General features: G+C 38.3%; 1 protein-coding gene across 1 annotated transcript; it reads right to left on the bottom strand.

Moving 5' to 3' along the window:
* Window positions 1-30,373: 30,373 nt before the first annotated feature.
* Window positions 30,374-38,022, bottom strand: SP5 (Sp5 transcription factor). Its single transcript, XM_053712836.1, has 2 exons — window positions 37,936-38,022; window positions 30,374-31,885 (listed from the first exon to the last, which is right to left on the bottom strand). Exons 1-2 carry the CDS (start codon window positions 38,020-38,022, stop codon window positions 30,800-30,802), a joined length of 1,173 nt encoding a protein of 390 aa, XP_053568811.1. The 3' UTR covers window positions 30,374-30,799.
* Between the last annotated feature and the right edge of the window lie 250,336 nt (window positions 38,023-288,358).

The raw sequence follows: 288,358 nt of genomic DNA, 5'->3' as shown, positions 1-288,358 counted from the left end.
GGTGTGTACAATTGAGAAGCTACGGATATACCGACCATATGGGGAGAGGCGTGTGTAAAACAAGCAGCGGTATAAGCTAGCTAGGAAATGAGAATTAGATAAGTAAAGTACACACCAGCATATATGAATAGATATTATTGGAGTTGGGGGGGAGGGAATCAGCGGGCAAGAGCCGCTCAAAATTGGGAGTATAGGGGGAAGGGAGAGACAAATGATATGACGTGGTTGCTTAAGCTTAAGGACACTATTAATAAAATCTTAAACTAATGAACTGCCCTAGTGTTGCTGTCTAGTGTTTTCTCAGCCCTATGGGTTACAAGATGTGCTAAGATTAATGTGGGGGAGGATATATGGAATGAGCTGATTAGTAACACGGCCGCCGACTTGAAGTGAGTGTGTGTGGGAATGCGGGGATAGACCCTATATACCAGGACCTTCTGAAGGGTTTAAAGTAAGAGGTCCAATCACCAATGGTGGCTAACTGCTACCTGTACCCCCTAAGAATAACACCCATCCAAATGCTATACGGAATCATCAGTTTCTCCTATACTGCCCTTAGTATTTACTATGCTGCCTCGGCCGCCGGCAGCTTTGGTATTAAAGTCACTTGAGAGGGAACGTGGGGCAGTAATACAGGCTAGGCTCATCTGCAGTAAAAGGTTTGATGGGTGTAAGGGTATCTAAGGGCAAGGTTAGAGGACTTTGCGATAGGTTGTTATTAGATGGATCTTCTGTCTGGTAAAAATCATAAATCTCTGAGTCATATGTTGTGTGTCTCTTTCATGTAGGCTATAGGCCATATATTGATTAGAGCTTCCTGCAAAGCTAATACCAAAAATTCGGGGCTATCAGCAAGTGGTTAGCATCCACTACGTGGGAACAAGTTGATAGTATGATAAAAAAATAAATAAAGGGTGGATGGTAAGTGAGAAGGACCTTAACAAGTTTGATTTGTGATAAATGTTTAATTGGAGTTGAGGGCTTGCTTTATGATAGGCATCTAGTTAGGGAGTCAAGCAATCTCTATTAGGACGTTTATGTTAATACTATCTCTATTGGTCCAGAAGTTGCCTTGAGCTCCTTAATCTGGAGGTATAAGTGTATCTAGATGAAGTTATTATAACTACTAGGTTTCTGTGAAGTGCGTATACAGACCACACATAACATGACAATTAACTTAGGTAGGGAAACAGTGAAGCAGACTAACATAACAATAGCATAAGGTTACAAGATATGGGTAACCAATGTTGAGGGTCAGTATCTAGCCCACTGCTAACCTGTAAAGGGTCAACCCGTTAAAGGGAGCAGTCCCAATAAGTCCCATGTATGTCCATGTTTCGCACCGCTTAGTGAGGGAGTGAGCTACGGCTCCAGAACAGTACATAACCAGATCAAGTATCTTCTCCGACTCTGTAAGGCAGTGTGTTGTCACCGTATCTCGCCGTTTGTAACGGGAGAGCAAAGTAGCGACCTCGTGGCTGTGTTGGAGTTCTCTCGAAAAAAAGAGCAAAGGCCTCTCTATTGATCAGAGAGGGGAATGTCTGCATTAGGACTTGCATATGTGTGGTGAGGGGTATCATCTGTGCCCGATGGGGAGTCCTGATAGTCACTTGCAACCCAGTCTCCTCTGGTCTGCTGGTTTATAGAATGGGGCTCCTCTTGCTGCGTCTCGCTGTTGCAGGGTGGGCCTGCGGCAACTGTGCTGCCAGCTCTTGGAGTGCAAGTAGACTCTGCTTGAGGTCCGCGAAGCAATTATCCAGATGTAAAAGGGTGGCCCATTCCTCTCTATCCAGCGACCCCATTTTGCTACAGTTTTTCCCCCAACACAATAGGCTGTTTCCTGGGTGCTTTGTAGAGTAAAGAGCGAGTAGTCCGAATATCTTCCTGTGTGTCCGATTAGAGGGTGGGGGTTCCGTGGCCCTGATTTGGAGGTATATCTGTAGGAAGAAGCAGGTCCGGTATGCTCTGGTGTGTGGCTATAAAGTATTAATTACTCAGAGAGGCTTTTCTGGTGGCCACGTTAGGCTGATGAAACTTGAGAGCCGGTACCTCATGCGATCAAGGCCTCTTCATGCTGGAGCATGGCGCCGCAGCTCCTGCTCAGCTAATGTCTCAAGAATGAAAAGTCCTTAGAGCCTATACCACTGTGGGTATAATCATGAGAAAATGCTGAAGGATTTTTGGCTAGATTTCTCCAATTTTAACAAATATTATATTTGTGAGCAGGAGCTGCAAAAAAACACGTCTCATTCCTGTGATGGCTAGCTCCGCCCCAAATTATTCCTATTTTAATACCTCTATTTAACAACAACAAATTTTAAAATTAAAGCAAGATCAACAGAGTTATTATTAGATTATTTTAGATATATAGATATGATGCAGACCCAAAATGCAATATTTATTTAAGGCAGACTAAAGATAGATACCTAGGCTATAGTAGTCCTGGTATATAAAATAAGGAAATTCAGCACTCATTTTGAAAAAATATAGAGATATTTTCGAAAGAGTTCACAGCTGCATTCATTACTTTTGGGAAAATAAGAACCTCTGCCACCAGGAGGAGGCAAAGACACCCCAGCCAAAGACTTAAATACTCCTCCCACTTCCCTCATCCCCCAGTCATTCTTTGCCTTTTGTCCCAGGAGGTTGGCAGAGAAGTGTCAGAAGTTTGTTTTGTCTCTTATGGAGGGTAATACTCTTCGACATGGGACGGGAGCTTTAAGTAATCCTGTCAGTCTCTCAGTGAGGGCCTGAATGAAAGTTAGAGTCTGGAGATGAAGGAAGAGTCTTTCTGCGAAACCATCCTGACTCATATTAACAGCTCCACTAGCAATCGCCATTGTTGAACTTCGCTGCCTGCTTTCTTGTCTCAAGTGCATGGCAGAGGCGCTGCTACTATTCGTCACACTTGAAGGGCCGTGTTCCTGTTCCACGGCGTAGATTCCAGTAAGATTGTTTCATTTTACTTCATCAGAATGTACTGTAACATTTTGTTTCCCGTAAGAAACTATCTTGCTGGACTTATTAAGTATACTAATAGGGCCTCAGTGAGGCTCCTTTGGTATCTTGGAATCGAGGGTTAATATCTCCCGAGGGGGATTATTGAAAAGGGTTTTTTTTAATCATGTTTGTTATGTGATTCAATCTGCTTATGTGTAGTGTTAACTGGGCTCTTGGCTAGAACATAAAGGCCTTTGGTAGTGACGCGACCTTATGGTTGGGCGCGCTTTTTGGACTGTACAGTTCACCTTGTGACTGGACGTGTTTACGTTCTGGTCTTCCATTTCCGAATTCCTGACCGTGTGGCGACTGAAAAATTAGAGTCTGCTAGTGTCTGGTTCTAGGAGGTGGTGAGTGCCCCAGCCTTTGTAGGTGTCAGGTGCCGTTTAAGTTTTTTCTTTAGTCCATATTATTTAAATCTCTATCTAGTTATGGAGGATTCTGATGCTGTCTGTTCAAATTTCAGATTCAGATTCTTCGACTGAGCCATCCGCCTCAGGGGGTTCTGTCCTTCGAGAGGCGAGTTCCCTACCGCTCCTGACTACTACACATGCGGGTAATCAAGATTATGTTTATCCCTCCTTACAGGGCGGCTTGTTCCCCCTGGAGGTTGCAGCTCATTTTCGCTTTCACATATTTTTTGCAATTATGCGTCTGCAAAGTTCAGACGTTTATTTGCTCCTGCCCGATTGTCCTGGGGCTACCAGCCTTGGGCGGGCCTATACAGTTCCCTGCGAGTGCAGCTGTTCCTGAGTGTTGTGCCTTTCATTACAGAATAGTGCATCTTCGCATTTTACTCAGACAAGTTTTTGAGTTATTAGAGGATTCTATCCTTAACGGATACAGGAATCCGCAGTATTCTACTTCGAATGGCTCACCTTATTAGACATGAGGGGAAGACGTAATCTCCAAACTGTCTGCTTATTGAGGTCTTTCCCAGTTTTTTGTTGGAAGATCAGGGTTCCGTTTGGCTGGTCCTGCGGGTATGCCTGTTTTCTTCCCGGGCATTAACCTACGGGTTGCCTTATATTTTTTCTTTTATCCGGTTAGGATGCCTTTTATTTTCGATTATGTGTTTCCTTCAGGAACTTCTGTGATCGATTTTCTCTCTGGTTGCTTCTTTGGAAGTTTGTTAAGGGACACGTTAGTCCTATGTTTGTCTGTTTTACCTTCCCCTCTGAGGGAGGATTTAGGCAGCTTGACAGTTAAGACCCCAGCTGTGGCTGGTCCTGCTGGAATTCAGATATTCTGTCCTGTGGCTTATTCAGACACGTGACACCTGTTCTGCCTAGCTGGTCTGGTGGGGCGCTGAGTGCTCACAATAATTATTTGTCTGTTTTCTTTATAAGTTCAGCTAAGCTCTCTAAAAGGATCCGTATGGCAGGAAGGATTGTGTCAGTCCTTATTCAGCCTTCAACCTGATTGACCGGGTCAGTGAAGTTCCGCTGCGTCACTCTTTTTGCTCCAATTTCCCGGGGCCTAGAGTTTCTTTCCTCTCTTGGGAGGATTGGTGGTTTGGCCTTTCAAGGCTCTGGAAATGTCTTTGGACTTGTTCCTGCTGTGGTTCTCTTCTTGAGACCTTTCGGACTTCGTCCGTTCATCTGGGACCTGGTTCCCTTCGGGAGTTAGTTCCTTTGTAGGGATATGGGCAGTTTGGTCTCCTCAAGCTCTGTTTAGGGTTTCTTTCCCGGAGCTGGGGGATGCTCCACATCCTTCTTTCATCTTCTCCTCTGATTTTAGGGGGGTGATGTGGAGACTAGCCTTTGTTTGAGTGACTTTGTCCTCCAGGTATCCCCTTGTTCTCTAGCAACCTTGTTTCGGTCTTTGCTTCCTTAGCTCCTTGGAGCATTGGACTCTGGCAAGAGGTGGTCTCGTCTGTTGGCGGGACTTACGAGTTTTTCTCGTTGTCCATTTTACTTTGGACATTGTATGGTTATCTCCCGGGGGTCTGGTTTCTATATCCGACGGGGATTCCAGTTTCCGGGTTCTCGTTTTGGGGGGGCTTGGACCTCCTTGCTCTGGTTCTTCCAGTGGCTGAGGTTCTCACTCAGCACTTCCTTTGTGGATCCCATTGTGGGTTGTATTGGCCTGTTAGGATCTAGAGCTGGTACGGGGTTCCCCAGTTCCAGAAAACTTGGGCTGTGTCTTATGGTTTGGTTAGTTGAACTGGTTCCGGCTGGTGAGATATCTCGGTTGGTAAATGCCCTGACTACAAAAGAGCCTGTTTAAAAGATTCAAGGTCACAGGTTCGGATCACGGCAGGGCTGACTCAACCCCTCTTCCTTCCGAGGTTGATAAATGAGTACCATTAAATTATTGCAGGTTTTTCTGGGTGCCGATGCCCCTTGGACTTGCCTTCGCCTATTGGTCGGTTTCCCTTGGTCGGCTTGCTGATCTAGTGTGATGGCATTGCTGCTCTGCTTGCAAAAATCACTACACCTATGGCACCTTGTCTGGTGCTAGCAAGTTAAAATCGTCAGGGGATTCCTTCCAGATCAGGGCATTAGAGATTTGTTCTCTCGGTTCAGCTTCTGGCTGTGTCTTGGGGGCAGGGACTCTGTCCTTCCGGCCCTTTTGCCGGCCCCCTTTGTCGGATGGCTTATATCCTTCTTTCGGAAGTGTGGTCCCTATCTTAGGCCTTCTCCTGTCTTCAGGAGATTGGGACAGACGGGTTAACCTATTTCAGAGAGAGGTACGCTCTCAGGGTTGTTCTGTCCATCTGGAGAGTTGCTGGTTCCACCTTGAGTCTATGTTGGGCCTTTAGCTAGATCTCTAGGTCTACGGCCTTGTCGATGGGCTCCATGTAGTGTTTGGGTTGGCATCTGAGCACTGTTGTAATGGCCATGCCATCTTTCTGCTCGTTGTTTGAGCTGAGGTTTTTCTGGTTCCCTGGTTTCAGACCTGCCGAGGCTTGGGATGACGCGGCTGGAGGTAGGTCTTGAGATCTGTTGTTCTTCATGGATCTTGGGGGTGCATTGGTCCTCATTGAGGATCTGGGCTCTCCTTTTATTTTCAAGACCTATGTGTAGGTCTGGCGGTTCGGTTGCTTAGAGTGTGCCTTCTGTAGTGGAGGTTTAGAACTCTACATTTTGGTAGCTGCTTCTAGCAAGTATTCTTCTGTGTCATCCTGAGGGTGGCTGCGAGTTCTTGTCTCAGGTGTTTACCTTCGCCTGTGTCTGCTACATGTAATTTTGCCTGAATTCTTCAGGGTTCTAAGCTCGGAGGATGTTTGGTCTTTGTTTTCAGTTGTCCCTAGGCGCTGGTTGACTTGCTGCCTGGCAAGTGAGGGGTTGCTTTTTTGAAACCAGCTGCAGCTGTTTGCGCCTTGATCGTGTGCTAGCTAGCTGTTCCAATACTTAGCAGGATGTTGTGAGAAACTTTCTCTGTTCTGCTACCTGGTTGTATGTCTTGTGGTTTCTATTTGGATTGGGCGTTGCCTCCCATTATTGTCAGGACACATTTGGGTCTTGCGAGCTTGGTTTAATTTGAGGGTTCTCCTTTTATGACGTTTATGGTAACCTTCAGCTTCCATTTGCTTCTTCCTTGCCTTGTTCCTTTGGGAATTCGGCTGCGGTTCCCTTCGCTAGTTAAGGGTGTATGGTGGGAGATCGACTGTTGGGCGACGGTATCTCCTGGAGGATTGTTGGCTCAGTTGAGCCTGAGCTGTGGTCTCTAGCTATGTTTCCAGGCTATCTGCTGGTCAGTGTCCTTGGGGCCTTTTTCCCTTCCTGTTTTCTCGGCTTTGGTCAAAGCGTTTTTTTTTATTGGGTAGTGGTTTTCAGGCCTGGTGCCCTCAGAATGGGCCGCCTATTGTACCCTCCCGTTTTGGCATTCAGTGCCCTCTATAGCTTGGGTATTGTTTTCCCAAAAGTAATGAATGCAGCAGTGGACTCTTTCCATTTAGGAAGAAAAACATAAATTATGCTTACCTGATAATTTTCTTTTCTTCTGATGGAAATGCACACATCTCGAAGTGCAAAGTACAGACCTTGTCTGGGCAGGTTACTTGGGGATCTATGCTTGCAAACAAAGATGAGTTAGTGATGTTGGAAGCATTAGTATAGCAAGTAGTGCAAAATTGCAAAGTGGATTAGAAAGCAAACATCCAATTTTCCAATGCAAATGTTTTAGGCATTCATACATTCATGTGCTGTTATTGCTTCGTCAAGCACAAAGGCAGATAAAGTACATATTCTGCAAGAGCCAAGCAAGATATATTCCACAGCGAGTAGAGGAGAATATACATGTAAGGAGGGAAGGGCTGAGCAGTAATCAAGCAGTCTGGACAGCCAGCAAAGAAATCAAGCAAGCTCCACATATAGCGGTTTCCATTATAAGCCATACAATACCTCTCCTTGTAAGCGTTTTCTCACCAGAGAATCTTCGTTGCTATTTGTAGAAAGGATGTTTGTTCCATGCCATAAGTTTCAAGAGTTATCTCCCAGCAAATTCCACATCACTATAGCAGAAAGAATCCCGCAAAACACCATCGGACATCAGCACGCTTAGCGACCACCTACACGCATTTCCCCCCCATTGGCTGATCAACGGGGCATCGTCAGGGTGTAATGACATTATAGGACCATGTTCAATTTATTGGTTTGTCAAGGTCCAGCCCACTAATGAATGGTGAAATATCATTGGGTAATCATAATTGGGTAATCATAAATGATAGTTTCAATTCACATACATGTTACATCTTAGCACCTAAAGACATGTTCATAGTGCGGCGTTCATCCTAATCTTAACTAAGTATCACAAGTTAGTAAATCGCAGTAGTTGCCATCTAGTAGTGACAGAGAGATGCAAAAAAAATTTCTCCAGCATATACATATTTACAACAAAGCTGTGCATGTTATTTACATTACTTCTGCACAGTCTCCTGGTTTGAATCATTAGATCATATTATTGGGTCACTATGTATACATAGATATAAGATGACAAGGGTTCATATTAAGGGATATACATATTTTAATAGTGAAGGTAAATTAAGTTTTACAATTTTTAGAAGCCAGAAATAGCAAATTAGGCATACTCAGGTCAGCATAATGTTTAGAACCCACTACATGAAAACTAGCCTAGCTCAATCAAAAAATACCTAGCATGTTATATATACATGGTATGTATGAGCATTCAATTTGAAATATCAATAGTCAATTAAATTTTCATATCATCCAAAGTGACATCTTTATCCCAGGAAACATGAAAGTCTATTTGTTAATTTAGACCATTAGGGGAAAGGGTTTTAAGCCTATATGTCCATCTGGACTCTTTCCTCAGTAGACATCTGTCCTGGTCACCCCCTCTTCCATTTACAATACCTTTGTCTATCCCTATAAACTTTAGTGATTCTGAATCCCCTTGATGGTACTCCAGAAGTGTCTAGCTACACTGCTATCCAAATCCTTATTTTTTATATCATCCCTGTGTTTTCTGATTCTGTCCTTGAATTTTCTTATTGTTTTACCCACATAGAATTTTGGACATATGCTCATTTTTTGGAGTACCCTCTTGCACTGAATCTATTCCTCATCTCATTGGCATGTTTTTCAAATGATGATCTAGTTGTTCAGTTCCTTCTAATCCGGAGGAACTGGCCAACTGGAATACCTCTTTTTAATGCCTCAGGATGGTGACTGGAGGCTTGCAGGAGACTATTGGTGGCTGTCGGTTTCGTATAGTTTTCAGTTGTTAAATTCCCTCTCTCCTTCTTGATTTTTATATGCAGAAATGTGATTTCATTAGCATCATATTGGCAGATGAGAAGGATATTACTGTTGTTGTGGTTCAATTTGTTGAAAAACTAGAGCATTCCACAACAACAGTATATTGTCCACATACCTTAACCAGATTTGTACAAAGTTGTCGGTATAATGGCTAAGCTGTTCTAGGACTATTTTATTTTCCCAAGGTGATGACAAGCATAAGTGGGAGCCCAAGTTGCTCCCATTGCTGTCCCTCAAACTTGTTTATAGGTTTTGTTATCAAAAGTAAATACATTATTTTCAAGGACAAACTTCATTAGATTTAAAACAAATGTAGTATGTTTGTCATGGTTACTCCCACGACTTTCAAGAAAATGGTTGCAGATCTCCAAACCAACATCATGTGGTATGGAGGCATACAAGCTTTCCACATCAAGGGAAACTAATAGTGTCCCTTGATGTGGAAAGCTGCTTACATCCTATTGGCTGGTTTGACTTTGATTCTTCAAAGTCAAATCAGCCAATGGGATGTAAGCAGCTCTCATGTTATTGACCTCATCCCGGGAGATGCCTGATGACCTTTCACTATCTACCACTACGTTTGACTTTAAGAGACTTTTACGATTTTCACTACCTTGGACTCTGCCTGTTTTCAGTGTATTTTTGGTTTATTGACCGCTCAATGCAGTAGACTTGCATGATTAACAAGTGCATAATAAAAAGACAATGATTTAACACCTACTCTGAATTTCAGATAAGCAGTAGATTTTTTCCAGCCCCTGTATCATGTGACAGACATCAGCCAATCACAAACTAGTATCTTGTTCCCCAGAAAGTGTGAATATAAAAAGACTGTGCAAAACTTGATAATGGAAGTAAATTGGAAAGTGTCTTAAAACTGCATGCTCTATCTGAATCCTAAAAGTTAATTTTGGCTTGAGTGTCCCTTTAAGTATTACACTCCCCCTCCTTTTTTTTCCTCCTCCGAGTGCCCTCTATCTTTTGATTCTTTGTTATATATATTGTTATGATAAAACTATAACAAATATCCAATTTTCATCAAAAATGTGTATTCAAAATGAATACACATCTGATATATATATATATATATATATATATATATATAAAGCAAGATAGGAAAAGCGCTAACAGTTATAAAATAAATGAACTTTTATGTTGAAGCTGTCAATGCGAGGTCCCTCGTACCCCACAAAGATGTCCACTTACTTGAAAGAACCACCTCAATCAGTATGAGGTGAGTAAAGCGTATCGGTCTGATCCCTCCCAGAGTATGGTTCCTGAAAACACAGGTGTGCGTTCCTCAGTATCTGTGACAGGTTATATAGAAACTTTCTCGTTTGGATAACCATGCTCTTTGTACCCCTCCGATGTTTGGTGCACATGTCACATTGATACAGGCAAATACACATGCAAGAAAGATCTCATAGATTTATACTCTTTATTTATAAAACACACAATAAAATGCGATAACGAACCCACAATTTTTAACCTCACAACTAAGAGGTGTATATATAGAGTGTGATAAGCCGTTCCGTAGAGCTAATTGGCAGTACAGGCTCTGTGTCTTACAAACACCTGAATATTTCCAATTTTGTGTACAGGACACTAGCCCTAAAACCTTACTCGTTTGGAAGGTAAACAATTACAATCCTTCTTCATCAGAGGTTATCTTCCCAGTACTAACCGCACTTATTTAAATGCTGGTACTCTTACGCCGATATGTCTACAGATTGGGAGTGGACTACCGCTGATAGGATATGACGCGGTCACATGACTCCTGCCGGTGAACTTGGATACACATTTGTAACCTTGGTTACTAGAATGTTTATTCCCATTTTATCTGATCATCATGATCTGTCTGTGTATTTGCCTGTATCGATGTAACGTGTACACCAAACAATGGAGGAGTATAAAGACCTTGGTTATCCAAACGAGGAAGTTTCTATATAACCTGTCACAGATACTAAGGAACGCACACCTGTGTTTTCAGGAACCATACTCTGGGAGGGATCAGACCGATACGTTTTACTTACCTCATACTGATTGAGGTTCTTTCAAGTAAGTGGACATCTTTGTGGGGTATAAGGGACCTTGCACTGACAGCTTCAACATAAAAGACTGTTCATGTATTTTATAACTGTTAGCGCTTCCCCTATCTTGCTGTTGTGTGTTTTTAAACAAATAAAACTGTGTTGCACTATCTCTCTTCTGCTTTGTGTTTCATGTAAACTGGGACCACATCTCTGGACAAAGTCTGACAAGGAGACAAGATACACATGGTGTCTGTGACTAGACTATACCTATACTGTGCGGCCCTTACCTCATACTGATTGAGGTAGAAGAGTGTAAGTAGATACCCGAAAAGGACCGAGACCCTTGCCTCCTATCTTCCTTATTTTATGCATCCACTTTATATAGATCATTATCTTTTGGGACTCTATATTGGGACTCTATTACTAATTCATGTTTTAACTATGCAGACATTTATATACTCCTAATGCATTTGATTACCACTGTTTTGTAATTCCAACAGACTCAGAATCTATATAATCTGTTTCAACTTCTATATGAAACTATCTGTGATATATTATTCCCAAATTGTTCACACAATACAATCATTGAGATTTGTGTGATTTTGCGATTTTGCGCCAATCCACAAATCTCCCTTTTTTATAATTTTTCTTTGTATTGTGTTTCTGGATTTGAGGGGATTCATATAACACAATAAGTGGATTTTGGTAGCATACTTTTGCTTTGCAGCACTTATTTCTCAGCGCCCACGTCACAATACTTTCTGTTTTGTTTCACAATATATATATATACTGCAACCCCTTGTGCCAAAGTTGAAATCCTTCTTGCGAGATACTCCTGATACTATACAAAAATTCGGTAACATGAAATGGAATGAAGGTTGGCTCTGGGTAACAATGGACATAAATGCCCTCTATACGAATATCCCACATCAGAAGGGAATACAAGCCATTCAATATTGGTTGAGGAGAGACAACAAATTGCACCAAAATCAACAAAGCTTCTTACTAGAAGCCATAAGATTTACTCTAGAAAATAATTATTTTTGCTTTGAGAAGGAATACTTCCTCCAGATCACTGGCACAGCGATGGGGACAAAATTTGCCCCCAGTTATGCCAATTTGTATCTAGGTCTGTGGGAGGAAGAAGTCATTTGGCAAAATAATATATATCTCCCCAAGATTAAAGCATGGGGGAGGTATATAGATGATATTATATTTATCTGGGATGGAAGCGAAAGCCTTTTGGATGAATTGAATTTGTATTAAAATTGAATACAAATGATTTTAATCTTTCCTTTACAAATAAAAGAAGTCCTATAGAAATTGATTTCCTTGATGTCATAAACTAACAGATAGCAATGGCTATCTTCATGCCAAAAGCGGGCATGAAAAGAGATGGATAAATAATATCCCGATGGGACAATTTCAAAGACTAAGAAGAAATTGCTCCCAGCAGGAAGACTTCGAAGTAGAAGCTAAAAATCTAAGTAACAGATTTAAGGCAAGGGGGTTTAACTCCTATGAAATAGATAAAGCCTTGAACAAGGTCAAAAGCTTTGATAGAAAGGATCTCTTAAATACAGGAATGGGACAAAAACTCAAGAGGCCAAATGAAAATGGTGAGACTGTAAATTTTATTACCACATTCAATGAGGGGGCGCCAGAAATCAGAACAATTATAAAAAAACATTGGCATATCCTTAAGAAAGACAACCTTTTGAATCAAATTACAATTAAGGAACCAAGGATTGTTTTTAGAAAAAATAACAATTTTAAAAACATTTTGGCACCGAGTGAATTGAAATCTTTGGACAAGAGAGAGAGTAATTTACTCAATAACGCAACAATAGGATTTTTTAAATGTAACAGACGGAACTGTATTGCCTGTTTGCACCATTTCTTGAATAATAAACCAACCAAGGAAGTAATTTCAAGGGTCACTCACAAACAATATAAGATACAGAGTCTGTGTAACTGTCGGACTGACTACGTGGTGTACCTTCTCCAGTGTGGGTGTGGTCTTCAGTATGTAGAGCGGACGACGAGACCCTATAAAAAGAGACTTTTAGAACACATCAATAATATAGAAAATGGAGAAAAAAACTCATAATCTCTCTGCCCACTATAGAGAGAAACATGACCAAAATCCATCTTGCCTTAGGGGAACAATTCTGGAGTGTGTACAAAACAATAAGAGAGGAGGCAATAGAGAACTATGTCTCCGCAAAAGAGAAACATATTGGATCTACACTCTCAGAACGCTGGTTCCAGAAGGCTTAAATAAAGATATTGATCCGGCAGCATTTTTGGTCTGATTTTCTACCTTTTTAATAGAGGTAGTTGCTTTGAATTACTGTTGAATATTGTCCAGAGACATATTATTAGTGATTGCGCCCTTCCTTATCTATCATTTCTTTTTCTTTGCATATATATATATATATATATATATATATTTAGCCAGAAGAAAATGCACTCTCAGGACTTTCATAAATAAGTTACTTTTATTCCTGTAACGTTTTCGGAGGTCTTGCCTCCTTCATCAGCAAGACCTCCGAAAACGTTACAGGAATAAAAGTAACTTATTTATGAAAGTCCTGAGAGTGCATTTTCTTCTGGCTAAATATTTTCTACAAATTTGCACCCAGGCAGTTTTCCTCTGTGGGCGAGTTCTGGTGTTTTGGATACCTATATATATATATATATATATATATATATATATATATATATATATATATATATATATATATATATAGGGAGTGCAGAATTATTAGGCAAGTTGTATTTTTGAGGATTAATTTTATTATTGAACAACAACCATGCTCTCAATGAACCCAAAAAACTCATTAATATCAAAGCTGAATATTTTTGGAAGTAGTTTTTAGCTTGTTTTTAGTTTTAGCTATTTTAGGGGGATATCTGTGTGTGCAGGTGACTATTACTGTGCATAATTATTAGGCAACTTAACAAAAAACAAATATATACCCATTTCAATTATTTATTTTTACCAGTGAAACCAATATAACATCTCAACATTCACAAATATACATTTCTGACATTCAAAAACAAAACAAAAACAAATCAGTGACCAATATAGCCACCTTTCTTTGCAAGGACACCCAAAAGCCTGCCATCCATGGATTCTGTCAGTGTTTTGATCTGTTCACCATCAACATTGAGTGCAGCAGCAACCACAGCCTCCCAGACACTGTTCAGAGAGGTGTACTGTTTTCCCTCCTTGTAAATCTCACATTTGATGATGGACCACGGGTTCTCAATGGGGTTCAGATCAGGTGAACAAGGAGGCCATGTCATTAGATTTTCTTCTTTTATACCCTTTCTTGCCAGCCACGCTGTGGAGTACTTGGACGCGTGTGATGGAGCATTGTCCTGCATGAAAATCATGTTTTTCTTGAAGGATGCAGACTTCTTCCTGTACCACTGCTTGAAGAAGGTGTCTTCCAGAAACTGGCAGTAGGACTGGGAGTTGAGCTTGACTCCATCCTCAACCCGAAAAGGCCCCACAAGCTCATCTTTGATGATACGAGCCTAAACCAGTACTCCACCTCCACCTTGCTGGCGTCTGAGTCGGACTGGAGCTCTCTGCCCTTTACCAATCCAGCCACAGGCCCATCCATCTGGCCCATTAAGACTCACTCTCATTTCATCAGTCCATAAAACCTTAGAAAAATCAGTCTTGAGATATTTCTTGGCCCAGTCTTGACGTTTCAGCTTGTGTGTCTTGTTCAGTGGTGGTGGTCTTTCAGCCTTTCTTACCTTGGCCATGTCTCTGAGTATTGCACACCTTGTGCTTTTGGGCACTCCAGTGATGTTGCAGCTCTGAAATATGGCCAAACTGGTGGCAAGTGGCATCTTGGCAGCTGCACTCTTGACTTTTCTCAGTTCATGGGCAGTTATTTTGCGCCTTGGTTTTTCCACACGCTTCTTGCGACCCTGTTGACTATTTTGAATGAAACGCTTGATTGTTCGATGATCACGCTTCAGAAGCTTTGCAATTTTAAGAGTGCTGCATCCCTCTGCAAGATATCTCACTATTTTTGACTTTTCTGAGCCTGTCAAGTCCTTCTTTTGACCCATTTTGCCAAAGGAAAGGAAGTTGCCTAATAATTATGCACACCTGATATAGGGTGTTGATGTCATTAGACCACACCCCTTCTCATTACAGAGATGCACATCACCTAATATGATTAATTGGTAGTAGGCTTTGGAGCCTATACAGCTTGGAGTAAGACAACATGCATAAAGAGGATGATGTGGTCAAAATACTCATTTGCCTAATAATTCTGCACTCCCTGTATATACTGTATATACATATTCTTTGGAGCCCTTTCCAGTCAAACACTTTGACATATACCATATTCCTTTTAATCTATTTAAAACATTTTAACAATATTGAAAGTATATTTTTTTAGTTAAAATGTGTAGCTATGAGTGTAATAACCTATTTCAATATGTTTTGATGTGTTTTGCTTCAGGTCTCAAGTCACTCTAAATATTCTTGCACAGTTTTGGCTTTTGCTTGAGTGCAACCTATAACGTTAAACTAATATGAGCGCTATTTAGCTTGGTCATGTTATCAATTGAATGTATAGGTTGTGCTAGAACAATGTTGGTCACGGTATCCCTTCTCTGGTAAATCAGTTTTACTATAGACTTGTAGGCGCCAAAATATCATTGTGCGAGTGGACATGATCCGATATTGCGTATCATGTCCGCTGCACATCAATAAATGATGACAGCATACGCTCTCTGCATTTATCATTGCACCAGCAGTTCTTGTGAATTGCTGGTGCAATGCCACCCCCTACAGATTCTCGGGCAATCGGCCGCTATCAGGGGGGGTCAATCAACCCGATCGTACACCAGGACACCTGGCAACCCTAGTTTTACCTCTTTTGGAAGCATTTCCCTTTAATGTTAGGCGTGACCAAAAAAGCATCTTGTACTCCCACTCGACTTGTAACATTCCTCCAGACTCACTGCTGCATGTATGGTGTGAACAGAGTGAGTACAGCATCACACAGGGTCATTCTTAAAAGTGCCATGCAGTAAGGAGAGAGGGAGGATATTGTTCTGCTAACTGGGAACGCAAAAGTAACTAACCCTATAAACTGAATGCAACCTCTTTCATCATACTAACAGTTTAAAGTGCCACCCAAGACCTGTAGATCAGGTAAACAGGGATCAGTAAAACAAATGAAAAGAAAAAAACAAAGGCAGCTCTGCACTTTGCTAACATAATTGTAGCAGGAATAAACCAAGCTTATTTGCCTACTGCAATCAGAGCAAATTGTAGTGGGGAACACATATGCTGTTTTTAGAGGTCATACTGAGCCAGTTATAAACCAAAGTTATTGTGAATAATGCTGTTCATATATAACTCGCCTAATCCATGCTGAAAGCATTTGCTCGTGCAATGCTGCCCCCTGCTTTCTGGCAGCCAGTTGGCCACAAGCAAGGGCTGTAAATCATTGGATCAGTATGATTTCACTCTGCCACTGTTTTGAAGGTAGAGGGATTGATGATCCCTACACTTCAGGAAAAATATCAGCTGTAAGGAGTAGGTGTGACCCTACACTACAGAAAAAGTAAAATTGGAGGGGGAGGGGGTCCCTAACCTACAGAAAAAGGAAAGATAAAAATAAAATTATAATAATTTGTGACTGTCAGACAAGCTGCCAGTAACAAACATGGCAGGGATGTTTTGGTGAGATCATGCTGAGATATGAGGTTGAGAAGGGATCCCTACACTATAGAATTTAAAAAAAAAAAACATTTAATAAAATAGATAAAAAAAAGCCCTAAACTGCATACTGTAAGACTGTCTGCCAGAACGTAAGATGGCGGTGACAAGTGGGATGGAGGAGGGAAGAGAGCTTTTTGGGAGGGATCAGATAGGGATCAGGGGGTGGGAAGTGTCAGGTAGAAGGTAATCCCTACACTACAGCAAACATTAACCTTACAAGCTAACTGATTAACCCCATTTACTGCCAGGAATTTCAGAAGTGTGGTGTGAAGCTGCAACTAGCTGCCTTCTAATTGCCAAAAAACAATGGCAAAGCCATGCATGTCTGCTGTTTCTGAACAAAGGTGATCCCAGAGAAGCTTTTATAACCATTTGTCTTATGACCTCAGTAGCTGTGTGTAAATAATTTCACTGAGAAGCCGAAAGTGTGCAAAAAAGTTAACCCTTTTTTTTATTTGATTGTATTTGGCGGCAAAATAGTGGCCTCAAATATACTAAAGTGGTCCTAGAGCAATACCTTGGGTTGTCTACTTTAAAAACATATATTTTTCTTAGGTAAATCTAAAAAACAAAAGCTCTATTTCTGTTTAAATTGAGTGATAGCAAAAATGCTACTTTGTGCATGTAGTTCTTCTAAATTTGCGGTAGCAAAGGGGATAAATATTATAAATTTAGAGGGGAGAGGGATTCTATTAAACAGCAAATCCTGGAAGCTAATGTCCCACAGTCAGTGAAGAAACTAAAAAGAGGTTGGATATTCCAACAAGACAATGATTCAAAACACATCCTAAAATCAACCATGAACTACTTCAAAAAATTAATGTTATGGACTGGCCTTCACATTCCCCAAACTTGAAAATTGAAAATCTCTGAGTTGATCTCCAATGTGCAGTGCATGCGAGAAAAGCTAAGAATAAATGTGAATTAGAAATATTCTTTAATGAAGAGAGAGGGGATATTCCTAAAGCAAGAACAGACGAACTGTTACCTGGCTCCAAAAAACATTCAGAGGCTGTGATTTCTGCTAAAGGCAGTGTTACTGCATATTGACTTGAAAGGTGACCAAAATTTTGCACAGGCCACATTTACTATTTTATTTATTTAATTTTTCAATCAGTTAAACTCAGCAAATAAATATTAACTAACTGTACACCAGGTTTGCAGAAGTATATAGAGTTTACATTTTTTTTCCATTGTTTTATGTTTTTAAATGAAATTTAATATATGAAATTGTTAAAATTGTAGTACAGTGATATTTAAAATCATTGCATATTATTTATTTCTTAATTTAATTTATTATTTCCTAAGTGTTATTACTGATGGTTGAAGACAGTTGGTTCTATGTTGAATGGCAAACTGTAACACATGGTTGTGTTTCTTCTGGTTTTAATGTAAGCCACTTTTATCATCTTAAATTGCATTGTTCATCATCATCATTATCTTCATCATTATTATTAATAATATCATTACTATTATATATTAATGTAGCAATATCTTTATAATTTATCTGTTTATGCATCAATGCTGTTGATAGCATTATCTCACGCTGGAATATTCTTTTTCTTCAAAAACCCCACAAAAAACCCTTCAAGAACAATATTTATTTTAATTGATATATCAATCAGTATGACAGAAAATTTTACGTGTACCTTCTTAAATTTCATGATTTTATGAGCATGCAGTTTTAAGAGACTTTGCTGCAATTTTAATATCTTACCTATACTTTTTTAAAATTCTTTCTATAGGTTCATTTTTGGCACATACACCAAACATGAAACTCATTCGCTCACTTGCTGCATTTTCACCAAAATTCAATGCCTAATCTATATCTAAATGCCTTATCCATATATAGCCACTATTAATGGATCTTCATAACATAAGGTGTTTTAGTTTGTAATTTGCTTTTCTCATATGTAGACAATAAGCCACAACTATTAAATAAAATATTCTAGTCCATTCACCTTCAAAAACATTTCCAAGTTGAGGTGTAGATGCTATCGGGCCCTTTACCGAGTGCAATTCATGATAACAAGTTAGTAATAATTATTATCGATAATGAGAATTGTTATGACATAAAAATGACATTAGCCTCTGACTGTAGCTATAATGTTTTACAACCGGTTTTACATACAGACAACTCACTGCAGAGGATCAAAAAATAAAGATCCTTTCTATTAAATTAACCCCTCACTGCAATTTATCCTTAACTGTGAATGCACTTTCCTTACATTGTAAGTCTTGATTTGCTGGGGGCCTGACATGATACCTATGTAGCCTATGTCCAACAAGTACCCCATCTGGCAATGTCACTAGTAAGTGCAGGGTCAGATGGGCCCCCTGGAAGTGTGGGCCCATTCTCAATTAGACTCCTGTAGTTACGCCCCTGTATGCACGGTAGGGATAAATCCAATAGTCAAATACCATATACAGCCCATGTTTTACTATAAAATGTACTGACCAGTAGTTGTTGGAGCATCTAATGTTTGTTGTAAACTGTGTAGTAACCAGGAGTGATTGCCAAGGGAGCATATCTATCCATCAGATCATACACTACACATTCCCAATTGTAATTAATCCACCACACAGGCTATTGATGAAATAAGTGACTGATTTTTTTTATTGATAACTATTACTGCATTTCTATTAACTACTTCTAACACCAAAAATGGCATTACCACATCCATAATGGTGCTTATGCTTTCTCTTTCAACAAGATGCAGTAAAGCAATATTCAATAAACAACTGCAAACGTGACACATCATCACTAATCTTTACATTTAGCCCTGTAGAACAAGTGTTCAGTGCCTCACTATCAGCTGACATGTATGTGTAATTACTGATATATACAACATGTGCATAACAAACTGTAACTTATAGTCAGTTCATTATCAGAATAGTCTTTAAGTACAAGAAAATACTTTTTATAAAATATTGTGTATATATTCCACTCTGGGGCTGTGGAAAGATGTAGCCCCTAATCAGCAGTGTCAGCTTCACATTTAGTCATTTTTATTTATTTTAGTTTTAGATTTTGTGAACAATTTGTTCTCCAAGGAAGACACAGCTTTAAATGTTGCTGCATCAGTTGTCTCAGTATAATTTGGAACAGTTGCAGGTGGCAGCGAATGGAAGTCTTCCATGTCCTTGGTGGAACTGGATGAATGATTCATGGACCAGTACACATGGGCACAAGGCACTGTATTTACTTTATGCTCCCAGACTACTCCCTCCCTCTGCTATCCAGCCACACATGATGGCTCTATTCCAAGGGTATGGAGTAAAATGCTTTTATGTTGTGTGGAGTTTTCTAAAGCGCAGCACACTAGGCGGCATGTATACTGTGCAAGTGCTCTCTAGTGCAGCCTACTGCTGCTGTGTTACTGGAATAAGTGGTTATCAAACAGAGCAGCACACTAGGTTGCATGTATATTGTGCAAGTGCTATCTAGTACAGCCTACTGCTGCTGTGTTACTGGAATAAGTGGTTATCAAACAGAGCAGCACACTAGGTTGCATGTATATTGTGCAAGTGCTATCTAGTGCAGCCAACTGCTGCTGTGTTACTGGTGTAAGTGGTTATCAAACAGAGCAGCACACTAGGGTGCATGTATATTGTGCAAGTGCTATCTAGTGCAGCCTACTGCCGCTGTGTTACCGGAGTAAGTGGTTATCAAAAATAGCAGCACACTAGGCTTCATGTATATTGTGCAAGTGCTATCTAGTACAGCCTACTGCTGTTGTGTTACTGGAGTAAGTGGTTATCAAACAGAGCAGCACACTAGGGTGCATATACATTAAGCAAGTTCTATCTAGTGCAGCCCACTGCTGCTGTGTTACTGTAGTAAATGTTATCAAACAGAGTAGCACACTAGGCTTCATGTATATTGTGCAAGTGCTATCTAGTGCAGCCTACTGCTGCTGTGTTACTGGAATAAGGGGTTATCAAACAGAGCAGCACACTAGGGTGCATATACATTAAGCAAGTGCTATCTAGTGCAGCCTACTGCTGCTGTGTTACTGGAATAAGTGATTATCAAACAGAGCAGCACACTAGGCTGCATGTATATTGTGCAAGTGCTATCTAGTGCAGCCTACTGCTGCTGTGTTACTTGAGTAAGTGGTTATCAAACAGAGCAGCACACTAGGCTTCATGTATATTGTGCAAGTGCTATCTAGTGCAACCTACTGCCGCTGTGTTACTGGAGTAAATGGTTATTAAAGAGAGCAGCACAATAGGGTGCATGTATATTGTGCAAGTGCTATCTAGTACAGCCTACTGCTGTTGTGTTACTGGAGTAAGTGGTTATCAAACAGAGTAGCACACTAGGCTGCATGTATATTGTGCAAGTGCTATCTAGTGCAGCCTACTACTGCTGCTGTGTTACTGGAGTAAGTGGTTATCAAACAGAGCAGCACACTAGGGTGCATGTATATTGTGCAAGTGCTATCTAGTGCAGCCTAATACTGCTGCTGTGTTACTGGAGTAAGTGGTTATCAAACAGAGCAGCACACTAGGGTGCATGTATATTGTGCAAGTGCTATCTAGTGCAGCCTACTACTGCTGCTGTGTTACTGGAGTAAGTGGTTATCAAACAGAGCAGCACACTAGGGTGCATGTATATTGTGCAAGTGCTATCTAGTGCAGCCTACTGCTGCTGTGTTACTGGAGTAAGTGGTTATCATACAGAGCAGCACACTAGGGTGCATGTATATTGTGCAAGTGCTATCTAGTGCAGCCTACTACTGCTGCTGTGTTACTGGAGTAAGTGGTTATCAAACAGAGTAGCACACTAGGTTGCATGTATATTGTGCAAGTGCTATCTAGTGCAGCCTACTGCTGCTGTGTTACTGGAGTAAGTGGTTATCAAACAGAGCTGCACACTAGGGTGCATATACATTAAGCAAGTGCTATCTAGTGCAGCCTACTGCCGCTGTGTTACTTGAGTAAGTGGTTATCAAACAGAGCAGCACACTAGGCTTCATGTATATTGTGCAAGTGCTATCTAGTGCAGCCTACTGCCGCTGTGTTACTGGAGTAAATGGTTATCAAACAGAGCAGCACTCTAGGCTTCATGTATATTGTGCAAGTGCTATCTAGTACAGCCTACTGCTGTTGTGTTACTGGAGTAAGTGCTTATCAAACAGAGTAGCACACTAGGCTGCATGTATATTGTGCAAGTGCTATCTAGTGTAGCCTACTGCTGCTGTGTTACTGGAGTAAGTGGTTATCAAACAGAGCAGCACACTAGGCTGCATGTATATTGTGCAAGTGCTATCTAGTGCAGCCTACTGCTGTTGTGTTACTGGAGTAAGTGGTTATCAAACAGAGCAGCACACTAGGCTGCATGTATATTGTGCAAGTGCTATCTAGTGCAGCCTACTGCTGTTGTGTTACTGGAGTAAGTGGTTATCAAACAGAGTAGCACACTAGGCTGCATGTATATTGTGCAAGTGCTATCTAGTGTAGCCTACTGCTGCTGTGTTACTGGAGTAAGTGGTTATCAAACAGAGTAGCACATTAGGCTGCATGTATATTGTGCAAGTGCTATCTAGTGTAGCCTACTGCTGCTGTGTTACTGGAGTAAGTGGTTATCAAACAGAGTAGCACACTAGGCTGCATGTATATTGTGCAAGTGCTATCTAGTGCAGCCTACTGCTGCTGTGTTACTTGAGTAAGTGGTTATCAAACAGAGCAGCACACTAGGCTTCATGTATATTGTGCAAGTGCTATCTAGTGCAACCTACTGCCGCTGTGTTACTGGAGTAAATGGTTATCAAACAGAGCAGCACAATAGGGTGCATGTATATTGTGCAAGTGCTATCTAGTACAGCCTACTGCTGTTGTGTTACTGGAGTAAGTGGTTATCAAACAGAGTAGCACACTAGGCTGCACGTATATTGTGCAAGTGCTATCTAGTGCAGCCTACTACTGCTGCTGTGTTACTGGAGTAAGTGGTTATCAAACAGAGCAGCACACTAGGGTGCATGTATATTGTGCAAGTGCTATCTAGTGCAGCCTACTACTGCTGCTGTGTTACTGGAGTAAGTGGTTATCAAACAGAGCAGCACACTAGGGTGCATGTATATTGTGCAAGTGCTATCTAGTGCAGCCTACTACTGCTGCTGTGTTACTGGAGTAAGTGGTTATCAAACAGAGCAGCACACTAGGGTGCATGTATATTGTGCAAGTGCTATCTAGTGCAGCCTACTGCTGCTGTGTTACTGGAGTAAGTGGTTATCAAACAGAGCAGCACACTAGGGTGCATGTATATTGTGCAAGTGCTATCTAGTGCAGCCTACTACTGCTGCTGTGTTACTGGAGTAAGTGGTTATCAAACAGAGTAGCACACTAGGTTGCATGTATATTGTGCAAGTGCTATCTAGTGCAGCCTACTGCTGCTGTGTTACTGGAGTAAGTGGTTATCAAACAGAGCTGCACACTAGGGTGCATATACATTAAGCAAGTGCTATCTAGTGCAGCCTACTGCCGCTGTGTTACTTGAGTAAGTGGTTATCAAACAGAGCAGCACACTAGGCTTCATGTATATTGTGCAAGTGCTATCTAGTGCAGCCTACTGCCGCTGTGTTACTGGAGTAAATGGTTATCAAACAGAGCAGCACTCTAGGCTTCATGTATATTGTGCAAGTGCTATCTAGTACAGCCTACTGCTGTTGTGTTACTGGAGTAAGTGGTTATCAAACAGAGTAGCACACTAGGCTGCATGTATATTGTGCAAGTGCTATCTAGTGTAGCCTACTGCTGCTGTGTTACTGGAGTAAGTGGTTATCAAACAGAGTAGCACATTAGGCTGCATGTATATTGTGCAAGTGCTATCTAGTGTAGCCTACTGCTGCTGTGTTACTGGAGTAAGTGGTTATCAAACAGAGTAGCACACTAGGCTGCATGTATATTGTGCAAGTGCTATCTAGTGTAGCCTACTGCTGTTGTGTTACTGGAGTAAGTGGTTATCAAACAGAGCAGCACACTAGGGTGCATGTATATTGTGCAAGTGCTATCTAGAGTAGCCTACTGCTGCCGTGTTACTGGAGTAAGTGGTTATCAAACAGAGTAGCACACTAGGCTGCATGTATATTGTGCAAGTGCTATCTAGTGTAACCTACTGCTGCTGTGTTACTGGAGTAAGTGGTTATCAAACAGAGCAGAACCCTAGGGTGCATGTATATTGTGCAAGTGCTATCTAGTACAGCCTACTACTGCTGTGTTACTGGAGTAAGTGGTTATCAAACAGAGCAGCACACTAGGCTGCATGTATATTGTGCAAGTGCTATCTAGTGTAGCCTACTGCTGCTGTGTTACTGGAGTAAGTGGTTATCAAAGAGAGCAGCACACTAGGGTGCATGTATATTGTGCAAGTGCTATCTAGTGTAGCCTACTGCTGCTGTGTTACTGGAGTAAGTGGTTATCAAACAGAGCAGCACACTAGGGTGCATGTATATTGTGCAAGTGCTATCTAGTGTAGCCTACTGCTGCTGTGTTACTGGAGTAAGTGGTTATCAAACAGAGCAGCACACTAGGCTGTATGTATATTGTGCAAGTGCTATCTAGTGTAGCCTACTACTGCTGCTGTGTTACTGGCGTAAGTGGTTATCAAACAGAGCAGCACACTAGGGTGCATGTATATTGTGCAAGTGCTATCTAGTACAGCCTACTGCTGCTGTGTTAATGGAGTAAGTGTTTATCAAACAGAGCAGCACACTAGGGTGCATGTATATTGTGCAAGTGCTATCTAGTACAGCCTACTACTGCTGTGTTACTGGAGTAAGTGGTTATCAAACAGAGCAGCACACTAGGGTGCATGTATATTGTGCAAGTGCTATCTAGTGCAGCCTACTGCCGCTGTGTTACTGGAGTAAGTGGTTATCAAAAATAGCAGCACACTAGGCTTCATGTATATTGTGCAAGTGCTATCTAGTACAGCCTACTGCTGTTGTGTTACTGGAGTAAGTGGTTATCAAACAGAGCTGCACACTAGGGTGCATGTATATTGTGCAAGTGCTATCTAGTGCAGCCTACTACTGCTGCTGTGTTACTGGAGTAAGTGGTTATCAAACAGAGCAGCACACTAGGGTGCATGTATATTGTGCAAGTGCTATCTAGTGTAGCCTACTGCTACTGTGTTACTGGAGTAAGTGGTTATCAAACAGAGCAGCACACTAGGGTGCATGTATATTGTGCAAGTGCTATCTAGTACAGCCTACTGCTGCTGTGTTACTGGAGTAAGTGGTTATCAAACAGAGCAGCACACTAGGGTGCATGTATATTGTGCAAGTGCTATCTAGTGCAGCCTACTGCCGCTGTGTTACTGGAGTAAGTGGTTTTAAAAAATAGCAGCACACTAGGCTTCATGTATATTGTGCAAGTGCTATCTAGTGCAGCCTACTGCTGCTGCTGTCTTACTGGAGTAAGTGGTTATCAAACAGAGCTGCACACTAGGGTGCATGTATATTGTGCAAGTACTATCTAGTGTAGCCTACTGCTGCTGTGTTACTTGAGTAAGTGGTTATCAAACAGAGCAGCACACTAGGGTGCATGTATATTGTGCAAGTGCTATCTAGTACAGCCTACTGCTGCTGTGTTACTTGAGTAAGTGGTTATCAAACAGAGTTGCACACTAGGTTGCATGTATATTGTGCAAGTGCTATCTAGTACAGCCTACTGCTGCTGTGTTACTGGAGTAAGTGGTTATCAAGCAGAGCAGCACACTAGGGGCTCGATTTATCAAGCCTCTACGGCTGCAAGTTCTCACAAGAACTTGCTCGCCGTGATTTATCAAGCAGCGGTCACCAGACCGCTTCTTCCCTAAGATCTTCGCCACCTCTATTGTGGCGAAATTCAATCTCCTCGGTCGAGTCTGACCGAGGAGATTGACAGCTCCTGCCCGCGCGTGATTGGCTGTGCGTGGGCAGGGGCGGGATTGCACGCGAGCGCAAAATTGCGCTTGTGTGCAATGGCAAATACCTGCGGGTAATTTCGCCCCGCCACAGGCGAGCTGAGGCATACAGGGGCGCGTATACGCGCCCCTGTACGCCTCAGCGTTAATAAATCTAGCCCTAGGTTGCATGTATATTGTGCAAGTGCTATCTACTAGCTGATAGTATCTAAAGAGGTTTGAGGGATCTTAGTGTGCAATGAGTTGTTTCAAGATTGCTGGATCGAGGGGTTAATATGCTGTAAAGCATTCTGCAGCATTGAGTGGGTAGAATATAAGCAACACAGTAAATGTTGCCCTCTAGAGCTAAAATAATACAGATTCTAGAATGCCACTGAAGCAAGGTAAAGAGAACCTCCTGTTAGGTTTGATAAAGCTGTTTTGTTTGATTCTGAAAGTATTTTTTTATGTTTGTATTGGGGTCTATACATATGTATGATAGAAATATGTTGTTTAATATCCCTTTAAAGACTACTTGATTTATAGCATTTTCTCCTTAGGGTTTTATAACAATGTATATACTTTATGTTAACTAGTTTGGATCCATGCAAATTTTGGAAGCTTCTAAGTTTATGGAAGGGATATAACCAGTTAAAATTCAGGATTATAATGACATCATGAGAGCTCAGATACAACTTAAAACGGACATTTAATGAAAAAAATGTATTAAAACATTTTGTTTTTTCATTATTAACCCTGGATTACTATGCAAGGTGAGTTAAATGCATAGATAAAGTCCCTCTTGGGAGCTGCAAGCCATGAGGCATGGAAAACCCTAGGATATCTTTTTTTTTTTACTCGCAACTAGGAGCATATGTTGTCTAGGCCAACTAGGTCTGTGTCTAGAGAAGCAGGGTACGGAGCTGGGCAGCAAACTTTGACTGATAGTTCTATGGCACAATTGCTTCCCACTCCTATGCACTTAAAATGTTTTACTTATTCATTTTATAACAAATCAAATATCCCCAGTTGACTGGTGAGGGTACATGACCCTTCTATGCATTCCTGGTATCTGGTTGTGAGAAATATATTAGGCAATATAAGTTTCAATTGATGCGGTGTGTGGGGGGGGGGCTAGAAAATCCTAGCGGAGTTTTCACTATAGCGAAAAGGCAAAATATCGCTCCACTTGTAATCTAGCCCTAAATTCACAGCTGCTCTGGACTCTGTATTAGTCTTTTTCGTAGAATATTAATGCCCCTGATAGTGTTGTATTGGATAATTAATTAGAATATACTATAGAAAATAAAAACAGATGATCCAGATGTTTGGCTAAATGAAAACAGTGCATGTACAAAATCTGAAGTGAGCTTTGTGTATGTAAAAAGCTGTGTGAATCTATCCTATAATGTTGAAATTACTTTTTGTAAGAGGTTGATTTTTAATAAAAATGAAAGTTTACAGACCATTGAATTTTGTTATTTGCTTACAAGATGGATATGTGACACTGATATTATCTGAAAAATACTACAGTACAATTAGGAATCAAGGCACTTTTAGAGAGGAATTCAAATTTAAAATATCTTGTCAGATGATGAAAACCCATAAAAAAAGCCTAAGCATTTAACCATAAGCCACAGATCCACACAAGTGCAGTATAGTTTAGCACAGTGTACAATATATAAATTAGACTTGTTAACTATATTAAGAAGACCCTCCTGTAACATATCATTCAGACCCTCTCTCTGACTGCACAAAGAAGTCAAATGTGCATAGGACATCTGAGTCTGAAAGACTGATATTTTTCCTTTGAACATTCCTTGTGCCCTGCTAGTGACACCGACATGCTGTTGGCAATTGCTTTTATGTGTAGTTTGCAAGTGTGCCATAAGACCACAGCAGAAAAATAAATGGAATTACACAGTCCCAAAAGGAGAACGCTTCTACACCACGTTCAAAAGATTCAGTGCCTGGTTAACTGGTGCAAACTTGGGCATCTAAATACAGTGGAGACATTGCGCTCACAAACTTTATGTAATACCAAGCTGTTAAAGGGACATGAAACCCAACATTTTTCTTTTTCTTATTTTTTAATGATTCAAATAGAGCATGTGATTTTAAACAACTTTCCAATTGACTTCTTTTATCCAATTTCCCTTATTCTCATGGTATCTTTATTGAAGGGGCAGCTATGCACTACTGGGAGCTAGCTGAAGACATCTGGTGAACCAATGAAAAGAGGCATTTTTGTGCAGCCACAAATCAGCAGCTAGTTTCCAGTAATACATTGCTGTCCATGAGCCTATCTAGATATGCTTTTCAACTAAGGACACCAAGAGATTGAAGCAATTTAGATAATCGAAGCAAATTGGAAAGTTGTTTAAAATCACATGTTCTGTGTGAATTATGAAAGAAAAATTTGGGGTTTCATGTCCCTTTAATGTCCATTTTTACATTGAAAGTATTTGTATTCTTACTGTTACAAACTTCTAAGAGAGACTGCGCTCTGAGTATCCTTAGTTGAACATTTCTTACTAGTTCATAGCTAATGGTATAGTAGTAATTACAAATCACACTTTTTATTTGTGTACTTGGTACTATGTGGGTTTTTTTTGCGTGGAAATCCCCAGTAAATGATACATTTTGTATATGTATTTACATCTAGAGAAAATAATCTGCACAATAACTGAATGTTTTATAGCAATATGTATTTGATTATTAGACATTAAAAAGTATTTTTTCTGCAAAAATAAAACCTTGACAAATAATGCCCCACATTTTGAATTGTTTTAGCTAGTAATTTAGACTCAAATTTGTATTGTTATATAACAGAAGACATGTTTAAGTATTAAGATACCTTGTTTATATAAAGACACATATATACATACACAAACATATATATATATATATATATATATATATATATATATATATATATATATACACACACACACAGTATTCTTTGACAAAACACATCCGTTTTAATAAAAAAGGAACCCTATTGGTAACCACAGGATAAATTATGTAGCATTAGGACTAAACTTTTGTGGTCTACAGAAAATCAGCAATAGTTACAGACAACAAAATGATGTAAAATACTGATGTCAAAAGCAGGGCCCTCAACTTCCTTTGTTACAGTTAAATATTTTGTACACAGAGCCAAATAAATGTTGCTGTTTTATAAATGATGCTTCTCTTGTTTTATTACTAATATATTTCAATATTTGTTGTAACATCTAATAATGGATTGTCTACTTTCAAAACAAGTATTAAATAATAATTCATGAAGATTCATAAAGGTTACTGAATATTTCAGATGTGCCATGATGTCAGATGTCGGAATGGATTAGGCGGACATGCTAAAAGCTTTTCATGCCAGGGCCATCAAGAGTCCCAAAGTATAGAGTTCTACAAGTATCTCTAGGAATGCTTACTGCATTTTAACACTGGACAGGAAAGTTATCATCTTTAATATTTTGTTTACACCTCTCTAACAGGACACATACAATATAAGCACGTATGTTTCAGAAAGTACGATACCCTGAAACATGTTGCTTTTTACTTCACTAGGCTATATTGCTGGGTAAGTACATGAACTAGGTTGCCTATTTGTAAAGTAGATGCTGCACGTTATATCCTCTCTAAGTTATGCCCATGTGCACTGATGCACAAATTCTTATACCAGAACTCACAAGAATAAGCAGTGCATACACAGCTAACTTACAAGTTTTTAAGGTGTTGCTTCTAATAATGAATTAACACATTATTAAGTTATCATTATGACGAAAAACAAAAACAGAAACCTGCTGAAGATTCTGTGTTGTTTGAGCTTTCACTGTATGTGAATGCCATTATTTTCAGCTGCTTATTTAGTGGCACTCACAATGTACACATTTTTACTATAATTCTATAATGCTGATCAAATCAAATTTTTGGGGCACAATTGGGTTACAAGTGGTTGCAAGAGGTATTCATTTATAAATTGAACTATCACAGAATCACTCACCAAATATTGTGACAAGCCATTTGGACTAGATCCATCATTTCTTAATATTTTGAAATACCACACTTTTATTGTTTAATATTGGTTTTAAGTTGTATTGAATGTACTAAAACAGGGATTGGCAAATTAATTTCAAATTTTGTTGCCAACAAGGATATATACAGGGCAATAACAAACTTTTTAAAAGCCAGACTAAATAGTTTGCAGATAGAAATTATGTACAATAATCCAATTGTCTTTTCTTAAAGCATTTTAAGAAAACACTATAATAATTTAAGTGTTGTTGGGATGTGGAAAGTGTATTCTGTATTAAAATATCAAAATATATTTGCAGTTAGAACATTTACCAGACCTGCAAACTTTGAAAATTAGCTCATAGTGTGCAATGATTTCACATATTGAATGACAACACATAAACTCTACAACTATATTTTAACCTTATTAGATTAAGTTCTTTATCTATTTTTCTTATTGATGAAATGAATACATTATGACTCATATCTCTTTAAAACCATAAATTAAATAACATTTTATAAAATAATACATAAAATATTTGAATTTTTTTTTTTATTAGTATATATCCCTTTGCATTTTCTTATATATAAGATCATGGGGACAATCCTTTTAAAAGGTTTATCTGATTTTTCTACAAAATTAACATTAAAGTTCATTGGGACTTTTATAAATAGAAAGGTTGATAAGGTTTTGTAAAGTTTTGTGATCTTACCCATATTGTTTATGTGGATGAAACATACATAATTTGATTTTGGCTTCGCTAGTATGATTATGTTCACTTAGGAGTAGTTTTGACTAGAAGATACTCTAAATAGCGTGCCGCAATCTGTTCCAATGCCTGACTCACCAAAGTTTAGTACATATCCTGTTATTTTAAACTTTTGTAGATCACTGTTTATTCTCTTCTCTATATTTTTTTTAAATTTAAAAAAAAACAACAGATTTAGATGTAGCCCTCTTAACAAGTGACTTCATTGTTTATTTGATGGTGATGTTATACACCCTGTTACACAATTAATAATGCATGCTGAAATGAACAGGATAAAAACAGGAGTTTGATACAGCCATTAAATAGTTTGCACAAAACTTTAAAATTCAGAAAATGTGTTTTCTTTGTTTTCTCCTTCCATTTCCATTTTATGTACACTTTTAACAAAAAAATACAAACAGTCCAAGCGTTGTGTGTATCTTTATGATATCCAAAGAAACATTAATGTACAATGAAAGCTTTCCCATATGGTTTGTGCTACTCCAATGTTAAATTTGAATGGTTTCCATAATCCAAGTTTAGTAACTATCAGAGATTATCAGAATAAAGAACCATGTATGACTGTTTATTGCACTATATAGATGTTTATCAAGCTTTATCTAGCAGTCCCGGCTATGTTCCTGTTTCACAGTTCTTTCTACCCCTTTCATCTTCTTGTTTTGATGTGTTTTCACATGTTTAGCCAGATGGTCACTTCTCATGAACCTTTTCCCACATTCGGAACAGACAAATCGCTTTTCTCCAGTGTGAGTCCTTAAGTGCCTTTGTAATTCATCTGATCTTGTGAAACTTTTTCCACAGAAAAGCCAGTTACAAATAAATGGTCTTTCACCAGAATGCCACCTCAGGTGAGCCTTTAAGTGAGAAGTTTTGCCATATACTTTTCCACAACCAGGGATATGGCATATATGCTGTTTTTTCTTGCCAGGCTCATCAGGACCATTTGAAGACTGACAGTTTGGACATCTGCATCTTCTACATCTCCTGGCAGTAGCTAGGGGAGACTTGGTCTGCAAAAGGGCTGCAATTTGAGTCTGGTATTGTGCAAATTCTGAATGTCCAAGAACCAACCCCCCCTGCATTGGAAATCTATGATGATGATGATGATGATGATTGGGAATAGGAGATGGATGGTTTACTGGAGTGGTTTGTTGAATACTCCACCATGGTATGTCTTCTGCAGGATTGGGAGACAGCTGCCTTGGCTGCTGATGTATCAGGTTTGAATGTCTAGGTACAAAACTATGAATAGCAGAAGCGATTGGGGCTGCAGAAGCATAAGGAACAGCAGACACATAGGCTGACTGGCAGTTAGAAGACTGGAATGTGGCCATAGGCGGCAACATCTTAACAGGTGAAAACTCATATGGATAGGAGGGATCTGCAGGGGGTGTCAGGGGAAGTTCGTGAGAGACAAAAGAAGACTGAAGGTGAGCTGAAAGTTGAGTTTTGGGAGTGGCAATTCCAAGACTGCAGTGAGAAGGGATCCCACCTGGAGAATGTGTAGTTATATCATTAGTCCACGGGTGAAAAATCCTAGATGGAGATTGAATTGTTGGATCGTAGGGAACCTGGAGAAACTCGGTAGGGCCTCCTGCTGTCTGACCAATCCTGCTGCAAGTAGCAGCTAAAAGAGCCAGGGGAGAGTGCTTTCCCACATCTGGGGAGGCACTGGGAGTCCTATCCTACAAAAAGAAATGTAATTGTTAAAATAGGGCTGTGCAATCCGTGGTCTGGGGCCATAATCTCTCTCTTTAATGTTTTTTTTCCCTTACATGTTTCTTAAAACACACAGATTTCACATAATTGTATCTGCTACTGACTCATTTCAACCTTCTCTATGTGGATTTAAGTTACAACTATGGATCTGGAACTTATTCTGCTAAAATAATTGCTGAAATGACCAGAAGTAAACAAGTCTATATATATATATGTGTGTGCTAGCATAAATAGAATTTATAAAAAGTGATCATCTGTCTTCAAGTGAAAAAATTTATAATAATTTCAGTTCCATCTCTCATATGAAAAGCTTGTACACCACATAGTCAATACACATGTCAGATGAATTTACCTAAAATATTATTTATATTATTTTATACTTAAAATTGTACAAAATAACAAACAAAAAAGTTACTTTTAGAACTATTATAAATGTATGCAATGCATATATCAGCCACACTTTATAAGAAGAGGATAAAATCGTTTGTATATGTTTTTACAGTGAATTTATTTTATAACATATTGTCAAAATATATATTGTGTTAAATATAATGTATTTTATAACTGCAAGCAATAATAACTCAAGTAAAAAGTTTCACAACTCTTATGACTAAAAGTATTCAGGTGCCCTGCGCAGTAAATGTTAAAACTTGTTTTGTTTTACAGTTATTATCTGTGGTTTAAAATCCCATTATCATTGGTACCAGTTTCTAATCAATACAATAAACAAAACCTAATAGACGATGTATTTGGTCTAACATCAGACAACTACTATAGGTTATCTCTAGAGACAAGCACCTAAATCCGTTATATCTCAGCGCAAAACAAGCCAGATGCAAAACTGCACCTAATAAACTCATTTATCTGTAATGAAAATGTTTGTTCTGTAACTGAAAGTATAAGAAGCCTAAGCCCTAAGAAATGTTTAGACAGAAAAAAAAAGTTTATTTTCAGCACAGTAGCTGCTAGCACGCAGTAGGTGTTGGTAAGGAAGTACCTACCTGTAGGAATGCCTGCAGAGAGTCGTTTCTGAGGACAGCCACTGCTGCCATGGTCCTAGAGAGGGGCAGATGCTGGCTGGTGCTGGGCACTCATGGAGGGGCGCAGGCACCGTGCATGTTACTGTGGGCTCGCACCTTCCTCCCTTACTAGTTAGTGACTGACTGCAGCGGGAGCACCTCCAGGAATTTGATAAGGACTTTGCTGGGCCGCCAGCCAGTCACAGCCCAGATCTGCGCCTTTGAAGTTCCCCGCTGCCCAATCATCAAAGCACAGCGGCTTTTTCACAAGCGAAAGCAAATCCTTTGAATCTACAAAGCTCCTATGGAGTGTTTGTTGGTCTGGATAAAGAACTGATTATTACAGGGGGTGGAAAGGGAGGTGATAAAGGCGGGACAATTAATGAACTAATCACTATGTGGGAAATGTATATACACAAATAATTGGATTTTCTTGATCAAAGGGACCCTCAGCTCCTGGGGACCTTTCTATTGGATACTCCATAGCATTAACGTAGGCTCACTATGCCCAGCTTTGCTTTACTAATTAAGGATTTATAACTGATATAGCTATGTTGTCACACACATCCCATCTATTTTTTTTATTTAAAATTGACTCTCTTGTTCACAAATGAAAATATACATATATTTTTTTAATTTGTGGAATAACTATGCCCTTACCCTTTCCATAATGCAATAGGTTGTCAGCATCTTATAGCAGTGCATCTAAAAAAAAGACACAAATAACTACCACTTGCGCTTTCCAGCAAGTCCCAGCATTCTTACATTTAAATCTTAATTAAAAATAAATACATCTAACATTTCTACTACAGTCATACAATCACACCATAATGCAGCCAACAACGTTTGTTGTTTACACTGTGGACTTATATCTATGTACTGTTTGTGTTTGTATATATATATATATATTATATATATATATATATACTGTACTGTTAATTTTATTTATTATTATTCTCGGTTTAATACACTTTCATTATAATCTTCTATTCACTAGTTGTTCAAATAAAAAATCGTATTTCCTGTATTGGTTTGATTAAAATAATATATTTTCTATATGTTTTGAGCTGCAGGGTATGATTGGCTGCACTTTTTTTTGACATTAAACAAAAAATGATTTCATGATTCCGATGGAACATACAATTTTAAACAACTTTCCAATTTACTCCTATTATCAAATCTGCTTCATTCACTTAATATCCTTTGCTGAAGGAGCAACAATGTACTATTTAGAGATAGCTGAACACATCTTGTCAACCAATCACAAGAGACAAATGTGTGCAGGAACCAATCACCAGAAAGCTCTCACTAGTGTAACATATGTAAACATTATTTTTTAACAATGGATGTCAATAGAACAAAGTACATTTGAAAATAGAAGTGAATTTAAAAAATGTCTTAAAATAACATGCTCTATCCGAATCATGCAAGTTTAATTTTGACTTTGCTGTCCCTTAAAGACAGCGTAACTGTACGACATCCAGTCATCCTTATCAACAGATTTTCACCTGTTCATCAATAGTTCTACTTACCTGAAATGTGCAAAAATGTTACTTTTGTTAAAGGGACACTAAACCCAAATTTTCTCTTTCATGATTCAGATAGAGCATGCAATTTTAAGCAACTTTCTAATTTACTACTATTATCAAATTTTCTTTGTTCTCTTGATATCTTTATTTGAAAAAGCAGGAATGTGATGCATAGGAGCCGGCCTATTTTTGGTTGAGAACCTGGGTTATGCTTGCCTATTGGTGGGTAAATGTAATCCTCCAATAAGCAAGCGCTATCCATGGTGCTGAACCTAAAATGGGTTGGGTGCTAAGATTTACATTCCTGCTTTTAAAATAAAGATAGCAAGAGAACGAAGAAAAATGGATAATAGGAGTAAATTAGAAAGTTGCTTAAAATGTCATGCTATTTCTGAATCATGAAAGAAAAAAATGTGGGTTCAGTGTCCCTTTAATTATTAGTAAAACGAAACCCGGCTTCTGTCTGCGGCATTCAGCTAATTTCGGAGCCAGATTTCTGAGAAAATGCACAGTTCATGAGGATCTGAATGCGGAAGTAAGTGGCCACTAATGCAATTCAGCTCTTTTTTGGAGCCGGATTTATTCTTGTGAAAGATCCCTACACTTAGATCTGTGCATATATAGATCTTAGTGTAGTGATCTTTCACAAGAATAAATCCAGCTCCAAAAAGAGCAGAATTGCATGGAGGATTTGAATGCGCATATCTACAACACTCTAATATCTATATATTTTTCAAAATTAGCCTAATGCCCAAGACTGCTGCCATTTTCTGCTTCCATTTCAATAACATAATGAAAGCCAAATTTTTGCACATATCTTCGTATTTATTGGTGGACACAGACATGCCCCACAAACATTTTTCATTTCAGTACTGGAATAAATGATAAAATAAAATAAACAAATAAAAGAAAAGCAAATCAATATATATATATTAAATCTAAAACATGGTATATATATATATTTATAGAATCAAGAGAAGATATCAAGTGATAAATGGATGATTACATAGCTCAATCATTGATATAGTAATAATCATAACATGAAATCAGGTTGACACAGAAGTCAATTATAGTTTCATGATTTAGATAATTTACTATTGTTACCGAACTTTCCCCTTTCTCTTGTTGTAACATCTCTGATGAAGCGCATGTACCCATGGGCGAAACGCGTTAGATAGGAGCTTACCTTGTGTCTTAATGAAGCCTGCTCCTAATAAACCTTGCTTACTTACTTCAAGACTCAGCTTTCCTTCTTCCTCACTTGTTGTAACATAGTTTATTCTCATGAGAACATCCTGAAGAGGCTCAAGAGTGTGCAGGTATTGTGAGCACCATATGAATAACATTGGTATATTTTAAAACCATGTAAATGCAAAGAAATAAAGCTCACTTTTTCATGCATGCTAACCCAAGGAAATAATACCATAGGCAAAAAGCTGGTAACATCACTGATATGTGAGTTTGCACCGTTCTGTAACAGCATGTAAGAAAACGTGTGCTCCAAGATGGTGACGCCCAGTATGAAGAGGCGGAGCTTCAGCATCTTGCACCTATAAGGTGCTAAAATAGTCGAACAGCTTTGAAGAGTACTGCAGGAACAAGAGGAAATACAATAATATGGTAAGTAGTGATAATTGTATTTTATTTCTTCTCAGACTTCAAATATTCCTTTAATTGACTTGTACCAATCACCCATTTTCTAAAATAAAAAAATAATATATATATATATATATGTAAGTATCTATATAAATAAAATCTATAGGAATTAGTGGGGACAAGAAGAGACACATATGGATCTATTTTAGTTCTTGCAGCATCCTTTAAAATTGGACTTTCTACATAACAGTCAACTTAGGGCTAGATTTCAAGTGGCGTGCTAAAGTTTGCGACCATGGTAATCTGTGCTCGTATTACAAGTTGAAAGTATACAGATGTGCTTGAGCGCAAACTAAATATGCACTTTTTTTGTGTTAGCGTGACTGAAGACCTAGTGTAAAGTGAAAGTGTAAAAAAAAATGTCATCAAGCACAACATAAGTACATTAAAATAATCTGTCTAAATATGTGTATATATATATATTGCAAAAAATGGACAGCACTCCTTCTGAGGAAGGGGAGCAAGTCCCTGAAACGTCACAAAATAAATGAGTCTTTCACTTCTTTGAAACCCAGTGAGTGCTGTCCGTTTATTTTGCAATATCTACAACCATTGGACTAAAACCTGGTCTTTGGCATTTTTGTAGTGAGAGTGTAGACCCTCCTGGACATATATATATATATATATATATATATATAGTTATAGATATATATTTTACAAACATAATCATAGATATATATATATTTAAAAATAAAATAACTTTTACTTCTATGTGAAGAACATTGGAATGTGAAATATTCATAGCTACCTTCGAGTTTAGCAATGTAGGTCTTACACGGCGTTGGGTTAGCACACGAGTGATTAGTGTTACCCTTTTTTTTAATGTGCACTCCACTGAAGTCTATGGGAAAAATAATTTAACACGGTCGGTCTTGATATCCAAAGTCCTGAAGTTAGTGTACATCGGGTTTCGCTCGCAAGCAATGTACTTTCAACTTGTAATACACGCGATGACCGAGTTAAAAGTTTACTTTGAGTGGTGTTTGCTCGCAAGTGAAAAATGAAATTAACACACCACTTGTAATCTGGCCCTTAAAGGGACATAATCGAAAAAGTACATACACGCTAATTGGACCAGAGGCGAGTTCTGCATCATTAAACAGTGAAACTGGAGGTAAGGCTATCTATAACATGTCACATAGTTGCCAACAGTCCCTGGATTTTGTTGTATGTCCCTGGATTTTTTTTGTCCCTGGAAATGTCCCTGAAAATCTCCTTTGCACAACATTTGTTGTTTGTATATATATATATATATATATATATATATATATATATATATATATATATATATATACACACACACATACACATATACAGATATATAGATGATAAATAGATATAGTGTATTATTTAAATATAATTCATTCTTAATGGAATATTGTTATTATTATTGAATGGGTTCACATATTATTTGTCTTTCTAATTTTGATGCTGTGTTGTAAAAATAACCATATGCCCAGAATGTATTCCAGAGACTGGGTAGGAGTAAGAGCTTGGTGCTGTAATCTGTATAATAAACTATGGATAAGTCTAAATTATACTATTACTTTCAAATGGGTGTGTTTTGATTGCAGATCTGAGTGGGCGGAGCAGTTGAACAGTAGGTCGTCAATACTCAAGTAACCCGCTTGCTTGCTCTGCTGCAAAGTGTCCCTGGAATTTTTTTTTAAATGTTGACAACTATGCACAGTCAGTAAAATCTTCAGCCTATTCCATTCCTACAGTAGAGGATAGCCACAGTGATGAGGCCCTAAACGGACCATAAGACACCTATCTTCAACAATTCTAGTCTATAATATCAACAAGACTGACCATTTTTCCAATGGCACATTGCTCATCAAGTAAGGCTGAGGTCAAATGATCCACCTTGCCAAAGTGAAGGTCGCTACTGTAGTACATGACTCACCATAGTAAAGCTGTGGTCCAGATCTCCTAGATAAATCCTCCCATAACTCAAATCCAACAAGAATATATATCACCCACAAGTGTAGCTTGCGAAGGAGATCCATAGCAACTGACACTATTGTCTTACTGTATCTTCACTAGGAGCTAAAATACTCAAGAGATTTATCTTGATGATTATATTAGTGTAAAGGCAGCGGTTGTAGAACAGAGATTTAAGGGTTCATTGTTGATTACCATAATCATTATTGTAGATATGTTCTATCTATCTATCTATCTATCTATCTATCTATCTATCGATCTATCTATCTATCTAATTTTTATATATTTTAAATTTTGCCATTCCAGATAATTCCAAGTTTACTGAATAAATACCCTGGCAGTAAAAAATCCCCCAGATTTTTGGGGTTCCTCTGCACATGAAAGCATATCAGTTTGATTAGAATTTTTTTTTTGGCAGTAAACATGCTTCTTTTATTGAAAAAGTTTAACACTTGCTTTTTATGCATGATACATTTTTATTTAGTTTACTGTCTCTTTAGCAATACACTACCACTGGGTAACATTTTAGCTCTTTATTTTTTATGATATAAGTAGAAGAGAGTAGAGTAGACTTTGAAATGCTCAAGTCGTCTCTTCAAGCGATACAGATTGTTAACCACTGCTACAAACAGTAAGAGTATTAATGGGAAGAAAACATGAAAATATTCTGTTCTTGCTGCATCCTGGTGAGACCCAGAGTAGCTTTTGATGTCTGTTTACACATTGATTTATGTATAACTGGTAAGCCACTTATCCTTTGATATATGTCGCCCAAACCCATAACAGCTTGCAGAATACTATGAATATGGATAAAACCTGTAGGTCTAAACTGTCAGTGGCTGCAACTATTTTCATTTATCTTTCTCTATGGGCCTGATATTCGAAACCTCGCCGCTCAGGTGAGATGAACTAAGAAGACTCATCGGAAAGGCGAGGCCCTTAAAAAAAAAAAATTAGAAACACACATTTTATCTTGATAAATGTTTATGTTGCTACGTAGTGTTCTTTATTATATCTGGCCCTATAAGTTAAGGTGTGGGTTAAAATAAAAGCACTGCATAAGCCCATGCTAAAAAAAACTCATAGAGATCATTGGAGAATATACAGGTCCAAGTTATTTACTACTAGGCGATAAGCCTACCCAGAGGGCAGTCTATGTTGAAAAAATACAAACCCCCAAGCTAAATTTACAAAAAATAAAAAAAGTAAAATGACAGAAAAAAATAAACAATCCAAAATAAAAAAAATTTAAACCTAAACTAATACCCCTATAAAAATAAAAAATCCCCCCAAAATAAAAACACCCCCTAATCTAATACTTAACTACTAATAGCCCTTAAAAGGGCCTTTTGTAGGGCATTTCTCTAAGTTAAACAGCTCTTTTACCTCTAAGAAATACTAAGTCCCCCCCCTATTTTAAAAACCCCTCACCCATCAAACCCCCCAAAATAAAAAACCTAACACAAAAAAAACTAAACTACCCATTGCCCCTAAAGGAGCATTTGTAGGGGCATTGCCCATAATTGGGCATTTAGCCATTTTATTGCCCTTTAAAGGGCAATCAGCTCTTTTTATAGTCCAAAAAACCCTAATCTAAAAAAAAAAACACCCCAAAAATTAAAATAAAAAAGCCTAAACCTAAGCCCCAAATATGTACTCACTGTTCTTGATGTCCGGTGGAGAAGGTCTCCTTCCAGGCAGCTCCATCATCTTCTATCTTCATCCGGAGGGAAGGCGGCATGGAGCGGAGGTGCGGAGCTGTGTTCCCGATGCCTGGATCCTCAGCAGCGGTTCTCGGTGGTGGCGGTCCTCGGCGGCATGGAGGCTCCTCTTCATCCGATGTCCGTCATAAACTGAAGATTGAATGCAAGGTACCACAATCAATTTGGGGTACCTTGCATTCCTATTGGCTGAAATTTTGAAATCAGCTAATAGGATTAGAGCTACTGAAATTCTATTGGCTGTTCAAATCAGCCAATAAGATTTCAGTAGCTCTCATCCTATTGGCTGATTTCAAAAATTTCACCCAATAGCAATGCAAGGTACCCCAATAAATATGGGTTACTTTGCATTCAATCTTCAGTGTGCGGTGGACGATCGCATGAAGAGGAGCCTCCACATCGCCGAGGATCGCCACATCTGGGAACACCACTCCGCACCTCCTCTCCACGCTGCCTTCGCTGTGGATGAAGATAGAAGATGATGGACACGCCTGGAAGAAGACGTTCTCCGCCAGACTTCAGGAACCGTGAGTACCTATTTGGGGCTTTACTGTTAGGCTTTTTTTTTTTTTGCGGGGTGTTTTTTTTTTTTAGATAAGGGTTTTTTGGGCAATTGAAAAAGAGCTGAATGCCCTTTTAAGGGCAGTGAAAAAGAGCTGAATACCCTTTTAAGGGCAATGCCCATAAAAATGCCCCTTTAGGGGCAATGGGTAGTTTAAATTTTTTAGTGTTAGTTTTTTTATTTTGGGGGGTTTGGTGGGTGTGGTGTTTTACTGTTAAAGGTGGGATGCTAAGTATTTTTTTAAGGAAAAGAGCTGTTTAACTTAGGGCAATGCCCTACAAAAGGTCCTTTTAAGGGCTATTGGTAGTTTATTCTTAGATTAGGGAGTGTTTTTATTTTGGCAGGGTTGGCAGTTTAGGAGTTAATAGGTAAATTAGGCTTAATGCGTTGTGGGGGTTGGCAGATTATGGGTTAATATGTAAATTAAGTTTATTGCGTTGGTGGTGGATGGCGGTTTAGGGGTTAATAAATTAATTATTTAATTTGCGATGTGAGGGGATGGCAGATTAGGGGTTAATAATGTATTAGGTAGTTTGCGATGTTGGGGTTGGTGGATTTAGGGGTTAATAATTTTACTATGTAGCTGTATTTTGTTTTTTTCTTAATACTTTGTGCGGGCGGTTAGATTTTTTTAACACTTATTGCGGGCGGTTATTTTTTTTTTTAACACTTATTGCGGGTGGCTAGGTTTTTTTTTAACACTTATTGTGGGCTGTTAGTTTTTTTTACACTTATTGCAGGCGGTTAGGTATTTTTTTAACACTTATTGCGGGTGGTTATGTTTTTTTTTAACACTTATTGCGGTCGGTTATGTGGTTTTTTTTTTAACACTTATTGCGGGCTGTTAGTTTTTTTTGTTGTTGTAATGCTCCGTTTGCCTTCACTGCATCCCGGTGGATTCCGAAAATTTGAATGATTTATTCCTATGTAGTTGTTAATGATGTTTTAATCCTCCTTTAGCCCATGGTTATACATATCTTGTTTTGTTAAAAATCACTTACTTTGCACCCTCCAGCTGTTTGAAATGGCCGCCAGACCCCTCTTTTCCCTGACATCATCCTACTGAAGGCTTTGTTGAAAAGAATCGTCTCCGGGTCGAGCAAGACATTTCTTGCTCATGCATGCTATTTTGCACGCATGATCGTCAAGGAGGGCTTTTAAAACCCGGAACAAAAGAATATCGCTCAGTTGCATAGCGGTTCTTTGACAATCAAAATACTACTACTGACAGCAGCATATATTACTATTTTCCTTCCAATCTCCATTGGGACAAGAATATGTGCTGGTAAAGTGATAGATTTTTTCATTGTCTCCTTTTTATGTTCTGTTCTCTTTGCGTAATTGTGTTTGTTAATTCCCTTTTCTTTTGTAAGATGAGGATAGTCCATAGGTGTGCATAACTTGTGGGATATATTTCCTGCCACTAGGAGGAGGTCAAGAACCCTCACAAGAGCTTTAATCCCTTCCACCTCCTCTCCCCACTCAGTTTGTTCTTGGTCTCCGAGGAGAGAGATTGAGAAAGGTGCACTTTATGCAATATTTTATTATTTTCTATCTAATCATTTTTTGGAAGCTCAGACTTGACTTGAGACGCAGTACCCTTCTTCTATCTTTACTCAGGGAAAACTTCAAAATAATTTCCCCAAGATGAGTCAAGCAGGGGTAAAGGAATACCTCAATTATGGCATGTCAGTACTCTCACGGGCAAATCTCTCAAGCGTCCCAGGGCCCGCAACTCGTAGCCTCCACCTGAGGGGTTGCTGGTATATCTGCATGTATTCAACAGCAGTATATTTGCTTGCACTGCATGGGCTCTCTACTGGATCAGCATTCTGTGATGGAAAAAGGCCTCAGCAAGCTGATAAAATATAGTGGAGGTGTGCTGTAGTCCAGGTAAGTAACTCAGGCACTAAACACAGCCCAGGAACTATCGCTAGTACTCTACTTTTATAGGTACTACATGGTTGGGGGTTCTCAGCCTTTACACATAACGCTTTACCTATGTGTTTAATGCTAAAAATGATGGAATTCAGAGTTAAAATCCCTCTTTCTTCATTGCCTTGTTACCCCTTAGAAGTCCACAGTATGTTTTAGTCCTGGGTTCACTTTATTTCCATCCACAACAAAGCTACACTGTTTCCTTAAGAAAGAGAGAATCTAGTCTTCAAAAGACTATGACAGAGATTTTAGCGGCTATCCCTAAACCAAGTAAGCATAAGAGAAAATCAGGAGATTTACCTCACACTACCTGTAATATGCAAGGTCCTATCCCCCAGGCTCAGTTACCACCAACCTTACAAAGTTCTGACTCAGCTGAGTCCCTGTATAAGGATGAAGTCTCCTCTGAGGACCTTGATTCAGCCTAAGGCTGATTCCACGTTTAGATTTAAAGTACACCATATCCACTTTCTACTTCAGGAAGTTTTGAATACCTTGGAACTATCAGAACCGAATCCAGAGGATTCCAAACCTGTAAATAAGTTGAATCGAGTTTTAAAATCTCAGCCTAAAGTGCCTAAGGCTTTTGAAGCACCAGACTTGGTTACAGACTCTATAGCCCAAGAATGGAAGAAACCAGGCATTCCTTTTGGACTTTCAAACAGGTTCAAAATAATGTATCCACTTTCAAAGAATAATTTAACAGCTTAGTAAGTAGTTCCTAAGGTTGATGGAGGAGCTATTTCTATCTTAGCTAGACGCTCTACTATTCCTATGGAACATAGTTCTTTGTTTATGGATTCAATGGATTGCAAATTCTTGCTTAGGAAATTAGTCTCCCAATCGGATTTAGCTTACAGCTGCAGTAGCAATCACCTGTAGGGCCACTGTGGCGTCCTTCTAGTGTGATTCTCTTTCTCAGATGGTTTCTGATAAATATTTTGAGGATATTACAAACTGCATTAAAGTCCTTAAAATGGCTAATGATTTAATTTGTGATGCAGTCTTTCACATCATCAAAATTGATGTAAAAAATATGCCCATTGCTGTTTTCTTAAGGAAAGCTTTATGGCTTAAATCTTGGTCAGCTAACATGGTTTCTAAGAATACATTTAACCACCAATCAGTGCGCTACCCAGGTGCTGAGCCAAAGATGGGCTGGCTCTTGAGCTTGCAGTCCTGCTTTTTCAAATAAAGATACAAAGAGAACTAATACAAATTGATAATAGGTGTTAATTAGAAAGTTACTTAAAATTGCATGCTCTATCTGAATAATGAAAGAAAAGATGTGGGTTTAGTGTCCCTTTGAAGTGATGGTAAACACACTATCTTCATTTTGTTGAAATAGATATGCTGCAAAATACATATGTTATCGCTTTTTATTCCTTACCTGCAATTATTAACTTTTATCATTATAATATCGCTGCCTGTCAATCTTGACATACAACCTAGTACCGCAATAATTTTTTTTAAAGCTTAAACTGTAGCCAATCATCATTTTGTCCAACTGGCTCGCTTTAGTCAATGTGCGGTATTATTAATGCGCATGCATGTAGTTGTGCAATTCTGTCTTTATATCAGATCTCCTCTTCAGTCTTTGTGTGCGTTCACAATGTAGTTGCGCATGCATACAGGATCAGCAGCTTAGACTGAGTGACATTTACTAAATGAGCATGCGCATTAGTTTACTAATTCTCGGGAGTGCGTAAGAAATGTAACGTATATAGTGGGTGGTATTGCTATATATGTCACTCGTAAGCAGGCAAAAGTATTACAGTGGGCATAGGGAGTTTAGGAAAACGATTGTCCGGTTAGTATTTTATACACATATTTACAACTAATACAGTTACATTTTTGAATAATTATATAAGCATTTGTAGTTTAAACAATAAGATTGGATCAATTGATTGTTTACCATAACTTTAAGTTTTGTCTTTGTCTAATATTTGAACCATATTACTGAAGAGACTATTAATAACAGTATTATATTTCTAGATTGATTTTTTTTACCAAATTGTGTTTTGGAGTTTTAATTTATTAGTCTGGGTTTTCCTTACAATTTCCCATATAATAATCCTAGGTGGCCTAGGTGGTGGCAGCAAATATAGTTTAGTGTGGGTGGCATTAAGATGGCATTTTTCTGGGTCTAGTACAGACTAGAGAGTGTTTTGTTAACGCATGCACCCACTAAAAAAAAATCACACACTTTCTTGGAGTGGCTTGACTGTGACAATCTAATTAACCCTCTATGACCCAAACTGGTGACAGTTGCAGGGTTAACCCTATCCGTCACAATCCAATTAACAGCTACTAGGAGTACAGAGCCACTATAAAAATTGTGTATATTTTCTACCTGCCTGCTACTGAGCATGCACCAGAAATGTCATATTAACTCCACATTGAAGACTAGATTGTGATAAAAAAAATTCTGATATAATTTCATTATTTATTTTGCTCCTTTTTCCTATTATTTAACTAAAAAATTTGAGGTCATGTTGCTTATACATGGACATTTAAGCATGTAAGTTATAGAGGGGCTGCAAGGCATGTTGCTTATAGATGGTCTACAGGGCATGTGAATTATAGAAGAGCTGCAGGGCATGGGACTTATAGAGGGGATGCTAGTTATTTAGCTTACAGAGGAGCTGCAAGGCATGTGGCTTCTAAAGGGACTATGGGACATGTGTCCTATAGAAGAGCTACAGAGCATGAGGTTTATAGAGGGTTTGCTGGACATGAGGCTTATAGAGGGCCTGCTAGTTATTTAGCTTATAGAGGAGCTGCAAGGCATGTGGCTTCTAAAGGGGGTACATGACATGTGTCCTATAGAAGAGCTGCAGGGCATGAGGCTTAGAGAGGGGCTGCTAGTTATTTAGCTTATAGAGGAGCTGCAAGGCATGTGGCTTCTAAAGGGGTTACACGACATGTGTCCTATAGAAGAGCTAATAAACTATGCGCTGTGGGGGTAAAAGCTAGGGAGTCTCGAAGAAGTAATCTCACAAACTTCAAAGTGGGGGTAAAATCTGGATTGGATGAGACTCTTAAGCGAGTTCCTATTTATGAAAGTTATATTAAACCAAAATTCAAAAATTCAAATATACAGATATGTTTGTATAATACACTAAGTAACAGGGATTGGAAAACATATTATATCATTTTATTCACACTGTATGGTTGGCCAACCAGTTAGATTTGTTTTAAGAATCAATTTCTATTGTTTTAAATTTTATTGTATGTATTTATAATTCTAAAAATAAATAGATCTCATTGAATCCAACTACATAGTAAGACTATCTTTCCTTATTGGGTAATTAAGCACAAGCGCTTAAGAGTCTCATCCAATCTAGATCCTATAGAAGAGCTGCAGGGCATGAGGCTTATAGAGGGTCTGCTGAGCATGAGGCTTATAGAGGGTTTGCAGGGCATAAGGCTTATAGAGGGTCTGCAGGGCATGAGGCTTATAGAGCATCTGCAGGGCATAAGGCTTATAGAGGGTCTGCAGGGCATAAGGCTTATAGAGGGTCTGCAGGGCATGAGGCTTATAGAGGGACTGAAAGTAATTTAGCTTATAGAGATGCTGCACAGCATGTGACTTTTAATGGGGCTACATGGCATGTGACTTATAGAAAATATGCAGAGCATGTGGCTTATAGAGAGTCTGCAAGGTATGTGGCTTATAGAGGGGCTACAGGGCATGTAACCTATAGAATAGCTGAAGGGCATGAGGCTTATAGAAGGTCTGGAAGTCATGTGGCCTATAGAGGGGCTGCAGGACATGTGCATTATTGAATAGCTGTAGGGCACGTGGCTTATGGAGGGTATGCAAGGCATTTGGCTTGTAGAGGGGCTGCATGGCATAAGGCTTATTAAAGAGCTACAGAGCATGTGACTAGCAACACATTTTAGCCATGGATTCTATTAACCCACAATGCCATTAACTCCTACTGCCAGGCAGCAAATTCTACTCAAAGTAATAAACAAAGAAGATTATAATGCAGAGTGATTACCATTTTAGCCAGGCCAGAATGATTGTTTGTAATAATGCATAGATGACTAATAAATTGGCTGAAAAAATAGACTGAGCAAAATCATACTGCAAAGGAAGCTTTGTTCTTGTTTTACTATAATGGAGGAAAGCCATCTCCTTGTAGTCCCAATTTTATAATACATCAGCTACAAAAATATGTTTTAATTGGTAATTTTTCTCCCCCCAAGTGAAATTTTCTAGCTAGCATTTTCCATGACTGGAAGTAGTATAGGAATGTAATAAAACTGTCAAATTCTTCACAAATACATATTTGCCTGATTTCAAGAATTGTAATAAAACAGAAAGTGTTTTATCATGATGGGTTTTTTTCTTTGTATTTCATGCTTATTTCTGTTGCCTCAGGTAACCTGATCACAGTTGCTCTTTGTTCAGCTTCCAAGTAAGTCCAGTTTAAATGCCACAGAGAGATTTTTATCTGACCTCCCTGTAACCAAAACAATACCAGACCCCTCAAGGTCTAGAAGTGGATACAGGGTCTAAATCAGACCAGTTTCTTTGAAAGCATTAAAGTACCTAGTGTTCTCCCACGGCTCCATGATGATCCCCCTAGAAGAGATAAACTCCTATTTTGCCTTCAGTATATGTAGTTATTAAATCACTGTGAAGTAAACCACAACTATCTCCAATCACTCATTGAGTAACCTTACAGAAATTGCAGATTTTGGCTTTGGGAGAATTTATTTTTTCTGTACTATACATACATGCTCTTTCAGATTTAAATTTTTCAGTTCATCAGAAATTAATTTCTACTAGACTCAAAGCAACATAAGGTGCTGTTTGTATAAGGCATTGTGCTTCGAGTTTTATTCTTTGGTTCCTATTTATGAAAGTTATATTAAAACTAATAGCTAAATATAAAATTGCCTAGACAAGTTATTTGCTGAAAAAGAACCAAAAAAATAAATAAATAAAAATCACACAACCACAATATTTTTCTTATAAATCATTTAAAGGGACATTTAAAAGGCCATAATACCCACATGTTTAAACACTTGAAAGTGATGCAGTATAGCTGTAAAAAGCTGACTTGAAAATATCACCTGAACATCTCTATGTAAAAAAGAAATATATTTTACCTCAAGTTTCTCAGTAGCCACATCCCATTTTAAAGGACATCTAAGCCACATATTAGTATGTCTGTCCCGGGACAGCCGAAGGGTTGAGACTAGTGCATTCTCATGTTATTTCCCTATTCAGTGAAAGGAAGTTTACAATGAAATCTCATGAGAGTTAAGTGAAATCTCATGAGATCACAGTTAAAGAGTTCATGACCTCAGCACTGCTGATGCTGATTGGCTGCTGTTAATTTATTCATTTTTTTTTCTACCTGCACCTGGGCTGCAGCTGAGTATAACTTTTTACACAGAACTTACTCTGCTGAGCTGAGGAAATTGTGAGGTAAAATATCTTCCTTTTTTACATAGAGATGCTCAGGTGATATTTTCCTGTCAGCTTTTTACAGTTATACTGCATCAGTTTCAAGTGATTTAGCATATGAGTATTATGTCCCTTTAAATATAAAAATGACCTGTTTGAATTTGTTAGAGCACCTAGGTAAAATACCATTTGGAAGCCACAAGCATTTTTTTCAAATTAATCAACCTGTGCATGAACATATTCATCTAAAGATGGATACACAAGCACTGCTTTGTAGATACCGTCTCTATTGCTGTGAATACCATAGGAATAATAGCAGAAATACCTGGAGACCTGTGTACCCACTCTGGTTTGCGAGTGCAGTCCACCACTGTGTTTTTTATCTGTCTAGGATAAATTGCAAAAGACTATGACACCACTGGTTTGCATCTCAGTGTGCTTAATTGGAAACTAGCATGTGGCTGTAGGGGACCCAGGTAAAAAGAAGCATTGAAGTGGTCTCGGTGCCTATCACTATTTGTCCAAATTCTGCATCTAACTCTTATTTTTGTTTTTAACTTGTATGCAAAAACAGCTGTCTGTGAGCATCTAGAGATGTGAGTTTATTCAGTGGCAGCGGATGTGTAACCATTGTTTTTTGAGAGCGCAGAGTCAACCTCTGTGCTTGAGCTCATAAATCTCCTGTATCTTGCAGTGTGGGAGCCGAGTTCCTCCTAGCCATATAACTGATCCACTAGCTATGCTTAACTCCCCACTAGCTCTGTCCATACCATGCCGAATCCCTTTCCTAATCTGATGTAACACAGCCCTGTTTCTTTGTGACTCTCTCAGAATTACATGTGAAATGTTAGTGCATACATATATATATATATATATATATATATATATATATATAATATATATATATATATATATACACACACACATATATAAAAAAATTATACATGCAGAAAGAGAACAACAGCTTTTACCCCAATAATGCTTTTTACAGAGAAGAACTTTTCTGATGTATATCACTCTGATCCACCTAACAAGGCCAGTCCAGCTCCGAAAAATACCAGGACATCCCTATCTGAACAAGGAACATGTCAACCCCAGATAATTGTTTCAGCCTTTATTGGGCCACATCAGTGAGGTAAAACCATATTCCTTTAAGCACACAGGGAAGGAGTCGACATCTCAGTTTTTCTTTTTTGTTATATAACTCTGGGAAAGTCTCCCTAAGGGTGATGGGGAAACCATACATGGACTCCTTGAACAATGTGCTTAGAGGAATATTGCTGCACCTCACTGATAATGACCAAAGAAAGTCAAAATAATCATCTGGGGTTGCCTGGTATTTTGAGGCTGGACTGAACTTATTGGGCAGGATCAGACTGATATACTTCAGGGAAGTTCTTCTCTGTGAAAAGCACTATTGGGCTGAAAGAGGCTGCTTGAAGGTGGCAAATTGCCATAGAACAAGCTATTGAGATGTAGTTTGTTCTTGAGAGAACACTTCTGTTTGTACACATATACTATATATATATATATATATATATATATATATATATATATATATATATGTGTGTGTGTGTATATAAATATATATATTTATATATATATATATGTGTATATATATATATATATATATATACACACACACAGTATCTATATCTATCTATCTATCTATCTATCTATCTATCTATCTATCTATCTATCTATCTATCTAGCTATCTAGCTATCTAGCTATCTATCTATCTTGTAAATATTATATTATATTTTTAATTCATTTGAGATGCTTTCTAGTTATTCGGATACCAATATTGGGCTAGATTACAAGTGGAGCAGTATTTTGCACTTCCGTTATTTTTGCGCGCGTCGGGTTGTGCTGGTATTAAAAAGTAAAAATGTTATTGTGCTCGCACTAACCCTACATGCACAAACAACATACTTCTAGCGCAATTAGACCATTGTGCTAAGAAAACCTCTTCTCCCATTGAAGTCAATGTAGGAAAAAAAAATTTGAAAAAAAACACCAGACTATAATCATTCTAACCCGATCGCATATTCTCATATAAGCTAACCAGACATGAAAATATGAATATTTCACATTCCAATGTTTTACACATAGCAGAATATGTTCTATTTATTCAGAAATAAATATTTCTATATATACAGTATCTGATGTTATTTTGGTACAATATATATCGATACCTATAAATATATATATATAATATATATATATACAGTATCTCACAAAAGTGAGTACACCCCTCACATTTTTGTAAATATTTTATTATATATTTTCATGTGACAACACTGAAGAAATAAAACTTTGCTACAATGTAAAGTAGTGAGTGTACAGCCTGTATAACAGTGTAAATTTCGTTCCCCTCAAAATAACTTAATACACAGCCATTAATGTCTAAACCATCGGCAACAAAAGTGAGTACACCCCTAAGTGAAAATGTCCAAATTGGGCCCAATTAGCCATTTTCCCTCCCTGGTGTCATGCGACTCGTTAGTGTTACAAGGTCTCAGGTGTGAATGGGGAGCAGGTGTGTTAAATGTGGTGTTATAGTTCTCACACTCTCTCATACTGGTCACTGGAAGTTCAATATGGCACCTCATGGCAAAGAACTCTCTGAGGATCTAAAAAAAAACTATTGTTGCTCTACATAAGGATGGCCTAGACTATAAGAAGATTGTTAAGACCCTGAAACTGAGCTGCAGACCATACAGTGGTTTCACAGGGCAGGTTCCACTCAAAACATGCCTCGCCATGGTCTACCAAACGAGTTGAGTGCACATGCTCAGCGTCATATCCAAAGGTTGTGTTTGGGAAATAGACATATGAGTGCTGCCAGTATTGCTGCAGAGGTTGAAGGGGTGGGGGGTCAGCCTGTCAGTGCTCAGACCAAACGCCGCACACTGCATCAAATTGGTCTGCATGGCTGTCATCCCAGAAGGAAGCCTCTTCTAAAAATGAAGCACAAGAAAGCCGTCAAACAGTTTGCTGAAGACAAGCAGACTAAGGACATGGATTACTGGAACCATGTCCTTTGGTCCAATGAGACCAAGATAAGCTTATTTGGTTCAGATGGTGTCAAGCGTGTGTGGCAGCAACCAGGTGAGGAGTACAAACACAAGTGTGTCTTGCCTACAGTCAAGCATGGTGGTGGGAGTGTCTTGGTCTGGGCCTGCATGAGTGCTGCCAGCACTGGGGAGCTACAGTTCATTGAGGGAACCATGAATGCCAACATGTACTGTGACATACTGAAGCAAAGCATGATCCCCTCCCTTCGGAGACTGGGCCGCAGGGCAGTATTCCAACATGATAAAGACCCCAAACACACCTCCAAGACGACCACTGCCTTGCTAAAGAAGCTGAGGATAAAGGTGATGGACTGGCCAAGCATGTCTCCAGACCTAAACCCTATTGAGCAGCTGTGGGACGTCCTCAAATGGAAGGTGGGGGAGAGCATGGTCTCTAACATCCACCAGCTCCGTGATGTCGTCATGAAGGAGTGGAAGAGGACTCCAGTGGCAACCTGTGAAGCTCTGGTGAACACCATGTCCAAGAGGGTTAAGGCAGTGCTGGAAAATAATGGTGGCCACACAAAATATTGAGATTTTGATCCCAATTTGGACATTTCCACTCAGGGGTGTACTCACTTTTGTTGCCAATAGTTTAGACATTAATGGCTGTGTGTTGTTTTGAGGGGACAGCAAATTTACACTGTTATACAGTCTGTACACTCACTACTTTACATTGTAGCAAAGTTTTATTTCTTTATTGTTGTTGTGTGTGTGTGTATATATATATATATATCAGTGGCGTGAGGGGTGTACTCACTTTTGTGAGATACTGTATATACATGATTATATATAGGTATAGATATATACAGATATATATATATATATATATATATATATATATGAATATCTAGTTACAAATACATTAAACATTTTCTGCTATGTGCAGAATACTGGAATGTGAATTATTTACAGTAAATACACAGTATATGAATATTGCAAAAATATTGTTTTTCATGTTTTCATCTACTTGATTGCAAAGGGCGCCAATGCACTTCTATATTTGTCTACATATGTGTTCATATGCATTTATATGGATATATATGTCTGTAAATACATATATATACATATAAATACATATGTCATATATATATATATATACTGTACATACATATTTAGAAATGTATATGTATGTATCTCCATGTTAAAGTCCTTTGCCTGCCTTTTTTTTTCTAACACCTGAGACCTCATATCTTTGAGCACTTATAACTTTTGTGAGCAATATTTTTTTTATTAGATGGTGTTATTATGAGTGTAACTGTACTTTGTAATGTATTTTTGATGTGTTTTGTGCAACTTTTTATTTTTGGGAAACAGTTAACCACAGCTCTGAGATCGCGGTCATCATTCTAGCGTAATATGAGCACAATTTAACCTGCACGCAAACGATCGCGAAAACCTGCATGCAAATGTTTGCGCACCACTTGTAATCTGGCCCATAATAAGAGCATTGCAGTAAGTAATAATACATTTTTTATTGAACTTACAATGCATTTTAATAAGACAGGATTTCCTACTTATGGTAGCTCCCCTATTTTTTTGCACTAAAACAATAAGTTTGGCATCAACACAGACACAAATGAATTATTACTTTTCAGTAAGTGAGTTGAGTCTCAGTGACATAAAAACAGATAACTAACCTCGGAGGGTGGTCTGGGCATCCCAAATTTGCAGGCCTACAGACAAGCTATTTCCTTACACAGAATTATGGAATGGTCTAGATATCATCCTGAAACATGCAAGAGTTGGGTCTAATTAGAAGCCCACCTCACAACAACTTCACACATAGGTGCCATGTGTTGGAATCCAGATAATACATATAAATACCCTCCCTCAAGTCCTCAATTGTGACCAATACATGTAACGATTGGAAGAAGTTATGGAAAAATAACAATTTCCTGACCTCCAAATACTTTCCCCTCTCCCCCTTATTAGGTTTTAGCGAATTCCCAGCGGGAACAGAGAAACAGGTGGACTTCTTGTTGGGGGTGGAGAAAGTCACGCTGGTTGTGATCCTCCGTAGCGGGTGTTTGTTTGCAGCTCCCGCGCTTCCATCTCCCCCCGCCATTTGCCATGTGGTCCTACAGTTTTCACGGCCTTGTTTGGGCCTCGAGCTGGTTTGCAGCTCTGGCTGTGGAAGTCCAAGAATTGCGGTGTAATCCGCCCACGTCACAGAAAGGTTTGGAGTGGAATGGTGGCCCAAGAGGAACCCGGATCGAGTGAGCTTTGTATTGTTTGGGAGACATTCCAGCGCATATAAAGCAACAAATAAAGGACGTTGTAATAGTTCATGGAACTTCATCTAGCCTCATATACTTCGATGTATATTTTGCACATATGAATGCTACACATTTGAAATATGACAAGGACTGCTAAGCATTTCAGCTCTCTGTACTTGCTGCTTATTCTCTTTAGTTATGCACATTGTTACGAAAGGTTTACCTGTTTGTGCTAGCTTGCTTACACAAATGCTTAGACAAATGCATTGATTTAAGTAATATACCTGCACATGTTGGTTGTTTGTTTTTGTTATTTCAAATAGTATTTTACTTTCTATGCTTGTATGTGTGATTGGCAGATCTCTATGTTTCTTAAAAATTAATCAAAATTTATTCTGGTCTCTAAAATTGGGTTGTTAAATCGATTGAGAGTGTAGTATAATGGTACCTTTTTTTTTGCAGTCTTTTCATCTTGTTTTGTGGTTACTTCACATACCTGAGGGTTTAGTCTGTATAGAACCAATTGTTTAAATCTATTCTAAATGTTTAATTTGTTTTTCTCAATTTATAAGTCACAGTTCAAAATTGTAAGCAGATATATACTCAACTAGTGAGGGACTCATCGACCTTGAAATAGCTATACTTTTTGGCCGTATTATCACTAGTTTTTGTGACCGCTGAAGCACAACCCTCACTACTGTTTGCTATCCACTATAACTTAGAGAGTGTGCAGTCGTAGGTTAAATCTAGTGTGTCTGAATAAGCAAGGAAGGAAGGGCTTTTTATATTCTAAGAAATCTAAAATGTCGACATATAAAAGGGGTGGCATTTTTTCAACATAAACACCATACACTTTAAAAGAAAAAAAAGGGGTTTTCCTCTGGACTAATATGATGTTTTGTTTGAGTCACCCTTGGTAATTTTCAGGAAAATTATTTCTCCTCATTTATACTCTTAGATAATATTAGAGGTTCACCCTCATCGGTGAGGCCACCTTCTTACTGCACATAGCTTGCAGGCTTATTTTCTATTTCTCACTTTTTGTCTCGATTTGTTGTTTTTTCCACCCTCCTGTATGGAAAGATTTATCACCCAGGTAAAACACAACTCACCTACAATGCCCCCCAAAATAAAAGATAAGAAAACCACATTTTTGGATATTAGCTCAGATGTTAATTCAGAAGTTGTTAACCCCCCCCCCCCCCCTTAGACTTACAGCCAGTAATGGCTCAACTATCTGATTTTTATCGCCCAAATTTGAGGAAATCAAAAAAGGAACTAGCCAGTATTTCTATCAATATCACTCTTTCAACTGAAGTTAGACACTAGGCTATCTGAGGCAGAGAGTAGGATTTCAGATTTAAAGGATCTAACCAATACACAGGACATTCAAATACATAAACAAGAATCTCAAATTAATAATTAGCAAAATCGACTAGAGAATCTGGAGGATCGCTCCACATGAAATAACATCAGAATAGTAGGACTCCCTGAAAACGTGGAATATAATGATCTTTTGAAATCTACTTCAACATTATTACCACAGGCTCTAGGTTTTCCTCCCCTTTTTTTTTTTTTTTTTTCTTCTCCAGTCCCTCACCCCTCTTGCCCTATTCCCTGATATGTATTATGCATTATTAGGTACTGTTTCAAGTTTTAAATGATCACTGATATAAATAGACACCTTAAGGTTCTTTCCTGGAACGTAGGAGGTATAACCTCACCAATGAAACGTAAACTTATTATAAAAACTCTTGCTAAACATCATCCAGATGTGGTGTTCTTGCAGGAGACCCATTTAACCCCTTAACGACCGACGACGTATGCCATACGTCCTAAAAAAAAAAGCACTTAACGACCGAGGACGTATGGCATACGTCGTCGGTTAAACAGAGCACTGGAAGCGATCGAAATCGCTTCCAGCTGCTCTAACAGTATTGCAGGCTTGCCTTGAGGTCTAGGCATCCTGCAATACTGTTCCCGAGTGCCGGGACCGGATTGATCACTCCCCCACGAGTGATCACTTCCGGTTTCGCTCCACGTGGAGCCCGGCAGTGTTTCAGAGCATCGGAAGCGATCGGACACGCTTCCGATGCTCTGCTTGTGTGCTAAGTGCCTCGGTGGGTCGAGGCACTTAGTTAGTTATAAAATAAAAGGCAAAATTGATTTAAAAAAAAAAACGTATAAAATAAAAAAAAGCCTAAAATAGCCCCCCCTCTCCCCCTTCACTAGGCATCCAAGATGGCGATGCCCAGTGCATCATGGGGCCTCTGGGGGTGTCCCTAGCCTGCCTCATCATAGGGGCAAGCTAGGGTCACCCAATCTGAGCCTCCCACCCAAAAAAAAATAATAATAATAAAATACCCCATTTGTCTGATCATGTCAATATTTGTAAATATTGACTATGATCAGTGTGGATCTCCCTCCCTCTCCTCACTTGCCATTTTTTTGGAGAGAGAGACCTGTATTTAGCAGAGAGAAAGATTTATTTCTTTTATTTGTTAAAAAATATAGAACCAAAGGCTCTTTTCAGAGCCATTAACCCCTAGCTTGCCAGTGATCACTATATATCACTGGCAGTAGCATAGGTGAACTTTTTTTTTGCTGCATTTTGCTGCCTGGGCATTTTTTTAGGGGTTAATTTTGTTGTTGTCATTTTTTAAAAACCCAAAGGCTCTTTTCAGAAACATTTAGTTAATTTAATTTAATTTTCAGAGCCATTAACCCCTAGCTTGCCAGTGATCACTATATATCACTGGCAGTAGCATAGGTGCACTTTTTTTTTGCTGCATTTTGCTGTCTGTGCATTTTTTTAGGGGTTAATTTTGTTGTTGTAATTTTTTAAAAACCCAAAGGCTCTTTTCAGAAACATTTAGTTAATTTAATTTAATTTTCAGAGCCATTAACCCCTAGCTTGCCAGTGATCGCTATAAATCACTGGCAGTTGCATAGCTGTACTTTTTTGCTGTCTGTGCATTTTTTTAGGGGTTAATTTTGTTGTTGTAATTTTTTAAAAACCCAAAGGCTCTTTTCAGAAACATTTAGTTAATTTAATTTAATTTTCAGAGCCATTAACCCCTAGCTTGCCAGTGATCGCTATAAATCACTGGCAGTTGCATAGCTGTACTTTTTTGCTGTCTGTGCATTTTTTTAGGGGTTAATTTTGTTGTTGTAATTTTTTAAAAACCCAAAGGCTCTTTTCAGAAACATTTAGTTAATTTAATTTAATTTTCAGAGCCATTAACCCCTAGCTTGCCAGTGATCGCTATAAATCACTGGCAGTAGCATAGCTGTACTTTTTTGCTAGTTAATTTAGTTAATTAATTTAGTTAATTTAATTTAATTTTCAGAGCCATTAACCCCTAGCTTGCCAGTGATCGCTATAAATCACTGGCAGTAGCATAGCTGTACTTTTTTGCTAGTTAATTTAGTTAATTAATTTAGTTAATTTAATTTAATTTTCAGAGCCATTAACCCCTAGCTTGCCAGTGATCGCTATAAATCACTGGCAGTTGCATAGCTGTACTTTTTTGCTGTCTGTGCATTTTTTTAGGGGTTAATTTTGTTGTTGTAATTTTTTTAAAAACCCAAAGGCTCTTTTCAGAAACATTTAGTTAATTTAATTTAATTTTCAGAGCCATTAACCCCTAGCTTGCCAGTGATCGCTATAAATCACTGGCAGTTGCATAGCTGTACTTTTTTGCTGTCTGTGCATTTTTTTAGGGGTTAATTTTGTTGTTGTAATTTTTTAAAAACCCAAAGGCTCTTTTCAGAAACATTTAGTTAATTTAATTTAATTTTCAGAGCCATTAACCCCTAGCTTGCCAGTGATCTCTATAAATCACTGGCAGTAGCATAGCTGTACTTTTTTGCTAGTTAATTTAGTTAATTAATTTAGTTAATTTAATTTTTTTTAGTAATTGTTTTCTGTGACAGATACAAAAATGTCACAGAAAAGATATAGTGCTGAGGAGGCGTATGCCATCCTTGCGTCAGAGTCAGATGCCTCTATTTCTGACTCAGACCCCAATTTTGACCCTGCCATGTGCTCAGATACATCACTAGATGCAGTCTCAACTGATAGTGATGTATCTGTGGCTGCTAGCCCCCCTGCCAGCCCCCCTGCTACCCCCCCCTGCCAGCCCCCCTGCTAGCCCCCCTGCCAGAAGGAGGCGTGTTGCTGCCATTGCTGCTGAAGAGTGGGTAACGCCTCATCTCCAGAGGCCAGATATCCCACCCTTCACATCAAATGCTGGCATAAATATAGATGTGGCAGGTTTTAGTCCCCAGCAGTTTCTGGAAGTGTTTCTGGGCGATGATATATTGGGGAACATTGTCGCCCAAACTAATTTATATGCCCATCAGTTCCGTGCTGCAAAGCCTGGAACATATTTGGCAAAGCAGCAATGGGCCCCCATCAATGTGCCAGAATTCAAAAAATTCTGGGCATTGACTATGCTGATGGGCATCATAAAGAAACCCTCCATTCGCTCCTACTGGAGTAGTAGCCTCATCTGCTCTACCCCCATTTTCTCCCAGACTATGTCGAGGAAGAGGTATGAAATGATTCTGCATTTCATGCACTTCAGCGACAACAGCCTGTGCCCCCCTAGGGAGCATCCCCAATTTGACAGGCTGTATAAAATCCGCCCCCTGATAACCCACTTTTCTGCCAGGTTTACAGAGGCTTATACACCTGGAAGGAATATATGCGTTGATGAATCCATAATGAAGTATAAGGGAAGGCTGGGATTCAAGCAGTATATTCCTTCCAAACGCTCCAGATATGGGGTAAAGGTGTATAAGCTCTGTGACAGCGAGACTGGGTATACTCAGGCCTTCCGGGTGTATGAGGGAAAGGATAGCCACCTTGACCCTCCAGGTTGCCCAGAACATATGGGAACCACTGGCAAGATTGTCTGGGACCTGATATTACCCCTAATGAACAAAGGGTATCACTTGTACTTAGACAATTTTTATACAAGTGTCCTTTTGTTCAAGCTACTGTATTGCTTTGATACAGTAGCTTGCGGTACAATTAAAAAGAACCGCGCAGGTTTCCCAGGACAACTTGTACGCACCCGGCTACGAAGGGGGGAGACCTCAGCTCTGCGCCAAGAGGAGCTGTTGGCACTTAAGTACAGAGACAAGAAGGATGTATACCTTCTTACCACCATCCACACAGAGAGGACGGTGGCGGTTTCTGTACGTGGCAGAGCTGAGATCATAAGGAAGCCAGTGTGCATCAAGTCTTATAACCGGCATATGGGTGGGGTTGATCTGGCTGATCAGCTGCTGCAGCCCTACCTAATTATGCGGAAGACAAGGGCCTGGTACAAAAAGGTTGCAATTTACCTAATGCAGATTGCAACCCACAACGCTTTTTTGTTGTTCAAAAAAGCAAACCCCAGAGTTAAAAAAACTTTTTTACAGTTTCAGCTCCAGATTATTACTGGGATTTTGTACCATGATGCACCTGCTCCCCGGGCGGTGATGGGAGAGAGCAGAGTTGGGGCTACTCATTTTATTTTTAAAATCCCCCCTACTGCCGCAAAGCAGAAACCACAAAAAAAATGCAGAGTCTGTACCAAGAGGGGGAAGAGAAGGGACACCATATATCACTGTCCTGATTGCCCTGGACAGCCTGCACTCTGCATTGGGGACTGCTTCAAGCGGTTCCATACAATGGTCAATTTTTTAAAAAATAAATACATTTGGTGTTATATATATAAATATTTTTTTTGGTTATGTTTACTGTTAGATGGGTTTTTGTTTTTTTTACTTTTACTGTGCCAGATTTTTACATTTCACTACTCTATTTTTTTCTAAAATTGGGCCTGTTATTTTTTTTTAACCAAAACCCCTGTCAAACCTATGCATGGGGGACATAGGTGTTCTCAGGGTGCCTTGCAAAAAACAACCTGAAGTATGTTTTTGTAATAACTTACAACAGTCTCTCCTAAATCATAGTCAAAAAGCAATGTGTCTGTAAAAATGAAAATTGAAAAATAACCACCATACACTTTCTCCAATTTTTTGGGCTAAAACGGTTGCTTCAAAGGCATCAAAGCACGCCATATACAATACCTTGGGGTGTCAAAATTTAAAAAATATACACTTTCATGGCAATAAATAAAAGTGGGGTATGCAATAGGCCACAAACTAAAGATAGGCCTATCAGAAGAAATACTCTCATTGTTAATAACTAAAATCACAAGTCATAAAATTGTAACATAACCTTCCCAAAATCCAGGCAAACCTATGCATGGGGGGCATAGGTGTACTCAGTGTGCCTTGCAGAAAACAACCTGAAGTATTCTTTTGCAATAACTTACAACAGTCTCTCCTAAATCATAGTCAAAAAGCAATGTGTCTGTAAAAATGAAAATTGAAAAATAACCACCATACAGTTTCTCCAATTTATTGGGCTAAAACGGTTGCTTCAAAGGCATCAAAGCACACCATATACAATACCTTGGGGTGTCAACATTTAAAAAATATACACTTTCATGGCAATAAATAAAAGTGGCGTATGCAATAGGCCACAAACTAAAGATAGGCCTATCAGAAGAAATACTCTCATTGTTAATAACTAAAATCACAAGTCATAAAATTGTAACATAACCTTCCCAAAATCCTGGCAAACCTATGCATGGGGGGCATAGGTGTACTCAGGGTGCCTTGCAGAAAACAACCTGAAGTATTCTTTTGCAATAACTTACAACAGTCTCTCCTAAATCATAGTCAAAAAGCAATGTGTCTGTAAAAATGAAAATTGAAAAATAACCACCATACACTTTCTCCAATTTTTTGGGCTAAAACGGTTGCTTCAAAGGCATCAAAGCACACCATATACAATACCTTGGGGTGTCAACTTTTCAAATATATGCACATTCATGGAAAACAAATAAATTGGGGTATGTTAAAAGACCCCCCAAAAAGACGATAGGCAAAGAAAATATGTTAAATGTGAAAAAAAATCACAAACGCATGTCAGACATTTGGCATTGCACCCCCCAAACAAGCCACCAAACCTATGCATAGGTGGTATCACTGAACTCAGGAGATGTTGGTGACCACATATTGGTGTCTTCTTTGGTAGTAACACATAACAGGAGCTGTGAATCCATGTCTAAAGTACAATGTATGTGAACAATAACACAAAAATATGAATGCCCAATAGTTTGACAAAGACTAGTGGTTAAATTAGTGCATGGAAAGTGTTAAAATACCTGCATTTGAAATACCCTAGGAAGTCTACTTTTCAAAAATATATGGTTTGATTGAGGTAAATTACATTGGCCGGCTTCAGAAATGTCTTAAATAGGACATGGGTGCATGGGATGTGAAAATTCAAAGTGGAAAAAATGGAATGGGCTTCCTAAAAATAAGGCCTTTTAGCCCCCAGAGAACCCAACACACCTATACATGGGTGGTATCACTGTACTCAGGAGAGGTTGTTGAACACATATTGAGGTGGTTTTTGGCAGTAACACATAACAGGAACTGAAAATCCATGCCTAAAGTACAATGTGTGTGAAAAATAACACAAAAAAATTACTACCCAAAAGTTTGACAAAGACTGGTGGTTGAATTAGTTCATGGAAAGTGTTAAAATATCAGCATTTGAAAAACCCTAGGGTGTCTACTTTTCAAAAATATATGGTTTGATGGGGGTAAATTCCATTGGCCAGCTTCAGAAATGTCCCAAATAGGACATGGGTGCATGATGACCAATGTGAAAATTCCAAGTTGAAAAACTGGAATGCGCTACCTAAAAATAAGGCCATTTAGCCCCCAGAGAACCCGACACACCTATACATAGGTGGTATTACTGTACTCAGGAGGTGTTGTTGAACACATATTGAGGTGGTTTTTGGCAGTAACACATAACAGGAACTGAAAATCCATGCCTAAAGTACAATGTGTGTGAAAAATAACACAAAAAAATGACTAACCAAAAGTTTGACAAAGACTGGTGGTTGAATTAGTGCATGGAAAGTGTTAAAATATCAGCATTTGAAAAACCCTAGGGTGTCTACTTTTCAAAAATATATGGTTTGATGGGGGTAAATTCCATTGGCCAGCTTCAGAAATGTCCCAAATAGGACATGGGTGCATGATGACCGATGTGAAAATTCCAAGTTGAAAAACTGGAATGCGCTACCTAAAAATAAGGCCATTTAGCCCCCAGAGAACCCGACACACCTATACATAGGTGGTATCACTGTACTCAGGAGATGTTGTTGAACACATATTGAGGTGGTTTTTGGCAGTAACATATAACAGGAACTGAAAATCCATGCCTAAAGTACAATGTGTGTGAAAAATAACACAAAAAAATGACTACCCAAAAGTTTGACAAAGACTGGTGGTTGAATTAGTGCATGGAAAGTGTTAAAATATCAGCATTTGAAAAACCCTAGGGTGTCTACCTTTCAAAAATATATGGTTTGATGGGGGTAAATTCCATTGGCCAGCTTCAGAAATGTCCCAAATAGGACATGGGTGCATGATGACCGATGTGAAAATTCCAAGTTGAAAAACTGGAATGCGCTACCTAAAAATAAGGCCATTTAGCCCCCAGAGAACCCGACACACATATACATAGGTGGTATCACTGTACTCAGGAGATGTTGTTGAACACATATTGAGGTGGTTTTTGGCAGTAACACATAACAGGAACTGAAAATCCATGCCTAAAGTACAATGTGTGTGAAAAATAACACAAAAAAATGACTACCCAAAAGTTTGACAAAGACTGGTGGTTTAATTAGTGCATGGAAAGTGTTAAAATATCAGCATTTGAAAAACCCTAGGGTGTCTACTTTTCAAAAATATATGGTTTGATGGGGGTAAATTCCATTGGCCAGCTTCAGAAATGTCCCAAATAGGACATGGGTGCATGATGACCGATGTGAAAATTCCAAGTTGAAAAACTGGAATGCGCTACCTAAAAATAAGGCCATTTAGCCCCCAGAGAACCCGACACACCTATACATAGGTGGTATCACTGTACTCAGGAGATGTTGTTGAACACATATTGAGGTGGTTTTTGGCAGTAACACATAACAGGAACTGAAAATACATGCCTAAAGTACAATGTGTGTGAAAAATAACACAAAAAAATGACTACACAAAAGTTTGACAAAGACTAGTGGTTGAATTAGTGCATGGAAAGTTTTAAAATACCAGCATTTGAAATACCCTAGGGTGTCTACTTTTCAAAAATATATGGTTTGATGGGGGTAAATTCCTTTGGCCAGCTTCAGAAATGTCCCAAATAGGACATGGGTGCATGATGACCGATGTGAAAATTCCAAGTTGAAAAACTGGAATGCGCTACCTAAAAATAAGGCCATTTAGCCCCCAGAGAACCCGACACACCTATACATAGGTGGTATCACTGTACTCGGGAGATGTTGTTGAACACATATTGAGGTGGTTTTTGGCAGTAACACATAACAGGAACTGAAAATACATGCCTAAAGTACAATGTGTGTGAAAAATAACACAAAAAAATGACTACCCAAAAGTTTGACAAAGACTAGTGGTTGAATTAGTGCATGGAAAGTGTTAAAATACCAGCATTTGAAAAACCCTAGGGTGTCTACTTTTCAAAAATATATGGTTTGATGGGGGTAAATTCCATTGGCCAGCTTCAGAAATGTCCCAAATAGGACATGGGTGCATGATGACCGATGTGAAAATTCCAAGTTGAAAAACTGGAATGCGCTCTCTAAAAATAAGGGCTTTTAGCCCACAGAGAACCCAACACACCTATACATGGGTGGTATCACTGTACCCAGGGGATGCTACTGAAGACATATTAGGGTGTTATTTGGCAGTAACCCTTACCATTTTATCAGTAAATGTATTCTTAAATTGCTATTTGTCAAAAAATCAAATTATTCCCCCCCCCCCAAACTTTGGCATAGATTGGTGGTAAAATGGTTGCATGAAAAAAGTCAAAATACCCCAAGTTTAATACCTTAGGTTGTCTTCTTTTAAAAAATATATACATTTGAAGGGTTATTCAGGGATTCTTGACAGATATTGGTGTTACAATGTAACTATCGCCAATTTTGAAAAAACATGGTTTTGAAATAGCAAAGTGCTACTTGTACTTATTGCCCTATAACTTGCAAAAAAAGCAAAGAACATGTAAACATTGGGTATTTCTAAACTCAAGACAAAATTTAGAAACTGTTTAGCATTGGAATTTTATGGTGGTTGTAGATGTGTTAGAGATTTTGGGGCTCAAAGTTAGAAAAAGTGTGTTTTTTTTCATTTTTTCCTAATATTTTATAATTTTTTTATAGTAAATTATAAGATATGATGAAAATAATGGTATCTTTAGAAAGTCCATTTAATGGCGAGAAAAACGGTATATAATATGTGTGGGTACAGTAAATGAGTAAGAGGAAAATAATAGTTAAACACAAACATTGCAGAAATGCAAAAATAGCCTTGGTCCCAGATGGTCAACAAATTGAAAAGTGGCCTGGTCACTAAGTGGTTAAAAGATGCTGAGATGGCGAATCTCATTTTGGGGGGTGATTTTAATATTTCAATATGCCCTGAATTAGACAGATTTTCAAAGAAAAAACTCCAGGAATATAATAAAAGGGGCTAAAATCTTGAAACAATTCTGTCGTAAGCTGCTAGATATTTGGTGCATTAAGAATCCTGGTGCTAGAGTGTTCTTCTGTGAGTCGAAAACACAGAACGTTTTCAAGAATTGATATGCTGTTAATATCAGAATCTCTTTCTATTTTAAAGATAAATCCAGAAATTTCAGACCATTCTATTATATCGCTTGCTTTTCCCACATTGTCTAAACCTAGAGATAAAAGTCAAAATGTTATATTCCCACGTTTCTGTCTTAATAATCCCAGATTTAATGTTTGGTTGAAACAAAAATGGAAAGATTTTGTTACTTTCAATATTTCTCAATTTAATGAGATAGAAACTTTTTGGGAATCCTCAAAAGCTGTCTTAAAGGGACATTCCAGTCAAAATTTAAATGCACATAGATTAATAACATCTTTTAATAGAAAGATATTTGCAAAATAAATTTATTAGCAAAAATGCTTCTAGTAAAAGTTATCTCTGTTTTAGTGTTAACATTTTTCTCTGCACGTGCATGTGAAGCATAGCTAGATATTGTTACTTCACCCACATTTTAAATAATGTAGCTGCTCAGATCATCACTGGGTCTTGTATCATGCCAGCAATTAACAAATTGAGTCATTACCAGAAGGTACAAGCACCTTAGGCTCTCCGAGCAAGTTCTGTGTTTAAAATGCTGGTGCACGGTGCATACTTAAATACACTTTTGAAACAGCTATAGCTTTTATTAGAAGCATTTTAGCTAATACATGTATAATACAAATTTGCTTCTGTACAATACCGAAATGCACCCATGTGGCTTTCAATTTTGGCAGGAATATCCCTTTAAGAGGGGAAATTAAGTCGTATTTAATGGCCTGGAATAAGAAAAACAGGGCACTTGAAATACAGTTCGCAATCATGTTAAAAATGCCCTTAGAAGATATTATAATGAAATAACTCCACTTAATTGGAATAAATATTGTGAGGCTAGGAATAATCGTGATGTGTTTCTAAAAAAGAAGTCTTATAGAGAGGAGCTTAAATTGAATTTACAGTATAGAGGATTTTATGGTACTTCAGTAAAACATCATTCTATCAAAAGTTGTATGATGGAACTGATATTAATTATCCAAATTTAGATAGTTTCCTGTCAAAAATCTCACTCCCGCAGATATCGAAAGAGCATTTAATTGAATTAAACGCTCCTATCACAAGTGAAGAAATTACCAAAGAGATTGAAAAAGCTACATTAAACAAGGCAGCAGACCCTGATTTCCTGCCAGCAGAATTTTATAAAATTTTATCCCAGGAAATTAATTATACCTTGGGAAGGCTTTATAATGAGTACTATTCCCACAATAACACTATGTCTAATTATTTCACGGCAGCTAATGTAACTTTAATCTTAAAGAATGATAAGGAGGTGGAGGACCCAGCATCGTATAGACCAATCTCTGTTCTCAATGCAGATTATAAAATCATGACCTTGATAATTGCTGCCAGACTTGTTAAGGGGTTAGATAAGATTATACATCCTGATCAGACCGGGTTTATGCATGGGAGGAATTCCTCTAAAAATATTCGTAAAGTGGTCATGCTCTTAGATTACTTGTGGAATAGGGAGAAAATTAAGAACAAGGAAACATTTTCAGCCATAGCTCTTCTTACAGTAGATGCGGAAAAAGCTTTTGATTCCATCACGTGGCACTATCTATTTAAGGCCTTGGAAAAATTCGGGTTTCAGGAGCAATTTGTACATTTTATCCATAAAATTTATAAAAACCTGGTCTCATATCTACTGATTAACGGAATGCTTTCCCCTAAAATAACACTTGGTAGGGGAACAAGGCAAAGATGTCCCTTGTCACCACTGCTTTTTAACATTGCGTTGGAACCCTTGGCTGTATGACTAAGGGCTTGCCTTGCTGGAGTTCCTATGGGGTCACAAAAACAAAAAATTCTTCTATATGCAGATGATCTCTTGTTGTTTTTGGGTAAAACCTCGCAATCTATTCCCTTAATTTTGCAAATTTTTGCTGATTTCAGCTCTTTTTCTGGGTATAAAATAAATTTTGGGAAAAGTGAACTTATGTGGGTTATCAAATGGCGGGTAAGCTGTCAAAATCATCCTTTTAAAGTTGTAGATTTCTTTACGTATTTAGGCATACTCCTTCATAGGAACCCACAAAAATGGTATACCCTAAATTTTTTGTCCTTATTACAAGGATTAAAAAAAAATTGAATTATGGGCTTCTTTGACATTATCCATATCGGCATGAGTGAATCTAATAAAAACAATTGTCTTTCCCCAAATATTATATCCACTTCAAAATCTCCCGTTGTTTTTTTTACAAAAATCGATATGTGGAAATATGATTCTTGTCAATCTAAATTTATATGGAGAACTAAAAACCTTGTATCTCTTTAGGTAAGCTGACCCAAAAAAAGTGTCAAGCAGGATTAGCATTACCAAATATGAGATTGTATAATATGGCTACATTAGTTAAAATTGTGTTTGATTGGATAGCTGACTCTAACAACTTTGCTACTATTGAATTAGATTAGTATTGACCCTTTTTCATTAAAAGCTATTTTACACTGTTCAGTTAAACATCTCCCACTCAAGATTCTTTTGTTAATTTCTATTAAGAAAGTAGTAATAGCCTGGCAAAAATGTTGTAGGTTGTTGGAAGTGGATCCCCACTTTTCAAAATTGTTATCTATAAAAGGTAACCCAGAGTTTTTGCCCGGAACACAGTCTGCAGTTTTTAAAAAATGGGAAGAGAATGGGTTGGAATTTGTGACGCAGTTAATAACGGATAGACAGCATTTATGTCCTCCTGATATCCTCTTTTAACAATTCAATTTACCTAGGAATAATATGTTCGCTTATATTCAGCTTCGCCATTTTGTTTTGAGTCATTCCTCTGCAGTGGACAGGGTAGCTGAGTGGGAGGAGATTAATTTATGCATCAGTAAGTTTAGGATTGGCAATACCTCAATATCACTTATTTATGACCTAATGCTAGCTAAGCAAGGTACATTACTGTTAGAGAAAGTTTGTAAGGTCTGGGTGGATTCTTTCCCCGCTATAAATCCAGATCTGATCAGCCAGAGCCTTCTTTCAGTAAATAAATGTGTTGTCGCCGTGAGCTGGAAAGAATCGCATTTCAAGCTTATCAATAATTATTATATTTCCCCTGCTAAGATGGCACAATTTTATCCCTCACAAGTTTTTTTTATGTCCTTGGTGCCTCTATTCTAATGCCACCCTAATACATATGTTTTGGTTTTGCCCCAAAATTTTTCAATTCTGGTTTAAAATCCAGCACTGGGTTAACCAGTTATTTAACTCACGTATTCAATTTTCACCAGATGAAGTGATATTTTTAAAAATTCATAATCATATTGAGACCCTTTTTTTTTTTTTACAAATATTATACTTACTGCCAGATTCCCTATAATTAATTGTCAGACTACTAAAGCCCCTTATTTTTGTCTTGTTCTTAGGGAAATTCAGGCTCAAATTATATTTGAAGCATTCCATACCCAGTTCTCTTCAGAAAACAAAATCAGTAAATTTATTTGCAGTTGACTCCCAGTTATTAAATTGTACTCCTTGGCAGTCCAGAAAAATATTCTAGCTCCATTCTTAAGTTCCAAGAGCTTTGCAGATTTAGTCTTGCACAACCTATTCCCTCCGCTCTGGGTATCAAATTCCAGGTAAGTGGGCTGAGGTGGTGGTGGTGGGGGTTTCCCTCCATTATTTTTTTTTTTTTTCCTCTTTCTTTCTTTCTCTCTCTCCCTTCCTTTTTTTTTTTTAGGGTACGCACCCGTTGCTGTTCAGAAATAGTTATATGTATATAATTTGTACATCCTGTATTAATTGGCATTCCTAACATCACATTCCCTTTTGCCTTTTGCAATTACCAAGCACTGTATTTGAAAATGTATATATTATTGTTCAAAAATCGTGAATGTGACGCTGTGCATTTTCTCTTTTATGACTCGCAAAAATGAAGCTCTGTATATGATTTATTGATGTATACTGTACCTGTAGAAAATAAAACAAATATAATTAAAAAAGGGAACAGAGAAACAACCTGAACAGGTCTCGAATCTCACACATTTGCTCCCTATCCATATACTCACCCAAGACGGTAAGATCCTTCCACACTCTCAACTGGGGGAAATAGGTTCGGGATTTTTAAAATCCTGGATAAGATTCCACCAGATGTCACATTTTCTCAATTCTCATAAACATAAAAATGATATGTTACGTCCTCTAATGCCTTTTGCATACATGTGCGTCAGTGACAAACCCCCTAAAAAAAATATCTACTCTATATAAAATAGTTTTAAAATGTATTTCCCCCCAATTACCAAGCTATAACGGCAGTTGGGAGAAAGAAACAGGATCTCGACTTCCCGTTGAGACCTGGTCTTCCAGACTTAAAACATTGTCCAAATCCGCACACTCGGTTAAGGCCTTGGAAGTAAACCTTAAGATAATGATGCAATGGTATCTCACACCCTCTAGAATCAAACACTTATTCCCCACAGCCAATGATAAATGTTGGAGAGAATGCAGGCCCAAAGGGGACTTATCAAACATATGGTGGGGTTGCTGTAAAATAAAGCCTTACTGGGACCAAATAATATCTGCTATAAATGACATACTTCAGACAAATATTATATTAACTTTAGATATTGCTTTGCTAAACGCCAAACCAAACATCTCCTGCATGCTTAAAAACACCTTTTCCAGATACTCCTCAACTCTGCAAAACAACTGATTCCTAAATTCTGGAAGTTAACCAATACCCCCAACATGAGCGATTGGAAGTCAGTAGTAGATAACACTCTCCTTCTGGAGCGATTTCACTATTTAAAGATATGCAAACTGGACTTTTTCCAGGATATTAATTTTTTCTGGGAGTCTTTTTTTACACAAATAGCTGGAATTTTATATCACTATGTTCTCTCCGCACTTGTTGCCATCCCTGATCAAAACACTTTTTAGGAAATAAATAATTAAATAACTCATATTATAGAAAATTTTCAAATAAAAGGTTTTGGGTGACCCTGTTATAAATAGATAAACACAACTTGTGTTCTTGTTGTTGATTTTCTTTTTTTCTTTTCTTTTGCATAGTTATTTGTATTATAACTATTGTTAATCTTTGTTTGTTTACTCTACCTGGGGTCTTGTGAACATTAATTGAGAACTCGGAACCCCGACAACTTGTTTCACCGCCTTGGTGCCCTCAGGTTCACAAGATCAGACCATCTTAACGTGGTACTTTGTGTGACATGGTCACTCCTGTTAAGTTAACACTTATATAGACCTCAGAGTTTTATACGACTTTATGTTTACTTTGCAAATTCTGGTCTTATTGTGTTTGCATGCACTGCATTGTACTATGTTTCTTTTTGAACTGCAAATAAAAATAATAATAAAAAACCCCCAGATGAAATGTCTCCCATTTATGTCAAGAACTAATTCATGCTTGGTTAATTTTACCAGTATGTTGATATTAGTAGGTTTTACTGGTTTTAGTTTTTGTTAGGAGACAAAGAGTATTTGCTTTCATTATTAACCCTTTATTATTACAGACACCATATGCACATTCACATGTAATGTTCTACTGTTTCATCTAATCTAAAAAGCACAAGACTACAAGTTTTGTATAACAGAATATTAGCATTCTAAATGATTTACATGAATAGTTCAGTTATTTATGACAGAACTGAAATCTACTCACTGAGACTTCCTTTATGAATGCAAATTATGATTTTGTTTGAATATGGAGACAGTCTTCAATAAGTGCTGCAGTTGCACCCAAACTGGTACCTGGTTGCAAAAGTGCCATGACAATATCATGGGTAAAACTGTCAGTAACAATAACCACAAAACAAAATTAATAATTAGTGTTGATTGATATAAAACAGAACATGCTACATTTTATTAATATTTGCAATGGATTTAGACTTGCACTATATGGCCAAAGGCATGTGGACAACTGATCATCACACCTATATGATGTAATTGGACATCCTATTTAAAAACCACCAGCATTAATTTGGAGTTCCTCCCTTCCCCTCCCCATGTCAGTAGGAATTTCTGCCCACAAGCATTTGTTAGGTCAGGCACTGATGTTGGAGAATGTGGTTTGATTCCACTTGAGTTCCTACAAACTCATCAAACCATGTCTTCATCGCCCTTGGCATGGGGCATGACTAAGGGCTAGATAGTGACTTGAAATGTTGTTTATTTATTTTCAAGGCTCTTCTTGTCCTTTTAGATAAGCTCCTTTGCTGGACTGATTTGTTAGTTTGTGCACATGGGTACAATCATTCCAGAACAGGAAAGGGCCTTACCTAAACTGTTGCCACAAATTTGGAAACATGCAATTGTCTAAAATGACCCTTCACTGGAACTTAGGGGCCTAGCCAAAACCATGAAAAACAGCACCAGACCAAATCCCCCCTCCACCAAACTTTATAGTAGGCATTATGTATTCTGGTAAATAGCATTCTCCTGACAACTGTAACACCTAGATTTTTGCATCAGACTGCCAGATAGTGAAGTATAATTCATCACTCCAGAGACCACATTTCCCCTGGCGGCGTGCGTTACAACATTCCAACTGACGCGTGGCATTGCGGATGTTGCTGTTTGTGAACAACTGCGAGGTCATGAAAACCCATTTAATTAAGCTCCCGACACACAATTCTTCATCTGATATTGCTTCCAGAGGCAGTGTAGAGCATGATAGTCAGTAATGCAACATATGGTAGGCGATTTTTTGAGCTATATGCTTCAGCAAATGAGAGCCTCTTACTGTGCGTTTGCGTGGTCTACCATTTTGTGGCTAGGCTGACATTGTTCCATTTTATAATAATAGCATTTACAGACCAGGACAGATCTAGTAGGGCAGAATTTTCAAAAAAATTGTGCAAAGGGGCCATCCTATGACAGTGCCACGTTGAAAGTCACTGAGTACTTCCGTACTACCCATTGTACTGCCAATGTTTGTCTATGAAGAGTTCATGGCTATGTTGTGATTTGTATGTACCTGTTAGCAATGGGTGTGGCGGAAACATCTGAACATAATAATACATAGGGGTGTCCACTTTCTTTTGGCTATTTAGTGTATCTAAAATTATTTCAACACAGAATGTAATGAAACACTAAATTGTATAAACTTACAAAACTTGTTAAAAATTACACTACTCTTCAATTCATTGTGCCATTGTTCTTTTAAGTCAAGCCACATATTTGCAAGATGAGTGGGCCTTTCAGAAATATCAGTTTCAAGATATGACTTAGTAATCTTTTAATTCCCCATCAAATAAGGGCACAAGAATATATGATAATGGAAGCAAAATCCTCAACAACAAGCTTTGCAACTAAAAGCAAGCAGTAAGTGAATCAGTCAACAGTTAGTGAAAAACCCTGAACATTTTCAGGATTATTTGATCTAAGCTTTTGTTACAGGAAAATAGGAAACACTTTGTAATTTGATGTGCATTGCATAATGTGGGAAAAAGTAGTAGGAATTTAATTGTAAGTATAAACTCAGTTAATGATCTACTTTATACATCATTATTTAAACCTAAAGTTCTTTATCAGACTTTTATATTGAAGTTAAAGTCAGACACTATATATTTATTTACGGAAATATTTTACATCGTTTTACATCAAACAAATGACTGATGGAAAAGCTGCTTATCATTACTAAATCATTTTAGCAAAAGTTGCTATTATTCTTAAAGGGACATGAAACCAGGGGCCCGATCCGATATGCAGCGACGCCGAATTTTGCGCGGGTTTGGTATCCTATATACGGCGTAACCTAGAAGTTACGCTCGTATATTTCTGCCTTCGCCCGGCAGGTATACCAAACCCGCGCAGTTTTGTATCCAATATACAGCGTAAGGACTTACGTGGTGAAAATGGAGAAATCTTACTCCATTTTCACCTCGCCACAAAATGCAGCGTAGTAAGCCTTACGCTGTCTATTGGAGCCCCGTAACTCCCTAAACTAGCTGCTAAATAAAACCTAACACATAACGCATGCGTAATGTCTATCTACCTGTCAACCGCGATCTGCTAAATAAAACCTAACACCTAACGCATGCGCAATGTCTATCTACCTGTCAACCGTAATCCCCCACCGCAATCCCTAATAAAGTATTTAACCCCTAAACTGCCGCTCCCGGACCCCGCCGCCACCTACATTAAAAGTATAACCCCCTAATGTGATCCCCCTACACCGTCGCCAGCTACATTACCTACCCCCTAATGTGAGCCCCTTACACCGCCGCCACCTACATTACCTACCCCCTAATGTGATCCCCCTACACCGCCGCCACCTACATTAACTACCCCCTAATGTGAGCTCCTACCCCGCCACCAGCTATATTACCTACCTCCTAATGTGAGCTCCTACCCCGCCGCCAGCTATATTAAAATTATTAACCCCTAATTTAATCCCCCTACAACGCCGCCAGCTATATTAATTACATTAACCCCTAATTTAATCCCCCTACCCCGCCGCCAGCTATATTAATTACATTAACCCCTAATTTAATCCCCCTACACCGCCGCCAGCTATATTAAATAGATTAACCCCTAATCTAATCCCCCTACACCGCCGCCAGCTATATTAACTATATTAACCCTAATTATATTAGGGTTAATATAGTTAATATAGTTATTATATTATATATATTAACTATATTAACCCTAATTATATTAGGGTTAATATAGTTAATATCGTTATTATATTATATATATATTAAGTATAATAACCCTATCTAACTCTAACATCCCTAACTAAATTCTTATTAAAATAAATCTAATTAATATTAATATTATTAATTAAAATATTCCTATTTAAATCTAAATACTTACCTATAAAATAAACCCTAAGATAGCTACAATGTAATTAATAATTACATTGTAGCTATTTTAGGGTTTATATTTATTTTACAGGTAACTTGGTATTTATTTTAACTAGGTACAATAGCTATTAAATAGTTAATAACTATTTAATAGCTACCTAGTTAAAATAATTACCAATTTACCTGTAAAATAAATCCTAACCTAAGTTACAAATACACCTACACTATCAATAAATTAAATAAACTACAAATATCTAAACTAAAATACAATTAAACTAAACTAAATTACAAAAACAAACACTAAATTACAAAAAATAAAAAAAAATTACAAGATTTTTAAGCTAATTACACCTATTCTAAGCCCCCTAATAAAATAAAGCCCCCCAAAATAAAAAAAATGTCCCAACCCTATTCTAAAATACAAAAGTTAACAGCTCTATTACCTTACCAGCCCTTAAAAGGGCCTTTTGCGGGGCATGCCCCAAAGAAATCAACTCTTTTGCCTGTAAAAAAAAAACACAATACCACCCCCCAACATTACAACCCACCACCCACATACCCCTACTCTAACCCAAACCACCCTTAAATAAACCTAACACTACCCCCCTGAAGATCTCCCTACCTTGTCTTCACCCAGCCGGGCAGAACTCTTCATCCGATCCGGGCGATGTCTTCAATCAAGCGGCAGAGAAGAAGTCTTCCATCCGGCGATGTCTTCATCCAAGCGGCAAAGAAGAAGTCTTCCATCCGGCGATGTCTTCAATCAAGCGGCAGAGAAGAGGTCCTCCATTGGGGTGAAGTTTTCTTCCAAGCGGCATCTTCAATCTTCTTTCTTCGCTCCTCCGATGCGGAACATCCATCCGGCACGACGACTTCCCGACGAATAAGGTTCCTTTAAATGACATCATCCAAGATGGCGTCCGTCGAATTACGATTGGCTGATAGGATTCTATCAGCCAATCGGAATTAAGGTAGAAAAATCTGATTGGCTGATTGAATCAGCCAATCAGATTCAAGTTCAATCCGATTGGCTGAACCAATCAGCCAATCGGATTGAACTTGAATCTGATTGGCTGATTCAATCAGCCAATCAGATTTTTCTACCTTAATTCCGGTTGGCTGATAGAATCCTATCAGCCAATCGGAATTCGACGGACGCCATCTTGCATGACGTCATTTAAAGGAACCTTATTCCGCCGCAAACTACGATCTTTATCGGATCGCGCCCCATATGTTTTATTTTATGATTCAGATAGAGCACATATTTTAAACAACTTTCCAATTTACTTCTATTATCAAATGTGTTTCATTCACTTGGTATCCTTTGTTGAAGGAGCAGCAATGCAATGTTGGGAACTAGCTGAACACATCAGGTGAACCAATTAAAAGAAGCATATATGTGCAGCCACCAATCAGCAGCTAGTTCCCAGTAGTGCATTACTGCTGCATAACCTAACTAGGTATACTTTTCAACAAAGGATACCAAAAGTACAAAGCAACTTTGATAGTAGAAGTCAAGTTGAAAGTTGTTTAAAACTGCTGCTCTATCTGAATCATGAAAGTTTAGTTTTGACTTATAGTCCCTTTAATAAACTATATTAGCTTGTTTAAAGAAAATAAAAACTTTAATTGTATTCAAGACAAAATACCTATATTTGTAATATATATATATATATTAATATTAGATGTGCAGCCTTATAAACATAACAAATGCAGAGGTCCAATTTCATCATTATATTATGAAAAACATATTAGTTATAATCAAATAACAAAAACGATAAAAAAATTCCTAAGGATTTTTTTTTAATAACAGAATATCGCCTAGATTAAGAGTTTTGCATTATGAGGGGTGCGGTGCTAACTTGCACGTTATTGTCACCGCTCACTTACCTACAGCGCTGGTATTACAGGTTTTTATAAACCCGGCGTTAAAAGACAAGAAGTGAGCGTAGAGCAAAATTGTGCTCCATACTGCACTCCAATACCAGTGCTGCTTAAGTCCATGGTGAGCTGGTTATACGTGCTCGTGCACGATTTCCCCATAGACATCTATGGGGAGAGCCGGCTGAAAAAAGTCTAACACCTGCAATAAAGCAGCGTAAAGCTCAGTAACGCAGCCCCATTGATTCCTATGGGGAAACACATTTTATGTTTACACCTAACATGAACCCCGAGTCTAAACACCCCTAATCATATACTTATTAACCACTAATCTGCTGCCCCCAACATCGCCGACACCTTCATTATACTTATTAACCCCTAATCTGCTGCCCCCAACATCGCCGACACCTACATTATACTTATTAACCCCTAATCTGCTGCCCCCAACATCGCCAACACCTACATTATACTTATTAACCCCTAATCTGCTGCCCCCAACATCGCCAACACCTACATTATACTTATTAACCCCTAATCTGCCGCTTCGGACATCGCCACCACTATAATAAACCTATTAACCCCTAAACTGCCGCACTCCCGCATCACAAGCATTAGTTAAATATTATTAACCCCTAATCTGCCGCCCCTAACATTGCCACCACCTATCTACATTTATTAACCCCAAATCTGCCACCCCCAACGTCGCCGCCACTATACTAAATTTATTAACCCCTAAACCTAAATCTAACCCTAACCCTAACACCCACTAACTTAAATATAATTTAAATACTTACCTTTAAAATAAACCCTAAGCGAGCTACAATATAACTAATAGTTACATTGTAGCTAGCTTAGGTTTTATTTTTATTTTACAGGGAAGTTTGTATTTATTTTAACTAGGTAGAATAGTTACTAAATAGTTATTAACTATTTAATAACTACCTAGCTAAAATAAATACAAATTTACCTGTAAAATAAAACCTAACCTGTCTTACACTAACACCTAACCTTACACTACAATTAAATAAATTACCTAAATTAAACACAATTAACTAAATTAAATACAAATACCTAAATTACAAAAACAAACAAAACACTAAATTACACAAAATAAAAAACAAATTACAAGATATTTAAACTAATTGCACCTAATCTAATAGCCCTATCAAAATAAAAAAGCCCCCCCAAAATAAAAAAAAACCCTAGCCTAAACTAAACTACCAATAGCCCTTAAAAGGGCCTTTTGCGGGGCATTGCCCCAAAGAAATCAGCTCTTTTACCTGTAAAAAAAAATACAAACAACTCCCCAACAGTAAAACCCACCACCAACACAACCAACTCCCCATTGCCCTGAAAAGAGCATTTGTATAGGCATTGCCGGGCATTTAGCTCTATTGCTGCCCAAACCCTACTCTAAAACTAAAACCCACCCAATAAACCCTTAAAAAACCTAACACTTACCCTCAAAGATCCACTTACAGTTTTGAAGACCGGACATCCATCGTCAACAAAGCCGGGAGAAGTCCTCAACAAAGCCAGGAGAAGTCTTCATCCAAGCCGGGAGAAATGGTCCTCCAGACGGGCACAAGTCTTCATCCAGATGGCATCTTCTATCTTCATCCATCCGTCGCGAAGTGGGTCCATCTTCAAGACATCCAGCGCAGAGCATCCTCTTCTTACGATGACTCCCGACGAATGAAGGTTCCTTTAAGTGGCGTCATCCAAGATGGCGTCCCTTAGATTCCGATTGTTTGATAGAATTCTATCAGCCAATCGGAATTAAGGTTGAAAAAAGCCTATTGGCTGATGCAATCAGCCAATAGGATTGAACTTCAATCCTATTGGCTGATCTAATCAGCCAATAGGATTGAGCTTGCATTCTATTGGCTGTTCCAATCACCCAATAGAATGCGAGCTCAATCCTATAGGATTTTTTCAATCTTAATTTCGATTGGCTGATAGAATTCTATCAGATGACGTCACTTAAAGGAACCTTCATTCCTTGGGAGTCGTGGTAAGAAGAGGATGCTCCGAGCCAGATGTCTTGAAGATGGGCCCGCTCTGTCCCGGATGATTGAAAATAGAAGATGCCGTCTGGATGAAGACTTCTGCCCGTCTGGAGGACCACTTCTCCCGGCTTGGATGAAGACTTCTCCCGGCTTCGTTGAGGACTTCTCCCGGCTTCGTTGACGATGGATGTCCGGTCTTCAAAACTGTAAGTAGATCTTCGGGGGTTAGTGTTAGGTTTTTTTAAGGGTTTATTGGGTGGATTTTATTTTTAGATTAGGGTTTGGGCAGCAATAGAGCTAAATGCCCTTTTAAGGGCAATGCCCATACAAATGCCCTTTTCAGGGCAATGGGGAGCTTAGGTTTTTTTAGTTAGGGTTTTATTTGGGGGGTTGGTTGTGTGGGTGGTGGGTTTTACTGTTGAGGGTTGCTTGTATTTTTTTTTACAGGTAAAAGAGCTGATTTCTTTGAGGAAATGCCTCGCAAAAGGCCCTTTTAAGGGCTATTGGTAGTTTAGTTTAAGCTAGGGTTTTTTTTTTTATTTTGGGGGGATTTTTTTTATTTTGATAGGGTTATTAGATTAGGTGTAATTAGTTTAAATATCTTGTAATTTGTTTTTTATTTTGTGTAATTTAGTGTTTTTTTTTTTTGTAATTTTAGGTATTTGTATTTAATTTAGTTAATTGTATTTAATTTAGGTAATTTATTTAATTGTAGTGTAAGGTTAGGTGCTAGTGTAAGACAGGTTAGGTTTTATTTTACAGGTACTTTTGTATTTATTTTAGCTAGGTAGTTATTAAATAGTTAATAACTATTTAGTAACTATTCTACCTAGTTAAAATAAATACAAACTTGCCTGTGAAATAAAAATAAACCCTAAGCTAGCTACAATGTAACTATTAGTTATATTGTAGCTCGCTTAGGGTTTATTTTACAGGTAAGTATTTAGTTTTAAATAGGAATTATTTAGTTATTAATAGTAGGTTTTTTTTAGATTTATTTTAATTATATTTAAGTTAGTGGGTGTTAGGGTTAGACTTAGGTTTAGGGGTTAATAAATTTAGTATAGTGGCGGAGACGTTGGGGGTGGTAGATTAGGGGTTAATAAATGTACAGTAGATAGGTGGTGGCGATGTTAGGGACGGCAGATTAGGGGTTAATAATATTTAATTAGTGTTTGCGATGCAGGAGTATGGCAGTTTAGGGGTTAATATGTTTATTATAGTGGCGGCGATGTCGGGAACGGAAGATTAGGGGTTAATAATTTTATTTTAGTGTTTGCGATGCGGGAGGGCCTCGGTTTAGGGGTTAATAGGTAGTTTATGGGTGTTAGTGTACTTTTTAGCACTTTAGTTATGAGTTTTATGTTATGGCGTTGTAGCATAAAACTCATAACTACTGACTTTAGAATGCGTTACGAATCTTGGCGGTATAGGGTGTACCGCTCACTTTTTGTCCTCCCATATGTAATATCGGCGCTATGGAAGACCCATTGAAAAAAAGACTTTACGCAATTTGCATAAGTTGATTTGCGTTAAGGCCAAAAAAGTGTGTGGTGCCCCTAAACCTGCAAGACTCGTAATAGCAGCAGTAGTGAAAAAGCAAAATTATCACCTGATAACGCTGCTTTTTCACCATAACTCAAAACTCGTAATTTAGCCGTAAGAAATTTATAAAAGTAACACATATACAACTGTTCTTTCTTTGCTAAAGGGACATCAAAGTCAAAACTAAACGTATACATTCTTAAAAACACAACTTTTAACTTTACTTCTATTATCTAATTTGCTTCCTTTTCTTTGTGTCCTTTGCTGAAAAGCATACCTAGGTAGGCTCAGGAGCAGCAATGCACTATTAGGAGCTAGCTGCTGAATGGTGGCTGCATGTATATGATGTCTTTAGCTAGCTCCCAGTAGTGCACTGCTGCTGCTGCTTCAACAAAGGATCTCAAGAGAATGAAGCAAATTTGATAATAGATGTAAATTGGATAGCTGTTTAAAATGTTATGCTCTATCTGAATCATAAGTGCAATGAGCAAACCTCAAAAGTGTGTTGTATTTTAAGTGTTACACAAATTGCTTGTTTTTTCATAAAAAACAAACAAAATAAAAACAAAAACTAATAATACTGGTTTTAAAGGAACATTTAGTGCCAGATTATTGGAGCTAACTCTGCTAGAAGTAAGCTTTTTGCGCGCAGGGTATCGCTCGTATTACAAATAAAAAATAAAAAGTTTTTGCTTGCAAACTATACTGATGTATACAAAAAGCCGAACATAAAATATTGCAATCTCGTTAACATATTCCCTCATAAAAGTCAACAGAGCAAAAGCCTACATGCGCTAACCCGGCATGACAATATAAATATTTCACATTCCAATGTTCTTCGCATAGCAGAATAGGTTTTATTTATTCATAAATACATATTTCTACATATATCTGATGGTACAATATATATCTATACCTATATATATATATATATATATATATATATATAATTTATTTCTAAAGCGCCAACAGATTTCAGAGCGCTGTCCATGGGTACAAAGATAAAAGTACAGTACAATACAGTATATATATATATATATATATATATATATATATATATGTCTGTAAATACATGTATACACATATAAATACATAAGTACATCTGTACACATATATAAACACACACACACACACACATATATATATATATATATATATATATATATATATATATATATATATATATATATATATATATATACATACATACAGTAGAGATGTATATGTATGTATCTCAATATTAAAGCCCTTTGCCTGCCTTTTTTTTCTAACACCTGAGACCTCATATCTTTGAGCCTTTATAACTTTTTTGGTACAATTTCCTTTAAAATAATTTTTATTAGATAGTGTTATTATAAGTGCAACTGTACTTTGTAATGTCTTTTTTATGTGTTTTGTGACACTTTTTTGTTTGGCAAAACAGTTAACCATAGCTCTGAGGATGCAGTAATCATTCTAGAGTAAATCTCAATTACTCTCACACGTTCACGTTTACTTTCAAATTGTAATATGAGCGTTACACAGGACGTGCACAAACACCCGCGATAAACCTTTTTTCACTCGTGCTTATTTGTTAGCACGCCACTCGTAATCTGGCCCTTAAAGGGACATAATACCCATGTGCTAAATCATTTGAAAGTTATGCAGCATATTTGTAAAAAGCTGACAGAAAATATCACCTGAACATCTCTATATAAAAAAAGGAGGATATTTTACCTCACAATTTCTTCAGCTTACAAGAGTAAGTGCTCTGGTAACAGATATACTTCAGCTACTGTCCAGCTCTAAGTTAAAAAAAAAACAAAAAAAAAACAAACAATAGCCAATCAGCATCAGCAGTGCTGAGGTCATGCTATGACTTGCTGTGATCTCATAAGATTTCACTGAAATCTGGTGATATTTAATAGCAAACTTCTTTAAACTGGATAGGGAAATAACATGACTGTGCCTGCACATGCCAGATGCACATTCCCTTACATGTCCTGGGACTAGTATCCTGATTGACTGTAAAGTCCCTTAACAATAGGGTGTGAATACTTAGGAAATTTTGAGGTAAATATCTTCCTTTTTTTACATAGAGATGTTGAGGTCATATTTTCCAGTCAGCTTTTTATAGCTATGCTGCATCACTTTCATGTGCTTCAACATTTGGGTATCATGTCCCTTTAATTATCAGTACAATGTTTCATTGTGTCAAATTAAAAGTGTCTCTTTTAACTGTAATTTAAATCTTAATATTTATAATCTGGCCCTCACACTGGGCAGATTATAAAAGATTTCCTGTTTGGAGAGAAATTGTAGTGCAGAATTCACAGGGTGGAATCCTCAAGCACTGTGAGATCTCTCACAATATCCTAGTTAGGCAAATGTTGCTATACTTGTCAAAGGGGGTTTCTCTGCATTTCTGCATGTGAAGGAAAAACAAGCCCAGTGCAATATAGCACTGGATGACAAGAGTTTTGTTACATATACACTTTGTGCTTTGTATTTTATATTGCTTTACATTTCAGATATTTTATATTTAAATCAATTTAGATTTATATCCAACAGTGATTCTACAAATTCCGATTATGTTTGGAAAGTTTCTGTGTTACTTTAACAAATTAGGATTATAATTTGTATATGTCTGTGTATCTTTTACATATTACACTGCGCTTACGCCTATATTACAAGTGTTGCGCTAGCTGTAGCGCAAGTGCGGTATGATTTTTATTATGCTCCCGCAAGCGTTTTCAGCATCGCTAGCCTCACCAATCTTTATGCTGAAAATTAACAATACACTTACTTAACTAACAGAAAAATAATATATAGTAAACTAGTGGCAAAAACAAGTTTAATTGTTATGAAAACATTTTAGTTTAATTTTCATTAGCTGCAAACTGAGACTTTATATCAGCCACAGATGTTCTTGTTAACTTCCCTTCAGATATATATGCAGAGAGCAGGTTAGTAACCATAGTGTTACTCATCAGCTGATTACTTCACCTGTGCACTGGTTTAGCTATAATGAAAACCTGGCCTGTTGGGGGTACTTTAGGACCGCGGTTGAGAAACACTTGTCTAAAAGTTCTAAGCCTGAAAGTTTGCTATTTTGTTTTTATAGTTGATGTGAACTAGCACCCCACCTTTTGTTAGAGTGGAGCTAGGTCTTGATTTTTTTTTTTTTTTTTTTTAAAGTTTTTTTTATTAAGGTATTTAGCAATACAACATTCAGAGCATGACAGCATGAATATTACCTCCACAATATTAAGACAAGCATTTGTTGAAATTAAAAGAAAAAATACAAGAGTAACCTCAATGTTTACATGTCACATTACAGAAATACAACTCCTGATACTTATCATAAACTAAATAATTGAGCTTAAACAAGAGGATCATATAGCGCGTTGAGGCGTATGAAATCTATTCTTAGGGCTAATATGGCATATCATAATTCTAGTATATCAAAGTTTTACATATTGCTGGTCTTGCAGCGATACCTTAACATTTTTATTTTGTGTAAGTTACTGTAGTACCTCTTTATCATGAAATAATGCCTAATAGAATAATACTTTAAATTGAACTGCTTAATATAATAACAAACTACCTTAACTGAGAGGTACAATTCTTTACTGTAGCATATATAACACTAATTGTAAGACAAGTTTCCTCACTTGACATAGAAGGTAACTCTTGTACCTAGTGAAACACATAGTATAGAAGAGGAAAATTAGCATTAGACAGCGGGTTAATACCGCTAAAGAATTCACCAAATTTGGTGAATATTAAATATTGAGAACAAATACAGCCTAATTGCAATGAGTGTTAAGTGGAGATGGAGGAGTGTTAGCTAATGCTAATGGAGTGTGTATGCTCTCTGGGAGGGAGTATAGAGATTAGAGAATGGGAAAGTAAGGGAGGCAAATAAACTATGGCTTTGGGAGGAGAGAAGCTGCAGGCGTGTGTGCCTCCATATGGACAAACTAGGATGTAGATGGGGTCTTAAGAGGTATATGTGATGTAGAAGACTAAGTCCACCAATTAGTAGGGATGAAATAGGTTTCTATTGGGACTGACTGCGTATTATAAAATAAGATGGGGTAATGACAACTTATTACTGAAACTACTAGGATGTGCTTAAAATGGTTATAGGATACCGGGAAGCAAAATTGAGCTTATAAAACATGTAGCCTAGATCCACCAAAAGTAGCTGGAAATGAGAACAGCACAAACTTGTATATTTTAATAAAGGTAATGAGCATGTAAATATTTTGCTTCATGTACATACTATATATAAGAGAACTCTAATATTAGTGCACAAGCCCATGTTCATTTGAGGTCTGAGGATAATTCTGTATGCAAGTATACCAGATAAATGAGTATATGGACCATGTGCCCACATATTCTAGTGTAAATTAGAGAAACTTAGCTAGGAATTAGGTGACCTATAATATAAGCATTTCCAATACAGTGAAAGAAAAAGATGCTAGGGGCAGTTAATAACATTCAATATAAACAGTATATCTATAAGCCCTTAGTCTGACCACGCCATAATAATTTAAATGAGCTTTCAAGAAAAATTAACAGAAACAGTGGAAAACATTGAAAACAGTCTCATACATGTATATATGCTTAGGTCCATGGGAGAAAAGGGAAAAGTCCTCTAGATTGTGTAGGGATCTTTTCTAGCCTACTCCTATTCTACGGCCAGTCTGCATGTTACGGTGGGCCTCTGGATTAAAAAAAAAAAAAAAAAAAATGTAAGGTAAACTTTAAAGAAATCTATCATTCACTAAAGCATATGATACGGACTAAAGTGTCCCTCCTAAATGAATAAAACATTAAGCACTTTCACACACAGCCGGAGCGATCGGCAAGTTTAACAACTACTTGTACACAGGTATATGTTTTAGCATGCACACAATCACAGCATGCATAAATTCATATTCAGACACAATAACAGAACAAAGATCAACATTATTCGAAACTCTAAGAGTGTTAAGGTGTATTAGTTTTGGTTTTGTATATTTGCATGCTTTTTGTGAACCATGTACCGTAGAGATTCAGGTGTCATTTAATGATCATTTAATTGAATGAAGCTGAGATTTTGGGGCGTGTGCCCCTGAACCAATGGTAACTCAGATGAGGGTTTTTAAGGCAGTAACTGTCAATCTGTTTTAAGCAGGCTAGGGGTAAGGCAACAGCCGAAACCGGTCAGCCATTGTTCATCTGTTTGTTACTTTTTTCTTTTTTGTGTGTTCTTACCCGGGGTATATACCCTTTTGCATTTAATAAAAATGTATACTTTTATCACTTCACCTGGTGCTCCTGTTACACATTTTTTCTGCAGTCCTCTGGATTAACCCCTGTGATGAGGTGGAACTTCTGTGACAGGAACCATGAAGGACACTCCGTTCATGGGTAAGAGACAGACCTGCTGTCCAGATTCTTCTCCCCCATGCGGTATGTCCCTTGTATGGAAAGTAGAAATTTTCTGATAGATGCCCGTGGGAGTCGGCCGCACCTCCCGGAGCCTTGGTCAGAGGTAAGATATGAAGTATTAGATCGATTTGGGAGCATAGGCTGGGATGGAGAGAGTGTTGAATGTGCTGCCATATGGTGATCGGGATAGATCCTGCTGACACTGGGATATCGACAGCAAAGTATAGTGAATTATCCGCATGAAGTTGTGTCATGTCGCTACTTGCCGCATTTGGTATGATGTTTATTGAAGCCCCTCTACACTTCCTTTCTTGTGTCTGCTCATGAGGGTGTTGTACAGGGAGCAAGTCTTCTGTCAGGTCCACAGCATGGGTGTAATAGCTAATTAGGTGGGTGACACCATCTTGGGTACGCAGGTCTCTAATGGAAGTCCGGAGATCGTGAAATCGTCTATCCGCTTTACAGCTCAGCTCCTCCAGCAAAATGGTTATGTTTGCGTAGAACTCCTCCATCCTAAGAATATTGCAGAGGCACTGTTGCCCGGCTAGATGTTAAACCAGGGGGGAGGTGTTGAAATCGTAGATTAGGCAGCTGAGTGGATGTCTGGTTGGAATATGTCATCAGGTGCTATTGAGAGAACAATGTTGTAGGTAACATTACACTTAGAATCTTCCTCCAAGTTAGTAGTTAGAAGCTTGTTGCTGGATGACTTGTTAGAGAGGAGATAGTCAGTAGATTGCTAAAGTTGCCACAATTGCTACTGAGAATAGCGTTCGACCTTGGCTGCGGCTATGACAAGCCCCCCTCTTGTTTTGGTTTTATTTAACTCCTTAAAGACAGAAGTTTTCCCAGTTTCCGTTCTTAAATGACACAGGCAGCTATGGCATCTCTTAGCTCAGTATTGTTAAGTGTACCATGTATATGTGTTACACCCTTTTTTAAAAGACAAACAGGGCTTTCTAGTGATACCCTATAAAGGCACATAAAATAATAATAAATAGGAATTTAAGACTGAAAAATTTAGAACGGGAGCGGTTTTCTCTACAACCAATTCTATAAAACTAGTGTAACTAAAGAAAAATACTTCCATATAGATTTTTTTGTGTTGTCCTGATTTTAGGAATGCCCATATGTCTAGGTTTCCAAATAATTTATAGCAAATATAGGCCAAATACTGTAAGGATGTTATTATAGGTTTAACTGTTGGCAAAGCTTGGACTTTAAGCTTAATAGTGGTCACCCAATCTAAAACCACTACACAAAAGTATAATAAAACGTAATAAAACTTAGGGTAAAAAAAGGAATCTGGGTAAAACATACAAATGAGGTTCAAAATTACTCACTTTTTTTACTTCATTCTGCTTTTAGGCAGATTCCCTTTAAGCCGTTGCTCTGGTACGGAATGGGAATAAAAAGCAGCCCTGGAAAAAACAGTCCTATTTTCTGTTGAGTCAGTATAATGTTAGTTTGGGAGGCCCAGAGTCCAAGACACTTTCTGATGTTACTTGCAACCTTTACAGGTTTTGTGCCATGTGCAGTTTTTCGGTCAAGGCTCAATACACTCCAGGTGCCTCGAATAAGGTTGCAGTCAAATTGGTTCTCCCTTTTTGGAGAGACTCCAGTGACTGGTGCTTACTACACCCAGCCTTTCTGGCTATCCAGTAAATGTATGGAGCCTTCACCTTAGGTCTGTTTGCCTCTCATGCCAATTACCAGCTTCCTCGTTATTTTACAGGCTTCCGGATCCAGAAAGCAAGGCCAAGGATGCTTTATTTCAGATGTGGCAAGAGAAGAGGGTCTATGCATTTCCCACCTTCTCTCTAATTGCCAGAACACTTTGGATGGTCCAGAGGACTGGGTGTTTTCTGACGCTGATCACACCCTTTTGGCCAACTCAGTCCTGGTTTCCTCTTTTTCAGGGGATGACTTATGCGTTCGCTCACTATCCTGTTGACAGGGTTCCTATTGGTAGGCACTCTGTGGTTTGTCACACACTCAAGTCTATTAATCTGAAGCACCCCCACAGCCACAGTATTCTTATCTTTTTTCAATGTAGTCCATTCCTTTTTGAGGAATTGGCCTCTTAATGAGCTTCTTACCTTGAAACAGCTATCAGTTAAGCTGGCCATGCTTCTTTGCTTGGTTTCTTTTTGAAGGGTGAAATTTACACGTTGGATGTGGACGGTCATTCTTTTTCTCTTGAGGGGGTTTTGTTTTTTATTTCATTTTTTATTTTTCTGTGAACTAAGTCTTCTCTCTTTTACCCTTATTTTCCAGAGGAACCTCAACTTTGTGTGGCTCTTTGCCTCAAGGACTATCTCACTTGGACAGAAGGTTCCAGGCTACTTTCCGTGGTCAGCTCTTGATTTAGTTTGTAACTTCTTTTAAGCTGGTGTCTTTGCCCACTATAACCCTTTGGGTTGGATGGCTTATGTCTGAAGTTGGTATTGCTTTGTTTTACAGATATCAAGAAATTGGAAGTCAGCTTCAAGACATTTTGAAGGCGGCTGACTGGTCTTCAGTTGGTATCTTCTCTAGGTTCTACTTTAAACCAGTTTCGCATGTATTTGATCTGGTAATTTATTTGCTTTAAAAATGCAAAATACAAAGTCTCCTGTCTTGTAATAAAATTGGGATTATTTTAACCTTGGTGCCTACATAATCTTCATTTTATTAAAGACAGGAGGCAGAAATGTTCCCTCCCTTCTTGTTTGCCCTCCCTTTAAAAAAGTTCAATAAATGTTTTAGTCATGCGTATGTCCATTGTGGTTTTCTTTCCTCTTCCTCAGTGTGAATCTCCCAGATTTCCTGGATGCCCCTTCTTCAGTTTCTACTTAATTAAATATTTCTTGTAATGCTTAAAAGATTTTTACAAAATGTGGATTATTCTAACCTTGGTGTCTAAGTAATCCTGATTTTAGTAAAGACAGGAGGCAAATATTTTGCATAAATTCTTTACTGAATTCTAAACAGCAGCAAAGAAAAAGAAAAAAAAAAACGGAGAAAAAAATAATAACTTTATAACACAGATACACCAATAAGGAAACAGGACAGAGGTTAACAGACTAAACCCCAAGATATTCTTTCTCGTTTCTTTGTAGGCTGAAGAGCGGGAAATTAAATTGAAATTATACACTAAGATTAATGTATATAAATGGCAAGATATAAGGAGGAAACATATTTATGTTGCTATGTAGATCATTGACAAGACCTCACCTTTAGGGAGTATGGAGTGCAGTTCTGAGAACCAATTTAAAAAAAAGATACGAGAAGGCCCCCACAACTAATAAGAGGAATGGATGATTTAAACTATCAGGAAAGGTTAGCCAAATTGGGCCTGTTTACTCTAGAAAAAAGGTGTTTGAGAAGTGATATGATTACTTTATATACAAATATTGTCAAGGCTCATATACAGAGTTGGCGGGAGTGCTGTTTATGTTTTCTAGGAACTCCTATCCCTAACATTTGAAGATGCCATTAAACAATTAATACTCACTAATATGCTATTTCCACATTTCTTAAAGGAACTTTTCGATTGTAATATAAAATGATGAATTATACATTGTAAAACAATTACATTTATTATTTTGTCAAATTTTCATGTTATTTAAGTCTGAAAAATGAAATCCAAAAATCATATGGCAGGCTACAAGAGCCTAATTTTGCCACATATATGTCCCTCGTTTTCAGTTTGTTATCTTATCATTTGAGTTAAACTAAACATTAGAGATTTGTTAACACAATGACAATGGCATGCCTTGTCATCTCTAGGCTCAAGTACGGATTTGCTCTTCCAAACAAGTGGTGGGTAAAGTCTGACCGTTGAAAAACATGCAGCAAATAAAATGTTAATCTATTCCAATATACTTAAGACTCTGCTGATTAATGGGATACTAAACCCAATTTTTTTTCTTTAATGATTCAGATAGAGCATGCACTTTTAACTCCTTGAGTGCTAACGACGGCTCTGAGCCGTTGCAGAGTTTCCCACACTGGTGCTAATGACGGCTCTGAGGCATTGCTAGCACTCTCCCACCTTGTGGGAGATCTTGGGGCTCCCACCCGCTCCTACCCTGGCGATTGGGCCTGCATAGTGACAGGCATTGCTGGGCTTTATGTTTTTGCGCGGTGACGTCACGCACAATGACGTGATGATGTCACCGCACAACTTCATTAAAAATTTACAATACAAAGTATCTCAGGTATCTAAGCAGCAACAGACCCCCAAGACCCACCGTTGGAAAGGTAATCGCCCAACCTTACAAAATTACAAATGTTAAAAAAAATAAAAAATAAAAAAAAACTTAAATCCCCTTAGCACCCAGGTGGGAAAGTGCTTAGCACTCAAAGGGTTAAGCAACTTTCTAATTTACTCCTACTATTAAGTTTTCTTTGTTCTCTTGCTATCTTTATTTCAAAAGCAGAAATTTAAAGCTTAGGAACCAGCCCATTTTAGGTTCAGAACCCTGGATAGCGCTTGCTTATTGGTGGCTACATTTAGCAAACCAATAAGCAAGCATAACCCAGGTTCTGAACCAAAAATGGGCCGGCTCTTAAGCTTTACATTCCTGCTTTTTAAATAAAGATAGCAAGAGAACAAAGACAAATTTATAATAGGAGTAAATTAGAAAGTTGCTTAAAACTGCATGTTCTATCTGAATCATATGAAAATATGACTGTTATACTTACAAGGGGTTTACTGTCCCTTTAAAGACAATAATGCCCTTATTGAAATTTCACTCTGTTCCCCCTTTAAAAGTGCAGTCCTAGCCAGAAAGTCAATTCCCCTCTGAATAAAACATTAAGCCAACCCCAGGTGCATAATATTGTCCTAATAAATTAGGTGCAGTTGTACTCCACTAGGTTAGGCTTGCTAAAACTCTCTTATTTCCAGGGATTATTAGTCCAGACTTTTTTTTACAGGTTCCCTTATTTATCTGCTCTTAGAACATTTTTCTCCCTTGTCTTTTTACAACCTGTAAAATCTTAATTTCAGACATTTAATATTGTGCTCTTATATTATTATTTAGTTAATAATTTTGATGAATCTGACAGTTTAATGTCTTTATTCCCACTGTGTCTTAAATGAGAAATAGAATTCATGGGTTGTTGACTGTATAAAGCTAGACTGTGTGAATGAAGATGTTTTTATGAAGAATTTGTTGTTCCAAACTGTATCAAATTGTAAAAAATTCTTCAGTAACTACTGTATAATTTGTCGTTTTGCTATGTGAAATTTGTTGGTTCCTTAGTCTCCCTTATTTCTGTCAAAAAACTTGGTACTGTGCTCGGACAAAAACAGACAGACAGAATGCCGAAGCACATTTGTCCGTCAGACATATGTCCGAGAGGCTATGTTCCAAGGTTGGCAGAGGGCAGATACGCGACAGAGTGCTCTGTTCTAATCAGAGCCTCGGCTGCCGCAACCACCTAACCATGGGTCCTACCCTCCATGACGTGCTTTTAACTATCTATCTATTTATTTTTCTATCTATTTTTATCCTCATCTATCTGTCTGTATCTATCCTTCTCTATCTATCTATCTAGCTTTTGATCTGTATCTATCCTTATCTATCTCGTGGCTGGACTGTTATCCGACGGCCATTTGTCTGTTGGAATATTATCCGCCACACAAATGTCAGTCGGACAAATGTCGTCTGTTAACAGTCCAGCCACTCTAGGTATAGTACGCAGAACATACCTCTGAATACCCCTATCACCAACTTTTGAAGATGCCAATAAACAAGTATGTTATATGTTTTTTTCTCAGGCCTCTTAATTTCCAAAGTTCTGCATAATAAGCACAACAAACAGATAAGATGTTTTAATAAAGTATCTTTACAAACCGATACACAAAATAAATTAAACAAACTTTAATTTACATCATACACACAAAAAAGCAGCAATTAAACATGTTAATATATTTTGTATTAAAAAATAGATTCAATTAAAATTATTTAAATTTATATTAATTAATTGGAAAGGTAAGTTCATACAAATCATACCCCTTAAGGAAAGAAAAATGTTAATTGGCTTATAAAGATAAATCCCTCAAATCTATTGGTGAATGAAGACAAACCTCCACAAGCTTGAAAAAAAAAACTGTTTCATGAAAAGGACATGAACTAATGTTTTAATAAATAAAGTAATACATTTGTTTAGAAAAAGATGGCTTTAATATACATTTAAGGATTCCTGCGTAGACATATAATATAAAGCCTGGTCTGTCTGTATTTCTTAAGGCCTGGAGTGTGCAGTCTGTCATGTATACCTTTCAATATATTAGAGAGGGCAAAAAGAACCTTACAAATTGTACGGGTTTCTGAGAATTGTAATCAACAATAAATATTTGTGATAGTGCATCAAAATCTATCACAAATTAAATTAATTACCAATTCAATATTATATATAAATAGACTTCACTCCTCAAAGCTTTAGCATTCACAAGGCCGGATTGGCCTACCAGGATACCAGGAGATTTCCCGGTGGGCTGCAGCAGCTGGGGCTCAAAAGCTACAATTTAAAAGGGTGATTAATGGATGCAATTGGGCTTTAGAGTTAATAAAACAAACTAATATAATATAATTCTGAAACAAAATATTGGGGGAAGGAGTATTCCAGTAATCCACTGTGAGAAAAATGGGGTGTGCACATTATACTCAATGGAAAATAGGGCTGATCTCCAAATTTTCCAGGGCTACATTTACTTCCCAGTCCAGCCCTGAGCATTCACATGTAATGTTAATGGTTTGTGATCACTGCAAGGCATGATGTTGTATCAGGAAATCTGGCAGATTCAATCACAGTTTAATACAAACTGTGAAAACTGTATAGAATGTGCAAGTCAATTATGTGCTGCTAGATAGGACTGAACGTTACAGCAGAGCTTTCAGATGTCCATTCCACTTCCTTCTATTTCCCTTTTGATCTTTAATAAGAAAGGTGATCTGTAAAAATAGAAGAAAACACACAAAGTGAGGGCACAGAATAAAGTGCTGTTATAAAATGACTTATTTACTAGTGTGTTTGTTTAGCTTGCAGTTGCTGATACACTATATATTACCTTCTCTGCAGAAACACATGGGAAGAGGCATTAAAGGGACATGCTTGTGTAAAAATACACGGCTCTAAAGAAGTTAAAGTCTTGCAGCAGCCAAACTGCCATGCCCTAACTGGTGATTGGCAGCTACATGTGTATGCTGATCCTGATTTGCTCATCAGCTGTGTCCTGCAACTCTGGGTATGGATTTTAGTGATGGATATTACAGAAATGTTCTAGTGCTGTAGCATTTTATTTTTACACTGGTGTGCCCCTTTTAATCTCACACACAATGTACCGGAGGGTTTTAACACAGATTGCATGATTTTGAAGTTTATTCTGTTAGTGATCAGTTTGCAATAACACAAGCTACCATGGCTACAATATAAGATAACAAAATTATTGAAGTATATTAGCAAATTAATCTATCTATCTGTCTGTCTGTCAGTCAGTCTGTCTATCTATGGGGTGAAATAGTAAATAAATATCATCACTTTAGTTTACCAGTAAGGAGGGGAAAAGTTACCAGTCAGGAGAGAGAAACTTAAAGATTTACTAATCCACACAATGTTAAAGGGACTTTAAAACGCTAAATAAATAATTGCTTGAATTATGTACTTATAGGAAAGATTAGGGCGAGAATAATTTGTACCTGTTTTTCTAAAAACTGTATTAGTAGTTCAAATGTTACAAAAAATAAGGGTAAAGGTATTATCCACAAAGCAGTGGAAGCTGCCATATTGTAACTTAGGTTACCTTTTGTGCTGAAGCCAATTAGGAATGGTTATAAATGGCTTACTTGAGTGTACAACCAATGACTGTGTGGAATATAGCTGTGTCTGGACTTCTATGTTTAACATGAATTGGAAAGCTCACAATATTCAGAATTAAATTACAGGAAGCTGCAAAATGCTTTCATTATTTTTTTTGTTCAAAGTTGTTTTACTATATGTAATTAAACAATTTATATTAATATCTTGAGGTGTTTAATTTTCCTTTAATTATAGAATAAGGGCTAATTATTTATTAGGTCCCTCCAATACCTTACTAGTAGATTTGTAAAAATGTAAGTTTTAAAAGTATGTTTTGAAATTAACATCCATGTAACATTACGTACACGAATAAACATGTTTTTTTCTTGAGTAAATGTGCTTCAGGCTACCTCTACTTAAACGTTGATAACACCACAAGTTTTGTGAGACATTTGTGACTTTCCTTGCAGATCTACAAATATATTTCCCCAACAGAGTATAAAGTTGGATAAAAGTAGACTACAACTATTGTTCCCAGGCCTCAATATGGAAGAGATGACACTTTGCCCTCTCCAACTTTGGGAGATTTTGCTTTTGTAATGTGATATCTACTTTTTACTTTTGGCATTTAGCAAATTTAAAAGTAAGGAAAGGCAGATCATAGCCTAAAGTCATACATATGCAAGGTAACACATTATTTGCCTGTGTGTGGTAAACCACTTCCATGCCAGCTACTCATTTTATTAAGCCAAGAAAGGAAAAATATTTGTAATGTTTTAAAAGTAATAGTAATTAAAAAGCAAATCCATGTTTATCTTACAGTACTTTTACACATACATAGTAAATATCAGAACTTATATATAGGGAATACAGTATTCTGATTTGTTGTCTTAGGTTGTATATATCAAAGGCGCTGCGGAACCTGTTGGCGCTCTATAAATACCTGATAATAATAATAATGCTACAGTTTTTGGAATAATAAAAGTAAACTGGAACGTTGTTTAAACTTGCAAGCTCTATCTGAATCATGAAAGTTTAACTTTGCTTTTCCTTTTAGTCAATCTGTCACCAGACAATTAGTGGAAGACACTGTTTATTACTGTAGGAAACTGTGATTGGAGTGCCTTGTAATAATTTGTGATATGTATAAGATTTGAAGAGGTATATGGACACCTGACCATCACCCCTATATGTTGGACATCCCATATCAAAACCATTGCCGTTAATATAGATTCCCCCCCCCCTTTTGCAGCGGTTACAGCCTCCTTTCTTCTGAGAAGGCTCTCCACAAGATTTTGGAATTTGTGCCCATTCAGTCAAAAGAGCATTTGTGAGGTCAGGCACTCATTTTAGAATAGAAGGATCTGGCTTGTAATCGCCATCCAATTTATCCCAAAGGTGTTCAATGGGGTTGAGTTCAAAGCTCTGTGTGGGCCACTCAAGCTCTTCCAAACAAAATGTGTCATATAATGTCTTGATTGACCTCTCTTTCGGCTAGATTACAGGTTTTTGTCGGTAAGGCTTGTCGTGCTAACGCTCCTTTTTTTCTTACCGCTCCCTTAAGCCAACGCTGGTATTACGAGTTTTCTGCAAGTCGGCATTAGCCTCAGAAAAGTGAGCGTTGAGCAAAATTTAGCTCCACATCTCACCTCGATATCAGCGTTGCTTACGGTAACGGTAAGCTGGCAAAACATGCTTGTGCACGATTTCCCCATAGGAAAAAATGGGGCTGAGCTGGCTGAAAAAAAAACTAACACCTGCAAAAAAGCAGCGTTCAGCTCCTAACGCAGCCCCATTGTTTCCTATGGGGAAATAAAAAATATGTCTACACCTAACACCCTAACATGAACCCCGAGTCTAAACACCCCTAATCTTACACTTATTAACCCCTAATCTGCCGCCCCCAACATCGTCACCACCTGCATTATACTATTAACCCCTAATCTGCCGCTCCGGACACCGCCGCCACCTACATTATTCTTATAAACCCCTAATCTGCTGCCCCCAACATCGCCGACACCTACATTATAGTTATTAACCCCTAATCTGCCCCCCCCAATGTCGCTGCAACTAAATTAATTAACCCCTAATATGCTGCCGCCAATGTCGCCGCAACTATAATAAAGTTATTAACCCCTAAACCTAAGTCTAACCCTAACCATAACACCCCCCTAACTTAAATATAATTTAAATTAAACGAAATTAATTTAACATAATTAAATAAATTATTCCTATTTAAAACTAAATACTTACCGATAAAATAAACCCTAAGCTAGCTACAATATAACTAATAGTTACATTGTAGCTAGCTTAGGATTTATTTTTATTTTACAGGCAACTTTGTATTTATTTTAACTAGGTACAAAATTTATTGAATGTCAGGTTTAACAGTTCTTTAATGAACATGTATTTCCACTTGATATTATGATCTAGTGTTTTTTATCAGATTTCCTTGTATTAACTTATTTCTTATGTATTAATTTTTTAGATCATATATTAATTTTGTATGCACAAATTGAACTATTGTTTCTTAATGCTTTTTAATGTTTTAATCATATTAATTGTTTTAGAATTGTGAATATGTATTAGGTTTTACAATATAGCCTTGTAACATTGACAGGTATGTCACTGCAGGTATTAACATATGTGGTATCTGATTGGCTAACATTTGAACTTTACTTGCATTGGCTCCTTTAAAAGCCGGTTGGAGCACACAATGTAATCACTCTTGAAAAAGTCTGGGCGAACCCAGACGAAACGCGTAGAGACTCACATTCTATGACTGTCTGCACACCTGATTTTCCACTCCTAACACTGTGAAGGTGTTCTCCAGCAACCACTACCACACTTGGTTAAAAGTTACGGCCGAGGTGGACTCTGAACGTTGGATCACACATGGAACAGCTGTAGCGGTCTTTACTTTGGAATATAATTTCCAATATTGCACTTTATGTTTTTATAGTTTGTAAGTAGCCATTTGTCTTAGCGCACTTACCTTTCAATAAATTGTACCTCACTTGAGTCAGGCTGCACCTGTCCTGTTTTTTTCTTACAGTACAAAAGTTATTAAATAGTTAATAACTAATTCCTAGTTAAAATAAATACAAATTTACCTGTAAAATAAACCCTAACCTAAGTTACAATTACACCTAACACTACACTATAATTAAACTAATTACCTAAACTACCTACAATTAATTACAATTAAATTAAATAAACTAAATTACGAAAAAAAACAAACACTAAATTACAGAAAATAAAAAAGAATTACAAGAATTTTAAACCAATTAACCTAATCTAATCCCCCTAATAAAATAAAAAAAAACCCAAAATAATAAAATTTCCCTATCCTATACTAAATTACAAATAGCCCTTAAAAGGGCCTTTTGCGGGGCATTGCCCCAAAGAAATCAGCTCTTTTATCTGTTAAAAAAAAATACAATACCCCCCCAACATTAAAACCCACCACCCACACACCCCTACTCTAAAACCCACCCAATCCCCCCTTAAAAAAACACTAATCCCCTGAAGATCACCCTACCTTGAGCTGTCTTCACCGAGCCGGGCACAAGTGGTCCTCCATACGGCAGAAGTCTTCATCCGATCGGAGCAGAAGAGGTCCTCCAGACGGCAGAAGGCTTCATCCAGACGGCATCTTCTATCTTCATCCTTCCGGAGCGGAGCGGGTCCGTCTTCAATCCAGCCGACGTGGAGCATCCTCTTTAAACGAAGTCCTAACGAAGAATGATGGTTCCTTTAAATGATGTCATCCAAGATGGCGTCCCTTGAATTCCGATTGGCTGATAGAATCCTATCAGCCAATCGGAATTAAGGTAGGAAAAATCCTATTGGCTGATGCAATATGCCAATAGGATTGACCTTGCATTCTATTGGCTGATTGGAACAGCCAATAGAATGCGAGGTCAATCCTATTGGCTGATTGCATCAGCCAATCGTATTGCACTTCAATCTGATTGGCTGATAACATCAGCCAATAGGATTTTTCCTCAAAACAACAGGGTAGGTATAAGATACAATGCTCAAATCTCAAATGCTATTCCCAAAAGGTAAGTGCACCTCCTAACATCAAACCAAAATAGACAAAGAACAAGGGGATATGGGAAAGCGCTGTAAAAAAACATAATTTATGCTTACCTGATAAATTTATTTCTCTTGTAGTGTATCCAGTCCACGGATCATCCATTACTTATTGAATATATTCTCCTTCCCAACAGGAAGCTGCAAGAGTCCACCCACAGCAAAGCTGCTATATAGCTCCTCCCCTAACTGCCATATTCAGTCATTCGACCGAAAACATGCAGAGAAAGGAAAAACCATAGGGTGCAGTGGTGACTGTAGTTCAAATGAAAAAATTACCTGCCTTAAAGTGACAGGGCGGGCCGTGGACTGGATACACTACAAGAGAAATAAATTTATCAGGTAAGCATAAATTATGTTTTCTCTTGTTAAGTGTATCCAGTCCACGGATCATCCATTACTTATGGAATACCAATACCAAAGCTAAAGTACACGGATGATGGGAGGGACAAGGCAGGTACTTAAACGGAAGTTACCACTGCCTGTAAAAAACCCTTTCTCCCAAAAATAGCCTCCGAAGAAGCAAGGTATCAAATTTGTTAAATTTGAAAAGTATGAAGCGCAGACCAAGACTCCGTCTTGTAAATCTGTTCAACAGAAGCCACATTTAAAAAAGTGTGTCAAAACGTGGTTTAGAAAGGAGCGCCAAATCTTGGCGAGGTCTGGTGCGGTATAGGTGTGAAAATATGGTATTCTGTCTGAGAAATTGTATAGCGCTATAGCTCAGCTACAATTATGGTAGTTGTGCTGTATAGATGTGTAGGTTTTGATATCTAGATATAAGATCTAAGAGTGGCACAGTTGATACATAAAAGCATTTAATACATATTAAACATATAAAACAAGGGTGTCGTTTAAAATATATTTTAACAGAACGGCAAGAAATAATGTGTAAAAACACATAAACACATAAATATCTATAAAAACACGCGTGTTTTGCTTTTTAGCTGTATGTATAATGTCTCATAAAATTCGTCTCATATATAGTTGTGTTGGCATAAATCTGAAAATAATAAACAATAAAAAATAATAAAAAACAATGAAAAGTAAATAATGTCCAATAATCCCTTCTCAAAGTTAAGAGATATATAAAAAAAGGTTAAGTAGTGTCCAAAAATCCCTTCTCAAAGTTAAGAGATATAAATAGATTTTCACATGTGTATCCAAAAAATAAACTGTCCAAATTTAAGTGTTGTCCAAAAACGTGGTATAAATGAATAGTGCAAATCCAGCAGATTCAAAAGTTCTATTAAAAAAGCTTTGCAAAAAACATTTCAAAGAGACATTTAAAAAACATCAAAATGAAGGTAGAAAAAAAGGTCTATCAAAATATGGTGACAAAGAATAATCCGTGAAGTCAATCCAAAATAGTGATAAAAATAAGTCCAAAAAAGATGTAAAATATCCAAAAGATAGAAAACAAAAAATAAATGATTAGTATGTGCACAAACTAGTGAGAGTGATCCCAAAAAGGGGGCTTATGTGGAGGGGTTATGTTTCCATGTAGAAAAATTATTTGCTGTATAAAAAGAAAAAAGAAAAATAAGCAAAAATACAAAAATATAAATAAAAATAATCCTAGGGAATCTTCAAACCCTGAAAATAAAAGATAATAACAATAGTGTAATACTGTATTATAATTCAACAATCAAGGAATAAATAGCTCACCATAGCTTTGTCAACGCGTTTCGGCCCTCAAGAGAGGCCTTTATCAAGACTATAGTATGGTGTGGGTGAGCTGAAGACTTTATACCTTTCTCTAACCAATCAAATTGCATTGAAATTGCGCCAAATTTTTGCGCCAAAATTTCGCGCCAAAATTTCGCGCCAAAAATGTGGTACCGGAAGTGTTGAGCCGGAAGTGCTCATCTGTATAAAAAAAAAAAAAAAAAAAAAAAAAAAGTTCACATTTGTCTCTGTATCATTTAGATAAGGCTTTTATTTAGAGTTTGTCTATGTCTATGTTTATTAAACATTGTCTATGTTGTTCCTAATGTGTTTATTCGTGTTATGTGCCTTAGTAGTTAGCTGTGGGGTCAAATGTTATGGTTTGCCGGTGTTTTTTTTAACCGGAAATGGCCGCTGAGATGTAAACATCCGGTTAAGCTATATCGGATGTTATGGGTGAGGCGGAAGTGGTATTTACTCTGTACCAATCAGATCCGGAGGGGCAGAAAGCAGTTATCCCACATGTAGAGCCAGTTTTACAACTTGGCATGAAATATATGACAAAATACCGGTACGTTTCTGAACCGGAAGTAGCCGGAAAAAGTAAGATACTTTAACATCCGGTAAGATTGAGCCGGATGTTGCACCTTACCGGTCATGGTTAAACCGGAAGTGGTGTGTATCCTAGCCTATTCAAATTCAAAGGGACAAAAAGTGTTAACCTTGGTATTTGTCTAGTGAACAAATCAATGTAGGGATCACGGTACAGAGAGTGTATATTGTAAAATACACAGTTTATATATATTGGAATATATATATATATATCGAAAAATACATAATCTAATAAATAGAGATCTAAAAACCTTAAAGGAGCTTTTGGAAACTTTCTAAAAAACTTTTTAGGATAAAAATATAAAAGATATGTAGTATAAAGAAAAACTTTTTTACAATGCATCTATGATTGGTTAGAAAATCTATAGAAGGAGTACATTTGTATCAACCTGTATTCTCTTTTTGTCATGTGCAATATTGGGTATTGGAAGTCTTATTTTCTATCTAAATGTGCCTGGTATAAAAATTAGTTAACCATGTGCGCACTATGATAGGAGTTTTTTGAAATCTGATGTGGATATGAAGGAAACTTGTCTCATACAAGTATATGAATGTATTTATGTAGATTGTGAGATCAATGGGTACTTTTATCGATCTAATTGATTAGTTGTCTTTTGGGGAATTGTGAATTTAAATTTGTTATGAGGTGTAATCATGTTGTTGGTATAGGGATTATGTTACCTCTATACACATTTTAAATTGTGTTTATATTCTTATGAAGAGTCAGGCTTCGGTTACTTTCTAACTTATTCTGTTAGATATTTCCCAGATGGAGAGGTTGCTAAGTCAAGTGTCTCTTATGCTGTTGACATATTATGGGATCATATCTTGTTAATATTATTGGCATCTCATATGCTGTTGACATATTAGGGGATCATATCTTGTTAATGTTATTGGCATCTATATAGTCTCTCTGTATGTGTAATAAGGTTTGTTGGAACTCATCTTATGGCTATTTGAGTAGAGCAATAAAAATAAAGATGATTAGATTGGCTTTAGAGATCCTAATATAGATCTTTGTGTGGATCTATGCAGGACATCTTCATTAGATATATTTTGTTCTTGTCGTGTCATATATTGACCTCGTTATGTTTTCTTTATTGTTTTCCTTCTGTATGAGGGCAGCAGTGTTTTCCGAATAGATATTCAGAAGTCAAATTTATGTGTGTTTCAAGCTTAAAAGATGTGAGAGGTCTTCCTTGTTGTTCAGACCCTTCGGGTAGAGACAATCCAGCTCAAATATCCATCTGGATTCCGCGATTAGGAGCTTCTTTTCATAGTTGCCTCCCCTCCAATTAGGCTTTACTATCTGGATACCATAGAAGTTTAGATCCTTGATGTTTCCTTTGTGTTTAATAGAAAAGTGTCTATACAGTGCGGTGTCTGTGCTGCCATGTTCAATCTGTAGCACATGTTCCCGTATTCTGTCTTTTAGGCATCTCGAGGTTTGTCCGACGTATTGTAGTCCACATTTGCATTGTATTATGTAAATTACCCCCTTGCTGCTGCATCTGATCAGATCCTTTATTTCATGTTTGATACTGGAGTTGTGCGGTGAAAAGTTTTTGATTTTCAAGCCTCTCTTAAGAAAAAAAAAAAAATCAAAATCAAAAACTTTTCACCGCACAACTCCAGTATCAAACATGAAATAAAGGATCTGATCAGATGCAGCAGCAAGGGGGTAATTTACATAATACAATGCAAATGTGGACTACAATACGTCGGACAAACCTCGAGATGCCTAAAAGACAGAATACGGGAACATGTGCTACAGATTGAACATGGCAGCACAGACACCGCACTGTATAGACACTTTTCTATTAAACACAAAGGAAACATCAAGGATCTAAACTTCTATGGTATCCAGATAGTAAAGCCTAATTGGAGGGGAGGCAACTATGAAAAGAAGCTCCTAATCGCGGAATCCAGATGGATATTTGAGCTGGATTGTCTCTACCCGAAGGGTCTGAACAACAAGGAAGACCTCTCACATCTTTTAAGCTTGAAACACACATAAATTTGACTTCTGAATATCTATTCGGAAAACACTGCTGCCCTCATACAGAAGGAAAACAATAAAGAAAACATAACGAGGTCAATATATGACACGACAAGAACAAAATATATCTAATGAAGATGTCCTGCATAGATCCACACAAAGATCTATATTAGGATCTCTAAAGCCAATCTAATCATCTTTATTTTTTATTGCTCTACTCAAATAGCCATAAGATGAGTTCCAACAAACCTTATTACACATACAGAGAGACTATATAGATGCCAATAACATTAACAAGATATGATCCCCTAATATGTCAACAGCATATGAGATGCCAATAATATTAACAAGATATGATCCCATAATATGTCAACAGCATAAGAGACACTTGACTTAGCAACCTCTCCATCTGGGAAATATCTAACAGAATAAGTTAGAAAGTAACCGAAGCCTGACTCTTCATAAGAATATAAACACAATTTAAAATGTGTATAGAGGTAACATAATCCCAATACCAACAACATGATTACACCTCATAACAAATTTAAATTCACAATTCCCCAAAAGACAACTAATCAATTAGATCGATAAAAGTACCCATTGATCTCACAATCTACATAAATACATTCATATACTTGTATGAGACAAGTTTCCTTCATATCCACATCAGATTTCAAAAAACTCCTATCATAGTGCGCACATGGTTAACTAATTTTTATACCAGGCACATTTAGATAGAAAATAAGACTTCCAATACCCAATATTGCACATGACAAAAAGAGAATACAGGTTGATACAAATGTACTCCTTCTATAGATTTTCTAACCAATCATAGATGCATTGTAAAAAAGTTTTTCTTTATACTACATATCTTTTATATTTTTATCCTAAAAAGTTTTTTAGAAAGTTTCCAAAAGTTCCTTTAAGGTTTTTAGATCTCTATTTATTAGATTATGTATTTTTCGATATATATATATATTTTCCAATATATATAAACTGTGTATTTTACAATATACACTCTCTGTACCGTGATCCCTACATTGATTTTGTTCACTAGACAAATACCAAGGTTAACACATTTTGTCCCTTTGAATTTGAATAGGCTAGGATACACACCACTTCCGGTTTAACCATGACCGGTAAGGTGCAACATCCGGCTCAATCTTACCGGATGTTAAAGTATCTTACTTTTTCCGGCTACTTCCGGTTCAGAAACGTACCGGTATTTTGTCATATATTTCATGCCAAGTTGTAAAACTGGCTCTACATGTGGGATAACTGCTTTCTGCCCCTCCGGATCTAATTGGTACAGAGTAAATACCACTTCCGCCTCACCCATAACATCCGATATAGCTTAACCGGATGTTTACATCTCAGCGGCCATTTCCGGTTAAAAAAAACACCGGCAAACCATAACATTTGACCCCACAGCTAACTACTAAGGCACATAACACGAATAAACACATTAGGAACAACATAGACAATGTTTAATAAACATAGACATAGACAAACTCTAAATAAAAGCCTTATCTAAATGATACAGAGACAAATGTGAACTTTTTTTTTTTTTTTTTTTTTTATACAGATGAGCACTTCCGGCTCAACACTTCCGGTACCACATTTTTGGCGCGAAATTTTGGCGCGAAATTTTGGCGCAAAAATTTGGCGCAATTTCAATGCAATTTGATTGGTTAGAGAAAGGTATAAAGTCTTCAGCTCACCCACACCATACTATAGTCTTGATAAAGGCCTCTCTTGAGGGCCGAAACGCGTTGACAAAGCTATGGTGAGCTATTTATTCCTTGATTGTTGAATTATAATACAGTATTACACTATTGTTATTATCTTTTATTTTCAGGGTTTGAAGATTCCCTAGGATTATTTTTATTTATATTTTTGTATTTTTGCTTATTTTTATTTTTTAATTTTTCTTTTTATACAGCAAATAATTTTTCTACATGGAAACATAGCCCCTCCACATAAGCCCCCTTTTTGGGATCACTCTCACTAGTTTGTGCACATACTAATCATTTATTTTTTGTTTTTTATCTTTTGGATATTTTACATCTTTTTTGGACTTATTTTTATCACTATTTTGGATTGACTTCACGGATTATTCTTTGTCACCATATTTTGATAGACCTTTTTTCTACCTTCATTTTGATGTTTTTTAAATGTCTCTTTGAAATGTTTTTTGCAAAGCTTTTTTAATAGAACTTTTGAATCTGCTGGATTTGCACTATTCATTTATACCACGTTTTTGGACAACACTTAAATTTGGACAGTTTATTTTTTGGATACACATGTGAAAATCTATTTATATCTCTTAACTTTGAGAAGGGATTTTTGGACACTACTTAACCTTTTTTTATATATCTCTTAACTTTGAGAAGGGATTATTGGACATTATTTACTTTTCATTGTTTTTTATTATTTTTTATTGTTTATTATTTTCAGATTTATGCCAACACAACTATATATGAGACGAATTTTATGAGACATTATACATACAGCTAAAAAGCAAAACACGCGTGTTTTTATAGATATTTATGTGTTTATGTGTTTTTACACATTATTTCTTGCCGTTCTGTTAAAATATATTTTAAACGACACCCTTGTTTTATATGTTTAATATGTATTAAATGCTTTTATGTATCAACTGTGCCACTCTTAGATCTTATATCTAGATATCAAAACCTACACATCTATACAGCACAACTACCATAATTGTAGCTGAGCTATAGCGCTATACAATTTCTCAGACAGAATACCATATTTTCACACCTATACCGCACCAGACCTCGCCAAGATTTGGCGCTCCTTTCTAAACCAAGTTTTGACACATATTTTCTAAAAGTGGGCACCTGGGGACCCACTATAGACAGGAGCTATAGGTCCACACTTTCAGCGCTGTAAGAAAACATTGAATCTACCACATTTAAAAAAGGCCCAAGTGAAAACCACAGCTCTAGTAGAATGAGCTGTAATCCCTTCAGGAGGCTGCTGTCCAGCAGTCTCATAAGCTAAATGAATTATGCTTTTTAACCAAAAAGACAGAGAGGCTGCTGAAGTCTTTTGACCTCTCCTCTGTCCAGAATAGACAACAAACAAGGTGAACGTTTGATGAAAACTGTAGTAGCTTGTAAGTAAAACTTTAAAGCACAAACCACGTCCAATATTTTGTAATAGACGTTCCTTCTTTGAGGAAGGATTAGGATACAAGCATGGAACAACTATCTCTTGAGTGATGTACTTGTTAGATACCACCTTAGGAAAAAACCCAGGTTGGTACGCAGGACTACCTTATCCGTACGAAGGACCAGATAAGGAGAATCACATTGTAACACAGATAACTTGGAGACTCTACGAGTCGAGGAATTAGCTACCCAAAAGGAACTTTCCAAGATAAAGATTGATATCTATGGAACAAAAAAGGTTCAAACGGAACTTCTTGAAGAACCTTAAGAATCAGGTTTAAGCTCCATGGCGGAGCAACAGTTTTAAACACAGGCTTGGATCTAACCAAAGCCTGACCAAATGCCTGAACGTCTAGAATACCTGCCAGACGCTTGTGCAAAAAAATAGACAGAGTAAAAATCTGTCCCCTTTTAAGGAATTAGCTGACAACCCTTTTCTCAAAAACATCTTGGAGAAAAGATAATATCCTGGGAATCCAGACTTTACTCCATGAGTAACCCTTGGATTCATAACAATCAGATATTTACACCATATCTATGTTCAATTTTCCTAGAGACAGGCTTTCATGTCTGTATTAAGGTATCAATGACTGACTCGGAGAAGCCATGCTTTGATAACATCAAGCGTTCAGTCTCCAGGCAGTCCATCTCAGATTGATTCTATTTAGATGGTTGAAAGGACCCTGAGGTAGAGGGACCTGTCTCAGAAGCAGAGACCGTGATGGAAAGGATGACATGTCCACCAGATCTGCATACCAGGTCCTGCGTGGCTACGCAGGCACTGTCAAAAACACCAAAGCCCTCTCCTGCTTGGTCTTGACCTCCGGAGGAAATCCCACTCCCCCGGAAGAAAAGTCTGACGACTTAGAAAATCCACCTCCCAGTTCTCAACACCTAGGATATGGATAGCTGATAGACAAGAGTGAGTCTCTGTCCAGTGAATTATTGTAAGACTTCTAACATCGCTAGGGAACTTCTGTTCCCCCTTGATGGCTGATGTAAGCCACAGTCGTGTATATTGTCCGACTGAGTATGATGTACCTCAGAGTTGCTAACTGAAGCCAAGTCTGAAGAGCATGGAATATCACTCCCAGTTCCAGAATATTTATTAGAAGGAGGGTCTCCTCCTAAGTCCACTATCCCTGAGCCTTCAGGGAGTTTCAGACTGCATCCCAACCTAAAAGGCTGGCATCTATTGTAACAATTGTCCCATCTGACCTGCGGAAGGTCATACCCTTGGACAGATGGACCCGACATAGTCACCAGAGAAGAGAATCTCTGGTCTCTTGGTCCAGGTTTAACAGGGGGACAAATCTGTGTAATCCCCGTTCCTCTGACTGAGCATGCATAGTTGCAGCGGTCTGAAATGTAGACGTGCAAACGGTACTATGTCCCTTGCCGCTACCATTAAGCCGATTTCATTCATGTACTGAGCCACCGAAGGGCGCGGATGGGATGAAAAAACACGGCAGAAATTTAGAAACTTTTGGACTCCGTCAGGTAAATTTTCATTTCTACAGAATCTATCAGAGTCCCTAGGAGGGAAACCCTTGAGATTGGGGATAGAGAACTCTTTCCTTGTTCACTTTCCACCCATGTGATCTCAGAAATGCCAGTACTACGTCCGTATGAGAATGGGCAATTTGGATGTTTGACGCCTGTATCAGGATGTCGTCTAAATAAGGGGCCACTTCTATGCCCCGCGGTCTAAGGACCGCCAAAGCGACCCCAGAACCTCCATAAAGATTCTTGGGGCTGTAGATATCCCAAAGGAAAGAGCTACAAACTCGTAATGCCTGTCTAGAAAGGCAAACCTGAAAAACGATGGTGATCTTTATGCATCACAATGTGAGGATAAGCATCCTTCAAATCCATTGTAGTCCTCTATTGACTCTCCTGGATCATAGTTAAGATGGTACGAATAGTTTCCATCTTAAATGACGGAATTCTGAGGAATTTGTTTAAGATCTTTAGATCCAAAATAGGTCTGAAGGTTCCCTCTCCTTGGGAACCACAAACAGATTTGAGTAAAAACTCTGTCCCTGTTCCTCTCTTGGAACTGGATGGATCTCGTACACAATGTAAGAATGCCTCCTTCTTTATCTGGTTTGCAGATAATTGTGAAAGGCGAAATCTCCCCTTTTTTTGGGGGGGAATCTTTGAAATCCAGAAGATATCTCTGGGATATAAATTCCAATGCCTAGGGATCCTGGGCATCTCTTGCCCACGCCTGGGCAAAGAATGAAAGTCTGCCCCCTATAGGATCCGTTACCGGATAGGGGTCCGTTCCTTCATGCTGCCTTAGAGGCAGCAGCAGGCTCCTTGGCCTGCTTATCTTTGTTCCAGGTCCGATTGTCTCCAGACCGCCTTGGACTGAGCAAAAATTCCCTCTTGTTTTGCCTTAGAGGAAGAGGATGCCACACCTGCCCTGAAGTTTTTAAAAGGTACGAAAATTAGACTTTTTTTTTTTTTTTTGCCCTTGATTTAGACCTATCCTGAGGAAGCGCATGACCTTTTCCTCCAGTGATATAAGCAATAATCTCCTTCAAACCAGGCCCGAATAGGGTCTGCCCCTTGAAGGGAAGTTAAGTAGCTTATTTATTAAAGTCACGACAGCTGACCATGATATAAGCCATAGCGCTCTGCGCGCCAGTATAGTAAAAAACAGAATTCTTAGCCGTTAGTCTAGTCAAATGAACAAGGCATCAGAAAACAAAGGAATTGGCTAGCATAAGCTTGTCAAATATATTCATCCAATGGAGTCGCTTAACTGTAAAGCCTCATCAAGAGACTCAACCCAGAACGCCGCAGCAGCAGTGACAGAAGCAATGTATGCAAGGGGCTGCAGGATAAAACCCTGTTGAATAAACATTTTTTATCCATTGGATCTAAAAAGCACAACTGTCCTCGTCAGAGGTAGTGGTACGCTTAGCTAGAGTAGAAACTCTTCTCTCCACCTTAGGAACTGTCTGCCAGAAGTCCCGTGTGGTGGTAACTATTAGAAAACATTCTTCTAAAAAATAGGAGGGGAAGAGAACGGCACACCTGGTCTATCCCATTCCTTATTAAATTTTTTTTAGTAAACCTCTTTAGGTATTGGAAAAACATCAGTACACACCGGCACTGCATATTATTTATCCAGTCTACACAATTTCTCTGGCCCTGCGATTGTACACATTCATTCAGAGCAGCCAAAGCCTCCCTGAGCAACAAGTGGAGGTTCTCAAGCATAAATTTTAAATGTAGAAATATCAGAATCAGGTTAAATCATCTTCCCTGAGTCAAAAAAAAAATCACCCACAGACTAAGCATATTGTGAGGTAGTATCATACATGGTTCTTAAAGCGTCTGTATGCTCTGTATCTACCCCCAGAGCTAACTGCTTTCCTTTAATTTCAGGTAGTCTGACTAATACTGCTGCCAGAATATTATTCACCACCTTTGCCATGTCTTGTAAAATAAACGCTATGGGCGCCCTTGATGTACTTGGCGCCATTTGAGCGTGAGTCCCTGAAGCGGGAGTCGAAGGGTCTGACACGTGGGGAGAGTTAGTCGGCATAACTTTCCCCTCGACAGAATCCCCTGGTAAAAGAAACGCTATGGGTGCCCTTGATGTACTTGGCGCCATTTGAGCATGAGTCCCTAAAGCGGGAGTCAAAAGGTCTGACACGTGGGGAGAGTTAGTCGGCATAACTACCCCCACGACAGAATCCTCTGGTGATAATGTTTTTAAAGACAAAAAATGATCTTTATTGTTTAACATGAAATCAGTACATCTGGTACACATTCTAAGATGGGGTTCCACCATGGCTTTAAAACATAATGAACACAGAGCTTCCTCTATGTCAGACATGTTAGAACAGACTAATAATGAGACTAGTAAGCTTGGAAAACACTTTAAATCAAGTTAACAAGCAAATATATAAAACGTTACTGTGCCTTTAAGAGAAACAAATTTTGTCAAAATTTGAAAAACAGTGAAAAAAAGGCAGTAAAACAAACGAAATTTTTACAGTACATGTAATAAGGTAACAGAGCATTGCACCCACTTGCAAATGGATGATTAACCCCTTAATGCAAAAAACAGATAAAAAAAAAAAACCGACATAGACGTTTTTAAAAACAGACACAACAAACTGCCACAGCCAACAGTGGGAAGCTTCAGTTAACTGTTTCTATGCAAAATTTAAGCCAGCCATGTGGAAAAAACTTAGGCCCCAATAAGTTTTATCACCAAACATATGTTAAAAAACGATTAAACATGCCAGCAAACGTTTTAAAACACATTTTTACAAGAGTATGTATCTCTATTAATAAGCCTGATACCAGTCGCTATCGCTGCATTTAAGGCTTTACTTACATTACTTTGGTATCAGCAGTATTTTCTTAGTCAATTCCATTCCTAGAAAAATATTTTACTGCACATACCTTATCTGCAGGAAAACCTGCACGCCATTCCCCCTCTGAAGTACCTCACTCCTCAGAATGTGTGAGAACAGCAAATGGATCTTAGTTACGTCTGCTAAGATCATAGAAAAACGCAGGCAGATTCTTCTTCCAAATACTGCCTGAGATAAACAGCACACTCCGGTGCCATTTAAAAATAACAAACTTTTGATTGAAGAATAAACTAAGTAGAAAGCACCACAGACTCTCACGACCTCCTATCTATGTTGAAGCTTGCAAGAGAATGACTGAATATGGCAGTTAGGGGAGGAGCTATATAGCAGCTTTGCTGTGGGTGGACTCTTGCAGCTTCCTGTTGGGAAGGAGAATATATTCAATAAGTAATGGATGATCCGTGGACTGGATACACTTAACAAGAGAAACAGCATATGAGAGGTAAAGAACTATATAAGGAATGTGGATTACACAAGAGTATAATAAAAAAGTTTATAATTGTATTACAATAAGCGATGCCGGCATCTGATACAAAGTAAAATAGTACAATTAAAATAGGATAAGAATCAACATAAATTTTAAAACATCAGTATGTAGTGATGTAAGTAACTGAAAAAAATAATAATACTAAGTTGCAAAATATCACAATGCTAAAATTGAAAAAGAGTCAATGTTACCGTCCTTTCACAATCAGGCCAGTGATTAGAGTGTCTGATCCAGCTGTTTATATGAATGCAGGTATAACTTGGATGATTCCCTCTGTGTTGTTTATAAAACAGCGAAAAGCTTGCAGAATCTTCTGGCTTGTATCCAATGACTGTGAGTTAAATTTCAAAGACACATTCACAGCCGTATTTGCGGGATGTCCCGTGCTGTGGGCCGGTTCCTGTCAGGAGGTCAAAGTGCAGGAGTAATGATGATCAGCGACAGACTTTGTTTCTTTAAATTTAAAATGAATCAAACTGCTTTTAACAAATGTGGGTCATGGGTGGGAATTACGCATATAGAGTCAATTCATATATTAAAGAGGCTCAATGCACCACACCTACCGCATATGTAAGTCAAGAGTTGTATTGCAAGTAAAGTTTGTAACAGTAATAGGATTTTTCCTACCTTAATTCCGATTGGCTGACTTGTGCCCGGCTGGGTGAAGTTGGCTCAAGGTAGGATGATCTTCAGGGGGTTAGTGTTTTTTAAGGGGGGATTGGGTGGGTTTTAGAGTAGGGGTGTGTGGGTGGTGGGTTTTAATGTTGGGGGGTATTGTATTTTTTTAACAGGTAAAAGAGATGAATACTTTGGGGCAATGCCCCGCAAAAGGCACTTTTTAGGGCTATTTGTAATTTAGTATAGGGTAGGGAAATTTTATTATTTTGGGGGGCTTTTTTATTTCATTAGGGGGATTAGATTAGGTGTAATTAGTTTCAAATTCTTGTAATTCTTTTTTTATTTTCTGTAATTTAGTGTTTGTTTTTTTTGTAATTTAGTTTATTTAATTTAATTGTAATTAATTGTAGGTAGTTTAGGTAATTAGTTTAATTATAGTGTAGTGTTAGGTGTAATTGTAACTTAGGTTAGGATTTATTTTACAGGTAATTTTGTACTTATTTTAGCTAGGTAGTTATTAAATAGTTAATAACTATTGTACCTAGTTAAAATAAATACAAAGTTGCCTGTAAAATAAAAATAAATCCTAAGCTAGCTACAATGTAACTATTAGTTATATTGTAGCTAGCTTAGGGTTTATTTTATCGGTAAGTATTTAGTTTTAAATAGGAATAATTTATTTAATTATGTTAAATTAATTTCGTTAAATTTAAATTATATTTAAGTTAGGGGGGGGTTAGACTTAGGGTTAGGGGTTAATACATTTATTAAAGTGGTGGCGATGTCCGGTCGGCAGATTAGGGGTTAATAATTGTAGGTAGGTGGCGGCGACATTGGGGGCGGCAGATTAGGGGTTAATAAATATAATGTAGGTGTCGGCGATGTTAGGGGCAGCAGATTAGGGGTTCATAGGTATAATGTAGATGGCGGCGATGTCCGGTCGGCAGATTAGGGTTAAAAATATTTATTTTAGTGTTTGCGATGTGGGGGGGGCCTTGGTTTAGGGGTTAATAGGTAGTTTATGGGTGTTTGTGTACTTGTTAGCACTTTAGTTAAGAGCTTTATGTTCCGGCGTTAGCCCATAAAACTCTTAACTACTGACTTTTAAATGCGGTAGGAGTCTGGACAGGAGAGGGTCTACCGCTCACTTCTTCCAAGACTCATAATACCAGCATTAGGCAAATCCCATTAAAAAGATAGGATACGCAATTGACGTAAGGGGATTTGCGGTAGCCTCGAGTCGCAGAAGAAAAGTGAGCGGTACACCTGTACCTGTCAGACTCGTAATACCAGCGGGTGTTAAAAAGCAGCGTTGGGACATCTCAACGCTGCTTTTTAAGGCTAACGCCAAACTCATAATCTAGGCGTTTGTGCACAGTCATGCTGGAACGGTTGGAAGCATGTTTAAAGTGCCTTTGTATCCTGTAGAATTAAGATGATCCTTTAATGGAATTAATGAGCCTAGCCCACACCCTGAATACAAGCTCCAGACTAATATCCCTCCTTTACCAAACTTTTCAGTAGGCACTATACATTACGGTAGGTAGGATTTTCCTGGCATCCACCACACCCAGATTCTTCCATCAGACTGCTATAGGGAAGTGTGATTAACCATTCCAGGAAACACATTTCCACTGCCCAAAAGTCCAGTGGCGCCATGCTTTATACCACTCCAGCCAATACTTGGCATTGCACATGTTGATGTGAGGCTTGTGTACAGCTGTTCAGCCACGGAAACCCATTTCATGAAGAACTCGATACACAGTTCTTGTGCTGATATTGCTTCCAGTGCAATTTGGAACTCTGTAGTAAGTGATACAACAGATAGGAAATTTTTACATGAGTTTGCATGGTCCACCACTTAATGGCTATGCCGTTGTTGGTCCTAGACGATTCCACTTCACAATAATAGCGCTTACAATTGACTCAGGCAGATCTAGTAGGGCGGAAATTTCAGAAACATATTTGTGACAAAGGTGGCTTCCTATGACAGTACCACATTTAATGTCATGGAGCTCTTCAGTGCCTAGGGAGATTTTGTGGCAATGTGCTGGATTATATGCACCTGTTAGCAATGGGTGTGGCTGAAACATCTGAACTAAATAATTAGTAGGGGTGTCCACATACTTAAAGGATTACTTTCTGTTATAATTTTTAAGCTAAACAACTAACATATTAAAATTAATAAACATTAATTAAAACCTACTGACCTATATTTTCTCCAAAACGAAGTTTCATAACGTTCTAAAAGTTATATCTTTTATTCGCCGATGATGTCACGTTATCCTGCCCACTATTTTCAGCACTACATGTTCAAAATACTTAAACCAATAACTCTGTGTTTAAAGCGCCATTTTGAAACCTAGGTATTGTAAACGGATTGGTACAGAGCAAAGGATACCCACGGAGTGGGTTTGGAAAACAATTAAATTTGCAGACAAGATTTCTGATATACGGAAGATATGTTAATGAAATGCTATTGATATAAAGCGTATTTGGGGTAGTTAGTTAGTAACAGGCATATAAAATATTAACTTACAGTGGCCCTTTAAGTCCATATAGTGTTTGTGTGTGTATATAATATATATATATATATATATATATATATATACACACTAGTCCTAAAGCCCGTTCACACGGGCCATTTTTTGCAGTACAGCGGTCCCACCCCTTGTGCTCTCTCCCTCTCTTTTGCTCTCTGTCTCTCCCCCCTTTATTTTGCTCTTTATCTCCCCCTCTCTTTTGAGCTTTATCTCTCCCCCCTCTCTTTTGAGCTCTCTCCCTCCCCCCTCTCTTTTGCGCTCTCTCTCTCTCCCCCTCGTTTGCACTCTCTCTCTCCCCCTCTCTTTTGCGCTCTCTCTCTCCCCATTTCTTTTGTGCTCTCTCCCCCTCTCTTTTGCGCTCTCTGCCCATCTCTTTTGCGCTCTCTCCCCCCTCTCTCTCCTCTCTTTTTTGCTCTCTCTCCCCCCTCTCTTTTGCGCTCTCTCTCTCCCCCTCTCTTTTGCGCTCTCTCTCCCCCCTCTTTTGCGCTCTCTCTCCCCCCTCTTTTGCGCTCTCTCTCTCCCCCTCTCTTTTGCGCTCTCTCTCTCCCCTCTCTTTTGCGCTCTCTCTCCCCCCTCTCTTTTGCGCTCTCTCTCCCCCCTCTCTTTTGCTCTCTCTCTCCCCCTCTCTTTTGAACTCTCTTCCCCCCTCTCTTTTGCGCTCTCTCTCTCCCCCTCTCTTTTGCGCTCTCTCTCTCTCCCCCCTCTCTTTTGCGCTCTCTCTCTCCCCCTCTCTTTTGCACTCTCTCTCTCCCCCATCTCTTTTGCACTCTCTCACCCCCTCTCTCCCCTCTCTTTTGTGCTCTCTCCCCCCTCTCTTTTGCGCTCTCTCTCTCCCCCTCTCTTTTGTGCTCTCTCTCTCCCCTCTCTTTTGCGCTCTCTCCCCCCTCTCTTTTGTGCTCTCTCCCCCCCTCTCTTTTGCGCTCTCTCTCCCCCCTCTCTTTTGCGCTCTCTCTCCCCCCTCTCTTTTGCGCTCTCTCTCCCTCCTCTCTTTTGGGCTCTCTCTCCCACCTCAGTTTTGATACTGGAGTCTCAGCTATTGAATAGCCTAAGTAAACACAGTCAGCAGAAGAAATGACACTCCCAGTGGGGTGCAGGATAGTTAAGTAATAACATGATCATTTTACATTGCTCTCTCTATGTATTGAGCTTTAGTTTTGCAGACAAATATAAGATAAGGAAGCATGTGTGTGTACGCAAAGTGATAACATAATGAGATCTGATATTACCTGAAGCTCAACCTGGCTGTGGTTTAAAAACACAAAACCAGTTACTTCATATACACAAATAAACCTGAAAATTCAATTTCTTATAAATCTTATACTCTGCAGCTGGTATAAAGTCATTGAAAATACATTTATATTAAAACTATTTTACAGTGTACTGTCCCTTTAAGTGAAAATGCACCTCTAATAACCACACTTTAATATCACCTGTGTCTGAGTTTTAGAAGCTATAGAAGCTGTATAGTTTATCTATGGTCAATCCATCTACTTGCCTTTCATGCCTTTCTCCAAGTCCTATGCAAAAATCAGTACATTATAATATTTGTTACATGTAATGCCTCCCATAATCCCAATAAATAAGGCTACATATACTTCAAAAACGGGAGTCACATATACCATGAAACAAAATTATCATATGGTAATCTTTAAACAGTGAATATATGCAAAAGAGATAAATAAATTAAAAAAAACATACACAATGGCAAAATGAATATAGAAATGTTATTGGAATATTTATTATCACTGAAATATACATAACATTTTTTTCTTGACCAAAATATGTAATTTACCTGGTATGGAACTGTACGCTATTTAAAGGGAAAGTGTACTGTAAACTTGGTTCCCCTTAACATGTTCTCAATGATTTGTTTTACCAGCTGCATAGTTTAAAATGTATGGGAAATCGTTCCCTTGGGTTTAATTTTTGTATATGATATAGCTGTTTTTGTTAATTGAAACCACAAACCAATACAATTTGCTGGACTTGTAAGGAGATCAGACCTCATGGTCATTATCTTATTTAAAGGGATAGTAAAGTCCAAATTAAACTTTCATGGCTCAGATAGGGCATGTAATTTTAAACAACTTTCTAATTTACTTGTATCATCAAATTTGCTTTGTTCTCTTGTTATTCTTAGTTGAAAGCTAATCTAGGTAGGTACATATGCAAATTTATAAGCCCTTGAAGGCCGCCTCTTAAATGAATGCATTTTGACATTTTTTCACAGCTAGAGGGCGCTAGTTTAGATTCAGAACTAATTGCCTGAAATGCAAGTCTGTCAAAAGATCTGAGAAAAAGAGGCAGTCTGCAGAGGCTTAGATACAGTTAATTACAGAGGTAAAAAGTATATTAATATAACAGTGTTGGTTATGCGAAACTGGGCAATGGATAATAAAGGGATTATCTGTCTTTTTAAACAATAACATTTTTGGTGTTTACTATCCCTTTAATGAATTATTTACACAAAGTCCTAATCTTATTCGAATAACGGGAAATAAACATTTTAGTACCTCTCTGCCACAGCCCCCACTGTGAGTATGGTTTCAAATAAACCTTTTTGTTTACATTGTTTTTCTATAACTAGTATTTGCTGTAATTTTCAGTACAGGTGAGAATACAACCGGTAAAATCAGCTATTTTAAATGACATGGTAAAGGAACTGTTTGTAAACAATTTTATACACTCCAGCTAGTATAACTGACCAGCTAGTAAAATTGATCACTGGGAAGACATTAAAGGGGAGAAAATATTCCAGTACACTGATCCTTTAAAGGGGCACTAAACACTAAAAACAATTCATGCACTTACCGCTAATCATGGGTGCTAGCATTATGGGCCCTATGTTACACTGCAGGTATCTGAAGGAGAGTTGCTGCACATGTGCAAACAGGTCAGTACTGTACTGAAAGACATTTCAACATAATGGCACCCGTGACTAGAGGGAGGTGGGGAATAACCTCAGTAATATCCTATAAAGGGCTAGATTACACGCTAATGTGCACTGGTATTATAGGTTAAGCGCAATGCGAATGCATTGCTAGGAAGCATTGCGCTCATGAAAGCGCGCTTTCATAGGCTCCAATGGGAGCCTCATTCTGATGCCATTAGACGGCATCAGAACCTAGAGCGGGCAGCAGGCAGCAGCATCAATCATCACAGTGTCACACGACACACGTCACTCACGTTGTGAGGCCCGCCCCGGGCCGACAGTGGAGGGCCGCAGCACTGATCTGATGATCAACCTCATCTGAGGAAATTCCCACCCCCTGTGATCAGCCACAGTCGGCCTGGCCTGGGCGGGCGGTCGCATCATCAGTCTGTATACACGTCTCTGCCAGACTGCCACATGACAGACAGTCACGGTGGACATACATTATTAAAAAATTAAATTATCACAGTGAGTCAGTCAGCCAGGATTGGAATTAAATTATAAAATGTAATGTATTATGTTATTAGTGTCAACACTCACTCAGCACTCACTCGTAATAACGCATAGTGCAACAAGCAAGCACACTGTCACTGTGTCACATATTTTTTCAGCCAGACTGGCCTGCGGCCCATTTCCACACTGCATCAAGAGGCCCAGGGGGCAATTGCCCCCCCGCCCCCCGGCCCAGTCCGCCCCTGATCAGAACCTAAGCGCAGGGAAGAGGTAAGTAGCTCAGCGATGGCAGCAAATATAAATATATATGTATATGATTAAATACATATATATTTATGTGTTAATATATGTACAGTGGGGCAAAAAAGTATTTAGTCAGCCACCAATTGTGCAAGTTCTCCCACTTAAGAAGATGAGACAGGTCTGTAATTTTCATCATAGGTATACCTCAACTATGAGAGACAATATGTGGAAACAAATCCAGACAATCAGATTGATTGAATTTATTTGCATATTATGGTGGAAAATAAGTATTTGGTCGCCTACAAACAAGCAAGATTTCTGGCTCTCACAGACCTGTATCTTCTTCTTTAAGAGGATCCTCTGTCCTCCACTCATTACCTGTATTAATGGCACCTGTTTGAACTTGTTATCAGTATAAAAGACACCTGTCCACAACCTCAAACAGTCACACTCCAAACTCCACTATGGTGAAGACCAAAGAGCTGTCGAAGGACACCAGAAACAAAATTGTAGATCTGCACCAGGCTGGGAAGACTGAATCTGCAATAGGCAAGCAGCTTGGTGTGAAAAAATCAATTGTGGGAGCAATAATTAGAAAATGGAAGACATACAAGACCACTGATAATCTCCCTCGATCTGGGGCTCCACGCAAGATCTCACCCCGTGGGGTCAAAATGATCACAAGAACGGTGAGCAAACATCCCAGAACCACACGGGGGGACCTAGTGAATGACCTGCAGAGAGCTGGGACCAACGTAGCAAAGGCTACCATCAGTAACACACTATGCCGCCAGGGACTCAGATCCTGCAGTGCCAGATGTGTCCCCCTGCTTAAGCCAGTACATGTCCGGGCCTGTCTGAAGTATGCTAGAGAGCATTTGGATGATCCAGAAGTGGATTGGGAGAATATCATATGGTCAGATGAAACCAAAGTAGAACTGTTTGGTAGAAACACAACTAGTCGTGTTTGGAGGAGAGAGAATGCTGAGTTGCAACCAAAGAACACCATACCTACTGTGAAGCATGGGGGTTGTTTCTCTGCAAAGGGAACAGGACGACTGATCCGTGTACATGAAAGAATGAATGGGGCCATGTATTGTGAGATTTTGAGTGCAAACCTCCTTCCATCAGCAAGGGCATTGAAGATGAAACATGGCTGGGTCTTTCAGCATGACAATGATCCCAAACACACTGCCCGGGCAACGAAAGAGTGGTTTCGTAAGAAGCATTTCAAGGTCCTGGAGTGGCCTAGCCAGTCTCCAGATCTCAACCCCATAGAAAACCTTTGGAGGGAGTTGAAAGTCCGTGTTGCCCAGCGACAGCCCCAAAACATCACTGCTCTAGAGGAGATCTGCATGCAGGAATGGGCCAACATACCAGCAACAGTGTGTGACAACCTTGTGAAGACTTACAGAAAACGTTTGACCTCTGTCATTGCCAACAAAGGATATATAACAAAATATTGAGATGAACTTTTGATATTGACCAAATACTTATTGTCAGGGTGCCAGGAATCAGACTGAGACGAGAAGCGCAAAAATAATCACACCTTTATTAATAGCAAAAAATAATAAAAAGTCCACAAGTCAAATAACAAGCCAGGAGTCAAAACCAGAGCTGGTAGTCAGACGAGCCGAGTCAGGAGCCAAAGCGAATAGTCAGACGAGCCGGAATCAGGAAAAAGGAAAACAGCAGAGTTAGGAACAAGCCAGGGATCAGGAACCAGGAAGGACATCAGGCAATACACAGGAACTCTCACAAAGAGGTCTGAGACAACACAAAGGCAAAGCATACTGAACAGAGGCCCTTTAAATAATAAGTGATGACATCACAATTCTGAGACTGCATCCTGTCTCACATGGATGATGCACACCAGTCTGGCCATAAAAGGAAGTGCAGGAAATGAGCAGCATGCCCCACAGTGCACCATAGTCAGCAAGAGAGGTGAGTAAAATGGCTGCCAGCAGCACATGGCAAACAAAACAGGGAAAATACCCTGACACTTATTTTCCACCATAATTTGCAAATAAATTCTTTCCAAATCAGACAATTTGATTGTCTGGATTTGTTTCCACATTTTGTCTCTCCTAGTTGAGGTATACCTATGATGAAAATTACAGGCCTCTCTCATCTTCTTAAGTGGGAGAACTTGCACAATTGGTGGCTGACTAAATACTTTTTTTGCCCCACTGTATATACACATATTAACACATCTATATATAAGTATATAGACATATACATATATATTAACAAGGAACACACAGTTTCCATAGACCGCAATGTAAAGGCACTTTTCAGTGGCATTTTTTTTCTAACACCCCCACTAAAACCAACTTTACCCCAAAGTACTGCCTAGTGCAGTTATTTAATAAAAAAATAAAAATGCTACAATTTTTGTTTTTAATAAAATACAATACACTGTATTTTGGGGGCATTTGGGGAACATTTATAAAATTAACGAGAGATCTGATCTCTGGTTAATTTTATAAGCGCTAATTGCTACTGCAAGCTCACGGTAGCAATAACCAGCCACTTGTAATGGCTGGTTATTAACTGCGCACCAGCAAATGGGCAAATTTGCCCATTTGCAGGCGCTCGATAAATTAGCCCTCCACTTGTAATCTAACCCAAAATGTATTTAGCGTTTAATGTCCCTTTAAGCATGTACTTGATTTGCTGTGAAAAATGGAACTGTCTGATAATATGGTTGATCTGTTTTGCTATTACAAAACAAATTAAACAACAAAATATTTTCCAGTCACATAAAATTATCAATATTATTAATACTTTTTATTTGTAATGCACTAACATATTACGCAGAGCTGTAACATTAGTTATACAGTTATGGAGTACAATAATCAGGAGACATTTACATAAATCATAAGGGTAGAATCACTGTAAGCTGTACCTTTACATAAAATGATCAATAGGACAGTTGGACTTGTAAGCTTACATTCTAAAAACATGAAAACAAGCTTATATATTTTAAGGATGCTTTGGTTTAGAAAAAAAAAATGCTAGTACACTGTTATTCAATCACATTCTTAGAGCCAGAATACCATAGCTAAGTTCAGGTTTGCTGAGTGCTGACCCCAGAGGCAGAACTTTTTTCACTTTCTGCAATGAGATTTTTTTTTAGGATTTTTTTTTCTGCAGATCATTTTGAAATGAAATGAAATTTAAATTATGCAGGTACACTAAAGCACCAGCTCAATTGTAATATGTTCTCTTCAAACAGTGCTTCACTCTGGCTGCGCTGTGTTAAGGAAACCTACACAGTGCAGCCAGATCACAGGGCTGTTTGAAGGGAACAGTCTGATGTGGAGCAGCTTTGCAAAGCAAAAGAGCTAATAGTTCATGCATATGTCCTGTTCTTTCTGCAGACGTGCTACATTTCCTGCGATAACATCTAAGAACAAAGCATGTTGTGATGGCATAAGACCCAAGCGTGTTGGGTCTTATGCCATCACAATGTAATAAAGTTGTATTTTATAAAAATGTCATGTGATACTGATGAACAAAGGTAATTTCTATAAAGCGTCACACTCCCAAGGCTTTACCTATAACTCCCATTAATAAGACCATACTAAAAGACAGATTTAGAGTTCTGCGTTAGCCGTCAAAACCAGCGTTAGAGGCTCCTAACGCTGGTTTTGGGCTACCGCTGGTATTTAGAGTCGTGTAGGTAAGGGTCTAACGCTCACTTTCCAGCCACGACTTTTCCATACCGCAGATCCCCCTACGCTATTTGCGTATCCTATCTTTTCAATGTAATCTTTCTAATGCTGGTATTTAGAGTCTTGGCTGAAGTGAGCGTTAGAAATCTAACGACAAAACTCCAGCCGCAGAAAAAAGTCAGGAGTTAAGAGCTTTCTGGGCTAACGCCGGTTCATAAAGCTCTTAACTACTGTGCTCTATAGTACACTAACACCCATAAACTACCTATGTACCCCTAAACCGATGCCCCCCCATATCGCCGCCACTCTATTAAATTTTTTTAACTCCTAATCTGCCGACCGCACACCGCCGCCACCTACGTTATCCTTATGTACCCCTAATCTGCTGCCCCTAACACCGCCGACCCCTATATTATATTTATTAACCCCTAATCTGCCGCCCCCAACGTCGCCACCACCTACCTACAATTATTAACCCCTAATCCGCCTCACTCCCGCCTCAATAACCCTATAATAAATAGTATTAACCCCTAATCTGCCCTCCCTAACATCACCGACACCTAACTACAAGTATTAACCCCTAATCTGCCGACCGGACCTCACCGCTACTCTATTAAATTTATTAACCCCTAAAGCTAAGTCTAACCCTAACACTAACACCCCCCTAAGTTAAATATAATTTTTATGTAACAAAATAAATTAACTCTTATTAAATAAATGAATCCTATTTAAATCTAAATACTTACCTGTAAAATAAACCCTAATATAGCTACAATATAACAAATAATTATATTGTAGCTATTTTAGGATTAATATTTATTTTACAGGCAACTTTGTAATTATTTTAACCATGTACAATAGCTATTAAATAGTTAATAACTATTTAATAGCTACCTAGTTAAAATAATTAAAAAAATTACCTGTAAAATAAATCCTAACCTAAGTTACAATTAAACCTAACACTACACTATCAATAAATTAATTACATACAAATACCTACAATTATCTACAATTAAATAAACTAACTAAAGTACAAAAAATAAAAAAAGAACTAAGTTACAAAAAAATAAAAAAATAATTTACAAACATTAGAAAAATATTACAACAATTTTAAGCTAATTACACCTACTCTAAGCCCCCTAATAAAATAACAAAGCCCCCCAAAATAAAAAAATGCCCCAAAGAAAACAGCTCTTTTGCCTGTAAAAAAAACCCCCATACAATACCCCCCCAACATTAAAACCCAGCACCCACATACCCCTAATCTAACCCAAACCCCCCTGAAATAAACCTAACACTAAGCCCCTAAAGATCTCCCTACCTTATCTTCACCACGCCGGGTATCACCGATCGGTCCAGGCTCCGAAGTCTTCATCCAAGCCCAAGCTGGGGCTGAAGATGTCCATGATCCGGCTGAAGTCTTGGCCCAAGCGGGAGCTGAAGATGTCCATGATCCGGCTGAAGTCTTGGCCCAAGCGGGAGCTGAAGATGTCCATGATCCGGCTGAAGTCTTGATCCAAGCGGGAGCTGAAGATGTCCATGATCCGGCTGAAGTCTTGATCCAAACGGGAGCTGAAGAGGTCCATGATCCGGATTAAGTCTTCTATCAAGCGGCATCTTCAATATTCTTTCTTCCGGATCCATCTTCATCCCGCCGACGCGGAACATCCTTCTTCACCGACGACTTCCCGACGAATGACGGTTCCTTTAAGGGGCGTCATCCAAGATGGCGTCCCTCGAATTCCGATTGGCTGATAGGATTCTATCAGCCAATCGGAATTAAGGTAGGAAAATTCTGATTGGCTGATAGAATCAGCCAATCAGATTCAAGTTCAATCCGATTGGCTGCCGCTTGATAGAAGACTTCATCCGGATCATGGACCACTTCAGCTCCCGCTTGGATCAAGACTTCAGCCGGATCATGGACATCTTCAGCCCCCGCTTGGGCTTGGATGAAGACTTCGGAGCCTGGACCGATTGGTGATACCCGGCGTGGTGAAGATAAGGTAGGGAGATCTACAGGGGCTTAGTGTTAGGTTTATTTAAGGGGGGTTTGGGTTAGATTAGGGGTATGTGGGTGGTGGGTTGTAATGTTGGGGGGGGGGTATTGTATGTTTTTTTTTACAGGCAAAAGAGCTGTTTTCTTTGGGGCATGCCCCGCAAAAGGCCCTTTTAAGAGCTGGTAAGGTAAAAGAGCTTTTCTATTTTAATTTTAGAATAGGGTAGGGCATTTTTTTTATTTTGGGGGCCTTTGTTATTTTATTAGGGGGCTTAGAGTAGGTGTAATTAGCTTAAAATTGTTGTAATATTTTTCTAATGTTTGTAAATTATTTTTTTACTTTTTGTAACTTAGTTCTTTTTTTATTTTTTGTACTTTAGTTAGTTTATTTAATTGTAGATAATTGTAGGTATTTGTATGTAATTAATTTATTGATAGTGTAGTGTTAGGTTTAATTATAACTTAGGTTAGGATTTATTTTACAGGTAATTTTGTAATTATTTTAACTAGGTAGCTATTAAATAGTTATTAACTATTTAATAGCTATTGTACCTGGTTAAAATAATTACAAAGTTGCCTGTAAAATAAATATTAATCCTAAAATAGCTACAATATAATTATTCGTTATATTGTAGCTATATTAGGGTTTATTTTACAGGTAAGTATTTAGATTTAAATAGGATTCATTTATTTAATAAGAGTTAATTTATTTCGTTAGACTAAAATTATATTTAATTTAGGGGGGTGTTAGGGTTAGGGTTAGACTTAGCTTTAGGGGTTAATACATTTATTAGAGTAGCAGTGAGGTCCGGTCGGCAGATTAGGGGTTAATAATTGAAGTTAGGTGTCGGTGATGTTAGGGAGGGCAGATTAGGGGTTAATACTATTTATTATAGGGTTATTGAGGCGGGAGTGAGGCGGATTAGGGGTTAATACATTTATTATAGTAGTGGTGAGGTCCGGTCGGCAGATTAGGGGTTAATAATTGTAGGTAGGTAGCAGCGAAGTTGGGGGGGCAGATTAGGGGTTAATAAATATAATATAGGGGTCGGCGGTGTTAGGGGCAGCAGATTAGGGGTACATAGGGATAACGTAGGTTGCGGCGGTGTACGGAGCGGCAGATTAGGGATTAATAATAATATGCAGGGGTCAGCGATAGCGGGGGCGGCAGATTAGGGGTTAATAAGTGTTAGATTAGGGGTGTTTAGACTCGGGGTACATGTTAGGGTGTTAGGTGCAGACTTAGAAACTGTTTCCCCATAGGAAACAATGGGGCTGCATTAGGAGCTGAACGCTGCTTTTTTGCAGGTGTTAGGTTTTTTTTTCAGCTCAAACTGCCCCATTGTTTCCTATGGGGAAATCGTGCACAAGCACGTTTTTGAAGCTGGCCGCGTCCGTAAGCACCGCTGGTATTTAGAGTTGCAGTGGCGGTAAATTATGCTCTACGCTCCCTTTTTGGAGCCTAACGTAGCCCTTCTGTGAACTCTAAATACCAGCGGTATTTAAAAGGTGATGGGAAAAAAAGCACGCGTAGCTAACGCACCCCTTCTACCGCAAAACTCTAAATCTAGCCGTTAGAAAGCAAATATTTATATATTTGGGTTAAAATTCAAAATACTGTTGTAGTTTCAATAAACCCATTTCTGAATCTAATATCTTGCAGAAAAAAACTCACGCAACATTGCAACCTTAAAACTGTAGAAATCAAAATGATTTGTATCTGCCCGTTAAAACATCTGCAAGTTACTTATACAGGGAGTGCAGAATTATTAGGCAAATGAGTATTTTGACCACATCATCCTCTTTATGCATGTTGTCTTACTCCAAGCTGTATAGGCTCGAAAGCCTACTACCAATTAAGCATATTAGGTGATGTGCATCTCTGTAATGAGAAGGGGTGTGGTCTAATGACATCAACACCCTATATCAGGTGTGCATAATTATTAGGCAACTTCCTTTCCTTTGGCAAAATGGGTCAAAAGAAGGACTTGACAGGCTCAGAAAAGTCAAAAATAGTGAGATATCTTGCAGAGGGATGCAGCACTCTTAAAATTGCAAAGCTTCTGAAGCGTGATCATCAAACAATCAAGCGTTTCATTCAAAATAGTCAACAGGGTCGCAAGAAGCGTGTGGAAAAACCAAGGCGCAAAATAACTGCCCATAAACTGAGAAAAGTCAAGCGTGCAGCTGCCAAGATGCCACTTGCCACCAGTTTGGCCATATTTCAGAGCTGCAACATCACTGGAGTGCCCAAAAGCACTAGGTGTGCAATACTCAGAGACATGGCCAAGGTAAGAAAGGCTGAAAGACGACCACCACTGAACAAGACACACAAGCTGAAACGTCAAGACTGGGCCAAGAAATATCTTAAGACTGATTTTTCTAAGGTTTTATGGACTGATGAAATGAGAGTGAGTCTTGATGGGCCAGATGGATGGGCCCGTGGCTGGATTGGTAAAGGGCAGAGAGCTCCAGTCCGACTCAGACGCCAGCAAGGTGGAGGTGGAGTACTGGTTTGGGCTGGTATCATCAAAGATGAGCTTGTGGGGCCTTTTCGGGTTGAGGATGGAGTCAAGCTCAACTCCCAGTCCTACTGCCAGTTTCTGGAAGACACCTTCTTCAAGCAGTGGTACAGGAAGAAGTCTGCATCCTTCAAAAAAAACATGATTTTCATGCAGGACAATGCTCCATCACACGCGTCCAAGTACTCCACAGCGTGGCTGGCAAGAAAGGGTATAAAAGAAGAAAATCTAATGACATGGCCTCCTTGTTCACCTGATCTGAACCCCATTGAGAACCTGTGGTCCATCATCAAATGTGAGATTTACAAGGAGGGAAAACAGTACACCTCTTTGAACAGTGTCTGGGAGGCTGTGGTTGCTGCTGCACGCAATGTTGATGGTGAACACATCAAAACACTGGCAGAATCCATGGATGGCAGGCTTTTGAGTGTCCATGCAAAGAAAGGTGGCTATATTGGTCACTGATTTGTTTTTGTTTTGTTTTTGAATGTCAGAAATGTATATTTGTGAATGTTGAGATGTTATATTGGTTTCACTGGTAAACATAAATAATTGAAATGGGTATATATTTGTTTTTTGTTAAGTTGCCTAATAATTATGCACAGTAATAGTCACCTGCACACACAGATATCCCCCTAAAATAGCTATAACTAAAAACAAACTAAAAACTACTTCCAAAACTATTCAGCTTTGATATTAATGAGTTTTTTGGGTTCATTGAGAACATGGTTGTTGTTCAATAATAAAATTAATCCTCAAAAATACAACTTGCCTAATAATTCTGCACTCCCTGTAAATATATATATATATATAAAAAACACATAAAAACATCACAGTTCTAATCAATTAAAAAAATAATAAAAAACCTCTATAAAACAGTCCACACTTAATATATGTACAGAAAAGAAAACTTGAAAACAGTTACTAAGAAATAATAGAAGAATGTGAACAGACAAATTTGTCAGCTTTGAAATAGACAAGACCCATACACGAGGGCAACAGAGTCCTTATGAATTCTGCATGCTAGGGGCAAGTGTAGGTAAAAATCCCAACCATTCCTCTAGAGCTCCCCAGAATGCCTATGGCCAGACCATTTTTCCCATCTCCCAGACACCTTTCTTTCTATCCAGGGGGACCACTTTACCACAACCAAACTGGCCTGTGAGTATTTTACATCTATAGTTGAAGAATAAACCGATCACTGCAATACACTTATGAATATAAGATCACTAAAATAAAAAGCCCTAGACAAACAATGACAATGACTATATGTTCATGTAAATATAAGTACTAAACCTCAAAGCAAACAATACTATTACAGATCTCATTTGTAATAAAGAACAAACTTTTAGCTTGTTCCTGCATGAAAGACATTCTAGGTTTTTTGAGCCTAAAATATAACTAAGATTTTTTTAGTGTTTTAATAATGTCAGATTCAAGGATATCTCTCTATCACTTTTTCAAAAGGATTATCATTAACTACTACACCCATATATAGAATCAGCAAATGTAGATCTACAGGTTGGTCACTTGTATGAAAAACACATTTTAGGGCTTAAAAGCTAAATGTTGCTAAATCAAACAACCTTCATGTGTGGCCCTGCACACAAAGACCAATGTGAGAGATCACATATGGGAACCAGGTTTCAAGAAGACGATACTCCTGAAAGTTTATTAATGGGCAAACAATCTCTACAGCCACCCCTAGATCTCAATATCTTTGTCAAACCTGATATTCCCTGTACCGATTTAGTGACCATATGTTTTAAAAATAAATTCTAATCACTGTACTTTAGAGATACAGCTCAATTCCACTATATTAGCCAATAAACCCTAAACCACAAATAAATGGATCAGGCACAGCTGTACAAGTGTAAAGTAAACAGCTTTGAACAGCATCATACATGTGACACAAACACGCGGGATAATGATACGCACGTCTAATAGGCAAGATAAATTCAGAAAGGCAGGGTAAGGAAAGTGAATAGTGAATCAATGCAAATGCTACTTTGCATCTTTTTATAGTTAATAGATAATGGATAGTGGTTTGTATCGGCATTAAAAATTGCATATATAATCCATTTAAAAACATTTGGCTAGATTACGAGTGTTGCGGTATGAGTAAAAAAGCAGTGTTAAGGCTCTTTTTCACTACTGCTGGTATTACGAGTCTTGCAGGTATAGCTGTACCGCACACTTTTTTGGCCGTAACGCAACGCAACTATCGCAGCTTTCAAAAAGTCCTTTTTCAATGGGTCTTCCTTTGCGCCGGCATTACGAGTTTGCCAGGAAGGCCAAAAAGTGAGCGGTACAGCCTATACCGTCAAGATCCATACCATAAACTGAAAGTCAGTAGTTATGGGTTTTATGCTACAACGCCGTAACATAAAAGTCATAACTAAAATGCTAAAAAGTACACTAACACCCATAAACTACCTATTAACCCCTAAACCGAGCCCCCCCTCCGCATCACAAACACTAAAATAAAATTATTAACCCCTAATCTGCCGCTCCGGACATCGTCGCCACTATAATAAACATATTAACCCCTAAACCGCCGCACTCCTGCATCACAAACCCTAGTTAAATCATATTAACCCCTAATCTGCTGTCCCTAACATTGCCACAACCTAAATTACTGTTATTAACCCCTAATCTGCTGCCCCCAAAATAGCCGCCACTATACTAAAGTTATTAACCCCTAAACCTAACCCTAAGTCTAACCCTAACCCTAACACCCACTAACTTTAATGTAATTAAAATAAATCTAAATAAAACCTACTATTAATAACTAAATAATTCCTATTTAAAACTAATAGTTATATTGTATCTAGCTTAGGTTTTATTTTTATTTCACAGCTAAGTTTGTATTTATTTTAACTAGGTAGAATAGTTACTAAATAGTTATTAACTATTTACTAGCTACCTAGCTAAAATAAATACAAATTTACCTGTAAAATAAAACCTAACCTGTCTTACACTAACACCTAACCTTACACTACAATTAAATAAATTACATTAATTAAATACAATTAACTAAATTACAAAAACAAACAAACACTAAATTACACAAAATAAAAAAGAAATGATCAAATATTTAAACTAATTACACCTAATCTAATAGCCCTATCAAAATAAAAAAGCCCCCCCAAAATAAAAAAAAACCCTAGCCTAAACTAAACTGCCAATAGGCCTTAAAAGGGCCTTTTGCGGGGCATTGCCCAAAGAAATCAGCTCTTTTACCTGTAAAAAAAAATACAAACAACCCCCCAAAAGTAAAACCCACCACCCCCCCAACCTACCCCCCCCCAAATAAAAACCTATCTAATAAACCTAAGCTCCCTATTGCCCTGAAAAGGGCATTTGTATGAGCATTGCCCTTAAAAGGGCATTTCAGCTCTTTTTCCGCCCAAACCCTAATCTAAAAATAAAACCCACCCAATAAACCCTTAATAAAACCTAACACTAACCCCGAAGATCCACTTACAGTTTTTGAAGACCCGACATCCATTCTCAACGAAGCGGCAGAAGTCTCCATCCAAGCGGCAGAAGTCCTCAACGAAGCTGGGAGAAGTCTTCATCCAAGCGGGCCAAAGTCTTCATCTAAGCCGGCAGAAGTCTTCATCCAGACGGCATCTTCTATCTTCATCCATCCGGCGCGGAGCGGCTCCATCTTGAAGACATCCGGCGCGGAGCATCCTCTTCTTTCCACGGTGACTGAAGAATGAAGGTTCCTTTAAGGAACGTCATCCAAGATGGCGTCCCTTGAATTCCGATTGGCTGATAGAATTCTATCAGCCAATCGGAATTAAAGGTGAAAAAATCCTATTGGCTGATGCAATTAGCCAATAGGATTGAGCTTCAATCCTATTGGCTGATGCAATTAGCCAATAGGATTAAGCTTCAATCCTACTGGCTGATCCAATCAGCCAATAGGATTGAGTCTCGCATTCTATTGGCTGATTACAACAGCTAATAGAATGCAAGCTCAATCCTATTGGCTAATTGGATCAGCCAATAGGATTGAAGCTCAATCCAATTGGCTGATGGATTTTTTCACCTTTAATTCCGATTGGCTGATCGAATTCTATCAGCCAATTGGAATTCAAGGGACATCATCTTGGATGACGTCCCTTAAAGGAACCATCATTCTTCAGTCGCCGTCGTAGGAAGAGAATGCTCTGCACCGGATGTCTTGAAGATGGAGCCGCTCCACGCCAGATGGATGAAGATAGAAGATGCTGTCTGGATGAAGACTTCTGCCGGCTTGGATGAAGACTTCGGCCCGCTTGGATGAAGACTTCTCCCGGCTTCGTTGAGGACTTCTTGCTGCTTGGATGAAGACTTCTGCCGCTTCGTTGAGGATGGATGTCGGGTCTTCAAAAACTGTAAGTGGATCTTTGGGGGTTAGTGTTAGGTTTTATTAAGGGTTTATTGGGTGGGTTTTACTTTTAGATTAGGGTTTGGGCAGAAAAAGAGCTGAAATGCCATTTTAAGGGCAATGCCCATACAAACGCCCTTTTCAGGGCAATGGGGAGCTTAGGTTTTTTAGATAGGTTTTTAGTTGGGGAGTTGGTTGTGTGGGTGGTGGGTTTTATTGTTGGGGGTTGTTTGTATTTTTTTTTACAGGTAAAGGAGCTGATTTCTTTGGGGCAATGCCCCGCAAAAGGCCCTTTTAAGGGCTATTGGCAGTTTAGTTTAGGCTAGGTTTTTTTTTATTTTGGGGGGCTTTTTTATTTTGATAGGGCTATTAGATTATGTGTAATTAGTTTAAATATTTGATAATTTCTTTTTTATTTTGTGTAATTTAGTGGGTTTTTTTTGTAATTTAGTTAATTGTATTTAATTAATGTAATTTATTTAATTGTAGTATAAGGTTAGGTGTTAGTGTAAGACAGGTTAGGTTTTATTTTACAGGTAAATTTGTATTTATTTTAGCTAAGTAGCTAGTAAATAGTTAATAACTATTTACTAACTAGTCTACCTAGTTAAAATAAATACAAACTTAGCTGTGAAATAAAAATAAAACCTAAGATAGCTACAATGTAACTATTAGTTATATTGTAGCTCTATCTATCTATCTATCTATCTATCTATTGGGTACTTATAGAGCGCAAACTAATCACCCGTGAGGGTCTCAAGGCTCTAAGGGAAAGCAGAAAGGAGGAGGGGGGGGAGGGGATGGGCGTTCAGTCGAAGAGCCAGGTTTTGCGGTCCTTTCTGAACTTTGTAGGAGGTGGATTGTCTGAGGTGCAGCGGGAGGGTGTTCCATGTCTTTGCTGCTATGTGGGAGAAGGATCTTCTGCCCACTGTGGATTTGCTGATGCAGGGGTTGACTGCGAGTGCTTGGTCGGCGGGTCGAAGTTGTCTGGTGGGGTGTAGAAATTTACGCGGTGGTTTATGTATTCGGGTCCAATGCTGTGCAGGGCCTTGAACGCGTGGGTAAGGAGCTTGAAGGTGATTCTCTTGTTGATGGGGAGCCAGTGAAGGTTCCTTAGGTGTTCGGTGATGTGGCATTGGAGAGGGATCTCGAGGATGAGTCGGCTGAGGCGTTCTGGATACGTTGGAGTCTCTTTTGGAGTTTTATGGTAGAGCCGGCATAGAGTGCGTTGCCGTAGTCTAACCGGCTGCTGACAAGGGCGTGGGTGACTGTTTTCCTGGATTCGGTAGGGATCCACTTGAAGATTTTTCGTAGCAGGTGGAGGATGTGGAAGCATGTTGAGGTGATGGCATTGATTTGTCGGTTCATGGAGAGTGATGAGTCCAGGAAAAAGCCTAGATTTTGTGCATGGTCGGTTGGGGTTGGAGGGTGACCGAGGGCTGTGGGCCACCAGGAGTCATCCCATGCAGATTTATTGGGTCCGAGGAGGAGTACTTCAGTTTTGTCTGTGTTCAGTTTGAGCCAGTTGTCATTCATCCAGGTGGCGACTGCTGTTAGGCCTTTGTGGACATTCTTTTTGATGGTGGTGGGATCTTTGGTGAGTGAGATGATTAACTGGGTGTCGTCGGCATAGGAGACGATGTTGAGGTCATGGCGTCAGACGATGGCTGCGAGAGGGGCCATGTAGATGTTGAAGAGGGTGGGGCTCAGCGAAGAGCCTTGCAGTACACCACAGTTGACTGGTGTGGGTTTGGAGGAGAAGGGAGGGAGTCTGACTTTCTGGGTCCTGCCCGTGAGGAAGGAGGTGATCCATTCCAGGGCTTTGCTGCGTATGCCAGTATCATGTAGGTGGGTGCAGAGGGTGTTGTGGTCGACAGTGTCAAAGGCTGCTGAGAGGTCTAGGAGGATGAGGGCGGCAGTTTCTCCTCAGTCGAGCATGGCTCGGATGTCGTCTGTGGCGGCGAGGAGGGCGGTCTCTGTGCTGTGGCTGCTTCTGAAGCCAGATTGGGAGTGGTCCAGGGTATCTTAGGGTTTATTTAACAGGTAAGTATTTAGTTTTAAATAGGAATTATTTAGTTATTAATAGTAGGTTTTATTTAGATTTATTTTAATTACATTAAAGTTAGTGGTGTTAGGGTTAGGTTTAGGGGTTAATAACTTTAGTATAGTGGCGGCGACGTTGGGGGCAGCAGATTAGGGGTTAATAACTGTAATGTAGGTGGCGGTGACATTGGGGGCGGCAGATTAGAGGTTAATAACTGTAATGTAGGTGTTGGCGGTGTTGGGAGCGGTGTAAACATCAATTTTCAATCCTCATAGGAATCAATGGGGCTGCGTTATGGAGCTTTACGCTGCTTTATTGCAGGTGTTAGGCTTTTTTTTAGCCAGCTCTCCCCATTGATGTCTATGGGGAAATCATGCACGACCACGTAAAACCAGCTCAAAGCAGCGCTGGTATTGGAGTGTGGTATCTAGCTCAATTTTGCTTTACGCTGCAATATTGCCTGCTAACACTGGGTTTTTGTAAACCTGTAATAGCAGCGCTAGAGGGAGGTGAGCGGTGACAATAACTTGCAAGTTAGCACCGAGCAGCTCTTACCGCAAAACTCGTAATCTAGCCGATAAAAGGAAACTGAAATCTACTATGAGAGATCTCAAGCTGACTTTTATGGTTTTTATGAAATATTGGGCAATAACTACAAAACAGAAGATGCCGTAATTAAAACCGCTGCAGTAATTATGATAACTTTTCTGCACTCATGATACTAACTAGGAAAATATCCAATATTTGCTTTAAAAAGCAATGACAAAGCTGATTTTTATAAATATTACTAAGATGTATATACATAATCAGATTATACAACGGTTTTACTTTAGTTAAATATTAGACATTTACCTCTTGCAAACAATGAATGAGCCATTCAATTACTTAAATGAAATATTTTTAGAATATTGATCTTTAACCTGGCTACACAGATTGATTCTTTGTTACCAAGATCATCAAGGTCAATGTCTTTTTGAAAACAAAGTGATGGTTCATGTGATAATACATTAGCATTCCAGTAGTGTATTTCTTTTATTATTCAGATAGAACACACACTTTTAAAGAAACTTTCCAATTTACTTCTATTATCAAATGCCTGGAGAACTAAATAGCAACAGTTTTGCAATAATGCTTTTGAACAGCAGCTATGCACAATGAATAATAATTTTCCAATGCATTTTTGAAAACTGCTGCCATATAGTGTCCCAGACCCATGCACACTCCTGAGCCTACCTTATTGCTTTGCAACAAAAGATTCAGAGAATGAAGTAAATCTGCTAATAGATACAAACTGGATTTTTTTTATTGTACACAATCTGAATCATGAAAGAACAATTTTGGGTTTCATGTCCTTTTGAAGTACTCTGCCCTTTGAACCCCCTAACAATTTAAGCTCATATTTTCCTCATGTATTTCTCACAATGTATTTCTCACAACCTGAGTTTTTCATAATAAATACATTAAATTAATAAATTAAACATCTGGAAAGCATTGAAGTGGGAAAATACACTCATGTGACACTGACAATAGAACAGTAAGAGAAAGATAACAATTTATATGGGCCTGTAAGATTTGTCCAACCACAAATGAAACACCATAATCCCTCAAAGACTATCCCTAGTTATAGTTATATAAAGAACAGTCTATCAGGAAACTTAGAATATGTCTCATGTGAAGCCGGTACCTTAGTAAATAGCTGTAATAATTCCCTGCTCAGTTCTTCTAATTAGAATTTAATATTCTCCCTCAGGCTAGAAGTCCTGAGTTCACCTCAGCGACCTGTTTCCTTCCTATGGCAACTTCACCCCTAGCCCTTGGGCTTCTCTAAAAAGCTCTAAACATCTTTCATCTTTCTCCAAGTGACTGTGATTGACAGACCTCCTTAACACTTCCCCAGTGTTCCACCCAGTTTGCTCTGTCTTTTATTAAAGTCACCTGATAATAATAACAAAGGTGCACATAATTACTTTTCCTTTCTGACTTTACTAGTGTGTAATTACTTATAAATGCTAAAAGATTAAAATCAAAGCTCACAATATTACTTCTCACTTATGCTTCAGTGCATTCGTTTGCAAACATTTCCTTAGAGCTTCCAGACAGAATGAGTCCCACAGGACACAACCACAAATCACTGAACAACAAATTAAGCGTATTATACTGAAAGCAGGTGCACACACAGAATATATACAGTATATATACAGTATATGCATAACATCAGATATTGTGCATTAAATTGTGATTAAACACCCAAGCTTCTAAGCACATAAAAATAGGTTGTAAGCAACAGTTTTACCATAAAAATATTACTAAGCGAAATAATGAAATAAAAATGTCACACTCAAGATAATGTCACATGGAGCCTATATACCACTGATTCTACATGTCAAATGGTTTAGAAAATATCTCCAAAGTATCAGTTAGTGTTAGGTGTTTTTATTGAGGAATTGCCTGGTATTTTGGGGGGCTGGACTGACCTTGTCAGGCAGGATCAGACTGATATACTTCAGGAAAGTTCATCTCTGTGAAAAGCACATTTGGGCTAAAAGAGTCTGCTCCCAGGTGGTAACTTGACATAGAACTAGCTACTGAGCTGTTATTCATTACTGAGAGAGTGATTCTCTTTCTGTATGTATTTGTAATATGACTCTAGGAAAGTCTCCCTAAGGGTAATGGGGAAACCAGATGTGGACTCTTTGTCCAATGTGCTTAGAGTAACATGGTTGCACCTCACTGACGAGGACCAAATAAGGCCGAAATGATCGCCTGGGATTGCTTGGTTTTTCAGGGTTGTTTTGACCTTGTTAGGCGGAACCAGACTTATATAATTCAGGAGAATTAATCTCTGTGAAAAGCACAATTGGGCTAAAAGAGGCTGGTAAATTGCCATAGAACAAGTTACTGAGCTGTTATTTATTCCTGAGAGCACTTCTCTTTCTGTATGTAAGTGTTAGCAATTTGATTTGCTACAATAGAGGACACATGACATTGCTTAATATTATGCACGTACTCTTTACCAACTCACCAGTATTCAGTGCTTCTTGTCACTTTTGGTGTTGTGCTTTCTCGTGGGTCAATTAAGTTCTTCAAGCATTTTGTGATAGGCAGTGTCAGGAGCCGCCAACAACAATACAGTAAAACAAAACCTCTTAAAGTTCTCAAAACCTCTTAAAGCTCTCAAAACCTCTTAAAACTTTCTTAAAGGGACAGTCAACTCCAAAATTTGTATTATTTAAAAAGATAGATAATCCCTTTATTTCTCATTCCCCAGTTTTGCACAGCTATATTAATATACTTTTACCTCTGTGATTACCTTGTATCTAAGCATCTTTTGACAGCCCCCTGATCACATGGCTATTTATTTATAATCTATTAACTTGCATTTTAGCCAATTAGGGCAGTCTCATCCACAACACACAGGCATGAGCACAATGTTATCTATATGGCCCATGTGAACTAGCAGTGTCCTGTTGTGAAAAGCTTATAAAATAGCATGTGATAAGAGGCTGTCTGTAGTGGCTTAGAAACAGGCAGAAATGTAGAGGTTTAAATGTTATAAAGTATATTAATATAACAATGTTGGTTGTGCAAAGCTGGGGAATAGATAGTAAAGGTGTTATCTATCTTTTAAAACAATAACAATTTTGGTGTTGACTGTCCCTTTAAAAAAAAAAAAAAAACTAAACAAAACCCTACTCTTTGTTCATTACAAAAATATGGTGTAAGGGCCAAACATTGTCATGCACATCATACTAAGCACTGGATTTGTATTGTGTGCATATTATATGTTTGAATGAGACAAAATACAGGCATACCACGGAGATATTGCGGGTTCCGTTCCAGACCACCGCAATAAAGTGAATATTGCAATAAAGTGAGTAACACAATTTTTTCATTTCCCAGTGCATATAAAAGTTATATTTCCACTATAATGTTGTCTATTAATGCAATAGCATTATGGCTAAAAAAAACAATGTGCATAACTAAAAAAATGCGAACCATCATCTGAGCCTTCAATCTTTTTGCTGGTGGTGTGTATTTATAGGTGTGTATATATGTGTATCCATGTTTAGTTATGTGTTTATATGTGTATATATGTTGGAAAAATTGTGCTGATTGACTTGACACAGAGGTTGCCACAAAACCTTCAATTTGTAAAAATGGTAATATCTGCGAAGCACAGTAAAGCGAAGCGTAATAAAACAAGGTATGCTTGTATTGTTATTTATATAGGTCCCCCCTCCATATCTACCAAATCAATTAATACAACACACTATATAAATTATCACTACATGTCTCAAAAAGACAAGAAATACAAAATATTGTGTTAATATAAATATTGTATTAATGATGACTATGAAAAACTCGTACCTATCGAGGAAGTGGAAACATACCACCATAAAGACACATTTGCCAACTTACAAAATGTACTGATAACATTCACACTAAACCTGTCCCTATCAACCTATAAATGATTACAATACAACAGCTTAATTAGCTAATTAGATTAATATCACTACAATTCATTTCACATGATTACATTGGATTGAATGTCTTGTTGGGAAGAAGGCAAAAGACAAAACCACCTAAGACAGGGGGGTAGACAAACAATGGTCTTTTTGCCAAATCAAGCCTGACAGTTTTTTTTTGCATGACTAAGAATTTTTTTATATTTTTAAATTGTGGGGAAAAAAATCAAAGAATAACATTTTGTTACACATATGAAATATAAATGTTTTATGTACCACAACCACTCATTTTTAAATGTATTGTTTATGGCTAAAAGGACAGGCTTAAGTATTTGGGACAGAGACCTAGGTGGTGCTCTCATTGCTTTGCACTGCTAATTTTACTACAAAATATGCAGACACAATATTCTCAACTTAAAGGGAAGCAACGGTCAGAAAAACTACAGTAATTTAAACGGCATATCGCATCACATAAGAATGTCTTCACAAAAACATGAAAATAAGGCTGTGGTGGACTTAAAGGGACAGTCAAGTAAAAATTTCATGATTCAGATAGGGCATGCAATTTTAAACCTAAACCTAGGTAGACTCATATACTAATTTCTAAGCCCTTGAAGGCTGCCTCTTTTCTCAGTTTTGGCATTTTTTTTTTTACAGCTAGAGGGCATTAGATATAATGCCATATAGATAACATTGTGCTCATACCGTGGAGTTACCTAAGAGTTAAGAGTGCAATTCTGTCAAAAGATCAGAGATAAGGGGGCAGTCTGAAGTGGCTTAGATACAAGGTAATCACAGAGGTAAAAAGTATATTAATATAACCATGTTGGTTATGCAAAACTGGAGAATGGGAAATAAAGGGATTATCTATATTTTTAAAATATAAAAATTCTGGAGTAGACTGTTCCTTTAAGTTTCAATCGAAATTTGTGGAAAATTGTTGTCTATCTTGCTATAGAAGTACCTGCAAAATATCTGCAGTTTTTAGCCCCACAAAGCCTAAAATATTTACTATCTGCCCCTTCACAAAACAATGCATCAGCTAATATATAAACAAAATATAGAAAAAAACTTATAAAAAGAATATAAATAAAATGAAACGGTCTCACATTTATTCATCATTACAACATAATAGTGAAAATATACACACAACATATAAAAATATACACACAACATATACAAATATACACACAACATATAAAAATATACACACAACATATACAAATATACACACAACATATAAAAATATACACGCAACATATACAAATATACACACAACATATACAAATATACACACAACATATACAAATATACACACAACATATAAAAATATACACACAACATATACAAATATACACACAACATATAAAAATATACACACAACATATACAAATATACACACAACATATAAAAATATACACACAACATATACAAATATACACACAACATATAAAAATATACACACAACATATACAAATATACACACAACATATAAAAATATACACACAACATATACAAATATACACACAACATATACAAATATACACACAACATATACAAATATACACACAACATATAAAAATATACACACAACATATACAAATATACACACAACATATAAAAATATACACACAACATATACAAATATACACACAACATATAAAAATATACACACAACATATACAAATATACACACAACATATAAAAATATACACACAACATATACAAATATACACACAACATATAAAAATATACACACAACATATACAAATATACACACAACATATAAAAATATACACACAACATATACAAATATACACACAACATATAAAAATATACACACAACATATAAAAATATACACACAACATATACAAATATACACACAACATATACAAATATACACACAACATATAAAAATATACACACAACATATACAAATATACACACAACATATAAAAATATACACACAACATATAAAAATATACACACAACATATACAAATATACACACAACATATACAAATATACACACAACATATACAAATATACACACAACATATACAAATATACACACAACATATACAAATATACACACAACATATACAAATATACACACAACATTAAACAAGATATCTCAAACGGAGATTTTACAAAAAGTTCTGAGGATAGAGCCCAATACAAAACTGAATAGCAACTAACCAGATTCTATCAACCTTGGCTATTGGTTCTTTCTTTTTTATTACGACCCCTTATGTATACAGTTTATAGTCACTTATTCTGCTGTACAACACGTATGTATAGTGACTGTTACATGCCATGTCATTTCACATATACAGATGATTAGATATGAACATATCTAATAATTGTTCCTTTAAGCATGATCTAATGTCCTTTTTAAATTCCAGTACATCTCAGTGCTGCTGAATGCTATAAATTGACAAATAGATACCATTCAGAAGGAGAAACAATTATGTGTCCTAAAGTACAAAGATGTTAGTTCTCCCTTTGCTACATAATTAAATAACTTATGTTCTAGACAAGTACCCTAGACAAGTACTCTACAAGTTGCAACCTTAATTTAAAGAGACATTCTGCAGTAATTTTATTCCACTTTAATATGTTCTAAATTATCCATTTTACCTACTGGAGCGTATTACATTGATTATAGATAGCTACTTTACTCTTATTTTGACATTTGAAATAGCTAATTTTGCCTGTTGAAACCACCACCTATACTGAAAAGTTCTGTACTACAGTATTGTCTTTAGAAAGGCGATGTAAACAAGAGGCAGCAGAAGAAACCAATTTTATGGTAGTGCTGGGAGAGACACAAAGAGCCCAACCCATTTGAAAGGATATTCCTGTTGCATCTTTGAATGCTATGAACTCTTATTAGCTGCTTGCCTGTGTTGTCCCCTTAACTTCAAAGGCAGGTCTATACATTACATCTAAAAAGTCCCTCTGGTCTGAAAACTCATAATAAACTGATCCATCTTCTCTACAGAGTAACGTTCTCCAACCTTTTTTAACTTTGGAATATTCTTAATTTTTAAATATCTCATACCCTAAAGACCCTCCTAATATAATGATATAAAAATGTAACTAATATTAACTACAAAGTATATCATTTATAAAGCTATATCACACAATTTGTTTCAAAATTAAAACAGCAAAGAAATTATGAGCAATGCTGGATATTGCAGCCAGATACCCCCTCATATAAGGGTTATTAGCTGCAGTTTTTTTTATACTTGGTTCACTTCCACAGAGAAACACGTCAAAGCTTTGTGTTTAAGTGGTTTCTGCCCAAAAGATATTTTGTTCCTAAAAGGGACACTGAACCCACATTTTTTTCTTTTGTGATTCAGATAGATCATGCAATTTTAAGCAACTTTCTAATTTACTCCTATTATCAATTTTTATTCGTTCTCTTGCTATCTTTATTTGAAAAAGAAGGCATCTAGGCTTTTTTTTTTGGTTGTGACTCTAGAAAGCACTTTTTTATTGGTGGATGAATTTATCCACCCATCAGCAAGAACAACCCAGGTTGTTCACCAAAAATGGGCCGGCATCTAAACTTACATTCTTCCATTTCAAATAAAGATACCAAGAGAATGAAGAAAATTTGATAATAGGAGTAAATTAGAAAGTTGCTTAAAATGTCATGCTCTATCTGAATCACGATAGAATTTTTTTTGGCTCAGTGTCCCTTAAAGTGGCAATTCAGAACTTTACGGCTGAGCAGACTAGTCTTTAAATGTCACCATTTAATGCATTGAAATGTTTCCTTCACATATGAATAGAGTTGTTGAGAATATGATCACATTACAAACTTTAATATAAAACAAAGTATAAAAAAATGTAATGCTCATACCACTTTTTTTTATGTGCTTGCTACTCAAATCTATTTTTGTATTTTGATATTGGAAAATTATAGCTTTAAATTTCTCATACATATTGAATTTTTAGAGCCAGATTACAAGTGCACGCTATTTATTGCTTCTACTCGCGCGCCACTATACACCACTATAAGTAAACCTGTACTGCTCACGGGTTAGTGTACATATTACAAGATGAAAATAAAATGTTTGTGCAGTGGCGTCACTAGGGGGGTGTGGGCCGCACCTGGGTGACACCCTCCAGGGGGTGACACCACCAAAAAAATTTTTTTTTTTTTTAATTTTATTGAAATTCAAAGAAATACATGTACAATGTAGAGATGCATATATTTTTTTTATTAGGGGGGCTAGCATTTGTGAACATTAGTGGGACTGGGGAAGTTGTAGACACTTCATTTTTTTGAGCCAGCGCTGCAATTTCCACAAATAGTTTTCCCAGCTCCTTTTGCTTGTTTGTACTTTGCTCCTCCACTGCCCAATTTCACTATGAATGTTGTGGGCGTGCCGTGGGGCTTGCAAAGTTGCGCTCCTAGCCTAAACCTGCCTGCCTATCTGTACTCACTGCTCAGTGGCGTGTGGAGCAGTGGAGTCACTCACTGCTGTGCTGTCTCTCTAATCAGGAACTGGGAAATCATGAGGGAGATGACTGTCTGACACTGTCTCTAAAGTTACAGTACACTAAGTTCACACTGAAGAGGTAGGAGGGGAGGGCAGGTGGGGGTCTGGGGGTGGGCAGAGAGCAGAGGTGCTTGGCCATAAGAAGCGGTAGACACGCGGCCCGGGGCTGTGCACTCACAGACAGAGAGCAGAATTTTCATAGTTTGTGCGTCTAAACCTTTTCTTTAGTGATTTATTTTTAGAGTGCTCTGTTTATCTTTCATATGATGCTCTGCTGAGCCAGGGAGCATCTCTAGGCATGAGCTTTATAATTAATGCAGTGCAGTTTACATATTTTCTATGTGTGTGTGTCTGAGTGTTTTTGTGTGTGTGTGTGTATCTGAGTGTTTCTGTGTGTGTGCCTGAGTGTTTTTGTGCGTGTGTCTGAGTGTGTTTCCAAGTGTTTGTGTGTGCATCCGAGTGTGTTTTTAAGTGTGTCTGAGTGTGTCTGAGTGTTTGTATGTGTGTGCCTGTGTTTTTGTGTTTGTGTGTGTGCTTTCTGGACGAAGGGGGGGGGGGTGACACCATAATGTACCGCACCGGGTGACACCAACCCTAGTGACGCCACTGTGTTTGTGCAAGTGAAACCCGATGAATGCTAACTTCAGGACTTCGGATATTGAAACCGCACTAACTTCTTCTCCAATAGACTTTAATGAAGTGCACAAATAAAAAAAATGAACGCTTATGGCTTGCGCGCAAACCCAACACCACGTTAGACCAAGTGGGCTCAACCCAAAGTGAGTTATTCATATTTTACATTCCAATGTTCTTCACATAGAAGAAAATGTTCTTTTCACTTTTAAATCTATCTATAATTATTTTTATTTTTGCAAAATATATATTTTGTAACTTGTAATCTAGCACCTAGTGTAGTATAAAAAATGTAACAGCATAGATAAATCTACATATTTCCTTAGTATCAAACTATTGAGGTATCACTAATCAGTTATCTGACTAAACTATCTTGCAATTGTATGTCTGTTACTCCTATGGCTGTTACCTCCTACAATAACCACTGGATGTCACACATACAAGTAAAAATGGAGTCCATCATAGTCAAAAGTTAAATGTGTTCAAAAGCAAACTCATCTTAAACTATTCAGAAAAATGAAGTGAATCACTTTGTAATTTTAGAAAATCTGAGCTGAGGGATATGACTATTTAAAGCAAAAACCCTAACTTTGCAATCTATGAGGTTCAGTTCAACAGCAAGGTGTTCTATCTCCATCTAGACTTCCTTTGTAGTTTTCATTTTATAATGACATCACAGACAGAAGTAAATTATTGTACCATCATAAACACAGGTAAAATGTGTTAAAAATTAGCTCTTTAGACAAATGATCTAAAATATAATGGAGATATGTGCTTAAACGGTATACAAAAACTGTTTTCCTTCTCGTTTATTTTTCTCACTCAGTCTGGTCAGATCTGACTTGGGTAGTGCACAAAATTATGCATCCGCCATGTGTCAAATATAAATGCTTTAAACATGGAACTGTAACCTGAACACTTTACAACACAGTTAATTTAAGGAGCTGAGATGGGCATTTTACAAAGAGTGATGATTCAGGCTAACAAGTCTAGCAAAGTTCTAGTAGTAAAAACAAGCAGTGTATCAATTAGTGCATCCATGCAGTGTTTATAGATGAGTCACTTTGGGATTTGATCATGAAGATGATGCTTAAATGCAAGTTTCAGGGATTTTAGGTGCCTCTCTAATTGCTGGCAAATTAGCAATCTACAAGACAGCTATTGCTGGAATCTGTTCTATTATTCCTATTATTATTATTATTATTATTATTAATATTATGCTTCCTTTATAGGGACATAAAAGAACAAAAATAAAATGCTTTAATTCTTTAGAGTGTTTTATTATTCCACTATTGCTTGTAGAGTACTATGCTTTTACTTTACAAATGGGGTTAAATACAAGATAAAGTCATTTCTGGTGCAGCAATGTGCTACTAGTCATGAGCCATGTTTAATTGTGTTTTAATTTGTTTAAATAATATGATAGAAATAGTTACAGTTTCCTGTTAATAAAAACTTCCAACTTTAAAGGACAGTTAAGTCAGATAGAGCATGCAATTTTTAAACAAATTTCCTATTTAGTTCTATTATCTAATTTGCTTTGTTCTTTTTGTATCCTTTGTTTAGGAACATACCTAGGTAGGCTCAGCATTGCACTGCTGGGAGCTAGCTGCTGAGATGTGGCTGCACATATATGCTTCTTGTCAATGGCTCATCTGCTGTGTTCATCTAGCTCCCAATAGTGTCTACCAATAAAATATTAACTAAAATCAGTTTCCTTTTAAACCAATATACCAGTAACAGTTTGGCACTTTCTACTATTGTTCATTGGCTTATTAGTATTATCAGGAACTATCATCCAATTATACTTAACAGTAAGCACATATCAGCCTACATGAGCATTAGTAGAAAGCATCTATCAGCAGGAACTACACAGATAAAACTGCTCCTTCCTAAGGATGACATAATAGTTTGAAGTACAGTGTTCTTTAAGTTCAGAATTTTCATTAACTGAATATTTAAAGGTATTTTTATATTTGACTGAACTTGAACTTTGACAATGTTGTTGTACCTCTCAGTATCTTTTAGAGTGTGTGTGTATTTGTGTGTGTGACAGTGTATGCATGTGTGTTTGTTTGTGTGTATGTCTGTGCATACTTGTGTGTGTGCTCTTATGTGCTTGTGTGTGAGACAGTGTATGCGTGTGTGTTTGTGTGTATTTCTGTGCTTACGTGTGTGTGTGTGCTCTTATGTGCTTGTGTGTGAGACAGTGTATGCGTGTGTGTTTGTGTATATTTCTATGCTTACTTGTGTGTGTGTTCTTATGTGCTTGTGTGTGAGACAGTGTATGCGTGTGTGCATGTTTGTGCGTGTGTGTCTCTGCATACTTGTGTGTGTGTTCTTATGTGCTTGTGTGTGAGACAGTGTATGCGTGTGTGTTTGTGTATATTTCTGTGCTTACTTGTGTGTGTGTTCTTATGTGCTTGTGTGTGTGCCTGTGTATGCATGTGTGCATGTTTGTGTGTGTGTGTCTGTGCATACATGTGTGTGTGTGCTCATTTGTGCTTGTGAGTGTGCCTGTGTATGTTTTGTGACAGTGTGCTCTCATGTGCTTATGTGTGTGCCTGTGTGTGTGTTCTCATGTGCTTGTATGTGTGTGCTCTCATGTGCTTGTGTGTGTGTGCATGCTTGTGTGTGTGCATGTGTGTGCATGTGTGTGTGTGTTCTTATGTGCTTGAATGTGTGTGCATGTGTGTATGCCTGTGTGTGCATGTGTGTTTGTTCTTATGTGCTTGTATGTGTGTGCTCTCATGTGCTTGTGTGTGTGTGTGCATGTGTGTATGCCTGTGTGTGCATGTGTGTGTGTTCTCATGTGCTTGTATGTGTGTGCTCTCATGTGCTTGTGTGTGTGTGCATGCTTGTGTGTGTGCATGTGTGTGCATGTGTGTGTAAGTTTGTGTGTGTGTTCTTATGTGCTTGAATGTGTGTGCATGTGTGTATGCCCGTGTGTGCATGTGTGTTTGTTCTTATGTGCTTGCATGTGTGTGCTCTCATGTGCTTGTGTGTGTGTGTGCATGTGTGTGTGTTCTCATGTGCTTGTATGTGTGTGCTCTCATGTGCTTGTGTGTGTGTGCATGCTTGTGTGTGTGCATGTGTGTGCATGTGTGTGTAAGTTTGTGTGTGTGTTCTTATGTGCTTGTATGTGTGTGCATGTGTGTATGCCCGTGTGTGCATGTGTGTTTGTTCTTATGTGCTTGCATGTGTGTGCATACTTGTGTGCTTGCACTCATCTGTGTGCCTGCGTGTGTGTGTGCTCAGGCATGCGTGTGTCTTCCAAAGCTCACAGTATAATGTCAGATATATAAGTAAAGGACAGATTTATTTACCCACTTTGGCTTTAAAACTTAAACCCATACTTTTCAAACTGCTACCACCTAAGAGTTTACGAAATGGTGGAAAAATACAGCTGGTTCCCCCATCTGTTAAAATTGTTTCAAGGGCCAAACGAGATAGGTTATACCTTTGGCCATGCCAAGTCTTCACATACCCCCTTCCTATCAAAGCCTGCAGAGGGCTAATCTAAATTTCACGCTCTGATTTTGCTAGGCGTTTTCTTACTGCTGCCAGCGTCTGAGCTTCTTATGAGTCTTTCATAGTTGATGATTACCTCTTTTTCAGTAACAATAGCGATCTCTCCCTTTCTCTCCAGCTCATTTGCAATCAACAAAACCATATATAGGCTATCTTTTAGCTTGTACCTTTAAGTTCTAACAGCAGACAGACTATCTTATTTTTAGAGCAGAACAGAAAATACATTTTTCAAGTTTCTTGCTTCTTTTTTTGCGTTGATGCTAATAAAACTAATTCAAATTTGTGAACAAAGCCTTGTAACACCGTGCAGGTGCAAGGGGGCTGAAACAAAAGAGATGCAGAGCCTAATGGTATTTCTTGTCATTAACAATTCTTTGATGTCCATACTCTAGGGCTGTCTTTTATCTTTTCAGTTCTTTCAGCTTTTTTTTTTTTCTTTCCTCTAAGATCCACTCAGCCTGATTTTTTTGCTTTACCTTTAAAGGAACAGCCGTAAAGCTTATGCTAAGTTGAATCTTCTTGAACTCTTAAGGAATGAAATCATTTTAAAAAGGTTGAATCTTGTAAAGTAATTATTATATCACCAGTTAGCATAATTGGAGTTTGCTTTGCATTTGACCCACAACGTCACTATATATTGTCACAGCTGTCAGCTAACAAAAATTACAGTTCTCTGTGGAATATTTATAGTAGTTTAAACAGGGGAGGGGATTGTAGACCATAACATGTGGGGGTGAAAAAATAGACCCCAAAGCTAATTTATATAGGGTGCAGGGATACAGATGGGGGAACTAATCTTCCCTTAGCTGTTCCTAACTTTATTTATATTGAATCACGTCTTTACCTTTCTCCTGGGTAAGTAAAAAGACACTAAAATGCCAATATATGACAACTGGCAACTTAGTGGTTGGGTATAGAAAAACTGGGGTACACGGGACAGCGTGCCCTAGAACACTCATTGTTTGTAAAGTAAAGATATAAACAGTAAATAAATGCTAGATATAATGATGTATTTAAAAGAAAGATAAGCCTGAGAAGAATATGAAGATAAATTATATTAGTTGATCAGACACTGAAGAAATTATTGTAAAGGTTTGGTTTCTATAAAGTGATTTTAACACCTAAACCGCCACCCCCTCACATCGCCAACACTAACTAAACCTATTAACCTCTAAACCGCCGCCCCCATATTGCCAACACTTAATAAAATCCTATTAACCTCTAAACCGCGCTCCCCCCACATCACCAACACTAAATAAACCTATTAATCCCTAAATTGCCACCCCTTCACATCGCAACTAGCTAAATAAAACTATTAACCCCTAAACCGCCATCCCCCACATCGCAACTAGCTAAATTAAACTATTAACCCCTAAACCTAACACCCCCTAACTTTAACCCTTTGGCTGCTAAGCCATTTCCCACCTGGGTGCTAAGCTGATTTTGAGCTTTTTTATAATATATTTATTTTTAACTTTTTAACTTTTTTTTTTCAGATACACAAAACTTATACCATTGGAAAGGTTAGGCAATTACATTTCCAACGGTGGGTTTTCGGGGTCTGTAGCTTAGATGTCTTAGATACAGGCTTCTAAGCAGCATACCCCCTTCTCCCTGTACTTGTCCATTGTCAACTTTAAATAAAGTTGCGCAGTGACGTCATCATGCGTGATGTCACCGCGCCAAACATTAATCCCTGGCGATGCCTGTCACTATAGAGGCCAGATCGCCGGGGTGGGAGTCAGTGGGATCCCCCAGATTGCCCTCCAAGTGGGTAAGTGCTAGCGACGGCTCTGAGCCGTCATCAGCACCTGACCAGGACAATTTACGAAGTCGTCAGAGCTGTCGTTAGCACTCAAAGTGTTAACATAATTTAAAAAGACCTAAAGTAAAGTTACAATTATTAACTAACTACCTATTTAAAAATAAATACAAACTTACGTGTGAAATAAAAATAAAATCTAAGCTTAAACTAAAAAAAAACCTAACATTCCGTTTAAAAAAAAAAAAATACAAAAAAAAATCCTTACATTACTAATAAAACCTAACATTACAAAATAATTAAAACTACAATTACAAAAAATAATAAACACTAAAATAAAAAATAAAATAAAAAAAACTACCATTACAAAAAATAACAAACGAAAATATCCAAAATAATAAAAATATTCCTATTCTAATACCACATTTAAAAAACAAACAAACCACCCCAAAATAACTATAATAAAACTACCAATAGCCCTTAAAAGGGCCTTTTGTAGGGCATTGCCCTAAAGTTAACAGTTATTTTGCCAAAAAATTATAACAAATACCCACTAACATTACAAACTCCCACCCCCCCAAAATAAAAAAACCTTATATCCTATTGGCTGATTTGAAAAGTCAATAGGATTTAAGCAGCTTTCATCCTATTGGCTGATTTTAATTTTTCAGACAATAGGAATGCAAGGGAACCCCAATATAAAAGGGGTACCTTGCATTTAATCCTCAGTGTGCGGCGGAAGATTGCAGGAAGAGGACCTCCACATCGGACCGATGGACCTCCGCCTCCGCACATCCACCAACCACTCCGCCTCTGCTGGGAGGAAGATAGAAAATGCTGGTCCCGCGATGGATGCAGATGGAGCTGCCTGGATGAAGATGCTTCACCGCTGGGATGAAGATCTTTCGCCGGACTTCAGGAACTGTGAGTACCGATTATGGGGTTAGTGTTATTTTTTTTTGGGAGGTGTTTTTTTCAGATAAGGAATTTTTTATTTTTAATGGGTTTTAAAGGGCAATACCCATACAAATGCCCTTTTCGGGGCAATGGGTAGATTGGGTTCTTTTTAATTAGGTTTTTTTATTTTGGGGGGTGGAGGTTTGTAATGTTAGGGGGTATTTGTTTAATTTTTTTGGCAAAAGAGCTGTTAACTTTAGGACAATGCCCTACAAAAGGCCCTTTTAAGGGTTGTTTGACAGTTTATTATAGATTAGGGTTTTTTTTTTGTTTTTTTTTTATACGGGGTAGTAGAATAGGAATAATTTTTATTATTTTGCATAATTTTGTTTGTTATTTTTTGTAATGGTAGTTTTTATATTTTTTGTAATTTTAGTGTTTATTATTTTTTGTAATTGTAGTTTAAATTTTTGTAATTGTAACTTTACTTTAGGTGTATTTTAATTATGTTAAAATTAGGGGGATTTGGGTTTAAGGGTTAATAGTTTAATTTAGCTAGTTACGATGTGGAGCGGTGGTGGTTTAGAGGTTAATAATTTTATTTAGTGTTTGCGATGTGGGGGGACGGCGATTTAGAGGTTAATAATCTTATTTAGTGTTTGCGATGTGGGGGCAGCAGTTTAGAGGTTAATAGGTTTATTTAATGTTGGGGATATGGGGAGGGCGGCGGTTTAGAGGTTAATAGGATTTTATTTGGTTTTGGCGATGTGGGGAGACGGCGGTTTCGGCATTAATAGGTTTATTTAGTGTTGGCGATGTGGGGTGTGTGGCAGTTTAGAGGTTAATAGGTTAGTTGATGTTAGCGATGGGGAAGCTGCAGTTTAGAGGTTAATAGGTTTAGTTAGTGTTGGCGATGTGGGGGGCGGCGGTTTAGAGGTTAATTGGTTTTTATTTAGTGTTGGCGATGTTGGGCTGGGCAGTGGTTTAGAGGTTAATAGGTTAAGTTAGAGTTGGCGATGTGGGGGGGGCAATGATTTAGAGGTTAATAGGTTAAGTTAGTGTTGGCGATGTGGGGGGCAACGGTTTAGAGGTTAATAGGTTTTCATTTAGTTTTGGCGGTTTAGATAAATTTGTTTCAGCATATTCCTTACGTTTCTCAGGTCCATTTGTTATTTCAGATCCATTATTTATTCATATTCATTATTCTATTGTAAACTTTAGAATAGAATAATGAAAATGAATAAAGAATAGATATGAAATAACGAATGGATCCGAAATAACGAATAGAATTATTTAACTAATGAAAACGAAACGAGACTAAACACATTTTTTCGCTGTGCACATGTCTAATTGTCACTCACCATTCTCAGGACTTCTATTCAAATTCAATGTATTTTGCCTTGAAAAAAAGATTTGAATTCAACATAATAATTTATTTTCTTTCTTTTACTATGGCATTTCAAACTATTAGAAGCTGCCTGAGTGTTAGGCTCATTAGCCAGTCCTAGGGGAGAACACAAAGGCTAAATAAGAGTATAAAACTATTCCTTTGGACAAGATCCACTAAAGTTAGTCCACAAAACAGCTGTGCTGGTGCCTAAGTAGTTGGTAACTGGTGACGTTGATAAGAGAGTAGGTAACAGGTGAAGGTTCCTTATTGGTAGAATCAGGTGGGCATTATAGAACAGACAAAGCAGAGTCAGACAGGCCTAAGTCAAAACAACAGATACAAATAGAAACCAAATTACAAGAGAAAGGTCAACTCCAAAGCCAAGTGTCATACACAATTGTGAGTATACAAAAGCAGAATTGTCAGGCAAAAGAGTAGTGAGGAAACAGTAGGAACCCAATAATAACAATGAAGCAAAGGGAAGTTGCACCATATAAATGTGCCACTATACTAAAAGGGAATGAAACATTTACACAAATGCAACATTTAAAAAAAAATCTGAAATGAATAACCTAATGCAGCAAAATAGTCAAAATAGTGTACTGCCACAAAAGTTTGCAAAATATACTGTTTTCTTACATTTGAACAGAGAAAGGTACAAGCAGCAGTTATAATTTTTTAATGCCTATAGTGTTTGTCCAAGGGATATGAAACCCACATTTTTTCTTTCATGATTCAGATAGAGCAAGCAATTTTAAGCAACTTTCTAATTTACTCCTATTATCAATTTTTTTTTCGTTCTGTTTGTATCTTTATTTGAGAGATCAGGAATGTAAAACTTAGGAGCCAGCCAATTTTTAGTTCGGCCCCCTGGGTAGCGCTTGCTCATTGGTGGCTACATTTTGTTTTTAGATAATAGGAGTAAATTAGAAAGTTGCTTGAAATTGCATGCTCTATCTGAATCATGAAATAAGAAGGAGATAAGCAGATTGCAGACTGTCTCAATGATTTCTTCTATTCTGTTTTCACAAAAGATTGTGAAGATAAAATGTCTACATTAAGGGATGCTACGAAAATAGAAACAAGCTTAACAGTAATCTTTTTACAGAGGATGAGGTTTTGTTAGCATTATCAAAAATAAATTTTAAAAAGGCAGTGGGTCCTGATAATATTCATCCAAGGGTTTTAAAAGAACTTCGATCAATGCTAACTGTCCCATTAACTGATCTGTTTAATCAGTCACTATTAACAGGAGCTGTCCCAAATGACTGGAGAATAGCAAATGTAATACCTCTTCATAAAAAGGGCAGTAGAGAAGAATCTGGTAACTACAGGCCAGTTAGTTTAACTTCAGTAGTAGGGAAATTAATGGAAAGCCTCTTAAAAGAAAGAATTAAGACTTACATAAAGACAAACAATTTAGAGGACCAAAATCAGTATGGGTTTTCTTCAGGGAGATCATGTCAGACTAATCTAATTGATTTCTTTGATTATGTAACAAAAGTATTAGACAAGGGTGGAGCAGTTGATGTAGCATATCTAGATTTCAGCAAAGCATTTGACACCGTCTCACACAATAAACTGATTCACAAACTGTATCTCCTTGGTCTAGATTCAAAAATTGTGAACTGGGTGGAATGCTGGGTTAAGGACAGAAAACAAAGTGTCTTAGTAAATGGAGTTAATTCAGCAGAGGGGGCTGTTACTAGTGGTGTTCCTCAGGGGTCAGTTCTGGGGCCTGTTTTGTTTAACATATTTATCTGTGATATCAGCAAAGGGCTACAGGGGAAACTATGGCCTAGATTTAGAGTTGGGCGGTAGCCATCAAAACCAGCGTTAGAGGCTCCTAACGCTGGTTTTTACCGCCCTCTGGTATTTGGAGCCAGTCATTAAAGGGTCTAACGCTCACTTTCCAGCTGCGACTTTTCCATACCGCAGATCCCCTTACGTCAATTGCGTATCCTATGTTTTCAATGGGATCTTTCTAACGCCGGTACTTAGAGTCGTGGCTGAAGTGAGCGTTAGAAATCTAACAACAAAACTCCAGCCGCAGAAAAAAAACAGTAGTTAAGAGCTTTCTGGGTTAACGCTGGTTTATAAAGCTCTTAACTACTGTGCTCTAAAGTACACTAACACCCATAAACTACCTATGTACCCCTAAACCGAGGTCCCCCCACATCGCTGCCACTCTATTAATTTTTTTTAACCCCTAATCTGCCGTCCGCACGCCGCCGCAAGGTACGTTATACTTATGTACCCCTAATCTGCTGTCCCTAACACCGCCGACCCCTATATTATATTTATTAACCCCTAATCTGCCCCCCTCAACGTCGCCTCCACCTGCCTACACTTATTAACCCCTAATCTGCCGACTGGACCTCGTCGCTATTATAATCAAGTTATTAAACCCTAATCCGCCTCACTCCCGCCTCAATAACCCTATAATAAATAGTATTAACCCCTAATCTGCCCTCCCTAACATCGCCGACACCTAACTTCAAACATTAACCCCTAATCTGCCGACCGGAGCTCACAGCTATTCTAATAAATTTTTGAACCCCTAAAGCTAAGTCTAACCCTAACCCTAACACCCCCCTAAGTTAAATATAATTTAAATCTAACAAAATAAATTAACTATTATTAAATAAATTACAGGGAGTGCAGAATTATTAGGCAAGTTGTATTTTTGAGGATTAATTTTATTATTGAACAACAACCATGTTCTCAATGAACCCCAAAAAACTCATTAATATCAAAGCTGAATAGTTTTGGAAGTAGTTTTTAGTTTGTTTTTAGTTATAGTTATTTTAGGGGGATATCTGTGTGTGCAGGTGACTATTACTGTGCATAATTATTAGGCAACTTAACAAAAAAACATAATTTATGCTTACCTGATAAATTTATTTCTCTTGTAGTGTATCCAGTCCACGGATCATCCATTACTTATGGGATATTAACTCCTCCCCAACAGGAAGTGCAAGAGGATTCACCCAGCAGAGCTGCTATATAGCTCCTCCCCTAACTGCCATTACCAGTCATTCGACCGAAAACATGCAGAGAAAGGAAAACCATAGGGTGCAGTGGTGACTGTAGTTTAATGGAAAAATTACCTGCCTTAAAGTGACAGGGCGGGCCGTGGACTGGATACACTACAAGAGAAATAAATTTATCAGGTAAGCATAAATTATGTTTTCTCTTGTTAAGTGTATCCAGTCCACGGATCATCCATTACTTATGGGATACCAATACCAAAGCTAAAGTACACGGATGACGGGAGGGACAGGCAGGCTCTTTATACGGAAGGAACCACTGCCTGAAGAACCTTTCTCCCAAAAACAGCCTCCGAAGAAGCAAAAGTGTCAAATTTGTAAAATTTGGAAAAAGTATGAAGAGAAGACCAAGTTGCAGCCTTGCAAATCTGTTCAACAGAAGCCTCATTCTTAAAGGCCCAAGTGGAAGCCACAGCTCTAGTAGAATGTGCTGTAATTCTTTCAGGAGGCTGCTGTCCAGCAGTCTCATAGGCTAACCGTATTATGCTACGAAGCCAAAAGGAGAGAGAGGTAGCCGAAGCTTTTTGACCTCTCCTCTGACCAGAATAAACGACAAACAGGGAAGACGTTTGTCGAAAATCCTTAGTTGCCTGTAGATAAAATTTCAGGGCACGGACTACATCTAGATTGTGTAGCAGACGTTCCTTTTTCGAAGAAGGATTAGGACACAAAGATGTAACCACAATCTCTTGATTGATATTCCTGTTAGTGACCACCTTAGGTAGGAACCCAGGTTTAGTACGCAGAACTACCTTGTCTGAATGAAAAATCAGATAAGGAGAATCACAATGTAAGGCAGATAACTCAGAGACTCTTCGAGCCGAGGAAATCGCCATTAAAAACAGAACTTTCCAAGATAACAACTTGATATCAATGGAATGAAGGGGTTCAAACGGAACCCCCTGTAAAACATTAAGAACTAAGTTCAAACTCCATGGTGGAGCAACAGTTTTAAACACAGGCTTGATCCTAGCTAAAGCCTGACAAAAAGCTTGAACGTCCGGAACTTCTGACAGACGTTTGTGTAAAAGAATGGACAGAGCTGAAATCTGTCCCTTTAAGGAACTAGCGGATAAACCCTTTTCTAAACCTTCTTGTAGAAAAGACAATATCCTCGGAATCCTAACCTTACTCCATGAGTAACTCTTGGATTCGCACCAATATAAGTATTTGCGCCATATCTTATGGTAAATCTTTCTGGTAACAGGCTTCCTAGCCTGTATTAAGGTATCAATAACTGACTCAGAAAAACCACGTTTTGATAAAATCAAGCGTTCAATTTCCAAGCAGTCAGCTTCAGAGAAATTAGATTTTGATGTTTGAAGGGACCCTGGATCAGAAGGTCCTGTTTCAGAGGTAGCGACCAAGGTGGACAGGATGACATGTCCACTAGATCTGCATACCAAGTCCTGCGTGGCCATGCAGGTGCTATTAGAATCACTGATGCTCTCTCCTGTTTGATTCTGGCAATCAATCGAGGAAGCATCGGGAAGGGTGGAAACACATAAGCCATCCCGAAGGTCTAAGGTGCTGTCAAAGCATCTATCAGAACCGCTCCCGGATCCCTGGATCTGGACCCGTAACGAGCTCTGTCGAGACGCCATGAGATCTATCTCTGGTTTGCCCCAACGTCGAAGTATTTGGGCAAAGACCTCCGGATGAAGTTCCCACTCCCCCGGATGAAAAGTCTGACGACTTAAGAAATCCGCCTCCCAGTTCTCCACTCCCGGGATGTGGATTGCTGACAGGTGGCAAGAGTGAGACTCTGCCCAGCGAATTATCTTTGATACTTCCATCATTGCTAGGGAGCTTCTTGTCCCTCCCTGATGGTTGATGTAAGCTACAGTCGTGATGTTGTCCGACTGAAACCTGATGAACCCCCGAGTTGTTAACTGGGGCCAAGCCAGAAGGACATTGAGAACTGCTCTCAATTCCAGAATGTTTATTGGTAGGAGACTCTCCTCCTGATTCCATTGTCCCTGAGCCTTCAGAGAATTCCAGACAGCGCCCCAACCTAGTAGGCTGGCGTCTGTTGTTACAATTGTCCAGTCCGGCCTGCTGAATGGAATCACCCTGGACAGATGTGGCCGAGAAAGCCACCATAGAAGAGAATTTCTGGTCTCTTGATCCAGATTCAGAGTAGGGGACAAGTCTGAGTAATCCCCATTCCACTGACTTAGCATGCACAATTGCAGCGGTCTGAGATGTAGGCGTGCAAAGGGTACTATGTCCATTGCTGCTACCATTAAGCCGATCACCTCCATGCATTGAGCTACTGACGGGTGTTGAATGGAATGAAGGACACGGCATGCATTTTGAAGTTTTGTTAACCTGTCTTCTGTCAGGTAAATCTTCATTTCTACAGAATCTATAAGAGTCCCCAAGAAGGGAACTCTTGTGAGTGGAAAGAGAGAACTCTTCTTTTCGTTCACCTTCCATCCATGCGACCTTAGAAATGCCAGTACTAACTCTGTATGAGACTTGGCAGTTTGAAAGCTTGAAGCTTGTATCAGAATGTCGTCTAGGTACGGAGCTACCGCAATTCCTCGCGGTCTTAGTACCGCCAGAAGAGCACCCAGAACCTTTGTGAAGATTCTCGGAGCCGTAGCCAATCCGAATGGAAGAGCTACAAACTGGTAATGCCTGTCTAGAAAGGCAAACCTTAGATACCGGTAATGATCTTTGTGAATCGGTATGTGAAGGTAAGCATCCTTTAAATCCACTGTGGTCATGTACTGACCCTTTTGGATCATGGGTAAAATTGTCCGAATAGTTTCCATTTTGAACGATGGAACTCTTAGGAATTTGTTTAGGATCTTTAAATCCAAGATTGGCCTGAAAGTTCCCTCTTTTTTGGGAACCACAAACAGATTTGAGTAAAACCCTTGTCCTTGTTCCGACCGCGGAACCGGATGGATCACTCCCATTAATAAAAGATCTTGTACGCAGCGTAGAAACGCCTCTTTCTTTATTTGGTTTGTTGACAACCTTGACAGATGAAATCTCCCTCTTGGGGGAGAGAATTTGAAGTCTAGAAGGTATCCCTGAGATATGATCTCTAACGCCCAGGGATCCTGGACATCTCTTGCCCAAGCCTGGGCGAAGAGAGAAAGTCTGCCCCCCACTAGATCCGTTCCCGGATCGGTGGCCCTCGATTCATGCTGTCTTAGGGGCAGCAGCAGGTTTCCTGGCCTGCTTGCCCTTGTTCCAGGACTGGTTAGGTCTCCAGCCTTGTCTGTAGCGAGCAACAGCTCCTTCCTGTTTTGGTGCAGAGGAAGTTGATGCTGCTCCTGCTTTGAAATTACAAAAGGAACGAAAATTAGACTGTCTAGCCTTAGGTTTGGCTCTGTCTTGAGGCAGGGCATGGCCTTTACCTCCTGTAATGTCAGCGATAATTTCTTTCAACCGGGGCCCGAATAAGGTCTGCCCTTTGAAAGGTATATTAAGCAATTTAGATTTAGAAGTAACGTCAGCTGACCAGGATTTTAGCCACAGTGCTCTGCGTGCCTGAATGGCGAATCCGGAATTCTTAGCCGTAAGTTTAGTTAAATGTACTACGCCATCTGAAATAAATGAGTTAGCTAACTTAAGGGCTTTAAGCTTGTGTGTAATCTCATCTAATGGAGCTGATTCAAGTGTCTCTTCCAGAGACTCAAACCAAAATGCTGCTGCAGCCGTGACAGGCGCAATGCATGCAAGAGGTTGCAATATAAAACCTTGTTGAACAAACATTTTCTTAAGGTAACCCTCTAACTTTTTATCCATTGGATCTGAAAAGGCACAGCTATCCTCCACCGGGATAGTGGTACGCTTAGCTAAAGTAGAAACTGCTCCCTCCACCTTAGGGACCGTTTGCCATAAGTCCTGTGTGGTGGCGTCTATTGGAAACATCTTTCTAAATATCGGAGGGGGTGAGAACGGCACACCGGGTCTATCCCACTCCTTAGTAACAATTTCAGTAAGTCTCTTAGGTATAGGAAAAACGTCAGTACTCGCCGGTACCGCAAAATATTTATCCAACCTACACATTTTCTCTGGTATTGCAACTGTGTTACAATCATTCAGAGCCGCTAACACCTCCCCTAGTAATACACGGAGGTTTTCCAGCTTAAATTTAAAATTTGAAATATCTGAATCCAGTTTGTTTGGATCAGAACCGTCACCCGCAGAATGAAGCTCTCCGTCCTCATGTTCTGCAAATTGTGACGCAGTGTCTGACATGGCCCTAATATTATCAGCGCACTCTGTTCTCACCCCAGAGTGATCACGCTTACCTCTTAGTTCTGGTAATTTAGCCAAAACTTCAGTCATAACAGTAGCCATATCCTGTAATGTGATTTGTAATGGCCGCCCAGATGTACTCGGCGCTACAATATCACGCACCTCCCGAGCGGGAGATGCAGGTACTGACACGTGAGGCGAGTTAGATGGCATAACTCTCCCCTCGTTGTTTGGTGAAATATGTTCAATTTGTACAGATTGACTTTTATTTAAAGTAGCATCAATACAGTTAGTACATAAATTTCTATTGGGCTCCACTTTGGCTTTAGCACATATAGCACAGATATCTTCCTCTGAATCAGACATGTTTAACACACTAGCAAATAAACTAGCGACTTGGAAATACTTTTCAAGTAATTTACTATAATATGAAAACGTACTGTGCCTATAAGAAGCACAGAAAAAGTTATGACAGTTGAAAATTAATAAACTGAAAAGTTATAGCATCAAATCTTTGTAAAAAACACAATTTTAGCAAAGGATTGCTCCCATTAGCAAAGGATAACTAACCCTGATAGCAGAAAAAAAAATAAAAAAAAATACAGAAATAAACGTTTTTTTATCACAGTCAACTACAATCTCACAGCTCTGCTGTGAGTGATTACCTCATTCAAAACAAGTTTTGAAGACCCCTGAGTTCTGAACCGGATCATGCAGGGAAGACAATAAACTTCTGACTGAATTTTTTGATGCGTAGCAAAAGCACCAAAAAAGGTCCCTCCCCCTCACACATAACAGTGAGAGAGATCAGTAAACTGTCATAAATTAAATAAAACGACTGCCAAGTGGAAAAAAATAGTGCCCAAAACATTTTTTCACCCAGTACCTCAGAAAATTAAACGATTTTACATGCCAGCAAAAAACATTTAACATTAATAAATTGAGTGTTATTAAAAAGCCTGTTGCTAGTCCCTGCAAATTAGGCTAAAGTCTTATGCATACAGTATAATTCCAGTGAAGTGCCATTCCCCAGAATACTGAAGTGTAAAATATACATACATGACAGCCTGATACCAGTTGCTGCTACTGCATTTAAGGCTGAGTTTACATTATATCGGTATGGCAGAATTTTCTCATCAATTCCATTGTCAGAAAATAATAAGCTGCTACATACCTCTTTGCAGATTAATCTGCCCGCTGTCCCCTGATCTGAAGTTTACCTCTCCTCAGATGGCCGAGAAACAGCAATATGATCTTAACTACTCCGGCTAAAATCATAGAAAAACTCAGGTAGATTCTTCTTCAAATTCTACCAGAGAAGGAATAACACACTCCGGTGCTATTATAAAATAACAAACTTTTGATTGAAGGTATGAAACTAAGTATAATCACCACAGTCCTCTCACACATCCTATCTATTCGTTGGGTGCAAGAGAATGACTGGTAATGGCAGTTAGGGGAGGAGCTATATAGCAGCTCTGCTGGGTGAATCCTCTTGCACTTCCTGTTGGGGAGGAGTTAATATCCCATAAGTAATGGATGATCCGTGGACTGGATACACTTAACAAGAGAAACAAATATATACCCATTTCAATTATTTCTTTTTACCAGTGAAACCAATATAACATCTCAACATTCACAAATATACATTTCTGACATTCAAAAACAAAACAAAAACAAATCAGTGACCAATATAGCCACCTTTCTTTGCAAGGACACTCAAAAGCCTGCCATCCATGGATTCTGTCAGTGTTTTGATCTGTTCACCATCAACATTGCGTGCAGCAGCAACCACAGCCTCCCAGACACTGTTCAGAGAGGTGTACTGTTTTCCCTCCTTGTAAATCTCACATTTGATGATGGACCACAGGTTCTCAATGGGGTTCAGATCAGGTGAACAAGGAGGCCATGTCATTAGATTTTCTTCTTTTATACCCTTTCTTGCCAGCCACGCTGTGGAGTACTTGGACGCGTGTGATGGAGCATTGTCCTGCATGAAAATCATGTTTTTCTTGAAGGATGCAGACTTCTTCCTGTACCACTGCTTGAAGAAGGTGTCTTCCAGAAACTGGCAGTAGGACTGGGAGTTGAGCTTGACTCGATCCTCAACCCGAAAAGGCCCCACAAGCTCATCTTTGATGATACCAGCCCAAACCAGTACTCCACCTCCACTTTGCTGGCGTCTGAGTCGGACTGGAGCTCTCTGCCCTTTACCAATCCAGCCACGGGCCCATCCATCTGGCCCATCAAGACTCACTCTCATTTCATCAGTCCATAAAACCTTAGAGTCTTGAGATATTTCTTGGCCCAGTCTTGACGTTTCAGCTTGTGTGTCTTGTTCAGTGGTGGTCTTTCAGCCTTTCTTACCTTGGCCATGTCTCTGAGTATTGCACACCTTGTGCTTTTGGGCACTCCAGTGATGTTGCAGCTCTGAAATATGGCCAAACTGGTGGCAAGTGGCATCTTGGCAGCTGCACGCTTGACTTTTCTCAGTTCATGGGCAGTTATTTTGCGCCTTGGTTTTTCCACACGCTTCTTGCGACCCTGTTGACTATTTTGAATGAAACGCTTGATTGTTCAATGATAAGCCAATAGAATGCGAACTCAATCTGATTGGCTGATCGGATCAGCCAATCGGATTGAACTTGATTCTGATTGGCTGATTCCAATCAGAATTTTCCTACCTTGGAATTTTCCTACCTTGTAATGTTGGGGGGGGGGGGGGTATTGTATGTGTTTTTTTTTACAGGCAAAAGAGCTGAATTCTTTGGGGCATGCCCCGCAAAGGGCCCTTTTAAGGGCTGGTAAGGTAAAAGAGCTTTGAACTTTTGTAATTTAGAATAGGGTAGGGCATTTTTTTATTTTGGGGGTCTTTATTATTTTATTATGGGGCTTATAGTAGGTGTAATTAGTTTAAAATTGTTGTAATTTTTTTCTAATGTTTGTAAATATTTTTTTATTTTTTGTAACTTAGTTCTTTTTTATTTTTTGTACTTTAGTTAGTTTATTTAATTGTATTTATTTGTAGGAATTGTATTTAATTTATTTATTGATAGTGTAGTGTTAGGTTTAATTGTAGATAATTGTAGGTAGTTTATTTAATTTATTTATTGATAGTGTAGTGTTAGGTTTAATTGTAACTTAGGTTAGGATTTATTTTACAGGTAATTTTGTAATTATTTTAACTAGGTAGCTATTAAATAGTTCTTAACTATTTAATAGCTATTGTACCTGGTTAAAATAAATACAAAGTTGCCTGTAAAATAAATATTAATCCTAAAATAGCTACAATATAATTATAATTTATATTGTAGCTATATTAGGGTTTATTTTACAGGTAAGTATTTAGATTTAAATAGGAATAATTTATTTAATAAGAGTTAATTTATTTCGTTAGATAAAAATTATATTTAACTTAGGGGGGTGTTAGTGTTAGGGTTAGACTTAGCTTTAGGGGTTAATACATTTATTATAATAGCAGTGAGCTCCGATCGGCAGATTAGGGGTTAATTATTGTAGGTAGCTGGCGGCGACGTTGTGGGGGGCAGATTAGCGGTTAATAAATATAATATAGGGGTCGGCGGTGTTAGGGGCAGCAGATTAGGGGTACATAGGGATAATGTAGGTAGCGGCGGTATACGGAGCGGCAGATTAGGGGTAAAAAAAATATGCAGATGTCAGCGATAGCGGGGGCGGCAGATTAGGGGTTAAGAAGTGTAAGGTTAGGGGTGTTTTGACTCGGGGTACATGTTAGAGTGTTAGGTGCAGACGTAGGAAGTGTTTCCCCATAGAAAACAATGGGGCTGCGTTAAGAGCTGAACGCTGCTTTTTTGCAGCTCAAACTGCCCAATTGTTTTCTATGGGGATATCGTGCACGAGCACGTTTTTGAAGCTGGCCGCGTCCGTAAGCACCGCTGGTATCTAGAGTTGCAGTGGCGTTAAATTATGCTCTACGCTCCTTTTTTGGAGCCTAACGCACTGAAAACCCAGCCATTCTGTGAACTCTAAATACCAGCGGTATTTAAAAGGTGCGGGGGGAAAAAAGCACGCGTAGCTAACGCACCCCTTTGGCCGCCAAACTCTAAATCTAGCCGTCAGTCTGTTTGCAGATGATACAAAAATTTGTAACAGAGTGGATGTTCCAGTGGGGTAGACAAAATGAGAAGTGATATACAACAATTGGAGGATTGGACAAACGACTGGGATTTAAAGTTTAACACAGAGCAAAGTGTAAAATAATGCATTTAGGGAAGAAAAATCCAAGTGTTAATTACAGTCTCAATGACACTTTACTGACTGTTACAGATGAGGAACAGGACTTGGGAATTATTATTTCAGATGAATTAAAACTTATTAAACAATGTAGGAATGCAGCGAGTAAGGCTAGCAGAATGCTTGGATGTATTGGTAGAGGTATTTGCAGCAGAAATAGTAAGGTTCTTATGCCACTTTATAGATCATTAGTTAGGCCTCATCTTGAGTATTGTGTGCAGATCCGGAAGCCATATCTTCAAAAGGATAATAACAAACTTGAATCTGTGCAAAGGAGGGCTACCAAAATGGTACATGGTCTAAAAAATAAAACTTACCAGGATAGGCTCAATAACCTAAATATGTATAGCTTAGAGGAGAGAAGGGAAAGCGGTGATATGATAGCAACTTTCAAGTACGTTAAAGGGCTTAGTAAAACTGAGGCTGTGGGTATTTTACATAAAATGGAAAATTCAAGTACAAGGGGTCATGGTCTCAAGCTAAAGGGTAGTAGATTCAGGAGTAATTTGAGGAAGCACTTTTTTTACAGAAAGGGTGATTGATTTATGAAATAAACTTCCTCAAGAGGTAGTAGCGACAAACACTGTGGGGGACTTTAAAAATGCATGAGACAAACATAAGGCTATCCTACAAACTAGATAAGTTTATACTGTTAGGTAATATCGGGCAGACTTGCTGGGCCTATAGCTCTTATCTGCCGTCAATATCTATGTTTCTATGAAATAATAAAATTGGGTTTAGTATCACTTTACTGCAATTTTTTTTCAAATTACTAATAATACTAATTCATGACGTATGAACAATTAATTATAATTATTATAAATGAAAGGGGTGGTAAATAATATAGTTTTACAATGTACCAGTTGATATTACACTATATAGACATCATAACCACTATATTAGAATTACATTTTTGGTATTATATTTTATAAAACAACTTTTTGCACAGATCTGGTATGCAGCATACATATATACACATGCTTACGGCCCACCCAGCACTATAAAGCATTTGTCACTCTACTAAGTCACTCAACCCATTGAAGTGAACCATGAGGCAACAAGCTTGATTGGGTGAGCGCTACAAACGTCACCCAAAGAAAAATAATAGAACATTAAAGGGGCTGGCAAGGTAAGTAAATATAACTAATATGGTAAAATAAATTATATGCAGTCACATGTTAAAAATTAATAATCTATTGAGAAACAACATCATAAACTTTACCATTACTTTAATATTTTACTGACATTTTAAAACATTCACACAGTTAAAGGGACATTGTACACTAGATTTTTTCTTTGCATAAATGTTTTTTAGATGATCCAATTATATATCTGTGAGTGTTTTGTATATATAGTTTTGCTTATTTTTTAAGAACATTGTGCTGATTTTCAGATTCCTATCCAAGCCCCACAGTGTCAGATGTATACATGTATTTACAGACTACTGCTCGTTCTATCAAAATAGCAAACATTTCAGATCAGGAAACGGAAGTGACGTTCCGTCAGCTGTCTGACCAAAAATACTCACCATAAATGCGCTCCTCCGTGTAATCACATTAAAAATGCCTGCATGTCACAAATTACTATCTACGCATCAGATTCTTGGATACTGTTTAAAGCGCATGGGCGCATGCACTAACAACATAGCCATTAGATTGTTGGAAACTTGTTAGAGCGTATATATAAAGACCGCTGCTCCATAACTTGTCCACCTGCTCTGAGGCCGTGGACAGAAATCAACACGATCCAATATGATCGGGTTGATTGACACCCTATGCTAGCTGCCGATTGGCTGCTAATCTGTAGGGGGCGGTATTGCAATGATAAATGCCGACAGCGTATGCTGTCGGCATTTATCGATGTGCAGCAGACATGATTGCTACATTGTATCATGTCCGCTCGCACTTTTATAAATATGACCCAAAGAAAGACTTTACAAGTGCTAATCTGTAGGGGGTGGTATTGCAATGATAAATGCCGACAGCATATGCTGTCGGCATTTATCGATGTGCACCAGACATGATTGCTACATTGTATCATGTCCGCTCGCACTTTTATAAATATGACCCAAAGACTTTACCATCACTTTAAGAATGTGATCTGGGCAATATTTTAAATTTTTTTTTTGTTATTAAAATATGTCACAATTATGTTTAGTAAAATGTGGACTGGGTATGTGTGAAAGAGGAGAAAATGGGATTTCAAGAGGTTACGGATTTTAAATTACCTAAAGATGATGAGATATTAGTGGCTTCCTTATGTGTAAACAGTTGATTCATTACTAAAGCCAGAGCTCCAAGCTACACCACATATTGCGGGATTGTCATTCTGTGAGAGCTCTGTCACATGAAGTCCCTCCCTCAGCTGCTTCTGCCTTATAAATGTCCCAGCTTTTGAAAAGGGAAACCAGGGACTACCTTGTTATGCCCCTGGACTATACTGATCCCCCACACAACACACCTAGGCCTTCCCACATCTGGTCCACTCCACCCACTGTAAAATGTCCAAAGACACAGCAGTACTCACCGCTTCACCCACTGGCCACTTACATACGGTGACCATTTTTTCAAATTTAAAACCAGGACATTTAAAATAGCTCAGCCAGCATGAGTAATAGTTGCTGTCGTAGAATATAAGTTGAAAAAATATTGTGGAGTATGCTTATCTTTTCTTTTTAAGTGAAAGTATACAATAAAATGTACTTTATTTATATTATATATTATGAAAGTAATTTTGTAAAAAAAAAAAAAATATATATATATATATATATATATTTGATATGGGTAGATTCATTCATAATTGTATACTTAGGATTTTGGGATCCAAGTAATAAAGAAACAAGTGTATAATAATTTGTTTTCCTGGATGTTTTTATAAAATTCCATGCAAGTTTGGTTAAAATTATATTTATTAATTAGCAAACATTTCAAAGTTTCAACGTGTAATTGAGTTTTATCACCACATATTGTTCATCAAAGAATAAAGATGTTGGGCAGGTGCATTGGTTCCTGGTAAACAGAGACAATGTTCTACCAATTTGCCAATATTTTTGTAGGAAACATCATTTTCACTGAAGGCTTTGGGGCCCATTTATCAAGCTCCGAACTGAGCTTGTGGGCTCGTGTTTCTGGCGAGTCTTCAGACTCGCCAGAAACACCAGTTATGAAGCAGCGGTCTAAAGACCGCTGCTCCATAACCCTGTCCGCCGGCTCTGATGAGGCAGACAGGAATCGCCGGAAACCAACCCGATCGAGTACGATCGGGTTGATTGACACCTCCCTGCTGGCGGCTGATTGGCCGCGAGTCAACAGAGGGGGGCTTTGCACCAGCAGCTCTTGTGAGCTGCTGGTGCAAAGTTAAATGCGGAGAGCGTATTGCTCTCTGCATTCAGTGAGGTCTTGCGGACCTTTGATAAATAGGCCCCTTTGAATATTTCAATCCATATGTTTGATACTGGTACAGAATTTTGTCTCCAGTAATTTTTTCATCTGTAGTGTATCACAAGACAAAGCAGGTTTCATCAAACATTTCATCTTTTACTAAACTGATTTCAGAAAAATACTGTAGAATGTAATCACTACAAACTTGAATGTTGTCATGGGTGAGTTTAGTGTTTAACAAGACCCAATCTAATTTTTTGGTATGCTTAATAGGTCCTTTCCATTTCCTCTAGATATTGAATAAATGTGTCATAAAATTCTATCACTTTTTCTTTGAAAATAGCAGGTTTTAATATGCCTTCTTCCTCAAGCTGCTTCAAATTTTTCCGCACCTGTAACGGCAAGAAAACGTTTGCTTTTCTGCCAGCTAATTTTGTTTTTAAGTCACTGTAAATATTGCTAGTTTATAATCTCCTGTCCTATTTTCAAAATAGCATTGTGGAACATTGATGACACATTATGCAAAAAGTAAAGCCAAGACTGTCTCTGAATTATCAAAATAATTTGTGATAATTGTGGGGATCTTCTCATTTGAGGCAAAATATGATTTAAAGGCAGGATATATTTGTAAGACGCGCTCAATCGCGGGTCATAATGCAAACCATCGCGTGACACTCTATCCCATGACTTTCTTATATTCGATGTCCAAAAATTCACAAAATTCTTTCAATTCATTAAGGCACATTGTATATATATATATATATATATATATATATATATATATATATATATATATATATATATATATATATAAAAGTATGAATAAATCTTGGTGATGAAAGTTTGGACATCAATTGGAACACAGTCAGCTGCAGTTTGTATAGCATTGTTCAAAATATGAGCGGCACAACCAATTCCCACAAGCTCTCTTCCACCCAAATTTGATTTCAGCTTGGTAAAAATGTTATGTATCCCACTTCTTCACATTCCTCCAAAGTTAGTATTGGTGTTGTCAGCACAAAATCTAAGTACCCTGGTATCTAAATGATACTTTTTTAACACTTCCAAAATATAATCAACAAAAATTGCGTTTTTTAACCCCCTATAGCGCAGCCATTACAAGTTTTTAAAAACCCGGCTTGTGCGTGCGATATGGTGCTTTTAAGCTCCATACCGCACAAAAAACAAGCACTGTTTTGACAAAGTCTATAACCTGCGATCACGGAATGAAAAGCTCCGTAACGCAGCCCCATTGATGTCTATGGGGAAAAAAACCCTACAGTTAAAACCTAACACCCTAAGTCTAAACACCCCTAATCTGCCCCCTACCTACATCGCCGCCACCTACATAATGTTATTAACCCCTAATCTGCCGCCCCCAATATCGCTACCACCTAAATAAAACTATTAACCCCTAATATGCCACTCCCGATATCGCCGCCACTATACTAAAGTTATTAACCCCTATTCCCCTGCACCCCAACATCGCCCACACTATAATAAATCTATTAACCCCTATTCTGCCGCTCCTGACATCGCCACAACTAAATTAAACTATTAACCCCTAAACCTCTGGCCTCCCACATCATTACCACTAAATACATCTTTTAACCCCTAAACCGCCAGCCCCCCACATCACAAAAATCTAAATTAAACTATTAACCTAATACCCCCTAACTTTAACATAATTACAATAGAGCTAAAATAAAGTTATAATTATTAGCTAAATAATACCTAGTTAAAACTAAAAATACATACTTACCTGTGAAATAAAGCCTAAGCTAGCTACAATATAACTAATAGTTATATTGTAGCTAGCTTAGGTTTAATTTTTATTTCACAGGTAAGTTTCTATTTATTTTAACTAGGTAGACTAGTTAGTAAATAGTTAATAACTATTTACTAACTAGTCTACCTAGTTAAAATAAATACAAAGTTACTTGTGAAATAAAACCTAAGCTACTTTACACTAAAACCTACCATTACAAAAAAAACAACGAAATTATCCAAAAAAATAAAAATTATTCTTATTCTATTACCCTTTTAAAAAATAAAAAAAAGACCCCAAAATAAAAAAGCCTAATCTAGAATAAACTACCAAGGGCCCTTAAAAGGGCCTTTTGGGGGCCCTTAAAATTGCCTTTTCTAGGGCATTGCCCTAAAGTTAACAGCTCTTTTGCTACGAAAACAAACAAACCCCCCTAACAGTATACAAATCCCCAACCCCAAAATAAAGTAAAACCTAATCTACCCATTGCCCTGAAATGGCATTTAGCTCTTTTTCCTGCCCTTAAAAAGGGCATTCAGCTCTTTTAGGAAATGCCCAAGCCCTAATCTAAAAATAAAATCACACCCCAAAATGATAAAAAAAAATACATTACACAAAATAACAAACAAATTATCAAAAATAATAAAAATTATTCCTATTCTAATACCCATTTAAAAAAAAAAAAACACCCCAAAATAAAAAACCTAATCTGGAATAAACTACCAATGGTCTTTTGTAAGGCATTGCCCTAAAGATATCAGCTCTTTTTCTGAAGAAACCCCCCCCCCCACAAATACCCACTAACAAACACAAACCCCCACCCCCCAAACCCACAAAATAAAAAAAAACTATCTAAAAAACCCAAGCTACCCATTGCCCTGTAAAGGGCATTTGTATTGGCATTGCCCTTAAAAGGGCATTTAGCTATTTTGCTGCCCAAACCCTAATATAAAATATAAACCCACCCAAAAAACCCTTTAAAAGAACCTAACACTAACCCCCAATGATCCACTTACAGTTTTTGAAGTCCCGCTTGAACGAACTTTATCCCGGCGGCGAGAAGTCTTCATCCAGGCGGCACCTTCAATCTTCATCCCGGCGGCAAAGTCCTCATCCAAGCGGCAAGAAGTCTTTATCCAGACGGCCTCTTCATTCTTCATACAGGCGGCATCTTCTATCTTGATCCCGGCGGCGCAGAGCGGGTCTATCCTGAAGACATCCGGCATGGAGCATCCTCTTACTTCAAAAATGTTGACGTTTATTCCAGACTGGTATGAAAAATATCTTATTATTATGGGAATCAACTTTACTTCCTTGTGGTTTGATGCATACAAATAAATAGAATCAGCCAATAGGAATTAGAGCTGCTAAAATCCTATTGGCTGTTCAAATCAGCCAATAGGATTTAAGCAGCTCTCATTCTATTAGATGATTCTATTTATTCGTATGCATCAAACCACAATGAAGTAAAGTTGATTCCCATAATAATAAGATATTTTTCATACCAGTCTGGAATACACGTCAAAATTTTTGAAGTAAGAGATTTGCCAGGTGAAACATCTGACATACACCTAGATTACGAGTAGGTTAAGGGGTTACTAGTTTAAATTAGTTTATTGCGATGTGGAGGGCTTTCGGTTTAGGGGTTAATAGTTTAATTTAGTATATTTCGTTGTGGGGGGCCTTCGGTTTAGGGGTTAATAGGTTTATTATAGTGGCGGTGGTGTAGAGCTTAATAACTTTAGTATAGGGGGGGTGATGTGGGTGGACGGGAGATTAGGGGTTAATAATATTTAAATAGTGTTTGCGATGCGAGAGGGCAGCGGTTTATGGGTTAATAATTGAAAGTATAGTGGTGAGGATGTCGTGGGTGTGGCGGCAGAGTGAGAGCAGGAAATGTTTACAGCCTGCGTGCGGGGTTCTCCGTTTTAAGCACTGCGTAAAAAAATATATATATTTATATTTGCTGCCTGAGCCATAAGGCTGGTGAAAGACAGGAAGAGGATGCAGATGGAAACCAAGCTGGTTTTCAAAGCAGCGGCTATAGGCTTTATAGCTCAGGCAGCAAAGCCAACAAGCAGCCAGGAGAACGACCCAGAGCTACTTGAGGGATACATTATACACGGCCTTGTAGCACACACATCCAGGTGAATGGGATGCAGCAGCGTGGCACTCTTCTCCAGCAAGCTCAACTACTGCTTCCGGAACCACAGCCAGCCGACAACAGACCCTCGTTATGTGATGTCATACCCACGGTATAGCTAGGGGACCGTGACAAATAGAACTTAACCTAGGGGATTCCTCTGGCACAATGCTAATACATGTTCTAAACACACACTAAGATGCTGTTAGTGTTGATTAAGGATAGGGGATGGCGGTATTTAGGTCATTGAGGTGGTCAGTTTGTCAGAAGGGGCTAAATGATGTGCATATTCCTCTTTTACAATCAAGGGGTTATGTTAGCTTTTCTCATTAGCGGTAATTTAGATCAGTGACACATCTAATTTATTATCACCTTTGCTCACTAAATATTGGAAAAGGATTTTAACAATGAAACAGCCGAAGCCTTTTTATTTGCAAATTGTTAATAGCAATAATAATAATAATTAGTAAGTACTATTTTATTAGAGTAAGTTTCTCTGATGAAAGTCTACTTTTGCCTATTATAGCAGTGGTTCCTCAACTTTTTGTTCTGTTAAAATGTATATCACAACCCTGGTTTTATTTCTACTGTTCTTGGAAAAGAAGGAATGGTAACTATTATGGTTCTTTAAGCATATGTGCACAAAAGGTAGATAGGGATCTACTAGAAGTAAATCTAGATAGGGGACTTTATATTTGCCAGCTGGTAATGATAGAATGGGGTCACATTAAAATAAATGTGTACATTTGCTTTGCACAAAAATATTCTATATAGGTCTGTCTATATTTTTCATGATAGGATTAGGTTTTTCAATGCCATCTTTTTTCTTTACAATAATTTTATGTGTGAATTTTCCATACCCAATGAAAGATTACAGTAAATTTTATCCAAATCATTTATTATTTTGCGAATCAGGACAAGAAGATTGTCACGAGGGACAAGTAGATTGGGCTCCTGCTTTAGTCCCTTGGACAACTATTTTTTTTTTTTAATTTTCACACCCCTGTATTGCCCTGAAAAGGGCATTTGGTTGGGCATTGACCTTAGAAGGGTATTTAGTATTGCATTGCCGTAAAGTTATTTCAGCTTTATTGCGGTGGGCTATTTGTGGTTTATGGGTTAAATTGGTTACAAATTTTATTGCGGTGGGCTATTAGCGGTAAAAGGGTTAATAGGTTAGAAGGTTTATTGCGGTGGGCTATTGTCATTATAGGGGTCAATAGGTTAGGAAGTCTATTACTGTGGGCTATTGGTGGTTTAGGGGTTAAGTTATGTAGGGTTAGTTTGCAGTGGTGGGTTATGTCAGTTTAGTGGTACAAATGTATAATTATTAGGCTTGGTGCTATATATTTAAAACTGATCATTTACTTTATCTCAACAATATCGGTGCTGATGCTGCTTAGAATTTTTTCACCAGCATCTCCACCCATTGCAATGTATAGTAAAACGCGTCTCGCAATGCTGCCTATAAATAGTAGTGTTGGCACTTTTGAATATTTCGACGGCATTTTCGAAAACATGTCAGATCACATTTTCATATTTTGCCAACAGCAATTTCAATCATCGGGGCCTTAGTGAGAACATAACTTCACAGAGGTTTCTGGAACAAGTGCATGTTATGCAAAGCATTGGCTGTTTTGTTAGTTTGTGAGCAATCGACCACTTAGGGGCTGGTCAGATTCAGTTAAAAGCCAATTTTGAACAGTCTATAATTCTTATCTTTGTGAGTCATCAGATCAAAATCAGAATATTACAAATCTTCATGAATAGATGGTATTACAATGGTTATGCAAATTGTACTTAAATAGAAACTATCAAAATGATTAACAATACACAGTGCCTCAGATCAAAAGAATGTATGATCCATGAATTCTGTCCCTCCCTGCTTATGACAGCTACTATTTCACCTTAACAGCACAGAGTAATAGAACTGAATACAACTTATTAATACATAGGCTTAAAAAGTATATACTTTTAGCAATAAATTCTGAAAGAAGGGAAGGTTGCAACTAGAAAAGGAAGTTAAAATATTACCAACCAAGGTCCCCGTTACAATCCATTAGCATTTAAAGAGACATTGAAATTTAAGGAAAAAAAACTTCATCATTCAGAGTATAAAAAAAATAAAAAATTAAAAATCCATTTTACTTCTGTTTCTAATTTACCTCTTCTCTTGCCATCCATAGATGAAACATAGGCCCCCCATTAATTAAGCTGCTTATGCAGCTCTGGGGGCCAACCACTGCCTGCAGCCAAAAGTTTTGGAAGCAGTGGTCATGAGACCGCAGCTTCCTAACTAGTATGCCAGCTATTAGCTGGCAGGAACGTTCACCCCCGGGGTGATTGACAACCCCTAATCGCACGACATTGGGCTAGCGCAAGCAGGGGCGGTATTCCACAAGCAAACACTGCACGCATTTTGCATTCCCAGGCGGACAGGTTTGCGTGAAGAACATTGTCCATCCAGCAGATGATTAATGCAGGCCTTAGTTCCTTTCCATAAGAGCATTTATAGACTCAGGTTCAGAATGTCTTAAAGGGATACACATTTGTATAGAAAAAATGTGCTAATGTGTTAGAGCATTTTATTATTGCACTATTGCTTGCATATAACTACAAATCTATAAAACACACACACCTAGATAACGAGTTTTGCATTATGGTTTTAACGCTGAAAAAATGGCCATTTCCGCGTAAAAACCGTAACGCAGCCATTACGAGTCTTGTCGGTATAGCTAGCACTTTAGTCTGTAATGCAACGTCAAATCCCACACTCAAAAAAATGACGTTTTTGTGTGGGTATTACAAGTTGTGTGGTGAGGCTAAAATGCTTGCGTTACAGCCTATACCGACACGATCCATTCCGCCATCTGAGAGCAGTTGTCATGAGTTTTGCGCAACAAATAAGTGTTTTAGGTGACCTGTGAATATGGAAAAATAATAGTAGTAGATCGTACAAAACCTATTTTAGGGATGAAAATATGCTTACCAGCTGATAGTCAACGCGTTTCGGCCTCCTCTAAGGCCTTTATCAAGGCCTTGCAATATCTGAATTGTTTTGCATTCCAGGGACATACAGGGAAAAAAAACTGTGTAGCTAGTTGTAGGTTCTGGATCCTGAATAATCAACTCTAGCCTCTCAGAATAGTGAAAGAACAGTTTTCAAATTTCATCACTTGAAAATTGGGTATTAATGAAAGCATATTGAATGCTTTCTATGCATAATTAAACATTTTAAATTAAACTCTGTGTTAAATATTTATTTAAGTGTAATTGTCATGTTAATAGATACATGATCAGTCAGTTATACTATATTTTACTTTTATAAAGATACTACTTGTCACTTATTTTGCATATTGAACACTAACAGTTATTTATAATACATTGGACAGAGGGGAACCTCAATCTTTTTTCTAGTAACTAAACAGCATATTTAGAAACTTCTGCCTCTGTAGATTTGATGTCAGTCCAAATGTGGCTTCCAGAAATATTTTAATGCTATCAAGAGGAATAAACTGAGATGTCTTATTTATCCCACCCTTAAAATGTCTGGTTCTGATTACTTTTTAATAAAAAATAAGTTTAAGGCTTCATTGTAGTTAAGCTCAAAAACACATCAAACTGGTGTAAAATGTGCAGCTGTGTGACAAAGAAGACAGGAAACAAACCCAGAAATCAAGAGATTTGCAGTGTTGTTGGAAAGTGTTTATTGGAAGATCATGAATGGGACATAGGAAACTCGGATGAAAGAGCAGGAAAAAAAGAGAAATTGACATAGAAGAAACTTTGATCTCTTGATCTAGCCATTGCTTCAGGGCAGATTTTAGAGGATTGCTTGGAATACAGAAAAGGCTTCTGGATTTGAATTCTTTCAAGGCAGCATAATAATATCTTGTAAGTAGCTGAAGATTATTCCTATCCAGAGGAGGTATTTGAGAGGGAAGATACAGCAATGAATATCTTATTTTTGGTACACAGATTAGGACCACCAATGGTCACTTTTGCATTGATAGGGTGAATTTTGCTTTTATCATGACCAGTTACACTGGAGTTTTACTCTGTGCTCAATGCATTTTATTTTTCTGAAGACATATTAGTAATCTTAAAGGGACATGAATGTCAAAATAAAGATCTAATGAATTAGATCATGTGATTTAAAGACACTTTATCAAATTTTCTTTGTTCTTATGGTATCAATTGTTGAAAAGCATATCAGCAGCAGCAATACACTACATCATTTGCCTCTTGTCATTAACTCATAAGATGTGCTCAGATAACTCCTATTGCTGCTAAGGAGCTGAGTTTAACTATGTGTTTAATTTTTTTAGAATATTTTCTTTTTTCACTTTTATGTCCCTTTCAAACCATTGTCATATTATATATATATACATATATATATATATATATATATATATATATATATATAAAGAGAGAGAAAAGTAAAAAAATAACAATTAACCCTTTAAGGACCGGGCATTTCAGACAAAAACTTCCCTAAAAGACCAGAGCATTTTTAGCATTTTTGCCATTACTACATTTAAACAGAAATAGAGCCTTTTTTATATTTACCTATCAAAACTATATATTTTTTTTAATTAGACAACTGAAAGTGTTTATCTAGGCAAATTTTGGTATATTTCATGCCACCATTTCACCGCTTTTTAAAAAAAAAAAAAAAATTCAAATGCGATCAAATAAAAAAAAGTTAACTTTTTCACAATTTTAGGTTTCTCACTGAAATTATTTACAAACAGCTTGTGCAATTATGGCACAAATTGTTGTAAAAGCTTCTCTGGGAACCCCTTTGTTCATAAATAGCAGACATATATGCTTTGGCATTGCTTTTTGGTAATTAGAAGGCCTCTAAAAGCTGATGCGCACCACACTTGTATTAGGCCAAGCAGTGAAGGGGTTAATTATGTAGCTTGTAGGATAAATTTTAGCTTTAGTGTAGAGATCAGCCTCCCACCTGACACATCCTACCCCCTGATCCCTCCCTGACCCCCCTCAAACAGCTCTTTTCCCTCTCCACCTTACAAATGTCACCGCCACCTTAGCTACTGGCAGAAAATCTGCCAGTATGAAAATAAAGGCCTTTTTAAAAAAAAATATAATTTCTGCAGTGTAGGTTCCCCTCTAACCCCCCAACCTCCCTGATCCCCCCCCAAAAAGCTCTCTAACCCTCCCAACTCTACCTATTTGCCACCATCTTAGATACTGGCAGCTGTCTGCCAGTACCCAGTTTGCTGCAAAATTGGCTAGTAAAAAAAAAGTCTTATTTTTTCTGTTGTGTAGCTGCCCCCCTCAATACACTACCCCCTCCCCTCCCAGAGCCCTTTCTGTTAACGGATCCCACATGGGATCCCCTCATTGCCCCTACTCCCTCCTTTCCCCCCCCAATGATGCAGTTTTTTTTTTTATTCCCTGTAGCATGGTCGAGCGATCTCACCCACTCCCGCCCTCCTCCAGCTTTGGGCCGCCCACCGGTCTCCCTCCTTACTCTCCCACCCACCAACGATCGGCACCACCGCTGTCCGATGCAGAGAGGGCCACTCTGCATCCGTAACTGTGCAAATCTATTTCTGCAGTGCCCCACTCATGGGGCCTGCAGAAATAGCACAATCTCGCTATTTTGAGCGAGATCACAGCAGAGAGAAGCCCAGGACTGCAGCGACATACAGGGTATGTTGCTTGTCCTTAAGGGCATAACGACCAGCGTCGTACAGGGTACGGTGCTGGTTGCTAAGGGGTTAAGGACCTGGTTTTAAAAACAAAGTATCCAGTATACAAGTCCCACAATGTTACATATGTTGCTAGTAGATATCAGGCTGCATACCAAAAATGTCCACAAAATACTCACAAGAGGTAACCTCAATCCTATGAGGTAAGTATATCATAGAAAAGGAGAGAGGACCCGGTCGCCACACTGCAATTTCAATCCAGCGATCTGTGTGTCATCGGTATGGTATTTTTTGTGGATGCGTCTGATATATGCACAATGTAAAATGTTTCCTCAGATGCAAAGACAAAAGGAAACCGACATAGTGTATACTGCTTTTATTTTTTGAATAAAGGAATTCAAATACAGTATATGTTTTATGCACTCACATGTATGAGGTATAGTTGAGACCTTGAGTCAGAGAAATGCTCCGTATTCTGCCGTGATAGTATTCCCCGTTAATGATAGAGAGAGATACACAACTCCACAGCTTGTAGGATAAAACTGTTCTGACTTGCGAATCGAAAATGTCACTAGCGCCAATTCACAAGTTAACTCTATGTATCTGCTGCTGATGTAGCCCTCCATTCTACAATTAACCTTAACCTTGAAAGAGTCCCAGTCCAATTAACCCTACACACAGCACAATCCCACTCTACCCACTCCCACTTTAGTACTCCGGTACAAAGATTCTATAAGTGATTTGATCAGAAGAGCGAGACTGTCCATTAACAATTATATTTCCCTTCATCATTTTTGCATCTCATGTAATTGTTTGTAGATTGTACAGAAACAAATTATTGCTTGAAAATGTATCTAACTGTGAGAAGCATTTGATGTTTAAAAGTCTCTGATGTTGTCGTCTGTTACATTCACATGCTCTGTAAGATGCCAGCAAAAGCAGATCATTTTTAGAACAAACAGTAAATATTACGGAAACCCATAGTAAAAAAAAAAAACGATGTGCCCAGAAGTCAATTTCTGCTTTTGCAAAATCAAGGAAATTGTCACTTTTTGAAGAATAAAAGTTAAAACAAATGCCTTTTAAGCCAAAAAAAAAAAACTATAATAAAACACATGATAAGAGGAGAGTGGATCAATGTTCCCAAAACATAAAACCATTTTAACATAATAAAATATTAAAATAACAATAACTGATACAATGTTCAAACAAACTTAGATTTAAACCATACATTATCTTAGGAGACAGCCTAAATCAGTGATTGTCAACTTCCTAACACATGAAGTCAGCAGATCAATATTTTAGACATCGTATACATTTATGGCTATTAAATGCACAATAAAAATACAGTTTCTAAAACCATCCAGTGGCACAGGGCTAGATTTAGGTTGCAGGTGCCTACTGTCTGACGTTTTCTCCTTAAAGGGATAGGAAAGTCAAAATTAAACTTGCATGATTCAGATAGAGCATGTCATTTTAAGACACTTTTAAATTCACCTCTATTTTCAAATGTGGTCCGTTCTCTTGGTATCCCTTGTTGAAAATCAATACGCACATATCATACACTAGTGGGAGCTGCTGCTAATTGGTGCCTGCACACATGTGTCTCTTGGGATTGGCTAACTAGATGTTTTCAGCCAGCTGCCAGTTGTGCAATGCTGTTCCTTCAGCAAAGGATAACAAGAGAAAGAAGCAAATGTGATAGAAGTAAATTGGAAAGTTGTTTAAAATTGTATGTTCTATCCAAATCATGAAATAAAATTTTTGGGCTTCCTATACCTTTAAGAGGGTTGTTTTAAATGTTGGCCACCTTGTTTGCCCACTTATAAGAAGTCCTCACTGCACACATTTTTAAATTTCTTGGTCTGCAAAAACTAGCACAGTGAACCATACATTGCTCTCGGGCTGCCAGTATGCCCCCCCCCCTGCCTTAAGAGTAACATTTTACCATGGTATTTTTTTTTTTTTGTAACATATTATAAACCTTTTGTAGAAATAAAATCAATGTTACTGAAGTAGAAACTATTTATATTATATTTGTATTTGTATCGAGGGCAAGGTATTCTGTGTATTGTAATGTCTGTCCAAACCAGCACCCATGTGTTAGTGTTGTGTTATCTGTGTTCAAATGTTTTTTTAAAAAGAAAAAAGGCTGCTGTCTAGGATAGCCAGAATATAGGGGCAGCATCACTAACATATTAAAGGGACCCCAACATTTTCTTTCAGAATTTAGAAAGAACATACAATTTTATACAATTTTCCTATTACTTCTATTATCAAATTTGCTTCATTATTTTGTTATCCTTTGCTGAATGAACGAAGCACATTTGAAAATAGAAGTGAATTTAAAAGTGATTTAAAATTACATGGATCATATAAGTTTCATGTTGAATTTCCTATCCCTTTAAGAACATCAGCATATAGTTAGGAGTAGTCACAATACTGATCTGAGAGCCATAAAAGGGACATCAGAGTGATGCATGAATTTCAATGTATTACTTCAATGTCCATAGAAAGACTGTAGTACAGGTAAGTAGCTAAAATATGCATTTTAAAATCAAGGACCATTATATTGAAAAAAATGGCATACTATAATTTGTTAGATAATGTAATTTTATCACTAGTGACCTTCACAAGCTATCAGTTTAACCCCTGCAAATGCTTTAAAGTATCACTCCAGAGCTGCAGAGAAATGCTGGTCCAGAGTGGAAACGTAGTGCTTTCAGCTTCCAGACTTCCCCCAGCTGCACTACATTTTTATTTACAGTCAATCAGAGAGTATAGGGCTCAAGTCTGTATTTGCAATAGCAATGTTTTGCTCTAGAGAGAGATTCAATGTGCAAGGTCTCCCTGAGTAACACAATAGTGTGTAGCAGCATTTCTTGCTCTCTCCAGGAGCCAAGGGATTCATTTAAACATAGAGTGGTGGCTGGAGAAAATAAAATAAGCTACAGGAGGTATAAATACATCATACATATATTAGATGATAATTATAGTGTGTATGATGTGCTTCACGTTATTGTACTGTTGGTTAGGCATAAAGGACATTTTACTTTATAAAAGGTTATTTTAGACAGCATATTCAAGAGCTACCAGTCTGTATTAATAAAGCATGTTAGGAATTTTGTTTAACAACAATATTACTAATTCTAAAATATAGCAGAGACATTGGTGCTTCCTCAGGGAGGGCTGAAATACATCTAAGGGTTTAACCATATAACTAACCCAGCGGTGCATTTAGTTTTTGTGATGATCTAAGCACTGGGGAATCTACTGTGCCCTGAAACCCCCCTACACAAACAACTTTTTGCTTAAATTTGCCTTATTTATTTCTAATATCCAAAGGCCAGACATGGAGGGATCATAAATCCCCACAAAATATGTTCTCTATTGTTCAACCTTTTGATCTTTTGATCAAGTAATACAAAAAAATACTCTGCTCTCACGGATATTAAACAATTGCAAACGCAATATAGTTTTATAAATATATATATATATATATATATATATATATATACTGTATATATATATTTGGTAAATGTATGTGTGGCACAATTATTGGCACACTTTTAGTCAATACTTTGTGCTATCTCCCTTTGCCAAGATAACAGCTCTGATTCTTCTATAATACCTGAAGTTGGAGAATACATGGCAAGGTATCTGAGACTATTCCGCCATACAGAATCTCTCCAGATCCTTCAAATTTCGAGGTGGATGCTGGGGTACTCTCTTCAGTTCACCCCACAGGTTTTCTATGGGGTTCAAGTCAGGGGACGGGGATGGCCATGGGAGGACATTGATTTTGTGATCAGTAAACCATATTTGTTTTGATTTTGATGTATGTTTTGTATCATTGTCCTGCTGGAAGATCCAACCATGGACCATTTTAAGCAGTCAGGTGTTCATTTATTATCTGTTCTGTTGATAGTTGATAGAGTCCAACAAAATGTCCAGGTCCTCTGGCAGAAAAACAGCCCCAAAACATTTAAGAGCCCCGACCATATTTAATTGTGGGCATGAGGTACTTTTCTATATGGCTACCTCTCTGCATGCACCAAACCCACCTCTGGTGTTAATTGCCCAAAAGCTCTATTTTTGTTACATCTGACTATAGAACCCATCTCATTTGAAGTTCCAATAGTGTCTGGCAAACTGAAGACACTTGAGTTTGTTTTTGGATGAGAGTAGAGGCTTTTTCCTTGAAACCCTTCCAAACAACCTGTGGTGATATAGCTGATGTTGGATTGTAGTTTTGGAGACTTTCTGACCCCAAGACACAAATCACTTTTGCTATTGCCCAGCTGTGATCCTTGGCCACTCAAATTATCCTCTTCATAGTGCATTGAAACAACATAGACACATACCCTCTTCCAGGTTTATTCATAACATTTCCAGTTTCGCCTATTTGTTACCTCATATTTATACCCCTGTGAAACAGGAAGTCATGGTTGAACAATTTCCTGTTCCTAGTCACACAAGTGTACTAAAAGTGTATAATATCACTGGCAATATACTTCAAATATATTTTTCTCATATGAATTCATAGGGTTACCAATAATTGTGCCACACAGATATTTAACAAATATTTTTTTGTATAAACCTGTGTTGTGTTTGCAATTGTTTGATTTCCATTACAGCAGAGTATTTTTGTGTATTTTGTTTAACAAAAGATCAAAAGGTTAAACAATAGGGGGCGGAGCCAACAGCTAAGCAGGGAGGACGTGTTTCACAGAGCTCCTGCAGAAATTAATTTAATACAATAGAAAATTGGAACAACTCTTTTGCAATTGGTCATAAAACTGACCCTGAATAAGCAGAATTGTCTTTACAGTATTAGTAGACTTCTTCACTATATTTTCCTATCGGATTTTACCCCAGACAGCCATTGCAGACTAGGAAACGCCCAGGCCTCTGCGGCCTACTTAAGCTATGACATCCAGTATGGAGGAAGCTTCCTCTACTATTTCCGAAGCTCTGCGGGGGCTCAGCTTACAAATGTCGGCAGGTTTTGATGACATACCAGCCAGTTTAAGGACTATTATGGCGCAACGGATGACCCCGACGCAAGACAGGTTGAGTAATGTAAATTTCCTGACTTGCAAAAAACAGCTTATTTTGTGTGCGGAGCAGACTGTGGAGTCTAAGGTGGACCCTATTGTGGGAATGCCCAATGTACTTACGGGTCCTACCCTACCCTGCAATGACCCTGATCCGGAGGATGTGGTTGCCCTCATGGGTCAGAAAGTTACACATTTAATTGCGCAGGAGGAACCCCTCATGGGCATTCGACAGCTGTACACATCTACCAAGTTATGGAGCCTGAAGGAGCCCTTGCTGCTAGCCTGCAGTATCGCACTCAGGGACATTACGCATAAGAGTGTGAATGTAATTCTCTCAGAACTTTCTCGTGACCCCGTGGAGCCGCAATAGCTCCATCTATCTTGAAATTCTAACTTTGGAAGGTTGGGGTCTGCCTAGTCGCCTGCCAGTGTTTGATGGTGGATCAAGAGAGTGCTTCTTCACGCCTGCATCGCATGTTCTGAACGTGTTACCAGCTGGGTTCCACGGGATGGTTTTTATATATTGCGTCGACTTGGTGAGGGGTCCTTTTGATCCAGGAGGCTATCTACATTGTCTGTGGTCAGATCTACATGATGCGGCTGAGGGACTATGGTGCAGTTGGACTGTTTATGACTTTCAGTTAGCTCTAATGTAGCGAGGTGGAACTCTTCATTAAGCTGTAATACTGCACATTATTAGCTTGTATAGCATTACTCAGGATGATGTTTATACCCAAAAGTGTCCGTTAGAATTAGTGATGGCACTAAAATGTCTACATTTTTCTGTAGGATAGTTGGGATCCTTACTAAAGGGTTGTAGCTATGCAATACGCTAATTTGTCTGCATATGTGACTATACAATTTAGTATATACGTGGAGCCACTAGCTCTAATAATATTGCTGTGTCCTTAGATATTATTACCTTTGACTCTGTATTGTTTCTCAACTTGGAAGCATTTATTTGTATAATAGCTTATCTCTTTTTCATAATGACTATTTACCAGTGTTAGACCTCCTAGAGTCACAAGGTTTCCCATATAGGCTAGCGTCCTATTGTACCATTTGGGGATGGCTAACTGTGTTTATACTTCTGTGTGGCAATAGCTAGCGCATTGGTCTAGGATAGTGGATACCACAATATTTTATTGTCACACGAGTTTGGGTGGTTTATTTCCCTATTGTGTAATTTGTCACATAATCATGCATACCTTAAACTTGTGTATGTAACTATTTACCCATATTACAGTATATTTAAGGCTAGTTGATAGATATTTATAGCATTCATTTCTGCTCATGTAATATAGAAGGCTATACTGACAGTATTGTACATCCTTATGTTTGGGAGAAAGTGTAGGGTGGCAAATTTTTATCTTAGTAGCAAGCCTCAACAACTATTAGAGTAGGTAGAGTCCTATCGCCTCCGCATTACTGTACGTTACAAATTTGATCTCAAATATTTTATGTCCCCTTAAAGCTTTGAAGGGTATTTATTGAAGAGGTAGGGATCTCCCTATACTGTTGCTTTCATTAATTCATCTGGATTACTTGTTAGCCAAGCTTATTGATCTACTATATATAATTGTAGCTAGAAATATTCTCTATCTTAGATAAACCAAAATTCTGCCGATGGTTTCATAATAGTAAATGGTGGTATATGGGATGTGCACATTCCATACCTTAATTAAAGTAGGAAGTAGTTTGTTATGAACGTTAAGTTTATTGCTAGGGATGGCTTCTCTACTATCATTAAGTACTTGCCCTTGGGTATAGGGCCCATGCCTAGGGGGCAAAATCATTCTTTGTATATATCCCTTGCTATTGGTTTGTCTAATACTATGTGCTTGTATGCCTGTATAAAACGGGTCTGTTCAATACTGCATAGACTTTAAATTAGATTTGGTATGTTTCCGGTAATATATTTAAAGGTGATCCTTATATGGCACAACTTGGAACTCGAGGCCAGATATAATAGCTTCCAAGTATTAGATTTTTAGGTCTCATGAGGCTCTCTGAAAGGACTGGGGACCTACTATATCATTGCCACTTTCTTTCCAAATGTAGTGTGGTTTTGCTCCAATTTGCACCTCTCCCCCCCCCCACCCCCTGATTCCAACTCTAAGCAGCGTTCTCCCGCTATTAAATGTATTACCCCAAGGAGGGTGAATTTTTCATTCTTTTAAACCTAGTTAGCTATTTCATAATAACATATCTACAGTTCATGGGGGGTGAGTCTATATTCCCAGTAGTAAGGCTGGGTTATTTTGAGAGCGGCTTTGGTCCGCTATTCCGAACTAAAACTAACTTTGATAACTTTGATATACCTTAAGCTCTTATAGGTCCAAGAGTGACCGTTTGTATCATTTGAATTTTTTATTTTATTGTATTATAATTTATAAATTGTGTGTCATGGTCCATATGAGACCGTTTAACATTCTAGTTATCTTACCTCCAGTTTTCAAGGCCCTATTGGATAGGTCAGTGATCAGTTTATATAATAAGAGGGGGGATTATGAATGGTTATCTTACTTTGGAATACCTCCATTAATACTAGATATAACGCAAGAGCCCAAAAGTGGCTCACTATTAGTTTAGGAGGTTCATATAGATATATAAAATGAGGTTTGAGTTATAGTTGTTTATTTTTAATGGGTCTATATCTTATCACATGAAGGTGATTATATTGTAGCATGTATAGTGTTGTGTCTGGTGATTGTATTCTTACCAATTTGTTATTGTTATGAGTACTTTTTCTCTGTATGTAATTTTCTGCTAAAAACCTCAATAAAATAAAAATCTATATAATAAATTGAGGATTGTTAACACAAATGTACAAACCTACTCAGATATGCCTTGAATATTTATTATGTTACCCTCAATTTGTTTTGTAATATGCATTTACTTTTTCCTCAATAAAAATCAGTTTAAAAAAAAAAAAAAAAAAAAAAAAGGTTAAACAATAACGCCAATTTTTCATAGCCTTCTTTGCTCATATTTACCAAGGGTACCAATATTAGTGGAGGGCACTGTATACCTATATATATATATATATATAAATATATATATATAAATATATATATATATATATAAATATATATATATATAAATAAATAAAAAGATGATTATCTATAGCTAGACGTATACATAAATATGCAGGAATATCTGTTTTAAAATAATATTGGAATGTGAAAATATTTACAGTAAATACAAAGTTAAACACTTTATTAAATATGAATATAATAATTATTTTACATGTTTTCAGCTAATTAACGGCAAAGGGCTTCAATGCACTTACAGTATCTCACAAAAATGAGTACACCCCTCACATTTTTGTAAATATTTTATATTTTCATGTGACACAATTCATTTTTTTAGATCCTCAGAGAGTTCTTTGCCATGAGGTGCCATGTTGAACTTCCACTGACCAGTATGAGAGAGTGTGAGAGTGATAACACCAAATTTAACACACCTGCTCCCCATTCACACCTGAGACATTGTAACACTAACAAGGCACATGACACTGGGGAGGGAAAATGGCTAATTCTTATTTTGAAGGTACAGCAAATTTACACTGTTATACAGGCTGTACACTCACTACTTTACATTGTAGCCAATTGTCATTTCTTCAGTGTTGTCACATGAAAAGATATAATAAAATATTTACAAAAATGTGAGGGGTGTACTCACTTTTGTGAGATACTGTATATATATGTCTATAAATGTATACATATGTATTTATATGTGTTTTACTGTATATTTACTGTACATATTTCACATTCCAATGTTCTTCACTTACAGGATAATGTCTTTTTCATTGTTACTGTAAATACAGACATACATATATCTATATACTGTATATATATAAACAGTATCTAGCAAAAGTGAGTACACCCCTCACATTTTTGTAAATATTTTATTATATCTTTTCATGTGAAGAAAACAGTTTGCTACAATGTTAAGTAGTGAGGGTACAGCCTGTATAACAGTGTAAATTTGCTGTCTCCTCAAAATAACTCAACACACAGCTATTAATGTCTAAACCATTGGCAACAAAAGTGAGTACACCCCTAAGTGGAAATGTCCAAATTTGGCTGAATTAGCCATTTCCCTCCCCGGTGTCATATGTTAAAGGTGTGTTAAATTTGGTGTTATCGCTCTCACACTCTCTCATACTGGTCACTGGAAGTTCAACATGGGACCTCATGGCAAAGAACTCTCTGAGGATCTGAAAAAAAGAATTGTTGCTCTACATAAAGATGGCCTAGGCTATAAGAAGATTGCCAAGACCCTGAAACTGAGCTGCAGCACGGTGGGAAAGACCATACATCGGTTTTACAGGACAGGTTCCACTCAGAACAGGCCTCGCCATGGTCAACCAAAGAAGTTAAGTGCACGGGCTCAGCGTCATATCCAGAGGTTGTCTTTGGGAAATAGACGTAAGAGTGCTGCCAGCATTTACACCTGAGACCTTGTAACACTAACGAGTCACATGACACCGGGAAGGGAAAATGGCTAACTGGGCCCAATTTGGACATTTTCACTTAGGGGTGTACTCACTTTTGTTGCCAACGGTTTAGACATTAATGGCTGTGAGGCCTATGTATCATAGGTCTTGCGGACCTGATCCGACAGTGTGGGTCAGGTCCGCAAGACCTCGCTGAATGCGGAGAGCAATACGCTCTCCGTATTCAGCATTGCCCCTTGCAGATTCGCAGCCAATCGGCCGTCAGCAGGGGGGTGTCAATCAACCCGATCTTACTAGATCGGGTTGAATTGCGCCGATTCCTGTCCGCCTCATCAGAGCAGGCGGACAGGGTTATGGAGCAGCGGTCTTTAGACCACTGCTTCATAACTAGTGTTTCTGGCGAGCCTGCAGGCTCACCAGAAACACCGGGCATCAAGCTCCATTCGGAGCTTGATAGATAGGCCCTTAGTGTTGAGTTATTTTGAGGGGACAGCAAATTTACACTGTTATACAGGCTGTACACTCACTACTTGTACATTGTAGCAAAGTGTCATTTCTTCAGTGTTGTCACATGCAAATATATAATAAAATGTTTACAAAAATGTGAGGGGTGTATATGCATATACCAATACCTGCATATCTATTCCTATAGATATATAGGTATAGCTATGTATTTTACATGAACAATATCATATATATATATATATATATATATATATATATATAAAAAAAAAATATTTAATAATAAAAAACAGAATTTATGCTTACCTGATAAATTACTTTCTCCAACGGTGTGTCCGGTCCACGGCGTCATCCTTACTTGTGGGAATATCTCTTCCCCAACAGGAAATGGCAAAGAGTCCCAGCAAAGCTGGCCATATAGTCCCTCCTAGGCTCCGCCCACCCCAGTCATTCGACCGACGGACAGGAGGAAAAATATAGGAGAAACCATATGGTACCGTGGTGACTGTAGTTAGAGAAAATAATTCATCAGACCTGATTAAAAAACCAGGGCGGGCCGTGGACCGGACACACCGTTGGAGAAAGTAATTTATCAGGTAAGCATAAATTCTGTTTTCTCCAACATTGGTGTGTCCGGTCCACGGCGTCATCCTTACTTGTGGGAACCAATACCAAAGCTTTAGGACACGGATGAAGGGAGGGAGCAAATCAGGTTACCTAAACGGAAGGCACCACGGCTTGCAAAACCTGTCTCCCAAAAACAGCCTCCGAAGAAGCAAAAGTATCAAATTTGTAAAATTTGGCAAAAGTGTGCAGTGAAGACCAAGTCGCTGCCTTACATAACTGATCAACAGAAGCCTCGTTCTTGAAGGCCCATGTGGAAGCCACAGCCCTAGTGGAGTGAGCTGTGATTCTTTCAGGAGGCTGCCGTCCGGCAGTCTCGTAAGCCAATCGGATGATGCTTTTAAGCCAAAAGGAAAGAGAGGTAGAAGTCGCTTTTTGACCTCTCCTTTTACCAGAATAGACGACAAACAGAGAAGATGTTTGTCTGAAATCTTTTGTAGCTTCTAAATAGAATTTTAGAGCACGGACTACATCCAAATTGTGTAACAAACGTTCCTTCTTTGAAACTGGATTCGGACACAAAGAAGGTACAACTATCTCCTGGTTAATATTTTTGTTAGAAACAACCTTTGGAAGAAAACCAGGCTTAGTACGCAATACCACCTTATCTGCATGGAACACCAGATAGGGCGGAGAACACTGCAGAGCAGATAACTCTGAAACTCTTCTAGCAGAAGAAATAGCAACCAAAAACAAAACTTTCCAAGATAACAACTTAATATCTATGGAATGTAGAGGTTCAAACGGAACCCCTTGAAGAACTAGATTTAAACTCCAGGGAGGAGTCAAAGGTCTGTAAACAGGCTTGATCCTAACCAGAGCCTGAACAAATGCTTGAACATCTGGCATAGCTGCCAGTCGTTTGTGTAGTACGACAGATAAAGCAGAAATCTGTCCCTTTAGAGGACTCGCAGATAATCCTTTATCCAAACCTTCTTGCAGAAAGGAAAGGATCTTAGGAATTTTTACCTTATTCCAAGGGAATCCCTTGGATTCACACCAGCAGATATATCTTTTCCATATTTTATGGTAAATCTTTCTAGTTACCGGTTTTCTGGCCTGAACCAGAGTATCAATCACCGAATCTGAAAACCCACGCTTTGATAGAATCAAGCGTTCAATCTCCAAGCCGTCAGCTGGAGGGAGACCAGATTTGGATGTTCGAATGGACCCTGAACAAGAAGGTCCTGTCTCAAAGGTAGATTCCATGGTGGAACCGATGACATATTCACCAGGTCTGCATACCAAGTCCTGCGTGGCCACGCAGGAGCTATCAAGATCACCGAGACCCTCTCCTGTTTGATCCTGGCTACCAGCCTGGGAATGAGAGGAAACGGTGGGAACACATAAGCTAGGTTGAAGGTCCAAGGCGCTACTAGTGCATCCACTAGAGTCGCCTTGGGATCCCTGGATCTGGACCCGTAGCAAGGAACCTTGAAGTTCTGACGAGACGCCATCAGATCCATGTCTGGAATGCCCCATAATTGAATCAACTGGGCAAAAATCTCCGGGTGGAGTTCCCACTCCCCCGGATGGAATGTCTGACGACTCAGATAATCCGCTTCCCAGTTTTCCACACCTGGGATGTGGATCGCAGATAGATGGCAGGAGTGATCCTCCGCCCATTGTATTATTTTGGTAACTTCTTTCATCGCTAGGGAACTCCTTGTTCCCCCCTGATGATTGATATACGCAACTGTCGTCATGTTGTCTGATTGGAATCTTATGAATCTGGCCTTTGCAAGCTGAGGCCAAGCCCTGAGAGCATTGAAGATCGCTCTTAGTTCCAGAATGTTTATCGGGAGAAGAGACTCTTCCCGAGACCATAGTCCCTGAGCTTTCAGGGATTCCCAGACCGCGCCCCAGCCCACTAGACTGGCGTCGGTCGTGACAATGACCCACTCTGGTCTGCGGAAGCTCATTCCCTGGGATAGATGGTCCAGGGTCAGCCACCAACGGAGTGAATCTCTGGTCTTCTGATCTACTTGGATCACTGGAGACAAGTTTGTATAGTCCCCATTCCACTGTTTGAGCATGCACAGTTGTAATGGTCTTAGATGAATTCGTGCAAAAGGAACTATGTCCATTGCTGCAACCATCAACCCTACTACTTCCATGCACTGAGCTATGGAAGGACGTGGAACAGAGTGAAGAACTTGACAAGCGCTTAGAAGTTTTGACTTTCTGACATCTGTCAGAAAAATCCTCATTTCTAAGGAATCTATTATTGTTCCCAAGAAGGGAACTCTTGTTGACGAAGACAGAGAACTTTTTTCTATGTTCACCTTCCATCCGTGAGATCTGAGAAAGGCCAGAACGATGTCTGTATGAGCCTTTGCTTTTGAAAGGGACGACGCTTGTATTAGAATGTCGTCCAAGTACGGTACTACTGCAATGCCCCTCGATCTTAGAACCGCTAGAAGGGACCCGAGTACCTTTGTGAAAATCCTTGGAGCAATGGCTAATCCGAATGGGAGGGCCACAAACTGGTAATGTCTGTCCAGAAAGGCGAACCTTAGGAACTGATGATGTTCTTTGTGGATAGGAATATGTAGGTACGCATCCTTTAGATCCACGGTAGTCATAAATTGACCTTCCTGGATAGTGGGCAGAATCGTTTCCATTTTGAACGATGGTACCCTGAGAAATTTGTTTAGGATCTTTAAATCCAGAATTGGTCTGAAGGTTCCCTCTTTTTTGGGAACTACGAACAGATTTCAGTAAAAACCCATTCCTTGTTCCGTCATTGGAACAGGGTGTATCACTCCCATCTTTAACAGGTCTTCTACACAATGTAAGAACGTCTGTCTCTTTATTTGGTTTAAGGATAAGTGAGACATGTGGAACCTTCCCCTTGGGGGTAGTTCCCTGAATTCCAGAAGATAACCCTGAGAAACTATTTCTAGTGCCCAGGGATCCTGAACATCTCTTGCCCACGCCTGAGCAAAGAGAGAGAGTCTGCCCCCTACTAGATCCGGTCCCGGATCGGGGGCTACTCCTTCATGCTGTTTTGTTAGCAGCAGCAGGCTTCTTGGCCTGCTTACCCTTGTTCCAGCCTTGCATAGGTTTCCAGGCTGGTTTGGGCTGTGAGGCATTACCCTCTTGCTTAGAGGATGCAGAACTAGAGGCCGGTCCGTTCCTGAAATTGCGAAAGGAACGAAAATTAGACTTATTCTTGGCCTTGAAAGGCCTATCTTGTGGAAGGGCGTGGCCCTTTCCCCCAGTGATGTCTGAGATAATCTCTTTCAATTCTGGCCCAAAGAGAGTTTTACCTTTGAAAGGGATGTTAAGCAATTTTGTCTTGGATGATACATCCGCTGACCAAGACTTCAGCCAAAGCGCTCTGCGCGCCACAATTGCAAACCCTGAATTTTTCGCCGCTAATCTAGCTAATTGCAAAGCGGCATCTAGAATAAAAGAGTTAGCCAACTTAAGTGCGTGAACTCTGTCCATAACCTCCTCATATGGAGTCTCTCTACTGAGCGACTTTTCTAGTTCCTCGAACCAGAACCACGCTGCTGTAGTGACAGGAACAATGCACGAAATGGGTTGTAGAAGGTAACCTTGCTGTACAAAAATCTTTTTAAGCAAACCTTCCAATTTTTTATCCATAGGATCTTTGAAAGCACAACTATCCTCAATAGGAATAGTAGTTCGCTTGTTTAGAGTAGAAACTGCCCCCTCGACCTTAGGAACTGTCTGCCATAAGTCCTTTCTGGGGTCGACCATAGGAAATAATTTCTTAAATATAGGGGGGGGGGACAAAAGGTATGCCGGGCTTCTCCCACTCCTTATTCACTATGTCCGCCACCCGCTTGGGTATAGGAAAAGCGTTGGGGTGCACCGGAACCTCTAGAAACTTGTCCATTTTGCATAATTTCTCTGGAATGACCAAGTTGTCACATCATCCAGAGTAGATAACACCTCCTTAAGCAGTGCGCGGAGATGTTCTAATTTAAATGTCACAACATCAGGTTCAGCTTGTTGAGAAATTTTTCCTGAATCTGAAAATTTCCCCATCTGACAAAACCTCCCTCATGGCCACTTCAGATTGGTGTGAGGGTATGACAGAACAATTATCATCAGCGCCCTCCTGCTCTTCAGTGTTTAAAACAGAGCAATCGCGCTTTCTCTGATATGCAGGCATTTTGGATAAAATATTTGCTATGGAGTTATCCATTACAGCCGTCAATTGTTGCATGGTAATAAGCATTGGCGCGCTAGATGTACTAGGGGCCTCCTGCGTGGGCAAAACTGGTGTAGACACAGTAGGAGATGATGTAGTATCATGTCTACTCCCCTCATCTGAGGAATCATCTTGGGCAATTTCATTATCTGTGGCAGTACTGTCCTTACTTTGTTTGGACGCTATGGCACAATTATCACACAATTTTGAATGGGGAGACACATTGGCTTACATACATATAGAACATAGCTTATCCGAAGGCACAGACATGTTAAACAGGCTTGAACTTGTCAATAAAGCACAAAAACCGTTTTAAAACAAAACCGTTACTGTCTCTTTAAATTTTAAACAGAGCACACTTTATTACTGAATATGTGAAAAAGTATGAAGGAATTGTTCAAAATTTACCAAAATTTCACCACAGTGTCTTAAAGCATTAAAAGTATTGCATACCAATTTTCAGAGCTTTAACCCTTAAAATAGCGGAACCGGAGCCGTTTACAAATTTAACCCCTATACAGTCCCAGCTACAGCCTTTGCTTTGACCTAACCAAGCCCAGAGGGGAATACGATACCAAATGACGCCTTCTAGAAACTTTTCCAAGCACTTTCAGGTCCTCACACATGCATCTGCATGTCTTGCTCTCAAAAACAACTGCGCAGTAATGGCGCGAAAATGAGGCTCAGCCTACAACTGGGAAGGCCCTCCCTGACTGGAAAAGGTGTCTAACATAGTGCCTGACGTTAAAAAACGTTCCCCAAGTTTATAAGTGTGAATTATCAGCATAAACATGTATAAAATGCCCAAATAAAGCAATCGATTTAGCCCATAAAAGTGTCTACCAGTTTTATAGCCCATATTAAGCCCTTTATTCTGTTTGAAACTAAGAAAATGGCTTACCGGTCCCCATGAGGGGAAATGACAGCCTTCCAGCATTACACAGTCTTGTTAGAAATATGTCTAGTCATACCTTAAGCAGAAAAGTCTGCTGTTTCCCCCAACTGAAGTTACTTCATCTCAACAGTCCTATGTGGAAACAGCAATCGATTTTAGTTACTGTCTGCTAAAATCATCTTCCTCTCACAAACAGAAATCTTCATCCTTTTCTGTTTCAGAGTAAATAGTACATACCAGCACTATTTTAAAATAACAAACTCTTGATAGTAGAATAAAAAAACTACATTTAAACACCACATACTCTTAACCATCTCCGTGGAGATGTTGCCTGTGCAACGGCAAAGAGAATGACTGGGGTGGGCGGAGCCTAGGAGGGACTATATGGCCAGCTTTGCTGGGACTCTTTGCCATTTCCTGTTGGGGAAGAGATATTCCCACAAGTAAGGATGACGCCGTGGACCGGACACACCAATGTTGGAGAAATTACATTCTTTTCTATGTGAAGAACATAGGAATGTAAAATATGCATGTTGTCCATCACGTTTCTCAATTTAGATCTTAACACAGTCAGGTAAGCGCATATGAAAGCTTAGTATTCTTAAGGCATGTTATTAAAATATTACATATAAAATATTTTTAAAATTATATAAATTTATTGATAATTAATAAACATTCTGTAAAACATATAGGTATATTCTATGAATTATTTAGAATATTTTACAGTAACTTTTTTATGCAATATTAAAAAAAAATCATTTTTATTAGATATTGTTATTATGAGTGTAACTGTACTTTTAAATGTATTTTTTAAATATTCTTTTGTATAAATGTACTTTTTATAAAAGATAATGGTTAACCAGAGGTTGCGCTATCTCGATGTGTGTTAAATTTAATTGAGCCTGAGCAAACCCATTTACCTTCCATCTGTAATACGCATGCTACTTCTGTCACGCAAACATTTCATTGTGTAGTGGTTTCAGTTAGCAAAGACAGCTATTTTATACACAAAAATAAACATATAGAAGTAATTTCCCATATGATTTAAAATCTGCAGCTACTATAAAAGTCATTGGAAACACATTAGGAAAACCAATTTTACTGTACACTGTCCCTTTAATCTTGCTGCCCTATTCAGAGGTTTAGTTGACCTAGGTCAAAATACTCCCTGCCCTAACTTTGATTCTCATTCCAGCCTTAACTCCAATACTTAACACTAACCTTACTTTGCTTTGAAAATTGTTGGGTATAATATTCTTACATCAGGATGTCAGGGGCAGCAATATCCCAGCATGCACAACATCCTACTGTGAAATTAAGGGTCTACAATATTGTGTCCGGATACCGCTTTATAAAATGGTTACCCTCTATAGAAAGCTCAATATTTTCTTACCCAAGATGGAACAGCTTGGGCAAAAGCACAGTAGATTAGCTCTGGCCAATGAACATATCTTGCTGTGGTAAAGAATCATTCAGGGATAGGTCCTCCTCAGGAATGGAATCTACAGCTGATAATAACTTGTAGTATTCATCCTCTCCATCTAGAACTTTCACTTGACTAAAAGAAAGAAAAGCATAGATACTCAGCTGGGCTACTTGTTAAAGGGACATTGTATTCTTCTTATTATTTAAAGTGCTTAAAGGGATATGAAACCCAAAATGTTTCTTTCATGATTCAGACAGAGCATGTGGTTTTAAACAACTTTTAAATTATTTCATTTTTGTTAGTTGAAAATTATACCTAGGTAGTCTCATCAGCAGCAATGCATTACTGGAAGCTAACTGCAGATTAGTAGTGCATAGCTGCTCCTTCAACAAAGGATACCAAGAGAATAAAGTAAATTTGATAATACAAGTAAATTGGAAAATTGATTTAAATCACAAGCTCTATATGAATCTTGAAAGATATTTTTTGAGTTTCATATTCATTTAAGCATATATTCTCCAGTTTAGAGCTACCAGTTAGAATAAGTCAAAATGTGCAGTTTTCAAAAGGATTTTGCCTGTGATGTCTTTTTATAAGACAATAAATATGGCTGGAAAAAAAAAAGTAGGTAAAACAGCGATAGCAATGCATTAAAGGGACAGGAAACCCCAAAATTTTCTTTTACTTCTATTATCAAATTTGCTTCATTACTATTATTATTATCATCATTTATTTGTATAGCGCTGCCAAATTCCATAGCGCTGGGTACAGTGATAGGGGTATACAATGACAAGGATTTGTGATAAATACAAAATATAACAAAACTAAACAAATCTAGTTAGTACAGGAGAGCTCACAGTCTACAGATAGAGAATAAATCTGTGGATAATGGTAATTAAATTACATTTCTCAAATATGGTAGTAACAAAGTTCTTATTAAGCTATTTTTATATCTTATATTATATACTTAAAATTTTTAAAGAAGTCAATTTTTGTTTTCATGAAAAATAAATTACCTTAAAAAAGCCTGTCAAGTAATGCAGCAGTGCATGCATATTCCTGCAAATATTGCTTCAATTTATTCGATATTGCCCCAGGGGCTATTTAATGTGCCTCTAAACACAGACATTCGGTAATAATTTACAACCTATGCCCTTAGTTCCTGAGGTCAAGTATTTATGAAAGAAATTTAAAAAACTATTGAATTTGTATCTTAACCTTTCCTGTTTTCAACAAAGTACTTGGTAAACATACAAGCATATGTGCCATTTTGTTTGCAATAGAAAAAACTAATATCCTGGGAAGACTCATACCCTGGCTTTAATCTGTAGTCAGAGATTTTCTTTAAAAGAAACTACTGACCAATGGGTTGTTTTTGCTTGGCAGTGCTCAGAATTAAAATTAATAAAAGTGGTATGAATATATATATATATATATATATATACAGAACTCACACTATTCTATTGGTAGACATGCTTCACAAGCATAAAACATTTTTTTCCTTTACAAAAAACAAATCACCATAATACATTTTCAAATGTCCTTTCTTAGATACAACAAAGGAAAAAAAAGGCTTTAGTGACCTTTTAATTTAAACAATTATCAATCAAACTTACTAACTAACTAACTAACTAACTATATTCTGTACTTCCAAATAAAATTATTATTATTACTACACTATACAGCAGTTTGTATCAAGAAACTATATTTTGCATTTTTAGTAGTTACAACTGTTTTTATAGTATTCTAACCATATCCCGTAAGCCTTTATTAAACAATATCAATGTTTAAGAATTTTCTGTTTACAGTTGCTAAAAACCATGATAGATATTTACCCAAGTTTCCTCGGCTTCCTCTTGCTCCCTTGATATTCTAGAGTTCCCTGCGGGAAGGACCAAGAACACGCTTTCAGAAGCTAAGCAGGGAGTCGTTAATTTTTAATTCAAAGTGATTTTGTGTTGAATGCAAGCAGATGCTGATAATATCACAAGTCAAAGCATAATTTTTTTGATCAAAGGGCTCAAGTGAGCCTGATGAAGCATGCATGTTGCTTTTCTTTGATAAACCACATCAATTATTCACCGTGAAAGGAGACATCCTGATATGAAAGCAGCTGATAAAGGGCATAAGCACATGTTCCGCCAGAGCTATGGTTACACAGGGACGAAGGGATGAATTGTTATATGGGGGGATAGGAGTGGAACAGGTATAAATAGGCATACAAGTGCGTTGTGGCTATTTTAGTAAATAAGGACACACAAGTTCTCTTGAGATAAATGATTCAGCTTCATAAGTTTTTCCGCACAGGTGAATGGGAACATAACTTGCTTTCACAGTGGGGAGCCCGTTTACAGATATGTATGGTGATTACTTAGCATCAGTGTGCAGCATAGGGGTTAATATCAATTGCACTTACATTAATCTGGTTATAGTACATGTTGTCCTCAGGGCTATTTAGCGTTTTTGGCTGCTGGCACCGTCGTCTTGTTGTCCTTAATTTGTGCTCTAGACGCATCTCTGAACCTGCAGAAACACACATGTTGTATTTATTGACAGCCAGCAAAGTTAACCTCTGGTTCTGGGCCTAACTATTGGGGTTCTGACAAATGTTGTCACAAATCAAGTGTGGTACCAGTGAGTGTCATCATCTGGGAGATTAAACCGTAAATAGATGCTAGACTTAAAGGGACATGAAACCCAAAATGTTTATTTCATGATTCAGATAAAGAATACAATTTTAAACAACTTTCCAATTTATTCTATTATTTAATTTGCTTCATTCTTTTGTTATCCTTTGCTGAAAGGTTTATCTAGGTAAGCTCAGGAGCAGCAGAGAACATAGGTTCTAGCTGATGATTGGTGGCTGCATATATATATCGATTGTAATTGGCTCACCCATGAGTTCAGTTAAAAACCATTACTGAATTGCTGCTCCTTCAACAAATGATACCAAAAGAATGAAACAAATTAGATAATAGAAGTAAATTAGAAAGCTGTTTAAAGTGTATTCTCTATCTGAATCATGAAAGAAAAAATGTGGGTTTCATGTCCCTTTAATGATGTATTCAAAGCAAAGATTAGCACTTAGATTTAAATGTATTTTTTTAAAATTACAGTATATTATTGAGGATAGAAGTTTCTATAACGTACTTTAGTTACTATCAAGCAATAGGAGCCACAATGTTTGAACTTAGGTTTTCTAGTTATCTCTCTTCTGCTGAGAACAATCAGGAACAGATATATATCAGACAGTAAAAGATAGTTTGTAAAGAAGGCTGTGTGGAAACCCTGTTAGATAATTACCTTAACGATCCTATGTTCCACACAGCTTTTTTTGTAAAGTCTCTTTTATTGACTGTTTTTGTCCCTAATTGTCCTTATACATGACCACTATTTACTGCTCCTGGCTCTCTAAAAGGGAACTTCTAATGCACAAATTACACAATTTAATTTGTTATAGCAAGTGATGTTTGCCTTACTGACCCTAGATTACAATATGTTTAAACCAGCAAATATGTTAAACACATAGGTAAAGTCATGCACTGGAGCTGTAAAAACACGTTATAAATTGCTTGGGCCAAGAAAAGGTTTAGATTTTGAAATATTTTTATATTCACATCTGTAAAATGGAACAGCTTTGAGAGGAGTTGGGACCAAGTATAAACAACATATTATATACTCGTCTAGGCAATATTTACATGACATAATACATCACATAAATGCAACGTAATGGTAGTTTTATATCACTTTTAATCCTTTTGTATACATAGTACCATCAGAAAGATAGTATAGTACTGTAATCAGAAAGATAATAGTTGTTTTAAATAATAAAAAAAAAGACTAGCATTTGCCATTTAGAACATAAAAAACAAACCAGAAACTTGTAGAGAAGATTGTGACTTAGTGGCAGGGAGAAATGGTAGTTTTTTTATATAATTTTATCTAAAAAAATATATATTAATACTAGGTTCTGGAACTGCAGATTTGGGTATTTGTACCTGTATGCTTATTGTATATAAAACCACCAGCAACCAAGAAATAAAAACATCATAAAATAAAATCTATGAAGTTGTTTATAAAAATGGCTGTAATTTCAAAAACACCACCAACATATCCAGTGGAATTCTGTGTTTGAAGATAAGTAATCTCAATGACTGTGTAACTAATCAGAAAAGACGTGTTCGCTAGACTCAGCAGGTTTATCCAAGACAGTGGCTAGAACTGGCACACAAACCACTGTGGTTTCATTTCTATAAATTAAATATATATTATTTTTAGCCAGAGAGACAGACAGGCAGACAGATAGACAGACAAATAGACATATAGATATCGATAGACTGACAGACAGATAGACAGACAAACAGATCGATACACAGATAGATTTTTAAATATATTTTAAAAACAATAGAACAGAAAACATGTTGATAACTTTATATCAAGGCCTTATGATTGCTTCCCTTAGGTGAGTAGCATTTTATCTGCAAGTACAGGGATTGTTACAAGATAAAATGCTTGTTGTAGGTCTATGACTGATTGTACCTACTGCAATGTTGGCAAAATGGGATTTTCATTTTTAGTGGGAGAACAGAGTATTATTAAAAGTTACCATCCGTAGTATAAGATCACTTGTTTGGCACAAAAGAAAAGGATGAAGGAAAAAAAGGTAGTTTTCACTCCCATCAAAGACAACAAGCACAACCTTTTATATATATATATAAAACAAACAACGTTTTGCCTTATGTGTTTGAAAGAAGAGCAATTAATTATTATTATTTTTTTAAACATATTGAAGCTATTAGAACATCAATATATGTACAGAACGCATACAACAGTATCTATGCATGTTGACTAACAAGAACAATTCCCACAACTGTGGTCTGAAGCAGGGCTTCTTAAACTTTTTCCGCTCACAACCCCTTTTCACACGAGAATTTTTTATGTGCCCACGGGTATATAAAATAGGTATACAAATCAAACATTTTCTGATAATAAATCATAAAGAAATTTATTTTAAAACAATTCATACCGCCTTCACACTCCCCCCTCACACTCATACTCCCCCCTCAATGTTCATACTCCCCCCTTCCATGCTCACTCCCCTGCACCTTCTATACTCCCCCTTCATATTCATACCCCCTTCCATACTTATACTCCCCCCTTCATACTCATACACCCACTTTCCATGCTCATACTCCCCCTTCCATGCTCATACTCCCCCATCCATGCTCACTCCCCTGCACCTTCTATACGCCCCCTTCATAAACATACCCCCTTCCATACTCATACTCCCCCTTCATACTCATACTCCCCCTTTCCATGCTCATACTCCCCCTTCCATGCTCATACTCCCCCTTTCCATGCTCATACTCCCCCTTCCATGCTCAAACTCCCACCTTCCATGCTCATACCCTCCCTTCAATACTCATACTCCCCCATATTATGCTCACTCTGAGCATCTGAGAACTTTGAACAGAAGTAGTTTTGCTATCTATTTCTACTAGTAAAAATTCTAGTAAAAGTTATTAGTTTTAGTGGTATAAACACATATACTGCAACTGCATAAACTATAGCTTGTATGACACAATTTAAATCATACACTTTTAATATATAGATAAAAAAAAATAAAATATATATATATATATATATATATATATATATATAAAAATCAGCAATGCAATACTGTGGTAATGAATTAGAACATGTAACATCTTCACTATAATTGCCCTTTATGAGGCTAACATTATATGCAATAAAAATGCATCTAGTGTTATTAAAAACAAACAAAGGTTTACGACGAACGTGAACATTAATAAAACAATTGGTCTTTCTTGCCAAACTAGCCTGACTTTTGCGTGCTGACTCAAGGTTCCATTTTTATTTAGACTTGTCCGTATTATAAGGAAGCCCGCGGCTAACGACTTGTAAAAGTGCATCAAATAGCGCAGCATGGAGCCAGCAGCCAATCAGTGCGAGTGCATTTGCAGACTTTGGCATCTATACAAATGTCACGAGACACTGTGTAATTCTCGCCTCCTTTTGCTTTACTCTGTTCTATTGTCTTGGCAACAAGCTGTGTGAAGGGTGGTCGCTAACCGGTAAAGGGATCATTATATTTGTCATGTAGCTATACAGCGTCAGTAAAATATTACGTGTCCGAATTGCTAATATTTTACTTCTAATGCAATGGCCTCTGAGGGGATAAAAAAAAAATTGTATTGTAGAAAAAACAATGTTACTTTGCAGTTGAATCGTCACCCCCCTGTTGACTCTGTTATGCGATACGTTTCGATAATTTGTCGTGGTGGTTTAGTTACTAAAATATGGAATCAGGAGCCACATTAGGGGCTGATCTTGATTACAAATTGACTGCAAATATGTTAGTGCTATTAACATTGCTAAAGCACAATCCATACAGCTTCTATTTTACAAGTCCTAAGTTATCTTTTATTGCTCAAGTGATAGTCTAGTGAGAGCGAACATCTGTATGTTCAATAACACTGGTGTATTAATTCCCTCACATAATACATCTCTACGGTAGTGCGCAGTAAGGATAATGTTCAAGAGCTAAGCTGATGTAGCACAAGAGTTCTTCATTTGCATGTAGTTTTTACACAAACTAGCAAGCGATAATCGTTTACTTCATGACTCACCATTTGTAATACGACGGCCCTATAGCACTCTCTGTGCAATCCATTAAAAGTATAGGGCACACTAACGAAAATGTGGTCTTGTTGAGATGTTTTGGTTAAAAAAATTTACTATCTACTTGTAATACCAGATTTTCCATTATTCTTTATGCACAAGATAACGCAGTCTGCCTGCAATATGCGCTTAACTTGTAATCTAGTTTTGTATTGGTAGGGATGGCACTCTCTCCACAGCACTAAAAAGCCAGTTTCTTTAGCAAAGGAACAGAACTATAAACAGTTTAAAATAACTTATTTTGGATTTAATGCAGAAAAAAGTACATTCCATGCCTTATTTATATATCAGAATGCAATATGCTGTAACTGTATTCTTCAGTATTGTTTATTTCTTTTTCTAATCATGCCAAGATGTAACTATTTCAATAAGAATTTGTTACAGACTCCTATATGTCATTAACATTTTTAATTTACAGCTAACAAAGTATATTCATAGGTTAGAAGATGAAAGTGACTAAGAAATAGCATTCATAATAAAACTATTATCCAATTAAAAAGATAAGAACAATCATTACATGCAGATAATGCTTTTTAGCATCTCTGCTTGAGATATTTCAGTACAGTGTTTCTTCACTGATGCTGCACTCTCTTAGATAAATGGTTGTATGTTCTGAACCAGGAAACTACACGTTACACAACTGTAGCTTTATTATTAGTAATATTCAGTGCTGTATATAAAAAGCCAACATTATTAGGAATGTAATACATTTATTAAAAAATACTGTTGTTCAGATGATAGGAATGTATTAAAGTTTTTTTATTATAGTACTATTGACTGCGTATATGTTTAACCCTGCAAAGGTATAAATATGTAGTTAAAGGGATAAAAATTAAAAGTGCATAGGTGCATTTCGATTGGAAATCTAAGCATTTTTGCTATATACTTTTTATTAGGTATGTTTTATTTCTGTTCTGCAAAACACTTCGACAACTTTAAATACTTTTAAAATTTGTATTTGTATGCATTACTTTTGCATGGCTTCATTTACAATATGAACTAATGAATTGCTTAATGGTAAAAAGAGTTTTTAAATCCAGGAGTTTAAGTACTTGTTGAAAAGTACAAAAGGCAGGACACTTCTGGGATTTAAAGGGGCAGTACAGTCAAAATTAAACATTCATGATTCAGAGAGAGTGTGTATTTTTATTTTTACTTTTTATTATCTAATGATCTAATTTGCTTAATTCTATCAGTGTCCTTTGTTGAAAAGCATAACTAGGTAGGAGCAACAGTGCCCTACTGGAAGCTAGCTCAGATTTGTGCAGATAGCTCCCAGTAGTGCATTGCTGATCCTTCAACAAAATATACAAAGGGAATGAAGCAAATGTAATAATAAAAGTACTTTGTAAAGCTGTTTAAAATTGTATGCCTTTTATAAATCATGGAAAAAATTAGGTTCATTTCCCTTTTATTATTATTATTTTTATTATTATTATACTTTATTTATAAAGCGCCAACATATAGTGCTGTCCATAAAACAATGATACAAAACTTGTAAGAGAAAAATTTGACAAACAAATACAGAAGGAATTCAGGGCCCTATTCCTGTCGGATCTTACAATCTAGAAGTGTAGGAGGGTGAGAAACAGGAGGTGAGGACTGCAAGGGTGACAATGATTTTAATACAGAGTTAGAGGAGAGGAAATATTAGGTAAGTGGAATTAATTTGTTACTGAGCTAGGTGATAGGCTTTCCTGAACAAAAATGTCTTTAGGGATGGTTTAAAAGAAGGCAGATTAGGGGAAAGTCTGACAGCGCGAGGGAGAGCGTTCCAGAGGGTAGGTGCAGCACGAGAGAAGCCCTGCAGTCTAGCATAGGAAGAGGTGATAATCGAAGATGCAAGACGCAGGTCATTGGTGGGAGTGAAAAGGGCCTTTACATTGCGGTCTATGGGGACTGTGTTAAAACTGTAAATACATATGTATACGCTTATATACATATATATTTATGTGCTAATATGTGTATATACACATATATCTATTAATATAAATATATATTTAAACTTTGCTGCCCAACGCTGTGTGACTTACTCTCTTTGCTGCGCTAGGTTACGTGCATTGGGCTCAACTTTTAATACCAGCGCACATTTGCATGCACTGGTATTACTGAGTGTATTGCAAATATTGCGCTCGCAAAATCCCAATCATCTGGACCATAGTGTTGTGCTATGCTTGCTGTGAAGATTTCTCATTATTAGGGTTAGAAGAGTTTCTAGTTGAGGAAGCGTTAGTGAAACGCCGCGTCAGGGGTCTTGTTGTTTTAATGTGCTCTCCATTGTGGGATCATGATAGTTTACTTTATACATAGGTATCCAAAGTGCAAGCAATGTAGGACTTAGAAGCAGTTTTACCAAAGCATATGCAGTAACTCAGAAGCATTTGATCGCAGACAGACTTTAACAGTTTTCTAGTCATAACCTTAACTTTTTATTAGTTAACTTAGGAATACTCAATACGATTCACTTGTTGATCTTAGAAGCTGTAGAAGTTACACATAAGGTTAACCAACTTTTAAATGCAATCAATACGATGGTTTAAAAAGTCGTCATAAGTGATTACAAGCTGTGTGATTAGAATCACAGGAAATATATTATCACAATTGCTAACGGTTTCTCCTCAGGTTAAAGTGTCAAAAGAAGTTACTTTAATAATAGTTCTAATACCAGATTAAGTAATAATTTTACAACTATAATAAAACACGCTACTTCTATTGTGAACTTGGTCGATTCCTTCTGATGATACAGTTCTAATACCAGTGAATCATTACCCGAGCTGACACATGTTATAGGTAAAATCTAATATATGCATACAAGAGAATAAGTAACTTAATAGCACCAAGTTATTGTTGCAATTTGCCGTAGCAACAATAGTTTCTTAGTCATTCCTACAAATATAACAAACATATCCATTGCTCAGTTACTAGTACGGTGTTTAGTCTATCTGCACGAGTAAGGCAGCAAAATAAATATAAACGCACAGCCAAATATTGATCCATTTAATAATGAGAGGAAAAACTGCAAATTCGTGCCTCAGAGACCTCAGTATTCAGTATAAGTTATACGCAACCACATTTAAAGAGGTATTACCTCAGCATACTAAGGTATGCAATTCTCAGATTGTGCACTATTATGTAAGCCAAATATAAGGCAAAAAGCATTTGATATTAAGCACAATACACTGTAAAGACATACATATATTACTGAAACATCAATTTTGCTGGATACCTATATTATATTTTTCCCATATATAACAATCCACAGGAGAAGTATTTTTAATCTGTGTGGGCAGCAAAATATTATTAATATTTGCTGTTGTATTAATAAAATTAATAAAAGGTACTTTTTAATAGATTTTTCTTCTTTATACCATATTTTTGATTTATCAGTAGAGTGAAAAGAAGCATACTCTTGAGCCATACTCACAGATTGGTTATGTCTATCTAAGTTTAATTCTAGTTGGTTGTGTTTGCTTCTACTTATTACCTAACTTGTATAATTAAAAATAAAATTCCCAATGTACTTTTCTTAGTATGCTTTGTTTAAGCAGAGCTCCTTTGCACTACAGTATAACTAGGGTTACTGCTTTTCTTCCTGTGTGTGCAGCTATCTTCTAAGCCATACTCTTTTTTTTTAACCCTTAACTGACTGCCAGTCAGCCATCTTTTTCTCAGCTATATTGTACCCTCTGGGTTAGCAAACACAATGCACAGTGGGAGGATTACATTTTACACACAATTTTAAAAATGGCATAACATTTTATCTTTTTTTTAAAAATAAAATAAAAAATAAAATAAAAAATAATACAGAACAAGGCAGCTACTGCAGCTCTGTATCCTACACACAATACAGCTGTAATAAACCAGCAACAGTACTGATCTGTGCTTCTACTTATTACCTTATACAAGTTAGGTAATAAGTAGAAGCAAACACAACCAACTAGAATTAAACTGGTGAACTGCTTGTGCAATGCCGCCTCCTGCAGATTTGCGGCCAATCGGCCGCTAGCAAGGGGTGTCAATCAGCCCGATCTTATAGGATCGGGCGGATTGAAGATCACAGCCTCAGAGGCAGCAGACAAGTTATGGAGCAGCGGTCTTTAAAGGAAGATAATTTCTTTGAAGAGAGTAGCAACCATGATATTATGCCGAAAGGTTTAATGCCCATATAAGCACCATATGGCAGTAGTTTGCAATAGTAATTATAACAAAGTTTTACACGTAGTGCACAAGAAACAATTGCAACATAGATTTTGACGGCAGATAAGAACCATAAACTGAACAAGTCTACCCAATATTTCCTAAAAGTATAAACGTATCTAGTTGGTAGCCTTATGCTTATCCCAGGCAGTCTTGTAGTCCCACAATGTTTATCATTACTACCTTGGATAAAGAGTGGTACTGCTTTAAATAGGATTTTGATATAATATTAATATTCCTATTAATCTATAGCATGTCATTTTAATTATGTTCTCATTGCTTTTGATCTTAATGCTTTAAAATGCGTAAACTGGCAGAGACCCTCTTTATACAAAGTTTGCATACCAGGCCTGATTATTGCTACAGGCACAAGCAAATTATCTGAATTACTAACAGCACCCAAACAGTAATTTAGAAAGCTAATAGTCCTGAATCAGCCTAATCATTAATACAAAGGTTAGCCATTTATGTGTATTATTTTGAAAAATTTGTCCACAAATATCTGTGACTGTATAAAAGGAACTCGTCTCCACAATGCGTTTTCAAAAAATATCTTTGTTTTTACTATTTTTTTTACAGGTCCAGTAAATATGCATAAATAGAGTATTTGTTTACAGATTATAAAGAGACTTAGAGGCCCATTTATCAAGCTCCGTATGGAACTTGTGGGCCCGTGTTTCTGGCGAGTCTGAAGTCTAAAGACCGCTGATCCATAACCCTTTCCACCTGCTCTGAGCAGGCGGACAGAGATCGCCACAATTCAACCCGATCGAGTATGATCGGGTTGATTGACACCTCCCTGCTGATCGGAACAGCCAATAGAATGCGAGCTCAATCTGAATGGCTGATTGAATCAGCCAATCGGATTGAACTTGATTCTGATTGGCTGATTCCATCAGCCAATCAGAATTTTCCTACATTAATTCTGATTGGCTGATAGAATCCTATCAGCCAATCGGAATTAGAGGGACTCCATCTTGGATGACGTCCCTTAAAGGAACCGTCATTCGTCGGGAAGTCGTCGGTGAAGATGTATGTTCCGCGTTGGCGGGATGAACATGGATCCGGAAGAAAGAAGATTGAAGATGCCATTGATAGAAGACTTCAGTTGGATCATGGACCTCTTCAGCTCCCGCTTGGATGAAGACTTCAGCCGGATCATGGACCTCTTCAGCTCCCGCTTGGATGAAGACTTCAGCCGGATCATGGACCTCTTCAGCTCCCGCTTGGATGAAGACTTCAGCCGGATCATGGACATCTTCAGCCCCCCGCTTGGGCTTGGATCAAGACATCGGAGGAGCTCTTCTGGATCGATTAGTGAACCTGGTATGGTGAAGATAAGGTAGGAAGATCTTCAGGGGCTTAGTGTTAGGTTTATTTAAGGGGGGTTTGGGTTAGATTAGGGGTATGTGGGTGGTGGGTTGTAATGTTGGGGGGGGGTATTGTATGTGTTTTTTTACAGGCAAAAGAGCTGAATTCTTTGGGTCATGCCCCGCAAAGGGCCCTGTTCAGGGCTGGTAAGGTAAAAGAGCTTTGAACTTTTGTAATTTAGAATAGGGTAGGGCATTTTATTATTTTGGTGGTCTTTGTTATTTTATTAGGGGGCTCAGAGTAGGTGTAATTAGTTTAAAATTGTTGTAATATTTTTCTGATGTTTGTAAATATTTTTTTATTTTTTGTAACTTAGTTCTTTTTTATTTTTTGTACTTTAGTTAGTTTATATCATTGTATTTATTTGTAGATATTGTATTTAATTAATGTATTGATAGTGTAGTGTTAGGTTTAATTGTAGGTAATTGTAGGTATTTTATTTAATTAATTTATTGATAGTGTAGTGTTAGGTTTAATTGTAACAGGTTAGGATTTATTTTACAGGTAATTTTGTAATTATTTTAACTATTTTAGCTATTAAATAGTTCTTAACTATTTAATAGCTATTGTACCTGGTTAAAATAAATACAAAGTTACCTGTAAAATAAATATAAATCCTAAAATAGCTATAATATAATTATAATTTATATTGTAGCTATATTAGGATTTATTTTACAGGTAAGTATTTAGCTTTAAATAGGAATAATTTATTTAATAAGAGTTAATTAATTTCGTTAGATTTAAATTATATTTAAGTTAGGGGGGTGTTAGTGTTAGGGTTAGACTTAGCTTTAGGGGTTAATACATTTATTAGAATAGCGGTGAGCTCCAGTCGGCAGATTAGGGGTTAATGTTTGAAGTTAGGTGTCGGCGATGTTAGGGAGGGCAGATTAGGGGTTAATACTATTTATTATAGGGTTAGTGAGGCGGATTAGGGGTTAATAACTTTATTATAATAGCGGTGCGGTCCGCTCGGCAGATTAGGGGTTAATAAGTGTAGGCAGGTGGAGGCGACGTTGTGGGGGGCAGATTAGGGGTTAATAAATATAATATAGGGGTCGGCGGTTTTAGGGGCAGCAGATTAGGGGTACATAGGGATAATGTAAGTAGCGGCGGTTTACGGAGCGGCAGATTAGGGGTTAATAATAATGTGCAGGGGTCAGCGATAGCGGGGGCGGCAGAATAGGGGTTAATAAGTGTAAGGTTAGGGGTGTTTAGACTCGGGGTACATGTTAGAGTGTTAGGCGCAGATGTAGGAAGTGTTTCCCCATAGCAAACAATGGGGCTGCGTTAGGAGCTGAACGTGGCTTTTTTGCAGGTGTTAGGTTTTTTTTCAGCTCAAACAGCCCCATTGCTTTCTATGGGGGAATCGTGCACAAGCACGTTTTTGAAGCTGGCCACGTCTGTAAGCACCGCTGGTATCGAGAGTTGAAGTTGCGTTAAATATACTATACGCTCCTTTTTTGGAGCCTAACGCAGCCATTCTGTGAACTCTCAATACCAGCGGTATTTAAAAGGTGCGGCCAGAAAAAAGCACGCATAGCTAACGCACCCCTTTGGCCGCAGAACTCTAAATCTAGGCGTAAATAAATATATTAACCTCTAAACCTAACCCTAACATAACCCTAACCCTAAGCATATCCCTAAGTATAACCCTAACGTAACGCTAAGCATAACCCTAACCCTAACACCCCCTAACTTAAATACAATTAAAATAAATCTTACAATTATTACCTAAATAATTCCTATTTAAAACTAAATACAAACTTACCTGTAAAATAAAACCTAAGCTAGCTACAAAATAACTAATAGTTATAGTGTAGCTATCTTAGGTTTTATTTTTATTTCACAGGTAAATTTGTATTTATTTTAACTAGGTAGACTAGTTAGTAAATAGTTATTAACTATTTACTAACTACCTAGTTAAAATAAATACAAAGTTACCTGTAAATTAAAAGCTAACCTGCCTCATACTAAAATCTAACATTACAATAAAATAAAATAAATCAATCAAATACAATTATCTAAATTACAAAAAAAAATAAACACTAAATTACCCAAAATAAAACAAAATTATCAAAAATAAAAACGAATTACTCCTAATCTAATAGCCCTGTCAAAATAAAAAAGCCCCCCCCCAAATAAAAAACCCCTAGCCTACACTAAACTGCCAATTGCCCTTAAAAGGGCCTTTTGCGGGGCATTGCCCCAAAGAAATCATCTCTTTCACCTGTAAAAAAAATACAAACAACCCCCAACAGTAAAACCCACCACCCACATAACCAAACCCCCCCAAAAAAAAATCTAAATAAACCTAAGCTAACCATTGCCCTGAAAAGGGCATTTGGATGAGCATTGCTCTTAAAAGGGCATTTAGCTATTTTACTGCCCAAACCCTAAGCTAAAATAAAACCCACCCAATAAACCCTTAAAAAAACCTAACACTAACCCCCGACGATCCACTTACAGTTTTCGAAGACTGGACATCCATCCTCAACCAGGCGTCAGAAGTCTTCATCCAAGCGGGCAGAAGTCTTCATCAAAGCCGGCAGAAGTCTTCATCCAAACGGGCAGAAGTCTTCATCCAGACGACATCTTCTATCTTCTGATATTCTATTCTATCAGCCAATAGGAATTAAAGGGAAAAAATCCTATCGGCTGATCCAATCAGCCAATAGGATTGAGTTTGCATTCTATTGGCTGATTGGATCAGCCAATAGGATTTTTCCCCTTTAATTCCTATTGGCTGATAGAATTCTATCAGCCAATCGGAATGTAAGGGACGCCATCTTGGATGACGTACCTTAAAGGGAAACTTAATTTTCAAGCGACCATCGGAAGAAGAGGATGCTCCGCGCCGGATGTCTTGAAGATGGACCCACTCCATACCGGATGGATGAAGATAGAAGATACCATCTGGATGAAGACTTCTGCCCGCTTGAATGAAGAATTCTGCCGGCTTCGATGAGGACGTCTACCCGCTTGGATGAAGACTTCTGGGTTTTATTTTTAGCTTAGGGTTTGGGCAGTAAAAAAGCTAAATGCCCTTTTAAGGACAATGCCCCTCCAAATGCCCTTTTCAGGGCAATTGCTAGCTTAGGTTTATCTAGATAGGTTTTTATTTGGGGGGTTTGGTTGTGTGGGTGGTGAGTTTTACTGTTGGGGGTTGTTTGTATTTTTTTTTTACAGGTAAAAGAGCTGATTTCTTTGGGGCAATGCCCCGCAAAAGGCCCTTTTAAGGGCCATTGGCAGTTTAGTGTAGGCTAGGGTTTTTTTTTTTATTTTGGGGGGGCTTTTTTTATTTTGATTGGGCTATTAGATTAGGAGTAATTTGTTTTTATTTTTGATAATTTCGTTTTTTATTTTGTGTAATTTAGTGTTTATTTTTTGTAATTTAGATAATTGTATTTGATTCATTTAATTTATTTCATTTTATTGTAATGTTAGGTTTTAGTGTAAGGCAGGTTAGGTTTTATTTTACAGGTAACTTTGTATTTATTTTAACTAGGTAGCTAGTAAATAGTTAATAACTATTTACTAACTATCTAGGTAAAATAAATACAAACTTAGCTGTGAAATAAAAACAAAACCTAAGATAGCTACAATGTAACTATTAGTTATTTTGTAGCTAGCTTAGGGTTTTTTACAGGTAAGTTTGTATTTAGTTTTAAGTAGGAATTATTTAGGTAATAATTGTAAGGTTTATTTAGATTTATTTTAATTATATTTAAGTTAGGGGGTGTTAGGGTTATGCTTAGGGTTACGTTAGGGTTAGGTTTAGGGGTTAATATATGTATGTAATGATGTGGGAGGCCAGAGATTTAGGGGTTAATAGTTTAATTTAGTATATTTTGTTGTGGGGGGCTTGTGGTTTAGTGGTTAATAGGTTTATTATAGCGGCGATGTGGGCGGATGACAGATTAAGGGTTAATAATATTTAAATAGTGTTTGCGATGCGGGAGGGCGGCGGTTTAGGGGTTAATAATTTTATGATAGTTGCGACGATGTCAGAGAGCGGCGGAATAGGGGTTAATACATTTTAATAGTGGTAGCGATGTCTGGAGCTGCTGATTAGGGGTTAATAATTTTATTATAGTGTTTGCGATGTGGGAGGGCCTCGGTTTAGGGGTTAATAGGTAGTTTATGGGTGTTAGTGTACTTTGTGACAGTTTAGTTATGAGTTTTATGTTACAGCTTTGTAGCATAAAACTCATAACTACTGACTTTAGATGGCGGTACAGATTTAGTCATTTTAGAGTGTACTGCTTACTTTTTGGCCTCACCGCAAAACTCGTAATAGCAGCGCTATGGAAGTCCCATTGAAAAAGGACTTTTCTTAAAGTGCGGTACTGACGTTGCGTGGCGGCCAAAAAGGTGTGCGGTACACGTATTCTGACAAGACTTGTAATAGCGGCGTTAGTGAAAAAGCATCGTTATGAAGCATAACAATGCTTTTTCACTCATAACGCAAAACTCGTAATCTAGCTGTATGAGCACTAAAAGTTAAATCTTGGATATAGAGACCGGGTTAACATATTCTCCCCATAGACTCTAATAGAGCCGAGTTAGAGTTAAAAAAAAAATAACACTTATTGCTCACACACTGACCTGAATATTATAGAAAGCAAGAAGCGTTAGACTTTAACTCTGTGTGCTATTTAAATGATCAGTCTCACTACTAATCAGAAAAGTATATGTAGAAGAGGGGAAGATGTTTATCTTCCCCTTTTCACACACTAACCTGATCGTGTTTAACCAAGCGCGTTATATCCAACATGAATTATGAATATTTTACATTCCAGTGTTCTTCACAAGAAAAAAATAAATCTATTGTTATTGTTATTTGTAAAAATACTGGGCATCAAAATAATAAAATAACATTACAGTATATTGAAATATAAAACAGTTTGGTTCAAATGCATAGCATATAATCTTGTGAGTAGATTGCATATGCACTATGTATAATGTTAAATCATTTAACTTTGACTTTTTAGTTTGATGCATTTGATTAGTATTGTTATATTATAATCTGAATAGTAATATGAATGTGGTTCATCACAATGACTTGTCTTCAGCATTCAGCATTAAAGGGACAATCTAGTATAAATTAAACTTTCATTATTCAGATAGGACTTTTAAATTTAATCAACTTTCCAATTTACTTTTATCATCAAATTTGCTTTTTTCTCTTGGTATTCTTAGTTTAAACTAAACATAGGTAGGCTCATATGCTGATTTCTAAGCCTTTGAGGGCTGCCTCTTATCACAGGCTTTTTAAATTCCTTTTCAACACAAAGAGACAGAAAGTACACGTGGGCCATATAGATAACATTGTGTTCAGGCACAGAAAGGTATTTAAGATTTAGCCCATCACAATTAAGACAATAGATAATAAACAGTCACAGTCATGTGATCAGGGGGCTGGAAGAAGGTTCTTAGATACAAGGTAATCACAGAGGTAAAAAGTATATTAATATAACTGTGTTGGTTATGCAAAACTGGGGAATGGGTAATAAAGGGATTATCTATATTTTAAAACAATAACAATTCTATGGTAGACTGTCCCTTTAAGATCTAAAGGGATTTTTGTAGATAAATCATGTGATAAGCTTTTACTGTATAATCGAACCCTATCACATTTTAAAGGGACATAAAACTCAATTTTTTTTCTTTCATTATTCAGTAAGACTATTTACTTCAGAACTGCTTCATTCCTATGTTAGTCTTTGTTGAAAAGATATCTATACAGGTAGTGTGCACATGCCTGGACCACTACATGGCAATAAATAGTGTTGCCATCTATTTCTTGCTAATGCATTGTTGTAAAATTGCTGCCATTTATTGCTGCAGACAGATGCACACTCCTGAGCTCACCTTTCTGATTTTCAACAAAGGATACCAAAAAATAAAGATAAATAATAGATGTAAAACGGAAAGTTGATTAAAAATGTATGTATTATCTGAATTATGAAAGAAAAAAATGGGGTATTATGTCCCTTTAATGATGTTATAGTCTGAGATATAATCAGGTATATAATTTTTCTGAGGACTATACATGCAAACATGGCTGTTTATTATAGCATTAGTGTGACCATTATTTAAACTTGTATTAATGTCAGGATTTAAGTTTTCACTCCGGCATTAAAAAGCCAAATTCCCAGCTGCTCATGTTTAAACAATGCATTTGTATTATTATGTATAGTGGTAAAGTTGTGATGAAGATATAAGCTGAATAACATCTGTAATATTAGTATCAGACATAGCAACTGAAGACATAATATAGGCAGCATTAGTACCACGATGTAGATGACACAGAAGTGCACCTAGATGTCACCCAGCAAACAGCATTCTAGATAACACGAAACAAAACGTCATGCAAAGTAATATAACTAAAGCTCAGAATCCAGGCTTGCTAAAGTACCAGTGGCCATAGAAATAAAGACTGTTGTAGCAAGTGAAGCTTTATAACACAGTATTGAAGAGTGTGTGTGATGGTTGCGTTTGTGAGTAAGAATATAAGTCACAGCCACAGGTGGATGCACCAGTATAACAGGGTACATCTGAACTAAACTACTGAGTTGCTTACCTTTCCACTTCTGGCAGTGTAAGGAGATAAACAGGCTTTGTGGCAGTTAAGGTGTTAATATTGGTGGCAAAATGGTACGCATGAACACTACTTACTGGTGCTTAATTTAAGATCTAGGGAGTTACTTTGGTATGCAATATTGCTTTTCCTATACTATTATTACCTCAAATGTAGGAAATCACTGATTTAGGGCAAACATACTTATTCAGGGCCTGATATTCAAAACCTCTCCGCTCATGTGAGATGATGTAAGAAGTCTCATCGGTACGGTGAGGCCCTTAAAAATTTTGACAAACACAATTTTTATCTTAAAACATGTTTACGTTGCTATGTAGTGTTCTTTATGTGAGACTTCTACATTACAAGACAAGGTCTAAAAAAATCCCAACGATTTTGCGTGATTTCTCTCCATGCCGGCGAGTTTTTGAATATCAGGCCCTCAGTGATTGAGGTTTACATTTTTGACAAGTCAGAAATAAGTTACTAGTCATCAAAATTGGGATGAATGAAATCTATCCTTAAAAGATGTTAAAGAGGCAATTTTAAAGTACAATTGTATTAAAAGATAAATGCACCAATAATAGGACAGACTATTAGGTTCTTTTCAAGGAAATTTAATTGCTTTTTAACATTTTGTCTTGCTAATTTTATATCAATTAAATATTTGATCTGAAAATCCTTATTTTACAAAATGAGTTTCATCTGTATTTACCATTGTCAATGGACATTTATAAGTAAAGGGAGAGAGACTTACAAACGCCTAGATTACAAGTTTTGCGCTATAGAGGGTACGAAACAAACGCATTTGTTGCGTTATTTCACCCTCCATAGCGCTGCCATTACAAGTTTCTAAAAAGTCTCCTTGTGCGTGCGATATGGTGGTGATAAGCTCCATACCACACAAAAACCAAGGGCTGAGAATACGTGCTCGTGCACGCTTTCCCCATAGACAACAATGGGGAGAAGGTGTTAGAAAAAAAACTAACACCTGAAGTGTGGAATGGCGATCGCCGTAAAGCAACCCCATTGATGTCTATGGGGGAAAAAAGTTACGTTTAAACCTAAAACCCTAACATAAACCCTAAATCTAAACACCCCTAATCTGCCGCCCCCGACATCGCCGACACAGAAAATATAGTTATTAACCCCTAATCTACCGCTCCAAACATCGCAGACACTAATAAAAGTTATTAACCCCTAAACCTCTGGCCTCCCACATCACCACCACTAAATAAACCTATTAACCCCTAAACCGCAAGCCCCCCACATCGCAAAAAAATAAATAAAACTATTAACTTCTAAAACTAACAACTCCTTAACTTTATATTACAATTACAATATCCCTATCTTAAAATAATTAAAAACTTACCTGTGAAATTAAAAAAACCTAAGTTTAAACTAACAATTAACCTGACATAACTATTATACTAAACTATTATACTAAAATTAAAATAACTACCAATTAAAAAAACTAAATTACACATTAAAAAAACCTAATACTACTAAAACTAAAATAAAAAATAAATAAAAAAAATACTAAATTACAAAAAATAACAAACACTAAATTACAAAAAATAACAAACGAAATTATCAAAAATAAAAACAATTACACCTAATCTAATAGCCCAATAAAAATAAAAAAACCCTCCCAAAATAAAGACACCCCCTAGCCTACAATAAACTACCAATAGCCCTTAAAGGGGCCTTTTGTAGGGCATTGCCATAAAGAAATCAGCTCTAAAATTGTAGGCTAGGCTGTGTTTTTATTTTGGTGGGGGTCTTATTTATTTTTATAGGGCTATTAGATTAGGTGTAATTGTTTTTATTTTTGATAATTTCGTTTGTAATTTTTTGTAATTTAGTATTTTTTTGTTGTAATTTTAGACTTAAATTGTTTTAGTAGTGTTAGGATTTTTAAATGTTTAATTTAGTTTTTTTAATTGGTAGTTATTTTAATTTTAGTGTAATAGTTTAGTATAATATTTATGTTAGGTTAATTGTAAGTTTAAACTTAGGTTATTTTAATTTCACAGCTAAGTTTTTATTTATTTTAAGATAGGGATATAGTAATTTTAATTTAAATTAGGGGTTGATAGGTTTAGGGGTTATTAGTTTAATTCATTAGTGGCAATGTGGGCGGTTGAGGGGTTAATAGGTTTAGTTAGTGGGGACGTTGTCGGGGAGCGGCGGAATAGGGGTTAATAACTTTATTATATTGGCGGGGATGTGGGCGGGCAGCAGATTAGGGGTTAATACATTTTAAATAGTGTTTGCGATGTGGGGGGAGGGTGGTGGTTTAGGGGTTAATAGGTAGGTTATGGGTGTTAGTGTACTTTGTAACACTTTAGTTATGAGTTTTGTGAAACATTTTTGTTGCGCAAAACTCATAACTACTGCTCTCAGATGGTGGAATGGATCGTGTCGGTATAGGATGTAACGCAAGTATTTTAGCCTCACCGCACAACCTGTAATACCCGTGCTATGGAAATCCCACGCAAAAACGTCATTTTTTTGGCTGCGGGATTGACGTTGCATTCCAGGCTAAAATGCTTGCGGCATAGCTGTATTGGTATAGCTGCAGCGTTAAAACTGTAACGCAAAACTCATAATCTAGCCGAAAGTGTCTTAAAAGCATTTAAAACTCCATTTTTATTTGAAACATTTGCACAGATTTGCAAATCCATATCAGCCTACAAACATACTATATTGCAGGATCAAACTGAAACATATTTACATATTTATGTATGCAGTATGCACTTGCAGTGTAAGGAGAGTAAGTAATAGGCTTTGTGGCAGTTAAGGTGTTAATGTTGGTGGCAAAATGGTACCAGCATGCACATTTAACTCTGTTTAGTTGGTAATTCAAGAGCTAAGGGATTACTTTGGTATGCAATATTGCATAGAACATTGCTTATCTTAGTCTATTGTTACCTCAATTGTACAAAATCACTGACTTAAGGCAAACACATGTACACATTCAACGTGCAGAGATTGTTTTAATTTGTGAGTTAAATTTCCATTTCAAGAGCCAATGTAAATGTGATTATAATTATGCATAAGTGCATATCTCAAATAGGGCCTAATTCTAAAAAAGTTATGTGAGCTGGTGAGATTGTATAAGAATGTTCGCCAGTCCACTTTTTACCCTGAAAAAGGGTGTCTTGCTAAGATACTGCGTTTTCAAATGGGAAGCAGATGCATACATTACAAAATTGTATTGTTAAGCTGCATCAAAACTAAACTAAATTGTTCACCAAAAATCGTATTTTATCAAAAACGTAAAATTTGTATGTAAATTACACAGGAATAAATCGAAATAAACATGAACAGCATTAATCATAATTTAAGTGCACTAGATGTGCAAAAAAAATAATAATCAAGAAATTTGTACATAAAAGTACAAAATACACACCATAATAGTTTTTTCGTAAAATGGGCTGAACATGTCCATGTTCAGCCCATTTTACGAAAAAACTATTATGGTGTGTGTTCTATGGGAAGGGGGGGGGGGTGTATAAAATTGTCTCTCAAATCCCAGTATAATTCTGTAAATATTTTCACCTTTCAGATCTCACAGTTTTTTCTCGCAAACTGAAAAGCCGGTGGTGAGCTTTTATCAAAATACTCAAAATACTAATTACTCTGAAAGGAAAACCTATGCATACGAAAATGTAAGGTACAGTGCACTGGAAACAGCATAATTTGATTTGTATTAGGCGTAATATAAGAGTTTAAACATACACTGGGTTCTCCCTGTGTACTTTGTACTCCCTTGCAAACTTTAACCTAACAGAGAGCACTCATTATTTGTATGGGAGGCATCCCGCCACTTGCAGGAACAGTCTCTTTTTTATATAGAATTCCATGAGTGCTGCCCCTGCGAGTGTATTTTCACTGTGATTTAAAGGCATAGAAAGGTCAACATTAAAATGTGAAAAGACAGATTTAAATACACACATTTTTGCAACATACTTCAATTACCAAAAACATAATTTATGCTTACCTGATAAATTTATTTCTCTTGTGATGTATCGAGTCCACGGATTCATCCTTACTTGTGGGATATTCTCCTCCCCTACAGGAAGTGGCAGAGAGAGCACCCACAGTAGAGCTGCCTATATAGCTCCCCCCTTAGCTCCACCCCCCAGTCATTCGACCGAAGGCTAGGAATAAAAAGGAGAAACTATAGGGTGCAGTGGTGACTGAAAGTTTAAAAATAAAAAAATATATATATATGCCTGTCTTAATAAACAAGGCGGTCCGTGGACTCGATACATCACAAGAGAAATAAATTTATCAGGTAAGCATAAATTATGTTTTCTCTTGTAAGATGTATTGAGTCCACGGATTCATCCTTACTTGTGGGATACCAATACCAAAGCTTTAGGACACGGATGAAGGGAGGGACAAGACAGGGACCTTAAACGTAAGGAACCACTGCTTGTAGAACCTTTCTCCCAAAAATAGCCTCCGAAGAAGCAAAAGTATCAAATTTGGAAAATTTGGAAAAAGTATGAAACGAAGACCAAGTCGCCGCATTACAAATCTGTTTAACAGAAGCCTCATTTTTAAAAGCCATGTGGAAGCCACAGCTCTAGTAGAATGAGCAGTAATTCTTTCAGGAGACTGTTGGCCAGCAGTCTCATAAGCCAAACGGATGATGCTTTTCAGCCAAAAGGAAAGAGAGGTAGCCGTAGCCTTCTGATCTCTCCGCTTACCAGAATAAACAACAAACAATGAAGATGTTTGATGGAAATCTTTAGTTGCTTGAAGTAGAACTTTAAAGCATGAACCACATCAAGATTGTGCAACAGACGTTCCTTCTTTGAAGAAGGATTAGGACACAGTGAAGGAACAACAATCTCTTGATTGATATTCTTATAAGAAACAACGTTAGGAAGAAACCCAGGTTTGGTACGCAAAACCACCTTATCTGCATGGAAAATCAGATAAGGGGAATCACACTGTAAAGCATATAGCTCAGAAACTCTTCGAGCCGAAGAGATAGCTACTAAAAACAAAACTTTCCAAGATAGAAGCTTAATATCCATGGAATGCATAGGTTCAAACGGAACCCCTTGAAGAACTTTAAGAACTAAATTTAGGCTCCATGGCGGAGCAACAGGTTTAAATACAGGCTTGATTCTGACCAAAGCCTGACTAAATGCTCGAACGTCTGGGACATCTGCCAGACGTTTGTGGAGAAGAAAAGACAAAGCAGATATTTGTCCTTATAAGGAACTATCTGATAATCCCTTCTCCAAACCTTCTTGGAGAAAGACAATATTCTAGGAATCCTAATCTTACTCCACGAGTAACCTTTGGATTCACACCAATAAAGATATTTGCGCCAAATCTTATGATAGATCTTCCTGGTGACAGGCTTTCTAGCCTGAATCAGGGTATCAATGACTGACTCAGAGAAACCACGCTTTGATAAAATCGGGCGTTCAATCTCCAAGCAGTCAGACGCAGAGAAATTAGATTTGGATGCGTGAGCAGACCTTGGATTAGAAGGTCTTGCCTCATTGGCAGAGTCCATGGTAGAACCGAGGACATGTCCACTAGGTCTGCATACCAAGTCCTGCGTGGCCACACAGGTGCTATCAGAATCACTGAAGCTCTCTCCTGCTTTATTCTGGCAACCAGACGTAGAAGGAGAGGAAATACATAGGCCAGATTGAAGGACCAAGGCACTGCTAGAGCATCTATCAGTACCGCCTTGGGATCCCGGGACCTTGACCCGTAATGAGAAAGTTTGGCATTCTGACGGAATGCCATCAGATCCAATTCTGGTGTGCCCCATAGCTGAATCAGCTGGGTAAATACCTCCGGATGGAGTTCCCAGATGAAAAGTCTAACGACTTAGGAAATCCGCCTCCCAGTTCTCTACTCCTGTGATGTGGATTGCTGAGAGATGGCAAGAGTGATCCTCTGCCCATCGGATTATTTTGGTTACCTCCATCATCGCTAGAGAACTCCTTGTTCCTCCTTGATGATTGATATAAGCTACATTCGTGATTTTGTCCGACTGAAACCTGATGAATTTGGCCGCAGCAAGCTGAGGCCACGCCTGAAGCGCATTGAATATCACTCTCAGTTCTAGAATATTTATCGGGAGAAGAGATTCCTCCCGAGACCATAAGCCCTGTGCTTTCAGGGAGTTCCAGACTGCATCCCAGCCTAGCAGGCTGGTATCTGTCGTTACAATGAGCCACTCTGGCCTGCGGAAACACATTCCCTGAGACAGGTGGTCCTGAGACAACCACCAGAGAAGAGAATCTCTGGTCTCCTGTTCCAGATGCAGTTGAGGAGACAAATCTGCATAATCCCCATTCCACTGTTTGAGCATGCATAGATGTAGTGGTCTGAGGTGTAGGCGGGCAAAAGGAACTATGTCCATTGCCGCTACCATGAGTCCAATTACCTCCATATACTGAGCCACTGATGGCCGAGGAATGGAATGAATAGCTCGGTAAGTGGTTAAGAGCTTTGATTTTCTGACCGCCATCAGAAATATTTTCATTTCTACCGAGTCTATCAGAGTCCCTAGGAAGGAAACTCTTATAAGAGGGAAGAGAGAACTCTTTTTTATGTTCACCGTCCACCTGTGAGATCTCAGAAAAGCCAACACAATGTCCGTGTGAGACTTGGATAGCTGGAAAGTTGACGCCTGAAATAAGATGTATCATATAGCCTTAGTAACTTTGCACAGCTATGCAAATAAACAATTAACCCCTTAATGGCAAAACCGGATTGAAAAAACATCAAAACCAGTAAAAAAGACTTTCAGCACTTTGCCACAGTTCTGCTGTGGCTCCTACCTGCCCTTCAGAATGATTTGTGGGGAAAAAAACTTCTTTTACAGCCCTCAAACACAGCAGGAACCTCTGGAGAAGCAGTTAGAAGTCTCAGAGGAAAAGAAACTGCACAACTGAGGCACGAAAATAGGCCCCTCCCACCTCACTCAATGTTTTGAGGCCTAACAGACAAACACTAGAGTGTCTCTAAATTAACCATGTGGGTTAGAAAACTCAAAAACAAGCCACAATGACCCCTTTAGTTCCTTCAAAAAAAACGTTATAATTGCATCATTCACTGAATAAACAAAAACGTTTTTACCAAACAGTGTCACCAGTAACTAATGAGCCCTTCATGCAAGCTGAAATTCCTTTCCCAGTGTCTGAATACAGCTTACCCTTCCCTCATGGGGATATTGCCAGCCTTTTCTAGAAATAACATAGTCTGTCTAGAAAAAAATAGACTGAACATACCTTAATGCAGTTTAGCCTGCAAACTGTTCCCCCAACTGAAGTTTTCCTGTACTCTTCAGCCCTTGTGAGAACAGCAGTGGATCTTAGTTACAAAATGCTAAGATCATCATCCTCCTTGCAGAAATTTTCATCCCTTTTCTGCCAGAGAGTAAATAGTACACACCGGTACCATTTAAAATAACAAACTTTTGCTTGAGAAAATAAAAACCTAACATTTTTGTCACCACACTCCTCTTTGCCCTTCCTAGCAGTTAAGCAGGCAGAGAGAATGACTGAGGGGTGGAGCTAAGGGGGGAGCTATATAGGCAGCTCTGCTGTGGGTGCTCTCTCTGCCACTTCCTGTAGGGGAGGAGAATATCCCACAAGTAATGATGAATCCGTGGACTCGATACATCTTACAAGAGAAAATGCTTCTATTGAAACCTACTACTGTTTTGCAGTGGCTTCCGCACATATGCTGGGAGTGCTCTGTGCACCAGCATTTAAAGGGATAGGAAACCCCAAAAATTTCCTTCATAATTCAGATAGAACATACAACATACAATTTTAATCAACATTCAAATTTACTTTTATTTTCAAATATGCTTCATTCTCTTGTTAGCTTTTTCTTAAAGAACAGCATTGCACTACTGGTAGCTAGCTGAACACATCTAATAAGCCAAATAGCCAATCATAAGACAAATGTGTGCAGGCACTAATCACCAGCTAGCTCCCACTAGTGTAGGATATGTGCATATTCATTTTCAACAAAGGATACCAGGTGAGCAAAGCACATTCAAAAATAGAAGTGATTTTAAACGTGTCTTAAAATGGCATCCTCTATCTGATTCTTGCAAGTTTAATTTGGACTTTCCTATCCCTTTAAACATCACATATTCTCATAGAGTGAGATGTGGCTTGTATGACACATATTTAGGGGCCAAATTATCATAGTGAGAGCGGACATGATCCGATATTGTGGATCATGTCTGCTGCACATCGATAAATGCCGACAGCATACGCTCCTGATATTTATCATTGCACCAGCAGTTCTTGTGAACTGCTGGTGCAATGCCGCCCCCTGCAGATTCACGGCCAATCGGCCGCTAGCAGGGGGTGTCAATCAACCCTATCGCATTCGATCGGGTTGATTTCTGGCGATGTCTGTCCGCTGCCTCAGAGCAGGCGGACAGGTTATGGAGCAGCGGTCTTTAATTGAAATGCATTCATGCAAATTTTAATTTTGACCTTTCTACACCTAAAACATAAAGATGAGAAGTCATACGAGAAAATGAATACATCATTATAGCAGTTTAGTATCTAGATATATTGCCCCTAAAACATCTTTTAAAATAATATAGTGCATGTTTCTTTTTTTTTTTTCTTTTTTTTTCAACAAGCTTTATTGTGAATTCAAACATACAGTTAAGAAAGAGAGCGATTTTCAAAACATACAATTATGAGGAAATTAGTACCCTTGTGGGATAGGGGTAAAGTCTTTCTTTTTACTGAGTGATAATGTCCAACTCTTGATCTTGACGTGAGGGGGGACCCCTCTAAAAGTCCATGGGGCCTTCAACTGCTCATGTATATAAAATGAATGAGTCGCCTGGGTACTAGTACAGTGACCTCTATTAAGCAAAGCTTGAGTGCATGTTTCTTTTTTAACATAAAACAGCACCACATGTGGTGAACAAGTTTACAGGAAATGGAACATGGCTAAATGTTTCTAATAAGTCTTTTATTGCTGGGGATACATTGCATGAGGACAACAATGGATAACTAAATAACACATTAAAATACTGATTGATGCTACAGTGTATTACAATTATCATTGATATTGATTCTTAAAAAATTAAAGGGACATATCTAATCTAAAAAGGACATGTTCTTATTTATTAATCTTTCCAAGAGCTCAACCCTGCAAATACATAGGTAAAGTCCCTCTTGGTAGCTACAAGCATTGCAGCTGCCAAGCAGAACAGATAAAGGCAATACAGGTATTTACAACAGATTGTTTTACAATGATTCACAAAAACAAACTCTTCTACAAACAATATACAACTGTCTTATACTGTGTGAGAGGCTGTTAAAGGCATAAACTGAAGGGGCAGTATTTTTACATTTTGGGATTGATTCCAATCTTGTTGATTGTGTTTTTTGGATAAGCCTTTTCTACATTGCAGCGACCACAATGCGAAAGATAACACTTTCTGTATTGGAAAAATATTGAATTGGATATTGGAAAAGCTGCCCATACGGTGCATAGACATCAACTTCAGAGATCACAATCAACCTGACCACAAGTTGTTAATTAAATGCTGACAGCAAAATACACACAAAGGGCTCCATTTATTAAGCAGCGGATCCCGCTTTGTAGGCCCATCGTAAGACCGCAGCTTCTTAACCTGTCCTTAGGTGGCAGATTGAAATTATCCCGATCAGATCAGGATGATTGATAGCCCCTGTTAACGGCCAGTGAGCAGGAGGTGGCATTGCACAAGCATTTCACCAGAAATGCTTGTGCAATGTTAAATGCGCATTTAGCGATATCGAGCACACATGATTTGCAACAGCGAATCATGTCCACTTGAAATTTACTAAATCAACCCCATAGAATTCAACAGCCAAAACAATTTGATAAATGCTCAACCCCTACAGATCAACTGATAAACACATGAAACAATGATATCGGCCACAGATTGTGAATTGATTCAGGTTTTGGTGATTGACAGTCACTAATGGTCACAAACAGTTCTACTATGGGGAGATTTAGATCAAATATTGAAGGAGTTAGCAAGATTATGTTTGTTTTGATAAAAAAAATTTCATCTTAGGCCTGGGCTTTGTGATTTAGGAGATGGAACTTAAATTGTTAGGGTTTATTTAGCTAATACTTATATTTTGTCACAGTAATGAGTTTATAAATGTATATCAAGCATGTCAGAAGTTTAAATAAAATATTATTGTATGAATAATGTCAATTTTGTGAGGGGGCTGGAAAATAATTCTGGCTTCCCATTGGCTTACATAAGTTAAGTAGGTTAATTTTGCACAAATTATTTTTTTCAAACAATTCTTTAGACACAGAATCCTTGTTACCTGTATTATCATGATTATTTAGGGGCTGTGGGTTTTTCACAGTTTTACTGCATTTTAAATTTAGTAACAATAAAACCTCAGGGATGAAAAATTGTTCAGGGCACAATGCAATGTGAAAAGGTTCAATAATATAAGACTTCTAAACACATGGTGTACATACTGTCTACTGATATGTAGGTTCTGGAACCATACCACTCTACCACTTAACACTTCAAGGAGGCTGCCAGGGAGAGGCTTTATGGGTTGATCTACTAGACAAGGGGCGGATCAAGGGGGCATGTGCATCACGGGCAAAAATGTTTGGAGCCAGGACATTACTTGTGCAGAACTGGGACAGTCTAAAAAACAGGACATTTTCCCAGTCCTCCCAACCCAGAGTGGTACACACTGCATGGTAAATAACAAAAGCATGACAATTACTATTGGTCAACATCCGGTATTGTATACTTTTTTCAGCATATTCCTAGGAAAACACATAACTTGTCCTGTCTCCAATCAGATCCCAGAAATATTAATTCCCAGAAAAGGAAACGGAAGGAATGGTTAATTTTAAAGTAATTTATTTAATTGTTCTTCTAAAACAGGGCATTTTTAAACAAAGATGATTATTTTATTTTAAAAAAAAGTTTTTATTATTGTAGGGTGTCAGAGTCCATCAATAGGTTGGTGGGAATGTTCCTAGCCACACACCTCCCAACATTTCATGGTTAGCATTTATGAGCTGTGCTGAAGAGATCTTGGGGTAGGGTTGGGCAGCTGAAGGCGCGATTAGGCATTCTGTGGATGTGACTTGGCTATCCCCAGTTACCAATGAACTTATTTCCCACAGTTCTTGTCAGTTACAAAATCATAATAAATAACTAACTTCTTTAGATAGTGATTTTAATATTTATCAGATATTTTTTTCTAGATGAAATTGCGTACACAATGATATGATTCTGTCTTATGCTTTTCATGTGGAATATGGACTGATATCACCACACCACCTTCCTAGTATGGTTGTGGTTTTGAGTTTCTGCAGGTGATCACTCAAGTGGTTGAGGGCCTCCTTATTCCTTCTTCTCATGGGAACACACCAGGGTCACTGAGCCTGTGACATCATCTCATAAAATGTTTTCTCTTCCGCTCACCACAACTAATTGCCCAAATATGCAATCCAATAACAATCAATATTACATGGAAATAATTTAAAAGCATTATGTGTTTATTGGTAGGCTCCTATTATAAGCCTGTCCAAAGTTACAAAATGAGGATAATAATAATAATAATAATATCCATATTCTTTATATAGCAGTGCACTTTTTACCCAAGGGGACTCAAAGTACTCAGCACACAGGACATAATTTGTAGCTAATAAATAATAGCCATGCTACCTACCCTAATTTAAAGGGACATCGTACTGTAAAATTGTTTTACCTTAATGTGTTTCCAATTACCAGATGCAGAGTATAAAATTTATGAGAAACTGCTTGTTTAGGTTTGTCTTTGTATTTTAAATAACCGTTCGTTGAAACCACAAACCATCAAAACGGATTGAGCTTGGAGGGAAATCAGATATTCTTAGTTTATCACTTTAGGTACACATACATGCTTCTTTATGTTATCATTTTTAATTAGACATGCTTCTTTATATTATTTCTGTAAGCCAAAGCCCAATACTTAGAACAATTGAAAATAAACATTTTATTGATAATCTCTTTTACCACCTACTGGGAGTGTAATTTCTTATGCTGGCTATGTTTACACAATTTTTATATAGCCACTACTTAAGTATAAAAATGTTCAGTATAGGTAGGGATACAACAGGCAAAATTAGATATTTCAAATGCCGAAATAAAGTAAAAGTAGCTATTTGCAAACAATTTAATACACTCCAGCAGGTAAAATGGATCATTGGAAACGAATTAAAGAGAAAAAAAATTAGGGTAAACTGTCCCTTTAAGCAAGTGATTGACCTTAGAAGGATGATAGAAAAAGTCAGCTCTGTCCGGATTTGAACCTGAGACTTTAAAGTTTGAAATAGCATTGCATACACATGTATGTATTGGCACTAAATACACATGGATCTATCGGCACTAAATACACATGTATGTATTGCAATTGGTCATGGTCAATAAATAAAACAAGATATTTTAATCAAGCCTGGTACTCTACAAATTAATATATTTTTTCTACACCCTCTAAAGAAACTGAATGCCTAATTTGTAGATCCTTTTAAATTAAAAATAAATTGTGCTACCTTTAAGCTTGTACACCATCTTAAGTGTCTAGATAATTTCAACAAGAGCTTCGTAGTACTTAGACAATCTCAAAAGCTGAGAGAGCTTTAGATCATCGGCTCTAGGAGCTTATTATTCCTATGCAAATGTAGTCGACTCTTCTAAAACATTATAGAATAGCTATAAGCTAACTAACAAACAAAAAAGGGTACCTGTGCTTTTACAAGATCCACAGTAATTTGACAGGCGATGATTTTCAATAACATGATATTCACTGTTATCCAGAACTTTGTGTGATTGAGGCATACGAGAAAAACATTCTGGATCCTAAAATAATGCAAACAAAAAGACAAATTAGATGTTTCTACTTAATAAAAAAAATGCATAAAGAACAGATTAAAAAAAATCCAAATATATTTTGAAATACCCTCTTTTAGATGAAACAAACAAAATGCACTGTCCCTTTAAGTGTCTTTTAGTATCACCCAGATGTTGGAGAATTCACAGTGTTTCAGCTTGGAGCTTATTAGGAATTCACACTGTCAAACCGGCCATGTAATTTTGTTTTTCTTTTTACAATTAGGTATGTGCATTCGTTTTTGGCCGAAATTAAAATTGTACAGAAAATTGGATTGTCATCTTTGTAAACGAAAACAAATATTCCAACGAATACACCAACAAAATTTTGAGAAAATGAAAAAATACTGATGAAATTCGTCAGCATTTATTAGTTTCCTTGAAATTGATTTTTTTTTTAGGCTTTATACTTACCTTACTAACTCAATCCTCTTTTTGCCAAGTCCCTGGCTGCGCTAACAGGAGGCCTCCTGTTAGTGCGGCCAGGGCTCTGACAAGAAGAGGATTGGGCTAGCACCCATTTCCAGAGCATGTTAAGGTCAATGTACTGTGTATGCACTCTTACCATCGGTCCACAACCACCAGGGTGCTGTAGAAAATTGTAGACAAGTTCAAGGATTAAGCACTCACTGGTCTTCAGCCGTCTGTGTTACAACAAAATTTTATTCATGTGACGTTTCGGGACACAAAAACAGTCCCTTCCTTTCTTTGTGTCCCGAAACATCACATTAATAAAATTTTGTTGTACCACAGACGGCTGAAGACCAGTGAGTGCTTAATCCTTGAACTTATATATATATATAAAAAAAAGTATCATTGCTCAATGCAATACTCTTGTTATTTTGAGAGATATATATATATATATATATACAGCTGGCCCTCGGTTTATTTGCGCCGTTTCAGAATAACAACCTTGTGACTGCTATTGAAAAGCTTTTTGGAAAGCAATGCACTAATTAAAATATCCAGTAGGTGGAACTGTCCGCTTGTTTTGCAGCAAAGTTATGCAACTTAACAGCCTTAAATTGATCTGTGCACACAGATCAGACCAGATCTATCAAGCAAAATTTAGCAGGCACTTCCCTATTATCTTCCTGTCCAGCTGCTTGAGATGAGGGTGCCTAACTGCCTATTAATCACTGCAGATTGAAATGCATAGAATAGTTGCAGACCCAATATTATCTAACATGCTAACAATGCAGAGAACTGATTGCAGAAAAATGCAAGTAAAAAATGTTTTTGTTCATTAGTTTGATGATGATGTGATGATCTGTTGTGTGATTATTTTATTAGGTGATGTTTAGCAAATGTTTTTGTTCATTAAACTTAGTTTGATGATAATACAATCTATATATTTTAGGTTTATAATGCTGTTTAGCATTTAAAGTCTTCATTTCAAAGCTTTAAAAATAATGTATTAGGTGTTACTTATGAAATTTTGAGAGGGGCCTGGAACCTAACTCCCTCACTTCCCATTGACTTACATTATAAACTGGGTTTCAACAACGGTTTCGATTTACAACCATTCCTCCTGGAACCTAACCCCGGCGTAAACTGAGGGCTACCTGTATATATATGTGCATTGGATACCTTTGCAGTCAAGTAGATGAAAACATGAAAAAACATTTTTATGCAATATTCATATTAAATAAAGTGTTTAACTATGTATTTACTGTAAATATTTTACATTCCAATGTTCTTCAATGTTCTTCACTTCTAAGTATTTTTAAATAGATATTCCTATATCTATATATAATAATATATATATATATATATATATATATATATATATATATATATATATATATATCGATTGTTGGAAACAGCACTCGCCAAATAAGCATCCACCAGGTGCTCGGCAGGGCAAAATACACACAGTAGAAAAGAACTGGGTCCAACGGACGGCCTCCGTTGTTGAATGTGATCCAAGAACAGCCGGCACACAGGAATTTTTCAAAGATCCGATTTATTCAGCAAAAGAGAAACCAGACGTTTCGGCTCTACCGTGAGCCTTTCTCAATGGTGAGCCTTTCTCATCCAGTCTGTATACCATTGAGAAAGGCTCACGGTAGAGCCGAAACGTCTGGTTTCTCTTTTGCTGAATAAATCGGATCTTTGAAAAATTCCTGTGTGCCGGCTGTTCTTGGATCACATTCAACAACGGAGGCCGTCCGTTGGACCCAGTTCTTTTCTACTGTGTGTGTATATATATATATATATATATATATATACATACATATATGTAGTAGGGAAATACCATCAGATACAGAATATGTAGAAATATGCATTTATTAATAAATAAAACATATTCTATGTAAAGAACATTGGGGATGTGAAATAACGTAATTTATGTAAGAACTTACCTGATAAATTAATTTCTTTCATAGTGGCAAGAGTCTATGAGCTAGTGACGTATGGGATATATATTTCTACCAGGAGGGGGCAAAGTTTCCCAAACCTCAAAATGCCTATAAATACACCTCTCACCTCACTCATACCTTAGTTTAATGTTTAGCCAAGAAGTGAGGTGTAAAAGAAGGAGTAAAACACATTCAAAAAGAGGAACTGGAAAAAATAAGGTGCTTTATACAAAAAAATCATAACCACCAAAAATAGGGTGGGTCTCATGGACTCTTGCCACTATGAAATAAATTAATTTATCAGGTAAGTTCTTACATAAATTATGTTTTCTTTCATGTAAGTGGCAAGAGTCCATGAGTTAGTGACATATGGGATATAATACCCAAGATGTGGAAATCCACGAGTCACTAGAAAGGGAGGGATAAAATAACAACAGATAAATCAGCTGAGAAATTAAATCCAAAATATATATGTTTTCTTTAAAAAAATTAAAAAAACTCAAATCAAAAAGCACTAGAATCAAACTAAGATAAGTGCCTATTTTTTCTTCGTTCTCTTGCTTTCTTTATTTGAAAAAGAAGGCATCTAAGCTATTTTTTTTGGATCAGGACCATGGAAAGCACTTGTTTATACCAAGAAAATGAAGAAAATTTGATAATAGGAGTAAATTAGAAAGTTGCTTAAAATTGCACGCTCTATCTGAATCACGAAAGATTCAGTGTCACTTTAAGTAGCCTCAACATAATATTTCAAAGCTCTTACCACATCCAAAGAATGAGAAAACCTTACAAGGGTATTCTTAGAATTAGAACACAAAGAAGGAACAACAAATTCACTATTGAATTTGTTAGAATTCACAACTTTAGGCAAAAATTTAAATGAAGTCCGCAAAACAGCTTTATCTTGATGGAAAATCAGATAAAGAAACTCATAAAAGAAAGCAAACAATTCACAAACTCTTCTAGCAGAAGAGATAGCCAAAAGAAATAGCACTTTCCAATAAAGTAATAAATAATCAGAGATTGCATAGGCTCAAAAGGAGGAGCCTGAAAAAAAAACTTAAAACCTAAGTTGTGTCTCCAAGGGAAAGAAATAGATTAACTAACAGGTTTGATACGAATCAAAGCCTAAACAAAACAGTGAATATCAGGAAATTTAGCAATCTTCCTATGAAAGAAGACAGACGGCTAGATTTAGAGTTTTGTCGGTAAGGACCCGCGTAGCTAACGCTGGCTTTTTTCTGGCCGCACCATAAAAATAACTCTGGTATTGAGAGTCCACATAAAGGCTGCGTTAGGCTCCAAAAAAGGAGCGTAGAGCATATTTAACGCAGCTTCAACTCTCGATACCAGAGTTGCTTACGGACACGGCCAGCCTCAAAAACGTGCTCGTGCACGATTCCCCCATAGAAAACAATGGGGCTGTTTGAGCTGAAAAAAAACCTAACACCTGCAAAAAAGCCACGTTCAGCTCCTAACGCAGCCCCATTGTTTGCTATGGGGAAACACTTCCTATGTCTGCACCTAACACCCTAACATGTACCCCGAGTCTAAACACCCCTAACCTTACACTTATTAACCCCTAATCTGCCGCCCCCGCTATCGCTGACCCCTGCATATTATTTTTAACCCCTAATCTGCCGCTCCGTAAACCGCCGCTACTTACATTATCCTTATGTACCCCTAATCTGCTGCCCCTAACACCGCCGACCCCTATATTATATTTTTAACCCCTAATCTGCCCCCCACAACGTCGCCTCCACCTGCCTACATTTATTAACCCCTAATCTGCCGAGCGGACCGCACCGCTATCATAATAAAGTTATTAACCCCTAATCCGCCTCACTAACCCTATAATAAATAGTATTAACCCCTAATCTGCCCTCCCTAACATCGCCGACACCTAACTTCAATTATTAACCCCTAATCTGCCGACCGGAGCTCACCGCTATTCTAATAAATGTATTAACCCCTAAAGCTAAATCTAACCCTAACACTAACACCCCCCTAACTTAAACATAATTTAAATCTAACGAAATTAATTAACTCTTATTAAATAAATTATTCCTATTTAAAGCTAAATACTTACCTGTAAAATAAATCCTAATATAGCTACAATATAAATTATAATTATATTATAGCTATTTTAGGATTAATATTTATTTTACAGGTAACTTTGTATTTATTTTAACCAGGTACAATAGCTATTAAATAGTTAAGAACTATTTAATAGCTAAAATAGTTAAAATAATTACAAAATTACCTGTAAAATAAATCCTAACCTAAGTTACAATTAAACCTAACACTATACTATCACTAAATTAATTAAATAAAATACCTACAATTACCTACAATTAAACCTAACACTACACTATCAATACATTAATTAAATACAATACCTACAAATAACTACAATGAAATAAACTAACTAAAGTACAAAAAATAAAAAAGAACTAAGTTACAAAAAATAAAAAAACATTTACAAACATAAGAAAAATATTACAACAATTTTAAACTAATTACACCTACTCTAAGCCCCCTAATAAAATAACAAACCCCCCCCAAAATAAAAAATGCCCTACCCTATTCTAAATTACTAAAGTTCAAAGCTCTTTTACCTTACCAGCCCTGAACAGGGCCCTTTTCGGGGCATGCCCCAAGAAGTTCAGCTCTTTTGCCTGTAAAAAAAACCATACAATACCCCCCCCCCAACATTACAACCCACCACCCACATACCCCTAATATAACCCAAACCCCCCTTAAATAAACCTAACACTAAGCCCCTGAAGATCATCCTACCTTGTCTTCACCTCACCGGGTATCACCGATCGGTCCTGGCTCCAAAATCTTCATCCAACCCAAGCGGGGGCTGGCGATCCATCATCCGGTGGCTGAAGAGGTCCAGAAGAGGCTCCAAAGTCTTCATCCTATCCGGGAAGAAGAGTAGATCCGGACCGGCAACCATCATCTTCCAAGCGGCATCTTCTATCTTCATCCGATGAGGACCGGCTCCATCCTGAAGACCTCCACCGCGGACCCATCTTCATCCGGCGATGTCCAACTGAAGAATGACCGTTCCTTTAAGGGACGTCATCCAAGATGGCGTACCTCGAATTCCGATTGGCTGGATCAGCCAATCGGATTGATCTTGATTCTGATTGGCTGATTCCATCAGCCAATCAGAATATTCCTACCTTAATTCCGATTGGCTGATAGAATCCTATCAGCCAATCGGAATTCGAGGGACGCCATCTTGGATGACGTCCCTTAAAGGAACCGTCATTCTTCAGTTGGACGTCGCCGGATGAAGATGGGTCCGCGGTGGAGGTCTTCAGGATGGAGCCGGTCCTCATCGGATGAAGATAGAAGATGCCGCTTGGAAGATGATGGTTGCCGGTCCGGATCTACTCTTCTTCCCGGATAGGATGTAGACTTTGGAGCCTCTTCTGGACCTCTTCAGCCACCGGATGATGGATCGCCAGCCCCCGCTTGGGTTGGATGAAGATTTTGGAGCCAGGACCGATCGGTGATACCCGGTGAGGTGAAGACAAGGTAGGATGATCTTCAGGGGCTTAGTGTTAGGTTTATTTAAGGGGGGTTTGGTTTAGATTAGGGGTATGTGGGTGGTGGGTTGTAATGTTGGGGGGGGGTATTGTATGTTTTTTTTTACAGGCAAAAGAGCTGAACTTCTTGGGGCATGCCCCGAAAAGGGCCCTGTTCAGGGCTGGTAAGGTAAAAGAGCTTTGAACTTTAGTAATTTAGAATAGGGTAGGGCATATTTTATTTTGGGGGTCTTTGTTATTTTATTAGGGGGCTTAGAGTAGGTGTAATTAGTTTAAAATTGTTGTAATATTTTTCTTATGTTTGTAAATATTTTTTTATTTTTTGTAACTTAGTTCTTTTTTATTTTTTGTACTTTAGTTAGTTTATTTCATTGTAGTTATTTGTAGGTATTGTATTTAATTAATGTATTGATAGTGTAGTGTTAGGTTTAATTGTAGGTAATTGTAGGTATTTTATTTAATTAATTTAATGATAGTATAGTGTTAGGTTTAATTGTAACTTAGGTTAGGATTTATTTTACAGGTAATTTTGTAATTATTTTAACTATTTTAGCTATTAAATAGTTCTTAACTATTTAATAGCTATTGTACCTGGTTAAAATAAATACAAAGTTACCTGTAAAATAAATATTAATCCTAAAATAGCTATAATATAATTATAATTTATATAGTAGCTATATTAGGATTTATTTTACAGGTAAGTATTTAGCTTTAAATAGGAATAATTTATTTAATAAAAGTTAATTAATTTAGTTAGATTTAAATTATATTTAAGTTAGGGGGGTGTTAGTGTTAGGGTTAGACTTAGCTTTAGGGGTTAATACATTTATTAGAATAGCGGTGAGCTCCGGTCGGCAGATTAGGGGTTAATAATTGAAGTTAGGTTTCGGCGATGTTAGGGAGGGCAGATTAGGGTTTAATACTATTTATTATAGGGTTAGTGAGGCGGATTAGGGGTTAATAACTTTATTATAGTAGCGGTGCGGTCCGCTCGGCAGATTAGGGGTTAATAAGTGTAGGCAGGTGGAGGCGACGTTGAGGGGGGCAGATTAGGGGTTAATAAATATAATATAGGGGTCGGCGGTGTTAGGGGCAGCAGATTAGCGGTACATAAGGATAATTTAAGTAGCGGCGCTTTGCGGTCGGCAGATTAGGGGTTAATTATTGTAGGTAGCTGGCTGCGACGTTGTGGGGGGCAGGTTAAGGGTTAATAAATATAATATAGGGGTCGGCGGTGTTAGGGGCAGCAGATTAGGGGTACATAAGGATAACGTAGGTGGCGGTCGGCAGATTAGGGGTTAAAAAAAATTAATCGAGTGGCGGCGATGTGGGGGGACCTCGGTTTAGGGGTACATAGGTAGTTTATGGGTGTTAGTGTACTTTAGAGCACAGTAGTTAAGAGCTTTATGAACCAGCGTTAGCCCAGAAAGCTCTTAACTACTGACTTTTTTCTGTGGCTGGAGTTTTGTCGTTAGAATTCTAACGCTCACTTCAGACACGACTCTAAATACCGGAGTTAGAAAGATCCCATTGAAAAGATAGGATACGCAATTGACGTAAGGGGATCTGCGGTATGGAAAAGTCGCAGCTGAAAAGTGAGCGTTAGACCCTTTTTTGAGTGACTCCAAATACCGGAGGTAGCCTAAAACCAGCGTTAGGAGCCTCTAACGCTGGTTTTCACGGCTACCGCCAAACTCCAAATCTAGGCCAGAGAGAGCAGAAATTTATCCTTCAAAGTGTTTTGCAGATAAACCCTTCTCCAAATCATCTGGAAGAAATTAAAATCCTAGGAATTCTGAAAGAATGCCAAGAATGAATATGAGTGGAACACCATGAAATATAGGTTTTCCAAACCTGATAAAAAAATTCTCCTTAAAACAGACTTACAAGCCTGTACCATAGTGCTAATCATTGAGTCAGAGAAACCTCTATGACTAAGTACTAAGCGTTCAATTTCCATGCCTTCAAATGTAAAGATTTTAGATCTTGATGGAAAAACAGCCATAGAGACAGAAGGTCTGGCCTTAAAGGAAGTGGCCAAGGCTGGCAACTGTACTTTCAGACAAGATCTGCATACCAAAACCTGTGAGACCATGCTGGTGCTATCAGAAACACATGAGATTGAACCATTATGATCTTGAAGATTACCCTTGAAAGAAGAACCAGAGGCGAAAAAATATAAGCAGGTTTGTAAAAACCAAGGAACTGCTAAGGTATCCACCATCTCCGCCTGAGGATCCCTGGACCTGGAAAGGTATCTGGGAAGCTTCTTATTTAGACTAGAGACCATCAGATCTATTTCTGAAAAAAAAACACATCTGGATGGAGAGACCACTCCCCCGGATATAAAGTCTGACGGCTGAAATAATCCACTTCCCAATTGTCTACACCTGGGATATGAATCACAGAAATTAGAAAAGAGTTGGATTCCGCCCAAGAAATATCCAAGATACTTTCTTCATTATTGAAGGACTGCGAGTCCCTCCTTGATGATTGACATGTTACTATTGTGATATTGTAAAAGTTCTTTCTTCAATAGAGGCCACGCATGAAGAGCCCTGAATATAGCACGGAGTTCTAAAATATTGATTGGTAACCTCGCCTCTTGAAATTTTCAAACCCCTTGTGCTGTCAGAGACTCTCAGACAGCTCCCCAACCTGAAAACTTGCATCTGTTCAGAATAAAGTCCAGGTAGGATGAACAAATAAGGCCCCTTGAACAATAAGGTGATAGTCCAACCACCAAATCAGAGAGAATAAAGTGTTGGTATTTAAGTATATTAGTTGTGGTATCTGAAAATAATCCCTGCACCTTTGGTGCAACATGCAAGGCTATAGAAGCTTCATATGAAAGTGAGCAAAGGGGATTGCACCCAATGCTGCAGTAATGAGACCTAAAACTCCCATGCACATAGCCACTGAAGGGAATAATAGAGACTGAAGGTCTAGACAAACTAAAATTAACTTCATTAGTTTCTTATCTGTCAGAGAAAGAATCATAAACACTGAATCCTATCTGAAAACCTAAAAAGGTGACCCTTGTCTAAGGAATCAAAAAACTCTTTTGTAAATTGATCCTACAACTATGTCTTTGAAGAAACCACACTAATTGTTTCAAGTGAGATTCTGATAAATGAAAGGATTTGAGTTAGTACCAAGATATTGTCCAAATAAGGAAACACTGCAATACACTGCTCTTTTATTACAGATAGAAGGGCACAGAGAACCTTTGAAAAGAATCTCTGAGCTGTCTTGAGCTGTCTAGGCCAAACAGAAGATTGACAAATTGGTAATGCTTATCTAGAAAAGAGAATCTCAGAAAACGATAGTGGTCTGAATGAATTGGAATGTGAAGATAAGCGTCCTGTAAGTCTACTATGGACATGAAGTGACCTTGCTGAACAAAAGGCAGAATAGTCCTTATAGTCACCATCTTGAAAGTTGGGACTCTTACAAAACTATTAAAAGATTTCATATCCAGAATTGATCTGAATGAAACTTCTTTCTTTGGTACAATGAATAGATTTGAAAAGAAACCCAAACCCCATTCCTGCAGAGGAACTGGAACAATCATCCCTGAAAACTCTAGATCTGAAAAACCCGAGCTTTCACAGGGTTTGTTGTAACATGGGAAAGAATCTTTCCATGGAAGTTTTTATTCTGAAACCTATTCAATACCCCTGAGAAAACAACATTCTGAATCCACTGATTTTGAACAGACACTGTCCAAATGTGTTGAAATAAATTAAATCTGCCCCCCCCCCACCTTCATGGAGTCTTAGGGGCTGGATTTGGTTTTATTTCTAAAGCTTTGATTTATTTAAATTTGGAGTTGATCTCTAATTAGAGCCAGAGGCCTAAGGGGAAGGAAAAAATAATTAGGAGCTTAAAAATTACCCTAAGATTTCTTATCTTGGGACAGAAAAAACTCTCTTTCCCCCAGTAATAGTGGCGATAATAAAATCCAATAGAAGACCAAAAAAAAATTACTATTCTAAAAAGATAAGATAGTAATCTAAATTTTAGACACCATATCAGAGATTTAAGCCATAAATCTCTTCTAGTAAGAATGGCTAAAAGCAAAGATTTAATATCAATTAAAATGACATAAAATATAGCATCACAAATGAAATGATTAGCATGTTGAAGTAAAAAGAAATGCTCAGACAATTCAAGGTCTGATAACTAAACTGTTTATCCAAAAAGTTGAAACATCAGCAACATCAGCCATAGAAATGGCAGGTTTAAGAATATAGCCAATATATAAATATGCTTCTCTAAGATAGGATACAAACTTCCTATCTAAAGGATCCTTAAAAGAAGAAATATCTACCATAAGATAGAATTACGTTTGACAAGAGTAGAAATAGCCCCACCTTAGGGACTTTTACGCCAAAACTCTAAATTAGCCACAGGTAAAGGATATAGCTTTTAAAACCTAGAAGAAAGGTAAAAAGAAGCACTGCATTTAGATTCCTTACTAAACATATGAGAGATAGCATCTGGAATAAGAAAAAGTTCAAGAGTCTCCTCAGAAGCTTTAAAAAAACAAAATTCAAACATTTACGATTCTTGTTATCAAGAGGACTAGATTTCTCAATACCCAAAGTAAACAATACTTCCTTAATAAAGAACGAATATATTCAATAGAAAGGTTGATTTATCAATATTAGTCTCTGAAGTAGGATCCTCTGAGTCAGATAAATCCTCTTCAGCAGAAATATTTCAGTATGCTGTTGATCAATACAAACTTCATTAGATTTATGAGAAGTTAGGAGAGATCTTTTATGTTAATTTGAAGGCGAAAAAGCAGGCATAGACTTCTCTATGGTTGTAGCAATATAATCCTTATATCTACTGGAATATCATGTACATTAGACTGTGAAGGTTTAACAGTAGATGTATTTGTACTACAGAAACATTATCAGTAAGAAATAATACAACATAACAAGTGCCACATATTTAAGCTGAAGAAATAAGATCAGCTAATAAACAATATACACACTTAGCTTTGGTAGAAATTGTGTACAGGCAGGTTGGTTCCTACAGTAACATCAGAGGCAGGATCAGTTTGAGACTTCTTACAAAATGTAACAAAAAAGAAAAAATAACATTTAAACAAAATATCCAATTTCCTCAAAATAGCAGTTTCAGGAATGGGAAAAAAATGCTTATAATAATAATTTTAATACAAAAGTAAAATCAAAAATCAAAAGCAAGCAACCTCTATGAGTCAAATGAGAGCAGAGAGCAAAAAGAGGGAAAGACTTAATATAACAAATGTAGGCACCAAAAATGGCGCAAATGCAGAGAAAACTTTGGCGCTAAACCAATTAAATGAAGAAACTCGCGTCATAACAGGCGCGACTTCGCACCAAAAAAACATAGTGGCAAGAAAAGACGTAACTCGCGTCAAGGCAGACGCGACTATGCGCAAAAATTTTTTGCAAAAAAAATGTTGCAATAAAAAGTGATATTCTGCACCATCGCAAGTTACTACTAAGCCTAAAAACTCCCATAAACATAATTTCCAAGCTGAAATTGTTAGACTGCAGAGGGAAATACACAGACCTGACTCATGGCAAATATATAAAATATACATGTAAAACTTTATAATATAAAGTGCCAAACATAGCTGAGAGTGTCTTAAAAAAATTATATATACTTACCAGAAGACACCCATCCACATATAGCAGACAGCCAAACCAGTACTGAAACATATCAGCAGAGTAATGGTAGAATAATGTTGATCTGCAAACGGAGGCAGAGATGCATCTCTGCGACCGATTACAGAGAACCTTATAATAGATTTCCCATAGGTGAAAACAGGGCATCGTTAAGCAATACTCCCTTCACATCCCTCAGACAAACACTGTACTTTGAGAGGAACTGGGCTTTAATATGCTTAGAAGCGCCTATCACAGAAGAAAATCAAGCACAACTTGCTCCACCACCTCCACAAGGAGTCAAAGTTTGTAAAACTAAGGTATGAGTAAGGTGGGAGGTGTATTTATAGGCATTTAGAGGTTTGGGAAACTTTGCCCCCTCCTGGTAGGAATGTATATCCCATATGTCACTAGTTCATGGACTTTTGCCACTTACATGAAAGAAAACGTAATTTATGTAAGAACTTACCTGATAAATTAATTTCTTTCATAATGGCAAGAGTCCATGAGCTAGTGATGTTTGGGATATACATTCCTACCAGGAGGGAGCAAAGTTTCCCAAACCTCAAAATGCCTACAAATACACCTCCCGCCACACTCACACCTTAGTTTAACGTATGGCCAAGTAGTGAGGTGTAAAAAGGAGTAAAAAAGCATACAAAAAAGAGGAACTGGAAAATAATATTGTGCTTTTATACAAAAAACTATAACCACCAAAAACAGGGTGGGCCTCATGGACTCTTGCCATTATGAAAGAAATGAATTTATCGGGTAAGTTCTTACATAAATCATGTTTTCTTTCATGTAAATGGCAAGAGTCCATTAGCTAGTGACGTATGGGATAAAATACCCAAGATGTGGAAGTCCACAGAATAGTCACTAGAGAGGGAGGGATAAAATAAATACAACTATTTCCGCTGAGAAATTAAATCTAAACATAAAATAAGTTTTTCTATAAATTTCAAGGAAAAAAACTTAAAATATAAGCAGAAGAATTAAACTTAGACAGCTGTCAGAAGAACTTTTCTACCAAAGACTGCTTCAGAAGAAGCAAATACATCGAAATGGTAAAATTTAGTAAATGTATGCAAAGAATACCAGTTGCTGCTTTGCAAATCTGATCAACGGAAGCTTCATTCTTAAAATCCCAAGAAGTGGCAACTGATCTAGTAGAATGAGCTGTAATTCTCTGAGGCGGAGACTGCCCCACCTTCAAATAAGCCTTGTGAATCAAAAGCTTTAACCAAGATGCCAAAGAAATGGCAGAGGCTTTCTGACCTTTCCTAGAACCAGAAAAGACAACAAATAGACTAGAAGTCTTCCTGAAATCCTTAGTAGCCTCAACATAGTATTTCAAAGCTCTTACCACATCCAAAGAGTGTAACGATTTCTCAAGAGAATTCTTAGGATTCGGACACAAGGAAGGAACAACAATTTCCCTACCAATGTTGTTAGAACTCACAACATTAGGAAGAAATTTAAACGAAGTCCGCAAAACAGCTTTATCTTGATGGAAAATCAGAAAAGAATACTCACAAGAGAGAGCGGACAATTTAGAAACTCCTCTACCAGAAGAGATAGCCAAAAGGAACAACACTTTCCAAGAAATTAGTTTAATATCCAAAGAATGCATAGGCTCAAAAGGAGGAGCCTGTAAAACCTTCAAAACCAAATTAAGACTCCATGGAGGAGAAATAGATTTAATAACAGACTTGATACTGACCAAAGCCTGAACAAAACAGTGAATATAAGGACGTTTAGCAATCTTTCTATGAAATAAAACCGAAAGAGCAGAGATTTGTCCCTTCAAAGTACTTGCAGTCAAACCTTTATCCAAACCATCCTGAAGAAACTGTAAAATTATAGAAATTCTAAAAGAATGCCAAGAAAATGAGAAGAACACCATGAAATATAGGTTTTCCAAACCCGATAATAAATCTTCCTTGAAACAGACTTACGAGCCTGCAACATAGTATTAATCACTGTCAGAGAAACCTATATGACTAAGCACTAAACATTCAATTTCCATACCTTCAAATTTAGTGATTTGAAATTATGATGAAAAAACGGCTCTTGAGACAGAAGGTCTGGCCTTAAAGGAAGTGGCCAAGGTTGGCAACTGGACATCCGGACAAAATCAGCATACCAAAACATGTGAGGCCATGCTGGTGCTATCAGAAACACATGCGATTGTTCCATCCATTATGATCTTGGAGATCACCCTTGGAAGAAGAACTAGAGGCGGAAAAATATAAGCAAGTTGGTAAGACCAAGGAATTGCTAACGCATCAACCATCTCCGCCTGAGGATCCCTGGACCTGGAAAAGTATCTGGGAAGTTTCTTGTTTAGATGGGAAGCCATCAGATCTATTTCTGGAAGACCCTACATCTGTACAATCTAAAAAAACACATCTGGATGGAGAGACTACTCCCTCGGATGTAAAGTCTGACGGCTGAGATAATCCGCTTCCCAATTGTCTACACCTGGAATATGAATTGCAAAAATTAGACAGGAGTTGGATTCTGCCCAAGAAAGTATCTGTGATACTTCTTTCATTGCTGAAGGACTGAGAGTCCCTCCCTGATGATTGACATATGCCACAGTTGTGATATTGTCTGTCTGAAAGCGAATTAAAAGTTCTCTCTTTAATAGAGGCCAAGCCTGAAGAGCCCTGAAAATAGCACGGAGTTCTAAAATATTGATTGGTAACTTCGCCTCTAGAGGATTCCAAACCTCTTGTGCTGTCAGAGATTCCCAGACAGCTCCCCAACCTGAAAGACTTGCATCTATCGAGACTACAGTCCAGGAAGGACGAACAAAAGAGGCCCCTTGCACAATACAATGATGGTCTAACCACCAAGTCAGAGAGAGTTGAATGCTGGGATTTAAGAATATCAATTGTGATATCCGAGTATAATCCCTGCACCATTAATTCAGCATGCAAAGCTGCAGAGGTCTCATATGAAAACGAGCAAAGGGGATCGCGTCCAATGCTGCAGTCATGAGACCTAAAACTTCAATGAACATAGCCACTGAAGGGAATGACTGAGACTGAAGGTGCCGGCATGCTGCGACCAATTTTAAACATCTCTTGTCTGTTAGAGACAGAGTCATGGACACTGAATCTATCTGGAAGCCTAAAAAGGTGACCCTTGTCTGAGGAATCAAGAAACTCTTTGGTAAATTGAACTTCCAACCATGTCTTTGAAGAAACAACACTAGTTAATTTGTGTGAGATTCTGCTAAATGAAAAGATTGAGCCAGTACCAAGATATCGTCCAAATAAGGAAACACTGCAATACCCTGCTCTCTGATTACAGATAGAAGGGCACCGAGAACCTTTGAAAAGATTCTTAGAGCTGTCACTAGGCCAAATGGAAGAGCAAAATTGGTAATGCTTGTCTAGAAAAGAGAATCTCAGAAACCGATAGTGATCTGGATGAATTGGAATGTGAAGATAAACGTCCTGTAAGTCTATTATGGACATGTACTGACCTTGCTGAACAAAAGAGAATAGTCCTTATAGTCACTATCTTGAAAGTTGGGACCCTTACAAAACGATTCAAAAACTTCAGATCAGACAATGAATAGATTTGAATAAAAACCCAGACCCTGTTCCTGAAGCGGAACTGGTATAATTACCCCTGAAAGCTCCAGATCTTAAACACACTTCAGAAAAGCCTGAGCTTTCACAGGATTTGTTGGAACGTGAGAGAGAAAGAATCTTCTCACCGGAGGTCTTACTCTGAAACCTATCCGATACCCTTGAGAGACAATACTCTGAATCCACTGATTTTGAACAAAATCTGCCCAAATGTTTTGAAATCATTCCAATCTGCCCCCCCACCAGCTGAACTGGATTGAGGGCCGTACCATCATGCAGTCTTGGGGGCTGACTTTGGTTTCTTAAAAGGCTTGGATTTATTCCAACTTGAAGATGGCTTCCAATTGGAACTAGAGTCCAAAGGGGAAGGAGTGGTTTTATGTTCTCTATTCTGACAAAAGGAACGAAAACGATTAGGTGCTTTAGATTTACCCTTAGATGTTTTATCTTGAGGCAAAAAACTCCCTTCCCCCCAGTGATAGTGGAAATAATAGAATCCAACTGAGAACCAAATAAATTATTACCCTGGAAATATAGAGAAAGTAATCTAGATTTAGATACCATGTCAGCATTCCATGATTTAAGCCATAAAACTCTTCTAGCTAAAATAGCTAAAGACATAGATTTAACATAAATTTTGATGATATAAAAAATAGCATCACAGATAAAATAATTAGCATGTTGAAGCAAACAAATAATGCTAGACAAATCAGGATCTGTTTCCTGATCTGCTAAGCTATCCAACCAAAAAGTTGATGCAGCTGCAACATCAGCCATAGAAATGGCAGGCCTGAGAATATAGCCAGAATGCAAATAAGCTTTTCTTAGATAAGATTCGATCTTCCTATCTAAAGGATCCTTAAAAGAAGTACTATCTTCCATAGGAATAGCAGTAGGTTTGGCAAGAGTAGAAATAGCCCCATCAACCTTAGGGACTTTTTCCCAAAACTCCAATTTAGCCACTGGTAAAGGATATAACTTCTTGAACCTAGAAAAAGGATTAAAAGAAGCACCAGTCTTAGACCATTCCTTAGCAATCACATCAGAAACAGCATTTGGAACAGGAAAAACCTCAGGAGTAATCAGAGGAGGTTTAAAAACAGAATTTAAGGGGGGCGGAGCTAGCCGCCAAGCTGGAGAGACGTGTTCCTGGAGAGCTCTCTCTCTTAACTACAAATTACCAGTATTTTCCGAGAAAAAGACTGATTGGGGAACCTATATAACACCCTCTAAAGTGAGTGAGATACCTCCTGAGACCAGGTCTGGGTTCAAATAGAGGTATATAGCCTCCGAACTCAGCCTCCCATTGTTCGTGGCGGGAGACCGGCCTGCCAGGTGGAGACTGTGGCGCAACTAACGGTCACGGAACTAGAACCTGGCTATACTGAGCTGGCCTGTGGACCATCCTTCAAGTACCTCCTGTCTCTGCCGCTGCTGTCCGGAGGGTCGGGGCTCTGCTCTGGAGCGGCGGTCTGCAGTCTGACAGGGAAAACGGAGGCGAATTGGGAGTCTCCCGTAATACCGCACCATCTTCGGCTTTGACCCCTGGAGTGCTGGAGTGCTTCTCTGCCGTTCCCGCAGCCTGCTGCTCTTCTGAGCCTCTGAGAACTCTACGGAGATACCTTTTTCAGTAAAGAGCGCCTTTCAAAATTCTGGCGCGAACACCCGCCATCTTGCGGCCCAGCCTTCCGACAATACCAGGCCTCCCAGGTAACGGAGGACGAGAGAGCTGCTTGACATCTTCTACGAGGTGCTGGTAAGACTCACTTGTTTGTCTATTTTGGTGCTCAGAGACGCTCCTCACCCTGCCACTTACCCACCTGTTAGCCGAGGGGAAAGCAAGCCTAGCAGTAGCACAGGGATATAGTCCGGAGGGTCGGGGCTCCGCTCCGGACATATCTGAACATAACCTTTGCTGACGAGATAAGTAACTATTATAATACTGCCATAACACCGGGCAGTCTAACATATTACACCCCCTTATAGAGGTCACACTTGCGACTAGCTGGTTTTTTAAGATAAGGGGACAGTAAAGGGCTCCCCACAGGACTGTTAATAAGGGAGCAACTAGCTGTGCACGAATTCACCTTGCCATTCACTGCTGTTAAGGAGTCCTCTGATACTGTAAACTGGGCAGCACATTAAAATCTTAGGACACTGTCAGCTGTATATCCCGCCTCAGTGAACAGCCTGCACATACTCACAAACCCATAACACAGAGAGCTGCTGCCATAGATACAAGGAGAACTGCCCAAGCCATTCTTCCTGGCTTGCTTTACAACCCCCATATAAGTCAGCATCCTGCTACATAAGCACCCCAACGTTAACTCCTGTCCCTGGACCCATCCACGGTGGACATTCACAGATGTTTGGCATCTACACTAATTTACCCATTTGAAAAGGCTGAGTGGTCTCAAAAAGATCAGCCTTGAGAGTCTTGTATTCAGTAACATAGACTGTGAATCCTCTCTTATTGTAAAACCTGAGAAGTAAATAATTGACCCCACCTCTGGGTATTGACATACACATCTTCTTTTCGGGACAGATAACCCAGAGAACCCAATCTCTGCTACTCCACTCACACCCCATTCCTTGGAGACCGAGGGACTCTAGTTTGAATCCTTACTAAAAATATAATTGTGAAAGGCTGCTGCGTCAGCGCAATTGTCCTTGGGCCTCATACCTAAGGTGTAATGTTACTCTATAACAATTGTTCCATCCCACAGGTCTTCTACAGAATCTAACTAGTTATTAGCCTCTATCTCCCAGAGGCCTAGATTAGAGTGTAAGTGCTTTATCCTATTTGATTGTATTGCCCTTGCATAACTTTTGTTCTCCCCTCTACAGGTCTTGTGATTCCACTTTGCCTGAACCCTAGTTGTTCCTGTCTGTTTATTGCACTTACCCGAATTATTTACTATCTGAGGAAGCATACTTAGCTTCTCGCTCTGTGCACTAGCTGACAGGGGCCACTGCTCCGGGTGATCTAGATTTATAAGCCCATCTGTTTATCACTCTCACTCTCTCACCTCATATTTTGACACAGTCAGGTTCGCCCTTACTGAACTAACAAAACACCTGTGGTATATTGACTGATTTTTATACCCTACTGTCTAACCCCTCACCTCCCCGCTCCCGCCCGGCTTGTCCGGGTGGGTCACCTCCAACTCCCTTCTCCCTTCCTTCGGGTCGTATCCCCCTGTTCCCCGAGGTGAGGGACTAGCGCTGTAGTAACAAAACCGCACACTCACTAATTTCTCCTCTCGATGTGTTAATCAGCCCCGCTCCAACTATGTGATAGGTACTATGTAAACTACGTGCTTGATTTTGGTATGTATAACCATTGAATTTCCTTCAAAACAGCAGGATATTGCTCTTGAGCCTCCAGAGACTTATTACCTTGCCTTCCAGAGATCCAATCAGTAAATCTATAAGATGCCTCACATGATAAAGAAACATTCAAAGTCTAACCCCAAACCTAGGAAGACAGTCTTTGACCACTTTGCCCACGTCTCTAAGGAACCCCCACCCCACCCAGGTGGTGAAATGAGTGAAATGGATTCCCAAGATGAAGAATCTCAATCTAGCCAACACTCAGCATCTTCCTCCCAACATTACATTACAGAATCATCGCTCAAGAAACTCCTGGCCATCCAGACTAAGTCCATCACCCAAGAAATCCAACGCAGCTCTGCTGAACTCAAAAAGGAAATTTCAGAAATTGGTGACAGGGTTGATGCGCTGGAGCGCAAGCAAGATGATCAGGCGGTGGACCAATCCAACATCCTGGCCTATGCTGAAAATCTGGCTGAGCAGATCTCACAATTAGAATCTAAACTGGCTGACATGGAGGACAGATCGAGGCGAAGTAATATCAGATTCAGAGGAGTCCCAGAAACAGTGGCTCCAGCAGATATTCAAGGCTACCTCCAGGACCTCTTCAAAGAGCTGATAGGCACCCCTGAAGGCCTGTCTGGCACAATGGAGAGAGCGCATAGAGCTTTGCGCCCCAGGTCGGTGAGTTCTGACAAGCCGAGGGACATTGTGGTGTGCTTCCATAGCTACTTATATAAAGATCGCCTCCTTCAAGCTGCTTATCGTAAACCAAACCTAAGTGGAAGGTTTGAGGGGGTACAAATACTACCTGACCTTTCAGCACACACCCTCCAACAGCGTTGACACTTCCAGTCAGTGACCACTGCTCTGCGCAAGGCTAACTACCGATATCGATGGGGGTTCCCAACCAGACTCATAGTTACCAAAGACAACCAGTCCATAACCATCACTACACCCTCGCAGGGTACGACTCTGCTGGCCTCATGGGGTTTATTAGTCGACCCCCTAAATGTACGGGCTCAACCTCAATCTGCCTTGAGAGCTTCAGCTCCTGAATGGTCAACAAAAGAACAGAGAACAAAAAGACCCAAGACACAACATCTGCAAGCCTCTCAAGGACATCCTGAGCCGGTTGAATAGGCTCCTTCCGAAGTAACTTGACCTAGTTTAGAAATAAGTCGGCTATTGGGTCTCTCCTGATGGTTCCTTCTGACTAGCCTGCATCCAGAGGCAGGCAGGGCTCCTGTGAGACTCTGTAAGCCGCCACAATGTTCACTTTAGGAATAAGTTATATATTATAAGTTATGATAAGTTATGTTATCTGCTGTTTTGTAATTGTTTTGATTTAAGCACTTTATATTAGGACAAATACGTCCCTGGAGCGGGGCTGACGTTTTTGCTTCGCTGTGCTAGCTCCGGAGCTGTTCATTCAGCCCCCCAATTGAAGCCCACACTAGGGCTCTCTTGAGGTGGACTACTTCCACCACACCAGAGGCACTGCTCAGTGCCCTCCCTTCCTACTTACCTTCCCCCCCTCTTCATTTCCCCCATTTTGTCTTCCAGACCTAGGTACTACGACTTCCCGGCCCCAACTCTCAATCACTACTAGACATGACTTCCTCTCCTTTGAGGTTCCTAACCCAAAATGTTAGAGGACTTAATACTCCCTTTAAGAGAAGTCTCCTATTGCGCTCGTTGAAGCACCACAACCCTGACATAGTGTTCCTTCAAGAGACGCATTGGTTAAACGATGAACCGATCAGACTCTCCTCTAGGGATTACACGCACATCGAACATGCTCCCTTCACCAAAAAAGCCAGGGGCACTGCAATCCTCTTACATAAGAGACTAGCTTTCGAACCAGTCATGACCATCAGAGACCCACAGGCCAGATATATTATCTTAATTTGTAACATTAACCATGTGCTCTATACACTCGTATCAGTCTACCTACCCAACACTCATCAACCTAAGTGCCTCAAACACATTCTCCATGTCATTTCTCAGCACAAACAGGGCAGGGTCATTATCTCGGGCGACTTCAACATGACCTGGGACCCGAAACTAGATAGAAAATCCTCTGACTTGGCTAGGACTCCTCCCCTACGGAACGGCTTGCAGCGAAATTCCGTACACTTATGACAGGCTCAGGGTTCTTTGACATTTGGAGGGCTATTCACACTCAGGACAGAGACTACACACACTACTCACAGCCACATAGACAATACGCCAGACTTGACTACATATTCTCTACGGCAGACTCCCTAGATCTAGTCACTAACACGGCCATCCATATTTGCCCTTGGTCCGATCATGACTGCGTTACCGACGACCTCATATCCTCAAATACCACTCGTTCTAGACCCTCCTGGCGCATGCCCCACAATCTTTTGCAGGATATCCCCCTCAGAGAAAAATTACGTACAGAAATCAGACACTTTTTAGAAATCAATGACCGGGCACAAGTGGGTGATGACACCCTCTGGGGAGCTACTAAAGCAACCATAAGAGGCTTAATGATCTCTGAACAGGCTAAACTACGAAAGCAAGCGGGACTTTCGCTGTCTCAGTCTCACATTAAACTTAGAGAATTTGAGGCCCTAAATAGAGTAAAGCCTACTAACTCCTTAACGACCCAAATCACCAACATTAAAAATCACATATCTCAGCTAGAGCTTCGGAGAACTCAGGACAATTTAACTGAACTTAAGCAACTATACTTCTATAAGGGCAATAAGGCGGATACTCTCTTAGCCAATAAACTTAGAAGCAGAACTAGTATCGCACGTATTCATGGCATTGTTAAAGGAGGTTCCCTTCTTAAAATCCCCTCACAAATTGGGGAGGCTTTTGCTGAGTTTTACTCCAACCTTTATAGCATAGAAAAAACTGAGAACCCCCCAGTGTCCTCAGAAGACTCCATTCGTGAGTACTTAAAAGCATTGAACCTGCCGTCCCTCTCACCCGATCAAAAAGACACCTTAAACTCGCCATTCACCCTTAGAGAAGTGCAACTGGTTATCAAGAACTCTAAATCTTTTAAATCACCTGGCCCAGATGGCTTCCCAGTGCATTTCTATAAAACCTATATCCAAGAACTCTCCCCTCTGATTCTTAGACTCTTCAATTTAGCCAGAAATGAAGGCAAATTTAGGAGTGAATTCCTTGAAGCCACTATTGTGACTATACTGAAACCTAATAAAGATCCCTCTCTCTGTGCCAGCTATAGGCCAATCTCTCTAATCAACACTGATATTAAGTTCTTCTCCAAAATTCTAGCTAACCGTATTGCCAACCTCCTCCCCTATTTAATCAATCCAGACCAAGTTGGATTTATCCCCAAAAGAGAGGGTCCAGATAATACTAGAAGACTCTTGAATGTGATGTCCCTGTCGTCCAGCCTCAATAAACCTATGGCGATTATATCGTTAGACGCAGAAAAGGCCTTTGATCGGGTGAGATGGCGGTTTCTGTGGGAAGTACTTGATGCCTTTCAATTCCCGAGCTCCCTCATGGGAGCAATTAAAGCCCTATATTCTACTCCCTCCGCTTCGGTAAAGGGTCTGGGTTTCCAAACCCCCCCTTTTCAAATCTCCAATGGGACTAGGCAGGGTTGTCCCCTGTCACCCCTACTTTTCACGCTAGCCATAGAGCCGTTGGCAGAACAAATTAGACTCGACCCACGCATGAGTGGGATTACCCTCTGTGGCACCAAGCACAATATAGCTTTATTTGCGGACGATATCACCCTTTTCTCGTCAGATCTCGCGTCCACCCTTCCTAGACTTTTACTGATAGTTAAGGAATTTAGTGCCCACTCTCATTACAAACTAAACATTCCCAAAACTGAGATCTACACCCAAGGCTTCCAGAGTTCGTCTATGGCCCCTTTAAAAATCAATTATCCTTTTAGATGGTCGGACACTTCAGTGACCCACTTAGAAGTCAAATTATCCAATGACTTTCCCCGGATTATCAGGGACAATTACCTTCCTTTGCTATCGGAGCTTCGCTCCCTCAGCAAGAGCTGGAACCTCTCGCAAGTTTCGTGGTTAGGGCGGATAGCAGCGTTAAAGATGTCTTTTTTGCCTCGTCTCACATACTTATTCCGCTGTCTGCCAATCAGAGTTCCCAGGCACATCCTATTACAGTTTCAGAGCGAAATTACTAAACATATATGGCAGGGCAAGCCCCCAAGGGTGGCGCAGAGAGTGCTACAGCTACCTCGGTCAAAGGGCGGTCTGGGCTCTCCCTCTATAGTAAGATACTACGAGGGAGCCATGCTCACCCATGTCTCCCAATGGGGAGTCATGCAACCCTCCTGCAAATGGCACTCCATTGAACAGGCTTCACTTCCCTACAACCTAACTTTGCGTGACCTGATTTGGACGCCGACCCATTGCCGTAGGGAACTATCCCTGATAAACCCCATCATCCGAGAATGCCTGCAATTCTGGGACAAAATCCGCCACTCTAGACAAATTGCCCCTCATCCCTCTCCCATAACCTCATTTTCCGGTCTATTAGTAGGCCTACAGGATGCCCATCGTCTGAGATGGACCCAAATCGGAATAAAGGTGGTCTCGGACCTCTGGCTATCGCCTCCGGAGTGTGGTTTTAAATCTGCGTCCCAATTGGGGGCGGATGTGGCCTTACCCCATATCCTGAAATTTGAATATTACAGAATTAAAAGTTTTCTGACCGCCTGGGGCTTCAAGCCTCAGTCAAATCGCCCACTGACCCCGTGGGAGTCCACTTGGAACCTTGGAAAGAGGCTATATAGACCCCTCTCCAGACATTACACCCTGTTGGACTCTGAACCAAACCCAGATCCGGCCCCCCACCTTGCCAAGTGTCGCTCCCTGCTAGACAAACCGCTCACAGTTGACGATTGGGAACAAGCGCTTGAACGAACCAAAAAAGCTGTACATTGCACCACCCTATTTGAAACTTATTATAAGTTGGTGGCCCATTGGTACTATGTGCCCACCAGGCTAGCTAAAATATTCCCTAGCGCATCTCCGTACTGTTGGAGAGGCTGTGGTCAGAGAGGGGACTCTCTCCACATTTGGTGGGAGTGCCCCAAAATACGCCCTTTATGGACAAAATGCTTTGGAACCCTTTCCAAACTGGGAATCTCCTTACGTAGCTCCCCTGCAGTAGCCCTATTACACATAGGTATCCATTCTATCCCTAAACACCATGCTTACATTAGTATATACCTCTTCATGTCCATTAAACACCTGATTGCCTGTGACTGGAAATCAGAGCCCTCACCTAGTTGGACGAGAGTTTGTTCCTATATGGCCTACTTATATAATATGGAAAAAAGCATATTTTACAACTTAGGTAATTCTGACTTATTTGAGCTTACATGGACCGACTGGAAAGACATTTATGATACAACCTGGAGACCTAATGTCCTCACTCCCTCTTAGCTTTTTCCGGAGGGAATGAGAGATCTGACCTGGGGATAGTTCTGACTAGACCCAGATGGTTTTCTTTTGAAACACCCACTTACGACTGATGACATATCACTCAACCCTTCTCCCTACCCCCTCATCTCACCCTTAGACTTTTATCCCTTCCCCCCTTTATCTGGTCTAGAGACCTTCGGGCCTCCCTCAACTGTGTTATAAAGTACCACTAAATATCTTTGTTAATGATGGTGTTCTCAGTACTTCCTAGAACAGTATATCATTTATTTCACAATATATATCTATAGACAGTTTAGAGGACGGACTGTGTCCTCGCATTGCTATATTTGCATCTGTGTTGTTTTTTTTGGTTTTTTATTTTTTTTTATTTCATTATCCGCATATTTCTTATTTGTAAACATGATAAGTTCAATAAAGCTCTTTTGAAAACTTAAAAAAAACAAAAAAAAAAACAAAAACAAACAGAATTTAAACACTTACTGGATTTGTTATCAAGAGGATCAGACTCCTCAATATCCAAAGTAACCAATACTTCTTTCAATAAAGAATGAATATATTACATTTTAAAAAGATAAGAAGATTTATCAATTTCAATGTATGAAGTAGGATCTTCTAAACCAGAGAGATCATCTTCAGAGGAGGATATTTCAGTATGTTGTCGGTCATTACAAATTTCATCAGTTTTATGAGAAGTTTTAAAAGACCTTTTACGTTTATTAGAGGGTGGAATAGCAGACATAGCCTTCTGTATCGCATCAGCAATATCATTTTTCATATCAACAGGGATATCATGTACATTAGATGTTGAGGGAACAATAGACGCTGTACTAGTATTAATAGAAACATTATCGGCATGCAAAAGCTTATCATGATAACTGTTACATAATATAGCTGGAGCTTGCTTACAACAGATACACTTAGATTTGGTAGAACTGTGTTCAGGCAACATGGTTCCTACAGTAGCTTCTGAGGCAGGGTCAGACTGAAACATCTTTGCAAAAATTTAAAAGAAAAAATAACATTTAAACAAATATCCAATTTACTCATATAGCAGTTTCAGGAATGGGAAAAATTGCATATGCAAAATAGGCAGAAAAGCAAACAGCATAGCCCTCTAGAATATAAAGAGAACAAAAGCATAAAGGAAGTAGGGTAAACTAACTAAAAAATATCCGGAAATGACGCAACTCGCGTCATAAGAAGCGCAACTTCGCGCCAAACAACCTAACGTCAACAAAGACGCAGGAAATTATGAAACTTGCATCACTATAGACAAAAATTCAATAAATAACAGCATTTTTGCACCCTCACAAGCCTAGTTTTGCCTGCGAAAATATGGAAAAGCAAGTCAAATTGGAAAAAAACACTAAACCCCAGGTAAAAAAATAACTCCCTAAAACATGATTCCCATACTGAAATTGTTAGACTGCAAAGAGAAATACACATAGACCTGACTCATGGCAAATATAAGTTAATACCTATATTTAAAACTTTATATTAAAACATAAAGCACCAAAAATAGCTGAGAGTGTCTTAAACAATGATACATACTTACCGAAAGACACCCATCCACATATAGCAGACAGCCAAACCAGTACTGAAAACTATCAGCAGAGGTAATGGTATAAGAGTATATCATGGATCTGAAAAGGGAGGTAGGAGATGAATCCCTATGACCGATAACAGAGAACCCTTTAAAAGATTTCCCATGACTGAAACCATAAAAATCAACAGGTAATACTCTCTTCACATCCCTTTGACAAACACTGCACTCTGAGAGAAATTGGGCTTCAGAATGCTTAGAAGCACTTATCATAGATGAAATCATAGAAATCAAGCACAAACTTACTTCACCACCTCCATAGGATGCAAAGATTGTAAAACTAAGATGTGAGTGTGGTGGGAGGTGTATTTATAGGCATTTTGAGGTTTGGGAAACTTTGTCCCCTCCTGGTAAGAATGTATATCCCATACATCACTAGCTTATGGACTCTTGCCATTTACATGAAAGAAATTAATATTTTCATGTTGGGTTAGTGCGCTTGAGAGGTTCGGCTTTTTGCACGCGTTGGGTTAGCATATGAGCAATGTTTTACTTTCAACTTGTAATATGACTTCTACCCAACGTGTGCAAAAAGCTTACTTGTAGCAGAGTTAACGTGCGAGCAGGAGCGATAACTAGTGCTCCACTCATAATCTAGCCCAGAATCGGTTGATGTAGGAATATATTTATTAAAAACATAATAATATTGGCTTCAAAAAAGGATATCATACATCCTCTTTAAAAATACATATTGCAAAGTTACTTTGAATTTATTACAAGTAATTCTTTATAAAGAGAGTACATATTAGGCTTTGCTTTGTATCAACAGTAAGTGTGAGAGCCTTTGAACCTGTAGAGCTTTTAGCTGTAGAGTGTGTCTACTACTGATCGCAGCTCAAAGGCAGAACCAGCCTCTCCTTTCTGTTTGTTAAGAAACATAATTTATGCTTACCTGATAATTTCTCTTATTATGGTGTGAGTCCATGATCCATTACTCCTGGGAATTACTTTTCTCTACCATTAGGAGAAGGCAAAGATTTCCAAACCACAAAAGCTCTATATAACCCCTCTCACCTCTCAGTCTAACGTATAGACAAACAAAATGAGGTAGGACAAAGTAAAACGAGCCATAAAAGGAGCAGGGAAAAAGAGGTGCTCAAGAAACAAAAACACTACCAAAAAAACACAGGATGGACTCTCACCACCATGAAAGAAATTTATACGCTGTCGGCATTTAACATTGCACAAGAATTTATTGTGAAATGCTTGTGCAATGCCACACACGGCCAATCAGCCACTAGCAGCGGGTGTCAATCATCCCGATCGTATCAGATAGGGATGATTTCATTCTGCCACCTAAAAGGAGATTTTATCGTCCGCTGATTCTTAACTTTTGTTTCAGACGAGCCTGAAACGATAGACTTAGAATGCAGCATCCGCTGCATAATAAATCTACCCCCAAGTCTGAAGAGCCCAGAAAATAGCACAAAGTTCCAGAATATTTATTGGTAACCTCGCTTCCCAAGGATCCCAAACTCCCTGTGCTCTCAGAAATCTGCAAACAGCTCCCCAGTGTGAAAGACTTGCATCTGTAGTGATCACAGTCCAGGTAGGGCAAGCAAAACAGGCCCCCTGAACAATGAAGTGATGATCCAGCCACCAAGTCAGATAGCCAGGTATGATCCCTGCACCACATACAAAGCTGAAGAGGTCTCATGTGAAACCGAGGAAAAGGAATTGCATCTGATGCCTCAATCGTAAGACACAAAAACTTTCATACAGAGAGCAAAATAGGTAAAGGAGAGGGACTGAGGTGCGCTAAGCGGAACTGTCAAATAAATCACATACGAAGCCCAGATAGCACTCTGCAACATTAAAAAACATGCACACAAAAATAACCATTAAAAAAGAGGATTTAGCGCACCAAACCTGACGTACATGATACAGAGGACATATGTGCGCTCACCCGATGCGTGTAATCATAGAAGCTGAATCGTGAAAAAAGAAACCAAGCCAATGTGTGCTGTCCTGACGTGCACTATCCCGACACTCATAAAGCTGAGGGCTGATGCACAACATTTAAACTAAGTGGCAAAAAAAACTACACACAAAGAAAACAAGGGGAACAATATATATTCCAATAGTTTATCTGCACTCTCACTCCTGCGGAGTTATCAACCAGGGTGCTTAATCAAAGTTAAATTTCAATAGTATGCAAATAGACTGCACTCACTGGATTTGTGATACCAATATTTTGTTTAAATTATAGTGACGTTTCAGGGTCCACAAACCCCTTCCTCAGACCAGACATTAAAGTGAAAAAACTAAGTGCTTTTAAAGCCCCAGAAGCCCCATCCCCTGTGTTTGAAAATTGCGCCAAAATGTCTGTTGTCATGGTGATCCAACGACAACAGTAATCAGTATTATAAACAAGATGTTACAAATACACCTAAATGTGTCAACACAACTTAATTCATTGACAAAGAATGGTAAATAAACCCATTAAAACTTTATTAACAAATACATAATTAGAAATTCAGAAACATTTGATAACACAATTAATACATGTTCATATAGAGGAGAAATGTTGTGTATATCCCATATGTGTTTACCTTGCATGTGAGAATTTTACTTTGGTTTGTCCACCCTGGGACTGGAGATTACTGTTTACATAATTGCCACACTTGTAGCACTTTTAGTCTTATATCAGTCTGTGTTTATCCTGCTGATATACTGATCACATTAGTAATGTCTGTGAATCCGTTAAGTCAGTGCACTATCCTATTTGATGTTATGTCTAATGTTTACGCTATAGTGCCCCAGCTTGTCTGACTTGATCATTTATACAGATTATGTCTGCGCTTACCTTCCAGCACTTACTATCAGGGCCAATGTCTCACCTAAACCGCTAGGAGCTGTTTAAGCTGTCTGTTCAGAACTATTCAGACATTGCGGGTGCAATTAGCATAAATGTGGGCGTGTCCCAGTGTCAGTAGTCAGAGTGTGGGCTGTTGCCATACGTCATAGCGTCTGTCAACAATATAGTGCCTAACATGTTTGTAAACAGAAAAGAGCTTATTTCAAATGTTGCAAATCTTTGCTGATCTAGTGTTTGCGGGATAATGGGTGCATATTCCCATTTGTGTGACCTTTGTTCTAACTTGCTATACTAGAAGAATATTCTACTGTGCTGTTATATCAGCAGGGATGTGTAGGCATATATCCATACGGTCTTGCATGTTAAGAAACTAGTGACTTTAGTGCAGGAAAAGATGTGCAACCCGTTAAGACCAGTCTATGATTATGGGCAATAGATCTAAGATCCCAACCGTATAACATAAAAATTATTTCTTCATAGTGTCTCATGTTAACAGCACATGTGTGCTAGTATCATGGCTGAAGGTCCATTATTATTGTGTGTTGAGAGCTAGTGTGCACTTATTGAGCTTTGTTAAACAGTAGGCCTATAAAATCAAATAGTCAAACATCACCAATAATAAGGCTAACCTTGTGCTTGGTATTCTTGGATACCCAGTGTGTAACCTCAGCCATAGCTCATCAGTCATTCATTTATAAATGACAATCAAGGCATCTCTTCTATTAGACATTCCCAGCCATGGTATTATATATCTATCATGGGACACAGATAGACATTATTGTGTATATACAGTGGTATCCAAACCCTTGTGCCAGTTAGATAGAAAAGTCTTCCATGTCATTTACCTCACTTTAGTGTTCATTGGTCATGAGCTTACAATGGGCAATCAAGGTATCCTGTAGAGTTATACTGGCATGGTGTGCAGCTTTAACAAACACTACAAATTGTAAGGACAAAAAGCATTCCATTCACTAGTGCTTATGCACACACCCATATATTAAGGTAATTATGTCCTAGGACCAAGGTTCCCTCACATCCATCTTAGGTCATCAAACCATTCCTCTGTACCAATACTTGGATCCATTGGAGTGGACCCCCGTGGAGATGGTCATGCAACACTGACACCTCAATGTTGCATGACCCATCTGGAGTGATGCCATAGGATTATAGAAAGCAGTGCCAGTCTATTGACATATTAAGACCATCAGGGTGCAGTGTGCCCAGTCTACATGTCCATGTTGCTTCCAATATCAGTAGTGCATTGTCTCTATCACCCTCTCTCTTGAGTGGTGGGACATGATCTATCAGGATGAACCTCATGTCTGAGACCCTATGTCCGGCTGTGAGGAAATGTCTCACAGGTTGTTCTGTCTCCCCATTTTTCAATGAAATCCTAATGGCTGATCGGTGGTTTGCCATTCATTTTCTAGTGTTGTCAGTAGTTTTACCCACATAGAACATTCAGCAAAAAACAGTAGGTAAATCACAAAGGTGATTGTGCACGTGAGGAAGTGTCTAATTTCAAACTTTTGGTTTCTGTGCGGGTGTCTAAAATTTCTACATGTGATCATGCCACTGCAAGTGGTACATCCACTACAACGGAAACACACAATCTTGTTTGTTTTGAGCCATTTATCCCTACCATAACAGTGGCTAGGGTCGGTCAGCATCACCAGCTCTTGAATGTTTCTCCCTCTTCTGTATCCCATGACAGGGGGGGTCCATTTTCTTGAATGGCAGAGCCTGATCTGTTTGAAAGATTTCTTATCTGTTACACATTGCCTTTGCCAGATCATGCTTTTTATTGTTGTATGTTGTCGTAAATACCAATCTCTGGTTAATTGTGGCTTTGTCCTCCTGAGTATGCTCCTGATCATTCTGTTCCAATACCTCCTTTATGACTTCATTAATCATCCGTTGTCCATACCCCCGCTGACGGAATCAGACATCATTTGTAGCTTTTGTTTTTTGTTTTCCACCTCTGTGTTGTTTCTAGTGACTCTAGTCATCTGGGATTTGATGATGTCTCTTCTTATTTGTGTGTGTGTGTGTGTATGTGGGGGGTGGTTACTGCTTACATAGAGGAGTGAGTTTCGGTCTGGTGGTTTGGTAAACAAAGTGGTTGCCAATCTGTTGCCTTTCTTATAGATCCTTAGATTTAGAAAATCTATCTATCTATCTATCTACAATGATAATGGCCCTTCAGCCCTGATACTAGCACACATGTGCTGTTAACATGAGACACTATGAAGAAATAATTTATTTCCTAAGATACAGTGAATCCACAGAATCATCAATTACTGTTGGGAATATCACTCCTGGCCAGCAGGAGGAGGCAAAGAGCACCAGAGCAAAGCTGTTAAGTATCCCTTCCCTTCCCACAATCCCCAGTCATTCTCTTTGCCTTCCGTGCAAAGAGGAGGTGAAGTTTTGGTGTCTGAAGAAGATTGGATTAATTTCACTTCAATCAAGAGTTTATTATTTTGAAGTAGGTTTGCTCTGATCTTTCCTTTCAAGATTGGGTCTAGCCGTACTCCACATTGGTCCCTTCAATAGGGCAGTGGTGGCTTTAAAGCCGTTAAGAACTCGTGAAGTGGGCTTCACTGCATTTTTCTAACATGTTGCTGCCCTAGTATAGAAAACCAGAGTAGGCTTTCTCTGTCCTTTCTTTTTCCACAGGTCTCTGTAAGGAGTGGCTTCATTCCATACCATGTGTTCTGTCCTCCTGCCAGACAACTGGATGTGCAGGTAAGTGCCTATTTGTCTTCCGGGGCTAGGAGGCTGGCACTGAAGGGGTTAAGAACTCCCTGCATTTAGATGGGACATAACATCCTTTTTATGGGATAATTCTGGTAGTGGGCAGGCACTTCCTGGCATGTGTTTTGGAGACTTAGCGGTTAATCTCCTTCAAGTTAACTCTATATTTTTAGGGGGCTCAGTATTATATATAATCCTCTCATATATTTTAAGATAAGCTCATTTGAACATTATCTCCATTGATTTAACAATGTGGCTTATCTTCCTGCTTCTCAGAGTAAGAGCAGGGATTATTAGGGAAGAGCACTTTTTTAGTTAGCGCCATTCCTATGAGGCGGGTGTGGGGTACATTCCTCCGTTTTTTTGAAAAGTGGAGCGGTGTTAATCTTTAATGTTTATGCCCTGTTCACTATTCTGTTATACACATACTTGTTATAGCGGAAGGATGAAGCGCAATAGTCTGCGTTTCATCTCCATGCCGTTTTTTCCTTGATCCCGCCTCCATCTTCATAGAGAAATGGAGCGGTGCCATTTTAGAGTTTTGAATTGAGTTTGATGTCTGTAACTCCGCCTTTGTTCTCTGGCTGAGAACGGAGCAGAGTTACTTAGACAATATACTACGTTTTTTCACCGACTACCCTGAACAGTGTGAAAATGTGCTTCTGGTGGAAATGTTTTTTATGGTATTCCGATATCGTTGTAATGCGCATACTTTGTTAAAGAAGCCTAGTGTCCTGTCAGTAATATGGCATCTTGGGGCAGTGGTAGAGCTTTAACCTTGTAAAGGCTTCTTAATTAAAAATTAATTAATTTTTCTTAGGAGGTTTATAAAATGTCAAGGGAATTTTTTGATATTTAATATTTTGATATTTAATATTATATTTCATATTTTGTCAAAAGATATTGGGTTGAAATAAAATTAATCATTTTCATTTCTGTACTTGTGCTTGTCAGTCAAAGTTGATGCAGTCTTTATGTACATATTCACCCTTAAGTTAAGGGTTATTATTTAATTTATCATTACAGTTATTTGAAGTTTATATTCCTAGGAACAAATGATTATTGGCCTTTGAGGAACAGACATTTTTTTTTCTAAGCACTTCCGTCCCTCATATTAGCATAAATAATTACAAATCTTCTTTGATGGAGCCTCTCGCTTATAAGGACAATTTTAGACAAGTTAAAATGTCTGTTTTTCTGTGCTGCATGTTTAGCTACAGCTATTGCATGTACACATAGGTTGTTGCCTCTGAGCGTTATCTCTCCAAGGATGAGGCTGTTTGGGCTATGCCACAGTTTTCTCCTTAAACGTCTCAAGCATGCAGTGCCCTGCGGTTCTTCTCAATCTCTTGGAGGAGTGTATTTGCCTGCAGATTTTGCAGCTCATGTATCCTCTGCGGTATCTGCGGTTTTATCTGCTTTTCCTATCCCTCAGGGAAAATGCAAGATGACATTTAAAAGATTCAGGTAGTAAGGTTTCTGCTCCTCATTCTGCTACACAGGTCACTCTCTCGTGGTCTGGTGAGGAGAATTCACCGGTAGCTTCTGTGGGTAAAACCTCAGATTCGGACAGTATAATTCCTTCATCTGATGCTGAAGTGGTCTCCTTCAGATCTATGCTTGCACACCTCGTGTACTGTTAAAGGAGGTTTTGGCTACTTGGACAACATTGATACCCCTGTCTTTGTCAACCTTTGAAAGTTTTGTGAACTTTATCATTTCTATGATGTTCTTTCCTATGAGGAAGTGTTTCTAGACGTGCCTTGGATATTTTCTCAGAAATAGGAGAAGCTAGGGATACCTTTTCTCCCTGTCTCCCATCCTTTAAAAGACTTTCTTGTCGTGGACTCCATTATAATGCACGTTGCCCTAAGTAGAAGGGAGTGTTTCTACTACGGCTCAGTTGACAACGATTCCTATGGAGGGTAACTGCTCCTTTACAGATCCATGGATAAGAAACTGGAGGTTTAATTGTTCATTTAGAGCAATGCATTGTCTTATTAGACTTGATGTGCTAGCCCGCCGGGCATTGTGGCTGAAATCTTGGTCAGTTGAAAAGTCTACCTGGGACTTAGTAGTGCAGTCTAGGTTTTATAGCTCTGCAGTTGCAGGTTCAATATTTTATGTGTCCTCCAAATCCACGCTTCTCTTTTCAAGGATGAGACCTTGTTTGGACTTGGTCTGGCAGAATTATCCTCTGACTTTCTGGTAAAAGAAGTTTTTCTATCTAATGTCAAGAGAATAAGACTAAGGAAGGTTGTATTCATTTTCCTCTTTCTGCAAGGTCAGTCATAGCTTTGGAAGTCCAATCTAAGATTTCCTTCCAGGAGCAGATTTTCACATATCTGAGTATCATCTTTGGGAGTGATAGTTCCAGTCCCTGTCTGAGAACGGGATCTAAATATTTAACTCAAGTTTTTGAGTTTCGTCATCCTAGAAAGATTTTTAGGTGTCCGGGTCTTGCTAGGGTGCCCTTCTGGACAATATATGATGCAGGTGTCATCCTTCCTTTGAGCAAACTCTCCAGTCTACTTTCCCATGGATGGGAAGTGTATCTGGAGAGGAGTTTCTCTTGTTCATCCACAACTGTGATTTATTTGGGGACTTTTTTAGATTCTCTATCTAGGAGTAGATTCTAGCAGAGGCCAGATAATCAAGGATTTATTCCTTTTCCTCTCTCTGAAGTTTACTGTGAGGTCAACAGCAAGCTAGTGGTCCGGTAGATAGCTTAGCCATCTTCAAACCAGAGGGTTGGGAGTTTTGATCTGTCTGCAGTTGATTTTTCCTTCACTTTTCAGTGACTCGATGTTTGGTGGGAATTGGTCTGATGTTTTCCATGGACATCATTCCCTTTGCTATTTTCCATAAAAAGGGGAACTTTCGGATCTGTCTCAGGGGATAGATCTAGATAAGTCAACAAGAGATTCTCTTCCGTAGTGGTTTTTCAGGAGTATCTGTCTCAGGGCGCGTGCTTCTGGAGACATTCCTGGGTGATGTGACTACGGTGGCCTACCTGCTGGGTAGGGAAGCAGTCTGGGAAGGCGCAGGGATTATGGATTTGGAAGTGTCTGCTCTCCCCTTTAACATCTTGGAGTTGAGAACAATTTACAATGCTTTGATGGCTTGGCCTCAGTCGTCCTTAGCTTGGTTCCAGTCAGACAATATCACCCAAATGGTTTACATCAACAACCAGGGAGGAACTCTGAGTTCCTTAGCCATGTAGGAGGTGACTTGGATTGTTCAGTGGGTGGTAGCTCACAATTGCTGTCTGTCATCCCTTTTCCAGGGGGGGACAATTGGGAATCGGACTTCTGAACGGTCAGATATTTTTTCCCGGGGGACTCTCCATCCAGAGGTGTTCTCTAGGTAAACCCTCAAATGGGGGTTCCGGAGTTGGCTTCTTCGGAACGCCAAGCTTCCAAGGTACAGTTCATTGTCAAGTGATCTGCAGACCACCCTGATAGATGTTCTGGAGTTTTTTTTCTTGGGATTTAAGTCTTGCATACCTATTTCTTCCGTTTGCTTTCCTTCCACGAGTCATTGCTCGTATCCAACAAGAGAGAGTGTTGATGATTCTATCAGCCCCTGCGTGGCCTCGCAGGATCTAGTATGCAGACCCAGTGGAAATGCCGTCTCTCACACCTTGGAGACTGCCGATGAGGAAGGACCTTCTGATTCAGGGTCCCTTCCTTCATCCAAATCTTGTTTCTCTGAAGTTGACGTCTTGGTTGAACACTTAGTTTTGTCTAAGTGTGTTTTGTTTCTGAGTCGGTCATTGAGACCATGATTCAGGCTCACATGCCAGTTACCAGTAAGATTTACCATACGATATGCGTCTATATATATCTTTACTGGTGTGAATCCAAGAGTTTCTCTTGAAGTAGGAGGATTCCTAGGATTTTGTCCTTTCACCAGAAAGGTCTGGACAAGGGTTTGTCAGTCAGTTCTCTGAAGGGTCAGATTTTTGCATTATCTTTTTTGCTGCATAAGCTTCTGGCGGACGTACCAGATATGCAATCTTTTTGTCAGGCCTTGGTCTGTATTAGGCCTGTGTTTAAATTCTGTTGCTCCTCCTGGGAGCCTTAACTTTGTTCTTAAAGTTTTGCAGCAAGCTCCGTTTGAGCCATTGCATTCTTTAGATATTAAGTTGTTATCTTGGAAGGTTTTTGTTTCTTATTGCTATCTCTTCTACTCGGAGAGTGTCGGAACTCTTAGCTTTGCAGTGTGATTCGCCTTATCTTTCATGTCGATGAGGCGGTTCTTCATATTAAGTTAGGTTCTTTTCTAAAGTGGTTTCGGTCAGAAATTTTATTCAGGGAATTGTTGTTCCTTCTCTTTGTCATAGTTCTTCTTTTCTGAAGAACGTTTGTTTCACAACTTAGAGGTTGTGCGTGCTTTAAAATTTGAATTCAGGCGACTAAGGATTTTCGCCAGTCTTCTGCCCTGTTTGTTTGTTTCTCTGGAAAACGTAAGGTCAGAAAGCTTCTGCTACTTCTCTTTCTCTCTGGTTGAGAAGTATCATTATTTTTTGCTTATGAGACTGCTGGGCAGCAGTCTCCAAAGAGAATTACAGCTCAGTCCACTTGAAGTTTCTCTGGAACGGTTTTGCAAGACTGCAACTTGGTCTTCTCTGCATACCCTGTCTCAATTTTCAAATTTGATACTTTTGCTGAGGTTCTTTTGGGAGAAAGGTTCTTCAAGCGGTGGTGCCTTCTGTTAGGTTATCTGTCTTGTCCCTCCCTAATCATCGGTGTCCTCTAGCTTGGGTATTGGTTCCCAACAATAATTGATGATTCCGTGGACTCACCGTATCTTAGGAAGGAAAACAAAATGTATGCTTACCTGATAAATTTATTTATTTCCGGATACGGTGAGTCCACGGCCCGCCCTTCATTTTAGGTTTAGTTAGTGGTGGTGATGTGGGAGGCCAGAGGTTTAGGGGTTAATAAGTTTATTTATGTTGCGGCAGGGTCGGGGAGCGGCGGAATAGAGGTTAATAACATTATGTAGATGGCGGCGATGTCAGGGACGGCAGATTAGGGGTGTTTATACTCGGGGTATATGTTAGGGTGTTAGGTGTAAACATAACTTTTTTCTACCATAGAAATCAATGGGGTATGTTTTATTCTCTTGCAGCATCGAACATAAGCTTTCGGTGTTTTCATACTCCCATTGATTTCTATGGCATCCGTGGCCTCAAGGGTGGCAGATTGAAAACCAGATACAATGCGTCCGAATGGCTTGCGAGCGTACCTGTTAAAAGTTTGATGAATGGGAAAAAGTGTCAAGCATTGATCTGCGTCAGATTGAGACCGGCGGATCGTATGTTACGTCACAAATTTCAACATTTGCCGGTCTTGAGGCTTTGATAACTAGGTCGGATCAATCTCGCAACAATTACGATGTGGAATTCCGGCGTATTTGCGGTTGGCACTTTGATAGATAGGCCCCATAGAGTGTCTAAATAAGAAAAATAACGATACTTACCAAAAGACACTCATCTACCAACAAACAACCAGTAGGCAACCAAATCCGTACTGAAACATATCAGCAGTGGCTATGGAATACGAGTATATTGTAGATCCATAGAAGGAGGCAAAAGACAAGTCCCTGCAGCAAATTATATAGGGTCTGTGACAGATCTATTAATGAGGCAAACAAAGAGACACAAACAATACCCCATACACATCTCTCTGACAAGCACTGCACTCGGAGGGGAAATAGGGCCTCAATATAAACTCAGAACCCCACTTTCTGAAGAATCAAATGCACATATTCACTCTTTAACTACCTTCAGCGGAGGCAAAGACTAAGGTGGTTTAGTAGAGCTCTTGGGATTTAGGAATCTTTGCCTCTTCCTGGTGGTAAGGAAAATTAATTCCCAGGGGTAATGAATTGTGGACTCTCACCACTTGTGTGAAATAAATGTATATTGTCACTGTCATGATATATCCATGAAAAATGTTGATGCTTTATAAATTTATATAAAAAAGTGGTGGTTTATGACGATAGACAACATGAATATATAAAAGTGAGGTAGGAACTGCTTGTATAAGAGATTAATTATGTAACAGAAAATGTGGCTATTATGATCTAATTTTAGTTTGAGATGGAATTGCGGTAACCAATAACCAAATAATTGTGTTGAGTCTGTGCATCCTTGGGTTTTTGAATTAGTGGTACTTGATCATTCATCAGGGTCACATTTCCTTTGTTATCTATATTAAATAGGCACCAGTGTTTATAGTCCATTAAAATTAACCTTAACCCCGACTACACTTTATTCTGAAACAGGCTGCCTCAAACCTTATAATGCAATTAACATAACCATTTCCCTCTAACCACAAGACATATACCCCAATGAATTAACAATAACTATGATGTCCACCACTGCAAAATACCCTAACTATGCAGTCCTAAATCCCCCAACTCAAATAAATCTAACTGGCACCTCCCCACCACAAGAAATATAACCACATAAATCCCCCCCTCCATGGCAAATAGGCCTAACTTTGAACTCTCCCAATGCAAAATATACATTTTATTAATCTCCACAGCACAAATAAACCTAACCACAACCTCTCCTACTGCAAAATAACCCAACAACACTGTCCCCAAAATCACCAAATAAACCCGACTGCAACCAGAATACCTTAACCAGGCTGTTTCAACCCTCCCCATCTCAATTAAATCTAATCAAGCTTACTGTGGCCTCACCATAACAAACCCATTTTAACTCTAACATTTCAGCAGCTATCCCCCTAGTGCAAACCCTTTGCACCCTTTATATCTTCGATAGCTGATATAATTATTAGAAGACTAAGATGGCTCAACTTTGGCAATAAGCCCACCCATTTATGCTGTGGGGGAAAAACAGAAATATATATATATATATATACATATATATATATATATATATATATATATATATATATTAAACTTTGTAGGGGAAGTTACAAATAGAAATATTTGTGATGTTGATTCAAGTCAGCTATTATAGGTAATGGTGCTGGTGGTTGTGGTAGACTCAGTAAGAGTTTATTACAAAGTGAGCTTGATTTAGCTAGAATAGTTAATGATTGAGGGACAGTTGCTTTTAGGGTTCATTAACTGCAGTAAGGGGTGTGGGTTGGAGCAGTTAGTGTTAATTGTAGTAGGAGGTTGAGAATCAACCATTATAAAAAAAGTTGGGGCTAGTCACAGTTAAAGTTAATTATAGTGGGGAGTTAATGACACCACGGTAGAAATAATTATTGGTGGGGAAGTTGTGCTTAGGTTTATATGGTGTTTTAGGACAGTAGCTGTTTATTTGTATACAGCATAGACAGACAGCACCAATAACAGTTAGAGTGATATAAGGGGTTTAGAGAATCCTTGATTTTTGACCAACTTTTAGGGGCCGGTGTTCTGTATTATTCTTGGACTTCGTTACGTTTTCCTACCTCCGGCCACGCCTACAAAATACTTGCAAAGACAGTTGTGCACGCATCCGCTCTACAGAACATGATAATAAAATTGCAATGCGCTTACTGCCGCAGTCGGCAAATATTACAGAAGTGGTACCTCCACAATTTTGGCACTAGCTGGGGGCATACAAATAATAGTGGTAAAAAAAAAAAGTATTCATAGTCAATATCATTGAAACGATTTGAACGATTTTTATGATATAAATAGTTACAAACACTCTGTGGACATCTAAATACCACTGGCAAAAAAAGGCTTCATGGTCACTATCATCATGAAAGGGAATGTTTGTAATTATTTATATCATTTCTTTTTTAATGAAAATTGTTCACTCATTTACTTAAACAAATTCGTACAATAATAGTGGCTATGAAGCCTTTTTTGCCAGTGGTATTTAGATGTCCCCAGAGTGTTTGTAACTATTTATATTATGAAAATCGTACAAATCCTTTCAATGATATTGACTATGTATTATTTGTATGCCCACAGCTACTGCCACAATTGTGGACATACCACTTCTGTAATACTTGCCAACTGCAGCAGTGAGCGCATGCGTGTTCTTTAGTGTCATTTGCAATCTTATTGTTATCATGTTTTGTAGAGCGCATGCATGCATAACTGTCTTCGCAAATATTTGCAAGTGTTGTGTAGGCGTGGCCGGCGGTAGGGAAACGTTAATGAAGTTGGTGAATAATACAGAGCACCGGCATCATGTATACTGCTCCACATAACTGAGATACTGCCAGTATTTTGTTATAGAAGCTACAATAAAGAGCTGTTGCTATCACATGGGAGCTGCCATACTGCAAAAGTTGTGGCGCTTGTGAATGATGGCTTGTGACCCACTACTGGTAGTTGTGACAATTCCGCAACACCATCAAACAAATATTTTAGTTCAATACTAAAGTTTCTCTACCTTCTAATCCAACTTGCTACACTTCATATAAACTAAAATAGGATTGTATTATTAAGTAAATACATTATAATCCTTCAGTGAACTGCTGGCTCAGTTCACAGCAAAACCATAAACAGTAAATAGCCTAAAGTAAACTGTTCTTAATAAAGAATAATTACTGTATTTTACAGAAAATGTAATCGCGTATTAGGACCACAATGATATATACTATGTAGTCTAAAGGTTGCCAGAATGCCTTATTATTATTTTAGATGACCATTTTAAGTATAAATCTTTGTGCTTCCAGCTATCCATTAAAAGAGGTTATCTCTTCACACAGCAAGGGGTTAACAAGGCATACCAAATAAAACCTACGACAATGTATCTGAGTTTAACCAGGTCTGCTAAAGCGTACGTTTTATGCAAAGGAAATCACAGCAAGCATTATGCACTTATTCCAACCCATGCTTCATTTGTATCAGCAAGAAGCTATAGGAAGGTATTAATCTGCTTAACATTTCTAAGTACATCATCCAAAGGATTTTGTTTTTTTAATCTTACATATGCTCAGCAGAGTTACTGGCTAAAAACTGTACATTTTCTTCATTTCATCCTTTCAACATCAAATGGTAAGCAGCAAAAATTGGATCAGACTTCAAAGACTGAGCTACGCTCCAAGTCACAGAGCGACTCCTCCATTTCACATACTGAATTCGAGCAGGATATCAAAGTGCTACCAAAAGAACCTCAGGTCTTTGCTAAAATAGAGGCTCTAACATCTGTAGCAATGCGAAGTGCACAGTCAAACCACCTCAGGGAGCAGCTAGCGTTTATTCTCAGCAGCAAATTTCCAGCCTTTTGATAGTCTCTTTCGCTGTACCTCCCTGTCTTTCCACAAAACTGAAGTTCTTAGCAAGCAGGCTTTTGTCTCAGAAACTTCAAAACATAAGTAACGGTTTCATGTTCAGATAGCTCAGCCAAATAGCCATGAACACATTTCTGAACAGTAGACTGAGGAATGCAAAGGAACAATACCATGTTACTTTAGAGCATCAATGAGAGATTACCTTTGCCCTCTGTTTGACGATGCAGTTTGGCTCTGTGGAATACACAGTATTGCAATTCTCTTGCCTGAAAAAAACAACCAAACATTAAAAGAAAAGATGAGAAAAAAATAAATAAAAACATAACAGTTCTATTTGCTTAGTTTAGTAAAAAATTAGCAAGAGTTTATTGTTTAGTGTGCATTACATATACAAGTGTATATTTTACTTACATGTTTACATACATACTACTTCACTGAAATGCTTTATAACATACTTAGAATAGTCTTTTTAATACAAATATTAGAAATAAACACGTAAACATAAAAGACGACGTTAGAGTGATAAAACTAATGTCTTTTAGACTTATTTTTATAGAGTGACTATACTTAAAGGGGCATGAAAGATGTAAAGGTAATTGATTCCATCCAACCAAGTATAAGCTACAACTTCCTCTGCTTATTGTGCTTCTTTATAGTTATTTGTTAATCTGGTGCAGCATTTAACTAAACCTCTCTCTTGACGTAGGACATTGTTTTAAAGGGATATGGTATATGACAAGGTGTTTGAAAGAGAAGGGGTCAATGGTATATATATATTGAGCCTGAGGAGGTGGTGTGAGCCCCGAAATGTTGCTCTGTTTGTCCTGCTGCCCATGAAGGAAAATATTTCTGGATTTGAACTAACAGAGTGTCTGCCTCTTTGTGTTACTATAACAAAATTTATGCTTGCCTGATAAATTTCTTTCTTTCTTGACATGGTGAGTCCACGGATCATCATTAATTACTGTTGGGAATTCCACTCCTGGCCAGCAGGAGGAGGCAAAGAGCACCACAGCAAAGCTGATAAATATCACTTCCTACCCACAATCCCCCAGTCATTCGACCAAATTAAAGGAGAGAAAGGAAGTAACACAAAGTGCAGAGGTGCCTGAGGTTTATATAAAAAAGACTGTCTGAAAAAAACAGGGCGGGCAGTGGACTCACGGTGTCAAGAAATAAATAAATTTATCAGGTAAGCATAAATTTTGTTTTCTTTCTAATGACACGGTGAGTCCACGGATCATCATTAATTATTGTTGGGAATTAATACCCAAGCTAGAGGAGACAGATAATTAGGGAGGGACAAGACAGGGATCATAAACAGAAGGCACCACTGCTTGAAAAACCTTTCTCCCAAAGTAGCCTCAGTCTAGACAAACACATCAAATTTATAAAATTTTGAAAAAATATACAGAGAGGACCAAGTTGCAGTCTTGCAAAACTGATCTCCAGAAAACTAGATTCTTGAAAACCCAAGAAGCAGAAACAACACTAAGGGGAAGAGCTGAAATTCTCACAGGAGGCTGCTGTCCAGCAGTCTCATAAACCAAATGAATCATACGTTTCACCAAAAGGAAAGAAAAGTAGCTGAAGTTAGTACCAAAAATCGCCTCATTGGCAAGAAGATAAGAAAAAGCGAATCACACCGCCAAACAAAGAATTCTGAGACTCTCTGAGCAGAAAAGAGAGCCTTCCAGAATAACAAATCTATGGCTAAAAAAGGCTCAAACAGAACCTGCCACAAAACTTATAGAATGAGGGTAGACTCCAAAGAGGAGCAACCGACTTAAACACAAGCCTAATTCCAACCATATCTAAAACAAATCTGGCATGTCAGCCAGAAGCTTAAAGGATTACTTTCTGTTATAATTTTTAAGATAAACAACTAACATATTAAAGTTAATAAACATTAATTAAAACCTACTGCCTATATTTTCTCCAAAACAAAGTTTCATAACGTTCTAAAAGTTATATCTTTTATTCGCCGATGATGTCACGTTATCCTGCCCACTATTTTCAGCACTGCATGTTCAAAATACTTAAACCAATAACTTTGTGTTTAAAGCGCCATTTTGAAACCTAGGTATTGTAAACGGATTGGTACAGAGCAAAGGATACCCACGGAGTGGGTTTGGAAAACAATTAAATTTGCAGACAAGATTTCTGATATACGGTAGAGATATGTTAATGAAATGCTATTGATAAAAAGTGTATTTGGGGTAGTTAGTTAGTAACAGGCATAGAAAATATTTACTTACAGTGGCCCTTTAAGTAGCCAATGTAGAAATCTGACCCCTCAGGGTACTGAGGCAGGACAAAAATCTAGGGATCCCTACTCCACTCCAAGAGTAGCCCCTGGATTCCCAACAATAAAAATAAGTACACCATAATCTATGACAAAACCTCTAGAAACCGGTCCACAAGTCTGAGTCACGATCTCAATGACCGACTCAGAAAACCCCCGCTTAGACAAAACCAAGCGCTCAATCACCAAGCAGGGAGCATCAGAGAAATGAGATGAAGGAAGGGACCCTGCTCAGAAGGACCTTCTTCAGGGACAGGCTCCCAATTGGAGAGAAGACATTACCACTTCCCATTCAGGTACTGACCAGGCCTGACCCTACATAACTTCCCGAAATCAGACAGAATCAGATGCATTCAAGTTACAGTGGCGGAAGACCCAAAAAGTCACCCTTGTGAATAGAACAAGGGACCCCTACTCCAGAATCATTTCCCATCGCTGGGAAAGAAGATTGGACAAGATCTCTTAAAAGAGAGGTAACTCAAAGGATGACACCTGAACTATATCCCAAGACCTAAAAGTCTGTCTAGGATGACCAAAACTCAGAAACTCAAGATTGAAGGACAGAATCTGAGTTACTTGAGGAAATACCTAAATCCTGTTCCCAAACTGGGACTGGAAAAATCACTCCCAGAGAGAAAGATCCCAAACTTCCAGTTCAAGGAAAACCTCTCATCAAACCTGGAATACAGATACCCTAGAAAGAGAAATCTGCCCCTGGGAGGAAAACCTGGATTAGACTCGAAAAGGCAAGACTGAGCCTGCAGAAAAAGGAAACTTTCCTTCAGTCTTACCCTCTTGACATGTGGTAGAAAAACATCTTTTTCACCCTAACAGTCAAAGGATAATTCTACTAGACCAAATTCCTACAAGGTCTCAACCTAAAAAGGATAAGTCAGGAACAATGATTAGAGAGAATCAAAGAATTGAACCTGCAACCTAGGCTGTACCACTAAACCACAGGTAGCATACTCAGCTGCCAAGACTGCAGTAAGAAAAAGACCCCCCTTGGGCCTGGGCTGTCACTTTTGTAATGTGCTGACATTGCACCTGCCCTCAATGTCCGGTGGCTAGTACAGCAAGTCTAAAAAGAACAAATAAACCTCCAGAAACTTATCCATGAATCAGAAAAGGAGCTCCACAGACAAAAATCTCTGAGCAAAGTAGAAAAGTTCCCCTCTACTTAGGACACTGTGCATTAAAAAGGTTCAACAACAGGAGATACCTTAAAAGAACTGGAGACAGGGAAAAAGTAATACTAGCTTCTCCTACACCAGTGAAGAGTTCCATAGTACATCTAGAAACATTTCCTCAAAGAAATGAACATGTTTACAAAAACTTCCAAAAGTTGACAACGACAGGAATAACAATGTCGACCAAGAAGCTAAAACCTCCTATAACAGTACACGAGGTGAGCAAACATACATCCGAAGTAGATTACTTTAGCCTCAGATGAAGGAATTATACTGTCCAAAACTGAAGATTTCATCCTCCGAAACTACCGGCGAAGCTTCCTCCCCAGAATTAGGAGAGAAAACGCCCTGCATAGCAGAATGTGGAGAAGAACACCTCTTTCCAAAAAAATTGAATTGTAAAACGATCCCATCCAAGGAAGCAAAAAATCCCTCAGGTCTATGCTTGATAGGGACAGGCCCTCATGACCAAAGAAGAAAGGATACTATCTTGAAAATCAAAACTTGAGTTACAGGAGGCAAATACCTAGATCCCATTCCTAAACGGGAACTGAAATTATCACTCCCAAAAAGAAGATCCTGAACCCAGTTCAAGGAAAGTCTCTCATCATACCTGGATCGCAGATACTCTAGAAGGAGAATCTGCCCACGGGAGGAATTCTAGATAGAACTCTAAAAGACAAGACTAATTCTTCCAAAAGAAAAAAGGAAAACCTCTCCTCCAATCTTACTCTCTTGATGAGAGGAAGAAAACCCCTCTCTTTTCATCTCGAAAAGACAGAGCAAAATGACAGCAGATTATCCTAAAAAGGAAAAACCAGAAGCGAGGAACATAAGTCTAAGCCACAGGTAGGCTTCTCAGCTGACCAAGATTTCAGCCACAAAAGCAAAACCTGGCGGGCTAGGACATCAAGACTAATAAGACAAGGCATTGTTCAAAATGAACAATTACAACTCCAGCTTCTTAACCCTGGATCCGAGAAGGAGCAAGATAACCTCCACATGGATTTAAATTCTCTGAACTCTAGTAGAAAACTCCCTTCTACTAAAGACACCGTGCATCTTAAAGGAGTCAGTGACAGGAAATTCCTATAAAGGATGGGAAATAGGGAGAGGGTTTCCCCAGATATTCCTATTCCTGTGAGAATCCCCATAGCACTAGAACACTTCCTATAGCTGATAAAGTCTACAAAACTTTGAAGGGTTGACAACAACAAAGAAATCAGAGTTGTCCAAGTAGCTAAAACCTCTTCTAACAATACACAAGGTGTTGAAGCATACATCTGAAAGAAACCACTTCAGCATCAGATGAAGGAATTATACTGTCCAGATCTGAGATTTCATCCTCAGAAACTACCGGCAAATCCTCCTCATCAAACTCAAAAGAAGGCAAACCTGTGTAGCAACATGTGAAACAGAAACCCTATTATCTGACTACATTAATGTAGTCTTGCATATCCCTATAAACAAGGAAAACAGACCAGCCGCATGTACTGCAGAGGATACCAGAGCTGAAAATTCTACTTGCAATACACTCCTCCAGAAGATTGAGAGGAACCGCAGGGCACTGCATGTGACACCATAGAAGCATGGGACATTAAGGAGAACACTGCAGCATAGCCTAGGCAGCATCAGCCTAAGAGACATGAGGCTAGAATGATACTGTCAATTTAAAAATAAAGACATACCATTTAACAGGGGATTTCAAATAAAAATATATAGGAACAGACCCCTGTACCACTCTCACACTAAATAAGAAAACATCACCAAATCTTTCTATAGTAGAAAAAGAATAATGGATCTAAATGCAAAGTCAGCTAATGTATAAAGAAAAATATGAACAGCACCCTGTTCCAATTTATCCTGCGAGTTCCAACTATAGAAACACATAGCCAAAAAAACTGGGACTTAAATCACTCTTAATAAATCACATTTTAATACACATTCACTTTCAATGTTTACTTAAAGTGTTTCATGTATAATGAAAATAACGGTTTTGAAAGAAAAACGTAAGTCAATAAATAGTAACATAAATTAAATGAATTAATCCCCCAAAAGATTACCAACTCCAACGAGCCGTAAGCATAAGTTAAAGCTCAGGCTGATATTCAGATACAAGCTCTGCAACTAGATCTGCCGCTCCGATAACCCGATAATAACACAGGCCACGAGAGCGCAACAAAAGAGAGACAGAAATGGCGCCGCTCCCTTCTACATTACAAAGAAGGAGGCAAAGCCATCGGCCAGCGCGCGACCAAACTCTCAGAACAAACACCAGATTAGAATGGAGACACCATAAAAGATCAGCGCCGCACCCTACATAGTCCAGAAAAAAGAAAAACGAGTGACCCATAAATATGCCCTAAACCAAGGGGATACACTCCGGATAAGTCTAAAAGAAACTGCAGACATACACACTACTCTGTCTGACGAAACCAAGCCCAGCATACACGTGTACAGAGAGACTTTCTTAAATAAAAGTCCCTATAATAAAAAAACTCTAGCCTCACAAGCAGTTTAACCTCTTCAATACCAACAAAGGGGAAAACATCTCCTACTATCACATGAAGTGCCTGCACACTGCCATTAATAATATTCTACTAGGATTTATTTATCCCATAAACTTGCAGAATTTCTAAAGTACATAATCTCCCATACATAGAATATATGGGAGATTAGGGGGCGGCAGATTAGGGGTTAATATGTATACTGTAGGTGGCGGCGGGGTCCGGGAGCGGCGGTTTAGGGGGTAATAAATTTATTTAGTTGCGGCGGTATAGGGGGCGGCAGATTAGGGGTGTTTAGACTCGGGGTACATGTTAGGGTGTTAAGTGTAGACGTTTCCAATAGGAATCAATGGGATATCGGGCAGCAGCGAACATGAGCTTTCGCTATGTTCAGACTCCCATTGATTCCCATTGAAATCCAGGTACGCTGGCCCGGAATAGTGCCGAGCGAACCTGGTAGTAGTTTGATAACTACCAAAAGTAGTCATATTGTGCCGAACTTGCGTTCGGAACATCTGTAGTGGTGTAACCATCGATCTGTGTCGGACTGAGTCCCGTGGATCGAAGCTTACGTCACTATATTCTACTTTTGCTGGGCAGTAGGGGTTGATAACTAAGGCGAATCAGCCTTGCCACAAATACACTGCGGAATTCCAGCGTATTTGCGGTTGACAGCTTGATAACTAGAGGCCAGTGAGTCAAGTGCCCGCCCTGTTTTTTTCAGACAGTTTTTTTATATAAACCTCAGGCACCTCTGCACCTTGTGTTACTTCCTTTCTCTCCTTTCCTTTGGTCAAATGACTGGGGGATTGTGGGTAGGAAGTGATATTTATCAGCTTTGCTGTGGTGCTCTTTGCCTACTCCTGCTGGCCAGCAGTGGAATTCCCAACAGTAATTAATGATGATCCGTGGACTCACCGTGTCATTAGAAAGAAATATATATATATATATATATATATATATATATATATATATACTGTTAAATCCAGATATTGCTTGTGCACAACAATGTCACTTATAATCTAGCCCTATTATTTTAATTATTCTTTATTTATAAAGCTCCAACAGATTCTGCAGCGCTGCCCATGGGTACAAGGATAACAGTACAGTGGAGAAACAATACGATAAGACACAACATTTTACAGACAAATACAGGGGGAATTGAGCCCTATATGTGTATATACTTGTATGTGTGTATGTATATGTGTTTATATGTGTATGTATGTGTACATATGTATGTGCACACATATATACATATATACATACACATACAACTATATACACACACACACACATATATATATATATATATACACATATATACAGTATATATACAGTATATATATATATATATATATATATATATATATATAGTATATATACTGTAAATATGTATATATATATATGTATATATACTGAATATGAGAAAAGAGTCACTGCAAACACGGTAATCTTGCGTCAAGGTAAAGGGTTTATTTCATCCACTTAGACATGAGCAGACAAACACCTGACATGTTTCGCATTGGTACTCCCATATATGTGTGTGTATATAGTTGTATGTGTGTATGTATATATGTGTGTATATATGTATGCACATACATATTTATACATACATACCCATATAAACACATATACATACACACATACAAGTATATACACATATAGGGCTAGATTATAAGTGGCACTGTTGTGCACAAGCAATATCTGAATTTTGCAGCTGTTGGAAATAGCATGCATATTAGAAGATGAAAGTAAGCGCGATTATGAGAGCGCAATCACATTTTACACTCGTCGGATAAACGCATCGGAAACCCTTGCGTAAAGGTCAATGCGCAAAAAAAAGTTGCATAAAAACAACATAATGCATTCAAAATTACAGTTACAATGCTATAAACACTATCTGATAAAAATGAATCATATAAGTATTAAAAGAAAAAAGTTATAAGGGTTCAAAGGTATATAGTAAATGACAAGGCGTTTGACTGTAAAGGGCTATATTGTATATAAACATACGTATATGTGTATGTACACATGTATTTAAGTATTTATATGTTTTACTGTATATTTACTGTACATATTTCCTATATTTGGTTAGCGCAAGTCAGGTTTTGCTTGCACACAATCTTTTAACTTTCAACTTGTAATACGTGCGCTACCTGACACAAACAAAAAGCTTTACGCTTGAGCGAAAGTACTAAAAAGCGCACTTTGAACCTTTCCCTGTCAAAACCCTTGTCATATACCATATCCATTTAAAATACTTTTATATATTTATTTCAATAATAGACATATATTTTATATTTAATATGTATATATTTATATACAGTATATATATAATTTTTTGGGGGGATAAACCTGTGTTGTGTTTGCAATTGTTTGATATCCATGAGAGCAGAGTATTTTTGTGTATTTTTTTAACAAAAGATCAAAAGGTTAAACAACAACAACAAAATTGCTGTAGCGGATCATGTCCGCCCGACATCGCTAAATGCCAACAGCATACGCTGTATGCATTTAACATTGCACAAGCATCTCTAGTAAAATGCTTGTGCAATGCTGCCCCCTGCACTATCGCAGCCAATCAGCCCCTAGCAGGGGGTGTCAATCATCCTGATCGTATCTGATCTGGATGATTGCTGCCCGCCAATTCAGAGATGGGGGACGCGTTAAGGAGCAGCGGTCTAAAGACCGCTGCTTCTTAACTAACATTTCCGCGAAATAAGCAGCATCTGCTGCTTCATAAATATACCCCCAGGTCTCAAGTTATGCTAACTTTTTTAGCACTTTAGCGCAACATATAACTCACAACTTGTAATTTGAGCAATGTTTAGCATGACCACATATCCATTCAAAGTATAGGCTTTCTTTCTTTCGTTCTTTCTTTCTATCTATCTACCTTTCTATCTATCCATCCATCTATTTATCTATCTATCAATCTCTCTATCTTGAGGTAGAGGCTGCAAAAGGTCTGTATCACCAGGGTCAGGGTAAATTAATGCTACTTGCAGAACTTGATAAATTATTTTGAAATATTTTGGCATTTCCTTCAGTATAATTTTCACAATGGGTTTGCTGCCTAATTCTTTAGCTGAGGTATGACTGAGTGTTTGACTCGCTGTCTAAACAAGCTTTTAAATCTTGTGCATTTGTTTTAGTTTAACTTTTTTTTATGAAACTCTGATGTTTGCTGTATAGATGAAACATTGTCATCTTGCCTATTGTTGCTGGTGATAGACTTACATTCTCATTAAATTCTATTAAACCTGTTTACTTTTTCATTTAGACCAGGGGTTGTCAAACATTTTCTGTAAAGCTCTGCTGCTTTGAATGTTTCTAAGCAACCCTTAAATGAGCTCACGCAATAGTGAATAGGTTTTTATAAGGGATGGGCCACCATGCATGCTAAGTCCAAACTCATTAACAAGAGTACGCATATTATTGAACTCACGTTCACAAGTGCTTATTCCAGATTACAAGTTCAATAATATATGCATCTAGTGAATAGGTTTTTTAACAAACAATACAATATAGCATTGTGATCACTCGAGAAACTCAGCTCTAATTTTGGTCGGTAAGAAAAAATAGTCTTCAGGAGCTTATCGATCGTGATCAAACCCTATTGGCCTGATATTCAAAACCTTGCCAACATGGAGAGAAACCACACAAAATCTTTGGGATTTTTTTAGACCTTGTATTGTAATGTAAGAGTCTCTGTTTAACATGAAGAACACTATAGCAATATCCAAAGGTTGTATCCAGCACTGGAACCCAAAAGGAGAGCAAAATACAAGCTACTGCCTGCTTGTGAATAGCAAATGTGATACAGCAAACAAAAAAGTTCTCCTTTAAACTTCAAAAAATATTATTCTAATTTTGATATTTTTTTTTCTCAAGCATTTAAAAAATATATAAAAATCATTCTCAGCTTGTGGGTCATACAAAAATAGGTGGCAGACCTGGTTTGTCCCCCTGGACTATAGTTTGCTGACACCTGTTCTAGACCATTGGATCATAGGGCAAAGGAATACGAGAAAATAAATATAAGGTTGGGTTATTAGTAAACTTATTTTATTATTTATTTAGTGTAAGCATATGGGGCAGAACTATCAAGCTACGAATGGAGCTCCTCCAGGCTCACCGGAAACAGCAGTTATTAAGCAGCGGTCTTAAGACCGCTGCTCCATAACTGGTCCACTGCCTCTGAGGCTGCGGACATCAATCTGCCCGATAGTATACGATCAGGCTGATTTACACCCCCTCCTGCTAGCCGTGAAGTTCTAGTGAACTGCTTGTGCAATGTTAAATCTCTGTTGGCATTCAGTGATGTCTGTCAGACAGACATTGATAAATCGGCCCCTATGTGTATATAAAACTCAGAGATTTAACACTGATCATTCTCAGTCTTGGGGGCCCATTTATCAAGCTCCAGATGGAGCTTGAGGGCCCGTGTTTCTGGCGACCGCTGCTCCATAATGACATTGCTGCAATTCAACCCGATCGAGTACAATCGGGTTAATTGACACCACCCTGCTGGCGGCCGATTGGCCGCAAATTTGCAGGGGGTGGTGTTGCACCAGCAGCTCACAAGAGCTGCTGGAGCAATGCTGAATACGGAGAGCGTATCGCTCTCCGCATTCAGCGAGGTCTGTCGGACCTGATCTGCACTGTCGGATCAGGTCCAACAGACCTTTGTTAAATAGGCCCCTTGGTTTTAGAGGCCGTAGGAATACAGAGAATATTTCTATAGGCAATTCTTTTGTCATTCCCTGAAGGCATCCCGGGAACACACTCAGAACAATCTGATATGATCAGCTATCCAAGAGCGGAATGTGTGCAAGGTAATCACAAGCTAACCACAAACTTAGTTATATACAGCCATGAGATTAGCTCTTGGGATAAATAGAAGCAAGCCATATTTTTATAAAACACATACACACATATGTAAATAAACACATATACACATATGTAAATAAACACATATACACATATGTAAATACACACATATACACATATGTAAATACACACATATACACATATGTAAATAAACACATATACAGGGAGTGCAGAATTATTAGGCAAGTTGTATTTTTGAGGATTAATTTTATTATTGAACAACAACCATGTTCTCAATGAACCCAAAAAACTCATTAATATCAAAGCTGAATAGTTTTGGAAGTAGTTTTTAGTTTGTTTTTAGTTATAGCTATTTTAGGGGGATATCTGTGTGTGCAGGTGACTATTACTGTGCATAATTATTAGGCAACTTAACAAAAAACAAATATATACCCATTTCAATTATTTATTTTTACCAGTGAAACCAATATAACATCTCAACATTCACAAATATACATTTCTGACATTCAAAAACAAAACAAAAACAAATCAGTGACCAATATAGCCACCTTTCTTTGCAAGGACACTCAAAAGCCTGCCATCCATGGATTCTGTCAGTGTTTTGATCTGTTCACCATCAACATTGCGTGCAGCAGCAACTACAGCCTCCCAGACACTGTTCAGAGAGGTGTACTGTTTTCCCTCCTTGTAAATCTCACATTTGATGATGGACCACAGGTTCTCAATGGGGTTCAGATCAGGTGAACAAGGAGGCCATGTCATTAGATTTTCTTCTTTTATACCCTTTCTTGCCAGCCACGCTGTGGAGTACTTGGACGCGTGTGATGGAGCATTGTCCTGCATGAAAATCATGTTTTTCTTGAAGGATGCAGACTTCTTCCTGTACCACTGCTTGAAGAAGGTGTCTTCCAGAAACTGGCAGTAGGACTGGGAGTTGAGCTTGACTCCATCCTCAACCCGAAAAGTCCCCACAAGCTCATCTTTGATGATACCAGCCCAAACCAGTACTCCACCTCCACCTTGCTGGCATCTGAGTCGGACTGGAGCTCTCTGCCCTTTACCAATCCAGCCACGGGCCCATCCATCTGGCCCATCAAGACTCACTCTCATTTCATCAGTCCATAAAACCTTAGAAAAATCAGTCTTGAGATATTTCTTGGCCCAGTCTTGACGTTTCAGCTTGTGTGTCTTGTTCAGTGGTGGTCGTCTTTCAGCCTTTCTTACCTTGGCCATGTCTCTGAGTATTGCACACCTTGTGCTTTTGGGCACTCCAGTGATGTTGCAGCTCTGAAATATGGCCAAACTGGTGGCAAGTGGCATCTTGGCAGCTGCACGCTTGACTTTTCTCAGTTCATGGGCAGTTATTTTGCGCCTTGGTTTTTCCACACGCTTCTTGCGACCCTGTTGACTATTTTGAATGAAACGCTTGATTGTTCGATGATCACGCTTCAGAAGCTTTGCAATTTTAAGAGTGCTGCATCCCTCTGCAAGATATCTCACTATTTTTGACTTTTCTGAGCCTGTCAAGTCCTTCTTTTGACCCATTTTGCCAAAGGAAAGGAAGTTGCCTAATAATTATGCACACCTGATATAGGGTGTTGATGTCATTAGACCACACCCCATCTCATTACAGAGATGCACATCACCTAATATGCTTAATTGGTAGTAGGCTTTCGAGCCTATACAGCTTGGAGTAAGACAACATGCATAAAGAGGATGATGTGGTCAAAATACTAATTTGCCTAATAATTCTGCACTCCCTGTACACATATGTAAATACACACATATACACATATGTAAATAAACACATATACACATATACACATATGTAAATACACACATATACACATATGTAAAGACACGCATATACATATTCAAATGCAAATACAATAAACACACACTTGTGGCTTCACATATTTATCATAACTTTCAGCCGTTTTAATTGTACATTTGTAGAGTTTAGCTTTGTACTCACTGTTCTGTATGAGAATGATAATCTGTGAAGATACTTCTAGGAGTTGTATCCTCCAATGAATGGTATATATTAATCTTCATTGCATTATAGTTTTTTCTTGCAGTGTATCCTCTAAAAGCTATAGTAAGTAAAAGCAAAGAGAAGATGAAATATAAGTCAAACAATTGTATATTTTATGAAAGCTAATAAATTAGTTGTCAGTGATGTTGCAGATAGGACCATCATTAAGTAGAATACAGTATAGCCTCAAATCTTCACGCAGTGAATTTGAGAAAAAGTAATAATCCAACCAACCCTACTTAAAGGGGCATTAAACTTTACAATTTTCTTTTATGATTCAGATAGAGAATACAGTTTTAAACAACATTCCCATTTACTTCTATTATCTAATTTGCTTCATTCTCTTTATATCCTGCGCTGAAAAGCATATCTAGATAGGCTTGGTAGCTGCTGATAGGTGGCTGCACATAGATGCCTCGTGTGATTGGCTCACTCTTGTGCATTGCTATTTCTTCAACAAAGGATATCTAAAGAATGAAGCAAATTACATAATAAAACTAAATTGGAATGTGGTTTAGAATTGTATTTTCTATCTGACTCATGAAAGAAAAAAAATTGTGTTTAATGTCTCTTTAAGGACTTACAGTTTCAGAAAAGTTATTGAATCAGTGTTCTGTGACAATCTTAAAGGGACAGTAAACTCAACATTAAACTTTGATTATTCAGATAGAGCATGCAAGTATAAACATCTTTCCCATTAACTTCTGTTATCAAATTTGCTTTGTTCTCTTGATATCTTTTATTGAAGAGTAAAACTAGGCAGGTTCATAAGAGCTTGGGAGTGTGCACGTGTCTTTAGTAATCTATGGCAGCAGTGTTTGCAACATTGTATAACAAAGCTACAAATGATGTTGCAAAGCACTGCTGCCATAGAGTATTAAAGACACGTGCACACTTCTGAGCTCTTATGAGTTTACCTAGTTTATTCTTCAATAAAAGATACCAAGATACCAAGAGAACAAAGCAAATTTGATAACAGAAGTAAATAGGAAAGCTGTTTAAAACTACAGGTTCTATCTGAATCATTAAAGTTTAATTTTGACTTTACTGTCCCTTTAAAAAGATATATATACACTATCACTGTAGGTGAGTGCAATGTGATGCAAATTCTAATCTTCACTTTAAACATAATGATGAGAGTATGTTATACACTATACAGACAGACTATTCTGTGGTACAATATGGCAGCAATTAGAAATGCCAAAGTAGGAATGTTACCTAAACTGGGAAAAGTCCCATAACTTGTTTTGAGCCCATATGTTAAATTATGCTATGGCTTGTGTTTCCCTTTGTGTGTAATGTATCTTTGCATAATGCTGAAGAACTTGTATTCTTGGTTTTGCACATAAGGTAATGAGGCTAAGAGGTAGTTTCTTTTGATACTTTAGGCAATTAAACTAATTGCAAGTTGAACTAAACAAAACTTATATTGCAAGTAGACATGCATTCATCATCAGACAAATACGTATTCGAATTTTGGCCCATTCATCTGCATAATGAGTAGATAAATTGAAATGGGACCGAAGTGGCGAAAATGTTCACATTTATTAGTACCATTTGTTAAGTTTTCCTTCGGCACTTTTGGTGGCAAAAAAGGGGGCAGAGAACACAGTAAAATGGGAAGGAGCTGAGTTTGTTTTACAAATCAGCTCATTTGTTTGCAGTGAAGTACAGGGGGTCTCACCATTCATGTGTAAAACTTCCCCCTGTCCAATCCAGACAGAGCATTACTAAATGATTGATGAGAGGGACAGCAAGTCAGGTATCAAATGTCAAACAGGCTTGTCCAATCCACTTTTAGTCTAGAATAGGGAAGTGGTAGTCTAAGCAAACATCTGCCATCTTTAATCACTTTCCCTTTGACTTCTGATCAGCGCAGTGGTGTGTGCCTCTGTCAGCTTGTGGTGGGTTTTTTTTTGTTGGAAAAAAACTTTTGTGTTCAGAATCAGATTTTTTTCTAGCAGTGCAGTGTAACTGTACATACAGCATTGGATTTTGTCACTCTGGAACCAGGGATTTATCTTTATTTTTCCTTACTAATTTTTTCACATAGTCTAATATGATTTTCAAGGCCATTGTCTGCTTCTCCATCTCAAGCATCTAGAGGAGCAGTGGCAGTTGTTACAGCAGCACCAGCACGGTCATCTTCAGCATCTGCTGTGGCATGCAATCCCATGTCCACAAGGAGTAGGAGATATGTACCATGACTAGTAGCAGCAGAATCAGTAGCAGTAAGGGTCGTTGAAACCCACATATAAAACAAAAGTGGACAGTGAGGATAATTGAAGGTTAAAGTTGGTGCTGAACAGTGTTTTCCCCAGTGCCACCATCAGTTCTATCACTGCCAGCTCTGCCAATCTCCATGTTTTAAAGCAGCAACCAGGTGGGTTTATCACATTATGAAAGGCTGTCTCTAAACAAACGACAGCAGCAGCAGGGAGTTGTAGATGATCTTATTGTGCCAAGCAGTCAGGGAGAAGAGAGAAGTATTGAGCAGGTTTCCACAGTCACAGTTTTGAACGATGAGGAACTTACTGTGACTCCAAGCATGTCTGCTATAGCCTTTACTCTGGACATGAGGAACTTGATTACAAGCCGCCTGAGGATATGGTTGAGGAAAAAGAGATTCCACCACATAGTCTGTGCATGATGAGCAGCAGCACAACTCCCTCCCTGCTTTTAGGCCAGCAGTCTCCTCCTGTATTCTCTCCATCTCTATCACCACTGTCATTCCATGTTGCCATTTCCACTAGTAGTGCAATCTCTTTCAGTACAAGAATCACTGACAGTTCCACCACCATCACCAGTACTACCATCACCACCACCACTAGGAGAGAAAAAAGTGTTCCAGGGAGGGCAGAGAGAACTAGCGGTGCCACATCTTAAACCACTGACAAGGAAACCACAATAGCAGTAGAAGAGCAGTTAGAGGCAGCAACTGCTTAGAGTACCTCAAAGATGTGGGACCACTCTGTTAGCATTGGAAATAGCAATTTTGCTAAGTGAAAATTGTGTGGCAAAGAAGTTAGCTGTGGGAGAGTGTTGGGTCATCTCTTGGGCTCTCAGAAGAGTCAGGTACCACCTTCAACATCACAACAACGTGTTCAGCCCACCCTAGAGAATTTGGGGAGTTTCACTCTAGGGGGATGTCCAGGCAACAGTTGAGAACAGTCAGACAGTCAGACAATTCGCCATGCTTGAAGTGGAGCCTTTCAAGTAGTTTATGGAAGCAGTTGCTCCCCACTACCACCCTCCTACACGCAGCACTTTTAGCAGGAGCGTAGTCCCCTCACTCTACCGTTCTTTTGCTGCAGTGTTGAAGGAGGTGTTGGCGAAGGTTGCTGGACAGCCAGTTCACTTTACCAATGACTTATGGAGTGCCTCTAGCACCCATCATGTCTTCCTTTCCCTGACACTGACACACTGGTGGCAGCCAAGGGCATGTGATGAGGATGAGGCTAGCCCTATTGCTTGGTTTGGTGCAGCTGCAGGGAGTGGGTCGGTAGATCAGCAAAGATACTGATTATTCCTACTCCATGCTGAGGTGTTGGATAAGCCCCATACCCATGACAATATAATACAGGCTCTTCGGAGGAGGATGGTGCAGTGGGTAGGAAAGCGGGCAGGCACCAAGGTGTAAATGAGCTTTGTTGTCACTGAAAGAACACCCAGTATGGTGAAGGCTCTCCGTGAGTGTGACTTTATCATTGTGCATTGTTTGGCTCACATCCTTCACTTAGTGGTAAAGGCTGCTATCCCTGAAGGCAACTCTAAATGTGCAACTTTACTTGAATGGTGCAGAAGGATTGCAGGCCTCTTCCACCACTGTTAATGTCATTCAGCTCCTTAGGCAGGAACAGGAGAAGGCAAGGCTTCACCAAGACTGTCTTAAGCAAGACATAACTACTAGGTGGAACTCAACTTTGGATATGCTGGAATTTATCTTGGAGCATCAAAGGGCTGTCCATACTATGGGTTCTGATCAATACAATGGCATCTTGAGTCCATTAGGCAGAATACGAGGACCATGATTGGTCAGTTAGTGGGAGTTCTAAAGCCTTTTAGGGATGCCCTTGAAAACTTGAGCCAAAACACCACGAGTCTGGGTCAAGTCATACCCTTGTTCGCTCAACTATTGAGCAAGATGGATGCCTTCCTGGAAAATCATGAAGTGGTTTCTGGTGGGGTACTAAGCAGTAAGGCTTATGGTTAAACTGAAAGGTTCCATGCAGGACCATCTGGAGAAATGTTCTGAACTGATGCAGGCCACCTTGTTTGATCCCAGAATTGAGGGGAAAATGGCTCTCCGAACTGATAACCTGCCAACTTGAAGGGACTGATTTGCATGGTGTGAGCGGTCCAAGAAAAGGGGGCATGCTTTGTGAGGGAGAAGTACAGCAGCAGGAGGCAGATATCATTTTTTCATCTCCTATCAGCAGCTGCATTTTAGTCAGAGGCTGTAGACTGAAAGGCAGTTCAAGGCAACAAAGTATGGCACCTGCCTCACTATAGGCAATGAATATTGATCCTAATAGCAACTTTAATGTTCTGTACATCTCCCACTATGAATGTCTGTGTCAAAGTCTTCTCACAAACTTAGGCAATATCCCATTCAACCCAGGGGCTAAGCCTTATTATTGGGACTGCTACTCACAGTTTGCTGGTCACTATAATGGCTCTCTTTACCTCCGTCCTGAGCGCTTACCGCTGCATCCTGTAAATTCTACAGAGGTTCTGCTTCATTTGCAGATGCCAAAATTGCAGGCTGAGCTCTGCTCTCTCCCTTCGGCTGCCTTCCTCTGCCAGGTGATGTCACGGGTGCTCCGGTCACATGGGAGGTAGTGGGAGTTGTTGCTATAGGCTGGGGTTTTGATTTGTTGGCATGCTCACTGTGTATCCAAAACCCCACGTCGTCAGCTCCAACCCTGGCACTCTAACCAAACACGCTACCTGCAAAAATGCTCCCGTACTGCAGAACGTGCATGGAGGAAATCCCGCTCTGAATCAGATTTCCTTCACTATAAGTTAATTCTTTATTCTTTCTCCTCTGCCCTTCACTTAACCAAGCAAACCTACTTCTCTTCTCTTATATCTACTCACTCCTCAAACCCTAAACGTCTCTTCTCCATTTTCAACTCTCTCCTTTACCCACCCCCTTCATCTGCCTTTAGTGCTCAAGACCTGGCAGACTACTTTTTCAACAAAACAATTACCATCCAAAGTAATATCCCAACACAAGACTGCAACCTTCCATCTCCACCCCCGGCAACCCCCTGTACCACTCTCAGCACCTTCTCCCCTACCACTGAGCATAAAGTGAGTTCCCTATTGTCTTCCTCACACCTCACTACCTGCCCACTTGACCCTATCCCTTCACATCTAATACCTTCTCTGTCTCTATGCTGATGATACTCAGATCTACCTACAACCCCTTCACTCTCTCCTTCTGTCCTTTCTCACATCAGGGTCTGCTTATCTGGCATTTCTTCTTGGATGGCCTCTCACCACCTAAAAATTAATATGTCCAAGACTGAGCTCCTTCTAATCCCCCCCTCTAATTCTACCCCGATTCCTAACGTTTCAATCACTGTTGGTGACACCACTATCTCCCCATCACCCCAAGTCCGCTGCCTAGGAGTTACACTTGACTCCAATCTGTCCTTCATACCCCACATCCAATTGCTCTCTTCCTCCTGTCGCAACCATCTACGCAATATCTCCAAAATCCATCCATTTCTGAGTGCTGAAACTACTAAACAGCTAATCCACTCCCTGGTAATCTCCCGACTTAACTACTGTAATAACCTACTAACTGGCCTCCCTCTCTCCCACCTCTCCCTTCTTCAATCCATCCTAAATGCCTCTGCTAGGCTAATCCACCTCTCCCGACACTCTGTATTGCTGCACCTCTCTGCGAGTCCCTTCACTGGCTACCCATCCACAGCAGAATTAAATTCAAAATTCTCATCCTGACCTACCAACGCAGTCCCCCCTACCTGTCCTCACTCATAAAGAAATATACTCTAGCCCGCCCCTTAAGGTCCAACAATGACCTGCTCCTTGCATCATCTACCATCACCTCCTCCCATGCTAGGCTACAGGACTTCTCTCGTGCGGCACCGACCATCTGGAATGTACTTCCTAGAGCTGTCAGACTCTCCCCTAACCTTTTCTCCTTTAAACTCTCCCTAAAGACCTTTCTGTTCATGGAAGCCTATCTCCAAATCAGTAACAAATGAATTCTACTTGCCTAACTGCTGCCCCATCTAACTCCACACTAACAACATTCTCACCTTTGCAGTCTCCACCTCCTGTTTCTCACCCTCTTACCTATCTAGATTGTAAGTTCCCATGGGAACAGGGCCCTCAATTCCCCCTGTATTTGTTTGTTAAACTTTGTCTGGTGTCTTTTATATTGTATTGTACTGTACGTTTATCTTTTTACCCATGGACAGCACTGCGGAATCTGTTGGCGCTTTATAAATAAAGAATAATAATAATAAAAAAAATTATATCCAATACAATCCAGAAGCAAAGAAGAAAAGTGGAGCACTTCCAATGATGTAAAATATAACTTTTATTGACAAATTATGTTAAAACTCCATATAATAGGTATCCCAGCAAAAGTCGGGAAGAATGGTAGGGTCATCCCTTGACCCACTGATGCATTTTGGCTGGATAGGCTAGAGTGGTTGGAAGTGAAAGGTTAGAAGGGGGAGACAATATGGTGGTAAGAAAAGGTAGTACTAGTGAATAATTGATATTACTGTAATTATCAAATGCTTTACATTTCAATATATTGTTTGCATTCTTTTTTTAAAAATGGTTCTAGCCCAGATAGCTCAGTCGTTAGAGCATCAGACTTTTAATCTCAGGGTCCAAGGTTCAGGTCCCTGTTCGGGCACCAAAAAAAAAAATTGGTTCTCGGGGGCGTGTCAAGACCAGACACGGAAGTGACAGAGGCAACTTTCACAGGAGACATACACGCTGCAACAAGCGCTGCTAGAAACTTTGAAAGGACAAAGAAAGTTTCTCATCTATACCTCATTTGGAGACGCAAGAACCTTCTTATATGACTTGGAACTGCAAATAAGGTACCTTATTCAAAGTCTGTTGATTAATAATATCGCAAAAGACAAGCTAAGTGTTCAATAACTATTGTGATATAATTACTGTGACATACAGAAAACGGCTCAAACACCTAGCCTAAATCTTTTGGTCATATCACAAAAAGGCTTATTTCAAAAAGGCTGAAAATAAACACCTATTGTTGAACCAGGTGTCAATAGTTGTCTTCAACAACGATCTCTAAACAACTGTATTTCTACCAATTATACCTTATTTTCTACCTTTGGTGCATTTTATGAGCGAAAAGCCAAATCTTTTACAAAAAGTATTTTTAAATACCTACCAAGGTATAAACTGGACTTGCTAATTTTATACACTGTTTTTACACACATATATCATATACTAATTTTAGCTACACCTCAATACAATTGGTTGGTACCAACTTTCTCACATAACCACTTTAAGATTAAGCAATTTCGACTGACTGATTTATATTGATTCTAATAAAAGAATATTATTTTTAACCAATAATCTTTGTATATTTTTTTATTATTATTTTTTAATTTTAATTTTGAATTAGAAATTAATAATTTTAAGATATTATTCTATGAAAATTCTCTAAAAACTAAAAAACTTTTTTTCTATACATTTCTTTATATAAACATAGACATAGAAATACAAATACTACTAAGACCATTGTCATTTGGTAGATATTAAGCCAGTGTTTGCACACAGGCGCACACATATAAGACAATCATAACTGCTACTAAAACTATTTATTCAGATGACTTGGGGTATCTGATTTTTATGTGAAGTATTATCTACCACCAGCGCATAGATTTTTAGTTGTTTAATCATAGATCCAATAGAGAAACATGACTCTAGACTAACTTGATCGGAACAGCCAATAGAATGCGAGCTCAATCTGATTGGCTGATTGGATCAGCCAATCGGATTGAACTTGATTCTGATTGGCTGATTCCATCAGCCAATCAGAATATTCCTACCTTAATTCCGATTGGCTGATAGAATCCTATCAGCCAATCGGAATTCGAGGGACGCCATCTTGGATGACGTCATTTAAAGGAACCGTCATTTGTCGTTCAGTCGTCGGCCAGGATGGATGTTCCGCGGTGGAGGTCTTCAGGATGCTGCCGCTTCGCTCCGGATGGATGCCGCTTGGATGAAGACTTCAATCAGATGGAAGACCTCTTCTGCCCCGCTTGGATGAAGACTTCAGCCAGATCATGGACCTCTTCAGCCCCCCGCTTGGGCTTGGATCAGGACATCGGAGGAGCTCTTCTGGATGGATCGGTGTGATACCCGGTGAGGTGAAGACAAGGTAGGATGATCTTCAGGGGCTTAGTGTTAGGTTTATTTAAGGGGGGTTTGGGTTAGATTAGGGGTATGTGGGTGGTGGGTTGTAATGTTGGGGGGCTTGGGTATTGTATGTTTTTTTTTACAGGCAAAAGAGCTGTATTTCTTGGGGCATGCCCCGCAAAGGGCCCTGTTCAGGGCTGGTAAGGTAAAAGAGCTTTGAACTTTAGTAATTTAGAATAGGGTAGGGCATTTTTTTATTTTGGGAGGCTTTGTTATTTTATTAGGGGGCTTAGAGTAGGTGTAATTAGTTTAAAATTGTTGTAATATTTTTCTTATGTTTGTAAATATTTTTTTATTTTTTGTAACTTAGTTCTTTTTTATTTTTTGTACTTTAGCTAGTTTATTTAATTGTATTTATTTGTAGCAATTGTATTTAATTTATTTATTGATAGTGTAGTGTTAGGTTAATTGTAGGTAATTGTAGGTAGTTTATTTCATTAATTTATTGATAGTCTAGTGTTAGGTTTAATTGTAACTTAGGTTAGGATTTCTTTTACAGGTAAATTTGTAATTATTTTAACTATTTTAGCTATTAAATAGTTCTTAACTATTTAATAGCTATTGTACCTGGTTAAAATAAATACAAAGTTACCTGTAAAATAAATATTAATCCTAAAATAGCTATAATATAATTATAATTTATATTGTAGCTGTATTAGGATTTATTTTACAGGTAAGTATTTAGCTTTAAATAGGAATAATTTATTTAATAAGAGTTAATTAATTTCGTTAGATTTAAATTATATTTAACTTAGGGGGGTGTTAGTGTTAGGGTTAGACTTAGCTTTAGGGGTTAATACATTTATTAGAGTAGCGGTGAGCTCCAGTCGGCAGATTAGGGGTTAATAATTGAAGTTAGGTGTCGGCGATGTTAGGGAGGGCAGATTAGGGGTTAATACTATTTATTATAGGGTTAGTGAGGCGGATTAGGGGTTAATAACTTTATTATAGTAGCGCTCAGGTCCGCTCGGCAGATTAGGGGTTAATAAGTGTAGGCAGGTGGAGGCGACGTTGAGGGGGGCAGATTAGGGGTTAATAAATATAATATAGGGGTCGGCGGTGTTAGGGGCAGCAGATTAGGGGTACATAGGGATAATGTAAGTAGCGGCGGTTTACGGACCGGCAGATTAGGGGTTAAAAATAAAATGCAGGTGTCAGCGATAGCGGGGGCGGCAGATTAGGGGTTAATAAGTGTAAGGTTAGGGGTGTTTAGACTCGGGGTACATGTTAGAGTGTTAGGTGCAGACGTAGGAAGTGTTTCCCCATAGCAAACAATGGGGCTGCGTTAAGAGCTGAACGCGGCTTTTTTGCAGGTGTTAGGTTTTTTTTCAGCTCAAACAGCCCCATTGTTTCCTATGGGGGAATCGTGCACGAGCACGTTTTTGAGGCTGGCCGCTTGCGTAAGCAACTCTGGTATTGAGAGTTGAAGCTGCGTTAAAAATGCTCTACGCTCCTTTTTTGGAGCCTAACGCAGCCTTTATGTGGACTCTCAATACCAGAGTTATTTTTATGGTGCGGCCAGAAAAAAGCCGGCGTTAGTTTTTCGGGTTGTTACCGACAAAACTCCAAATCTAGCGGTAAGATAGCTACTATATAATGCGAGCTCAATCCTATTGGCTGATTGGATCAGCCAATAGGATTGAACTTCAATCCTATTGGCTGATTGCATCAGCCAATAGGATTTTTCCTACCTTAATTACGATTGGTTGATAGAATTCTATCAGCCAATCGGAATTGAAGGAACGCCATCTTGGATAACGTCACTTAAAGGAACCTTCATTCGTCGGGTAGTCGTCGGCCTAGAAGAATGCTCCGTGTCGGATGTCTTGAAGATGGACCCGCTCCGCGACGGATGGATGAAGATAGAAGATGCCGTCTGGATGAAGACTTCTGCCCGTCTGGAGGACCTCTTCTGCCCGGCTTGGATGAAGACTTCTGCCCGTCTGGAGGACCACTTCTGCCCGGTTGGGTGAAGACGTCTCACGGTAGGGTGATCTTCAAGGGGTTAGTGTTAGGTTTTTTAAGGGGGGATTGGGTGGGTTTTAGAGTGGGGTTGGTTGTGTGGTTGGTGGGTTTTAATGTTGGGGGGGTATTTGTACTTTCTTTACAGGTAAAAAAGCTGATTACTTTGGGGCAATGCCCCACAAAAGGCCCTTTTAAGGGCTATTTGTAATTTAGTGTAGGGTAGGGCTTTTTTTATTTTGGGCGGCTTTTTTATTTTGTTAGGGGGATTAGAGTAGGTGTAATTAGTTTAAAAATCTTGTAATTATTTTATTATTTTCTTTAATTTAGTGTTTGTTTTTCTCCGTACTTTAGATAATTTTTTTAAATTGTAATTAATTGTATTTAGTTTAGGGAATTTATTTAATTATAGTGTAGTTTTAGGTGTAATTGTAACTTAGTTTAGGTTTTATTTTACAGGTAAATTTGTCTTTATTTTAACTAGGTAGTTATTAAATAGTTAATAACTATTTAATAACTATTGTACCTAGTTAAAATAAATACAAATTTGCCTGTAAAATAAAAATAAACCCTAAGATAGCTACAATGTAACTATTAGTTATATAGTAGCTATCTTAGGGTTTATTTATAGGTAAGTATTTAGTTTATTGTAGTAATTTTATTTAGATTTATTTAAATTATATTTAAGTTAGGGGGGTTAGGGTTAGACTTAGGTTTAGGGGTTAATAACTTTATTATAGTGGTGGCGACGTTGGGGGTGGCAGATTAGGGGTTAATAAATAAAATGTAGGTTGCGGCGATGTTGGGGGCAGCAGATTAGGGGTTCATAAGTATAATGTAGGTGGCTGCGGTGTCCGAAGCGGCAGATTAGGGGTTAATAATATAATGTAGGTGTCGGTGATGTTGGGGGCGGCGGATTAGGGGTTAATAAGTGTAAGATTAGGGGTGTTTAGACTCGGGGTTCATGTTACGGTGTTAGGTGTAGACATAACTTTTATTTCCCCATAGGAATCAATGGGGCTGCGTTAGGAGCTTTATGATGCTTTTTTGCAGGTGTTTGTTTTTTTTTTCAGCCGGCTCTCCCCCATTGATTCCTATGGGGAAATCGTACACAAGTGAGTTTTACCAGCTCACCGATAACGTAAGCAGTGCTGGTATTGAGGTGAGATATGGAGCTAAATTTTGCTCTTCGCTCACTTTTTTGTGGTTAACGCCAGGTTTGTAAAAACCCGTAATACCAGCGCTGCCTGTAAGTGAGCGGTGAGGGAAAACTGCTCGATAGCACCGCACCCTTGTTAATGCAAAATTCGTAATCTAGGTGTGTGTTTTTAAATGTAATATTCGAATTTGAATGTAACATTCGAATTTGAAATAGTATTTCTAGTCTACAACTGTGTTTAATAAATGTAATATTCGAATTTGAATGCTACATTCGAATTCAAATTTGACATTCAAATTCGAAATAGTATTTCTAGTCTAATACTGTGTTTTATAAATGTAATCAAATTTGAATGTGACATACGAATTTGAATGTGACATTCGAATTCGAAATAGTATTTCTAGTCTACAACTGTGTTTTATAAATGTAATATTCAAATTCAAATGTGACATTCAAATTCGAATGTGGCATTCGAAAACTGTAAATAACATTCGATAATAGAATTTTTAAGAATATTCGTTCTTACATTCTATTATGTAAATCGAATTTCTACAATAACATTCGTTCTAACATTCAAATTCGAATATAAACACATTTGCCCATCCCTATAAAGGGACAGTAGACACTTTGAGATTGTAATAGAACATGCTTAATTATATATAGTAAAACAACTTTGAAATATACTTTCATTATTTATTTTGCCTACTTTTCCTGTAATATAAGTCTAAAAATTGTAGATTTTCAGTTCCTGAAAGTTGAAATAGGATATGGCAGGCTTCACAAACCTAGCCTTGCTACATATCTTAATCTCATTTGCAGGTTCTTATCTTATCATTTCTGCTAAAGTCAAACAATGGAGATTGTCCTCTGCAGACTCAATTCTTGATTGATTGTTCCATATAAGAAAAATGGTGGGTGGAGTGTGATAATTGAAAAACAAGGTTTTAATCAGTTCCAATATTGTTCAGACTCTGTCCCCTTAAGATAAACAGGGACTAAAGCTACAACAAAAACTGCTACTTTCATAAACATATTCCATGCAAAACCAGGTTCAGTCATCAAGTATTCTGCTAATGAATATTGTATTTGCAGGGGTCAAGTCCTACAAAAAAAAGTGTGCGAACTCACCAAGACTTCCACCCCATCACAATTAATGTTTTATACACACACACTGTATTTATATTATTATTATTATTATTATTATTATTATTATTATTATTATTATTATCATCATTTATTTGTATATTTCCCATAGCACTGGGTACAATGATAGTAGGGGTATACAATGACAAGGATTTGTGATAAAATACAAAACATAAAGAAACTAAATCAATCTAGTACAGGAGGAAGAGTGTCCTTCTCCAGAGAGCTCACAATCTACATGTTTAGGGTGTAGAGACATAAGGTTGGGATAGCTTGTCACATCGGTTGTAGTTACAGCAGTGAGTCAGGCAGTTCATGTATTAGTTTGGTTAGGAGGAGAGCTGGAGGAGAGATGGTAAGCCTCTCTGAATAGGTGGGTTTTCAAGGAGCGTCTGAAGCTATACAAGGTTGGAGACAGTCTTATGGAGTTGGATAGAGAGTTCCAGAGGACAGGAGTGGCACGTGAGAAGTGTTGGAGACGGGAGTGGGACATAGAGATAAAGGAGTGGAGAGACGTAAGTCAGCGGTTGATCAAAGAGGATGGGATGGGGGATTTTTCATGATAATAGAGGAAATATAGTTGGGAGTAAGACTGTTGAGTGCTTTGTAAGTTAGGGTTAATGCTTTAAATTGTATTCTGGAGTGTATGGGAAGCCAGTGTAGAGACTGGCAGAGCGGAGTAGCTGATGTAGATCGGCGACTTAGGTGGATGAGTCTAGCAGAAGCATTCATAATAGATTGGAGGGGGGGAGAGGCGGTGTTTTGGAAGGCCATTTAGAAGTATATTGCAATAATCAATGCGTGACAAAATGAGGGAATTAATAAGTATTTTTGTAGTTTTTTGAGTAAGGAAGGGACGGATTCTGGAAATGTTGCTTAGTTGTGAACGGCAGGATTTGGTAAGCGCTTGTATATGTGAGTTGAATGTGAGTTCTGAGTCTAGTGTGACCCCAAGGCAGCGGACCTGGGGTGTGGTGTTGAGAATAGAGTCTCCAACCCTCAGAGAAATGGCAGGTGTTTATATGTATATAATCTATATACTTTAGTTAATGAAAGAAAATTAAATCAAGTGAAGGACTGAATGGTTGCCTTTGGACCTGAGACTCCTCCTCTGTCACAGAGTGTCACCCACTTAAGGTGCAATAGTCCTATTTCTGCTGAGGAAAGTTAAATAACCCCAGAGAAAATCACACAGAAATGTAAGACCCATATGTTCCACACAGTGCAGGGTGATTATCTAAGAAGGTGCAGTGTTTAATTGCAGGTGCATTAGGCATATGTATATATAAATGGTAACAGCTTTCACTAGAATACATTTTGTTAATACATATGTAGGGGGTCATACTGCTCTGTAGCTTTGATTATTATTGGAAGAAGTATTTCCTTTGATATCTCTAAATGGTAAATTAGTTTATGAGCTCCATCTATGAAGCAGTAATTGCTGCTTCGGAGGTCCATCATTTTAGACTCATCTGAAATGGAAGTTAAGAAGCTTAACCTGTCCTCCACTTTTTAGGTCGTGGATTTAAAATCATCCCGATCCGATACAATCGGGATGATTGACAGCCATTGCTAGTGGCCGATTGGCCGCCAGTGAGCAGGGGGCGGCATTGCACAAGCATTTCACCAGAACTGCTTCAGCAATGATAAATGCAGACAGCATATGATGTCTGCATTTAGCTATGTCGAGTGAACATGATTCGCTATAGCAAATCATGTCTGCTCGACATATGATAAATCAACCCCTATGAGTCATAGAATGAGTCTATGGGGTCAATTTAACAAATGTCGGATGGACATGATTCGCTATAGTGAACCATGTCCGCCCTACATGATTCGCTATAGCGAACCATATCTGTTCCGACATACGCTGTTGGCATTTAACATTGCACAAGCATTTTCTGCATATTCGCAGCCAATCGGCTGCTAGCAGGGCGTGTCAATTATCCTGATCATATCTTACGACCGGTGCTTCTTAACTTCAGTTTCCGGATCGCTGGAAACTTCAGGCGAATTAAGCAGCATCCGCTGATTATTAAATCCATCCCTTAGAGTTAATGAGAAGTGAATGGATCCCATTTTACTTCACAGTTATATATAGTCTTCAACAATGAGAAAAGGTAATTAGTCCTAAATCTCCTAAAAAGATTTTACAATCCTCAAGAACATCCATACTAATATATTTTGTATAGCATCAATAAATTAAGTTAAACCATAACATTTTTACTATGGATTTAACAGTAGATGTGTCATAATTATTATATTTTGCCCTAAAGCGATATTTGCGCTCCACTTTGTAATACTAACGCATGCAAATGTACACTGGTATTACAAGATAGTTGCAATCCGAACGGGACCTCATGTTCGGATTGCACGGAAGCATTGCGTTCATGAGAGCGTGCTTGCATAGGCTCCAATGGAATGCCTCATGGGAGCATGAGAACTAGCGCAGCGAAGGGGGTAAGTTGTGCAGCGATGGGCAGCAAGTGTAAATATATATGTATATGAATATATACATATATATCTATGTGTTAATATGTGTATATATACATACTAATACATAAATATTTATGTATATACCACACAGCTCCCATAGACTGCAATGTAAAGGCACTTTTCAGTGGCGTTTTTTTTTTTCTAACACCTTACAGCAGCCAACTTTAGCCCCCAAAAACTGCTTAGTGCAGTTTTGTTTGTGTTTTTTATTTTAGAAAAAAG

The sequence above is a fragment of the Bombina bombina genome, chromosome 1 (genome assembly GCF_027579735.1).
Source record: "Bombina bombina isolate aBomBom1 chromosome 1, aBomBom1.pri, whole genome shotgun sequence".
NCBI classification, from domain to species: Eukaryota; Metazoa; Chordata; class Amphibia; order Anura; family Bombinatoridae; genus Bombina; species Bombina bombina.
The sequence above is the reverse complement of the archived record's forward strand: the minus strand, read 5'-3'. Positions and strand labels throughout refer to the sequence as shown.

What these genes read in the sequence shown, in the direction of transcription:
- SP5 (XM_053712836.1), bottom strand. Translation starts at nt 38,022, where the DNA reads ATGTACTACAGTAGCGACCTTCACTTTGGCAAGGTGGATCATTTGACC. An exon ending in AATGTGCCATTGGAAAAATG is followed by an intron (nt 31,886 to 37,935) that starts GTCAGTCTTGTT and finishes TTCTTTTTGTAG; the next exon opens with GATAGGACTCCCAGTGCCTC.